General features: G+C 37.6%; 26 protein-coding genes, 3 non-coding genes and 2 pseudogenes across 39 annotated transcripts; 16 read left to right on the top strand and 15 right to left on the bottom strand.

The window, feature by feature from the left end:
• Positions 1-1821: 1821 nt before the first annotated feature.
• LOC149017488 (hyperosmolality-gated Ca2+ permeable channel 4.1 pseudogene) lies at positions 1822-4742 on the top strand (annotated as a pseudogene).
• Positions 4743-12282: 7540 nt separating this feature from the next.
• On the top strand, positions 12283-16677 carry LOC149017489 (protein DETOXIFICATION 33-like). The gene is made up of 9 exons (XM_089154179.1): positions 12283-12937; positions 14300-14841; positions 14933-15019; positions 15130-15186; positions 15284-15522; positions 15648-15766; positions 15969-16055; positions 16166-16282; positions 16384-16677. The coding sequence occupies exons 1-9, from the start codon at positions 12668-12670 to the stop codon at positions 16420-16422; spliced, it is 1557 nt and encodes a 518-aa protein (XP_089010305.1). The 5' UTR covers positions 12283-12667; the 3' UTR covers positions 16423-16677.
• A 24161-nt stretch (positions 16678-40838) lies between these two features.
• LOC149017490 (uncharacterized) lies at positions 40839-42798 on the top strand. The gene is made up of 4 exons (XM_089152989.1): positions 40839-41119; positions 41841-41943; positions 42395-42556; positions 42664-42798. The coding sequence occupies exons 1-4, from the start codon at positions 40839-40841 to the stop codon at positions 42796-42798; spliced, it is 681 nt and encodes a 226-aa protein (XP_089009115.1).
• Positions 42799-44539: 1741 nt separating this feature from the next.
• LOC149017491 (uncharacterized) lies at positions 44540-47534 on the top strand. Its single transcript, XM_089151822.1, has 4 exons — positions 44540-44913; positions 45804-45906; positions 46394-46555; positions 46665-47534. The coding sequence occupies exons 1-4, from the start codon at positions 44633-44635 to the stop codon at positions 46830-46832; spliced, it is 714 nt and encodes a 237-aa protein (XP_089007948.1). The 5' UTR covers positions 44540-44632; the 3' UTR covers positions 46833-47534.
• A 2554-nt stretch (positions 47535-50088) lies between these two features.
• Positions 50089-52472, top strand: LOC149017492 (uncharacterized). Its single transcript, XM_089151823.1, has 4 exons — positions 50089-50453; positions 51285-51387; positions 51886-52047; positions 52156-52472. Exons 1-4 carry the CDS (start codon positions 50173-50175, stop codon positions 52288-52290), a joined length of 681 nt encoding a protein of 226 aa, XP_089007949.1. The 5' UTR covers positions 50089-50172; the 3' UTR covers positions 52291-52472.
• A 1778-nt stretch (positions 52473-54250) lies between these two features.
• On the top strand, positions 54251-57528 carry LOC149017493 (aspartyl protease family protein 1-like). Its single transcript, XM_089152992.1, has 10 exons — positions 54251-54645; positions 54723-54861; positions 54954-55192; positions 55294-55527; positions 55627-55762; positions 56083-56151; positions 56184-56330; positions 56413-56482; positions 57034-57105; positions 57192-57528. Exons 1-10 carry the CDS (start codon positions 54311-54313, stop codon positions 57470-57472), a joined length of 1722 nt encoding a protein of 573 aa, XP_089009118.1. The 5' UTR covers positions 54251-54310; the 3' UTR covers positions 57473-57528.
• A 1354-nt stretch (positions 57529-58882) lies between these two features.
• On the top strand, positions 58883-68740 carry LOC149017494 (aspartyl protease family protein 1-like). Its single transcript, XM_089151824.1, has 10 exons — positions 58883-59664; positions 59766-59901; positions 62939-63174; positions 63987-64211; positions 64307-64442; positions 64527-64600; positions 64681-64780; positions 64854-64911; positions 67632-67703; positions 67789-68740. Exons 1-10 carry the CDS (start codon positions 59351-59353, stop codon positions 68022-68024), a joined length of 1587 nt encoding a protein of 528 aa, XP_089007950.1. The 5' UTR covers positions 58883-59350; the 3' UTR covers positions 68025-68740.
• A 4586-nt stretch (positions 68741-73326) lies between these two features.
• On the top strand, positions 73327-78888 carry LOC149017495 (aspartyl protease family protein 1-like). Its single transcript, XM_089151825.1, has 10 exons — positions 73327-73908; positions 74053-74188; positions 74913-75148; positions 75330-75554; positions 75673-75808; positions 75887-75960; positions 76039-76138; positions 76225-76285; positions 78070-78141; positions 78240-78888. Exons 1-10 carry the CDS (start codon positions 73589-73591, stop codon positions 78500-78502), a joined length of 1623 nt encoding a protein of 540 aa, XP_089007951.1. The 5' UTR covers positions 73327-73588; the 3' UTR covers positions 78503-78888.
• Positions 78889-80257: 1369 nt separating this feature from the next.
• On the top strand, positions 80258-101803 carry LOC149017496 (uncharacterized). The gene is made up of 14 exons (XM_089151826.1): positions 80258-80439; positions 80625-81298; positions 87554-87632; positions 87744-87800; positions 89582-89637; positions 92458-92692; positions 94723-94809; positions 94887-94961; positions 95208-95291; positions 98620-98684; positions 99740-99989; positions 100081-100169; positions 101043-101157; positions 101241-101803. Exons 2-14 carry the CDS (start codon positions 80694-80696, stop codon positions 101280-101282), a joined length of 1839 nt encoding a protein of 612 aa, XP_089007952.1. The 5' UTR covers positions 80258-80439; positions 80625-80693; the 3' UTR covers positions 101283-101803.
• A 1692-nt stretch (positions 101804-103495) lies between these two features.
• LOC149017497 (putative 26S proteasome non-ATPase regulatory subunit 3) lies at positions 103496-111270 on the top strand. Of its 6 annotated transcripts, none has more exons than XR_016172815.1 (10): positions 103496-103731; positions 103850-103929; positions 104022-104212; positions 107149-107286; positions 107386-107522; positions 107700-107754; positions 108044-108154; positions 108686-108925; positions 109251-109839; positions 109925-111270. XR_016172815.1 is itself a non-coding variant. In XM_089151829.1 (10 exons), the coding sequence occupies exons 2-9, from the start codon at positions 103851-103853 to the stop codon at positions 109764-109766; spliced, it is 1467 nt and encodes a 488-aa protein (XP_089007955.1). In that variant the 5' UTR covers positions 103496-103731; position 103850; the 3' UTR covers positions 109767-109793; positions 109936-111270. The 6 variants fall into 6 exon arrangements, 3 of the variants coding, with proteins under 3 accessions (XP_089007955.1, XP_089007954.1, XP_089007953.1); XR_016172817.1 differs by having other exon boundaries at positions 109933-111270; XR_016172816.1 differs by having other exon boundaries at positions 109936-111270.
• A 293-nt stretch (positions 111271-111563) lies between these two features.
• Positions 111564-112434, bottom strand: LOC149017498 (transmembrane protein, putative (DUF1279)). Its single transcript, XM_089151830.1, has one exon. It carries the CDS (start codon positions 112244-112246, stop codon positions 111800-111802), a length of 447 nt encoding a protein of 148 aa, XP_089007956.1. The 5' UTR covers positions 112247-112434; the 3' UTR covers positions 111564-111799.
• A 178-nt stretch (positions 112435-112612) lies between these two features.
• On the top strand, positions 112613-119040 carry LOC149017499 (Single hybrid motif superfamily protein). The gene is made up of 6 exons (XM_089151832.1): positions 112613-112921; positions 113019-113067; positions 113153-113276; positions 117202-117272; positions 117382-117454; positions 118298-119040. Exons 1-6 carry the CDS (start codon positions 112726-112728, stop codon positions 118409-118411), a joined length of 627 nt encoding a protein of 208 aa, XP_089007958.1. The 5' UTR covers positions 112613-112725; the 3' UTR covers positions 118412-119040.
• On the bottom strand, positions 119027-122132 carry LOC149017500 (Putative methyltransferase family protein). The gene is made up of 8 exons (XM_089151831.1): positions 121859-122132; positions 121659-121763; positions 121467-121553; positions 121077-121127; positions 120267-120360; positions 120102-120186; positions 119841-119994; positions 119027-119411 (listed from the first exon to the last, which is right to left on the bottom strand). The coding sequence occupies exons 1-8, from the start codon at positions 121973-121975 to the stop codon at positions 119388-119390; spliced, it is 717 nt and encodes a 238-aa protein (XP_089007957.1). The 5' UTR covers positions 121976-122132; the 3' UTR covers positions 119027-119387.
• A 5774-nt stretch (positions 122133-127906) lies between these two features.
• LOC149017501 (cell wall integrity/stress response component) lies at positions 127907-133711 on the top strand. Of its 2 annotated transcripts, XM_089151833.1 has the most exons (7): positions 127907-128235; positions 129946-129960; positions 130042-130160; positions 132143-132200; positions 132343-132420; positions 132935-133130; positions 133239-133711. In XM_089151833.1, the coding sequence occupies exons 1-6, from the start codon at positions 128022-128024 to the stop codon at positions 133126-133128; spliced, it is 678 nt and encodes a 225-aa protein (XP_089007959.1). In that variant the 5' UTR covers positions 127907-128021; the 3' UTR covers positions 133129-133130; positions 133239-133711. The 2 variants fall into 2 exon arrangements, with proteins under 2 accessions (XP_089007959.1, XP_089007960.1); XM_089151834.1 differs by lacking the exon at positions 129946-129960 and having other exon boundaries at positions 127910-128235; positions 133239-133708.
• A 3063-nt stretch (positions 133712-136774) lies between these two features.
• Positions 136775-139209, bottom strand: LOC149017502 (UPF0496 protein At1g20180-like). Its single transcript, XM_089152999.1, has 2 exons — positions 139173-139209; positions 136775-137886 (listed from the first exon to the last, which is right to left on the bottom strand). Exons 1-2 carry the CDS (start codon positions 139207-139209, stop codon positions 136775-136777), a joined length of 1149 nt encoding a protein of 382 aa, XP_089009125.1.
• On the bottom strand, positions 138837-138924 carry TRNAY-GUA (transfer RNA tyrosine (anticodon GUA)). Its single transcript is given in 2 exon segments — positions 138837-138872; positions 138888-138924. It is a non-coding gene; the product is annotated as a tRNA-Tyr (tRNA).
• On the bottom strand, positions 139068-142195 carry LOC149017504 (transcription factor ABORTED MICROSPORES-like). Its single transcript, XM_089151835.1, has 10 exons — positions 141799-142195; positions 141673-141721; positions 141492-141582; positions 141214-141393; positions 141060-141144; positions 140908-140976; positions 140129-140800; positions 139783-140049; positions 139501-139677; positions 139068-139383 (listed from the first exon to the last, which is right to left on the bottom strand). Exons 2-10 carry the CDS (start codon positions 141704-141706, stop codon positions 139288-139290), a joined length of 1671 nt encoding a protein of 556 aa, XP_089007961.1. The 5' UTR covers positions 141707-141721; positions 141799-142195; the 3' UTR covers positions 139068-139287.
• A 4586-nt stretch (positions 142196-146781) lies between these two features.
• LOC149017505 (aquaporin PIP2-7) lies at positions 146782-148319 on the bottom strand. The gene is made up of 4 exons (XM_089151836.1): positions 147929-148319; positions 147534-147829; positions 147293-147433; positions 146782-147204 (listed from the first exon to the last, which is right to left on the bottom strand). Exons 1-4 carry the CDS (start codon positions 148206-148208, stop codon positions 147085-147087), a joined length of 837 nt encoding a protein of 278 aa, XP_089007962.1. The 5' UTR covers positions 148209-148319; the 3' UTR covers positions 146782-147084.
• Positions 148320-151737: 3418 nt separating this feature from the next.
• Positions 151738-151810, bottom strand: TRNAK-UUU (transfer RNA lysine (anticodon UUU)). The gene has a single exon. It is a non-coding gene; the product is annotated as a tRNA-Lys (tRNA).
• Positions 151811-159222: 7412 nt separating this feature from the next.
• LARP1C (winged-helix DNA-binding transcription factor family protein) lies at positions 159223-187651 on the top strand. Its single transcript, XM_089151838.1, has 6 exons — positions 159223-160001; positions 160139-160715; positions 160790-160943; positions 161069-161159; positions 185350-185421; positions 185719-187651. Exons 1-6 carry the CDS (start codon positions 159546-159548, stop codon positions 186019-186021), a joined length of 1653 nt encoding a protein of 550 aa, XP_089007964.1. The 5' UTR covers positions 159223-159545; the 3' UTR covers positions 186022-187651.
• A 5172-nt stretch (positions 187652-192823) lies between these two features.
• LOC149017508 (bZIP transcription factor 27-like) lies at positions 192824-194562 on the top strand. Its single transcript, XM_089154180.1, has 3 exons — positions 192824-193552; positions 193666-193761; positions 194010-194562. Exons 1-3 carry the CDS (start codon positions 192845-192847, stop codon positions 194085-194087), a joined length of 882 nt encoding a protein of 293 aa, XP_089010306.1. The 5' UTR covers positions 192824-192844; the 3' UTR covers positions 194088-194562.
• An 8878-nt stretch (positions 194563-203440) lies between these two features.
• Positions 203441-203512, top strand: TRNAE-UUC (transfer RNA glutamic acid (anticodon UUC)). Its single transcript has one exon. It is a non-coding gene; the product is annotated as a tRNA-Glu (tRNA).
• A 946-nt stretch (positions 203513-204458) lies between these two features.
• Positions 204459-210003, bottom strand: LOC149017510 (Trm112p-like protein). Its single transcript, XM_089151839.1, has 5 exons — positions 209664-210003; positions 207805-208036; positions 207669-207723; positions 207142-207265; positions 204459-205110 (listed from the first exon to the last, which is right to left on the bottom strand). Exons 2-5 carry the CDS (start codon positions 207903-207905, stop codon positions 205088-205090), a joined length of 303 nt encoding a protein of 100 aa, XP_089007965.1. The 5' UTR covers positions 207906-208036; positions 209664-210003; the 3' UTR covers positions 204459-205087.
• Positions 210004-212426: 2423 nt separating this feature from the next.
• On the bottom strand, positions 212427-216106 carry SKP1 (S phase kinase-associated protein 1). Its single transcript, XM_089151841.1, has 2 exons — positions 215703-216106; positions 212427-212968 (listed from the first exon to the last, which is right to left on the bottom strand). Exons 1-2 carry the CDS (start codon positions 215991-215993, stop codon positions 212795-212797), a joined length of 465 nt encoding a protein of 154 aa, XP_089007967.1. The 5' UTR covers positions 215994-216106; the 3' UTR covers positions 212427-212794.
• Positions 216107-218353: 2247 nt separating this feature from the next.
• Positions 218354-221699, bottom strand: HPR (hydroxypyruvate reductase). Its single transcript, XM_089151840.1, has 13 exons — positions 221426-221699; positions 221234-221317; positions 220979-221119; positions 220559-220680; positions 220340-220421; positions 220026-220098; positions 219865-219956; positions 219591-219665; positions 219395-219502; positions 219236-219313; positions 218959-219003; positions 218691-218805; positions 218354-218612 (listed from the first exon to the last, which is right to left on the bottom strand). The coding sequence occupies exons 1-13, from the start codon at positions 221546-221548 to the stop codon at positions 218590-218592; spliced, it is 1161 nt and encodes a 386-aa protein (XP_089007966.1). The 5' UTR covers positions 221549-221699; the 3' UTR covers positions 218354-218589.
• Positions 221700-223043: 1344 nt separating this feature from the next.
• On the bottom strand, positions 223044-230860 carry LOC149017513 (cell number regulator 13-like). 2 transcript variants are annotated; one of them, XM_089151842.1, is made up of 8 exons: positions 230576-230860; positions 229442-230439; positions 228007-228422; positions 226649-226758; positions 226108-226179; positions 224550-224656; positions 223791-223884; positions 223044-223674 (listed from the first exon to the last, which is right to left on the bottom strand). In XM_089151842.1, the coding sequence occupies exons 2-8, from the start codon at positions 229847-229849 to the stop codon at positions 223622-223624; spliced, it is 1260 nt and encodes a 419-aa protein (XP_089007968.1). In that variant the 5' UTR covers positions 229850-230439; positions 230576-230860; the 3' UTR covers positions 223044-223621. The 2 variants fall into 2 exon arrangements, with proteins under 2 accessions (XP_089007968.1, XP_089007969.1); XM_089151843.1 differs by having other exon boundaries at positions 229442-230860.
• A 3492-nt stretch (positions 230861-234352) lies between these two features.
• LOC149017514 (GDSL esterase/lipase) lies at positions 234353-245400 on the bottom strand. 3 transcript variants are annotated; one of them, XM_089151844.1, is made up of 3 exons: positions 244956-245400; positions 236141-236608; positions 234353-235625 (listed from the first exon to the last, which is right to left on the bottom strand). In XM_089151844.1, the coding sequence occupies exons 1-3, from the start codon at positions 245064-245066 to the stop codon at positions 234927-234929; spliced, it is 1278 nt and encodes a 425-aa protein (XP_089007970.1). In that variant the 5' UTR covers positions 245067-245400; the 3' UTR covers positions 234353-234926. The 3 variants fall into 3 exon arrangements, with proteins under 3 accessions (XP_089007970.1, XP_089007971.1, XP_089007972.1); XM_089151845.1 differs by having other exon boundaries at positions 236141-236664; positions 244956-245043; XM_089151846.1 differs by lacking the exon at positions 244956-245400 and adding an exon at positions 236732-239927.
• An 85-nt stretch (positions 245401-245485) lies between these two features.
• On the top strand, positions 245486-250821 carry LOC149017515 (high-affinity nickel-transport family protein). Its single transcript, XM_089151847.1, has 2 exons — positions 245486-245878; positions 249738-250821. The coding sequence occupies exons 1-2, from the start codon at positions 245567-245569 to the stop codon at positions 250575-250577; spliced, it is 1152 nt and encodes a 383-aa protein (XP_089007973.1). The 5' UTR covers positions 245486-245566; the 3' UTR covers positions 250578-250821.
• Positions 250822-250866: 45 nt separating this feature from the next.
• Positions 250867-258762, bottom strand: LOC149017516 (uncharacterized; annotated as a pseudogene). The gene is made up of 10 exons (XR_016172819.1): positions 258331-258762; positions 256519-256649; positions 255514-255744; positions 255169-255424; positions 254621-254795; positions 252511-252776; positions 252215-252345; positions 251864-252094; positions 251437-251677; positions 250867-251354 (listed from the first exon to the last, which is right to left on the bottom strand). The product of XR_016172819.1 is annotated as an uncharacterized LOC149017516 (transcript).
• A 4502-nt stretch (positions 258763-263264) lies between these two features.
• LOC149017517 (protein FREE1-like) lies at positions 263265-272547 on the bottom strand. Its single transcript, XM_089151849.1, has 10 exons — positions 271522-272547; positions 269668-269754; positions 269453-269581; positions 267510-267641; positions 266691-266756; positions 266475-266585; positions 264782-264874; positions 264431-264464; positions 264002-264072; positions 263265-263884 (listed from the first exon to the last, which is right to left on the bottom strand). Exons 1-10 carry the CDS (start codon positions 272449-272451, stop codon positions 263807-263809), a joined length of 1731 nt encoding a protein of 576 aa, XP_089007975.1. The 5' UTR covers positions 272452-272547; the 3' UTR covers positions 263265-263806.
• A 2254-nt stretch (positions 272548-274801) lies between these two features.
• On the bottom strand, positions 274802-276659 carry LOC149017518 (putative BOI-related E3 ubiquitin-protein ligase 3). The gene is made up of 2 exons (XM_089154181.1): positions 276082-276659; positions 274802-275976 (listed from the first exon to the last, which is right to left on the bottom strand). Exons 1-2 carry the CDS (start codon positions 276403-276405, stop codon positions 275437-275439), a joined length of 864 nt encoding a protein of 287 aa, XP_089010307.1. The 5' UTR covers positions 276406-276659; the 3' UTR covers positions 274802-275436.
• Positions 276660-282865: the final 6206 nt, after the last annotated feature.

Raw genomic sequence — 282865 nt, forward strand, 5'->3', positions numbered from 1 at the left:
TTGGCTATATATTTACTAGTTCGAATTTAAACGTAATTGATGACATATTCTTAACCAGAAAAAATAAACAGTTAAAAGTCGTTAGGTTTGAATGTTGACCATTGATGACAGATTTTTCTTGTCCTTTCAACTAATGATCTTATAATATTAGTGACACGTGTTGATATGGACAATTGCCAAGTGTTGATCATATTATTTGTAAGATCAATTAATTTATCCAACCGCCTTCTTCGCTTGACACTTGGACCATTCAAAAGTGACCATTCCAACCACCCCAACCCCCTAAAAGAAACCATAAAAAAATTAAAACTTTTTGTTCTTTTTGATAGAAAATAAGTTTATTGAATTAGAGAGCTGATGTAATCTTGGACATTAGACTTTTAAGGTCAATTAACTGGAAATTCAAATAAAAAATGCCACTAGAGTCAAAGGAATCTAACAGTGAGTTGGATTCTTTTAAGAGAATATATAAACATCAGAAAGATTCTCAGAATACAAATTGATCCAGTAGAATAATTTCTGCTGCAGAAATCAATCTATGTTCTCTTATTTTTTTTGGGGTCAAAATCCATGTTCTAGCTATTAATTACTACCTTTAAATGGAAAAGAATAAATAAATAAATCACCAAGGCCATGAGGGTTGTTTAAGCTGAATCAACCAAAAAAAAAAGTAACACTATTCTTCCAGTGACACGTGTTGATATAAATAATTGCCAAGTGTTGGTCACGTTGTTTGTAAGACCAACTAATTTATCGGATCACCTTCGATTGGACACTTGGACCATTCACAAAAGACTCCCCCAACTACCTTCTTCCCCACCTTCCGAAAAAACAGAAAAGAAAAACTCTTGTATAACTACAAAAATCAATCATTTTCTTTTTTGTACGAAAAAGTTTTTGAATTAAAGAGTTGATTCAATCTTGGACGCTATACTTGTACCTTGATATAGGTCATTTAATCAATAATTTAACTAAAAAGGCCACCAGAGCCAAAGGAATTTGGATTCTCTTTGACATAAAAAAAAAGGACATACAAGACTCTTAGAATACAAATAGATTTGTAAAATAATTTTCGTTGTTTTGAAAATCAATCTGTGTTCTATTAATTACTACCTTAACGATGGAGATGGGGAGGGGAAAGAATAAAGAAATTTGTTTTAAGTCAATCTTGATCAATTTGATAAAACTACTTTAGTCGTCATGGGATTAATTGAGACAGATACAACTTCTCAAAATTTTGCTATGATTTTGATGGGGGATGAACTAAAAGTGATTATTCGCAGTAATCTTCCAATAGACATGGAACACCAAACATGTAATATTATATATGATTGAACCATCGGATCTGTGCGTTTTTAATCATGTACCAAGGGTGTCCAAAAGTGTAGCAAACTCCCCCAGTGTAATCCGTGTATGACTGTTTGGCCTCATTCTGCTCCCTAGTTGGGTATTTTCCCCCTCAGGTGTTTCACACGGTAATATTAATAAATTATTATGATTTTACCCAAAAGAAAGTTCAAAACACCATGGCTTGAGGGGAGGCTATGGTAGAATTTCTATGGCCCACATAGACAATTTGGAGGCCCATATTCTGTTACCGTGGGCCAACTGTGGGCCAAAAGTACACAACTTTCTTAAATGGGCCGAACCATCCACTCCAAGAGATACCACCGCACCTTCAATAAACTGGTTCAGGAAATCAATTATTGACCAGTGTGGGCCGGGTATTGGGCCCGGGCTGACGTTTAAAACTGACATACCTAATAGGTTGGTTCCCGCGAGGTGAGGTTGGCATGTTACTACCCGGCGCACTTTAGTCTTCTCAGCGCACTTTACTTCGCTGCTTGGAACTTGCATCGTTCCAAACCGAATGTCCAAATTTCTATCGGTTTGAGCAAAGGGACAGAGAGCAAGCGCCACGCAGTAACCTCTGCTTCCACAGTAAGCTTTGAAGATTCAAATTCATTTTGGGTTTCTCGTCTTTTGTATTCTTGGTTTTCTATCTAATCTCGATGAAGGGAGATTCTTCTCTTTCTCTTGCTATTTGCCCAAATCGACGGAGAAGAATTTTGTTCTTCTCAGTCTTCCACAAATAGTAAAGCGTGAATTTCTGCATCCGCCATGGATTACGTTTCCTCTTCCTCTCCTTCGCCTTCTTCAGACGGAGACGGAGATGTTGACTTCGACACGGCGTGGTACGGTAACATACAATACCTTTTGAATATATCGGCCTTGGGCGCTCTCTGCTGTGTCTTCATCTTCATCTTCGTCAAGCTCCGCAGCGATCACCGTCGGATTCCTGGGCCTTCTGGGCTTGTTGCGAAGCTTCTTGCTGTATGGCACGCCACTTGCCGCGAGATTTCTTCCCACTGTGGTGCCGATGCTGCTCAGTTCCTTCTCATCGAGGGTGGAAGCTGCGTACTTCTGCTGTCGATCGCTGTCTTCGCCGTTTTTCTCGTGCTCCCTCTCAATCTCTATGCTGGAACTGCCGCCATGAGTGATCAATTCTCCAAAACCACCATTACCCACATCGAGAAAGGTTCGTCGCTATTGTGGGTTCATTTTGTTTTTGTGGTTATTATAGTTGCTTTGGCTCATCTTGGCATCTCCTCAATCGAGGAACGACTGAAAGCTACCAGGTTCAGGGATGGAGCTGGTAATTCTAGTGATCCTAACACATATTCGGTCTCGATTTTCACCATTATGGTGCAGGGGATCCCTAAAAATCTAGCAGCCGATAAAACCCCTCTGGAGGAATATTTTAAGGACAAGTATCCTGGGAAGGTTTATAAGGTTATCTTGCCGATGGATTTGTGTGCTTTGGATGATTTAATTACTGACTTAGAGAAGGTTCGCAGTGATATTTCTCGATTGGTAGCTCGAATTGATTCTCAACTTGTATCCAGTGAGGATCATGATGGTGAAAATGGGGGCGAAACTAATGAGAGATTTTGGGGCTGGCTTCAGATTCTGTGGAGAAAAGTGAAGGATTTTTGGGTTCGGATTGTCTCACGGTTGGGTTCCACGGATGAAGAAAAATTGAAGAAACTTCAGGATTTGAGGGCCTTTTTAGAGACTAAACTTGTAGCTTTCAAAGAAGGCCGAGCACAAGGTGCTGGGATTGCGTTTGTTATATTCAAGGATATCTACTCAGCTAATATGGCTGTACAGGATTTCCGAACTGTGAAGAGGAGGAGGCCAATAGGGAAATTTTTCTCTGTCATGGAGCTGCAGCTAGAGAGGAACCGATGGAAGGTTGAACGAGCTCCTCCGGCAACTGACATATATTGGAATCACTTGGGCTCTTCAAGATTCTCATTGAGACTGCGAAGAGCATTTGTGAACACTTCCCTTCTTTTGATGCTTTTGTTCTTTAGTTCTCCACTCGCTGTGATCAGTGCTCTTCAGAATGCAGCAAGGATAATCAATGCAGAGGCAATGGGCCGTGCTGAATCATGGTGGGTCTGGTTCCAAAGTTCAAGCTGGGTTGCAACAATAATATACCAATTTCTGCCCAATGTTCTTATATTTGTGAGCATGTATATGGTGATCCCATCAGTACTGTCCTATCTTACAAAGTTTGAGAGGCATCTCACTGTATCTGGGGAGCAAAGGGCTACTCTCTTGAAGATGTTTTGCTTCTTCTTGGTGAATCTTATTCTCCTTAGAGCTCTGGTTGAATCTTCCTTGGAGAGTGCGATCCTGCAGATGGGTCAGTGTTACTTGGATAGAGAATTTTGCAAAAGAATCGAGGAGTACATGAGTCCATCTTTCTTGTCAAGGTCATGCCTCTCTTCACTTGCATTTCTCATCACAAGCACTTTATTGGGGATATCTTTTGATCTACTTGCTCCAATCCCTTGGATTAAGAAAATGTTGCGGAAATTTCAGAAGAATGATATGCTTCAGCTGGTGCCAGAGGATGCTGATAATTACATTTTAGGTAGCGAGGAAATAGATAGCCTAAGAAGGCCTCTGATGACTGAAAGAGATTTCGGGCCGAACATGAGTGATAATGCCGTTTCACATGTTTCTCCACTAAATGGAATTGTAGAGGGACAAGATCTCTCCGTTTATCCTATCAACAGAAGCTCACCTGTTCCAAAACAAACATTTGATTTTGCTCAGTATTATGCATTCAATCTCACTATATTTGCCCTTACTATGATATATTCTTTGTTTGCACCTCTTGTGGTCCCTGTTGGTGCAGTGTATTTTGGATACAGATATGTTGTGGACAAGTACAACTTTCTATTTATATACAGAGTTCGTGGGTTCCCTGCAGGCAATGATGGGAAACTAATGGATACAGTGCTGTCTATAATGCGAATCTGTGTAGACTTGTTCATTCTCTCAATGCTATTGTTCTTCTCAGTTCAAGGGGATTCTAGTAAGCTGCAGGCTATATTCACTCTGGGGTTGTTACTGGTGTATAATCTCTTACCCTTCAAGAGTAATGGCTTTCAAACATCAGTATTGGAAGGCCTCCAGACTGTGGATGGTATTGTGGACGGACCTACTGATTATGAGATCTTCTCACAGCCCAAGTTTGACTGGGATACAGATCATGTATGATGTATAATGAGATCTTAAACACCAAGCAATTGTAAGTTTGTAACCATTATTTAGCATTGCTACACGGTTCCTTTGTTTCTTGGAAATCTGCTGTATCATAACTGTGTCTTTGTTTATATTTTGTAATGGGCTTCATTATAATGTAATCGGCACAACAAATTGAAACCTCCTGCTACTTTTCATTATAGATTTTGAACTTCAATTGTTTTTTTCCCCCTTTTTTTGGGTAGAAGAACAGATGATTTTTATATTTAGGGGATGGGGATTTTGAACTTCAATTGTTGTCCCCCCCCTGCGGCGGGGTTCAAGTGTGATTCAGTTGCTTGTGTCAAAAAATATTCAACAATGTATTGACAATCAATAAAACCGAAGCTTAACATCTGACAGAGTTGGAATCTATCCGTCCACAAAATATATAGCCTTGTTTAATTTGTCTTGCAACTGTTCTTTTGTTTTCTTTTTTTTTGGTAGAAAGATGATTTGTTTGAGAGTAGAACAAGCAGAGTTCCAAGGCATCCTGAATACATAAGTCAAGAGCCACTGATTGGAAATTGGCCATTCAGTCTTGCTTGTCAAAGACATGGCGATTTTTGCTGGAGAATCTGTCACTGCATTCATGTCCCTAGAAATAGAAAACATGAACTGGTCCTCCGTCGACAGCAAACTTCTGATATCCTGAATAATCCTGTATACCTCTGGTTTCACCAGTTCAGCATTGTCTGTTTCAAACAAACAGTTGAGGTATTCCCCTTCCAGGGCTGCCAAGATTGCTGTTCTCAATGCCATTGCTTCAGCAGAAAGAGCAGTAACCGGTTCCGAAGAAGCAAACACCGGCTGTTTAGGCTTTTCTTCATAACTATCCTGATTCCTCCTGCACCTGAATCACCACTGAGTGCTGCATCACAATGTACCTTGATGCCATTGTCTGATGGAGAATTCCATCTTCTGAAAAACCCTTCAAACAAAAAAATAATAATAACAGAGAGACATTGCAAACCATTTAACCCATATTCGTGTAGGTGATATCTGTCCACAGTCTTTTTAGATCACCATCCTCTTGTAACTGGTGTTCTTCATTTGACCTTGACTTCTGACATTGAATTGTAAATGACTTATACATTTTAATAACTGTATTAAATACATAATCCATGCTGAACAGAAAGAAGAAAAATTCATGCCACATGACGTGTAGGTAACTTTCTAAAGTTCTACTTATAAAGAATGGGTGATGAAATACCTTTTAAGAGATCCTTCTGAGCTTTTATAAATGGAAAAGACTGTGTCGAAAAAGTATATATTCACATACATTTAGGAGAGAAAAAAGAAATGCAATTTCCACCATGAGCCCTTTTTTGGATCTGTACCAACCACATAAAATTAATCTGGATTCTTTTCTTGACCTTTCACGTTTCAACCATGGCTTTTTGCCAGATGAAGTACTGTTCTGCTATGGAATTAAATAAATGAAAAAAACATGTTTCATGGCAGATGAAATTATTTTTGAGATTTTTTTTTTATAAAAAAAAAAGATTGTTGCCAAATTACATGACCTCTGCACAACCATGTGACCATAAAAAGATAGTGTAATGCCACAATCTACTACTGAATGGATTTTTTTTTTAAAATTCATTTCAAAGGGATAAGGGGTGAGGTGATTATTTCATGTGATCTGCTATTTTGGATCTCTTATTTATTTTATGAAATAGTAGACGTAACTTGATATAATGAAAAGGGGAGAAAAACATGTATTGTTATAAAACCACAAAAAATAAAGCATTCACGAACGCACAAGAAACTAATCCGCCAATTTAGACTCAAAATGTACTAGAAGGAAAATGAGAGTTTTATTCTTCTAGAAAGCTAAATACTAGTTTCTAAAAAATGTTTTGACCAGGCATATACTCCATATATGATACTTAAAAATAATTAAAGCATTACTATATTAAAGTCAATGAAGTATAAACGATAATATAAATGTTGTGAAGGATTAAGATCTTGAGTCAGGCATGAAATGCAACTTAAAGTGAAAATGACTTGCATATTGCAGGTAGTTCACGTACTTGTACATCTTTTTGACTTTATCTTCACTAAGAATTCTGTAGCTTTGATGTTAGGAAGGTTAACCTATCAATGATGTGGTTGAAAATTGATTCAAGTTACATGAAAGTAGCTTCTTGTCTATCTCTTCTCTTTTCTTTTCTTTTCTTTTCAAATAAAGTCACCTTGCTTTACTCTTAGACTTGTTAAAACATTGTATGTTATTGATAGTAGTTTATACCATTTGCTAATTAGATCCACTCTTATAACTAGAGTTCCCAAATAAAGAAGAAAAAAAACACAAAAAGTAAACTCTAAAAAGAAAAACTATTGTTATTGTCATTATATAATACAAACAAGTAAAGGATTTCTTAGTTCATATTCAGTTCACGAAAGGAATAACTTAATATATTTTTTTGAGTTTTTTTTATGGTACCCGCTAAAGTTAGACCTACTGTTTACTTAAGTGGAAAGATTTTCAAACAACCTATAATTCACTTTTTTGAAAATTCCAAATTACCTCATTTACAAAAAAACTCCTTCACTTCCTGGTTTTGACTTCTACTGCAAGTGGCGAAAAGATGAAAAAGACAACCACCGTCACATCTTAAACATTTTTGAATTCATGTGGTGATCAGATGAAATATAACTTACTGATCGACCGCTGCTCTTTAAAGCATTGATGAATGCTTCATTTGAAAGCACATCAAATTTCTTTTTCTCTTCCCCCTATAATTAAGATATGAGCATAGAGGAAAACAATATAATAAAAAACTAGAAAATTGAAAAGCCTTAAAACAAAGGGGGAAAATCACATACATACACACAAGTAATGTTTAGTAAAATAAAAAAAAATATTTTCCTTCATTGCATGGTCAAAATAGTCATTTAAATTTCAAAATTAATAGAAAATTAATTGTGAGTAACTTAGAATTAAAAAAAAACTGTATTGTGAAGACGGGGGGGGGGGGGGGGGGGGGGGAAAGAGGGGGGGGGGGGGGAAATGGGGGGAAAAAAAAAAAAAGAGTTTGAAAATTTTCCCACCATAGTGAACACCATGAAAAAAACTCTTTCAATTTTTTTTATATTTTGGAGGTCTAAGTAAATGCAAAAATGATGACCATATTATTGGTATAATGTTCTTTTTCACACCCTGTCTCCTCATTGACATGCAAATTGTACATATGACTCGTGCAGTATCTCTTTTTATGGTATCATTGATTTGAAGTCAGACTTCTCATTCCGCATTCTATTAACTATTGACTTTATGTTATCGTAAGTCTCACAAGGAAGGCATGTTACTTCCTCAAAATACCATCATGAAAAAGGCATGGAATTAATATTAGCACTTGAGACACTAACTAGATTATATTAAATCCCATAAGAACTTCTATAATTGGCTTAGCTTGTGACGTTAATTTGGATTATCATTATCACTCTTGTATGATATTCTAACCATTTTTCATGTGGCTAAAATGTTTTTTTTTTCTTCTCTAAACTTGATTAAAACATGAAGGAAAAGGTTAATTTCATCAATTTTGTAACGTCTAAATGTGATTTACGCTTGAAAATTTTTCTACGGATAATGTCTTTGCTGAATCGAAATACAGTTCAATTGAAAGGATTATGCCGTTTCGATATATACAATTACGTGCAAGAAAAATTCTCCTTACCAACCCAATCACAAGTCATTTTTAAACTATAATTGATTATCCTCGTGTACAACGTATTCAAAAGCTTAACGATTCTATGTGTCGTGTTCTAACAGGACATACAAATCTCAATAAATTCGCTTGTTAAGTATTTTATTTCTAGAATATATCAAGTTAATTTCATGCTTAATATGCATCTAGTAACACCTACATCTTCTGATTATTTTTTAAAAATCATTTGAGGAAAACTGATTAGTTAGATTTAGACTGACTCATATTAAAAAAAAAAAAAAAAAAAAAAAAAGAAGGAGGTAGGCTTATGGGTTGGTACCTTGGAGATAGAAGTAAAGCCTCAAGATGCAAAAATGACATCAAAGATGCATCATCATCTTCTTACACTTTTCTCTTTGTCTTCTTTATTGTTATTTCTTCAATGAAAATTAATTAAAAATGAATAAGCAATTCAATATATTCATATACTTCCACGCACACACTTTTAAGATAAAATTATTATTCTAACATAGTCCAATCAAAAGTTTCCACAACACAATTACACTTGCCACTTGATTATTTTTGTAAAGGATTTTCTTCTTCACATCCTCACATATTAATAAATTTGTAATATATACTAAAAAGTCCTGGTTATGTTTAGGCATGATAGTTATTTATTTTTAAAAAATTTTCAAACACATGTAAATTAAGTTTTAGTTCAAACAAAATAAAAAATATACAACTTTTACTGATGGACATAGTTGGCAGAGACTAACGACAAATAATATGAGATTTGGAATTCGAACTACTTAGGATTAGTGTTGAAACCCTGCCTTATATTTAAATTATACATAAAGTTATCATTCTAAGGATGTAGTTGATGTTTGTATAAACTAACCTGGACAAACTTTGAATCCAAACAAAAAAGTTGACAAACTACATTATAAAAGTCTAGAAATCTAGTTGAATATAAATAAAAAATAAATAAATAAAAAAAATATATATAATATATATATATATATATATATATATATATATATATATATATATATATATATATATATATATATATATATATATGTATATATATATTTATATATATTTCATTTATTATGAACAAAAAGTGTCAAATTATATACTTTAAAAAGAAAAAAAATAAAATTTTGTTTTTTTTTTTCTTTTAGAACAAAAATTGCACATAATAGCTCTAGGATTTTAGTTTTTTTAGATTTGGCAAACTCTCTTCTTGATTATGCAATTTAAGAAGAAAATTTTAGTAAATTATTCTAAAATAGAGAAGATATATTAAATACAAATAAGAAAATTAGGACAAAATGAGTTCAACTTTTCTATTAATTTATTCATTACATATATAATGGAATTAGCATATTCTTTGATATGAAAATATCAGAGTCTACAAAGAAATACATTATATGATTCACATACACAATAAGATGATCTTGATATGGAATGATGGATTACTAAGATCTTCGGTTAATATGAGAATGCGGATCGTCAAGATTGCACACTGAGATGGCTGAGATATTCATTTGGAAGTTACATTTTTTTGTATGATTTCTTTTAAAGTAATGAATATCCATAAATAAATATGTTTAGATATAAATAGAAAAGAGTAATTCTTTTCTAATATGAATTGTTGTTGCTAGAATTTGATTATCCAATGTATATGTGAGAAAGTTGCAAATTAAAAACTAAGCCTTAGGTTGGCTTAGAGTTTGGGTTTTGTCTCTAAGGAAGTTGTTGCTCTCCTCGTCTTTTGCAAGCATGAACAAGAGAGTATTGTTTGCTTTATTAAAGAAATAAAAACTCTTTCAGGTGTTAATGGAAATGTGAGGTTTGTTCACATTGGGAGAGAAGCAAAAAAAGCCATTGACTGGATGTTTGCGAAACAACTTTGTTCTTTGGACACAGACATTCTTTCTGGATCCTCCAGCTAGGGTAGAAGGAATTCTCATGGTGGATAAAGAGTCTTGTTTAAGTAAGTTTTCTATTTTTTTTTTTTCTTTTTTCTTTGAATTGTTTAGCCCCTTATTTGTAACAAAAAAAAAACTAACTCACAGTTGGGGCAATTGATAGGGTTAATAACTTTGAGATTGTTTTCTTTTTTGGAAAAATGAAGCTTTGTATTAAGAATGGAAACAATATTACATACAATAATAAAGCATCCCATCCACATCATTTTTGATTAACCGGAATGTTAGGAGGGAAGAAAAGAACTTCATTCACATAGAGACAAAAACTCGACAAAAAGTTCGCACCAGTATTTAACTCCCGAATGTGGTGATGAAAAACACAATACTCAAAAAAGAAGCTTTGTATTAAGAAAGGAAACAAGATTACACACAAAGAGTATCCCATCCACATCATTTCTGGTTAACCAGAATGTTAGGAGGGAAGAAAAGAACTTCATTCACATAGAGACAAAACCTCGACAAAAAGTTGGCACCAATATTTAACTCCCGAATGCGGTGATGAAAAACACAATACTCAAAAAGAAAACTTTGTATTAAGAAAGGAAACAAGATTACATACAATAATAGAGCATCCCATCCACGTCATTTCTGATTAACCAGAATGTTAGGAGGGAGAAAAGAACTTCATTTACATAGAGACAAAAACTCGCCAAAAAGTTAGCGCCAGTGTTTAACTCTCGAATGTGGTGATGAAAAACACAATAATCAAATTGTTGCGAGAGAGCGTGAATGTTCGTGACTAACTCTTGAACGAACAAGGAAATACTACACTTACCCCATAACATCCACAATAGCCTGAGAGTCCTAACCTGGACATAGGTATATGCGTGAGATTGTGTTTTTCTGCTAATTAAGCAATGTGAGTTGGGAATTGAGTGAAAAGTAATAACTACTACAACTAGACATCACGTCATTTTGTACAATGGATGGTTTTTTGGGATAAATAAATAAACAACGAAATAACTAAGTTTTGATTTGAAGTCTTAGTTTAATGCAATCAAATGAAGAAGAACAAGAAAACTACAAAACATCATTTCATATTTAAATAATTCCTCAATGAACATGAGGAATTAATGGCTAACTATATAGTGTTCAATGCATCCAAGTCCTTGGGTCTTAAACTCCTAATTAAAAACTAATCACTTAATCTCCCATTAAAAAAAAATTACCAGCGTATACATGTACAAACAAAAACCACCAAATGAAGTGAGAAGTTTGATCTATTAAAAAAAAAGGGGCAAATTATAAATAGACTTTTTAAATTTTGAATCAATTACATCCACTATTCCTAAAAAATTAATTACAAATGGCCCCTATTGTTAAGTATTGTGATTAAATGATGATGTCATTGATTAACAAATATATTAAATACCTAATTTATCTTTATTTTTTCTTGTGTCTTTTAAAAGATAAATTACATATAAACCCTATAGATTTTAAATTAATCACATCTACTATTTATGAAAGAACAAAAAATCAATTACAAATGCTCTTCTACTATTAAGTGTTGGAGTTAAATAATAATATATTAAACTAATCTATATTCTGAAAATTTTATATTACTTTCTTTAGGTTATTGTACTTTTTTTTTCAAGAGCAGTAGATGTTATTCATTCAAAATATAGGAGATCTATATGCAATTTGTCTTTTAAAGAACATTAGAAGAAGAAAAAAATGATAAAATAAATGTTGAATATATTTGTTAACCGATGACATTATCATTTAACCCCACTACTTAATAGAGAAATAGTAAATATAATTGATTCGAAATCCAATGGCTCTATATATAATTTATCATGAAAATATTAACTAGTATGGGCTTTGGGTAGGCCAGGAGGATAACATTTAGAATTTTCAAGTTTTAATTATTCAAAATATAATATCATTATGAGTTATGACGTAATATATTTGGCATGATACTGGTGATGATTTGAAGAGATTGGTAGGTAGGCAATTGTGTAAACTTAGGATAATAGAAATGGAATTTTTTTTTTTTAAAATAGAAAGGAAATATTTGTTTTTGGGAGTAGAAATAGAAATGGAATATTTAATTTGATGAAACTCTTAATGTGAATTTGAATAATAAGAATCTGCAATTTCCCATCTGGTGACAGTGTTATTTACTTAAACAGAGAAAGAAAACCATTAAAACAGTCATGGATGGCACGAAACAGGAAGGAAGGAGAGAAAAACTGAGAGACAGAGAGAGAGAGGAGAGAAAGGGAGAATTACCTAAAGGCTGACGTTTGAGTTTCAAATCAGAGAGGGATAAGGATGGCCAAGACTATAAATCTAGTGAAGGCTGGCATTGTTGATTTCACCACCAAATAACAACAGAAGAGAATTTGTTCCTTCTGGGTTTCTTTCTTTCGTTCTTTCTTTATTTCTTTCAAGCAAGAGATCAAGAAGAGAAGAAAAATGGCAGGAGATGGTTTGCAGGAGCCGTTTTTGCAGAGTTATAAGGAAGCAGATATAGAGGAGATAAGGAGTTGCAGTCAATTCTTGAAGGAGTCATTGAAGGAGAACAAGAAGCTTTGGTACCTGGCAGCTCCTGCCATCTTCACCACCGTCGCCCAGTATTCTCTCGGCGCCGCCACACAAGTGTTCGCCGGCCAACTTACCACGCTAGAGCTCGATGCCGTCTCCACAGAGAACATGGTCATCGCCGGCCTTGCCTTTGGCATCATGGTATCTACTTTCTATTAATTTTCTCTCCATCTCTCTCTTTTCCTCTTAATTATTTCCATGTCACGAAATCAAGAACATGCTACTCATGCAAATCCATGGATGGTTAGAGATCATCGATGGAATCGTGGAAGGATGTTTATAAAAATACAAAAACTCTAAACGAAAAAACTAGAGAAGTAGCAGAAAACTTCCAGCTACACAAATTGCAGTCAAGTTTTTCTCTATTTTCCCATTGATTCATTCTTTCTGGAAGAATGAAAAAAAAATTTGAAGGTGGGCTACAGAGCTGTGAAAATTAAATTCTTTCTAGAATAATTTTTTTGTAAAAAAAATGGTTAGAAAAGTTGAATTCGGGTTGTATGTGAATGATATATATATATTTTTTGGATAAAAATATATAAAAAACGTTTTTCTTAGAGAGTTATCAAACTCCCCGTAAATCTCATTTTCAATCAATATTATGTAATATCTTATTGACAAGATGTGAAGTATGAGCTGTTAATCTAATTGGTAGAATAGAATGAATCTCAGCTCTGATTCGAATGGGATCTTCCTTCCCCTGTTTCTTCTATAAAGGTGGCTCGACATTTGGAATCTTGATGAATGAAATTTATTCTATTCTATTAAAAAAACATGTATATTTCACTACATGACTTATATATAAAAATAAATAGAATAGATTCAATGGTAGACATAATTAGGGAAAGATTTGTTTCCTTTTTTTAATACGAAAATATGTGTTTATAAATAATTTATTAGTCAACAATATGAGTATCTATGAAATTCAATTCCAAATTGTACTGGATGACTCACCATTTGCATTCTATCTTTATTATTATATAGGGGGCCCACAATTTACAGTTTCTCCACCCCTTATTTAAAGGCTATGATTTGTCTCGATCTACTAAAAGAAAAAGCACACACGTACCTATCACTATTGACTATGATTCCGGATCTACAACTTGAGTGCTCTCCGACGGCTTTATCACCATAAATTATAGAGGGCCTAGGGGTTGGGTGACGGATTTTTTTTTTAATGTTTTATTATTTTTTATTTGTGGGGCATTTGTGGGGCCCACAGAATTTGTGGTGGTAATGAGTGATGATCCGGATTCATTGACTATGGAGTTATTGTTTGGTTTTCGCAGATTTTGAAACCCTCTAACACACATTTAGGAAAGTTAACTTTTGAATATTAATAAGGTGGACTAAAGCTGAACTGTACTCCCCACGTATGTTACAGACCTAAAACACAATTTTGTTTTGAATTTTCTTTCAATGTATCTTCAATGTTACACCTTTGCTTGACTTTTCATGCTTGGTTTTCTATACTAATCTGATTCTCTATCTCAAACGTTGCAGTTGGGAATGGGAAGTGCACTTGAAACACTATGTGGGCAAGCATTTGGAGCAAAGCAAATACATATGATGGGGGTATACATGCAACGTTCATGGGTCATTCTCCTCTTGATGGCTTTCGTCCTCTTGCCCATCTACATCTTTGCCACTCCAATCTTAAGATTCTTTGGCCAGGACGAAGAGATTGCCGAGCTTGCCGGAACTTTCTCGCTCTATATGATCCCTCAGTTGTTCGCGTATGCCATTAACTTCCCAATGCAGAAGTTTTTGCAGGCACAAAGCAAGGTCATGGCCATGGCATGGGTGTCTGGACTTGCACTCATCTTCCATATCTTCCTCTGCTGGCTCTTAATTATTCAATTCCAGCTTGGGCTGGTTGGTGCAGCAATTGCACTTAATGTGTCTTGGTGGTTGGTGGACTTGGGCCAATTTCTCTACATTGTCATGGGCAACTGCCCAGGTGCTTGGACTGGATTCAGTTGGGCAGCCTTCCGTGACTTGGGTGCTTTTGCTCGTCTCTCTATTGCTTCTGCCATCATGTTGTGGTAAGAAACATAGCAATCTAGTGTAATGCAACTGACCTTATTTCTCTCTGGTTTACAACCCATTGATTCATTTCATCTCTGATCAAAACAGTCTTGAATTCTGGTACTACATGCTGCTTGTGGTGTTAGCTGGCAACTTGAAGGATGCACAGACTGCTGTGGCTGCCATTTCCATCTGGTAATTAACAGTTCTTGAAATGCTTTGCTTGCTCTTATCTTCGTTCTTTGTGTGTGGCCACCTTAAACAGCTTTCATAATACTCTCTTTTTATTTGTCCATGAAATGCAGTACCAATCTCCAGGGATGGGAGCTCATGATCTTCCTTGGCTTTAATGCAGCAATCAGGTAATAAAAGTTTTCCTTTAATTACCAGACACAGTTGAGGGGAAATACCAAGTGGGGGTTCATAAGTTTGTACTTACAATTTTTTTTATTGCTACAGTGTGAGGATCTCAAATGAACTCGGAGCAGGAAGGCCTAGGGCTGCAAAATTCGCAATAATTGTTGTGGTTCTAACTTCAGCATTGATGGGTCTAGTTTTCCTCAGCAGTGTCTTGTTCCTGAGGAATGTTTATGCCCTACCCTTCACAAATAGTCCTGAAGTTGTCAAAGTTGTGTCTCACCTTGCAGTCCTCTTCTCCTTTACTCTGCTGCTCAACAGTATTCAACCAGTTCTAACAGGTATGCAAGCTAAAGCAACAATATTTGCTTTTGAAACTGTAGAGAAAAGATTTGATAAAAGATTTTACCTTTTTTTGATAACAAGGTTAATGAATTCTGAAAATATTTGGAATGTCTGGTTGCAGGTGTGGCTGTTGGAGCAGGATGGCAGTCGTTGATTGCTTATGTAAACATTGGGTGTTATTATGTTGTGGGACTTCCTCTCGGGTTCTTGCTTGGAGCTCAATTAGACTTCGGAGTAGAGGTAAGGGAGCTCAAAAACACTTACCCACACAATCAATTTTCTATTCCATCCATGTAATTATCAAAACAAGGTCGATAATAATCATGTGGATTCACAGAATACAGAGCTCAACCAAACCCAACATTGTGCCTTTCATGTACAATGTAGGATAGATCATCATTTGTTGAAGGTCCTTACAGTGTGATCATCTTCTAAATTACAGGGAATATGGGCTGGGATGATCTCTGGTGTTGTTTTGCAAACCATTATCCTGATGTGCATCACTTTTGGAACAAACTGGACTAAAGAGGTCTCTCTCTCTCTGTCTCTCTTGCTGTGTCTCCTTCTCTCTCTGTGTCTCTCTCTGTCTGAAGCACAAACAGAGTTTGGGTTTAATGTCTTTCTGCCTCTCTGTTACAGGCTCAGGATGCAGAATCCAGGATAAAGGAATGGGGTGGATCAGTAGAACGGTCAGTTGAAAGTAGATCAGAACAATCAGTTGAAAGTAGATCAGAACAACCAGTTGAAAGTGTAAAGGTTTGTAATCAAATTCATCCTTAACGTTACTTGTTTCATCCATGGTGACAAATTCCCCAACATGTTGAAGCTAAATTAGATTCTTTTGCTTCTTGTGGCAGGATTTCAATTCTTCCAATGATGGAACAGTTTTGGTGTGATCAGTTATTTTTAATGGGAAGTACCATTATTCTTTTTCTTTCTTGTTGAAGCTTTGGGGATCATACGGTAGCTTAAATTAATGCATCCAGCTGCTCTACCTACAACAATTGTTTTAGCTAAGCACAAGGTTTTCTGGCATTTCGAGATTGCTGTGGTTTTCGCTACAGAAATTTGATTGATTCCTCAAATGGAGATGATGATTATGGATGTCAATGTAATATTGTTATGTTTTTTTTTTTGTATATGTATGCAACCAGAATATATATAATAGTGAGAGAAAACACAAGCAGCACTGAAAACATCTAGAACGAATTGTTGACAAGATCTTGTACACTTTTACTAAGGTGTTGTTCAAAGTAATAGAAATTGATTTATCTATTTTGAGGTCTTCATGTGGTCTCTTGTTCATTCTTCTTTTCCCCTCTTTTCTCTCTTGAAAAAATTGAAGAAAGCTTCACAAAATTGGGATCTTTAGTGTAACATCCTTTAAATGCAACCAACCTACTAGAAATCTACACGCAAGTACATCAGTCCAGCAAACTTTGAGTGTCCAGATAATCAAAGAGTAAATTTCCAAAGTGAACAGCAACAGTAGTGACTTGAAATGTGCAACACCAAAACTAGTTTCTAATGCATAAGCAACCCGCTAGATCTTATGCTGACATTTCGTAGGACCAATAGGTCCATTGACAATTTCTTTAAGTGCAACCCAACATAATTAAATTTTGCCGAAGATCAAGACTTCTATCAGTGAATTACATAGATTTAGAAACATGGCAAAACACACATAGATCAAACAGAATACTTTCATAAAAGTCTTGCCAGGCAGACAAAACTGAGGCATAAAGCATAGAAGCCGTTCTAATAAATCAAATATATCCAACCAAATCAATTACCAAAAAGAAAAAAATTGTTTATGAATAATGGAGTTCTGGGAACTTCGTACTTGAGATTCAAACTTCACCAATTGAACTCTTATACCAATTCAAAGACTAACAACAAAGAAATGATATGCTGAGTCTTGGTTTCATTTGAATTTTTTGTATATAGGTGATGATTCTGAATTTTATTTTAGAAGCATAAAAAATAGATTCTATGCTAAAATTCCTAAATTGCCGAAACCTACCCACTCTAAAGAACAAAAACAATAATGCTTGTCTGTCTCATTTTTCCCTTCAAATTTAAGCGATGGAGGTTTGAGGACTAATGCACAGACAATAGCTTTCCCTTTCCCTTCGACTTCCTCTGAAGTTGAATCAAACCACGAAAAATTCAACAACAGTCGGACAAAAATAAGGGTCACAGTTTTCCCAAAAGAAAGTGATTTATCAGTCGATCAGACTGTGAACACCTCTCCGCTGAAGATTTTTGTGAACAGAAAGGGGGAAAAAATTAAATTATTCTGTTTCATCTACTGTCAACAGGTATAAGTAGCAGGAGAGTTTCCAGCTACACAAATTGCAGCCACATTTTTCTCTATATTCATTAACATTGGGTTGCAGTCATGCAAATTGGATTCTTTCGGGAACAATCAATAGAAAAACAGTGGGCTACAGCTGTGAAAACTAAATTCTTTCTTGAAAATAAAAATTAAAAAAGAAATGGATGAATTTTATTTTTTTATTAAAAAAGCATGTATATTTTTATTACTTCACTATATATATATACATATAAAATAAAAATTAATAGAATAAATTGAATAGTAAAGTAAGAATTGTCAAGATAAGTGGGGAAAGATTTGTATTTTTTCTTTTATTCAAGATAGACTAAGTTTTAAGGAATTTTTTTTTGGCAAAAACGGATGTGATGCATGGGTAGCTACTGATCCTCTATTATACAGGCGTGACCCCATCATTTACAACTTCCACATAGGGTGGGATTTGTCTAATCTACTAAAGAAAAAAGCACACACATTTCAATATTCTTTTGTCACATTAGAAGAACAGTTGCCTATGAATTTCTATCTTTTTTTACTAGTGCTTTATGTGAGTGGTTTATGAATTTAAATGATTTGATACTTTCTAGTGTAAGGATCGTAATAAAAGAGACTGAGATCCATAAGTGGTTAAATAAAAAACTACAAGAAAATTGAGATACTTTTAATGGTGGTTGTCCGATGAACAAAAGGCCTTTCCATCTTTTTTCTAGTGCTTCAGGTGAGTGGTTTAAGAACTTTCAGATATACAAATTTACTACTTTCTAGTGTAAGAATCATAATAGAAGGATAAAATTTTTTAATTGTCAGAGCACTTGCTTTTTGCTAAACATCTTCTTTTTACTAAACATCTTGTTTCAATATCATTGAAGAAGCTGTATTACATTCTATTAGTCCGAAATTGACAAGCATTGTGCTGAACCACCCATTTGGGTACTTGTTTTGCTATGTTCTTTAATCACATTAACATCATCAAGATGATATCCTATGAATAGGTCCATTAACAATTTATTAATTGCAATCAACATAATTAAATTTTCCCGAGATCAGGACTTTTATCAGTGAATTACATAGATCTAGAAACATGGTGAGACAATCAAAATATCATTGATTGATTACATAATTCTCTACCTTTAATTTGCACCTTCATTTTGCAGTAATTAGGGTTGTTATGGATTTTTGTTCGTGGAATAGTGATACGTTTCATTTGAAAAATTCAAAGGTCAGATTTTATAGCTTAATTTTTTAAGTTAAAAAATCTTTCAAAATTATAGTATAGTTACACCCTTCTAGAAAATATTTTTCTTTTCTTAAGAAACTCTTAGAAAATATTAAATTTACAAAACAAGTCCAATATTCTCTCGTAACCCTAGGCGCTATTTTGCCCTTTATCTCCGGTAACTCATCAGCCACTTCATCTTCTTTGGTGCTTAAAGTTTTGCAATTTTAGGTATTAGTGATGAAAAAAAAAAAAAAAAGAAGAAGAATGAGAAGTTGAATAAAGACTCAACAAAATATAGTAATTGATTGTGGGTTAGAATATGAGAGATAATAAAACACAAGAAAGAGAGAGCAGATGAAGGAGTTTCCAAAGACTATTGAGATGTAAAGAGATGGAATGTTGTGGGTCTCCTCCTGAAATTTCAAAGGGTTAGATATAAAAAAAGAAAGGAGGAGGCCAAGACCGAATGTAGACGATGGAAATGGTCTAGTTCTATACAGATTGTAGAACGTTCGTCTACAGTGACGAATGAGAGATTTTATCTAGGTTTACGGTGGATTTTCTCTCAAATTTAAAAATATGGTTTATTTGGTGAATTAGATAAAGGTAAAAGGAAAACTGAAATTCCAACAAATTACGTGTAAGATTACACCCTCATTTTTTGAACTGCTAAATTTAAAGATATGGTTTATTTTCCTTTGATTTGCTGTAAACCACTTTGGACATGTATACTCTGCTCTGTATATCTTTGCACCGATAGATGTATCAGCATTTTGAACATTTGCATTCAAAGAAATTGAATCTCTTCAGAAACTTACCTTCCGATACAGGTTCATTAGATTACGGTCATCGAAGGGTAGATAACCAGCAAGTAATTCAAATAAGATAACTCCACATGACCAGGTGTTAGCAGTTGCTCCATGGTACTTCTTGTTTGCAATTACTTGCCAAGAACAAAGTCAACGCCAATCTTAGAGTTGGGAAAAAAGAATTAGGTACTGATACGGAAGGTTTATATCCAACCGAGTATAACCCGGACTCATCATCAAGTCCAGTCAGGAGATCTCATTGGCACATTTTTCTTATATCATCGGGTTATGCTCGAGCGGGGCTTCACATCCAGTCGGGACATAACCGATTTAGTCAATCAAGACGCGCATCATGCTTAACAAATAAGGCAGTCATTCCCTATTAAGAAAGTCAACTCCGTCGACGATTGTGCTGGAACCAATAACAGGAAGACGTGATCTCAGGAGAAATAACGCCCTTGTCGGGTTAACTTACCAAAATACATAAAAGGTAACACTCACACTATAAGTACACAGACATACCCCTCCGGTAAGCATCCAATACACTCTGAGTATAATCTTGTGTAGTTTTTACACGAGACCTCACTCTGTTCATTATCTGACTTTACCATCGGAGGCGGCTGCCCGGCACACAAGCCGACACGCATCTAACCTTGTTTGCAGGATTCATCGTCCTGAATACGAGAGGAGGCTCAGTTGGATCCAAAAGTATAATTGATCCGAATCAGGTACAATCCCTGCTTACCTCTGGAGCTACAAAACATGGAGAGCCACAAGCCGTTGATAGGAAAATTCTTGAAGCTTATTGAATGAAGAATTGATAGGAACGCCTGCTTACAATCTTCATTTTTGTAGTAGTAGTGCCGTAGTGGTCTCAGTCGTTCGACGGAGAAGACGATTCAGAAAGTTAGGTTTTTTTTTCTTTCCGTCGAATGAATAGAAATGCTGATTTAGTTTTAGGTTTTTAATATATTATTAAAATTTTATATTTTGAAAAATTAAAGAAACAATGGACCTGTTTACAAAAACCAAACCGGTCAATTATATTGATTTACCCAACCGTTTGAAAAACCACCAATTAAGTGTTAGCGGCTGAGATTTCAACCACTGACATGTGGGCCCATCCAGCGGCCGCTGGGATATTAGCAGCAGGAGATTAGAACTGCTGGATTTTTTAATTGCCATGTGTCACCACTATACGCCTGCACGGAGGACGATCAGTCGCGAACAGAAATCCGCCTGTTATTGCCGGAGTTTTTCCAAATCTACTTAATAATAAATTGCCGATACTACCCACTCCAAACAGCAAAAACAAGAATGAGCTTGTCTACTTCCTCTGAGCTTTAATCAGACCCAGAAAAATTCTGCAACCGTCAGACAGAGCTTGAACCAGACCGAATTCGACATTGTCGAGAATCTTTGCTGCAGCCTATGTCAACGAGTGTTATGAATGTAACTTGCTAGTCTCCCAACTCTATAAGGAGACTAGCAGAGAGGGGGAGTTAGAATTTGACTTATTGTAAAACTCTTACTCTTTTCTATTTAAAGATAATGAAACCTCACCCGTATCCGTGGATGTGGCTTCCATGATGCCGAACCCGTTTTCTTGGTTCTTGTGTGATTGTTTTGATAAATTCACTGGTATCGGCGGTTCGTGTTGTTGTCGGTTGTGTGGAGATCTAGAATCTGAATATGTGGCGGAGAACAATGGTTTTTGATTGATTGGTCAAAGGTCGATTTTAAATACTAGATCGTGCGTTTCTTTTATTTAGTTTCTTTTCTTTTCTTTGTGCTTTGTTAGATCGGATAAAAAAAACGGTTGTGATCGTTGATCCGGTTTTTATCGTTAAAGGGAAAACGATTCTGTTGAAATCGTTGAAAAAAAAAAAAAAAGAGGAGGCCGGAAGAAGAGCGCCCATTAGTTTTTTGATCTTTCTTTTTGGATTTTTTTTAAAAGAGGTTGTGTGAGTGGAAGGACGTGTGAAGAAGTGAAAAAAAAAGAAGAAAAGAAAGAAAGATATTTTGTTTATTCTGGTCCGTCAAGTTATTTCCACGGATTTTGTGTGAAGTGTTTTGTCGGGTTAGTGGTTTTAAGGTTTTGGGCGTTCGGACTCGGTGGGTATCGGTCGGAGATTTTGCTCTATTGGTATATGATATTATGGGTTCGTATGGAGATCTTCCCATAGCAAGTTACATTCATAACAACGAGGTTCGTGGCGTTTTCGTCATTCGACATTCGAGTAGAGTGTGATGATATCTTGTCGTCCTGTATAAGCTTGTATGCCTCTCGGATCTAAAGTCGAACGTACAGCTATGATATATCCCGGGTTGCCGTTACCGAAGAAGCAGACAGATAGAGATCAGAAAGACAACCACAGGCTTGCAGAATTATTAATTAGAAACCAAGAAAGGAAAGAAGTGATCAAACTGTAAAGACCTCTCCGCTGAAGATTTTGTGAACAGACAGAAGAAGAAAAAAATTAAATTATTCTATTTCATCAACTGTCAACAGGGATAAGTAGGGATAAGTAGCACGAGAGTTTCCAGCTACACAAATTGCACAAAGGTTTTTTTCTCTATCTTCATTCACATTGGGTTGCAGTCATGCAAATTGGATTCTTCCTCGAAGAATGAATCCACAAACAGTGTGCTACAGCTGTGAAAATTTAATTATTTCTGAACAAAAAATTGAAAAAGAAATGGTTTTTTTTTGGGTACTTTTAGGGAATTAATATTGGCACACCTAAGTAGATTATAATCAAAACCCATCAAAACCTCTATAACTGGCTTGTAACGTTTGGATTATAATTATCTTGTATGATATTCTCATTGTCACTTTTGTATGATATTCTAACCATTTTAAATGTAGCTATTAAACTTGATTAAAACCCGAAGGATGAGGTTACTCTCATCAATTTTGTAATGTCTAAGTGTGATTTACAATTCAAAATTTTCCCACAAATAACATCTTTGCTGAATCGAAATACAGTTCAATTGAAAGGGTTATGCTGTTTTGATATATACAATTACATGCAAGAAAAATTCTCCTTACCAACCCAATCACAAGTTATTTTCAAATTATAATTGATTATCCTCATGCACAACGTATTCAAAAGCTTAACGATTCTATGTGTCGTGTTCTAACTTCTATCTGGATATACAAATCTCAATAAATCTGCGTGTTAAATATTTTATTTAGCTCATATCTAGAATATATCAAATTGATTTCATGCTTGATATGCATCTAGTAACACCTACATCTTCTGATTATTTTTTAAAGGTCATTTCAGGAAACTTTTAGTTAGATATTGACTGACTCATATTAAAAAAAAAGAAAAGAAGATAGGCTTATGGTTGGTACCTTGGAGTTGGAAATAGAAGTAAAGCTTCAAGATGCAAAAAAGCAAGTGACATTAAAGGTGCATCATCATCTTCTTATACTTTTCTCTTTGTCTTCCTTATTTAAGATATGAGAATTAATTGGAAATAAACAAGCAAATATATTCATATATTTCCACGCACACACTTTAAAGATAAAATTGTTATTCTAACATGGTCCAACCAAAAGTCTCCACAACATTATTACACTTGCCACATGATTATTTATGTAAAGGATTTTCTTTTTTTCCTGCTCACATATTAGTAAAGAATTTCTAGTTATGTTTAGGCATGATAATTACTGTTTTATTTTCGAACACATGTCAATTAAGTTTTAGGTCAAATAAAAGTTAAAAAGTATAAACTTCTAGAGATGGACATAGTTGGCAAAGACTAACATCAAATAATATGAGATTTAGAATTCAAATTACTTAGAGTTAACATTGAAGTCCTTCCTTATATTTAAATTATATATAAAGTTATCCTTCTAAGGATGAAATTGATGTGTGCATAAACTAGCCTGGACAAACTTCCATTCCAAAAAATTAAGTTGACAAACTACATTATAAAAGTCTAGAAATCTAATTGAAAAAAGAAATATAGAGAATGTATTATGAATAATGAGTGTTTGAAATTACTCCAGGAAAGAATAATACCAAAATATAAGGATTTTTTTTCTTCTTCTTTTTGAACAAAACTTGCACATAATAGCTCGAGGATTTTAATTTTTTTTTGGATTTGGCGAACTCTTTTGATTATGCAATTTTAAAAGAAATTTTCAGTTAAAAAACATCGCTAAAACATAGCTTAGGGGGCTTGGGGATAGTGTTGAGAGATTATCAATGAGCTCCATTAGCTGCAGTCTCAATTCCCTACTCTTTCTCTACACCAATTGAAGGCGAGGCCATAGGCATTCGTGAAGGTTTGCTACTTGTAGCAGCTGAAGGGATTGATCATTTGCAGGTAGAAAGTGATTGCTTAGACCTGATTAACACTATTAATTCACAAGTTTCTACTCCAGTGGGTCTTTTGAACATTGTGGAAGACATCATTCATTTGGTTTCCTATTTTATTTCATGTAATTTTTCTTTTGTTTGTAGGGGATGCGATACTGTTGCTCATTCCCTAGCTGGAAAGGCTATTACCTTGGCAATGAGGATTATCTAGCCAAATTCCTCTTCTTGGTCGTTAGATTTGTGTAACTCTGACACCTTGTATGATGAAGCTCTTTGAAATAAATTTCAGTTTACCAAAAAAAAATAAAATTCAGTAAATGAGTATTTTTAGATATAAATAGAAAAGGATAATTCTTTTCTTATATGAATTATTCTTGATAGAATTTGATTATCCAAATGTATATGTGAGAAACTTGCAAACTAAAAATTACGTTAGGTGCCAACGTAGAGCTGTTCTAGAGGTTGAAACCAACACTTCTTAGTGAAGAGGTCGTGGGTTCGACTCTCGCTAAGGTATATTAATATCTCCATCCCCCGACTTAATAAAGCCCCTCCCTTTGTATAAATAAAAAAAAATATAAGATTGTGTTAGGTTGGCTTGGAGTTTGGATTTGACCCTTATAAGCATGCACTTGCATATTGTTCGCATCGTTGAGGAAATAAAAATCCTTTCAGTCTTTAACGGAAGGGTGTTGTTCATATTGGGAGAGGAGCGAAAAAAGTAGTTGACCGAATGTCCACGGAAAAACTTTATTCCTTGGACACATGGGCATTCTTTCCGGATTCTCCAGCTAGAGGAGAAGGAATTCTCATGGTGGATAATCTTGTTAAAAATTTTTTTTTCCTTTGAATTGTTTAGCCCCTAATTAAGCAATGTGAGTTGGGAATTGAGTAAAAAAACCCTTTAAATTTTAAATCGATTACATCTACTATTTATGAGAGTAAAAAAATTCCATTACAAATACTCCTCTACTGTTAAGTGTTGAAGTTAAATAATAATATATTACACTAACCTATGCTCTAGGAATTTTATACTACTTCTTTTAGGTTAGTGTACTATATTATCATTTTAACTTCAACACTTAAAAATAAATAAACATTTGTAATTGATTTTTTTTAAGGGTAGTAGATGTTATTGATTCGAAATCCAGGGGATCTATATGTAATTTGTCTTTTAAAGAAAACCTGAAAAAAAAATAGAATAACATAAATATTTAATATATTTATTAATTGATATCATCATTATTTAACTGATGTTATCTCTTTCTGTCTGAAGCACAAATAAAGTTTGGGTTTAATGTCTTTCTACCTCTCTGTTACAGGCTCGGGCTGCAGAATCCAGGATAAAGGAATGGGGTGGATCAGCAAAACGCTCAATTGAAAGAATATCAAACAGTGAGCTACTTTCACAACAGTCTTTCAAGTAGACAAAACTGAAGCATAAAAGCGACTCCAATGAGTCAAGCATATCTAACAAATTCAATTATGGAAAGAAAAAAAAAAACTCTTTATGAATAATGGAGTTCTGAGAACTTTCTTCTTGGGATTCAAACTTCACTAATTGAACTCTTTTACCAATCCAAAGACTAAGAACAAATAATGATTTGCAGAGTCATGTGAATTTTTTACATTAGAAATAATTTTGTGTATTTCATTGAATTTTTTACATTAAAATTTTTTTGAGTGTGCCAAAAAATATCACCCATGATTTTCATAAATTACTATATCTGAAACTGATACCCTTGAAATTAAGTCTTTGGCTCAATTTTCAGTAATTGATGAGTTGTTATTATTGATCTTGTAAATAATAAATTCTCGAGACTACCCACTCCAAACAACACAAATGCACATGACAATAACTTTGTGCGTTCGACTTCCTCTAGCTTGAATCAGACCCAAAAATTTTGAAACCTCAGAGCACGAGGAAAGGGTCACAGTTTTTCGAACAGAAACTGTGAGAAGAAGAGATTTACCAGAAACACTGAAGATTTTTGTGAACAGAAAGAAAAAAAATTAAATTATTCAATTTCATCGACTATCAACAGGGATAAGTAACAGGAGAATTTCCATTTACACAAATTGCCGACAGGTTTTTCTCTATCTTCATCATCAACATTGGGTTGCAGTCATGCAAATTGGATTCTTTCTGGAAGAATGAATAGAAGTCCGGGGGCTACAGCTATGAAAATTAATGTCTTTCTTGAAAAACAGAATGAAAAATAGATACGGATGGCTAAAGAGTAATGCAAAATCCGTCGTTAACCTTAGTCAAGGGACATAATTTTTTGACCCTAACCCGCCCTCAATGTCAAAATCTTGAAACAAAGCTCTGCTCGGGCTCAGGGGTGGCTTAGGGTGGGTCAGGACCATAAGCCAAACTTACACCCCTAAAATGAACCTCAACTCTTATTCGAATGGGATCTCCTTCCCCTTGTTCTTGTAGAAGTGGCTCACCATTTGTAATTTTTATCCTATATTTAATAGATGAAATTTATTTTATTTTATTAAAAAATGAATATTTTATTACTTGACAATATATATATATATATTTAGACTAAACACATCATTCTATTTTATTCAACACGATTAAGTTTTTTTTTCTTCTTTTTTTCTGCGCAAAAAGGAGTGCGATGCATGAGTATCTACTTAAAAGAATTAAGAAAATTGTGGTTTGTTTGGTTGTTCTAAGTGAAAAAGTTAAAGATAAGTTTTTTTTTTTTTTTTTTTCTTTTTTTTTTTTTTTTTTTTTTTTTTTTTTTTTTTGGTTACAAAACGGGGTCAAAAGACCCAAAAAACTTGAGTTAAGGAAATTTGAGGTGGCATGCTAATTTTCTCATTCTATTTTTTTTCAAAACTCTACAAAATATGTAAAATTTTATGAGAAAAGTGCAAAAAATTAAAATGTAAAACCTGCATTTAACACTTTTCCATATAATTCCTTTATTTTATTTTAGGGTAATTTTCATCTGGACCCCCTAAGGTTTGGTCCAGGTCACTTTTAGTCCAAAAAAAATTGCTCTTTGCATATGGCTCCCCTAAGGTTTTTATAAATGACTAATTAAGGACAAATCATAATTTTGATGACCAAAATACCCTTATGGTGCAATGGTCAAGATTGTACCATGTATACCATTTCGATCTAATGGTTTATGTTAAAAAGACAAATTTTAATTACAATTTTAATCTTTTTATTTTATATTCAAGGGTCTTAAAATTTTAAATTTACAAATTTCTACCCTTTTGAAACTCAATGAAATCCCATTCCCTTTCCCTTTCTACAAGAAAAGAAAACCACACTTTGAAGAATACTAAGATCCACAAAATACCTACACTATTTCAGATTAACCTGCAATTCAACGCATTCAAGAGTTTCCATTTAAAAAAGAATCACACGAAGGAAAAACAAGAAAAGAGAATGCAAAACAAGAAACGAAGACGAAAAGTCACAAGAAAAAGAAAGCATCCATTACAAAGGACCCAGCAAAAAAAAAAAGCTCGAAAGAAGATTAGATTTTGAAAAGTAAGTGATAGATTTTGTCAAAATCAAAGGAAATTTTCTTATTTTACCAAAAAGAATCGTTCATTATCTTCCATTTAGCTATATAGCTATATCTCTTTCTCTGCTCTACTTCTTCCTCTGGTTCTCTCTTTTCTGCTTCTCTTTCAAAACTTGGGTGTTCAATGTTCTCTATTTATCTCTTGCTCTTTCTCTTCCTTTTCTCACGAACAAATTGGACTTTTTTTTTTCTTCCCCTTCTCATTTATTTTAGTAGCACCCATACAATAACCGAAGCTTGATGATTTACGAGAGAGCAGGCATCGAGATAATGGCGCAGAAGAGTAAGAAGCCAGACGACGAAGAGGAATACAACAAATGCGAGAGGTATGGATTTGCGGCAGCCATTGTTATAGTTGCAGAGATCTCCATTTCTGTCCAAGCAATACAATCTCAGAAAACATAAAGCAAGCATCCAGGTGACAGGTTCCAGGTATCTGACTTCATCGCCGGAAACTCCATCCAACAGGCCTTGTCGTTTGAACACCAGAAGGTTAAGGGCTCATTGAGGTCCATGTGACCTTCCTCACGGCTCATGGGAATGGACCGTGAAATTTCATTGAGTTTCAATCAAGGGTATAAATTTGTAAATTTGAAACCTTTTAAACCCTTGAATATAAAATAAAAAGATTAAAATTGCAATTTTACTTTGTCTGTGTACATGGAACAATTTGCACCCATAAGGGTATTTTGGTCATCAAATTATGATTTGTCCTTAGTTAATCATTTTTAGAAACCACAGGGGAGCCATATGGAAAGGGGAACTTTTTTCGGACTAAAAGTGACATGGACCAAACCTTAGGGGGTCCAGATGAAAATTACCCTTTATTTTATTTTTCTTCACCCCCGCTACATATGGGACCCATCTATTTTTTTCCACTTCATTTTTGCAAACAAACACAGCCTAAAAAATCCAAGCCCTCTCTAGTTCTACCACAATTATGCATCTTTATTTTTTTGAGATTTTGGGATGAGATGAGATATGAGCTAATGTCTCAGATTCTACTATAATTTTATGTTTCATTGTTTCCTAGGGAAATATAACTTCGATTCATTAAGAAAAAGAGCAAATTGCACCAATACCTCAAAATTGAGGCCTTAAAGCAAATATCCTTACAATAAATAGTATCTGGACTATTTTCAGTGATAAATTGTTTAAATATATCGAATGAAAATTCAATTTTAGGGTCTTTGTGTTTTTTAAACATAAAATGGGGGTGTTAGTTCTTTAAGGCCTCCATTTGGGGGTGCCCGTGCAATTTGCTCTAAGAAAAATGTATAACCAACTCGCCAAGATTTCAATCCAACTAGGGTTTTTGCGGTTCTAAAGCTACTTCCAAACTGGCTCTTTATTCTTAATGCATAAGCAAACCACTGGATTATGCTGACGTTCGTAGGACCAACAGGCCCATTAACAATTTCTTCAAATTCCACCCAACATAAATCAATTTTTTTTTATTTTGTAAACAACATAATTCAATTTTGCAAAACATCAGGACTTTCCATCAGTGAATTATATAGATCTGGAAACATAGCAAAGCACGCCTAGCTAGATGAAAACAGAAAGGTAGTTCTTTCATAACAGTGCTGCAAGGAAGGCAAAACTGAACCATATAGCCTAAAGCTGCTCTAATGGATCAAACATCGGCAACAAAATCCATTACCCAAAAAAAACTCTCGATTCACAGTCTGGAGAACTAATCAGTAATCATCAACTAATGTGTTAAAGAGAGAAAGAGGGAAGAGTTTCCAAGACATTGATACCTCAAGACTCCTGAGACTAAGCCATTTCATCGAGAATCCTTGTAATCATGCCACAATGTCAAGGAGGTTCATGATGGTTGTTTTGTCATTCAAGATTATGACAAAACCCTTGTCATCCTGTAGGGGTGTCAACAGTGCGGTTTCGGGCTGAAAAACACCTAGCCCAAACACGGCTCATTAGCAAAATAACGGTTTTGGGCTGGTTTCGGTTTGGTGTGGTTTGGATTCGGGTTAAATAACGTTTAGACTAACGATTTAGATTCGAGTTGATTAACAGTTTATGGTGTGTAAGAAAAAGAACAAGAAGAAACAATTAAGCATCCTACAATAAAAGCGAAAATTATATGGAAAGCAAAGTTGCTATTGGTAAATTTCCATTAAAAAAAAAGTTCACCCATTCTATAGAAATCAAGAACCTAGCTATTAAATAGTAAAACGACTATTTGATCTTTGAATTCATGCTTAATTTTTTTAATTTTCTATACTAACTACCTAATGGTAATATAATGATTCAAATACTATTTAATGTAATTACAAAATGGGTTATAACGGGTTGCAGTTTGGTTTCAGGTTGGTGCGGGCTCCACACACCCTCGGTCAATTACGACCCATTAACGTTCGGTGCGGTTCGGTTTTAACGGTTCGGGCTACAAATTGACATTCCTATCATCACGTATAAGCTTGTATCCCTTTTGGACCTATAGTCAAGCCCACAACATGATCTAGGATTGTTATTTCCAAACAAGAAGATATAGAGATAGAAGCACAGGATCAGACATGGGAGAGCATAATATAAATCAGAAACGAAGAAGGATTACAAATTTCCTAACATTAACTGTGAGAACATGTGATTTACGAACAATTGGACCTTTCATTTACAATACATTGTACAGTGTATCGGGTATAGTTTAGTGGTAAAAGTATGATTCTTTTAAGGGTAATTTTCATCTGGACCCCCGAGGTTTGGTCCAAGTCACTTTTAGTCCAGTTTACGTATTCTTTTGCATATGGCTCCCTTGTGGTTTCAAAAATGATTAAATAAGGACAAACTTTACATAAACCGTTAGTTTAATAATTTTTGTGACAAAAATACCCTTGTTTTTTTTTTTTTTTCAATTTATTTGTTCTAGTTTTTTTCTTTTATTTAATCTATCAAAACAAAAAATAATTAAAAAAAAAACAAATAAATCGAAAATCAACCCAAAAAATGAGATAAGATGAGAAAAACTCAGGTAACAAGAAATGCTCGAAGAGCCAAGGATTTTCTCTTCAGATTCAAGGACGATGCCCAGTGCCAGATCCAAAACTCTGGTCCACAAAAGCTTCATCACAACACAGTCATACCAAACAAGTAACTTCAAAAAATAAACATAATGAGAACTTAGAACAATAAGGAAGGGAAGCCAAAAAAAACCAGACAGAGCTAATCTTAAAAAAATCTCAAACGATGAGAGAAAGAAAAATCCAAAAAAGGGGGAAAACATTCATCCCAACCGAAAGAAAATTTCTTTAAAATCAAAAGCTCTGTTAAGGATCATAGAGAATCGTTGAGCAGAAGAATGGTGAAGATGGAAGAGAAGAGAGATCAATCAACAACAATTTGTTTCCATGAATCAACAACCTTTACCCCGTTTTCCTCTTCCTAAACTTGCCAGAATCGGTCTGTCTTCCTCTTCCTAAACTTGATATCCCAGGTTTTGCATGACTTTGAATCCGTCCGTCTTCCTCTTCTTAAACCTAATCCTTCAATGTCGCAAAGGTCGTCTTCCTCTTCTTAAACCTAATCCTTCAATGTCGCAAAACCTTTGCTAAAAATTTAGTCTCAATCAACAGCGATTTGTTTCCATTGTGAATCAACAGCCTTTACCCCATTTTCCTCTTCCTAAACTTGCCAGTCCGTCTTCCTCTTCATCCCAGATTTTGCAGGACATTGAATCGGTCTGTCTTCTTCTTCTTAAACCTAATCCTTCAATGTCGCAAAACCTTTGTTAAAAATCTAGTCTTGAAATCTCAATAATGATTTAAGTCTCAAACATTTCTCAGAATAGGTTCTCTTTCATGGTGATCTACCGCCATTGCTCCCAAATCGAAATGGAACAACAAATTTAGGAGGAGATTCAAACAAAACAAATAAATTGAAAAAAAAAAAAAAACTAAATAAAGGAGAAACCATTTCTCAGAACAGGTTCTCCTTCATGGTGATCTGCCGCCATCTACCTGATCTGGGCATCGTCCTTGAATCTGAAGAGAAAATCCTTGGCTATTCGAGCATTTCTTGTTACCTAAATTTTTCTCATCTTATCTCATTTTTTGGGTTGATTTTCGATGTATTTGTTTTTGAAATAAAAGAAAAAAACTAAAACAAATAAATTGAAAAAAAAAGAGAGGGTATTTTCGTCATAAAAATTATTAAACTAACGGTTTATGTTAAGTTTGTCCTTATTTAATCATTTTTGAAACCATAGGGGAGCCATATGCAAAAGAAAACATAAACCGGACTAAAAGTGACTTGGACCAAACCTCAGGGGGTCCAAATGAAAAGAAAACATAAACCGGACTAAAACCGGACTTAAATAGTTAAAGTTCGAATTGATTCCCATAAAAAACTTTATTCCTTAAAAGGATTTCATCCTTCCCCTTTCATAATATATTTAAGAAAGAATATAAATTCTCCTGATTTTATCCAAAAGTAAAGTATACATTGAAAAAGTAAACTATGAATAATTTTGTTTGAATTCGATGAAGACATCTAATTGAATGACTAAAACATTCATGGATGAAGATAGAAAAGTATATTTTTAATCTAACATTCGTAAGTGCCAAAATATCATATTAATTTTCTGGAAGTGCTAAAATGTCATCAAATTATATTTCATAGTAATTCTCCACCTTCCACCTTCAATTTTTAATAATCTGGGTATTATCGAAACTCTCTTTCCAATCTATTAAGTTAATAAATTGCCGAAACTACCCACTCCAAAGAGCAAAAACAATATGCATTTTTCTTGTGTGTTTCATTTCTCTCTTCAGATTTTAGGAATGGAACTTCGAGGACAAAAGCACAAGAGAATGGCTTTCCCCTTCCCTTCGACTTCCCTTGAGCTTAACTTTTTGATTATTTTCGGTCTGGTCAAGAGTGCGAAACTATAGTTTCGCTCAGCGTTTATACATATTTAGCTCACGGATTACCTTCATGTCTCTTGATTGCAATTTTAGCTGAGGATTTTTGTAAATGGAAAGACAAATTTTAAATGATTCTATTTCATCGACTATCAACAGGAATAGATAAGTAGCATGGCTTCCAACTACACAAACTGCAGACAGTTTTTTCTCTATCTTCATTCACATTGGGTTGCAGTCATGCAAATTGGATTCCTTCTTGAAGAATTAATAGAAAAACAGTGGGCTACAGCTGTGAAAATTAAATTCTTTCTTGATAATAAATTAAATGGGAAAAAATCTTCTACTGTGCACATCTCTCTGCTGTGCACAGCAGTGTGGCACCACAGTTTGACATGTGTCAAATTCTTATTTAATGGTACAGATTAAAAAGCTGAGTTTTAATGAAAAATACCCAAGGTTTATGACCCATTTTAGCCAACCCACCCGTTTCTAAAAGAAAGGAAAACCGTTTGCCATTTCAACTCCATCTTCTTTCCTCTTACTGCGTTCTTTCATGGTCTCTTCCTCATCTTATGCTTTCTTCTTCATTATTGTTTCTCTTTATTTGAAAACCTTTTTTCTTCATCTCTTCATTATGTGTTTCCCGGCATTTTCAACTCGCCCTAACTTGTTAAACTTTAAAAATATAAAATATGAATTTCTCGCCTTAATTCTCATATTGCAGGAAAAGCAAGGACTCTAATAAAGCCAAACCAGAAGTCAAGAAGAATTTCGAATGCCATAGCACTGCCTACGATTATAAGACAGACCACCAACCACAAGATTTCAGAAAGGTAGGGATTTGAAAATCCTCATTCTAGATAGAGAAAACTTAACCAATAGAAAACATTGAGTTAAAACAAGAGATAAAAACAGAGTCAGGATTCCAAGATGAAGATAAATCAAATAAAACTTCAATCTAACAATCCAAGATTCAAAGAGAAACTAATAAACGAAACTGCAGTGCGGCAAAAAAACTCCTGTCACACCCCCATTAAATACAACCAAGACATGACCCAACAAATCCATAAAAACGAAAGACTAGAATAGAACAAGAAACATCCATGGAGGTCAAGATCTAGTGATCTTATTGTTTTTCAAACCTCTTTGTGCACACAAAACCAGTAACAAACACAGCAGAGGCAAAATGCAGATCATATTAATCTAAGCATTCCACTAGCGGTTCAGTCTAGGGGAAACAAGAAATTCTACCATTAGCTTGTAGAGAGATGGAGGAAAGGGAGCGAGAGCGAATGATGGAAAGAGCTTCACAGTGGGTTTTTTTCACCTCTTAGAACCGGGTCAAATAAACGGGTGGGGTTGGCTAAAACGGCTCATAAACATGAGTATTTTTCACTTAAAACTCAGCCTTTTAATCTGTGCCATTAATTAAGAATTTGACACATGTCAAACTGTGGTGCTGCACTGCTGTGCACAGCAGAGAGATGTGCACAGTAGATGATTTTTTTCCAAATTAAACACCTATGCTGAAGACCTAAAACACAAATTTGTTTTGTATTTTCTTTCAATATATCTTCAATCCTATACCCTTGCTGGACTTCTCACATTTGCTTTTCTATGCTATTCTAATTCTCTCTCCCTCTTTCTCAAATGTTACAATTGGTTTTCTATACTACCTCAAATGTTGTTGGACTAGTTGCTGCTTTTTTTCCCCTTCAATCAGCAAAATCGAGAATTTTTGAATGATGATCCCCTTAAGATTTTCAGAATTAGAATGTTTTCCTTTCCTTCATGAAAGAAAGGCTCGCCAGAAAAAAGAGTTGCTATGAGCATTTGCATTTACTGAACAATATAGCATAAGTCAATAATTGGCAATTAATCCCTTTGTGTTAATATCGTCTATTGGTTCAAAATTGAAAAGCAATATGTTAAACCAAACCATCCATTTGGCTACTTGTTTTATCATGTTCTTTAGTTACATTAGAAGGACAATTGACTATGAAGGAAGGCCTTTCTATCTTTTTTTCTAGTGCTTCATGTGAGCCGTTTATGAATTTAAATGATTTGTTACTTTCTAGAGTAAGAATCGTAATAAAAGAGACCAAGACCTATAAATGGCTAAATAAAAAACTACATGAAAATTGAGATACTTTAACGATGGTTGTCCTATGAATAGAAGAAGGCCATTCCGTCTTTTTTCTAGTGCTTCATGTGGGTGGTTTAAAAATTTGATATATACAATTCACTACTTCCTACCGTAAGAATCATAATAGAAGGATGGTTATTCAGAAGAAAAAAACAAAAGAGTATACAAACACTTGCTTTTACTAAACAATATTTCAGAAATAAAAATGGGCAATAAATCCCTTTATGAACATTTTGTTTTAACATCTTCGAAGGAGCTGTATCACATTTATGAGTCCAAAATTGACAAGCATTGTGCTGCACCATCCATTTGGCTACTTGTTTTGTTGTGTTCTTTAATCATATTAACATCATCAAGATGATCATGGAAGGCATTTTTATGTTTTCTCTAGTGTTTCATGTGGGTGGTTTAGAAAATTTGAAATGTAAGATTCATTATTTTTTATTGTGAGAATCATAATAAAATAAACTAGGACTTATAGGAACTAACAAGAGAGTCAATGAGACACATTTACTAAGTGGGATCTAAACTCTTTAATTTATTTTGGATTATTCTATCATATACTCTTTATACAAAATTTATATGTAGATTATTTTTACAATAGAATACAACCATGTATCAAAATCCTCCCCAAATTGAAATAAAAAATTACAAAAAAAATTGAGATAATTTAAGATTAAATAAGAAAAATGAAAAAAATGCAAACCACATAAATATTGCTAGACCAAATGACCAATGGAACTCCTGGTCTCTTGGGTTTTCCATTCAATTATTGACACTATTAAAGGGAAAATTTGACAGAAAGGGGGTCCAAGAAACTAATATAAATGGGATCCTATAGAAGAGGGGATGGAGGAGACAAGAAACTAAGATAAAAAAAACTAAATACAAGTATTTATTTAAAGGAGAAAAAAACAATTAATAAGCTACAGAAACCGAAATCAAAAGCACAAGAGATGAAAAAAAAAATGAAAAATTGGGAAATAGACAAGTTTAATTAGTTAATATGAAAAACATATCAAGCTGAATTACGGTAGTATTTCACTTTTTAATTATTAAAATTCATAATGAGTTACTATATGTTGCCAATCAAAGCTAAGATAAATCAAACATCTCTATGTTTTTTATTGTCAATTATATCCTTTATTTACAGTAAAAAGTCTAGAAAATTCCTCCTATTTAAGAAATAATCAAAAAATAATTGTTTGAATATAATGAAGAATTATCAGTAGAAATTTACCTTTGCCATTATTCATTCTAATCTACACGTCATATTATTCAGATGATTATAATAATCACCAAATCCAGAGGTTTTACTAGTTTTCTGTGCCAAAATATCACCCATGACTTTTTTTATTTTTTTAGTAATCTAACACTTTCATTTAATTAAAGTCCTACTAGAAACTGGCCTGGTTTTCTTGGCTAGAGAATAAACAACATCATTGGACTCTCTAGAAACAAAAAGAAAATTACAACTTTGAAACTTGTCACAGGTTCTATACATTCCTTGACTAAAAAATATCACCCATGACTTTTGGTTGGAATTCCTAGTAGAACTACTGATATTTCATAGTAATTCTCTCAAAATTAATCTTGGGCTTCAATTTTCAGTAATTGATTTGTTATTACAGTAGTGTTTCTAATCTACCAATGAAATAAATTGCCGACACTACCCACTCCAAAGAGAAAAAACAAGAATGCGTTTTTCTGTTTCAGCCATGGAGATTTGAGGACAAATGCACAAGACAATGGCTTTCCCTTTCCCTTCGATTTCCTCCAAGCTTGAATCAGACCCAGAAAAATTCTCAGACCCAGAGTCGACATGATTGAGAGGGAGAATTTCTCGGACATTAACTCAGAGCTGGAGAATCTTTGCCTCTCGGATCTTGAGTCGAACGTACAGAATGATCCCGGGTTTCTGTTTCCAAACCAGCAGATAGAGAGAAAGACAAGCACAGGATCAGACACGGGCTTGCAGAAATATAAATCAGAAACCAAGAAAGGCTCACAGTTTTCCCAACAGAAAGGAAACTGGGAGAAGAAGTGATTTTTCAGTGTTTCTCCAACGATCAGACTGTGAAGGACTCTCTATCTTAATTAGCATTGGGTTGCAGTCATGCAAATTGGATTCTTTCCGGAAGAATGAATAGAAAAACAGTGGGTTACAGCTGGGAAAACTAAATTCTTTCTTGAAAATAAAATTGAACAAGAAATGGTTAGAAATTTTTTATTTTTATTTTTGGTACGATCGAGTTGTTTATATAAATGATATATCTCATTACGGTTGATAGTTATAAAAACCGTTTTCTCAGAGAGTTATCAAAATGAACCTCTCATTTTGAAGTCATTATTATATAATTTCTTTTTGGCAAAAACAATGTGGAGAATGAGCTGATGAACCTCAGCTAGCTCTTATTCGAATCGGATTTCCTTCCCTCTGTTCATGTAAATGTGATCATCAATATTAAGGGACTCACAGGATTAGAGTGATAGAATTAATTTATTTTTAATATTTTATTATTTTTTAATTACGAGCTCTACATAATTTATAATTTTAATGCTGCTGTCAGGGAGTACAGCACAGAGTGCTCTCCCCATCAAGGGAGATGATTCACACTCGTGATGAATCCGCCATTTGTAACCTTTATCCCATACATATATAAATAAAGTAAAAATTAATAGAACAGATTGAATAATAAAGTAAGAATTATCAAGAATTATCCACATAAGTGGGGAAAGATAAGTATCCTCTTTTTAATAAGAAAAACTTTTGTATTCAACAAGATTTGTGTGTGTGTGTGTGGTGGTGGTGGTGGAGGGAAGGTGGATGTGTGAATAGAAGGCATTTCTATCTTCTTCTTTTCTAGTGCTCCATGTAAGCGGTTTATGAATTTAATGATTTATTACTTTTTAGTGTAAAAATCGTAGGCTGAGACCCTTAAGTGGCTAAATAAAAAACAACAAAATAACTAGGGTTGGTCCAAGTGGTAAGCAACTTGGTCCGCTTAAGCAAGGTTCCGGTATCGAAAACCTTGTAGATGTAAAAAATCTTCATTGAGAGACTCACCCACTACAGCTAGGTGTGCGATCCGGGTCGAACACCGGATTAGTCAGGACAAAGCCTTGAAAATCGGGGTTGGCAACAAAAATAAAAAAACAACAACAAGAAGAAAATTGAGAAACTTTAAAGATAGTTGTCCTATGAATGGAAGACCTTTCCATTTTTTTTTCTATTGCTTCATGTAAGTGCAAAAAAGAATTGCAACAAATTCTTGCTTTTACTAAACAATATTTAAGAGGTAAAAAATGGGCGTTAAATCGTACATGAACATTTTGTTTCAATATCATCAAATGAGCAGTGTCACATTCTATCAATCCAAGCTAATAAATTGATTTGTTAGAACAGAATTCTTTTCAATCTACCAAGGTAATAAATTGCCGACACTACCATTCGAAAGAGCAAAAACAAGAATGCATTTGTTTCGTTTCAATTATGGAGATTCGATGACAAATGCACAAGACGATGTCTTTTCCTTTCCCTTCTACTTCCTCTAAGCTTGAATCAGACCCAGATAAATTCTGAAACCGTTGGGCAAAACTCGAACCAGACAGAACTCTACATGGTTGACAGAGATAATTTTTAGTATCGGATTCACATCATCTGTAATTCCTTTCAAGGAATGCAAGGAATTGCAAGGAAAGAAATTATAAGGAATTGCAGGGAAAGGAATTACAGACGATGTGAATCCTTTTAGTATCTACTTAGAAGAATTGAGGAAACTCAATTCATATTTGTATATGGATGATCCTGTATTATATAGGCGTCACCCATCAAGTAGTGATCCGTGGTGGGCTGTGGGCCTTGGGCCGTGTACCTGGTGGCCCATAGATGAGAGTGACCCATGATCCTCTATTGGTGTTTTTTTTTTTTTTTCTTTTCCCCTTCAATCAACAAAATTGGGAATTTTTGACTACTGATTCAGACAAGATTTTTACAAATTTTTTTATTTTCTTCATGAAAAAAAAAAAAAAAAGAGTTCGACTAGAAAAAGAATTGGTATGTGCATTGGCATTTACAGCCAATATTGCAGAAGTCAAGAATTGACAATTAATCCGTTTGTGTCAATATCATCTATCGGTCCAAAATTTATAAGTATTATGTTAAAGCATCCATTTGGCTACTTGTTTTTTCATGTTCTTTAGTCACATTATAAGGATAGTTGCCTATGAATGGAAGGCCTTTCTATCCTCTCTTTTTTTCTTCTAATGCTTCATATGAGCGGTTTATGAATTTAATGATTTGTTATTTTCTAGTGTAAGAATCATTATAAAAGAGACCGAGACCCATAAGTGGCTAATAAAAAACAACAAGAAAATTGAGAATCTTTAAAGATGGTTGTCCTATGAATGGAAGACTTTTCCATCTTTTTTTTCTAGTGCTTCATGTGGGTGGTTTAAGAATTTTGAGATATACAATTCACTACTTCTAGTGTAAGATTCATATTAGAAAAAATGTCCATTCAGAAAAAAGAGTTGCTACAAGCACTTGCTTTTACTATACAATATTTCAGAAATAAAGAATGGGCATTAAATGCCTTTGTGAACATTTTGTTTTAATATCGTCGAAGGAGCCGTATCACATTCTACGAGTCCAAAATTGACAAAATTGACAAGCATTGTGCTGAACCATCCATTTGGCTACTTGTTTTGCTATATTTTTTTATTTACATTAACATCATCAAGATGATATTCTATGAATGGAAGGCATTTTTATGTTTTCTCTAGCATTTCATGTGGGTGGTTTAGGAATTTTGAAATATATGATTCATTAGTTTTTATTGTGAGAATCATAATAAAATAAACTAGGACTCATAAGGAACTACCAAAAGAGTCAATGAGACATTTGTGGATCTAAACTCTTTTATTTTGGATTGTTCTATCATAATCCTCTTTATACAAAATTTAAATGTAGATTAGTTTTACAATGGAGCACAATCATGTGTCAAAATCCTCCTCAAATTGAAATAAAAAATACAAAACATTGAGATTATTTAATGAATAAATAAAAAAGATGAAAAAGATGCATCAACATAAATATAGCTAGACCATATGACCGATGGAACCCATGGTCTCTTGGATTTTCCATTAGATTCTTGACGTTTAAATTTAGCAAAAAGGAGGTTCAAAGCTTAAATCTTTGTATGTGTATGGTAACATTTTCATTTTAAGAGATTAGTTCTTACATATAATCGTTTTTACATATTTTGCTGAGAGACAATTTTTTGTTTAAAAATTAAGTGTTTGATAAACTCATTATGATAATATTTTCTGAACAAGTTGGTGTTTGATAAATTCGTTCCAAGAATGAAAAAAAAAAACATTTATGATTAATAAACTTGTTTTGAGAAAAAAAAAATTTATTAATACCAAAATTATGAGTCAATCGTGCCCAAGAGACATTTGTGGCTATAAAAATCAAATATCAGTGAAATAAATAAATAAACACATAATTTTGGGGGGGGGGGGGGGGGGGGGGGGGGGGGGGGGGGGGGGGGCGGGGGGGGGGGGGGGGGGGGGGGGGGGGGGGGGGGGGGAGGGGGAAAGAGGGGGAGGGGGGTTAAAAAAAAAAAAAAAAAAAAAAAAAAGAAAGAAGGGGAATAAAAAAAAAAAAAAAAAAAAAAAAAAAAGGGGGGATTTTAAAAAAAAAAAAAAAAAAAAAAAAAAAAAAAAAAAACCCCCGGTTTTAACACCAAATTTTCTAACATTTTTTTGGACGGGGGGGGGGGGGGCGCGGGGGGGGGGGGCCGGGCCGCGCGCGGGGGGGGGGGCCCCGCCCCCCCCCCCCCCGGCCGGGGGGGGGGGGGCGGGGCGGGGGGGCCTACCGGGGGGGGTGGGGCCGGTTTAACGGTTGGGTTGAAAATTACATCAAATTAATCCTTCGCAGAAGTCCTTCTTTAAAATGGTATCGTTTACTCGAAGTCTTCAACTGTTTGCTAAGCTTCAAAGCACCTCCCAGCAGACGGGAAATGGAAATTCATAAACCAAAGCAGGGGTTTCTGATAATAGTCTCAGCTTTGCTTCTTCTATTCAATCTACCTGCATGGATAATCCACGCGCAGGTCTCCATCCCTGCCAGGTTTGATGGGTTCGTCTACAAGAATCGCCTACCAAATGCTGATACGATAGTGATCGAAACATTTTTCGACCCTGTTTGCCCATTTAGTAGGGACTCTTGGCCTCCTCTGAAACAGATTCTCGACCACTATGGTTCTCGAATTTCACATATCCTTCACCCTTTCGCATTACCGTGAGTAGATTAGTTTATGATTCTGATAACATTTTGGTTCTGTTTCATTCTGATTTGCATTAGTGCCAAAATTGTTGTTTTCAGATTCCTCTTGTTCTTCGACTTGTGAATTGTAAACAACTTATGAGGCCTAAAACTTATCTTCCCTTCTTCTCAGAGATCAAGGGTGAGATGGGGTTTGGCTTTTTGTACATACATATTTTTCTCATACAGAGGATTCCATGAATCTCTGTTCAATCCTAACCCATATTATATTTCATATCTTGTTAGGATTAGAGCAATCAATCACACCAAATTGGACAAAACAAGAAGAAAAGGAGACACGAATTTTACCCTATTTCACCTACGTTCAACATTAGGTTTTCCACCATATTCTTCTCAAAACAATACATAAAAGATGTTAAAAACTCTAAACTACAGCTATTCATGGGTCCAAACCCAAACTGCAAGAAACTCCGAAGCCCAAAGTGACATAGGAGCTCTATAAGCTCTGGGGGCACGGCAATAGAATGTGAAGCATAGGCCATACTCAACATATCCATTAACATCATTTGCTTAAGAACTTGGTCTTTCTCCAACTATGTTTTGTTAATTCCTTTAGTTCAGTTTTGTAAAATTCTGTTATCTTTATCTATGTCAAGGTATGCTATTTTTAAGCATTCTAATGTACAGTGATTTGGAAGCCAAAGAGCCTGATAGATTTATTTTATGGAAAATGCAGTTATCATGATAATGCTTTCCTTACTAGTCGTGCTCTTCACATTGTAAACAAGCTGAATGCCTCTGCTACATATGACTTGTTGGAGCAGTTCTTCGAGAATCAGGTTTGGTGCTTTACATGTTTTGAAATTTACCCATTTATCAATGGGGGAAAACTGGATTTTAGAATAAATACTGTTGTATCCTATCTTAGCCTCAACATTAATTATGCCAATACAGGTAAGCTAAGCGTATGAAAGTAATTGTGTTATAGGTTCTGTACCATCCACAAGATTATTAAAATCAGGTTTGGGGATTAAATAGGCCAATTCAACTGATGCAATTCCAATTTTTGAACATTGAAAGTCACTTAAAAAGCCTATACTTGCAAAATATGATCAGCCATGACTGATCCAATCAAATCTGACTTTTGAAACACTCAAAATTGCTTACACAACCTAAATCTGCCTCAAATATGAAAAAAAAACATTGCTAAGTGCTCTGGAAACTGAACCTTGTGAATTCATTTATTGATTTCAATCCAGACTAACTTTGGTCGCTGTGGATGTTAATCAGGAGATGTTTTACAACCAGCAAACTGAATACATGTCTAGAGCTTCTGTTGTGGATCAGATTGTAAGGTTTGTAGCTAAAACTGTTGGGAAGGATTCATCATTTGCTGTTGCATCTGGCTTCAATGACAGCAGTACTGATCGCACAACTAGGATTTCCTTCAGGGTAAGAGCTTTATTATTAATAATCAAATGAAACTCCTCTGTTTTTTTCATGTCTTGGGCTTATTCCCTGGTTTAATTTTCTTTCATAATTCAAACTTTTACATGTAGTACGGATGTATAAGAGGGGTGGCAGGGACACCTATGTTCTTTGTGAATGGATTTCCAATGCCCAATTTTGATCAAAATCTGGATTACAAGGGGTGGAGAAGCATCATTGATCCGATGATCAATGCGCAGCACTGAGCCGCTAACCGGGGAATGGAACTCCACATTTCTTCTTATGAAAATGATATTGTGCATGCTATGCATATTTTCTTGATTGGAGTTTATCTCCAATAACAAGCAGGAAGATGCTTTACATTACTTGTAACTGTGAACTACAAGTATGTTTGATTTAATAAAAAGCATGATACTTCATATATGGAACCATGCCTATGACTAACAAGAAATAAACTCCTGGTTTATCCTGCACAACAGTAGAGTATCTTACCTAATTGCAGATTTGTATAATGGTCAATATTTTGTACTTGTTTCAGACGAAAGCTCTTAGGGTTGCTACAAAGAACTTTCCATATGCCTTATTGTCTTAAGGGTTTAAAAAATAATTAGGCTTTCGAAATCTGAAATGTACATGGCCCATGTTGGCTCACCTTCCCGTCAGAGAAAAAATGTGTTTTCTTCACGTTTTTCTATCACACAATAATAATAGAATTCACGCAGGACCTATAGTGCGAACGTACATACAACTTTCTTTTCTTCTTCGACCTTAATTTATTTGTTCTGCTTGTCTCTTATTTCTCACATCTAATTGCATCGAAATCACCTCCCGTGTACTCCCCAACACTTTTTTGCCACAATTTTGTGTAGAATCTACATTTAAATAATAATAAAAACTAAAAAAATATTTGAAGTGTGACTGCAGTGAGTCCCCATGGGCCCAAAGGAGTTGTTATTAAGCATCTACTAAATATTGAGTTGTTATTAAGTATGAGCATCTACTAATTATTAATATTGTAGAAGTCAAGAATTGATAATTAATCAATAATGTAGAAGTCAAGAATTTGCAATTGGTCCCATGTAAAGAAAAAAGAAAAGGCCCTAAGCTTTTTATGTCTATATCATGAAATGTGTGTATCACGTTCCATCAGTCCAAAATTGATAAGTAGTATGCTAAACCGTCTAGCCACTTGTTTTGTTATGTTCTTTAATTACAATAAAAGGACACTTATCCTATAAGTGGAAGACAATTCCATTTTCTCCCTGATGTTTCTTATGGTTGGTTTGGAGAATTTTATAATGTATGATTCATTATTTTCTAGTGTCATAATAAAATAGATAAGGTACCAACAGGAGAGTAAAGATACATAGTCTTTTGCTATGTGTTCTAATATATATATATATATATATATATATATATAAAGATAATTCTATAAAAACACTTTTTTATATATTTTAAATGTAAATTATTTTTACACTGCTATATATAAAAATTCTCTCCTCAAATTGAAATAAAAAATTACAAGAAAATTGAGATATTTTAAGGATTAAATAAAAAAAGATGAAAAAGAGGTTCACATCCTCTACAATTCTGTAATTCATATTTAAGATTAGGAACTGAATCTAATAAATTTTTAAAATTAAGTCTTAAGAAAAAAGGAGAGAGAAAATTAAAGAATTTATTAGATTGAATTTTTAATTAGATTTTAATTATAATCATTTACTAATTAACTACCACATGTTGCAGTTCTAAATAAAAAATATAGAAAATTGCATAAAGTAGTGGGAATCGTAGTGGGAAAAAGATGCACCAACATAAATGATAAATATTCGCTAGAGCAATTGACCGGTGGAACCCCTGGAATTTTGGGTTTCCGGCCTTATACCTGAAGCGGTTGAAGGGCAATTTTGGCAGAAAAGAAGCTAAAAATACAACTTGTGTTGGTGGCCGAGAGCGACCCATTGGCATGTTTGCGTCTGGTTGCGTGTTCTTTAAAATGTTATAGTTTTAAGTCTTCAACTGTCTGTTTAGAGTAACGCTTCAAAGCAATTCTTAGTAGCAGCAGAAGAACAATTGGAAATGGCGATTCATAAACCAAAACAGGGGCTTCTAATATTACTTTCAGCTTTACTTCTTGTGTGCAACTTACCTGCATGGATAATCCAAGCGCAGTTATCGATCCCTGCAAGGTTTGATGGCTTCGTCTACAAGAATCGGCTACCTCATGCGGATACGATAATGATCGAAACATTCTTCGACCCTGTCTGCCCAGATAGTAGGGACTCTTGGCCCCCTCTGAAGCGGGTTCTGGACCACTATGGTTCTCGAATTTCACATGTCGTCCACCCCTTCGCGCTACCGTGAGTTTCCGTTTTAATGTCTTTCTTATAGAAGAGTAATTGAATAGCTTTGTTTTATCTCATCGATTCAGTTTCTGATATGATATTAATTGCCTATCTGATATGATATTAATTGCCTAAAACTTACTTTCCCTTCTTCTCAGAGATCAGGGGCGACATGGGGTTTGGCTTATTTATAGATTTTTCTAAAATTCACAATATATTTCCCCACTCTCTCTGTCTCTATAGGCTTTTGCTTTCTTGTTGGGCCTGAAGAGAGACCTGTGCATCAAAGACCAGAGGACCAAGCAGCAGAGCAGATCAGAGAGGACTCTGAGAAGGATTCTGTGTTGCTTTAGTCAAAAACTCTGGACTGGGCAATAGTAGTATGAGCTGGGGAATGAGGAAACAGTTTAGATGATCAAATGCTAATGATCGGTTAATGGTTTCCAAATTTCCACCCGTATACCCAGTACAGTAACTTCATGTATATAGGATGGGCAGTGGAGGCAGGGGAGAGTCCTTCCTTCTATGGTGCCCCAGCACCTCTGGCTTGGCCATGTATTGACTACCCCATAGGCTGGGTGGTCTTCTGAGTACCATTTATCTTGTTAGCTACAGAACAAATTGCTGAGGCTTTATTTAGCTAGCTTTTGTTACTTCATCCAGCTGCATATGGTTGATAATGTACACACTTATTTTTCTCATATAGAGTGTAACTCTTAATGTAGGTATCACTGTTGTGATCCATGGGATTCCATGTGAATGTCCATTCAATCCAAACCCATTGTATTTTATATCCACTGACAACATCTGCTATTTCTAATATCTTTATCTATGACCACATATGTTGTTATTTTAGACATTCTAAAGCCGAAGGCCCTGATATATTTGTTTTATGGAAAATGCAGTTATCATGATAATGCTTTCGTTGCTAGTCGTGCTCTTCACATTGTAAATAAGCTGAATGCCTCTGCTACATACGACTTGTTGGAGCAGTTCTTCAAGCATCAGGTTTGGTGCTCTACGAGTTTGAAATTACCCTTTTTTCAGTAGGGACAAAGTGATCTGTTTTTTCCCTGCCCGGCAATGCCAATACTAGAAAGCTAAGAGTATGAAAGTAATCGTGTTATAGGTTTTGTGTAACATCCATATTTAAAAGATTGCCAAAGTTATGAGGATCAGAATTTAGGGTCGAATAGGCTTATTCAACTGATCCAATTCGAATTTTTGAACATTGGGAGTTACTCAATAAGCCTAAAATTGCTAAATATGATCAGCCATGACTGATCCAGTCAAATCTGACTTTTGAAACATTCAAAATTGCTGAAGACAGCCTAAATCTGCGTAAAATATGAAAAAACATTGAAAGTGCTCTGGAACTGAACCTTGTGAAACCATGATGACCTGCCAAAAATTCATTTATTGATTTTGGTGACATTTCTGTGATTAAATTCCGACTTGTGCTTAACTAACTCTGGTTGCTGTGGATGTTAATCAGGAGACGTTTTACAACCAGCAAACCAAACATATGTCTAGAGCTTCTGTTGTGGATCTGATTGCAAGGTTCGTAACTAAAACTGTTGGGACTGACTCATCATCTGTGGTTGCATCTGGCTTCAATGACAGCAGTACTGATCTTGCAACTAGAGTTTCCTTCAAGGTAGGAGCTTTATTGTCAATTATCTAAAGACACTATCCTTCTTTTTCATATGTTGGTCTTATTCTTTGTTTTAATTTTCTTCTTCATAATTCAAAATTTTTGCATGTAGTACGGATGTTCAAGAGGGGTGGCAGGGACACCTTCATTCTTTGTGAATGGGTTTCCACTACCCAATTCTGGCTCAAGTGTGGACTACAATGCGTGGAGAAGCATCATCGATCCGCTGATCAATGCGAAGCACCAACAGGGGAATAGAACTCCACATTTCTTCTTATGAAGATGACATGATGCATGCTATGCATCTCTTCTTGATTGGATTTTATCTCCAATGACATACCAGGAAAATGCTTTACATCTAAATGCACTTGTAATTATGAAACAGAAGTATGTTTGGTTTAATAAAAAGCATAATACTTCATATATGCAACCATAAGCCTAAGACTACCAAGAATTAAAGACTTGGTTTATGCTGCACACCATTAGAGTGTATGACCTATAGGTAGATGTGTATAATGCTCAATCTTTCTATACTTGTTTCAAACGGAAGCTCTTAGGGCGACTGTGGAGAACTTTCCATATGCCTCAAGGGTCTAGAAAAGAATTTGGCCTCTGAAATATTTATGCTGAAATGCAAATGGCATGATCCTTTTCAGGTTAAGGGTCTTCAAAGAGTTCCAAGAACCAATTCAAAGAGGGACACCTATGTTCTTTGTGAATGGATTTCCAGTGCCCAAGTCTAGACTACAAGGGGTGGAGAATTGGGCACCCAATTCTGGCCCAAGTCTAGACTACAATCGTCAGATCAATGCACAGCGCTAAGCCACTAATCGGGGAATTGAACTCTACATTTCTTCTTAAAGCTATGTAGATTTTCTTGATTGGATTTTATCTCCAATAACATGCTAGGAAGATGCTTTACATCTAAATGCACTTGTAATTGTGAACTACACGTATGTTTGGTTTAATAAAAGGCGTTATACTTTCTATCAAAAAATTAAAAAACGTTATACTTCATATATGGAACCATAAGCCTATTAATAACAAGAAATAAACTCTTGGTTTATCCTGCACACCAAAAGACTGTATTAGATTTGTATAGTGGTCAATTTGTCTATACTTGTTTCAAACGGAAGCTCTTAGGGGAATGTGGATCATCTCCAATGACCGGAGCACAGGGCTTTACAACCACAAATTTTGTAGGCCCCACAAGTAAAAAAAATAAAATATATAAAAAAATAAATCCCATCACCTAATCATTTGGCCCCCTGTAATTTGTGGTCAACCGCCATCAAGGATGCACAAAGTGCTCTCGACTCTTAAAGTGAATGTGTGAATGTGAACACGCTAAGTGTCTAAAAAAGAATTAAGCCGCTGAAGTCTCAAATGTAGAGGATTTTTATTTGCAACAGTAGTTGTTCATTGCTGCCTATAGTTAGGATTTGACCACATAATCAAATTAAATCAAAACGACAATAAAAAAAGTGTGGGATATATATGTAAATATAAAAAATAATTTTACATCTAAAGATTTAAAAGTTATTAAATTTATAAAATAAAGTCCTTGAATCTATCCACCCAATTCCTAAATTCCCAAACCTTCTGTGCTTTTCCACTCCACTTCCTGGTCGTTCCACCACGATCGCCACCTGCAAACCTTCACACGGAGGGTAAGCGTCAGTTTTACGGTTAGTAGATCGATTCCCGAGCCAGAGGAGAAGCTACAGTTTATGGTTTAGAGAATTTCCAAAACATTTGAGATTGGGGATGGTTCAAGAAAAAATTGTTGAAGATCTCCTTCAACAGCAGCTTGAATGGTAAAAGATGTACTTGGGAGGAAGAAAAAGAAGAAAAGATGAAAGACGAGAATAATCAGGTTTGGGATGTCAATGCTTTACGTGTTGTTTCTCAACAGCATAAAAACTCAGAAAAAATAGCCAAGATTTTTACTCAAACCATCCCAAAATTTGTGCTCAATCCTTTATTCATAGTCTTCTCCGCATGAATCTTGACGGAACGCTTCATCATGCTGTAGTTACCCATACTAAGAGTATTCGAATACGAAACGAATAAGTTTCCTCCATCCACAGAGTATAATTTGTAAATTTAAAAACTTAAAAATAAGTTTAATAAAATAAGAGTCTTATATTTACATATAACTCCTTCACTTTTGAATCTTAATCGCCTATGTTGACGCAGGAGAGTGGTGCAAACGTACATACAATTTTCTTTTATTCTTCGACCTTAATTTATTTATCTAATGCATCAAGATCACCTCTCCGTCGGAGTACATACGGCTCCCTGACACTTTTTTGCCACAAATTTTGTATGGAATCTACATTTGAATAATAATAAAATTAAGATGTGATCAACGTGGGTCTTACATGTACTAGTAGTTGTTGTTTTTTTTTGGTAAACCCTACCATTACTTGTTGCGGTTTAATGTAATAGACAAAAGTGAGAATTTTTGAGTGATGATTCAAATAAGGTTTCGAATATAAAGTTTCCCTTTTCTTTGTTAAAGAAAGGTACATTGAGAAAGGAGTTGCTATTAAGTATAAGCATCTATTAAATATTAATATGGTAGAAGTCAAGATTTGGCAATTAGTCCCTATGCAAAAAAAAAAAAAAAAAAGTTCCAAATCTATTATTATATATATCACGGAAGGTGTTGTATTATATTCCATCAGGATGAAATTGACAGGTACCATCCTAAACTGGAGTCTGGATCATCTCCCCTGACGGGAAGCATTCCGGCGGCATTAGAACCACATATTATGTAGGGTTGGTCCATAAATAAAATATTAAGAAAAAAAAAACCTCATCGGAAGGACAGTTGTCCAATGAATGGTGGAAGACAATTCTATTCTTTTCTATGTTTTATGTGGTTGGTTTGGAAAATTTTATAATGTATGGTTCCTATACTTTCTAATTTCTAGTGTGAGAATCGCAATAAAATAGATAAGGGACTACCAGGTGAGTTAAAATGAGATATTTGTTAGTATAAGTAGGGATGTATAGTCTTTTGTTTCGTGTTCTAACGCATGTATATATATAGTCTTTTATTTTGGACAATTCTATAAAAACCCTTTTATACGAATTTAAATGTAAATTATTTTACACTGGTATACCACCGTGTATAAAAATCCTTCTCAAAATCAAATAAAAAATTACTAGAAAACTGAGATAATTTAAGGATTAAATAAAAAAAATGAAAAAATTCACCAACATAAATATCGCTAGAGTAATTGACGGGTGGAACCCTGGACTTTTGGGTTTCCGATCCTATACCTGAAGCGGTTGAAGGGCAAATTTGGTAGAAGAGAGACTCAAAAATACAACTTGTGTTTGGTGCCTTGGTGGCCGAGAGCGAGAACGACCCATTTGGCGGGCATTGTGCATTAAATGCACTGTGAATGGTGGAGATCGAATTTCGATCTAATTTTGATCTCGACCGTCGCCTTGTAAGTGGTTCAAAACAAGCCGTTGGCATGTTTCATTCTGATTTTTCTTGTTTTGTGTTCTTTAAAATGTTATCGTTTATTCTTAGTCTTCAACTGTCTGCTTAGAGTAACGCTTCAAAGCAACTCTCAGTAGTAGCAGCAGAAGAACAACTGGAAATGGCGATTCGTAAACCAAAGCAGGGGCTTCTAATATTACTTTCAGCTTTACTTCTTGTGTGCAACTTACCTGCATGGATAATCCAGGCGCAGGTCTCGATACCTGCCAGGTTTGATGGCTTCGTCTACAAGAATCGCCTACCTCATGCGGATACGATAATGATGGAAACTTTTTTGGACCCTGTCTGCCCACATAGTAGGGAATCTTGGCCCTCTCTGAAACGGGTTCTTGACCACTATGGTTCTCGAATTTCACATACCGTTCACCCCTTCCCGCTACCGTGAGTTTCCGTTTTAATGTCCTTTTTTTAAGAGAGCAATTGATTAGTTTTGTTTTATCTCATGTATTCAGTTTCTGATATGATGTTAATTGCCTAAACTTACTTTCCCTTCTTCTCAGAGATCAGGGGTGACATGGGGTTTGGCTTATTTATAGATTTTTCTAAAATTCACAATATACTTCCCCACTCTCTGTGTCTCTCTGTCTCTATAGGCTTTTGCTTCTTGTTGGGCCTGAAGAGAGACCTGTGCATCAAAGACCAGAGGACCAAGCAGCAGAGAAGATCAGAGGGGACTCTGAGAAGGATTCTGTGTTGCTTAAGTCAAAAACTCTGGACTGGGCAATAGTAGATAATCAAATGCTAATGATCGGTGAATGGTTTCCAAATTTACACCTGTATACCCAGTACAGTAACTTCATGTATATAGGATGGGCAGTGGAGGCAGGGAAGAGTCCTTCCTTCTATGGTGCCCCCAGCAACTCTGGCTTGGCCATGTATTGACTACCCATAGGCTGGGTGGTCTTCTGAGTACCATTTCTATTGTTAGCTACAAAACAAAATGCTGAGCTCTATTTAGTTAGGTTTTCGTACTTCATCCTGCTGCATATGGTTGATAATTTCTCATATAGAGTGACTTAATGTAGGTATCATTGTTGTTATCCGTTGGGATTCCTTGTGAATGTCCATTCATCCAAACCCATATTATGTTTTATGACATCTGCTAGTTCTAATATCTTTATCTATGTCCACATATGTTGTTATTTTAGACATTCTACTGTACATGATTTGGAAGCCAAAGGCCCTGATAGATTTGTTTTATGGAAAATGCAGTTATCATGATAATGCTTTCGTTGCTAATCGTGCTCTTCACGTTGTAAATAAGCTGAATTCCTCTGCTACATACGACTTGTTGGAGCAGTTCTTCAAACATCAGGTTTGGTGCTTTACAAGTTTGAAATTATCCTTTTTTCAGTAGGGACAAAGTGATCTGTTTTTTCCCCGCCTGGCAATGCCAATACTAGTAAGCTAAGTGTATGAAAGTAATGGTGTTATAGGTTTTGTAACATCCATATTGAAAAGATTGCCCTCATAACTTAGGATCGAATAGGCTTATTCAACTGATCCAATTCCAATTTTTGAACATTCGGAGTCACTTAAAAAGCCTAAAATTGCTAAATATGACCAGCCATGACTGATCCAGTCAAGTCTGACTTTTGAAACACTCAAAATTGCTGAAGACAGCCTAAAATCTGCCTAAACTATGAAAATACATTGGAAGTGCTCTGAAACTCAACCTTGTGAAACCATGATGACCTGCCAAAAGTTCATTTACTGATTTTGGTGACATTTCTGTGATTAAATTCCAACTTTTTCTTGATTGATGCTTTCAGTTCTATCCAGACTAACTCTGGTTGCTGTGGATGTTAATCAGGAGATGTTTTACAACCAGCAAACCAAACATATGTCTAGAGCTTCTATTGTGGATCTGATTGCAAGGTTCGTAACTAAAACTGTTGGGACTGACTCATCATCTGTGGTTGCATCTGGCTTCAATGACAACAGTACTGATCTTGCAACTAAAGTTTCCTTCGAGGTAAGAACTTTATTGTCAATTATCTAAAGACACCCCCTTCTTTTTCATATCTTGGGTTTATTCTTTGTTTTAATTTTCTTCTTCATAATTCAAAATTTTTGCATGTAGTACGGATGTTCAAGAGGGGTGGCAAGGACACCTACATTCTTTGTGAATGGGTTTCCACTACCCAATTCTGGCTTAAGTGTGGCCTACGATGCGTGGAGAAGCATCATTGATCCATTGATCAATGCGCAGCACTAACCGGGGAATGGAACTCCACATTTCTTCTTATGAAGATGATATTGTGCACGCTATGCATATTTTCTTGATTGGATTTATCTCCAATAACATATTAGGAAAATGCTTTACATTTAAATGCACTTGTAATTGTGAAACAGAAGTATGTTTGGTTTAATAAAAAGCATAATACTTAATCTATGCAACCATAAGCCTAAGACTACCAAGAATTAAAGAGTTGGTTTATGTTGCACACCATTAGAGGGTATGACCTATATGTAGATGTGTATAAAGCTCAAGTTTTCTATACTTGTTTCAAAAGGAAGCTCTTAGGGCGACTGTGAAGTTATTTCCATATGCCTCAAGTGTCTAGAAAAGAATTTGGCCTCTGCAATATTTATGCTGAAATGCAAATGGCATGATCCTTTTCAGGTTAAGGGTCTTCAAAGAGTTCCAAGAACCAATTTAGACAGGGTGCTGATTTAGTATTTATGATCCTGTTTACATTTATAAGATCAGAGAGAAATTGAAACGAAGGGTATAGGCAGGGAGTAGCCTTATATATGTAAGCCAATGAAGGGTATGAGAGAGTAATTTGGTGGATATGGTGGGTGTTGTCCTGATTTTTGAGACAATGATGGAATCACTTGTTATTGAAGGTATTATTTGTTATGCATTCTCAGCATCCATAACTGCGAACGCAAACATTTTCTGGATGTGTGTTTCTTCGGTATCCATATGGCATTTCATCAAGCATTTCATGGGCTACAATGGTTTGATTAGTCTTCAATTTCGGGAATTGGACGGGCGGAGGCACCACTGGGTATCGGAGGAAGATGTGGAAGACAGATTCAAATGATGTTACCAAGCTTCACTCAAAATGACCTAACACCCTAAGGATATCAACGCAAAATCTAAGGGAATTCGGAGGAAGCGTTTTGCTTACTTGTTTCAAGCAGCCACGAATTGAATTAATCTTCTTAAGCAGTAGTTTCTCCCTTCTTCTTCTTCTTTTCTTCTACTCCAATTGTCTGTTTTGTTCGTTACCTCCGTTACAGTGAGCAGCCATGGACAACAAACATTCGTCTTCGATGCTCACCGCTCACCACAGGTTCTCTGATGCCATAAGACATTTTTTTGTTTCACTCGATCACTTACCGGATAAGGAATTTCAGCTACTATAAACTGCTAGCCCACACCGAGAGCGAATCATTCATGGCCGTCGACTCGCCGGCGGCGGCGGCAATGCCACCGATAATCATATTCTCACATTTGCCGATGGAAATATGATCTATCTCATGCACAACTGGGGAAAGTATTGTGCAGTACCTTGTAGAATTTTTTTTTTTTGGTTCTGTAAGTTGACTAATCCACTCAAATCTGCAGTTTTTCTTTAGTTTATCCATATTGAACTCATACAGTTACAGGTTATATACATAAACAATTACGATCCTAGTGCATCATTGACGACCAACGATGTTCCCTGTAATACCAGCATATGTGAAACGACAAGAATCTATGTTGTATTTTGATTTGGAATGCGAACATCATTTGAAAATGTTTTTGGTTCAATGTATCTTGCATTTCATCAAGCATTTCATGGGCTAATATCAGATGATAAAAATTGACAACAAAACTCAGATGAAGCTTGCAGTGAGATATCGAGCTTCACTCTTAACGATATGATCTTATCAAGCTTCAGTCTAATATCATTGGATTGTGGGATATCGCAAGAGAACATGAAGAGAGTATATTGACAGCTCGGCCATTTTGAATCATTTCCTCTTAATAAACTAATGGAATATGCACCAGCACTAACGCCGGCTGTGAACACTGTAAGAGTTGAAAGACGGCTCAACAGGTCCATGTACGTGCACACAACCTTCTTCTCTGCATTCTCTATTATCATATTCGATTGACTTCAAACACAGTTGAAGAATTCCATACAATGTTACTGCATTTTTTCTCATTTGACCCTCAAAGTAATGCAATCTTGTATTTATAATTGAATTTTTAAGATTAATCCCATTCGGCAGCATAATTTATGCACCGCATGGCTTCCAATTCTTCTGGCAACAGTAATTTCACCCATCTTCTTGTTCATCTGTTTATTTTGTTTTTCATCTCTGTTTCAGAGGTCAGCTATGGCAAACAGACCTTCGGCTTTGATATTCACCACAGGTTTTCTGATTCCATCAGAAAAGTTTTTCCACACGATCACTTACCGGAGAAAGGAAGTTTCAGCTACTATAAACTCTTGGCTCATCGAGACACAATATTTCATGGCTATCAACTTGCCGGCAGCAGCAGTAACTCCAAAAGTCAGATTCTCACATTTGCTGATGGAAATACAACCTATCTCATGACCAACGGGGGATAGTATGTTCTTCCTTGTACCTAATGCAAAGCTAATTGGCTTTTCCACTTGCAGATTTTATAATTTTTTCTTGTTTCAGTTTGCATTACACCACTGTTTCGCTGGGAACGCCGAGTGTCTCATTTTTTGTAGCACTTGACACCGGAAGTGATGTATTTTGGGTGCCCTGCAATTGCCTCAACTGCACCACCTTCTGGAAGAATGATTATACTGGAGTTGTAAGTCAAATGAATCAATACCTTCTTGTTATCAATTCAAATCTGCACTTTTTTTCCTTGTAGATTCTCCCTGTTAACCCTTATTGTAACAGGGTATGAATCTAAAATCTTACATTCCTAGTGAATCATCCACGAGCAAAAATGTTGCCTGCAACAGCAATATGTGTAAACAACAAGACCTATGCATTGGTAATTCAGATCAAAGCCAATGTCCCTATCAACTTACCTATGCTGATCAAAGTTCCACTTCTGGGTATTTGGTTGAGGATTTCCTTCACATGGAAACAGATAACAGTCAGCAAAAAGTTGTTGGTGCGCAAATCACATTTGGGTATTTATTACTATTTGATAACATTGACATTTTTCCAGGGAATTTTCTTGCTCATATCACTTTTTGCATAATGGGATTCCTCTTGCTTTTGATTTGAGCAGCTGCAGTGAGTCACAGACTGGTAACTTTTTTTCTGGTGGTCCTTTTGATGGTTTGTTTGGTCTTGGATTGGATAAATTATCTGTCCCCAGCATTTTATCAAACACAGGCCTCACTGCAAATTCTTTCTCAATGTGCTTTGGATCCGATGGGATTGGAAGAATCAACTTTGGTGACACAGGTAGCTCTGACCAAGCTGAAACTTCATTCTTCCCCAATTTCTACACTCAACTAAGGCGAGTGGACATTTCTTTGTTTGTTTATGGCATAATATCGAATTCCTGATCTAAAATACAAAGTTAATATGTTTTCTCCTTTTAATTTCTGTGTCTCAGCCCAAAATATACTGTCAATGCAACTCAAATAACTGTGGGGACAGATCTCATGCATATTGGTTTTGCTGCAATTTTTGACACTGGTACATCATTCACATATTTGAATGATCCAGCCTATACTCGACTTACTAAAAGTGTAAGTATATCGGCTATCAAAAATTTTGGATTAATATAAAAGCTTGTAAAAAGGAGTTTTATTCAAGTTCCAACAAATGGTATCAGAGTTAATGTTACAATTGTTAAGGATAGGCGCCCCACCAATCTAATCCTTTGTATACTCGTGTATTGTATTGTTGTACACTTGTCTATACCTATATATGTACTGATTCATATCTACATTTCATTAACAAGAAATTACATTTCTACAACAGTATAGTGTGCAACCCTTGTTGAGATTCATTATGATTTCTAACAATCCTAATTTCTAATGTGAAAATATATTGTTCTCTATTGCAGTTTAATGCACAGGTGCTGGACACACCTCTTCCTCCCAATGCCAATTATGGTTTTGAATATTGTTATATAGCAAGGTTATTTATCTGAAATTTTGGTTTGTTGACATTGTCGTTGTTTTGATCATTAACACACTAATTAAGATTTCTTTCAATGTATATAGTGGGACTTATTCGAGCTCAACAATACCCAAATTAAGTCTAACCATGCTAGGTGGAAGTCAATTTCCTATTTCTAATCCCATATTCGGGGTAATTAGATATTGTATGTAAAAATTCTCTTATCTTGCTTTCTTCTTCGAGAGTATTCATAATTTTTGAGTTCATGTTACAGGATCTGAAAACATATTATTGCTTGGCTGTCTTTAAGAACACTGGATCTAGTGCCTTTAATATAATTGGACGTGAGTATTTTTTTCTTGATCTTTATTTTTGAATATATAAATCATTCTTTATGTAACATATTAAATAAACCAAGAAGAGTATGTAAGTATTATAGTATCATTTTCAAGTTTGATTATGAGGATGACCACAGGTATCACTGTACATTATAGATGACAAGTCTTTGGTATCTTCAAGTTTTGATATTATACTTTGGTTAGAAAAAGAGAAACATATACATAATTCAGATACAAGCACATAAATTGAGTATTCCTATCCAACGGTTCAAGCTTTGCTATATACCCCCAATGTGCTGGAAATTTCCATCTTTTAGAAAGAAAAAAAATTAAGAGTTTTCAGCTTCCTTTAACCTGTGAGTTTAATGTCTGATGTCTACATTAATGGGTTTTGTGTACATTCTTTCGTTTAATCACTCCTCATATATGTTGCTTTAGCGTAAATGGGAATTCTTCACCCAATTGTTCTAAAATGTTTTGATGGAATCCATTATTAATCTTAAGTTCAATTATTTTGGTAAATTAGCTTATAAAATGATTTGATTTTCTTTACACAGAGAACTTCATGTCTAATTACGTTATTGTATTTGATCGCGAAAGATCAATTTTGGGATGGAAAGCTTCTGACTGTGAGTACCAGTATGTGATTGATTATTTTGTGTTTTTTAACTTGTGAAAGAGATTGTTTTGATATTGTTTGCTTCTCCTAATCCAGGTTATGGTTACGAAGCCTCAAGTACCACAAAGACCCAACCTATCTCCTCTCCAACATCTACTCCTACAGAAAAACCCAGTGGCTCTGCAACGACCAGTGGAAATGATCTCACAACACCTCCTCCTCCACCTCCAGACTCCACTGTCAGCTCTACAACGACCAGTGGAAATGATCCCTTATTTTCAAGGGCACCAATAGCTTCAGTTAAATTGTTCTTATGTTTGAATTCCTACCATTGCTGTCTCATAATTCTTTTTCTTGTATTTTTCAACATCAAATGATGTATGGGAGATTTTCTTGCATTGAGTGTTGGATGGTGTGATTATGTGTTTATCAATAATGAAATAGTGAAAGCTTGATTTCTTTCTTGGTTTTTAAGCAAGAGAAAACGTCTTCAAGAAGATTAAAAGGAGGGTTTTGTAGAAAAATAAATGGTGAAGATAAAGAGGTTTTATAAAAGAATACGAATTTACCGGTTTAATCAAATTTATACACATTAGAAGCATATTTGTTTTAAAAGCCTCTGCACAAACAACTGAAAATGATTCACATAGAAAAATAAAAATCCGTTTGACAACTATTTTTGGTTTTTTTAACCCTTTTTAGATAGAAATAGATTATGTAAATTTGTACCAAGTACTATCATAACTATTCATTTGAGTAAAATAAAAAACAAAAACTATGCCCAAGACTACCTCACAGATAAAGGACCAAATAATTTTACCAAAAAAGTAAAAAGGAGAACCAATTAGAGTTAGGGCATGCAACTGATTGTTTGGAAGTCTTCAAAGCTCTAAACAGTCAGTTTTCGCAATTCTCTAGATTGGCATGCAACTGCGATTGTAGCAGAAGTGTTGGTTTTGGACTTTTGGTGTCATCATTCTCTTTGGTCTACTACTTTTTTGTCGAGACGATCGAACAACAACCTCCTTGCTGATTTCTTAGTGTCGGACTCTCTGAAGCTCAAGTTGTCCAACTCTAGTAGTTAACACCTCGTCTCTTTATCTTGCATTCATATATAGCTTGTAACAGGAGAGTCTTTCCAGATCAAAGATGTCATTGTAGTTAAGCCTTAATGGAGATTCAATTGAATCGGTAATTAAACTTATAATTTGCAATTATGATCTATTTCAGCCAAAATTTGGTGATAAAGAACACAAAGACAATAAATGTTTCTCATTCAATCATGAAAACTTACTCCACCTACGCTTAATATCTCGAGCTAACCATGATTTTACTCAAAAGCCAAAATGTTTGAATCATTCAATTTTTTAGGTCTGAATTCTCAATCACATGCTCAAGTTTAGGGGACAATGTCATTATCCCCACAAATTACCTACTAACTTTTGAGCTAAGTTTTCTTGAGCAGTTGAACATTATTGATAATACCAACTATCCTCCTCATCTTTCCCACTGCACGGTTACCCATATCCAGAAAAGTTAAAAGTAAAAATTTCAAAAATAAAAACGTGAGAATTTTGTTCTTCTCATGGTAAAGAGATTGAGAAATTTTTGTTTAATTTCGGGGTTTATAAATTAAAACAAACGGATCACATGATAAATGCAAATAAACCCGATAGATACGGAAGACGGGTTGATCCGATTTGGATATGGATATGGATCGAAATCTATTTTTTTCTAAACCCGAAAAGTCGGTGGCATAAAGATAAAAATGCATAAACGAAACTTGTGGTGGTGTAGGCTCTGCTCGTTCGTTCTCTTGTGAATTTCTCTTCACTTGGAGTAGGAGGAGCTCAAGATTCCAAGACTGACAGTGTACAACCGCCGACCGTTAAGTCTTCAAACTTGAAAGTTGAAAAAACGCATCTAAAATCTGGAAGTTCCCTCGCAAGGCTTTCAACCGTCAACATGGGAATTAGGCGGGAGGGACCCACCATTTTCCGTCACAGTAAACTCACGCCCTTCAACGCCGGTTTTTTCAACTTCCGACAGCTTTTTACCTAATTCGGCTCTCTTCGATCTTTGTTCGAATTCGACGATCTCTCTCTCTATCTTTGACAGCTTTGTCAATCAACTGTCACTTTCTCTGCTAAAACCTCGAGAGAAGAGGGTTTCTTTCTTTCTTTCTTCCAAATGCATTTATTTGCTTCAAGGTTTCGTAGTAATACTCAAGGATTCCTCACCGGAATCGTCTAACCATGACTACTTCTTTCTTTGAGTTAGTTGTCGTTTCATTCTCGGTTTTGGCCTTCACATGTGAGTTCCAGGGTTGCGATGGACGTACTTTCAGCTTCAAGATGCATCACAGATTCTCCGAAACGGTGATGAAATGGACGGGGAGAGCAGAGAAAGGAGTCCTAGTCGACCATTGGCCGGAAAAGGGAACTGTGGATTACTATTCCGCTTTGGCTGATCGGGATCGAATCATGCGAGGTATTAGACTCACGGATGTCGATCAGCATTTCACATTCTCCGATGGCAACTCTACTCTTCGGATCAGCTCCTTGGGATTGTGAGCGTCTTTTTCCTACTTTCTTTCTGTTTTCTTGTCTCTGTCACGCATTCATACTCAGGCATTTATCTAATGTTTGGTTGTTTTTGTTGGAGGTTCAGCTTGCATTACACTACCATTTCACTGGGGACGCCGGCTAAGAAGTTTCTGGTAGCACTAGATACTGGGAGTGACCTGTTCTGGGTCCCTTGTGAATGCAGGAAATGTGCAACTTCGTCAGGCTCAAATTACGGATCTGTATGTTATTTTAATCCAACTATGTATTGAAACTCGAATGCATGTCTTGCTATGCTTTTCCATGGATTTGTTGTTTCAGGATTAGTATCAGTGGGTATTGGAAATCACTGTAAATTGGATAAGCATAGGAGATTTTATTGTTCAGTTTACATGGATGAGACCTACAGCCATGCTAGAAGTCAACCAGTTGAGCCTCATAACCAAATTGCAGTCTTCCTAGTACTGATGATCTTTAATGCAATAATTTTTCTCTACTTGTGATTTTCTTATTTATTTGGAGGCAAGTCTGAAACAGATTGCTGGGACGTATGTCAAAACTCTTGATGTCCTCACCAGATAATCTGCCATTTCTATTATATTTTTCCATCTAAAAACTGCAGCTCAGAAATTCATCAGGTAGGAGACTGGTTGATATAATGATCTGGAAATAAATCCCCCCACTAGGAACTGATCATAAAGACACTTATGCTTACTGAATGTTAATTTTTGGATACTCAAATCTTCAATTCCTTGACTGCTGCTCTTGCATTAAGCTTTCCTTTGGGAAACCCTAAGTGGTAATGAATAAAGTTTTAGTTGTGTGCTTCAGTATGTGGAGTTTTGATAGTCTTTTGTAGAAGATGGAATTCTCTCTACTTGCCCAGTATGGATCACAAAATTGCCAGTGCTGGTGTGTGAATAAGAAAATTGGGATATTTTTACGATTTAACCTATTGGATGGAGAGAATAATTCTTTCTACTGATTAATCCCATGAAGTTTAAAACAAGTATTCTCTTTCTACTGATTAATCCCATGAAGTTAAAAACAAGTTTCATATTCTAACCTAATGGTAGATTAGGGTTTGTTGTATGTATTTGCAGCTATATTTTTGCAGTAACAACTCTAAGAGAGAAGAACAATACTCTGTCTGCAAAGAGAATCCTTCTTTTTGGTTACCTCATTAAGTTTGTCCATATTTCAAATTGGAAATATTTTCATCAATTTTACCATTGTTCTCTTGTTGTAAAAGCAATCTAAGAGATGACGTAAAAAAGTAGGAGAGTAGAATTGAAAAGAGAAGCTATTTTTAAATGTTATGATTGTCCACCTTAAACAGTCATGCTATTTTTTGCCTAACCATCATTATGTGACAGAGGGAGTAAAGAGTAACTTACATGACCTGACTTCATCCTAGGTAGCAGGCAATACACAAGTAGTTTTTAGAAGTATCATACCTTCTCAGTTTTGAAAAGATTCTCAAAATGACAGCAGTCACCAGAATTTCGGTATTAAACTTGGAGCTTGGACTACAAGGTTATATGTGGATGGGATGCCTAAAATTTCTCACACTTCTCTAAGGCCTCATAGAAATTACTCCTCAATACTTCCATAACCTGGCACAAAATCACCAACAAAGAAAAAGTACACTCCAATTTGCATTTAAAAGAGAAAGAGAGATTCATCCATTTAGAATTATAGAAATCCTTTGCCTTGCAAAGATATACTTTGATAATCAACTAAGATAAATTTCTTTTAGGCCCAAACAATTTGCTACACGGAAGTTCCTTTGGAGCCAAAATTTTGGGGATGTAGTTCAGCTTATGTAACTCTATAACTTGTTTGTCCTCCTTTGGAACTAGAATTTTGTGGACAAAGACAGCATGGGAATGTTGGAGAAGTATTTGTTAAATGGTCATTTTCTATTTCCATTTGAGATGTACAACTGCGCAATGGAATGATTGTTTCCCTCAACCCCCTCTCTCATTTTTTCTTTGAGTGATTCTAGAAGTTAAAAGTTTGTCGCTGAAGGCATTTTAATTTTCAAAATATTCCTTATTCTTGTTGAGAGAATAGACCTAGAAGTCTACATTTTCAAGTAAAGGCAATGGTTATGTTACTGTCTCCAGGACCAGCAATGTTTTTAGAATGTAATTGAGGTGTATAATTTTTTTTTTCCTTTTTCCTGGAAAGTAAAATTATTATTTGAAAGGGCAGGGAACCAAGTCATTTAGTATGTAGTCTTTGTTGGTATTCTTGATTGTATAATTTATACTTGGTATCTTAAGATTCAATGAATTAGCTGAAGGGAACATCTTCTGCTAACTTCATGAGCATTTTCATTGCTCATTCTAAATCCTGATCAAAACATATTATTCTAACTTGAAAAAACTGTTTGTGCTCCTGATAGATTTTCATTCCCACATCATGTTGATGATGCTTTGAGGGAACATGTTCTTCACCAAAAAACAACTGCACAGTTCATAGCTGTTGATTTGGTTGTTTAAATAAATTCCTGTCACTCTGTGAACTTGAACTAGCTTTCCAACTTTAAAAATTGTAAGTTCGGGAATAATTACTACATGGTTAAATTTTTGCTCGCCATGTCTGTGTTGTGACTAGTATTGTGCCCTCAACATCTCACACTATGTATAATTTAACTGTTTAATGCACACTTCCATCTGGCTTCCTTTGGTGGTTCTGTATGATCTATTGAGTCCTCCTGATATTGGAACTGGAGTAGGACCATCCTTGTATTGTTACATCTATCTGTCATCCCACCCTTAAAATTGAGACAACTGCACAACAATACTAGCCACCTGACAGAAATTTTAAACAAACGAATATTTTCCTTTACAGTTTTTGTTTTAACTTGAAACTCTTACACCCTGCCTCATAATGATGATGTGACTCAGCTTTTTATTATGTGCCTTCTAAACTAGAAACACAGCCAATATAAACATGAACTGGGACACCTACCTCTGTATTCATGTAGCATTGTTCAATATTCACATATTATCTGGTTAGTTCTCCCAGAATTGATTGGGTAAAAAAGTCATGCTTTCTCTCTCCTCTACAACTTCAAGCATGAACCCTCTTAGCCTGTCTGCTAGGATAATGAGAAAAAATTGTATTTCATTTTTCATTGGTAATGCTGCATTGAATTATTATTAATTTTTTGGTAGAATTCACTTTCTAAATAGTTCCCCCACCTTTCCCCCCAAGTCCCTCCTTTTTTTATTTAGTCATAGATCTGAAGAAAATCTTTTCATGTGGCAGGATATTGAGGTTAATCCCTATAATCCTGATGAATCATCAACACGAAAAAAAGTAGCATGCAACAACATTTTATGCGCTCAAAGAAGTAGATGCCTTGGAACGTCCAGTGATTGCCCATATGTTATTTCATATGTTTCAGTCGATACCTCAACTTCAGGCATTCTAATGGAGGATATTCTGCACTTGAAAACAGAGGATAGTTCTCCACAAGTTGTTGATGCTGCAATAATTTTTGGGTGTGTATTTAGCATTTAGCCTGTAGGGATGGATACTGCTTCACTCTTCTGTATTTTCTGGATAAGCTTAATATAGAAAATGTGATTCTATGGTCTGAGTGAATCATTTCAACTGATTCTGCTTAATAGTGTTCATAGTTGAGTTTTTTTTGGTCCTAAAGAACATTTTTTTTTCGGTCTATGCATATCATCAGAGCTCTGCTATTCCTTTTGGGTGTGTTGTTTGGTGGCTAAATGAGGAAAACCGTAAAAATGGGTGGAATAAATGTACATTTGCCTACAAAATATCCAAATGTAAGTCTGTTTTGTTAAGTGGGGATGGGAGAATGAAGAGACAAGCTTCCATAAACTAAGGAGGTTGTCTACTGAGTACTGAGTTTGCAATGGAATTTCCCTACCCCATGCCTTAAGAAGTCCCACTGAAAATGGGAAAACCTTGTGGGAAGGAGAGGAAAGCATAATTTATGATAGTGGAGCCTACAACCTTCACTTTTCCCATTAATTTCTTTACTTCCCTTTCCTTTTATGCCCCCTCACCACATGTAACATGGGTCCCACTCATTGAACTATGTAATCCCTTTTTTCCATCAAACAAACACACTCTGATGGTCTCAGCCCAAAAAAGAAAAGAAACTCTTTTGGGTAAACTCAAATTAGAAACATGATCATGGACTGGTGGAGTATGTCAACGGAGTAAGAACCAAAAGATATTTGTTCTTCTGTATTGGATCCCCTTGTATACAGTGGGAACTTGGTTTGTACATCCCAATGCTAATACTTGTTAATCTTCTAATAGTGATTGCTTGTTGCAGGTGTGGGCAGGTCCAGACTGGTTCCTTTCTTGATGTTGCGGCACCCAATGGTTTGTTTGGGCTTGGAATGGAGAAGGTTTCTGTTCCTAGCATTTTGTCCAAAGAAGGCCTTATAGACGATTCTTTCTCTATGTGTTTTGGACGTGATGGAGTTGGAAGGATTAGCTTTGGAGACAAGGGCAGCCCTGACCAAGAAGAAACTGATTTCAATCTTGACCAATATCAGTGAGTGATCATTCTTTTCACTTTGGTTGCTTGTGCAACCCTTTTCTTGGTTATAGATTTTGATAAGAAAGCATAACAGCTGTATATTGTGCCAGACCAATGTATAATATCAGTGTAACTCAAATGCGTGTGGGGACAAGTCTGATAGATACTGATTTTAGTGCACTTTTCGATTCTGGTACTTCCTTTACCTACCTTGTCGATCCTGCATATACACGGCTCTCTGAGAATGTAAGTACTAAAAAGGGTGAAAGTGATTTATGTAGTGATTTGATGGTTTAAATTGTTGATGGTGACCTTCTTTGCTTGTTGCAGTTTGATTCACAGTCAAAAGACAGACGTCGTCCACCAGATCCAAGAATCCCTTTTGAATATTGTTATGACATGAGGTCACTTTGGCTCAAATCTGCTTGTATTATCATAGGAAACATTCAAACTCAAGGTTAATTTTTCTCATTTTTGTATGCAGTCCTGGTGCAAATAGTAGTTTGATACCTAGCATGAGCCTAACCATGAAAGGCGGGGGTCGGTTTCCTGTGTATGATCCTATAATTATCATCTCTACTCGGGTAAGATTTTGATTATGTGAGAATAGTCTTACATCCTGCAACTTGATTTGATTTTGTCTTTAATATTTTGCAGGCTGAACTTGTCTATTGTTTGGCTGTTGTCAAGAGTGATGACATGAACATAATTGGGCGTAAGTATTTTTGTCTGAGTAATACATGAATATGTTTTCTTTTATGGGATAAGCTACATAATTATGTTTCTTGGCTGTTTAATATTGGTTGCTTGCTTATGTGAAAAGGAGAGATGAGAAAAAAGAGCGTAATTAACTGTGCAGCCAGAGATGAACAAAGCCATGATTAGTCTGCAGATGTGTCTACTCGAATGATCCGATAAAATGTGACAAGTAGCTCCTAAAATTTGCCACTGGATGAACTGTAACCATCTCATAACAACAGTCATGATAGTCCTCCACACATATTTGTGGAACTTAGGGAACCAGAAGTTAGCAAATGGTCCTTGTAGAAAAAGTCTGCAGGCCTAAGTATGACATAGGAATACCATTGAAGTCCAGTGAATTATCTCCGCTTTGCAAAGCCACTGGCCAGCAGGGACAAAACAATTTATTTCTTAGATAAGTCTCAACTAAATGAAGTGTTTACAAAGGATCTAGAGTCATCCCTGGTAGAGAAACTAACTCTCCAAATATCAAATCAAATGGAGCATATTGGTATGGTTTGTACTTTGCCAAAGTTTACCACAATTCCAACTAAGAGAGCCCTAGATTTTAACTCGAAATGGAACTCAATTTTCTGCACAAACTTTGAAAGTTCGCTTCCTGATTGATTTCTTATCAGAGAAAGAAGTATGAGTTAGAAGATCCTTGCCAAATGCATACATTAACCGAAGAACAATCTAGAAAAGTATCTTTGAGAATCAAAGCGAGTAAAACAGACACTTGAGTTTGATCTGAAGAGTCCCAAAGATCTCTGATCCTCCCTTGGCCACTGCTCTCTTGTGGGAAGAAGTTAGATAGGGAACCATCATTGGGGATTATCCTGCATCAGAAAATGTGGCCTATGGAACAGACAGATGCACACATACAATAACAACCATTCTGATTTGTGGTAATCAATGATGGTTGAACAGAAGATGGTTCAATACCTAGTGCATTACTTTTTCAGTTTGGACCTCCAAAGCATAGCATTTTAGTTCAACCTAGTGATATGGCGTCAGACAGTAAGGGTATGTCTGTAAGAATCTTTAGAAACACAAGGGATTAATGGATAGATGAAGTTCCAGGGACTCCAGGATGTAGTTTTCCCCATCTTTAATTATATCCACATATTCACTTGACATCCTTCTTTTCTCTACAGACTTTGCATTCGCTTTTCTAGGTTAAGGATTGGGTTAGGCCGTCGTTTTTTAATGTGAGAGTCTACTTTTGAGTATTTTGCACAAGCAAAACTAGTCATCCTTGTATCCAAAAGTTCTTTTCAGATATAGGGAAATGATTCAGTTCTGAGGCCAAAGTTTGTAGTTCTGGTAACAAGAAATTGTAAAGCTGGTGGGATTGGTTTTGATCCAATTATGCACCTTGCGGTTTAAAGCCAGGTGGTTGGTGGCACTTGATTTTGTGAGGCCTAGTCAAGTCCTTGTGGTGTGAAGCTTTCCTATCAAGTTCCAGTTGAAGCTTTCCTTCAAGTTCATTCTCTATATTTGATCCTTGTCCAGGAATTTAGGCTTCCTGGAAGTTTCTGTAAGTTTGATCCATTCCATCAATATCCAATCTTCTCCTAATCCTTCCAAAGCACCCAATACCTGATTTTCCCATTGATATCTGGAAACCATCCATTGCCGAGAAAAAAGAAAAACTAACAAAATATTCAACTAAACACACCCCAACCATTTCCTAACGTCTCCCTTATTTCACCATTATTCACAAATTCATCCAACGTTCCCACCATCTCAACCTAGAAGTCCATCCATCTCTGCTAGACATGCTTGAGACCCAAAATTCCACAGCACAAAATAACTATCCAAAGCATTCCAAACTTGGATTGAATATGCGTCCCCTACACCAGGAGAACTTGACCCAAGCACTAGCCTCATCCTCCCTCTCAACCCTCAAATCTCCATGGAATACCGTATGAAACCCTGACCTTGATTTGCAGTTTCCTTACCTTGAGCAAGTTTTGGCCATCAAAACTTTACCAAATCCTCTATGATAGCTTCTGCTACACCCACATCCTATAACATCTCAAACACTAACCCTAACCATAATTTTGACAGAAAACTCAAAGTCTGAATCTTCAATCTACAAATTCAAGAGCAGATCTTGACTTATTAGCTCCTAGCATAGTTGTCAAGCTGTCATCTAGGCAACACCTAGGCGTCCTATTGTCGCCTAGGTGACACCTTGTTGCCTTGCTTGGTGTCACCTTGGTTTTCATTGTCCTCTATCACCTTGCCTTGCCTTGTCACTTTGACAACTACGGCTCCTAGTTGATCTCCTAAAAATCTGAGAATGCATTAGTGAGGAGCATAGATCATCTGCCTTCAGAAGCATGTTATGGTATCTTCCATGTGCCTACCATTACGTTCTAGTGGCCAAAACAACGTTATTTCCATTGAGGTATACTTGTGTTTATGCATCTCTTACAAGCTTTCATATAAATTATGGTCCTTGTGCATAAATTACATTATACCATAAGATAAGAACAAAACCCAGTTGATGCCCTTGTGACAATTTATTTATTGATTTGTGGGGGGAGGAGATGAGGTCATAAATGTTTACTTACTTTCATTCAAAAGTGGCTTTCTATTTTTCAACCAAAAGAAATTAATCTGATGATTTAATGGTGAAACAATTGGGTGGGATGGTGGTTGACATTCTTTTATTGACCCATGCAGAGAACTTCATGACTGGCTACAGGATAGTATTTGATCGAGAGAGATTTGTCTTGGGCTGGAAGAAGTTCGACTGTCAGTGTCATTCTACTTTTGCATACATTTTTTTCTCAATGCCTACTGACAGAATTTAATTATAACGATGTTTTGTTTGCTTCAGGTTATGACATCGAGTATTCCAATACTTTTCCAGTAAAGCCACCAAATTCAACTAACGTCCCTCCAGCAGTTGCAGTGATTCCTGGTGATTACTCTCCGGAAGCAACAAAGGGGAGAAGGAACATTTCCCAGATTACAGTGGAGCCACCACCTTCCCCAAGCTGCACATCGCATCCAGACTACAAACTTTTCAGTGTTCTTTACATTTTATCCTTATTTTTATGTATGATTTCTTAATCATTCTTTGAAGTTCTAGGAGCCTTCTACAGTACATACTAGTAAACCCTTGTCTGAGGTATTAACAAAGATCAGGCCCAGGTTAGCCCAAAAGTAAGAAACTTCCACTGCAATATTTCCCTGACCTCCCTCTATTTTTCTTCTTCCATTGCTCTTCTTGTATTCTCTTTATTGATTGTCACAATTACCACGTCTGTAAATATATTCAAACGAAACCAGCAATGTGTGGCCACACTGAGAAGAAAGAAGGTAATTGAATTTGTAAGTGAAATTCCAACTTTCATGATCTTGTTACTGCTGCTCTTTTCCTTTCTGCCACAGGCTAGGTGCTTTGGTTTTTGCTCATCAAGTCGGCCCCCAGGGTGTGGGAGGTCTGGATGATCTTTACTTGTAAATTGTAATCTCTTAGACACGGCAAAAATTTGTTGCCTGTGAGGAGATAAATCGGCTGTGGTGGTTCCAGTCTAGTCATTTGGGAGGTCCTGTGTGAGAGAGTAAGGAAATCCCAGATATTGTTTTCTTTAAGCAGATTGGATTCTCTATCCGTCAAGTAGAAGTCTCTACTCTCTTTATACATCTCTAGGGTGATGTTTACAAGGGGTTACTGGGATCTTTATTTTGATTTTAGAGGTGGATTTCATTCTTAAATGTATAGTAGAAAAATATTAAAAAATGTTAGAATTAAAGCGATCAATCACACACAATCGAATAGAAATCAAGGAAAAAAGAGACACGGATTTATTCCGGTTCACCTCAATGTGAGGCTTTGTTTATATTCTTTTCAAAAATAATTACATACAATGTTTTTTTTTTTTTTTTTTGTAAAATACATACAATGTTCTGTTATAAGAGTGCTTAAAAACTTTAAACCACATTATTCATGGACCCTAAAGAATTATGGATCTTCTACAGGCTATGGGGGCGTTGCTTTTAGGACCTTACTTAGGTCATGCGCACTAAATGTGCATGACCATCAAGCCAAGCATTTCGGGAGGTCAGATCGGAATTTTGGATCGGACGGTCGAAATTTTGGCTTGATGTGCGCATGACCCAAGCAAAATTATTGCTTTCACACCCTACGGCGACCTCCTTAGACTTGAGTGGATTCTATGTCCGTTGGGCAACACAAGGTGAAGCATGAGCCAAACGCCATGGGTTGTCGGTTGAAATTTTGATCTTGACCATTGAAATGACGGTCCGAAATCGCTACTTGACGTTAATGCACATGAGCAAAGCAATTTGGTGAGAATGGAGGAACAAGGCTCGTGCGTTTTGCTGGAGATAATCCCTGCTGAGACGGTACTTTCATAGTTTCATGTATAGTGACGGAGAGAATCAACCGTACTACACAAGCAATTTGGTACAAAAAACCAAAGAGAAAGTAAAAACCAGTCTAAAGAAGAAGAATCAATTGTCACAATTCCTAAGATGATGGCAGCGTTGACTAAATTACTTTTTTCTGCTAGTGGGCGATTTTAACTGATTACTTATCGTCGCCCTTGACAAGGACAACTAACTAACAGATGCCTCGTGGCAAAGGACTTGTTCCTAGGTTTAACTCTTTACATCTCTTGGCCATAAAAAAAAGTCTTTACAGCTCATGATTTTTCCTTAATGGTGGTCTTGTTATTTCTTTTTTCACTGGCAAATCTCCAACTACGTTTTCCGGCATTAGAGGGTGAAGTGAACGGGAAGAAAGCTTCCATGATTTGAATAGCCAAGAATTCAGGCGCCTAAGGAGGAGAGGAATCAGCCCATCCTGTTTGGTAGCTTTAAAAGAAAAGAAAAGCATGAAATTGAGAAGGTCACCCATGGAGCAGGTAATCAATCTGGTTGAAGTCATTGGCTCAACTTCAATGATGACTCTATATCCCTTTCGATCGCCAGTTTTGAAGTAACTTAACACAACACGCAACATTTTCATGCAAACGGTTCGATGTCAACATCATCAACATCATCCATAGGTTGAAAAAAAGCAGCAGCAGCAGCATTGCTGATCTAATTTGCTAAGTGATTTTTGCTTTTGACATATGATTCTATTCAACCAAGTAGAAGAGATAGTTCATACACTTCTATCATGGTCTATCTCATCTACTTCTTTTTTTCCTTGTTTTATATAATTTGATCTAGATTTTATAAATATATCATATAAATATATGAGCAAATTGTACTGGCACCACAACCCCAATTCATTAAACACATAAGTCCATTCTAATAGTAAAATAATTAACCCGTTGTTTTTTTTATTCCAAAAATACCCTTACAATATTTGAAGGAAAAAAATAAAAAATCCAATGACAATGTCTTCATCAAATAACCTTTGTAGACGGAAGAATGTCTTTTTTTTTTTTTTTTTTCTTTTTTTTTTTGTGTAAATGAGAAAAAGATTTATTGGAAAGGTGTAATAGTATTTACGATAATATAACTAATCATTTTAACAAAATATGACCTATGTGTTTTTTAAACAAAAATACGGTGGATGTCAATGCTTTAAAACCTCCATTTTGAGGTGCCAGTGCAATTTGTTCTAAATATATAACAATGTTTTGCCTCTAGTCCTAAAAAAATTTAAATTATTAATTTCATACTATGAGGCAATTATCTTTTGTTAATTGAGATAACCCTAATTTCACATCAAAATGGCAATGATCCACTTCCTTTGTTGAGGGAGGAAAACACCAACCTGTCCCTTAATGGTGATTATTGAAAGTGGGTACTTTGAAACTTCAGAAAAAAAATCTAAATGGGAATTAGTTTTAATTAATAAATAATTTTTTTAGCATCATCTTTTGAGTTGTCGCTTATATTAATATCAACTCTTGAGTTATTCAATTTATCAAAATGACCCCTTATTTTACTAATTCTGTTAGTCGTTAGTTTTTTCTTATCAGTTTTCAATATTATCTTATATCTTAAGTTTAAAAACACTTTTTATGACGCATATCTCCCAAATTTTGTGAGAATTTATAGTGGAAGAGTAAAAATCACAAACAGAAGAAGAAGACGAAAAATTGAATCGAGCATGGGATTTAGGTTCAAAGTTATTATTGTCCTTTAAAAGTATGCAACTTACATCATGTGGTTTTGCTGTTGACATATGATTCATATTATTCAGCCAAATAAAAGAAATACAGTTCATATAATTCTATCATGATCTGTGTTTTCAACTTCTCCACATTTCTCCATTATATATATAGTTGATCTAGGTGGTAAGATAAATATATATTTAAATATATAGCCAGACTTTGTCTATGGTCCCAAGAAAATTTAAATTATTGATTTCATGCTATAAGGCATTGATCTTCGGTAAATTCAGCTAACCCTAATTTCACATCTAAATGGCAACGATCCACCTCCTTTGTTGAGGAAGGAAACCACGGTAACGACCAACTGCTGTCCCTTATAGTGATTATTAAAATGGGGTAGTTTGAAAGCTCCAAAAAATCTAAATGAGAATTAGTTTTAATTAATAAGAAATTCCCAGTGTCATCTTTTGAGTTATTATTAATATATAAGAAAAACCCCTTTATTAATAACATCATTAAACGTCAGTTTTTATTTATCTATTTATAATATTATATTTTATTTTAAGTTTAAATATATTTTTTAAGGTACATTATCTCTCAAACTTTATGAAAATTTATAATTAGGAAAGAAAGAAATCGAAGATAATAAAAAAAATAAGAAAAAAAGAATCAAGTGTGAATTTTTCATTCTAAGTTCATTATTGTCTTCTAAAAATATTCAACTTACATCAGCATTTAACGTTGTTTTCTAACGAATAAGGTTGATTTAATATATTTTGACTTTCTGCTTCATCGAGGTGCTTGAAGGAGAAGCTCTAGCGCTAAGAGAAGGATTACTTCAGTGTGTGGCTGAGGGGTTCGAGATGATTGAAGCTTAGATCGATTGTTTGCAACTTTACAATGTTCTTGAAGACAAGATTCAAACCCCTATTTGTGTGGACAATTTGAAATAGGATATTAAGTACTTAGCTAGAAAATTTGTAGGTTGCAAATTTATTTTCTCTCCAAGGGAGACTAACAAGCGTAGTCAACGACTCTCTCAACGGAAGGCTTACAAACGTCGATCTGCTCTACACCGGGAGGTTTGACTGGCCTATTTCCACTACCTGAATTTCCAGACTTTGTAGTTTGGATATATCTCCTTTTGTTTCAGTTGAATGAAATGTAGTTTAAAAAAAAAAAAAAAAAAAACAACTCAGATATTAATTTAAAAGGTAACTTGGGGAAGGGGGTAGTTGGTGCTGCAAATTTTCCAAATTAATAACGGACCAACTACTATAGCACGTTCTGTTATCGGACGGCACGAAGCGGCGCTTGTTAAAGTTTTTTTTTTTTTTTTGGGTAACAGCATGTTGAGGACTTAAGTGTAGCTTGATTTGAAGGTTGACTTTGGCGAAAAAGAAAATTTTGAGAATTGCAGTAATTAGGTAAAAGTGTGTAGTGTTTCCGATCGTCTTCATTTATTTGAGCTCTACTCAGGTGTTGTGGTCGAAATTTGTGGTGTTGCAGTTAAATTTTACTCAAAAAATCATTTACATGAAACGAGTGGTCAAGACTTCGTCTCTACTAAAAGTTTCAATTTGAACCGTATACTGCACAATACTACCACAATACTGAAGTAATTTCCCACTTACATGAGTGTAGGACTTGCATTGCTCTTACTTAAGATGGATAGATCATGTGAATATAGATTTTATACTTTAGAAATGCAAAGTTGCTCTAGTGGTCAAACCAACACTTCTTAGTATTGATGATTGATGCGTCAAAAAACTTATTAGCACTCAAATTCTTCAATGCTTGCTTACAAAATAAGGTTAGACGTAGGCCGACTTCAAGGTCAAAATGCCACATCCGAATGTTAAGTTAGCAATGGATCACCACATATCTTTGGCTTAGTTTATATAAGGTTTACCGTTTACCGCTATTGTCTGATTTGTTCATAATCCTTCATAGTGGCCATTCAATCATAGGATTTTTTCCCCCTATTTCGGAGTCGGAGTTACAGTTTCTTCATATAAAGAACATGTTTCTTTTCATGACTGTTGAGTTCCTTCTTACTTATGCTACTTGATGGTTCCATCTTCTGACCATTAAAGGTTGTGCTTTCGACTTTGGTCCAGACATGCGTAATGTCCCATCCACTATAATATAAAAAAGCGCATTTCTACCGGAAAAACGAATGTGGATTTTGTAACCGACACGGGGGGAGAGAGGGAGGGGTGATGGCGACCGGGACTCCAAGTCGCGACTTTAGAACACTGAGTTCCGTCTTCTGCACTTTGAAGAGGAAAGACTCGAATTAAGTAGTGAAACTGACATACGTCAAAGACTCGGCACAAGTCTTATCTGAGTCTCCCAGTGATACTGAGAACTTTCTCCGAGTCTTCGTTCTCTTCTTTATCGTTTCTGAATTCTCTTTCTCAAATCTCAACCCTAATAAATAAAAGTATACATGAATAAGTAAATTCTTCGAGTATCTGAAAATCAGATTCTTCTTCTAAGAGCCAAGAGGAGTTATTACCTCTATCATTAAAATCCATGGCCTCTACTTGTTCTTGTAGCTGTAAGTTTCAAGTTCTTCTTCTGTTATTGTTTATTTTGATCCTCGACTTCAGTTTGGAGAGCTGTTATGGTCAAAGGACCTTCAGCTTCGATGTTCACCACAGGTTTTCCGATCAAGTTAGACAAGTTTTTCCAGTTGACAACTTGCCGGAGAAGGGAAGTTTTGGTTACTATAGTGCCTTGGCCCATCGAGACCAGTTTCTTCATGGCCGTAGACTTGCCAAATCCAGCAGCAACGATCCGATTCTTACTTTTGTCAAAGGAAATATAACTCATTTGATCACCTCTTTGGGATTGTATGCCCCTGCTTCCTAATTCTTTATCCTCTTCTGGATCCTTTAACTTTATCGTTTCATACAATTTGAAGCTTAGTTTTCTAAGTTTCATGCTTTCGCAGTAGGAATGAGTAATTGCTGTCTCTTTTCTTCTTCTTTTTTCAGTTTGCATTACGCCCGTGTTTCCTTGGGGACACCGAGTGTCACATTTTTTGTGGCACTCGATACTGGAAGTGACCTATTTTGGGTACCCTGCGATTGTGTCAGCTGCGCCCGTTCGTTGCAAACTACTACCGGAGATGTAAGTTGAGTTAGTCGTTGTTATCGATTCAAATCCGTTTTCCCCTTGCAAAGATTGTCCTTGTTTCAATTTGTATTTTCATATGTTTGGTTTAAGAGATATCTTTGAAGTATGTAATTCATGGAGAAAGCGATTATTAATCCATATTTAGCTCCAATTGTACAGACATAATCAAATTCACCTTCATAATATGATAGATTGTCGTAGACTTTTATATTTTAGAACCAAACCTGGTGATTTTTCATAGATCTTGCTATTTACACAAACTACTATGGAGAGTGAGGGTGTTATTTGTGGAAGAATGAAAACATGAATAGTGGTCTAAATTTGAGTTGCCAAAACGATACTTTGTGTAGTCTTGTAAGGTTCTTTTCTGAAATCAGGGAACCAGTTAGCTATGCAATTATTCATTTGGGGGAGTCTGTATCATAAGATACAGGAATAGGGATTTAATTGTTGTTAACAACCATGGAATGATCTACTATATCTGACCCCAGTTCAAAACAGTTAGCAAGATAAGCAATGCGCGATTAACTTCGCATCCCCCTTCAACTAGATACTACATTTGTTCCAAGTTGCCTTTAAACTTGTATCTTTTAAAACTTATGTTCCACAGAATCTTGATATGATTACATTTCTGAGGCTTTCTGGCTTAAAATATACAACTTCTTATGTACAAGTGCTCTTTTCTAATTTCTTCCTAAAAAAGCTCATGTTGTGACAGGTGGATCTGAACATTTACCATCCTAATGCATCATTGACAAGCAAAACTGTTCCCTGTAACAGCAGTTTGTGTGACCAAAATCGTGAATGCCTTTCTCTTAACCAAAGCGCTTGTCCCTATCAAGTACTGTATCTTTCTGCTGCTACTTCAACTTCTGGATATCTTGTGGAGGATGTTTTGCACTTGACTACAGATTATAGTCAGCCAGAAGCTGTTGAAGCACACGTCACATTTGGGTAACATAATTATGATATTGACACTTTCCCTACACTTTGCTATTTTTCATCTATTTGGATATAGTAATTGTCCTCTTTTTCATCTTTTCCTTCTGTAATCTGTTCCGTTAAGCGTGTAGATGATATGTTTGAATGTTGGAGACACCTTGTTTGATCAGATAATGATAACTTCTTTGAGCAGCTGTGGTCTAGTTGAGACTGGTTCTTTTTTGGATGGTGCTGCCCCCAATGGTTTGTTTGGACTTGGTATGGATAAGGTGTCCGTCCCTAGCATTTTATCAAGTACAGCCCTTACTGCGAATTCTTTTTCTATGTGCTTTGGATCTGATGGGATTGGAAGAATAAACTTTGGTGACAAAGGTAGCCCTGACCAAGCGGAAACTACATTTATTATTAATCAATCACAGTGAGTGGCCATTTCTTAGTTTGCTTTTGGCATGTTGTCTGGCTGATTTAAGATGTTAATTTTGACCAATAAGAAATGATTATGATGCTGATGTTTTCTCATCAAATTTACACTCCAGCCCGACATATAATATCAGTGTGACTCAAATAACTGTGGGGACAAAGCTCACAAATGTTAATTTTACTGCAATATTTGACACGGGTACCTCATTCACATACTTGAATGATCCAGCTTATACACAGCTTTCTAAAAATGTAAGTATTTAAGGCAGTGAAATTCATTATTATTCTAATACAAGTGATGTTAAATGTGAAACTTTTGCTCTGTTGCAGTTTAATTCACAGATACAAGACAAACGCCGTCCATCCAGTGCTCACAGTCCTTTTGAGTATTGTTATGACTTAAGGTTGTTTATCTGGAAGGTTAACTGATGTTTACAGTTGTTTTCATCTTGGACACCCTAATCAATATTTGATATATGCAGTTCGACTTCTTCAAACATAACAATACCCACATTGAATCTAACAATGGGAGGTGGAGCCCAATTTTCTGTTTATGATCCAATAGTTGTCTTTATTGAAGGGGTAATGAGACATTGTTTCTATTACACTATGTCTTTGCTTTGCTTCTATTTTTTGGGATAGTCTTAATTGTTGAATTGATGTTTCAGGATTCAATTTCATTTTATTGCTTGGCTGTTGTCAAGAGCAATGGTGTGAATATCATTGGACGTAAGTTTTCTTCCTTCTTGTTCCTTCTTTTAGAAGAGGGTTGGGGGATTTTATTACAAAACAATGTCTACATTTTTTATTGTGATCTTTTCTTTATCCATAAATTCAGTTATACTTTTGCAGTTTTTGTCTCTATTCTCTCTTTTGTGTGTGTAGGAACATCGTATTGCATTCAAACCATCAAAATTGATTTTTATTTCTATTTGTAGAAGGCAACTTTCATTGACATAAACAATGGTGTTGTTAAAGCATGTTCTTGACACTGGCTCTGCGCTCGAGTCAACCATTAATTAGGCAAGACATTGTTACCTGCACAGTTTGAGGTCAATGATGCATTATGTCGACTAGGGGTTATCGCTTAGCTAACTAACTGCATGACAATAGTGGCCTGTTGTGTTGAACATACATGTCTAATAGCCTACTCAGGTTCTTCCCAACAGGCACCTGAATATCTGCCACTTATATGGCAATCACTGTTTGATAATTAGAGAGGGATAAGGGATATTGATTGTTTATCTGTTCACTTTCATAATCTAATCATATTTTCCTGTGCACGTTTATTGTTACTCAAGGAATGACTCTGCACTTCATAGTAGTCAAGACTAACCTAGGTAGTTGAGGGGTGCCTAAGTGCTTAGGTAATAAGGCATTGCCTAATGACCAAGACACTTAAGTGTCATATTTTGTTTCCCCTCTTTTTTAACATTGTTTAATAGCCTACATTGTATATTATATATCATCAAAAATCAACGGTAAGCCACAGTAACTGATCAAAATCAACATTAAGCCATACCTCTATCAAGCATCAATATTAAATGACATGAAGTCATCAAAATCAATGTAGAAATAGAAGACAGCAGAATGATGGTGGAAGCTATTGAAAGTTTGAAACAACCAGAACATGACGACTAGAGAACCCTCTCCCTCTTCTTATTTGGAGACAACTAAGTTGGTTAGGTAACTGATCCTATATGGGTTGAATAGCTTTCATAATTTTAATTTAGTTATTGCTAATAGAACTTGGTCACTGTCGTATATATTTCAAACTGTAGTGATTTTATAAAATATTAAAAAAAATACAGATCTATGTTCTGAAACCTAGTCAAATCCACCAACAGTAAAGATGTGAATGAAAAATTTCACTTGCTTTTCTATTATTAGGTAATAAAGGCATATGTTTTTGTACCATATCTGTTATGTGAAGACTAGCTAAAGACCAATCCTGCTGTATTGGGAAAAATTGAGACCTCCAGTTTTTTTTTATTGGAATTGTACTCTCAAACATGAGTACTTGATAAAACCAGTGTTTTCAGGTTACTTTTAGTAACAGTCCACTCTGAGAGCATTTTGTGTAATTATTTGATATAGGTGAAGCCTGGGCTACACTGAGTTGACTACTTGTCTGAGGCAAAAATACTCTGGACATTATATTTTGAGTTTAACTGCAGTGGTATGAGTTTTTTGATTGTCCACTGTTAGTGATGAGTCTAGAACTGTCCTTTTCCGAGTGCTGCATGTGTTCCATTGTAAACAGCCGGATCTCATTGTAGCCTGGCAAGGTATTTGGACAGTGTAAATTGCCTTCTACAGTCACGATCAACTTGCTTTTATAAGCTTAGACTTTGATTGCCTGGCAATGCTAAGTTAATTGTGTTTGACATCAATGTAATGTATGATTTCTACTTTCTGGATTTATCCATGGTTCTCTAATTTACCATGTAAATCCTGTATACCTGCATCTTCTGTGTTAATTGTTGCTTACAGAATTATTTGGTCTTGTGTAGAGAACTTCATGACTGGTTACCTTATTGTATTTGACCGTGAAAAGTCAATACTGGGTTGGACGGAATCTGACTGTGAGTACCATGAAGTTATTACAATATTTTTTTCCTCTATATAATTAATCACTAAGAGATTTAAGATGGGGTTGATCCCTTGTTTGTATTTACCTCAGGTTATGCTATCAACGCTACCCCTACTATGAATACACAAACCAATACTACCACAACTCCTCCAAAAAGCTCCCGCAGCTCCACAGCCTTGCCTCCTGCCACTGCCATGGAGCCAGGTAGCATTTCCCCAGGATCTGCAAAGCATACTGGGAATGATTCTTCGTCTTCAGGGGCACCATCAGCTTCATTTCACTGGTCTCAGAGATTGAACCTCTGCAATTGGGGTTCCTTGATAATGTTTCTTGTACTTTTCACCATTATATGATTATTCGTTCTTCAGCCAACTAAAAGTTTGTTAGGAGCTAGGTATGTATATATTTATAGGTCCTTCAGTGAGCCCAGTTTTACCCACGAATGGGGCTTATTTATGTGGTCTTCTTTTTGATAATTTTCATTGGATTATTCTCGTATGATCAGTTGTATATATGACCAATAAACATGTATACTCCCTGTAGCTTATTGCTCGAGTTGAGGGGGTCGGTGCTGCAATATTGTATTACTGAATTTGAAGGTTTTGTTTATTCTACCATTGAAGGTTAAAGTATCCACCAATTCAAGGAGATCAAGGAAGCAGCAAAAACCACTGGTAACTGTTTCTGCAGCAGCAGAATAACCCCCTTTCTCCCCCCAAAGAAGGAAGGGAAAAAAAAGGGGGAGAAAAATATTAGTTGATTGCTTATTGAGAAATGTGGAGCTTCAGACTCAAAAATACATTCAATCGCCTCCGTTCTCCGTCGTCCGCAGCATCAAGTGTGACATTTTTATTTTTGTTGATCCAAAACCCAGACCTGGTGATAAGATTGCAGGAATGGAAGCAAATAGGGATACGGAATGGAATGTAATTTGTCCTAAAAATAAATAACTCTAAATTTGACATCAAATAAACCTATTTTGAAAATGAGAGAAGAACTATGACACAAAGAAGTATTAAAAAAAATATTTACAAAGAACCATGCATGTGAAGTTCTCAACATTAGAGTCTCTGGTCCATTTCATTGCTACTTCATAAGATTTTTGTTTGGGCCCCCGCGAACACCCCCCCCCTACGGGCCGGACCTCTTCTAAATTAAAAACAAACATCTCCCCATAAAACCAATAATGTCTCCCACTCTTTTTTTGTTGGTCCACCCCACTTATTATTTGTCAACTGGGTCCCACCTCCCGGGCCGGAACTGGTTACCCCCCTCTCGTACGATCCCGGGGGGGGCTGGATCAGTACCGGGATTTGTTCTCCCTCGGGTTTTTTGTTTTGGTGGCGCCTTCGGCTTGCTTTCTTTCCCCTCCCTGTTCGTTCTGTGTCGGGGGGTTGGTTCTTTCCGTTTTTTTTCTTTCCCTCCTTCCCCTTCTCCCTTTTTCCTGTTCCTTGTTTTTTCCTTCTCTTGGCTTCCTCTTGCGCTTTCCGTCGTTTTGCTCCTCTGGTGTGGGGCTCCCGGGGGTTGTGTTTTTTTTTCTTTGGTTTTCTTCTTCCCCCTCTTCGGTTCTTTTCTTTTTTCTCTTTTTCTTTTTTGTGTTTTTTTGGCTTTTGTTTTTTTTCTCCTTTTGGTCTCTCTGCGGGTTGTGGTGTGGGTTTTTGGGTTTTTTGGTGCCCTCTCGCTCCTTCGGGGGCTTGTTTGTGCGTTGGTTGTTGTTTTTGTCGGCTTGTTTCGGGTGTTTTCCTTTTTGTTTTTGTTTTTCTTTCTTTTTTCCGATACAACAACGCTATTTTATATTATACATATCATGAGCAATGTTGAACCCATGACATATTCACTAAGAAATGTTCGTCATTAGATTCATTACTATTCGAATAATTCTGTGTGACATAATGGCATCACCTCAAAATAATGGATGATGTGCAGTGCAAGTACACTGCCGGCAAGAACTTTTTTTCTCGTTTCCAAATATGCCCCTCTGTTCCATCAAATGACATCAAAGTACGATTCTACCACAAAATTGTACGCATTTTTTTTATTAAAAAAGTTTCACGCATCTTGACATCCATATACCGTATATAAACCGTCTCTTACCGTCTAGTGTCTCTCTTGGTTGGTCGTTGGAGTCTCTACGGTTCAAACTCGTTGAGTCATATACGTCCAGTTGCCCTAGAAGAGACTGAAGAGGGATAGAACTCGAGAAACCGTAACGCCAAAACCGTTGTTGCTCACTATCGGTCATAGCAGTCGAGTGTTGAGCCTCCTTTCTTGGCTGCTATTATTCGTAGAGGTAAAACCTTAGCACACCATATCCAGTATCTAGGGTTTTCTTGTCAACTCACCTGCTATCTCCATGTCTCTATAATGTCTAGGGTTTTAACGAAGAACTCGAAAACGCCTAATTACTGAGTTCATTTCTGTTATTCATTGATTTTATTGATTATAAACTGACTTTGTTTTGGTTGGATATTGCAGAGTTCTGACTGTGATTGGATTCTAGGCAAGGTCGTTTACGGCCTTGTTGTGTTGTTCGAAGAGTATTCAATGGATTTCGACGAGTATGATTACTTAGAGAAAACAGTTGAGAATCCAGAATTTCCAAAAGAGGAGAAGATTGCAAATGGTGGCGATGGCACTGTTAAATCAGGAGAGAAGGACCGTAGCAGGAGTTCCAAGCATAGAAGTGATGATTATGACGATGAATTGGATAATCGCTCCAAGCGAGCTCGATCGGGAGATGATTCTCGTGATCATGATCGTCGTAGAGAGAGGGGCTCATCTCGTCACCGGGATGGCGAGAGGAGCGAGAGGGACCGGCACCACAGGGAGCACAGAGATAGGGACCGGGAGAGAGATAAGGACAGGGATAAGGACAGAGACAGGGAAAGGGAGGAAAGGAACGGGAAGGACAGGGATCGAGACAGAGATAGAGAGCGGGAGCGAGAACGGGAAAAGATCAAAGAGCGTGAACGAGAAAGTGAACGGGACAGGGAGAAAGAACGCGAGCGTTCACGCCGCAGCAGGAGCCGCTCTGAGAGGCACCGCAGTGAGCGTGATAGGGACGCTGAACGTGAGATAGTAGAGAGAGAGAAGAGCCGAGAGGGGGAGGTCAGGGAAAGGGAGTTACGAGACAAGGAGCGTGATGGCAGGTATCTCTCCGTCCTCTCTTCTCTGTTTCTTCAATATCCGTTCTGTGTGACGTAATGAAGTTATTATTTTGTTTATTTTAACTGCTGAATGGACCATGCCAATGGGAGTTCTTCCCGTCATAGTTAATTCTAGGTAGTATTCAAGAGGCTGTCACAGGATGGACTTGCCATGCTGTCAGCGTCATTAATGTCTTACAGACTTGGTTCTGCAGATTAGAACTTAAGGGAAGATCTTGTAGCACTTGTACACCTGTTTCCAACTTAGATTTTTATTTTATAACCAGTAAATACCAATAGGACTTGCTTCATGTATTTTAACTAAGAAGTATCAGGCCTTTAATAATGGTTAGGAGTGTTCCCTTTCTGTATGATATCCGGATCTTTAGATGCTAGTTGGTTCTCAATGGCAGTGATACAATTTAGTTCAATTTGTTTATGTATTTGTTTATAATTTATGCTTTGCGCACTTACACAAAGCTCAAATCTCATGTGCGCCTAGCATATGTTTTGCTAGGGTTTGAGTCTATTTTCCCATTTTCTTGAACATTATCATTGCCCTAGTTCAACTTTTATGTATCTATATATAGTTTATTTTGTCACTTTAATTTCTTTGTCCTTAAAACTTTAGTAGTAGTGCTAAAATCACATACTACACATTGCATTATCTCCAAGAAGATATCCTTGGCGTTCTCTATATTTTCCACATATAGCTGGCCATTTCTATCATCCCAAAGGGGAAAAAATGGACCAACTAAAGAAGCATTGAAGGGGGCGAGGGGAAAGGACCAACTAAAGAACCATTGAGATATTTCTAAAGAGGCTACTGGGTAAAACTAGGTAATTTGATAGCTTGCATGATCTAGGAGCTTTCCTCAAGCTTCAATATGTATTTATTTTGTTATTCATGGGACTTATTTTTGAGGGTCAAACTAGGGTGTTATTTGTGCCATTTGAAAGGTTATTCAGTTTATTTTCATATGAGACAAAGGCGTTGTAATTACAAAATATTTTTGGATGTTAATTTATCAAGTTGGTGGTGTTTTTCTTTGGTTTCTCTTTTATGATGTATATAAGTCACAATACACATTCTTTTTTCTTCTAAATTTGTTAGCACTTTCTAGAGTTGCTAAGTTTGTTGCCATTTCCACCCAAATTGCCAATGGAGCCTCCACCTTCTGGCTTGACCCTTGGCATTCTTTAGGTATCCTCTATAACATCTCCTGGATCCACGTCAAGTTTATGCCCGAATCCCTAAACTTTCCCTTTTGGCGGACTTTCATCTTTGACAACTCTTGGACCCCTCCCCCGCTCTCTTTCCCTCCGTCTTGAGTCTTACTCTGGTCTGGTCCAATTCCCCCCCCCCCCCTATTTCCCACTTCTGAACCATATGGCTTCTGCCCACCTCTGGCTCCTTCTCCACCTCCTTTGCATGGAACCTTATGCGCCACCCCCACCCCTTGATTGCATGGCACCCCCTGATTTGGTCCAAAGGCCACATCCTCTACCATGCCTTCACATCTTGGAGAGCCTTTAACCTTTGCCTCCCCACCTTAATGTCACCAATGTATCCTGTGTTGGAACTGTCCCGAAGATGTAGTTCACCTCTTCTACTTCTGCCGCTTCTGTTGCTCCTTGTGGGCGAAAGCCATTGTCATCATTTGGCCATGATCTAAATGCTCATTTGGTTTCTCTAGAGATTGGGTTTGGTTTTTGAGACATCACCCTGGCACGACTATTTGCAGTGTGATAGGTAAATTGGTGTTAGATGAATTGATTTCTCACTTGTGGTGGGAGCGGAATCTCAAAAGATGGATTTCCAAATCATGATCTCTTGAATCATGATTCAATTTGGAAAGTCATTTGCGTCGACGTCTCTGCTAGATTACAATCTCTCCCCATCCCCCAGTTTTGGATACCCCAAAGAACATTATTATTGTTATCTCTTGAGGTCTAGGCACTTCTTTTTTTGCTGGCTAGTATGGGGTAATTCCCCCCAATTCTCTTCTCTCTCTTCTCCTTGTTCATTCTTTTTCTGGTTTGGGGCTTTGGTTAATAATTATTCTCATTCATCCCCCCCCCCCCCAAAAAAAAAAAAAAAAAAAAGGTTACCGGACTTCCAATTAGTGTTTGGGACTATTAGGTTAAGAAGTTTTCTGCAGTCATTTTAAGCAATATAATTAGTAAGGTTGCTGACAAAGGAATATATTCCAGATGGAATTTATTTTCGCAGTGTGAAGGTCAGTTGTTATCATAGTTGCGAAGGCATTGTGCTGGTGAGCCTAGGTGAGAAGGTGCCCCATAGAGGTTCAAGACAGACAGGCATGCTTCACCAAGTTGGTCCTGATGTTCTTGTTGATGTACCTTTGTAGAAATAATGGCCAAAACAGGAACTTTGAGCAGAACCAACTTTAATCTTGTTGCTTATGGGAAGGGTGTTTCATTCTTAAATGAGACGGGGGTTCAGTATGTTATAGTGTGGGGTCAGTATGTTATTGTATGAAATTCCAAGATTTATTATTTTTTCATAAAAGACATTCCAAGATTCTAGTGTGGTTGGGATTGTTAGGGTTTTGAGATGGGGTATCTCAACTGGGGCTTTAGCAAGATTCGGAGGGGGTGTATGCGATGGGTTAATAGTTCATTGTTATAAAGTCTGGAACTATTCCAATAGTTCTTACTGATCATAAGAATAGTCATATGTGCATTTCATCACATTCTCCTTTTTAGCTTATACATTACTAATACCTGAACTAGCCCATCCCAGTTAGTTTGGCCAAGTGTGAGTGTTGTGTTGTTTTGGATGCATGGTGTATTTTTTAGTGGGCTGTGTATAATTCTGGTTTGTGCTAATTTTGACCTGTTAGACACCAATGACTCTTTGTTTAACTACTAGCGCTACGTGCATTCTTGGTTCTACCTGGATGGAAAATGTATGCTAGAAGTTTCTGGTTGATGTACTGGTGCTGTCTCTGAATGGATATTGCAATGGTGTATTTGCAGACTTACCGGTGCGTAATTTTGCGTGTCCCCGACTCTTCTTCTTTGTTTGCTACCAAAAAGCACCTTTTTTTGTTGCACATTGTCCTGTTGTTGTTGGATATGTGCATTTATTTTTTGTCTAGTCTGAGAGTATCAAGCTTTCAAAGGATTCATGAAGTGTTATTAACTTCTTGGCTAATGTTATTCTGAAAACTGATCGTTCCAACAAAATGTTGCTCCTCAATTCCTTTTTCTAGGATATTTTCATGGTTTCAACTTCTGGCTAACGATTCCTTATTTTCTTTCTGGCACTGCTGGTGCTTAAGTAATCATCTAGCTGCTTGTGCTACTTGTCAGTGTTGGGATTTCCGACTATTGAACATTAGATTTTGAAACTCGCAGATATGCTAGGGATCTTCAGATGGTCGATCTGGCAAGTGAGCCAGGCTCAGAAATTCAGGTCCTGGGTCTTGGAAGTTTCTTCTTTGTAGACCTTTTGGGATCTCTTGAGAAGCTTGCATTTGCAAGATTGGGGTAGTTACCGGTTGGAGTTTTTGATGAGGATTGGTGATGTCACTGTTATGATTTTTATTATCCTAAACCTAAGAACAAAATGGCTTAATTGTATTTATTCTGTTGCAGAAATGCTGGTGAGGGAGTAATCGGCTCTGCTTAACAGAAGCACTTCATCCTCCGATGCTTGGGAGGAAAAATTGGTGTTCAGTTGGATGCCAGATCTGCCATAAGATTTTACAGGATATCATACTTTCCGATTATTTTACCCTTTTTTCCTTCAACGATTTTCATCATAAGGATTAGTCTTTTGGGGTTACCTTCCAGCTAATGTCCTTTCCCAGTGGTTAAGTTTCACTTCTTATAGGTTCTTTTAATTGAGTCCCAAGTTTTAGTCGCAACTAGCACTGAGTTTGTTGAACTTTTACCTTTTCTGGGACCTTTTGGTTCTTAATACCGTAAGTTTCTGGCACCTATGTTGCCGTTTCATTTTTTCAATGGTTTCTTAGCTTTTTATGATTTCCTTTTTCTTCTGTTGAGAAACTTTTGCTCTCCACTCATACAGAAATCTCGCATTCATTCCCTACGGTCTCTCCTCAAAGATGCTGAAAGTTGCAACTGCTTACGTCCGAAATCTTGCTCTGTCCTTATGATCTCTCCTTAAAAAGCTGAAATATGCAACAGTCTGTGCGATCTTTCCTTAGAATTTACTGAAAGGTGCAACTAAGGCACAGTAACTAATATTTTTCTCGCCATATTGTCCTATTATGAACTGTTCCAGTTCCTTTTGCAAGCTTCTTGTTTCTTTTCCACCCTTGTGTATTTCCTAGGACAACTGAGTGGGTGTGTATATTTGCATACAAATATTCTTTTCCTTTGTTTCTGACCAAGGCAGGCATAGAGACAGTGTAACAGATGGTGAATCATGAATGAATCTAGTACATTTATGCATATGCACAATGGGACATTTATGTTGCATCAGTTTGGTCTTCATGCTGATGCTGAACAGGTCTTATGGGAAACAGAAAATTTACCACAAAAATTCGTTACATGTAACAGTACCACTGAATTTTATTTTTATTATATCTATATGCAAATTTTCTGTGTTTATGCTGATGGGTAGAGCTTTCTTTTTTCATTTATCTTATACATGATATGTTTGTGCATCTCTGTCATTACATGTTCAAGGTAAATATTGACTTGATTCTTTTTTTCTGGTCTGCTATACAACTACTTCGTTCCAGGAGATTTCACTATTTGACTGTTAGCCATGTGGCTCTCTTTGATTAAGTTGCAATTTTACAGGGTGATATCAAGGATTAGGGTGTTCTGTATGATTCTTATACCCTCTTTTTTTTAATGGGAAATAAGACATCTTAGGGGTTGAAATTCCAAAAATGATTTCTGTTGCATTTTGACACACAACACACTGTCGCAAATCCCCTCCACCTTGCTCTCCTGGCCCATGCCCTTGCTTTGCAAAATTCACTGTCAGAATTGGAATTCCACCTTCTTTAAGCAGTAGTGGCAATTTTTGGATAAAATATGGCATTTGTCCTTTTTAAGATGATCACAGTAAAATTTTCCCTTACATTTACCCCTGATCAGCCTCCATTGACCCAGCTATACAATCATGGTTCAATGACTTGCAGAGCGTGAGTTTCAACTTCACCACTTTAGCCACAGAGAATCAACTGTAGAACCAGTTCAGCTCTGAGATCTCCTTGACTGTACTGGTCTAGGCATCTTGTGACGTGTTACAGAAGCTAGAGAGCGTCAATATCAGGTTAATATACCTAGCAGAGCTGAAGGGCACCCCAATTTGGTCCTTTGCAGCAATGGTCATGGTAAAGGAGAAATATTGGACATATTTGATCATCTTTTTTTCATTCTTTATGTGACATTGGAACCCAGCAATCAGCCTTGCTTGTTGATGGAGCTCTGTCCTGTTATTGATCTCACAGTTCTCCAGTTGTAGATATGCTCAATCGGGGGCAACGGTGGTTGGTTTTCCTAAAATTCTTCTCTGCCAAACTATTTCAGTCTCTTGATCAAATGGCCTATTTGTTGATTAATTTTAAGAAAACAACTTGGACGCTAAAATGATTTTGAACCAGAGAGAGCCTAAGACTTGGCAACTGCCCATTCACCTTGAGCTTGCTGCTTAATCTTGTAGTTCTTTCACTGCCCCTGGGGGGAAAAATATACTTAGAAGTTTGTACTAGAGATAACAAATGTCTTAAAAAGTTTTGACAGTTGAGATTTTTCTAGTTGACAGAACCTGTTATCTGTTTTGTATGCTCAACCCTTCTTTCTTTCTTCTTCTTCTTCTTTTTTTTTTTTGTCATATGGATGGAGTAATATGTGTTCCACTTATCTGTTGCTTGAAGTTAGATTATAACCTACAAGAATCCGTGCATAAATTATACATTTATCGTGATTCTATCCCATTGTGACTTTATTTCTTCTTTTTCTATGTGTGGTGTCATGTCAATTAGTTCATCTTCCTGCAGGAAGTTATTACTTGGCCTGGTCTTTGAAACCATGTCAAAGAAAGAATTTTCTGTGATGTTAGTACTTTTGATGTTCTAAACATTTCCGACATTCTTGTCACATTAAATGCACGTTTGTTTGCAGGAACAATCCAACGTGTCAGACTGGTATTGTCTGCTTGATTGCTGTGATGAGTATGGTTTGCTTGATAATATTGGGCCAGACACACATCGGGTCAGGTTGATATTTTATATTTTTATTTCTTTGCAGACGATATAAAGAGAAAAAGGAGGAAGCAGAGCCTGAGGCAGATCCAGAACGCGATCAAAGGACTGTATTTGCTTATCAGGTACTGATTCTTTTCTCCCTTTTTGTGCTTTCATAATTGGTCTTTGCATGCTAGCCTATTATTGTGATATTGACTTTTGATAACTGATGTTTCAACCACCAATTGTGGCAGATATGTTTGAAGGCAGATGAAAAAGATGTTTACGAATTCTTCTCTAGGGCTGGCAAGGTTAGCTTATGATTGGGTTTTGTATTTGCTACATAATTTAACCCTAATGTAATTGCGCTTGATTTTCTTAAATGGAATGCTGTAATTTGTAACTATGGAACAAATCAAGGTGATAATGGGCCAGCCATGAATGGAGCATCAGTGCAACTTCTATTGGCCCATTTTCCAACCATGGTATTGGTTAGTGACTTCTAGACCTACTTTGCATCTGTTGTGGAATGCTGGAGCATTGGAGGTGATGTTTTTGTGTTGGTTGAGTATAGCATGGAGCAAGGACATCTAAACAGTTGGGGGAAGGGTTGGGAGGGTTTGCAATATTACCATAAATTGAAAATTTTGAAATAGTTTCCTTCTGACCACTACTACTTGATATAACAACAGCAATTCCTTTGTAATTTTGTTTAATGAAAAGTAGTTCAAATATTAATACAATGTGAGGAAAAATCATCAATCGAAGAATCTTGGAGGATGTCTTCTCCATTGAAATAAATGGACTATTACTTGATTAATGAGGAATGGAACAATGAATAAACGAGTTTGGATCTTCTATCACATGAACAAAAATTTTCAATTGACGTGGTTAGATTTATGACATGTCCAATCTAAAAACAAAATCCTCTTTTGTGGGTAACTAACCTGTGATAGAACCTAACACCATTAACAATAGCTTTCTTTTTTACTTGAAATTAATTTTTTCATGGTTAACTATCTCACTAATGTAGGAGTACGAAATCCTTCTCTCTCTGCCTCCTCTTGCATTTTCTCTCTTTCCCTCTCCACCCCACTGACACTCAAGTCTGTCTCCCCCCCCCCTCCTGTTCCTCCCATCAGTGTTCTCATCGCTCTCTCTCTATCCCTCTCCTCTCTTGAGCGTTCTCTCGTGAATCTGCTTGAGCGTTCTCTCGTGAATCTGGTTCTATTTAATTTCCCCCCTCTTGAGGGTTGTAATGTGGTCTCTATTCCTTTCCCCATTGATATATCACTTGTGATTTCCATTGCTTCCATTATTGATCTCTTAATTGGTATTAAGCGGGAACAAATAAAGTGGAGATGGAGAGGGGGAAGAAAGAGCGAGAGGAAGGAGAAGGATTTCAGATTCCTATGTTAGTGGGATGTAGTTCCATTTCCTTGTGACAGCATGAAAAAAATTTAAAATAAGAAAATTAATTCATAATAAAAGAGAAAATGGTTATTAACAGTGTTGGATTTTATTTTAGATTAATTACTCTCAAAAGATGATTTTGTTTTTAGATTGGACACATCGTATGTCTAACCATGTGGATTTGGAAAATTTTCTATGTGGTGGATCCAAAATCTGTATTAACCTAGAGAGTATGAAGTCTTGAAACCCAACCATGAATAGACAGGTAGATCTTATCCTTATCTTCCATGATGGCTTTCAGATTCTTCTAGATTGATCCTTGAAAATGACAAACCAGATGTTGTATCTGATATTTCCATCATATGCTAATTTTATTATGATGTCCAAGAGATTAGAGTGCATCATTAAGATATTGTGCTTCTTACCGTATTCATCCTTTGCATTCAATGGAGTGTAAATGCAATGATTCTTGCTGTGGTACTATTTTGTTTGTATTTGGTGAGTTAATGATGCACTTAAAACGTGACAGGCAATCATATAGGCTGCCTCTAATGGTGCAATAATATAAACTATTAAAGTTTCTTGTCAGGGGATCATCTTTTGTAAGTTGAACTTTTTGAAAATGTTAGCATACTTTTTCTGCTGTTGTCTTGTTGACAACCTTGTATAAAATCTTCAGGTGCGAGATGTACGACTTATAATGGATCGCAATTCAAGACGCTCAAAGGGAGTGGGGTAATTTTCTTCTTCCTTTCTGAACTTTAAGTGTCTGAGTCTGTGAAGATCACATTCAAGACTTTCCAAGCAAAGTATGAAATTTTCTGGATTATTTATTTAAGAAACTTAATAAGGTTGTAATTTTATTTGTGTGTGCAATTGTAATTCAAGGTGCTCCTAGGATTGGGGTCATTTGCTTCATCCTCCGAAGTTTTTCGATGTTTGATTCTCAAGAATGTTTTGACTCTGTGAGTGCTTGTGTTATGACGGAGGATGTGTAGAAGGCCTGATGTATGATATCAGATTGGTGCATATTTGACATTGTCCTTTTTATTTTAGTGCAAATATAAAATAGGTAAAGCTCAAAATAATCCTTCCAAAGGGGCCTTGGCATTGTCTGGAGGATGGCATGTGTGGAAATTTTACTATTCCTAAGCTCTATCCAATGGAGAATGGTGATCTTTAATATCATGGTTTCATTTAGGAATTCTGATTTTAGTGACAGTAGGATACTTTCATGTAGCTTCAAAAATTAGAGTGGTGTCTTGCAGGATAGGGTGTAGCACACTAATTTGAGAGACCTGGTCTTTGTTTGAGGAATGGCGAGCCTAGAGCTTCGACTATCTTTAAACTCTGAACGGAGATGTCATTGTTTGATCATTATTTTCAAGTGGATCCCTAGATTTCACTATTGGCTGGTGAATTGTCTTGCAGTTTCAGTTTTATGTGAAAATTCTGTTTTGAGTCAGAAACCTAGATTGTCCGTTGGTAAGGATCACACTTACCAAGAGATTTAATGGGATTGTTGATAATAGATGATTTTTCTCAACTAACAAACACTACACTCAGCTTCCCAACTGTTTCTCTAGTGTTAGACCAACCTGCAACAGACCTTTCTTCTGCAAATTAATACCTTAATCATTCCCAATTCTCCCACTAGAATCCCTTCTCTTTTGCATAGACTCTAGCCCCATATCCTCCCATTCCTTCAATCTGAATTTGAGCTTTTATCTGAACTGTAGAAGATCATTGATCAATGATGTGGTATCAGCGCATGCCATGATTCCAGGGAATGGTAGAAGATCTCGCTCTCGAGAGAGATCTCACCACCTTGAAAAAGAGAGATCTCGACCATCTCGGTGAGATCTCGGTCGAGATATACAACTTTTTGGCGTCAACTTGGTGGCCAATTTCGGTGGGTTTAGGGTCCCAATTGGGTTGAAACTTGGTATTTAGCTTATTTAAGGCCTTTTGAACACGTTGATGGCCTTGGATTTGTTAGAAACAACCCTGTGTATGATTTCTAAGTCTACCCATAGTATGAAATCGAAATGTAATAAGATTAGGGAATGCAATGTTATACAACATGTAATATAGAACCTTTAAGACATATAAATGAAAAGCAAGTATATCAAAAGCATCAACTAACTTAAATGTTATTAAAATTCCATCCATATGAATATCACCATCTCAATTTTCAAGAATAAAATAACTATACAACCATTAGAAGTTCTATATAAGTCATTAAATCATAATTCATAGGACAAGTAGAGAATGATTGATCTTCCTTGTTGTAGATGTGCTAAGAGTAGTTGCAAGTGAAAATTCAGCCAAAATCCACGAAAAAAGGTAAAAATTGAGAGTTTGAGTGAGATCCATGGCGAGATATGGTGAGATATGGCAAGATATAGCGAGATATGATGAGATCTCGAGCGAGATATCCCAACTCGCTGTTCTTGCCCTCCATCTCGTCTCGTCAAGCTGAAAAAACGAGATATCTCGCAAGATCTCCCACCATAGTAATGAGCAGAGGAACTTGTGTCTATCATAGGTGATCTACAGAATCAGATGGCAGCAATAGATTCAAAGCTAGGGTCTCTTATTCAGCATATGGAAAAGGAGAGAGCCAATCAGGAATTTGAACTGCCATGATCATACCTGCTTCGAGGGAAGGCAGAGGATTCTCAGTCACCGGAAGTGACACATGAGGGGGCGGTAGCATCAGTCCAGCACACGGCAGAGCAGATGTTTGAATGACAGGGATGAGCTGGGACAAGTCAGGGGAGCTGAGGCCTGACTAGTTTCAAATTTTGGAAAGTGGTGCCATAGTTTCTGTTCACATGTCTAGAAGTTGACTTAACTTTCAGCTTCCACATTCTATTATCATTCATTTCAAATTTATGCGAGTTTTATGATCTGTTTTTTATTAGAATCATAGCTTTTAATTTCTGAAACTTGTTTCTGTCTTGGTGTTAAGCTTGAGTTGTCCGCTAAACCCCAGTCCTAATATTAACCTTCTCCACTTGTAACCCTAACCAAGTCACCTTTTGTTTCTGGTTTGGTTCCTAGCCTCACATAATGCAACTATAAAGGGCCTATCTTATTGCTTGACTAAAAAATGTTCTGTACTCATCTATTTCCTCGATGCTCTTGAAGTTTTGAGAGGGCTGTTTGTTGAATCCCTAATGCTGGCAGTGGCTATCAGTGCAGAACAGTCTCCTTCTGGTGGCACTATTTCTTGGTTACCATCTCCCTCCCTCTAGCAGCTGGGTTGCAAAGTTGCAGTCTTCAGTTAACGGTCTGAAATTTTCATTTCTTACCTTTCTCATGATGGAAAAGATAGTTATTGTTAGGAAATATTTTCATAAGCACAAATCTTTGGTGTCACATTTTCCCTTTTTGTCCTTCCATTGTCAGGCTATCAGGAGTTATTGGTAGCATATTTATCAGGCTTAAAATATATTCTCTATTTTATTTTTTTAACTTTGTATAAGCTTATTGATCATTTGTTTCATTTATTCTTTCACCTAAGAGAACCTTATATTTTGGGTTCGGCAGGTATATAGAATTTTATGATGCAATGTCAGTTCCAATGGCAATAGCACTTTCTGGCCAGCCATTGCTTGGTCAACCCGTGATGGTTAAACCTTCTGAGGCTGAGAAAAATCTGGTTCAGTCAAGTGCAGCTGCAGCTGCTGGAGCAGGTGGAGCTATTGGACCTTATTCAGGGGGTGCTAGAAGGTTGTATGTGGGCAATCTGCATTTCAACATCACAGAAGATCAACTCCGTCAGGTGAGTTCGTAGCAGCTCAAATTTATGGCAATTAATGGTTGTAAGTGAGAGAACTCTGGTTGTGCTAGCTGTCGTATTATAATTTATAATAATAGGATCTATGTCACTGACCTCTTCTAGGTGGTTTGCTCTTGACTTGCTGGAATATGCCTCTTGTTACCCCCTTTAGTTTGTCATTTAGCTGAATCCCCCTGCCCTTTTAAAATTGGATTAAGTTGGGATAAGGCAGACTCTGTTGTTTAGTATAGTTTTTATTACCATTATTATAATGAACATGGTTACTACTCCTTTCTCCCCTTTTTGTTGTTTTTGTTGTTTCAATAGTGGGTCTCCATGTGTTTTTGGTCAAATTTCCAAATTATGTTGTTATTGCCTCTAAATAGCTGGACTTAGTGCAAAGGGTAAGGTTGCTTCATTGTTGTTATTGCCTAGTGTGCAAAGGTACGGTTGCTTCATTCTGACCTACCGGTCTGGGATTTGAGTTTATAGGCAGTCTGTCTGCAAAACAGGGAAAAGACTGCTTATATCATAACCCTCTGCAGAGCATGCAGTGGTGGAAACTGGCATGCCCCTTTCCCCTTTGTATTGATTTTTCCCTGATTATGGTTTAGATGCAATTTTATTTACGCTAACATGAGCGCACTCTGCCTATTCGATCTGCTAGACCCTATGAAGACAGATATAGTATGGTTTTGTCATGATTTTGATTGGGATTGTTTTGGTCTCTCTTTATTAAACATGTTTGAGTTTTCTTCAATGTAACAAACACAAACTTCATTTAGGCTTGAGGGTTAATTGTTTATCTCACCACTCCTTTATTTCATCTTCCCTCTCCACCTCCCAGTGTTAGAGTCCAAATTTTAATAAGTGGAGACACATTAAATTGCCTTCTGTTGCTGTCCCACTTATTTTCTGTGTTATATCTATCTTCAGCTTATCTTGTAGCGGATTTAATTTATGTTTCACTCTTCGCAATCCTTTTAAGTAATCCGAATGAAAAAAGGTAGGAAGGGAAAAATACTTGTGATTTTGGGAATTGGGTGATGTTGTATCCTAATGATTCCCTTGTCATTATTTCCAACCTTCTCTGAATTCCTTGGCCTCAATGAAAGAGCAATTTGCTATGAATTTTGGATTCGTTGTAATCAGCTGAGTCATTTTTCAGTAAGTACTGGTACAATGTGGTCTGCAGTGTCTAATTCTGCTATATATTAGTTTTTTACATGCATTTGCGGTTATTTAGTGAAACTTTAATCCTTCTGTTCTGCATTACTTTAGCTTTCAGTGAACTGTTTAAGTATATGCAGATTGCTGAAATCTCTGTGATTTGTACTGATGACTCATTTAAGTCCATTAGTGCTGCAATTTTTGGTCTGTTGAATTTCCACAATTTATATCTGATCTCTTCTTTGCTGAAGAGATCTCCATCACTCTTGAATTTAAGTTACTGCATTCTCTGCTTAGTTCTTTGCTCAGTATAGTAGACATTTTTATGGTAAAGTTCAGTAAAGGATAGAACTCCCTATGTTTTTTTTACCCACAAATCTTGAACTTGTAACCCTATATATATATATATATATCTAGGACTGTCACATTTTGCTTGAACTGTTGAGGCATGAAGGCTGGATTAGCCTGCATCGGGTAATTGCCTTGATAGTGACCTGTTAGGCTCTGTTTTAATTTTCCCCCTCGTTTTTCCTTCTTTTCGGGTTAGGGAAAAACCCTTTATTGTTGGTCAAAATCAGAGGAAATCAGGGGCACATGAAGCCTTTTGCAAGTCCAAAGCCCCTTAAAACTGGGGATTAAATAAACACCTCGTTTAATTTGGCTCTGGTGTTTTGGAAAAGTGGCTGCCAAATTTGTGGCTCTGAGGTCCACTGCAGCCAGGAGACGTTTTTCTTTCTCATTATAATGATTATTGTCTAGTACTTGCCTTTGCAATGAGAACCTTTTCTTATTCTAAATTCATTTGTTTTCTTTAAGTGTACCTGGTATACTGGATTAATTGGTTTCTTAACTTTATATATTAGGTTTTTGAGCCATTTGGGCCTGTGGAGCTGGTTCAGTTGCCCCTTGACCCTGAGACTGGACACTGCAAAGGTTATGGCTTTGTCCAGGTTAGTATATCATTTTTTAAGAACATAGTTGTTCTGGTTTTAAACTGGGCTTAAGTGTTAAAGGTTCATTGGTGCAGTTTGCACGTCTTGAAGATGCAAGGGCTGCACAAAGCTTAAATGGACAACTTGATATTGCTGGTCGGATAATCAAGGTGAGCTGCTGTAACATTTCTTTTATAATTGGTGAAGGGAACTCTCAAGAAAAGTTCAACGTCAATAATTTTAACAAATCCTGTTGCTGAGAGGGGGTCTTGTGAATTATTTTGCATCCGAGCTTCATTGAAAATTTCTAGTTTTAAGTTTAAGCATGGGTAGATTGCAAATCAAGAGACAAAATTCGTGCCTGGTTCCAAGATGAAAACCTCTTATTATCAGACAATATTTTTTTTGTCTTTTAGGTATCTGCTGTTACTGATCAGGCTGGAATGCAAGACATTGGGGCTAATGCTGGTGATTTTGATGACGATGATGGTGGAGGCTTGGTTAGTTATCCCTCTTCTATATTGGTCACATATCCATACCAAACTCAATTGTATTTTTTGCTTTTGATTCTATGTATTTAGTTCACAAATATTGCTAAGTTTTGTTTTAAACCGCAGCTGCGTATATGCTGCCTGGGGCTTGGTTTTGGCCTTCCTTTCTCTCTCTTTTTTTTTTTTTTTGGGGGGGGGGGTGTGTGTGTGTGTTGTGTGATGCGGTATCCAAGCTCTCCCAGTCGAAGAACATGACCAAGACCAAGTGGAGGGACCAAGGGAGCCACCTAGAGGTTTTGTCAGGCCCCTAGGATTGGTGCTCAATTGCTTTATTTCCGGTTCCAATTTTAATTGCTTTCTTTGAGTGTACTTGAGTGGTGCCATGTGTAGGGGTGCATTTGGTATGTAATTTTCCTTATTAGAAGTTTGTGTTTAAATAGGAGTTTTAATTCAGTCATTTTAAAGTTTAATTATAAGACCTAATGGTTGTTGAATTCTGGTAGTACTGGTGCTGGGAATCCAAGTCCCGAGTATGAAACCCAGCCCACCCCTAGCATGTACAAATAAACCCCTTCACTGAACGGAGAGAGGCAGTTCTGATTATTGGGTAATAAAGCTTCCTATTCAAGCACTGAATGTGTGTGTTAATATTGAATAGTGTAAGGATTCAAGTATTAGCAGGTCTGATTTAGTGAATTAACTTTGAAGAATCAACCCTAGGAAGGTTCTAGGTGAACTCTGACTCAATCTTTGACGGTGGCTATGGGATTACCATCGTTAACAGTAGTATTCCAGCTTCATCCAGGCTCCATCAAGGTCCAAACCAGGTACCATTCAAAGCCCTCAATCCCCTTCTGCTGCATTTTTTTCCATTTTCTTGAATTTGTGGACTTCTCTAGAGACCCAAAATTCAGGGTCATATCTGTGCCAATCTAATTGTTAAATCTGTTCCAAACTTTTGGAACCTCGTGCCCCAACCCTTGTGACCTTTCTTCCCAATTTCAGCCCGTCGGACAACCCAAACCCTAGATCTGCCCGACCTTGTTATTGTCACCCCGTATCCCCTCCAAAATCAAGAAGCCTAATTTTTTTCTGAAATCACCCATAAAAAATTGTTGAAACTTGAAAAGATTATTCTAAAGATCAAAATATAAATTCCTTTCATGTATTATCCCATTTAAGTTCTCATCCCATCTCAAATCTACCTCATATCTAGGAATTTGTCAACCTCCCATGGGATGGGTTATAGTATCCTTCGTACGCTGAATCTCCTTTTAGCTTTATCCGTCTATATTCCATCCAACATGCCAAACTCCAAGCTGGGAATTAGAGCACAATTGTTTTGAACCAGTTGAAAACAATCATCCATAAACACCAACCAAAACCCTAGTTTTGGGCCTGGAATTCCAGTCTAGCCCTTGAGATCCTTGAAGCTGCAGGCTGTCCAATGAAGACTGCATCAAAAAAATAAATAAATAAAATTTAAAATATATATATATATATATATATATATATATATATATATATATATATATATATATATATATATATATATATATATATATTGGGGGGGGGCGGTGTTGCTGAAGATTATGGAGAATTTCTTTTCAATCTGCGGGAAACATGGCTATGTTTGGTTGAATTAGTAAATACCATGGTCCATTTGTCTTTGGTTGGTGGAATACCTATTTGTGCACTTTGATTTTTACCTCTTGGTGGATGTTTGGCTGGCTTCCATTAATGGTTCCATGACAATTATGCATCCTGTTATAGATCTATGATGGTGCACATGAAGGTTATAGTTTTTGACTGTAGGAATGAAGACATTGAGGGGATCCATTTACTGATTTTGCTATGGTCTTCGATGTATCCATTATAAACACTTTCTTGTAAAAAGGTGTATTTTGTAAGTATCATTTGGTATCAGCCTAACAGATTTCTTCTTCACTAGAAGTTCCCAATAGATAGTTTTGCTAGGGCTGTTGGGTTACATCTGGGGGGCGAACCTAACCACTCAACGTGTGTTGGTAGGAATGGATCTGTGTCTTCATTATGCAAAATTTGTAAGAACAGAGAGCCTTAGCTGGACCATCGTGATCCTCATTGGGAACCCAGTCCGAGGGCTTGGCCTAACGGCTTTTGGTCTGGGAAGTGCCGGAATTATAATACTAATATTTGTTTGTTTTAGTATTATAGTTGCTTGGTTAGATTACGTAGTAACATCTTGTTTCCTTTTTCTTTTCTCAGCATTATCCTAGGATGATAGTTCCTTGTTTCAGCTAATTTCTATTTTAGAGAGGCTTTCTGGTTTTGTGCAAGGCCTATTGCCTATTCATTGTAACCATAAAGGACTCAGTTGTGCAATTTGAATATTGAAGAATTGAGCAGTGGTGCTCCAGTGTAGGTGACTGATTGTCTTCCCCTTCTCCTCCTAGCTCTGTGTGAAGGCCCACCATAGCAGACCTTTCTCAGGTATGCACCTCTACTTGACCTAAGATAAGGTAGTGGTACCTAAAATGAGGTGCCTTGGAACTCATATTCTACTTAAGGGAAATATTGAATGTGAAGCCAGATGGGCATAGGACTTGCATATTTAACATCCCATTCGGAGTGTGAAACCAAAAGAGAAACCATCTCTATTCATGATATTGATTCTTCATTTGGTTTACCAATTGTGAGCCATAACGTTGTAGGGCTTATATGAGTTTTTGGTTTTGGGGCTGATTGAAGACTCTGGGCTTACCTAACGTGCAGTCTTGCTTGAATAGTTTACATCATCGGTTTTGCTTTTATCTACCATATATATATGCATATATACAAATGCGCTTAATGTTTTCTTAAACAGGTCCCCTCAATTTATTTCTTCAAACCACCCTGCCCCAAAAGGAACAAACACCAGCAAAAAAAAGAAAAATAAATCACACAACAACGAATAATAGAACTTCTGCCATTAAATGTATGTACCCTAATCCAGGTTTTCTGTCTAACAAGGCAGATAATGGTTAAGTTAATTGTTTGGGTTTAAGTTGCAGTTTGTCACTTTTTGAGTTGCATACATAGGAAATAGAGTTTGAGTTAGTTTGAACAAATTGAAATAGAAACTGCTGGTGAGTTTTGCTTTTCTTCTGTGCAACGGTTTTCAGATGTCTTTCCTCTTCTACTACTGACCATCCTTTCTCTGCATCGAAATTCCAATGTGCATCTTCTTATTGTCAGATTGGGTTCTTATATATTTATTTGTATAATTATAATTCTATATGAATTTATAATTGCTTGCACTGGTTTGTCTTCTTCAACTGCTTGGCATTGCTTAATAAATCTGGTTTCTGACTTGCAGTCTCTGAATGCTCGTTCTAGAGCTATTCTCATGCAGAAATTGGACCGGAGTGGCACTGCTTCAAGGTTTGCTGCTGATGCTTTGTGTTTATTTTTTCCAGCAATGTTGTCAATAACAAATCGTATCCTGAAACTATAAGGAGGTTTTACAAATTAAATTGTGAATCATAAAGTTCAAATCAATCTTCGAAAGAAGAGTGAAGAAAAATATAATGACATACATGATATCCATCTACTTTTCATATTACATTGCAATGTTGAGTCTGTTCAACAAAAGAAAATGTAATGCTGAGTCAAGAATTGTCACATCTGAGTTATGGCACAAATCACTACAAGCCGCTTGTCAATTTATGTGCGTGTTTAAGACAAGTAGCGATTAAGAAGGAAATACTAGGAGCGTTCAAGTAGTTCATAATGTCATATTACCATACTTGAATACGTAAAATGGTGTCATAGAGCATCAACCAAGAAGGATTCATGAAAAAGTTAGTAGGGAAAGAAGGTTCCTTTTTATCCTGAAGCACAATTGGGTTGTAAACACATTTTTGAACCTTCTATGTTGCAGAAATACATTTTGACAACCAGAAGTTAAAAATCATCAAGTACTGGTAGAGATGAAAATAGTTACTTTAATGCAAGCTTAAGAGATGAAGAAACTCCATAACCTTCAGAATTCTCTTATAGAGTTAAAATAATGAAGTGAATAAATTGGCTGAGGCATCCTTCTTTTTCTCCTGAAGCACAATTGGGTTGTAAACATGTTTTTGAACCTTCTGTGTTCCAGAAACACATTTGGACAACGAGTACTTAAAAATCATCGTACCGGTAGAAATGAAAATAATTACTTCAATGTGAGCTCTAAAGATGAAGAAACTCCCATAACCTTCAGAATTCTCATATAGAGTTAAAATAATGAAGTGAATAAATTGGCTGAGGCAAAATGAACCGTCTCTCAGAAAAATAAGTAAATAAAGTAAAATTGAAATATTTTAAAATCCATTTCTGGTTAGGCCTTTTCTGAATATCTCCCAGCCATTTTGAGTCATGAAACCCTATTTGACAATATTGCTTCCAATTGTGTGGTATCACTGAATTTCAGCTCTTGATTTTTTAATCTGCAGTATTGCTGGTTCACTTGGCACATCTGTTGTCAATGGCCCTGGTCTTTCTTTACCAGCAACATCGGTTCTTGGCACTGCCCCTGTGGTCAACCCCCTCGTTTCCCCACTTGGACAGTCGGCTATTCCTGCACTTGCTGGATTGCAGGGGGCAGGTCTTTCAGTTCCAGCTGTAACAGTGCATTCTGTTGATACTATTGGTGTGCCCAGTGAATGTCTGTTACTGAAGAATATGTTTGATCCAAATTTGGAGGTCTGTTGGGCATGCCCTCTTTGCTTTTAACTCTCTTCATTTTTGTCAGAATACAGGCCTTTGCTTATGTTTGCTGAAATATGCTTTGCAGACTGAACCGGATTTTGATTTGGATATAAAGGACGATGTTCAAGAGGAATGTGCAAAGTTTGGGCCGGTGAAGCATATCTTTGTGGACAAGTATGTAATTGTGTGGGTTAGACATATTATACCATCTAGCTTGTGCTTACCATGAAGTAAAATTCCATCACTCTGAATATTTTCATGTGCTTTGTTTGTTTCTAGATCTGTTTATTTATTGCTGTTATGTATTGGATGCTAATGTTGGGTTCACTTGGTAAATATCAGTCCTTTGTTGCTTTTTTGGGAGGGATTTGACTATTAGATGATCACAAATTTCTAGTCTGAAAGGAAAACCCAGCAGCCAATAGGCCCTCCTAAGTATAGTTAGTACACACTACACAGCACAAACCCAGTAACTCTGTGGAAGGCCACCTCAGATTTCCACTAGTACAAGGTAACTGCTATACCAGTAGATTAAGGACATAAACATAGTTTTCCGCCCATAGGTGGGGCTCTACCATCTTGCATGCTGGATCCTTCCATTTTTGTGTTTTAGTAGAAAGAAAAATATAAAACTAGTGGTGGGAGTTGGTGGTGTTCTCAGTTCCGCATGTTGGATCTCATCCATCTAGTAGCCAGTTCCTTGTCAACCTCCCTTGCTGAGGTTCATGCTCCAACCCCGCAATTAGAAGTGTGGTTTTTATGGCTGTTCCTGATTCTGGGTTTTGCCATTGAACCATCATTCTGTCAAAGATTCAATTTAGGTTTTTTTTTTTTTTTTTTGGGGGGGGGGGGGTTTGGGAGGCTGCTTCTCTGTTTAGTAGCGGATAGTGTTTAGTGTTATTGTTACTATTATCATCATTATTTGTATTTGCTTGGATGGCAGCAGATTTTCAGGAAACTATAGCTTCGGTTTGTCTCATTCTATTGATTCTGTGGATGAAAATTGCAAAAAATATGCTTTGTCTAACTCTTGGCTACCGGGAACAGGAACACTGCTGGATTTGTATACCTGCGTTTTGAAAATGTACAAGCCTCAGCAAATGCACAACGTGCACTTCATGGGAGGTGGTTTGCTGGGAAGATGATCACGGCAACATTCATGGTGAGTCTCCCTTCCAAATTGAATTTGATCTTATCAGCCTTCTTCTAATGTGGGTCTCTGATCTCTCTGAAATCTATATGCAGCCAATTGCGACTTATGAGGCAAAGTTTCCTGACAGCAGATAGCTTTATTTAGTCATGCACCGAGCGGCAGTTTATTGACATTCCTTCCTCATATTTGTTGCCGTCAATGTAGGGTAGTGTCGACCTATCCATTTGTAACAAAAGAGGGTAAATGTTGGAAGTCAATTTAGGGCTTTATTTATCCCATTTGGAAGATGTGTTGGGTGTTGATAGGTGCGCCTGTTAAATCAGTTGAGAGATAGATGGTGGGACAGTGATCACATGCACACTGAAATTATTAATGAGGTAATCTTGACAGATCTAATTATTGAAATGTGTGTGGTTTTCTAGCAATTTATTAAACAGAGTAGAGCCTCAACACTGTTGGGCCACCCTTGCATTTGTGTCATTATTTTCGTGCTGTGGGTTACAGAATCTAAATTGTCGCTCCTTTTGAGGAATTGGCCTGTCTTTTACTATGGAGCTCCTGAAATGGAACTAGCCAGATCTAGAATTACTGTTCGGTCGTTGACGAAGGGGTGTATCGAATATTTAGGGCGTGATGGTGGGGGAATGGATGTTCTACTTGATAAAATGGCCCACTTGTAAATTCATGTTACAAAGTAAAATAGGTTCTTCACCGTGTTTATGCATATGAATTGTCTGGAAGAGGTTAAATTGCAGCGCTTCATGCTCAGTTATCTGTGTTAGAAAAAAGTTAATCTCATGGCAATCTGAGTCTCGCGGGTCCATTACCGTTTGAAAACACAAGGACCCAAAATTTTGACTTCTTACGGGGGCTTCTCCCACATGCTGGCCTTACGATCGATGATTCATTTCATCGACGCCATCCAACGCCCACGTTTGTTTTGTACTTTTTTGGCATTTTATTTTATCCTAATTCTCATTATAGCGTTTTTAATCCGTGGAATTTTGTGTTATTGATCCTTAAACCTTAAGGCGCCTTTTGTTTGGGGTGGGAAAAATTTTAAAAATGTGGTTTGTTTGGTTGCTTACAATGGAAAAATTATAAATAAATTTTTTTTAAATTAAAGAAACTTGTCTAATGAGATAAGAGTTAATTTTTTCATCCTATGTTTTTTTTAAATTTCACAAAATATGTGAACTTCATGAAAAAGTGTGGAAAATTAAAAGGTGGGATTCACAATTAATATTTTTTTCACATAATTATTCTATTTCGTTTACTTCTCCATCACCCATTATACATGCTCCAACATGTTTTTTTTCCATCGCTATTTCCCCACCCCACATTTGCAAAACAAACGCAGCCTAAGGATTTCAAAATTTAAGATTCTTAAACCCAAGGCCGTGTTTCTTTGTTGGAAAAAGATGCGGTGGTAAAAAAACTTGAAAAAACAAAATTTTTCACTAAATCTCAAATTTTTAAGGAAGCTTGTCTAGTGAGATATCATACAAATTTTCCCACCACATGCTTTTTTAAAACATTACAAAATATGTTGGATTTTGTAGAAAAATGTAAAAAACAAAAATATGAAACTCATATTTAACACTTTTTCATAAAATTCATTTTTTTCTTTTTGCTCTCCCTCACTCCCATTAACATGGGCCCATATGTTATTTTTTCCGATCCATTTTTTCCCACCACCTTTGCAAAACAAACGCCACCAAAGGGTTTCAAAAGTTAAAGGCTTTACAATGATTGTCTTATAAACTTGGCAATATTGTTGAAGCCATAATCTCTTTTTTTTTTGATACATTAAGCCATAATCTCTTTATTAAGAGGTTTCGGTTATTACCATTTAACAACCTTGTGTAAGATTATGCTAATTTCTCTGTTTTCATTAAAATAATTTAAAATTGAGTTCAATCCATTGATTTGGATGGGAGTGTCATTCTAACAGCTTCGGTGTCGATCCAAATGACTTTAACATAAGGTCATCGGTATCCAATTTTTTTTTTTTATGGGGGGTGTTTTAAAATAAAAAAAGGGGGGAAAAAAAAAAAAAAGGGGGGGGGGGGGGGGGTGGTTGGTTTTTCCCTTTTTTGTTCAGGGTTTTGGTTTTGGTTTGGTTTTTTTTTTTTTTTCGATAGATCCAAACAATTTAAAATAATGAAAATTTCTCATAATTGCATGTTTGGTAAGTAATAAAAAGATATGAATATTAACGATTCTTAGATATTTGGCCCTTATTCAGTTATTCTTATTCATTTCTCATTTACTAGTTTTAATTTCTTGAATGTGTTTACCTATGGAAGGGAAGTGACGGTAGAACGACTTCTTTATTAGAAGCGGGGGCAAAATGCGTTCAGTTATGAGTTATGACCTGATCAATACTAATTGATCATTCTCTCTTCTTCTACCCAAAAAAAAAAAAAGATCGTTCGACTCGTGATTTATTTCGTTGCTGCATTGTCAGCTTGCTGAGAAAGAAAATAAGATTCTAAGAGTCCACTGCAGAAGTTGTGAGGTGGGGACTTGGGAGCCCTAGTTTATCAACTGCGGATCACGAAGATTCGTTACGGCGTTTAGGTTAGATCATCCTCTTTATAGACCAGCTGAATTGGTTGTGATTATCTTTCTCTGAAGTTACTAAACTTGTATGATGTAATTTACTGTAATTTCTGTCACATTAGTTTAATTTTTGCAGGATGACGCAAGATGTGGAGATGAAGGAGCCTGAAGCTCCTTCAAATTCTGCTTCACCTACTGCTCCGTCGACTTTGCAGCGTAAGAGAATATATATATAAGCCCTAGTATCCTTCTCTTTAGCGAGATTTTGTTTGGTATTCTCCAATGATTTATTTGGCGAGGATTTTCAGTTTTGAAGGAGATAGGGTCTCTTATTGAGACAGGCTCTTATGCCAGAGAGGTCAGGCGGATTTTTCGGGCCGTTCGCCTCACAATCGCATTGAGGCGGAAGCTTAAGACTCCTGTGCTATTTGCTTTCCTCAATTTTGCTCTTACGCCGGGTTCTGAAGCTCACACTCGGTTATGTTCTTATCTTTCCAAGGTAATCCAACGGCCCTATCGTATTTGGTTCTGGTGAAATGATTATCGATGCCCATTTTCGTTGGGGATGGATTTCTTACTTGTCTTATGTTGGTTCCGTATAACTAAATCTCTTATTTTGTGGGAATTTATCAATTGAGATTAAAACCGTTTCATTAACCTTTGAACATCTGCAGTAAATTTATTAAAAAATATTTGAAAATATTTGTGGTACGGTGAAAAGTAATCCGTTTTGTACACTTTGGTGCCACAAGAAACACTTCTGCACGTAACCAACGTTCTAATTGAAGTGTATTTTGTGTTCAATTTCTAATTTGCGTGGTTTTGACATCAGGGTAAAGTAGACTAGCTGATTAGTCCAAACGTTTTTTCCAAGGAAAATGCGTGCCTCAAAACTGATGGCTTAAATAGGTATAGATTTTTTTTTTTCGTCTAACGTATCATGGACTTCATCAGAAGTTTCTTTGATATAGTGGAGAGAGACTTCACTTTACATATTTTTCTCAGAGTGAGAGAGGTTGTTTTAAGCCACTTAATCTTTGTGTATTATTCATTGCAACCAGTGTGAGCCTACCATTAAAAATAGTGGATAACATCCCATTTCTTGTTTGGTGTAGCATTTTTAGTTTGGACACAACTCTTGAGTAATTTTGAGCTTCACTGTGGCTGCTAAGCTAGTAGGTTTACTTGATGTCTTCATAGTTCTGCTATGGTAGTTGTTAATTAGTTTGGTTCTTTGATTATGGTAAAAGCTGAGGTTGAGGGTTCAATCTTCTGTTCTGAAATCATTTTGGTTCAATCTTGTGTTCCTCTAGAAGCCAATGCCAAATATTTGCTGAACTGTTAAGTTTGGGTACATCAAAGTAGGGTTAGCGTTTCGTAGGGCCTAGGGTTTGATGGTACGATTAGGTTATGTTGATATAAGAGAGTTCATTAGTGAAAGTTATGTAAGTTATAATTGTTAGGTTGTTGGGTTTGAAAAGAAGGAACCTGGGGTTTCTAATTGTCACTAACGGCTGGCACTATGTTGTTAAGTAAAGAATTCAGGTTGACCGAATGGGAGGGAACAAATATGAGATATAAATGTGCAGTTTGATGAGGTATGGTCAAAATTCGGATTACTTGGGTTCTCGGTGGTTTCGGTAAGTTTTGAAAGTAAAACCTCAGAACCTCGGTTCCTTTTTTTTTTTGAGTGAGGGGGCTCAATTCTCGCATGGAACAAGCAAAGTTGTCACTCGACAATCACAGTTTAGAAGAGTTTCTCCACATGAACATCATGAGAGGAGATTTCTAGTTGAAGTTAAACATCATCTCATTAGGAGGAGATTCCAACTTGACAAGATTTGGTCAAAATTTTGATGAGTCCTGTCTAGACACGCACACACACCCAAAAAAAAATTCTGGTTTTTGATCAAATTGTGCACAACCACAGTTAGAACCAGTGGATTATTAAGAATTTAAGGGTTTCACTTCAGTTATATGTGTTCTAATTTTAATACTAAAGATTGTGTGGAATTGGCCATATCAGTAAACACAACCAACCTTGGGTTCCAAGCCAAACACCTATTTTGGAGTAATTGTTAGTCTTTTAAGTTCCATGACATGATTTTACTCATATGGACACCACAACCAAGGGTCATAGATTTTACATAATGCACCAACTCTGCCAAGGGCTTGTCCTTTACCACAACCACTTGATTTTTTCTGCTGATCCAGACCAGCCAAGATATTGTTACCTCAAACATTACTATGTTTACAACAATGAACAACAGCATAGCCAGGCCACATTGCTCCTCTAGACTGTGGACATCATGGTGCGTGCATTGGGAATTGATAATAGATTATACATATTGGATGACTTTAAATGACACTTGCTGCAGCTTGCAGTGGGTTGTGGAAATTTTGGATGCTGGACTTGATTTGAACATTAGAAATAAGCATCAATTCAAGTAAAATTTCTCAATTTATATGCAAACAATGGTGGGTGTTTTTTCCCTTGTTTGAAATATACATGTTTAAAACCTTTTTTTTTTTTTTTTTGACTGTCCGTTTGCATTTTTGTTGCTGTTTAAAGGGTGTTTTTTCCCCTGTTTGAAATATACATGTTGAGAACCTGTGCTTTTTCTTTTTCTTTTTTAACTGTCCATTTGCATTTTTGTTGCTGTTTAAAGCCTGCGCTGTACAATTCCTTTTTCTGCTTCTCTTCTCTGCTAACTATATATTTTATCCTTTTTCTTCTGGGGCATGGAAAAGAAAAAGAGGGAGAAGAAAAGGAGAGGGGGGGGGGGGGGTTCGGTTTGGGGGAAGAAAAGTTGGGTCCTATAGGCTGCACCAGGTAGAAAATTTCCAGCCTGACCTTGAGCCAGAGCAGTCTTGGGTAGGAGATTGGAAATAAAAAAATTTGCTCGGTCCTCTGACTCCTACCTCAGTTTTCTACCTCTTTCTTCTGCTGTGATGGTCTCATAAGTATTTTGACATTCCTTCGGGCATTTTATCATTTACAGGTCTGCACTTTTTGTCTAGCATTACTGTTTTTGGGTTCTGAATCAGAGTATGCTGCTAGTCTTCCAGCATTGGATCTAATTCGCTATACTTTTTTGCTGATTGATCTGTGGTGGTACATAGCTTTAAGAAAGTTTTACAGCATCAGGTTCGAGTATTGTATCGGTCAGGTGTCTTAAGAGACATATGGTCTCGTATCGAATATTGTATCGTAGTGGCCAATACATTTAGGTACAGCCCAATATGAGCCCTTAAAATAAAAAATTGTATCATGGGATACTTTAAACCTTACGTTTAAGATTTCCTGATCAATTTCATTTGTGCCTTGCCCTTCATGTTAATCTTATCCTACTGCAGACCATGGTTAAGGAACAAGTTCTGTTAGTCTAAACCAATTTGTGTTGTTTATCTTACATGTGATTTTAATTTTGTTAGGAGGACGAGCATGATATGGAAGTTGATACTACAACATCTGCAGCTCACACTATTGTGAAACAATCACTGCCTGAGATTGAAATTTACTGCTATTTGCTTGTGCTGATATTTCTGATTGATCAGAAAAAATACAATGAGGTGAGATGAACTTTAGATTGATTGGTTCTTCATCTATCTTTTTGCATTGAAATTGGTCTGCAGTTCAATGATGTTCTGTGGCATTGGCTCATATTTCAGGCTAAAGCTTGTTCCTCTGCAAGTATTGCTCGTGTAAGGAACCTAAATCGGAGAACTGTTGATGTCTTAGCATCCAGGCTGTACTTCTATTACTCGTACGTCTATGAACTTAGCGGTGACCTTGCTGAAATTCGGGGGTGAGTCTTCAAAACTGCTCTATGCTCTCCCTTCGCATACCTCTCCTACCACTGCATGTTAGACTATCATATATGCTTATGCACAGTTTTAGAAAGTAAGGGGATGCATGTTCTAAAGTTTTTAAATTTTACGTTGAATATGCTTCTCTTCTGATTTGTATATTCTCTCATGATTAGCAACCTCCTTGCCTTGCACCGGATTGCCACATTACGCCATGATGAGCTTGGTCAGGTAAATTTCCACTATGGTTGTAGTCATTTTTGTATGTGTATTTTGTAGGTATTTACCATTATATGGCCTATATACTTACCTCGTAGATCTTCAGTTAGATCTTTTTTTTAAGAAGAATTACAACTAAAAAACTATATATATACACACACACACACATACATTTTAAGAGAATATTCGTACATCTTTTTGTCACCTGATAAATTGATTAGATAAATGACTTTTCAGTCAAGTACGATTTATTTTATATCATCAGAATTATGTGTGTTCATATGTGTTCTATTTACTGCAGGAAACCCTGCTCAACCTGCTCCTTCATAACTATCTGCATTACAATTTGTATGATCAAGCTGAAAAATTGAGATCTAAGGCACCACGGTTTGAAGCACACTCTAATCAGCAGGTAAGCATATATTTTATTTATTTCCCAAATCCCTGTTCTACGAATTTCATTCTGAAGTTTGCAAGGGCATGGTATAAGGTGTAAATGCAGTAGATTCTAGGAGTGGTTATTGTATGTACTCTCCACTGTACTTTGTAGGAGAAAGAATACCTATTTAATTAGTAGCACATTACTGATCTTATTTTTCCAGCCTATTGAGATTTCATGAATTTGAAACTTGTACTCAGAAATCATATCCCCGATGCAGGTCTTATAGATAGAATATTTGTCTATTTGTAGTGAAATTTGACTCTTTTTGCCTGGTGGGACTATTGCAGTGAAATTTGACTCTTTTTGCCTGGTGGGACCTCCGGGGTATAATTCTATTTGTTTGTAGTTGCATCAAATTGCTCGTTTCACTACTAGAGTTCTTATAATTTTTTTAAAAGAGTATAGGCCAGAGGTTGACTACTGGAGTTATATGATGATAACCTAATTGCCTATGGTACTCTGTGTCTTCTCTTATTTAGTACCTCTATTTTCTGAATGCAGTTTTGTCGGTATCTCTTCTACCTTGGAAAGATTAGGACCATCCAGTTGGAGTACACTGATGCAAAGGAGAGTCTCTTACAAGCTGCTAGAAAAGCTCCAGTTGCAGCCCGTGGCTTCCGAGTTCTATGCAACAAGTGGGCTATCATAGTTCGATTGTTGCTGGGGGAGATTCCGGAGAGGACTGTATTTGTGCAGAAAGGCATGAAGAAGTCTTTGAGGCCATACTTCGAACTTACAAATGTAAGTCCTGTTTACTGAACTTGAAGATTGCTATTTGGTCGCAAGTAAGCGCATGCTCTAGTGCTTTCTCCTCTCTATTTCAGCAGAACCCTTGAAGCTCAGGGTTTATATAGTCAAGCCATGTAAATTTCATATTGAAGCAAAACCAGCATGTGAGATGTCACTTGGAAGTGAGCTAGGTTCTCTTTGGGGAGTTTTGTTGGTTTCTCTTTGGTTGGGGGGGGGGGGGTTGTGGTATGTTTATGATTTTGTCTACTGATTTACTCAATTGCATCTATTCTTCAAGGGTAGTTTAAAAAATGTTTGGTGGATTGCACTTTGTCAGGCTGTTCGAATTGGAGATTTGGAGCTTTTTAGGTCAGTTGCTGAGAAGTTTGCAGGAACATTTGGTTCAGACCGGACACACAATCTGATAGTGAGGCTGAGGCATAATGTCATCAGAACTGGGCTTCGCAACATCAGTATCTCTTACTCCCGCATTTCTCTGGCAGATGTGGCCAAAAAATTGAGGTTGGACTCGTCAAACCCTGTTGCTGATGCCGAGAGTATCATGGCTAAGGCAATCCGAGATGGTGCAATTGATGCCACAGTGGATCGTAAGAATGGGTGGATGGTTTCCAAGGAGACGGGGGACGTATACTCAACAAATGAGCCTCAAATTGCATTCAACTCAAGGATCGCGTTCTGTCTCAATATGCACAATGAGGCGGTCCGGGCTTTGCGGTTCCCACCCAATTCTTACAAGAAGGAGAAGGAGAGTGCTGAGAAAAGGCGGGAAAGGCAGCAACAAGAGCAAGAGCTTGCCAAGCATATAGCTGAGGAGGATGACGATGAATTTTGATTGTCCTTTCAGGTTTTCTGATTGCAGGTGCATTTCTCGTACTTGTTTAACCATGCTAAGGAGTCATGGTGAGGTATTAAGAATTTCCTCAAAGTTCTTGGGTTATGTTAAATTATTCTTTTTTCCAATAGTATTGATTTTGTTAGTTTCGATTTGAGTTTGGTAGCAGACGTTACTTTCTCCAGTGAGGTACACTGGCTCATGGAGTCGGAAGATTCCACACCTCCACTAGCAATCAAGAAATCAAAATAAGAACAAGATGAAACAAAGAGAAGAGTGGCAGAATCGAGGACCTGATGCATATTTCTTGTGAATCATCAACTTCATCATCTCCTCTGCATTTTTTCTTGGCTTCTCTCATTCTGACGCGCATTCAGTAGTTGGATCCCTCACCCATTCTTAACTGGAGATCATGCTTCTGAGTTTCACCGAAAAAAAAGGTAAATAGGCCATGCTTCTGAGAACTTCCAAGTTCCAACTTCTGTTTTCTCTCTCGAGCGTGCTAGGCGCCACTCGGAGCTTACTTCATTCCTTTTGTTCTTCTGTCTCACCTTCAAAATTGAACTCGTCGGCTTACTTTCTGCCAATTCCAAAGGGGAGAAAGGGAGAAGGGTTTGTTGTGTTCGTTGTAACGAAAGAATCAAATGGTCATCTTAGTGAGAGGAATTGTGTTCGAGCGCTTTGAGTAGATGATGAAGGTCTCTGCCTTCTCTCGTTCCTGTGCTTCTCAATCATTTGCTCGCACAATTGTACACTTATGTGTGTCACCCTTATTAGAGTTCTTGTACACTTATGAGCGTCACCCTTATTAGAGTTCCTTCTCCGAAGAAATACCCTTGTAGCAAATTTTCTTTTATTTTCCATGGCGGATTCAGTATCCATTACTCAAAAACAGATCGATTGATTCTTTTAAAGGTTTTGATTTTGCAACGAACTTTGTTATGGTCCGAGTCTGTTGAAGAAACTAGAAGTCGATATCAAAGAAGCCAAACAGGAATTTTTCTTAATCACTTTTTAGATACTAATTCTTTTTTGTATCAGTTGCAGAGAAAAATCTATATTTAGACCTGTACAGAGAAGCCTATTCATTTTCCACCGTTACAAATTTAATGATTACGTAGCACCCTCAAAGCAGCAAATCAATAAAAACCCAATCCTTTACTCAAAACGGTGTTAACTGTAGAAGGTCGAAAACACAATTTCCCAACAAAATCAAAAAGCTCAGCACCATATGGTGAGGAGATTGAGTTTGTAGAGAGGAACTCAGTCCAACTTGACCAAATATTTTCCTACATACTTCAGAGCTGCAGGCAACTAAGTTTGATTATTTGACGTTTAAGAGTAAATGGCAAACTATTCAATATAGAGCTAAAACTTAGTATTCATCTTGTCATCATGCAGTCAAGATTGTAAAGGAGTTGCAGATGTCAAATGAAAACGTTTTCCAATAATTTTTTTCTTTTTCTTTTGGGCACTCTGGCCTCTTCCTTAGCGGAACAGCTTAACAGGCATCTTTTGTCAGTGCTTCTGAATTGAGATCTCAATGTCAAGGTTTTGAAAGGAATTAGTAACTGTCCTGGCCTTTCCAAAATTAGCAACAATCTTCTCGGCTGGGAAAAAGGTAAAACCTTGATCATTAGCAAAGGGGAAGGAGGAAAAAGTATTTAAGAACTGAACTATTCAAAGCTGTTCGACTGGGAAATTCCCTCTCCACATTCCTTTTTTTCTTTTAACCATGGGCACGAACCCATTTTCTCCTAGAATTTAAGAGTAAGAAAGAAACAAAAAGGTAAAAACTGAGAGAAGAAGAGGATCTATTCAGCTATTGTCATCTGGGTATCGTCTGAAATTACAAATAAATATGAACCCACGAACACACATGAAAAAGTTTAAAAAAGAAACAAACTTTACCCAATTTGGTTTGATTGAGAAGAAACAAAATTCTCCCTACGCGGAGCGGAGTCCTCCAACTCGTATCTTTCTGGAATCAAATCTCAGGAGTCCATACATAGAGACAATTAACCTTTCACCTTCTAAAGTCCATGGCTCTTGATAATTTTTCTCCTCGCCAGGAATCTTGCGATCGGTGGAGTCAGAGCAACAGTGATCGGAACCCTAATAGGAAACAAAGCTTTGTTACATAGAACAGCCAAGGCAATTGCTCCACCACTGGAAGTCGCCAACTCGGTCGTCCGAGACCTCTTCTTCGATTGTTGTTCAGATGGGATGAAAAGCTCCTGTGTCTCTTCGAAGGCGAATCCGTCTGGACTCTCGGATTGAGGCATTGATGTTTCGATCCTCTCGGCATCTTTGCTCACGCCAGATATGCCGACTTTGCTGAGAAGAGATTCAACGTCAACGTTGTTTTTAATGGCGATGTAGAGTCCCGTTATGGATGCACCAGAGACAGATAAGTGAACGCCCAAAGCAACCTTACCGTACTTCTTCATGAGCTCGCGGAATCGACCTGTTAGAGACATTTTCACCGGCGATAGTCAATGAATTCGAGAGCTTTGGATTAGGGTTTCAGATTGGAACGAACAAAAACCAGAGCAAGCGAGAGAAAGAGGCAGGAGAGCACAGGGCTTTTCTAGGGGTTTTTCACACATGGTAACGGTGAGAAACCCTTAAAAAGAAGCACTCAGATTGGAATCAATGGTGGGGCCAATGCTACACTTTATTCATCTAGCCGTCAAGGCTCCGATTTGTGATTGACGTGCAGTCGTCTGTTTACTTGGAAGAGACTCAAGAGAGGACCCGGGTTGTTAACTTCTTATACAAGATCGGGTTGTGGACCCGGGTGTTGAACCAACCGATCCAAGATCCCATATCCATAAACCCGTAAAACCCGCGAAACCCTATTATTGTTTTTTTGATTAAAATTTCGACGGGAGAACGAAAACTGTATCAGTTAGAACTGTCTCTGTTTCTGGGCACTTCCACTTTTGGCTAGTTTTCCATGGACGACTCTGCCAACAACAACAATGACACTTGCTCTCCCTCTCCCTCTTCCTCTTCTTGTGTCAATTCGTCACAGCAAGAAATATCAAAAGAAGAACAAGAACTTCGGGAGCTTGTGGTTCCTAATCTTCGAGACCTCCCAACTACCCCTCCTTCTGCGGTCGATTCCAACTTCGTTTGCTACATCGCTCCAGGTTTCGCACAAACAAACCAGCAAGCTTTTGTTTTTAAATCTGATAGACTATCTCGTTCTCGCCCAGATATTTTTTTAATTGCTCGGTCACTTTTCAGATTTTATGAAACCAGGACATGATCAGTACATTTATCGCCATGCTAACGGGTATAATTTCGTCGGTTTGGTTCTTCTTCTCCTCTTTTCTGACTTTGTTACTTCTTCTGATTCTTTTTAAGTTTCTGATTTACAGTTTATGCGTAATCGGATTGGCTCCTACCCACGTGGCTTTAAAGGAGAAAGGTGTTATCGCAGTCGATTTCAATGTTGGCAAGTCCAACCGGAGTGAGATCAAGGTCTCCGGAAAGCGTAAAAAGGTAGTGTTTTTTTTTTCTTCTTTTTTCTTCCTTTTTCTTCCCCTCGATGAAATGAATTCTTCAATCTGGGAATTGACGGTTTTACAGTAGTAGTGTTGATACGGTAGTTTTCTGTTGGTAAAATAGCTGAAGTCCCTGGTAAGGAAAAGGGGGAAAAAAACAATTGGTGTTTGTTTTTCGGGCCTGGTGCGCTAAACTTTGGAATGAAGTCTACGCGTAATGGTTCGAAGCTTTTGTTTTGAAGTTCCATGGATCATGGTTATCAGTCCGAAACTTTTCTTTCTTTTCGGAAACTACTGTTGCTGGAGTTAGATTTCCCTAGTAGCACAATGAGTTTATGTGGGAACAGAAACTTAAAAGTAAATTTTCAAAACTCAAGTGTCTAATTTTCATTCTTCCTGGCATTTGTTATTGGTATATTTTGGCATTCAGGTTGGATTTCTAGAGTTATCTTTTATTTTTATTTTCTCTTTCATAAATTTTGTACAGCTTTTGCCTAACTGAGAAGAGAAATAAATTTTGCATGGCTTGATGTGTTTTCTTTGAGAGTCACTACATAGTTTTAAACTTCGTGATTCTAGAATTTGATTATTACAAATTAATGTTATTGATGGAGATGTAAGTAATAGAAATATATGTTACTTGATAGTTTGAGCTTTTTTTAGCAGCTGTAAGTTTCATTTGTTGAAGCAAATGTTGTAAATATTGAAGTGTTGGAGAGAGTTATATCGGAGAAACAGCGAAAAAAAACTTTTGAACTTGACAAGACTCCGAAAATTCAACTATCAACCTCTGCTAACTAGTAGAGGTCTCCTAGAATCACATTATGGAAACTAATCAGTGATTTTGTTTGATAATTCAAATGATCACCTGTTATCTGCTAATGTGCAAGTAGAAAGCACAGGTCCATTAGTGTTACGTCTTTTTACGAAAAGCTCAAGTTAACTTTGTCTTACCAAGTTATTTCAAATTAGATAAATGGATCCTGTTTGACATTCCCCTCTATTATGGTCATATCTTCTATTGATCATAAGTCATTTCATGTTTCTTTGAGACTGAATACATTAACCTGTTTCTATCTTTTTCCCCAAAGTATATGGGAGTCCTAGTTACTGATAGGTGGTTCCTATGGCCATTCATGCTCACATACAGTTCATTTGAATGAGACTTGTTTCGGTATCCTGCTAATGTTAGTAGAATATCTGGCAGTAGGGTAGTAGACATTGTTTGCCTTGATCCTGCTGGGTTGATGGATCTTAACAAGCCTAATCATAGTGGAACCTCTACTTGTTTACAAATGTTCTTATGAGGATGTAGGCCTCAGCATGGGGACTGAGCTTTATTAGATGAGGCATGAAGAGCATCCCTACTGTCCAGGTGAACCATCTTTGGTATCATCATTGTTTTCCCTGTCCTATTCACTTAGGGTTTTTGCTGATGTAGATTCTCAGGTTAGTGGTTTATGACTATAAACTTGTTTCCTCTAGTGCATTCCATAGATGACCTAAGGCTGTATAGTGTAAATGATCCCTGCCTACAAGGTGATTTTCTCTGTTCCTAAAGGAATTTCTCTACCTGGTTCAGTCTCTGACAAACATCATGGAGTCCTTTACTTGCCTTTTGAATTCCATAAATAAAGCCCTGATTTTAATCTCTCCAGGGTCATGGTTCTTGACTCTATCATCCATTAATCTTTATCTATCTCATGTCCTTGTCTCCACTCTAGCATTGGTATTATTGCATGTGGCCAAATCATCTCAGTGGTCGATCTGTGTTGCTGTATGTTTTCATTTCATCAATGGACCCGATTGTGTTTTACAGTTTGTTAGCAATATAGATTTGAATAAAAGGAAACATTTGCCTGACAAAATGATTGGAGCTTCTTCTTGCGGTAGTTGGTTGGAACTTGATTTGTTTCTCAGATGAAGAATAAGGGCTGTTGAAGGCATGATTTTAGTCATTCCACTTACCTGAAAAGTATTGCATGGCCTGATGAGGATTACTTTTTAATTTAATGATACATAACTGAAAAGAAGTGATGAATTACAAATATTGAAGACTACATTAAATAATTTAACATCCTCCTTGAAATGTTTTTATATAGAAAACTCGAACGTCCTTTTGATAGTAAAGTGCCACATGCAAATGCACGAGGTATTTATCAATCACCATGTATTGGCCATGGAAGTTGAATGACCTATGCATAAGTGAACCTGTTAACAAGAACTAAGGTTGGAATTTGGAATAAGTTTATCTTTTAAATGCATGATTTTTACTAAACATTTTTAATGCAATTTCTTCTTCCTTAATTAACATCTTCTTGGTTTTCGGGAGAAACTCTTCATATTCCTTTGGCTATTAATGGTTTTTTTGAAAAATGAGAAGGGGAGAAATTGAGAATTAAATTGATTCAAATAATTTCAAGATTTTTAATTGACCATTATAGACATTATTTATTACTAATACAAAGGGCTATTTGATTGAATACAGAGGGGTATTAGAGGGAAACGAAATGTAGCCGTATCCCTTGAGTTCATACTTTTATAATAGTAGTATGATATGATAGTATGATTGTATGATTTTATTTTCTTGAGCTTGCCTCAAGGTGTCATCTTTTTACGCATTATGGGATGCTGATGTCACTATTTCGCTTTTATTAGATAGATGAGAAACAGGAGACAGTATTTTATCGTTGTCATGAATCCTTTGAATGTTACAAGATTTACACATATATGTCTGTGCCTATTGGTGAATAAGCCAACCATTGAGGTGTTAATATAGAACTGAATTTGAAAGTTTAAAACAGTGCCAATAACGAGATCTTTTAATCCAACAGTATTAGGGAGATGACAGATAGGACATACTATATGGTTAGAATAGGCTAATTCAAATTTAGTAATAGGACACCACAAGACTTGCTTTTGGAATCATTCAGATGTCTGCATCAGAAACTTGAAAAAGGACAAATCCTAGTTAGGCAAGGATAAGGGCACAATAATTTGGGGGCATTTTAGAAGATGTAAAACATTTCCAGATCGAGATGTCAGAATCCTGTCAACTTTTAAATGACTCTCTGTTGGATGAATCCAAAGATTATATGATTCTTACAGTTAGATTTTATACACAAAATTCATGCAATAGAATGCCTTGCCTATGGTTCTACAAAGTATAGGAATACTAAGAGCTTGAACTTGTGAAGTGGCAAAGAAAGTTAAGTTGAAGTAACTGGCAAATCTAGTACTTGATCACTGGTTTGAGAATATGAGCAATTGAACGATTTCCTGTGCCTCATACCTCAAGGTGTCTGAATTTGGATCAGACACCAATCTACCCTGGTCAACACAAGGAGTTTCTTCATCAAACACAGGAATCTTCAATGGGGAATAAGAGCAGCATAAACTTTTCCTTAATTGAGTGTACTATTTTTGGCCCCCTTACAGACATTTATTAAGAACTCAAAAGTAGGTCCCACACTTTTGCTTAATAAAATAATCTTAACTAACTATGAAACTGAAAAAAAAGGAAAGAAATCAGGGGCACATAAATAACTAATCTTGTATGCTTTTAGGCCCGTTAAAATCACCCATTGCAAAGGTAATCCAGTGGACTTTGCACCCAGCGCATGTGTATCCCAACCCAAGGCTTATCTCTGCCAAGATGGATCCTTCAGTTAGATGAGTTCACTGTATCAGATGTTAGCATATTTTCTCAATACATCAGCTCATGCTCTGACCTTCTTGCTTTTGGTTTTTTTATTTTTTTTGGGGGTGGGGTTTGTGGGGGATGGGGGATTGCATTGTCCATCTCTCTTCGTGGAGGAGGTAAAGGCTGGTCTTTATTTGGGTTCAGTATATTCTAAAATTTATTTTATTTTGTTCTCATGAGATTTTAATTCATTTGTTAATATATGTATGTTCTTATGCAGAATGCACAACACTTTGAAGCTAACACAGCTTTGTGTAAGGTGTGCACAAGTGATGCTTTTTATATTGTAAGGTTAGATACTATTTCTCCTTCAGTTTCTTTTTGAAGTCTTCACCTTTTAATCGCTAATCCCCCTTTTTCTTTTTTTCCAAAATCTAAATTTATTAGTGGCATTTGGCAGATGTTGTGTAAAGGGCTCTCTGTTGGAAGTGAATGAGAGGCTAATTGACCGGCCAGGATTGCTAAACTCATTGGTGAGAATTATCTTTATTCCCATATAGGCTAATATAATGACCGTTTATCATGATATCTTGATCTATTTCAATATGATTAGATTCAATGAAGTGCATGCCATAACCTCATGTATGAAGTATTGAAGAGTTTCATGTTTTCTTTGACATGCATTTCCTTGAATTCAATTGTCATAGCTGTAGAAGATTTTATTATCATTGTTTTCCATCTTCTTCATGGATTATTTTGTGTTCCTTATTCCCGGTTAGCAGAGGATTGAATTGTAATGCAGTAAATATTCCCCAAGTCCATTAACAGTGCATTTATTTAATGGTAGAAGATACAGACCAAGTGAACGATAAATGTAAATGGTACCAAAAGTTCACTCTTCCAATTTGAGAAGTAATAGTCTTTTACTTGGGCATGTTAACAAGGACATACCTTTCAAAGACACAAGGTTCCCTTACTGAAGATAGCTTCATTCATTCCTAAGCAGCTGGTCAAGCAATTTAAGTAGACCAACGCTAGTTGGATTCATGGTGAGTGCAGTAAGCATGCAAGTGGTGTTTGGATTGCTACTCTGTTCCAAGCTGAATTCTTCTGGTTCAGGATTTCATCCCTTGGCTTATGAACCATAGGGGCAACATCGTCATGAGTCTTGTTTTTGAGGTCCTTCTCGAGGGTATCCTTCCTGCTTTCCTGTTTGCCCCAGCAATGAGCCATATTCATACTGTATGTGGTCTTCCTTTGGTTTAATGTCAAATGAAGCATTTGTGTTACATACCCCATTTTGCATGAATGTGTATATGAGTGTACATGCACCTCTGTTGCTTACTGTAGACTCCCTTTCTAACTTTGCATCACAGGCTGATAGGGAAGGATATATAGCAATTATCATGCCAAGACCAGACGATTGGCTTAAGAGCAAGAATTCACTGCTGAGCCTGGAAGAGTACAAGAAATTGAGAAATATTTGCTGATGCTACCAGTGGTATTTCTTTAATTGATTGTTGATGTAATCCCCTGCAACTCTTGGAGTATCCCATCTATGGACCTAATATGGGGGACGTCGTCAAGGAAAGGGGCAGCTCAATCTAATAATCTGAGTGGAACTATTTTTTTCCATCATCAGGTGGGCATGATACTCTTAACTGGGAAACTCAGGATCCTCATGAATCTACATTTTCATGCGGACATGCATGATACCAGATACCCTAACCGTAAGACTCAGAGAAGCTTCATGAATCGGAAACATCTGGTTCATTGCAGCTCCCAAGCGTTTACTCTGTAATTTTGTCTCAACCGCCTCCCTCTCTATCTTCTTGCCTCTTTTTGTTTCTTTTTCCCCCTTTTCTATGTTTTATTGCATTGTCTTTACGGCTTCACCCTTTTCACCCCTGGCTCGTTTTGAATTTATTGATATTGATAAACTAATAATTGTTTCACTTCTAGGGAAAAGCTGTTTACTAGTCATTCAGTTTAAAGTTTTCCAATGGTTTGTCTAGTTATACAAATCTTCCCGTCTCATAACAAGTGGGTGCAATGACCAACCCTAGCAAAGGAGCACTTGAATTAATGGATTTGGTTTACTTGAGTATTTTGAAAAATAATGAGCACCTGGGAAAGAGTTTTAACTCATGTTGATCAAACCTGTAAATTTAACAGGACAAAATGGAAGCAGCGCATACAGGGAAGCCATTGCACCATTCATCACGTACAGTGGTCTAAGTTGGAACCATTGGCATTCAAGAGTTAACTTTTTGGGATTTAGCTCTTCTATGTTTCTCTCTCTTCACCATATTCCATCATACATACAAGTTTACTAATCTTTTCCAATCCAGCATTTGATGCGACTATTAGATTCTAACTGCAGAAGCAGGGTGTAAGGTTGCATGCCTTTGATCCTCCCAGATCCTGCCATAGTATAAGCCTCGTGCACTGAAATGATCTGTTTTCTTAGTCTCCACTGGCAGGAACATGCTGAAATGAACATTTTGCAAATATATCAAACACAGTTTCCAGAAATGAACTAATATGAGGGTTTCTTTGGGGGGTTGAAGGGGCAGGGGAAGGGGAGTAATTGCACTATGCTATTCCAGAAAACAGATAAGGCTGTGCATGAAGTTGGGGAAGGAGAGGCAAGCATTCCTAGATTGTCAACTCTCAAGTGGACTTGCACAAGAAGATTGGTGCCCTACTAAAAACGCTGATGGCATGGATGGATTTCATGCAGTTTGAGTCTGTCTCATCACCTGATGACGGGTATCCAGAAACTAGCCAAAAAGATTACAGGTTATCTTGATGATTCTTTGTATTACTTTCATAAGAATGAGTAAAGGTGGATAACAATCAATCAACCAACTGCTTGCTGATGCTTAGACCGCTTACAGTATCAAGTTTGTTGATTACCTGAGGCTGTTGAAGATCCAATATGATCTCTGCCAGTTGAATGTTGCCACTTGTACAAGATGTCTTGGAGGAGGGCATGAATGAGAAGGCATCTATGAGCTTTATACACTTCAACCCCCATTTCACCATCAAATATTCAATCAGATGATGACCACTGTGCAGTGTAACAATTTACTGTTGATTACTGATAATTGAACTCACAATGTTTTTTTTTTTTTTTAATAAATAATATTATGTTAATGAAAATGCAGTTTACACAACCTCCTGTTATGGTATGTTGTTGTAAAGACTGATCCTGGAGAACTTCGGAGAAGAAACGTCACCGTTGCGAAGAGATCATCAAAGTCTTACCAATAGATATGGCTGCAGTTAACAATGGATTGTGGAGAATAACGTAAACAACTAGCTGAGCCAAAAAAAACATACCATTACTATCATACAAGACATCAGCTCCAAGAATAATGTCTGGATTCAAACTGAATATGGGTGTGTCCCACTCTCCCCAGGTGAGCCCCAATATCTACACAAGAGAACATAGCCATCTGAGAAGGAACTCGCAGGACTGAAAAACGGTAACTTAATGAAACATTTGTTCGAACCAAAACCACAACAATGGAGTGTCACTGACATCAAAGAACATTGATAGGTCTACAGAACCAGTGGAAACCAAAATGGATAAGGTCAGCAGTCACCCCTCATAATAACACTCAATAAGGACAACATCCTTTTTCAAAATTCATGTGAGAGGAGAAAAGTAAAAAAAAAAAGAAAGACAAATCCAGATGAGACTGCAACTGTTTGACCAAATCCATTTTCAGTGGAAGACACCAATCCATTTAACCCCACCCTCTCACCAGTAACCCCTCAAAACACCCAGGGGAAAAAAATGAAGTAAGCATGTTGTTATTTCTAAAATTTATCCCAGATTCACAGCTAATCAACAGAGAGGAGGAAACAGTATGCTGGATCTTCTTATACCACTGTTGTTTTTATCTTCTTTGGCATGCACATTCTGTTCCTCTCTAGTACCAATGAGGTCCAAGTGGATATTAGAGTCTCAAACAAATGATCTAGTCAAACATAAAAACCTGTGAGCTAGTTTCGCCTGTTAACCTCTTGAAAGGTTGTAATGAGGTAGCTTGTAAATAGACAGGGTATATCAATGACATACACAATATTCGACAAATATCAGACCACAGCACTATAACTATTTCAGGAATGGCAGCGTTTATTTACTTTGCAGCTGAGTTTATTGAGGTCACACATCTTTCTCATGTTGTCCAGTACCTGCAATTTCAAAACCATGAAATTTTAAGAGGCCATATAATCAACAAGCCTAAAAAATGAAAAAGAAAATAGGATATTAACAACTGTTAAGGTTTAGTTCATGGAGCAATCTTTGAAGATCTAATTATTATTATGAACGAAATATAAATCTCTCATCTGAAAAATGAATTTCTAGCCAAGGTGCTTCAGAGTGTTTCAGCAAGTAATAACAACTGCGCGCAGTAGCTAAGGTGGGTGAAAAGTCGATAATTGTTAACAGAGGAGGGAAATTCAAAATTTTTGAGCTTATGCACTCATAACCAGATATGAGACATTCCTTTTCGTTAACTGATTTGATACCTCCAATCTGTTTGAATTGTCTGTTAGTGTGACATTTGAACCCACTTTTGCAGCCACTAATCCAGGCAAGGAAGTTCCAGCCCCCAGCTGCATAAGGTAATGGTTCCAAATGAAGAACAGTCAGGAACATATGAGTCAGAAACTAAAAAGGTCTAGCCATGGAAATGTAATCATGCAAGCATCCAAATTTACCTCAACCACGGAAGTCCCTGAGAAGCGCAACCTCTGCTGCCACACATACTCGGCCAGCACAGTGCTGCAAGGCCATACAAAGAGTCCGTAGTCTCCTTTTATGCTCTGATGATGATTGTAAGCACATTACAAAGTTGCTTTTATACAAGAGATCACTGCAGTATATATCGTGAGCAGAGAGATGAATAAGAATGAAGTACCTCTATGATGTCTATAGAAAAACCTTCGTCGGTCTGACCAGGCGCTGCAAACGAATGGCGTGAGATCGTTGTCATTTCGCGGACGTTAACCCCGTCGTCATCGTCGTCGTGTTTCATCGCGATCACTGGCACGGGAGAATGAAAACTCCGACAAGATTTCGAAAGTATGAATGTCCAGAAACGAAGTCCACCAGGTGCTCGTGGAAACGTCTACTCCAAATGTTATGTGCCTGAGCCCAATTTGGTCTAATGGCGCTCAATTAAGCGATCTTAATCTGGGATTGGTTACAATGTGACTCAGCTTTTCCCATCAGCTGAAAGTATTAAAGTAGGCCTGTAAACGGACCGGATTCGCAGCATAACACCAGTTCCTAATCCGATCCATTAGCAAATGGTTCCGAGCGAACTTTATCGGATATCCGATAATAATCTGATCCGATAAAATATCCAATTATTGATTGATAATTGTCACTTTTTTACATTTTTTTTTATAGATTTCTAATTTTCGATTACCGAATACCGTTATCATAATCCGATTACCGGTATCCGAATCCGATTATCATCTATTTTTAAAGAAAAAATGTTAAATACTTTACTTTATCCGGATAAATTTTTATCGAGATATTATCCGATCCGATAAGTAATTATCCGAATCCAGTTGCTTAGAGGACGGATCGGATATTTTTCGGTAAGAAAATTATCGGATACGGATACCCTTAAACGAATACGAATGCAAATTCGGAGGCGGATTTGGGCTATCCATTTATAGGTCTATATTAAAGCCAGTGGAAGGATGGAGCTTGAGTGCTTAGCAATTTATATGCAACACTGAGATCTCTACAGTTCCAATGTAACAAATGGTTGTGTTGATACGGAATCTCGCTCGCCCTTCCCTGTCAAGAACCTGCAAGATACGAGCTCGACCTTGGAGGGTCGAGGTGCGTCTCCGACGAACAAGTCAGTACCAATAATCTGTCTCAACTACTCAATAGAGAATTTAAGTAATTGATCACAAGAAGTATGATTACCTGCCCTCTAGTGTTTACCAGAGGTCTTTATATATTGTATGGTGATAGAGTTATATTCGGAATAACCCTGCTTTGAGTTATTGTAGGAGAGTAACTCTTTAGAAGAGTCCTTTTACCTAACTAACTCTCTTCTCCAGTTGTTGGGTGGTAGGAGCCTACCTTCACGAGGTCATCTCATACTATTCGGATGGATTTATTAGTGTGGTCGGTCCTACCATGAACCTCTGGTCGGACCTTGTTAGGTTGCGAACCGTCGGATGTGCAACCGCCGGTTCGGACGGGATATAGAATGACCATTTTAGTCATTAACATAAGCCCCCTAGTCCATTGTGGTCGAGAACTTTGTGTTCGGCTCAAGGGATTATTTTTCATTTAGGGGGTGTATGGTCGGTTCGACCAACACATTTTTCCTCGAAATCTGTAACGTCCCCTTTATGAGTAGCCGTCATTCTTTGCGTGGAAACCGAAGCACGTTCTTCGAACTATGTGTGTGTTTAACACGTGTCAATACTGTCACTTCTCATTAATTGTTTTCATGATGATGAAGAGACTCTTCATTTCCATCATACGTATGTTGTTTATTCTACACCATTGGATGTGGATATGTTGGAGTCTGAGTTTTGACCGTTGATGGCATATTGATACCAGTCCTTAGATTAGAATCTATGGCTGTGTATTTATATGGCTTTCTTCTTCTTCTCTTTGTTTCTGACTGCTATCTTCGTTTTTTTTCATTTCCTTCTTGCTTTTCGTTTTTCTCTGCAACTGCTGCGAAACTTAAAGCTGGGCTTTGGTTTTCTGAAGTTTTCTCCTTTGCTTGGTTTGAGTGCTTCAAACTCACCGCCCCTTTACAAACGAGTAAGCTCTTTAATTGCTTTTTCCTTTCTGCATTTGGTTGGATGAAAGCATGTCTGTTGCAGTTTCTTATAGTTTTTGTGGTTTTTTTTCTGTTGTTTTTTCTCTGTTCTCTGTCTGTCTTTTTCTCCTTTTTTCTTCATACTCCCTTTATTTTAAAGAATCATGGTAATACTGAAGAGGAGTTCTGCTATGTTGAAACATAGGAGAGACTTAGAAGAAGGACCCTCTTGTTCTGAAACTCCCGATCACCCCATAGATCCCGACCTTAGCCATGATGCTAGGTCCGAAGATGTACCCGAGGTCTCTGTTGGTCGAGAGACTTGTGACAGGGATGGTGAGGAGGTAGTGGAGTCCCGTCCCGCTATGTCGGTCAAAGTGCTCGAGCTCGTTTCAAAGCCGGCGACAAGGTGGAAAATAGTTTGACCCTTGAGGAGTATAAGCTCGAGCGGATCAAGGAGTTGACTCCGATCACATTGACTATGACCCCTATTCGTCTGGTCCCGACTTCATACCTTCCCAAATGACGGAGGACGTCTAGAGTACCTTAGAGTTAAGTATGAAATTCCTTCAGATCATAGAATACGCGTGCCGACCATACATGAGCGTGCCAACTCTCCTTCCCCGGGGGAATTTGCTCTTTACGAGGATGCTCTGAAGAGTGGTTTTCGTCTTCCCGTACACCCCTTGTTTGTAGGCATAATGGTACATTTTAAAATGTGTTCGGGAATGTTTGTGCCGACCAGTTGGCGCAATTTTATTTGCTTTTGGGGTTTTTGCCAAAGGGTAGGAGTTCGACCATCCCTGGCTTTGTTCCTTCATTTCTTTATGGCGAAGAGGCAGGAGCAGGACGGTTGGTTTTACCTGTCTAAACGTACCTTCTCCCAATGTGGTTGGGAGGGTAACTTTGTCGGGACGGGGACTCTGCCTTCCAATATCAAGGGTTGGCGTCCCAAATATTTCTTTGTTCGGCCACCGTCCAAACCTTCATTTCCCATTTTCTGGGTTCGTGGACCGACTACAGGTTCCAATGACATCCCTACATTATCTGGAGCCGAGCAACGTGCTAGGGAGAAGATTCTTCGGCTTCCTTCCGAAGATAAGAACATGTATGCCGTTCACGGCCATTGTCCGGAATATCCCAATATACTACGTTATTGGGGGTTCCTTCCTGGTGAGTATCTTTGGTTGTTGGTATAGTTGGTAGATGTTCATTTTGTAGCCATCTTGTATTGATCGGGGTTAACTTGTTATTTGTTCCCAGTGATGCTTAGTCGGGAAGCCTGTTCCCGGGCAGCTGATGAGGATATGGAAGATGCTGAAGCCCGTATCCCTACCAAGTCTGATCGTGTTCGGTCGGATAAAAAGAAACAAGTGCAATCAAGCCCAAAGAGATCGGCTGATGTGCCCGTTGGGCCTCCGGGCCGAACAAGAAAAAGGCTGCTGCGGGATCCGAAGTAGATGATGGTGCCTCCCCTTCTGTTCCTCGTGAGGATACCCCGAGCACTCAAGCTGCCGACATTCCTTCCAGTGGTCCTTTGAAAGCTGGATCTTACGTTTTGAATAATACAACTGATGGCACTGAAGTTGCTAAGGCATGGTTGCCGGAAGTACTTCTTCCCACCGACCAACAGTTTCTTCAAAAAATTGGGCCCACCCGGACTCAAGATATAATGACTAGGTACGTGGCTTCTGTATAAGATTGTTTTTCTTTTTCCCGTGCAGTCCTCTTTCCTTATTTCTTTTTGCCCTTTCTTCTTGGTAGGTTTGTTTGTGCCCTATCTCAAGCTTGGGGAGGCAATTTGGAGGCTGCTCGGAGGGATCAGTCCACCATTCACCATCTTGATGATAAAGTCAAGGATTTGAATGGTCGGTTGGAGAGTGCAATTGGTGAAAACGTTGCCTTGAGGGACGAGAAAGCCATTACTGATGCTCGGGCTTTATCTGCCGAAGAGCGTATTTCAGTTCTCGAGCATGAGGTTGCAAGTCTGAAGATTTCTCTGGAAAACAAAGATCTGCCTTTACTCGGCTCGGCGGGAGAAGGATCGGTTTATAAAAGATTTGACCGATCAACTCGCGCGAGCTTGCCCGACCTCTTTTGAGAATCTTTCCGAGGAATTCGTCGGGATGTGATTCGAGAGGTGGGTACGTACTAAAGGTTGCATTGGCTTTGTCTCCAAAGTTGCGCCCCGGGCTTAAGTATGGTCGGAAGGACGCTTTTCAAGAGTCGTTGAAAATTATCCGGAAATCGACCTTGGATTGTTACAAAAATATGTCGATCCAAGTATCTTTGACGAGCTTAAGCTTCCTCGACCATCTTGGGCAGTTGGTAAGGATGCTTTCCCTATGCCGAAGAGGGTGGGCGTGCGGATTTTCTAGACTCCGGCGGGAACCGGCCCCCGAGGAGGGAGATGAAGCCGGTCCCTCAACGACCACTGATCCAGTTGACCTCTTGCCGACCACCAATCCAACCGATGATGAAATTGCCGAATAGCCTTCCTTTTTTCTTTGGGCAATTTATTGTTTGTTGTTTAGGAACAATTTTTGAACGAGGATGAACTTGTAATAGATAGGTTGTTTTGCCAATGTAAACTTCAATTTATTTATGGAAATATCCTCTTTTTGCACAAGTATACGTGTTCGGTAATATATCCTTGTTTGGCATATTTTCCCCCTTTTGCACAAGTATTCGTGTTCGGTAAGATAACCTTATTTGGAATATTTCCCCCTTCATACCAAGTTTACTTGGTCGGTTTAATACCCTTGTTCGGTAGACAAAGGTTTACTTTTGTATCATCTCAAGCCATCTTGTTCGGTATAGTAAGGTTTTGTTCGGTCAAGAACTAAGTAGCTGTTCGTCAACAACTGCTCGTTCATAACCCCTTCCTCCCGGGCATGTTAACTTGGTATGATTCTGGAGTTTTTATGCCTAAGAAATTTTAGGTCTTTTCTGCCTGATAGTTTCAGGTCTTTTCTGCCTGATAGTTTCAGGTCTTTTCTGCCTGAGAATTTCAGGTCTTTTCTACCTGATAATTTCAGGTCTTTTCTGCCTGAGAATTTCAGGTATTTTATGCCTGAGAATTTCAGGTCTTTTCTGCCTGAGAATTTCGGTCTTTTCGCCTAAGAATTTGGTCTTTTCTGCTCGATAGTTTCGGTCTTTTCGAGAATTTCGGTCTTTCTGAGAATTTCGGTCTTTCTGCTGAGAATTTCAGGTCTTTCCGAGAATTTCGGTCTTTCTGAGAATTTCGGTCTTTCCGCGATAGTTTCGGGTCTTTTCGCGATAGTTTCGGGTCTTTTCTGAGAATTTCAGGTCTTTTCTGCCTGAGAATTTCAGGTCTTTTAACCACGTGGTCGTGGGTTCGATTCCCCGCGGCGCCAATTGTTGATCGGAATCTCGCTCGCCCTTCCCCCGTCAGAACCCGCAAGATACGAGCTCGCCTTGGAGGGTCGAGGTCGCTCCGACGAACAAGTCGGTCCATAATCGATCTCAACTACTCAATAGAGATTTAAGTAATTGATCACAAGAAGTATGATTACCGCCCTCTAGTGTTTACCGGAGGTCTTTATATATTGTATGGTGATAGAGTTATATTCGGAATAACCTGCTTTGAGTTATTGTGGAGAGTAACTCTTTAGAAGGTCCTTTTACCTAACTAACTCTCTTCTCCAGTTGTTGGGTGGTAGGGCCTCCTTCACGGGTCATCTCATACTATTCGGATGGATTTATTAGTGTGGTCGGTCCTACCATGACCTCCGTCGGCCCTGTTAGGTTGCGAACCGTCGGATCGTGCCCGCCGGTTCAGACCGAGGATATAGAATGACCATTTTAGTCATTAACAGGTTGAGAGTGAAATCTTGACCACCAGAGTTTTATGTATTTTTTACTTTTTCAATTATACTTACCTAAAACAAAAAAGAAATGCAAAATGACTGGTCGAGCGAGTGAAAACTGCCAAAAAAAAAAAAAAAAAAAAAAAACTGCTTGCCTACATGAGCTTAACGAAACTGAATATAATGTATAAGAATTATGCATTATAGATTGGAGTCATTGGACCACTCATGTGCCACGTGCAATGTGGCGCATGAGTAAGCTTCGGCTTCGGTTTTCTCCAGCCGCTGGGTCTGATAGGGACGTATTCCTTAGCGCTTGTACACTCTAGGAAATTATCCTGCCCGTCTCTTCTGGAACCTCCTCTGTCACAATTCACAACTCACAAGTCATATTTATCTATCACCTTCTCTTTCCAACCCGCACTTGTGCATTTCTGCTTCAGCTAGTCATGGCGGTTGCTCACATTTTGGTGGCTGTCCCTGTAGATAGTTCAAATCTTTTGAGTTCTTCTTCAATTTCTTCATCAACTACACAGGCTACTACTATTGCTACATCTTCCCTTGTCTCCCATGTTCTTTCTCCGCCTTCTCTTAGAGCCCGAGCCAAAGCGCTAGAGAGTAAGATTTCCGTCTTTTCGAGTTCCCGTAGACTCGGACGAAGAGGTGCTCTCCTGCTCCTTTACTGTAAATATATTGGTTTCCGTCTTTTCTTTTCTCCGGTTGATCGAATGTCTGCTTTTTCCTTGTCATCTTCCTTGTAAGAGGTAACCGAGATCAATTTCGTCTGTGGTGAATCTAGGGATTTGGCTTTTCTGTATCTTCCATACTTTGTGATTAGTGTAAGTTTCAGCTGATATGGTCTCTGAAGGTTTTAGTTAGGTTTTGTGAATAATGTCAGTTGAATCATCAGCTGCGCATCGAAATAGTTTTCGAGTCGGTAATTAGTTATTTTGTTAGTGCATTGGTTTGTATTGGTAGCAGCCAATTCCTATTTGCAACTAAACTGATTCTAGTTTTTGTAACAGTTCATTCAATTGAACGGGTAGATTTGATATGATTAAAGTTAAGGAATGAGTACAGAATTTTCTAATCTCACACAGCTCATCCAGTAGCTGAATCAACCATTCCTTTTACAGAGAATTGTCTTGATCCTACATTGTTGTGGTACTTCGGCCCCTAAATTTTAGATAAAAAATGGTTTCTTTTTTGTTCATAAACATATTTGACATAAAAACCTGAAATTTAAAGATGTAAGGAAGGGATTATGAAAAAGATGTACCTTGCGTTTATGTTTGTATTTCTATTTATTTTTTTGCTTCCAAGGGTTATGGACTCGGAAGGCTTAGGTTAACCAATTTTTTCATGATCCTTTGTTCTCTGTTGACTTAGTTTTCGGAATCCTCTTTCTGATTGTGATAAACATATTATAAATATCTTGCAAGTATATAAGACACCGCTGCCATACACAGCCTTCTATAATTTATGAATTACAATTATTTGTATTCACATAAAGCAAGAGACTACTTTCCCCTTGCTCCAAAACACACAAAAAAAAAGGATAAAGATACAAAAGGAAAGGAGACTGTGGTTTGATTGGCCATCTAGGATTATCTCGGTTGGGAATGTGAGATATTAGATACATGGTCTTTTGTATGCTATGTCTTTATGAAATTGGCTTATGTCAGGGCCTTCTAATTGTACTTCAGTGTCATGTAGTCTATGTTTCAAATTCCTCAAGAAGTTAATTTCTTCCCTGTGTAGTTGCACAACATTATGACTGATATGAACTTCCTTGATATAAGAATATGAGGGCCAACAAATAAGCATGTGGTTAAGGTTGGTTTATGACAACTAGTTCTAGTCGATTGAAAAAGAGGAACTCTTGGTGGGAAGAATTTTCATTCTTATTTATCTTAAAGCTCTCTAACATTGTCCTTAATTTCTTATATCCTGATTCTCTGCAGTAACTTTTTTCTTAGTTGATATTACTAGAGAGTATTAATGTTGCAAGTGTGTCAACTCTATTTCTGATTCTGTTCTTGTTGTGTCACCATGCCATGCCCTACTAATCTATCCATGGCTTTTCACAGCACATAACTAAACCAGCTTTATCATGTTTTCCCCATTTTTGTCATTAACTGGTGTTACCTTTTGTTCCTTTGAATGGCTTTTTTTCTCTTTGCTTCCTTACTGCAATAAGAATTTCAGCTATTTGATGTTGCAAACTTTGGCATTTTTTCCATTAGCTCTCTTTACTGCTATAAAAATTTCAGCTGTTTGATATTACACTATTTCATTCTATTTGTTTGTTTTTTCTTCAAATTGAGGTTTTCAATTTCTGTTAATAACCTTCTATGTACCATGATTTGGTAGGTCTCTATACTCCTGGTAATTTCTCCTTTTCAATGAACACAAACAACACACGTATGCATGTCTTATGCTAAAGCATTCTGCTTGAATTGCTTCCAGCCAGGGCAAAGCTGGAAGAATCTGAAGCCAATTTAGCAGCTGATGCTTTTACAAACTTCAAACATGTGCTTCTCCCAATTACTGACCGGAACCCTTATCTGTCCGAGGGAACAAGACAGGTATTTCTTTCTTTCTTGGGGAGCATGTACTTTATTTTAATTTATTTTTTGGTTATGCTGAGCTGAATGCCACATTATTTGTCTTGGTTGTGCACAAAATCATTTTTTATCTGAGATAGCTAGCATTGTGGTTTAAGACTTCCTATTTCTTTACGTTTATGTAGGAAAATTCAGAATGTCAATAAATTTCTTAGGAGTTGCAAGCATCAATTTAAAATTCAGGATAAGATTAACCAGGTTGGCTGAATCAATTCACCTTGTACCTCTGATTCCTGGTCTATTTGCTTCAGACTCTTATAACAGGTCGACTATATCAACTCATTATGAGTCATTGAGTCTAGTTACACTATGCCCCTAGCCCCCTACTCCTCCCAGGTTCTAAAGCCTTGGTTTTAATTCATTTACACCAAGTTTCTGACATGTTGACTTGAAGCTTGAACAGTGTATGCATCCATATAATTAATTTCATTTATGCATAGCTTAGGCTCTTGTATCTAGCATGACCTTGAACAGAACTGATTGGAAGGCAAGAATCCATGTAGCCGACTCCATATACTCTTTTTATCGAATAACTTCACCCTGGATGGGTCAGAATCATAAACTAAAGATAAATAATTAATTGGTTTGTGCTTGATTGAAGTGTTGCTAGTTTCCATTTGTCCTGCTGGTGGATATGAAACAGTTTCTGACATGGCCTGATTTCAGAAAGTGTTAACTGTTTTTGTTACATGGCTTTCATGTGATACCAATTTAAACCTTTGGCATTTATAACATTAGGGTTTATAATCATCTAAGTTCTTGGATCCTTGAAGCATTTATTTACAGTCGGAGAGCTGACAACATGTAATGGGGTTGCAAACATAAATGTATCATTCAGTGGACCTCACCAAGAAAGTATTTATTGTTAATTTAATGGTGATAATTTATTGATATGTCATGTTTTATATGGCCAAAAAAAGTATGCCACATGGACCAGGAAATTAGTTATCAAGTTCAAGCTTGCCTTTTCTTTTTTACCTGCAGTTTGGATCTAAATATAGCCCACTTGTGCCCGTTTATATTCCCCTAGTTATTCATGTATTAGAATAGGACTTGTGTTCCATAAACTTCAAAAATCTTTTCAAGAAAGTAGATGCAAAGACTGAAATTACAGTTTACAAGTAAGTATGAAGTGTCTTCCTCATGTTGAAAAAACTCTATAACAATTTTAAGCCATACCACACAAAATGATGGACAGTGCCGATGTTTGATTATTAGGATACACAAATATTTGTTTTCAGCAGCTCTTGACAACAAGGCATCAAGTTTATCTCTACATACTCATTAGCAAAACTGTTTCGGAAAAAGATGTGATTGTGGGTTTTTGGAGCAATGGAATGGCTGGTTTACAAGATCCCATCCCCTCCCAATGCGGACTCCTTGTGTGAGGAGCTGAACTATTCCTTCAAACTGAGCATTTGAAATAAGTGACATGTTACACCCAAATAACTTGTGTGCTTTAGATCTTGACAGATAATACGGCTTTACTTGTGTTCTGAAAATTGTTGACCAAGAGATGCTGCATGGTTTCTTAAACTCATGGTGTTGGACACAGAAAAACCTCAGAAAGGTATCTGTGGAAGTTAGACCATGCTTATGCTTGGATGCAGATGAAACAATATTTCTCCTTGTGCAGGTATATTCAGCAAATAAATAATACACATGTTTTTGGTCCAGTCTTATATAACAAATTTCCAAGACAGCAGATCCTGTGAGTGCTCAACCAATTAATCCTCATCCCAGGGAGGTTGTAAGTATATATAATATGTGAAGCTTGTTGCTGTTGTTGTGATATGTTGGTGTCCAGTGATCATTTTACAGTTTATATTGCTTTAGGTACGGACTACCATTTGTAATACTCAGACCTAACTTTGATGACCTCATTGTTTCAAATTATGTATTAGTTGCCACCACCTGATCTAATTTGAATCTTCTCCTGGCAGGCTGCAGCAACTATTGCTGCTCTGGCAAAAAAGTATGGTGCAGATATTACAGTTGCTGGTATGCTCGCCTCTCTGTTGTCATTTTTTACATTATAGTCTTGGGAATGTTCAAATGTAAGCTAGGGTGACATCTGGAATTTTGCATACACCATTTGAGTGCAGGGTTTACAAAATATATGAACTTACTTCGTCTGTTGCAGTGATTGATGAGAAGCCGAAAGAGTCTTTGACTGAACATGATACCCAGCTATCTAGTATCCGGTGGCATCTTTCTGAAGGTTTTTTCTTACTTTGGACTTCTGACTGATTGTTATGAAAATGTTAGAAACTAGGTATGGGATCAGGATTAGTTGGCCCTGCATTACAGTACACTTACTGGTAATTGTCCTGTTCTGCCATGACGCGGTGGAATCATTGTGATCCAAGGACCACAGAAAATATGCTAGCTTGCCGAGTGGAAGAACGGGCTTGGTGCTTGACTAAATTTAGGAAGCAAATTATTGAGAAATGAGAACTTCTTGCATGGTTTGCCTGGAAGTGGTCTGCCTGACCTTTCTATGTTCAAATACCTTCTCAAGTTAACATTTATCATATGAATCCTTGCTCATGTAAGGTGGTTGTCCACTCAGCACAATTATCTTGCTTCTATGTGCTACTGGTACAATCTCAACTTGCATGTGATGTTTTCTGAAGATTTTAAACTTTGAAATATTGTTTGTCCAGATAAAAGAAAAACTTTGAAGTATTAACTGATCAATGTTCTGCTAGTTAAAATCAGTTTCTTTGAATTAGGTGGTTTCCAGGAGTTCCGGCTGATAGAACGACTTGGGGAAGGGAACAAACCGACAGCCATTATTGGTGAAGTTGCTGACGACTTGAGTTTGGATTTGGTGGTGATGAGCATGGAAGCTATCCATGCAAAGCACATCGATGCAAACCTATTGGCTGAGTTCATCCCTTGTCCTGTCATACTTTTGCCCCTTTAAGTGTAAATATCATTTCACCTCTTCCCATCATTTAAGAAACTAGTCTGCCGTTCTTGTGATTCAGACAATTTAATGGTTTTGATCCTTTAATTCCATTGTTTGGGCAGCAGCTGGTTTTCCATCACCGTGATTCTCTACTTGTTAGCTGCCTAGCTGGGAAGTATCATGTTAGGTGATTTTGATGGTGCTGGTTCGGATTGGTTGTGTCATCCCTCCATCGCTGCTGCTGCTGCTGCTGCTGCTGCTGCTGCTGCTGCTGGGTATTTCGGGAGGTATGGTTGGTGTAAATGAGGATAAATCATATCAGCTGCATTTTATAGTTAAATTATTACATTTTGGATTATGGAACTGCTTTGTGTGCATTTTCTTTTAGTAAATCTTTGAACTGTATTTTATTCCTGAATCAAGGATTTGAGGAATAGTCTCTGACAACCTCAAAATAAAGGGGGAAATGGGGGAGATTTGAAGCATAATATAAAAGACTTGGGCAAGTATCAACTGATAGGGTCGTTGTTGACGTCCACCGAAGCTCTGAAGTGAATAATCTCAATGACCATGACGCGTCCTTAATTAATGGATTTCACACATTTATAAGCTCTATTGCTCAGACAATTTTATTGAGTTCGTGATCTCATATGATGTCGGAACTGGTTTTAATGATTTCCTCTGGGAAATTCCCAATCTCAAATTTTATTTTGGAATTTCTTCCAAAAAGCCTTTGCAACGAATTGATTAGTTCGAGTGAAGCTTTATTCTCAAATCATTAAAAATCACGAATTGTTTCATGGAGGAAGTTCAATTACAAAAAAAAATCTGATCTGGTGTATCGGTGGTGCATCGTGATCTTTAATGTTCGGGCAATATTATCCTTCATAATGGAATGTGTTTGATCAACCCATTACTTCACCGATGTTTACTTCTTTGAATTACGTCTGTTAACAAAATTGATCCAAACAAATCTAGTAATGAATTCTGTGACCAGGGCAATTTCAATGGAAAGTGTTTTGCTGAGAACAAACAAGAGTAGCGATGTCAATTCTAACAAAACACTTTAAAACTTCTCTCATTTTCATACGATTGTGATAATCTTCTTAACTACATCTGGTATCCAATTTACGCAAAAGAACTTGCGTTGGAAGTTGGAACCACAAGGGAACAACCTAAAATTTGTGTGAAGAGTGTTTTGTCGACCCAGATTCATCAATAAGATTTTTAAATTACCCTAGAACACATAATTATTGCATTAATCTATGTTTAGCTCGGTTGCTGTTTTGGGTCTTTACAACAATGTTAGGACTTAATAAAGTTTTGCAAACGGACGTTTGCTCCTTCCATCTCTACAAAAGTTATAAGAATATCCATGTCCCTCTATAGTAGATGGAAATTGCTTAGGTGCTGCGTAATTAATATACAATACCTATCAACCGTCCATTTTTGAAAGTATGTTTTTACACTTTTGAGAAACGAACGGTCAAGATTTATTGATTGCATAACACGAAAGTCGGTTCCATAGTAAATTGTTTGACCATATTCTCACGTTTCTAACTTACGAGATGACGTTCATTCCTTCCATCTCTACAAAAATTATTAGAATATCCATGTCCATCTATGATAGATTGTTTGACCATATTCTAACTTTTTTAACTTATGACAAACCATTGTCATATCATCCATATGACTTCACTTGTGGCAATCCTTGCTCAAAGAGATAAAAATATATAAATGTTGCAAACAATGACCGTGCAACTCAGATTAAGACTTCGTGGAATTTGGATCCTCTCCATGCAGCCAGCTTATACACACACATACATTCATATGAGTGTAGGACTGAGATTGTCTTGACCTGACACAGGCAAGCTTGTGAGTGTGGGTGTATAACTGTAGGGGTAAGTTAGGTGGAGAGGATCTGGATTGTACTTTCATGACCAACAAAAGTGTGTCTAGATATTTTCTACCCAACTGTTCATCCTCCCATCTCTCTTCTCCCCCCCCCCTTGGCATCTAGGCAAGCTTGTGTTAGGCCCTTTTGCAAGGGTGAGAGCATGAAGGAATAGCTCGCCTAAGTGGAGAGGATCTAGATCACCCAAAAGCATCTATAAAAGCTATTAAGATATCGATATATTAATTATTTTCTAAGTCAAAATGGTCTCTCCTTTGCAGCTAAATTTCATAGATCCAAATCAACTCCACCGAAGCAAGTTGTCCCCCTATGCCCCCACCCTTACAAATGACCTGACGCAAGCATGCTTGTGGAACACAAACATGTCGGGTCATACTTCAGTGTTGCACAATTAATGCGCAGCTTAGGATCGAGATCAAATTTTCGGTCGAGATTGGTGCAAGTGTTGCACATTAATTACACAACACCAAAGCAAAACGCAAGCAGGCCTAGATTTGAAAAGGAGATATGAGAGTACAACAGTTGGGTCAAAAGGGTGTCTGCAAATTTCACTCTGTGGTCGATGTAGTAGAACTTCTACTAATCAACCAAAGTTTGGCTTATTTATTTGAATTAAAGGATAATTATTATTGCCCCTTGTATTATAGTTTAATTACTATTTGATCTCTTATATTTTTTAAATTACTAATTTAACCTTAGACTTTACCTGTAATTATTATTGCCCCTTACTCTGTTAATTAAGTGATGATGTGGCAATTTTTTTATTTAATATTTTCAAAATAACCCTAAGATTTTATTTTACTTATTTGCACTTTGTATTAAATTACATTTATTACCTTAGTAATTAAGAAAAAATTATCCCTAATTTGGTAGTTTTTTTTTTTTTTTTATAATTATTATTTTAATATTTACTTTTCAATTTGTGTTATTTTCTAGATTTTGTTATTTACTTTCCTATTTGATATTATCAATTTTGAAAGTTCCCACTTTCATTAGATTTTTATTTAGTATGCAAATTTAGCATTATTAATTTTAAGGAGTTCCTTTTCTTATTGAGAAAGAAAATAATTTAGGTAATCTATTTTTTAAATTCAAAATAATAAAAATACAACTGTAAAATTGATACTTGATATTGTTTTTTTTAATGAAGATAATATTGTGTTTTGACTTCTTAATTTTAAAATAACAAAATAGACATTAAAGTATTAAACATTCAATTGTAATGATTTTTTTAATACTCTTATAATTGAAGTGGACAATAGCAATTTTACAAAAAAACGAAGTCCTTTTAATAATTAAAATATAGTACAAAACAATAGTAATTATCTCTTGAATTAATTATTTTTCTATTCCCTAATGGGTTTACGTAGATAAAGCCATGGCTTATACACTAAGCCACACGATTTCAATGTTCAATTGATATCATTCTTATCCCCTTCTTCTTTTTTTTTTTTTTTTTTTTTTTTTTAATTCTACCCAATCAAACTCACCTAAATAAATAAAGAAGAATTTAAAACTATACAGTCATTTCAATACTCAACTTAAGATTTTCCAAAAATTAAAACCTCCCTAAACATCAAATTTTGTTTTCGGATAGAATCCACCTTATTATGTTGTGCAAAATAAATTAAATGCCTACCAAGACAAAATAATGAATTTCACCAAAAGAATATTAAATGAAAGAATTGTTGTTCCAATTCCCTTTGTGGAATGATAGCTTCAGCTTCATGGAAAGCAGAGACAGAGTCAACCATATCCTTGTGGGTGCATCATTATTTCCTGTAAAACAAGTCTTCTGGATCTGTTAATGGTAAGGACGCACAAGTACACATGCTCCTCCAATTCTCCGAGCTGTTCCAAGAAACCAGATTCATTCATCTTAAACTCTCTCACCACCTCCATTAACATCTGCCTATTTTGATTCCTCACACACATCTTGGCCATATGCTTTCCATGAGCAATCTCATTGTGCAACCTTATCACCAACCGATTCACTGTATCGAAATCTCTGTTCAAGATGTAAACCCCTTTCGTTGCTGCATCAATTTGTGCTTCAACTTTGCATAGCACACTCGTATTGAACCCCATTTTAATGGATTTCATCTTTTTCTTCCAGATCCCCAATGAAACAGAGATTACTGCCGGAGATGCCACAATGCCGACGAGGGTGTGTGCCGCCACGATCAGAGTCCCCACTGCCACAGCAGAGCAAGTTATGACCAGGCCGATTCCTGCAGTCTTCTTGCACAGTCGGATCAATTTCTTTCTCTTCTCAATCTTGTTCTGTGTTCCTGTTAACTGTTGGAGCATCAGCTCATATCTGTCGTGGATTGATTCGAACTCCAACAGGATCAAATTGGAGATAGGATTTGAAAGCGTCGCAAAAGAAGATAGCTGACGGAACATGACTTTGCATTGATCATCGCTGTAGTCACGGTTACTGATTCTCTGAATCTGGGAGTAATCAACACGGGTTTGATTTATGTTTCGAAGAAGGAATCCACAAATTTTGCATGCTTCCAAGCTGCATTCGAAATAATCAATGAGAAGCCGACGGAGTTGGTCATTGGAGTCGATGCAACCATTGATAATGTCTATTAGGTATTCTTGCGGTGGTTCTAGAACGTGATCACAGAGATTCATGGAAGAAGGTGGAGACAATGAAAACAAGGAAGAAAGAGTCTTTTCTTGTTCGTCTTCTTTTTTGGTTGTGGTGGTGGTGGTGGATGTTTTTCTTGGCTGACCTTCTTGTACTTTGTTCCATAATTCTTGGTAGGACTTCGTTTTTAAGGCTTCCATGTATTCTTCGTCAACATTTAGCTTGTTGAGCACGTTTTCGCTTGAAGAAGAAGATCCACCTGAGAAAAACAAAACCGACAATTAAAAAAATAAAAATAAAATTCAGAACTTCCACTTCCTAGACTTATCAAAATCCTAAATCAGAAAAACTTGAATCTTTGTGATCTTCTCAAGATGAAAAGAACAGATGAAGAAACAAATTAAGCAAAACACGAGTCAAGCAGGATTTAATTCTTACCTGTTGGAGACGATCTGAAGCAGCACCACATAATCCTTCTGATAATCCTATTCTGAGCAGGTGAGATATGTATACGAACGTTGAGATTGGAAGAAACTAAGATAACTGGAGAGAGCAGAGAACTAGTTCGGATTTCTGCTTCTGAGTCTTTCTAATCTGAGAGGAATTGAATTGTTAGCGAGAGAACCAAATTACAAACATTCTTGCATGGGAGAATTTATAAGCGGCGAATTGTGGTGGGTCCCGCCTAGATAAGAAAGATGCTAGGCTCTTCTTCTACGGTGGTGGTGCCACGTCAATTTTTGTTCCGTGGATTTCGCACCGAAACTCGTAGTTTACTTGCGGGTTGCGGTACTGTTTGGTCTTATCTATTCCCATTCCCAGAACCTTCAAGTAACAATTCAATCAATTCAATTCAATATGGACGAAATTACGAAACCCGGATTCTCCTTCTTCTGGCCTAATGTGTAAAGCCCATATCCGATCCGATTCTCATTACTAAGATGATGTTCTGACGTGACTCGTGAGATAGAGAGAGAGAGAGAATCAAGAAAGAAAATGTCTTGTCTGGAAATGAATAATGAAGCAATTTTAACACGTTTATTAAATGGGCATCCATCTTACTGTAGTGTAAAACTGGTTTTGGTAGCATGCGTGCACGGTACTCCGGTAAAACGGTCTGAGAAATACCCAAAGATTGGTCCAATTAAATTATTAAAAAAAAGATCTTCTACGCTTTTCAAATTGGGAATTAAAATATAAAACATAAAATCCGACCTGCCGGATTCGAACCAGCGACCTAAGGATTATACTGCTTTACAACTACAGTCCTCCGCTCTACCAACTGAGCTAAGGTCGGTTGTTGGTTCATCTGCAACAAGATATTATTAAATTTATTAATTATTTTGTTTGAGATTTCATTTAATTTGACCCAGTCACATCTCATCTCCACACACCATGTATGTCGTATGAAGCGTCTTTAACGGTTTTACAAAAATTAAAAGGAAAAGAAAACAGTAATAATCGGTCATTTGATCATTAATGTCTTTTTTTTGGGTAAGATCTGATCATTAGCGTCTCTACCATAAAACTTTAGAAAGTCTAGACAGGAAACAAGATGATGCTGTGCAAGTGCCACCGCCATCTCTACGCCTTAGGATTGTGAAAATATGGTGCTGCTGGGGTGATTCTTCACATTGATCACCATCGTTCTCTAATACTGCTATGTTCTCTCCGGCCAATCTTCAATTGAGTCACGTGTGATCTCCAGAAGCGATTCTCTAACATGTTCTGCCTGAACCATGTCATCATCCCTCTTCTGTTCTTTCTTTCCAGTTAAAAAGAAGGAAGAAACAAAAGAAAAAGGAAATCAAAATCATCTCTTATGCATGATTTAATCATGTAAACCTACTGAGAAAAAGGAAACAGATCTTGCCTCCACTTTAAAGGTGTTCAAGACCAATGTTCTGAAGGTGATCACATTCACATTTATTACTTCTAGTCCCATACCATTCATGGCCTCCATCAACTTCACAAACCCACCTGGCTTTTGCTCGCAGAAGACCCTAAGGAAGAACTCTTTAGCACCTATATGGGTCACCTCTACACGAGGCTATATAACCCATGTTTTACAAATAATAATTTCCTGTTAGTTTGTGTTGCTAAACCTAAGAAAACTGATTCTCAAAATGACATTGATGGGCTCATATGCACTTACCTCCATCTTTGGTGCTTTATCATCTGCAGTCACAGATTGATTATTCATCTTCAAACTAGAAGAACATCGATTTCCATGATCATTAGTCAACCCCAATGTGGGCTTGTTCATAGACTCGTCAAGTTCATGTTTTGGCCCATTTTGATGCAGTGGCTCTAAGTTATCTTCTTCCATTGGTACCTCAAGCTCGTCTTGAAGATCCTTCACTTTCTTCTGCAACTCCTTCACAAACTCAATTGCGTCTCCCAAAATCGATGCTCTGTCCATCTAATTAAGCATAAAATAGTAACTTCAATTGTAATTTGTACTAGTAATGAATGAATTTAATTCAACAGGTTATAATTACCTTGCTGATTTTTGGCACCAGAGCACGCAGTGAATAAAGTCTATCATTAAGCTTCTTTCGCCTCTTCCTCTCGGCGTCCAGATTTTTAGATTGATGACGTCTACCCTTTTGCTCATCACCTTCTTCGATCTGATCGCTACAATCTGAGACCGAATTGGTATGACCAGTCTCAGGTTCGATCGTATCCTTATCATGTGCAGCTTCTTTACTCACAGAAAAATCTTGAATTGGTGGATGCGAATCAGTGACACCGGTCACCAAGGACTGTTGCAGAGGAACGTTAATATCTTGAAACCCATTTTCCATGGAACCTTGGAAGAAGATATCTTCCCTTTCTCTGTTATCCGAAGGTGGATATTGTCGTCCCGATCCTCCACCACCAAAGAAGCTCATCTGAGAATTACAGAGTCGAACCGGTTCAGCTGGGACTTCCCATGATAAATTCAGATTATCAGTCATGCCTGTCGGGGAAACAAGTGGAGGAAAATGATCAATGAGGTCCCTGGGAGCGAACCCATTAGTATAGATTAATCTCGATGATTGCCGATCGATGAAGCCATTATCGTCGGCCATGACAGGGTTACGGAGCTCTTCTTCAGGCATCGACGTCTGATCCCATGAGAAGTTGCACTGAGCCATTACGAAATCTACGAATTCTTGATCCTCTAGTACCTGCGGTGGTGGTTAAAGCAAATTTATCTATTCTGTCTCTTTGACAAACAGAAAATGTACTAGAAAAAAAATCTCTCTATCACTGGGGTCCCTCTGTTATTCTGTACCTGTTCTGCAACGAACAGCTCTATTAATCCACCGGTTACCGGAATCAAAACCTTTGTCCAAATGGTCCCCTGCAATTGAATTAAACAAGGAAGTTAGAATGCCGTGTAATGCTAGAGAACGAAAGCGGAAACTGAAAAGAGGAAACGCTCACATCAGAAGCATTTGAACTGGAACTGAAACTGTTTGATACGTTAATCCATCTGGGTTTGTTTGATAGCAAAGTGTCTGCATAAACTCTGTTTTACAAACTCAGAATGTTAGTTTCTGGGTTTTTCAATCGATTTAGAAAGAGACAGAAAACGTACCCAGGGTCTAAAGGCAAAGAAGAAGGCAACTGAACGAGAAAATCACAAGCTCTGGTCCTTGGATGCTGAAACATGATATCTCTGCAAGAATGGACAGGAGAGACATGAAAGAGAAGCTCCTCTCCTCCATTTTGGATGCTCTTAGTTCCACCGCAACAGCAACCCATCAAGTCGATAAACCTATGCCATACCATCAGAAATCAGAAAAACCAGTTCATGAGAGAGATGAACTTGAACACAATTAAATTACAATTTAATGTGTAAAGCAATAAATTAACCTTTGGTCTTCTGCCAATTTCCAGAAGACACCATAGTCCCAGCCTTTCAAACCCACAAGATGTCTTAGGTTTTGGATAAAGCTCATGTCTCCTGCCAAGATCACCAACACTTCAGAAAATCATTATACCATGGCCTGAAATTTTCTGAAAACACAATTTTTTTTTCAATCATTCTACTTACGGGTACTTGTGTGGTGGGTATCTCCACCACCCATTAATTTACTTCCGTCCTGAAAAAGAAGGAAAACATTAGAATACTCAGAAGTCCTTTATTAGCAAAGACAGAGGCAGACAGAGAAGTTCAAACCTGCAAAAAGATAATACTCTTTCCCAGGTAGTGTCTCTGTATCTATGTCAGATTGACTGAGTTTCAACGTAGAAAGGAAAAGAAAGAAAAGAGAAAGAGAGAACAGCTAAGATCAAACTTCAATAGCTTCAGCAATAATGAAAAGAAAACCCACAAAGAATAATAAACCCAGGGAGCTCAAAACTGTTGATAATGATGCCGTTTTGACCTGAGAAATTGCTAACTTGGGTGTTGGAGGTGGTAGGTGAGCTGCAGATCATGCATGACCAAATGTTTAAGGCAGAAGAAGGATTGTTCATTACCTATTATGGCGATATCATCGCAGGGACTTATTGCGTGAGCAAATGGTGTACAATACCAATAACAACTTCGGACGTTTTAAACCTTTCAAGAGTTGGTTCCGCAAAGCATTTTCTCATGTCTCAACTACTTTGAAAGAAAAAGTGAGGTCACACATGAAATTTGATCACAACAAGTAGGGGAACACAGTTGAATCACGTAAGACCTAGCTTGGTTGCACAAGAGATGACATGACGGAGGGAAGCGAAGTGAAATGAAATGATTTTTTTTTTCCCAACTTTTAATGCTGTTAGTAGTAAAATTCATTTTTCGATTCGGACAAATTTTGTTTTTAACTTTTCGAAGTTGATAGATTTAACTGTAAAATTGATTTAAAATTAATATAATTTTTTTTTTTTAATTTAGAAATCAATCTATATTATTGTAAATGTTATGATTGTGAAACTCCAAGCACAAGACTCCTCCCTATCACTAGCTTATTGCACTAAAACATCACATTTCTTATTAGTTCACCCACCAATTTATGGCCATAATGATGATTCAACTACAAAAGCAAACATTCATGTTCATTTGCTAATCTTGCATGAATGCATGAATGGTTTCATCCTCAAACGTCTGAGACTAGATTTCTCTCGTTTCTAATTTATTTCCGTTTTTAAAAGGTAAAATTAAAATAAAACGTAAATAGTAATCCACTTGGGAAAAACAATATCCTAACAACTAATGCCTAAATTATTTCTCAACCAACCTGGTTTGGATTCACCTGTTTATAGATGGTCTCACTAATTTAGTTTAATTTAAGATAAAACAAGAATTGCCTAATGCAGGGTTGGTTGAATGGAAAAGACTCATATTTCTTTGTGGAGAGATTTTGGGTTTTTGTGACCAGGCCCACTAAGGAGATGGGTGACATGACAGCCCATTTCAGAACTATTGTTTGGGCTCTCAGTGGAAAGTCCAACTCAACTAATAAGAGTTGGTATTGTACTAAACAGTGAGATTCACATGGAAAAACCGTAAAAGATGTGGAGGTTGCCGATGGAGAAGTAGTAGGATGGTTAGGAACCTGACTTCTCAGTGGAGAGGAGTGGAGAGGTCATGGGTTCAACTCTTACCGGTGGCATATGTAATATCTTTATCCCTATATATAAAAAGCGCCTTTGTAAAAAAAAATATGGAGGTTGAATGACATCACCAGGATTGACCAAGGCCTATAAACAAAGGGGCCTTACATGAGCTGACAGCTGACCCTTCATGTCAATCATATCTCACAAAAAAGAAAGATCTATCAAAGATGACTCGGATGCTAATCTGATTTATCTTTTTCTTGACCAAGTTGGTACCGGTCATCGTGAGTGGGGCCCAAAGGTCCTTTGGAGATGGGATTAGAGAAGCGAGAGAGTGTAGAGGGAGCAGAGGATCGAAACAAACCTCTCAGGACTTTAAGCCTCTAACAAAAGACTATCTCAAAATACGTTAGAAGCACATCCACGTAACGTGATTTATCAACCACCACTGCACCAAAGAGAGGCAACTCGGCAAAGCACATGGCTGGAACAGCAAATAACTGACCAAGATGATGATGACCTAACGCTAAGCAAACCCCAGCAAGAAATACAACATTCCCCAACTGGGGCATGCTTTCCTCCTAACGGCCACATAGCCTAACTCAGCTATATTGGTTCAATTATTGGCTTTCCTCATGCTTAGCTTAGAGGTTTCATTTTATGGGAGATTTTAATGGGTTTCTTCAAGTTCATACCAGCTTTCTTAAGCTCATCTACCAGGCTTTCAAGAAATAAAAATAGCATAAACTAAGAGGGAGGAAAGAACAGACAAAAAAACCTAGAATTATTACTAAGATCCCTTCAATTAACTTTTAATTCTCTCAATAATGTTTTAAAAAAGAAAGAAGAAGTTGACGGGTAAGTACAATAAGGGAAGATATGAGGATATAATGTATCATGTATGTATACACAACATTTTTCTATAATTTCCCCATTGTTTTCGAGCTTTCTGTGTGGATTTTTTTTCAATTAGGTGTTTGAAAGAACTCCATGAATATTCTAACATTGAGAGTTAAAAAAAGTTTATGTAACTCATTCATTAATATTGACTTTATAATTAATAATAGAGTTTTTTATTCGTGAGTCATCTTAGTAGAGTATAAACTAATGTTGGATCCTTAATGCAATAAATTATCTTGAGTCTCATAGTAACTAACACTGTCTAAGAAAGATGAAAATACTCAAGTTCTTTAATATATATGATATTACTAAAATATCATCGTATACACTATTGTTATTAAACGCATAGGTGAGCGAAAAGATTCTTCTTTCACCCACCTTCTTCCTTCACCAACACGGTTGTTTCTATTAACCTATTGTTATATTGCAACAATGGAGGGAATTTTCGGATAAAATTTGAAACAACTGCTAAGCATGGCTCGCGGTTTCAAACTACTTCTTTGGTCATTTATCTTTCTTCTTGCTTTTGGGTGCAAATTTTTGTCATGACAATATATGATTAGTTCGAGGTTGAACTGAAACAAAGTTAAGTTCACCTCATGATGGTCGCGAAACGAACCTCCTCCTTTAGATTTCGCCCCTTTTTTTTGAATATTTTACCAATAATTTTGGTAAATTTGATACTTTCCTAATCTAATGTCAATATGTGCTAAACTTGAATTTTTCTTTTTCCTTTATTCTCTTCCTGTCTTTTTTTCCTTTCTCTCTTCTTTCTTTTCCTCTTCTTTTTTTCTTTTTTTTTTTCTTTTTTCTTTCCTCTTCCCTTCCTTTGGCTTTCTTTTTTTTTTTTCTTTTTTTCCTTTTCTCCCCTCCCTTTTTTCCTTCTCCCTTCTTCCTTTTTTCTTCTTTCTTCTTCTTTTTTTTCTTTTTTCTTTTTTCTTCCCTCCCCTTTGGCTTTCTTTTCTTCCTTTTTTTCTCTTTCTTGTTTTTCTTTTTTTCTTTTTTTTTCTTTTTTTCTTCCTTCTTTTCTTCTTTGTCTTTCTTTTTTTTTTTCTCCTCCCTTCTTTTCCCCCTTTTTTTTTGGTTCCTGGAGGTGGGGGGGGGGGGGGGGGGGAAATTTTTTTTTTTTTTGGGGGGGGGGGGGGGGGGGGGCTGTTTTGGGGGGGGGGAAAGGGGGGGGGGAAGATATTTTAATAATATCATATGTACAAAGCAACTTGAAGGTTTTCTGATCATTTCAGTTTTGAAATTTAAAAAAATTTAAACCCATACAAGATTTATCGTACTAAAAGGACCCAACATTAATTTATTTATTTTTTTTTTTGTAAGAAATTTCCATTAAACAAAAGAAAGAAAAAGAAAAAGGAAAAAGAACCCGCGAAACAGCCTAGGCAACCAAAGAGCATAACTCCTGAAGCCAAGGAATGGAAATAAGTCAAACCATTGTACACCAGATCGACAGGGCCCTCATTGCTAGAGCATCCGCAACTGCGTTTATCGCTCTTGGAACAAAGTGAAAGGAGCATGAGAGGAAAAAAGAGCATAATTCCCTAATATCCTCCACCAGATGAGCTAAGCATAGGGGAGGGGCTGGTAGTACTATTTATGTATTGGACCAATACTTTACAATCTGACTCTACCAGAAGATGGTTATAATCTTCTGAAAGTGCAAACAGCAATCCAGCTCTAATAGCAAGAGCTTCCCCTTCCACCACTGAATTACATAGCACCGGTTCAGAGACTGCCTTTATAATTTATCCTTTATGATTTCGCAGAACAAAGCCTGTCGATCCCGTGTACGACATTAATTTGAACTCTACTGAAACTCAAATGTGAACTTAGTAAACTTAAAACTTAAAAGTACATTGGAATTCAATAAAAACTAGGGCATTTTCTTGCAAGAAAAGCTATTGTTCTTCCAGTAAAAAAGAGAGCCAGCTAATACATAAAGGAATTAACAACACTGAGGCTTTTCTTTTAGTAATTAAAAGCTGTGTTATAGGTTTTCCAGTAAAACAGAGGTAGCTGCTACAGAGAAAGGAATGAATGAACACACACTTCTGCCCTTTCCCTTAGCTCCGAATTCCCAAACACTGAGCTATACCAGATTCCAGAACCCTTCATGGTCTCACTAAATAAACAATTATGCCCTTTTCTCTCCCTCTCCCACCAAACGATTTCTCACCCATGTGATAGGGGTGAGAAACTCCATGATACCCTTGCTTATCTTTATGACACGTGGCAATCACAGACTGGTGTACCCCTCATCAATATTTATTATATTCCTCCCACCTCTCGTCTTTTTCTTTCCTTTTTTTCCACTCAGAAATAAACACAGAGAGGGTGGGTGGGTGAGCATATGGGGTCGCTCCAACGTTCCCATGGCAGCTTTCCAGAAAGGATACCACAAAGAAAGATAAAGAAAACCAAAGAAAAAGACCAATCCACAGGCATCTATTACTGGATTCCCTCTCTCTCTCTCTCTTCTCGAATCTCTCGAGAAGGAGAAGTGATCCCTTCAAATTCTAATCTCTAAGGATAAACATTAACAAATGGAATCAAAACAATATGGTTTCCACTTTGGAGAATATTTCATGGACAAGGATTAATCATCACGGCAAAAATTATAAACCAACCAACGAGAAATAATGATAGTGGGGGTACTCATGGCCTCTACCATTTCAGGGAAAAAGTAAAGGGAAATATGCAAAGGAAGTTACAGAAAATGAAAACGATGTTCCACCACTCATCATCATAAACAATAATAATAATACATCTTTCTCACACAGATCGATAGTATCCTTTTCTCCCCCAACACCACACCTCCTCCAACAAGCTCAGATAAATATAAATTACAGAAAGAGAAGGACCCAAAAAAAAAATAATGAAGAACTCATCCTCTCGTACACACACTCACACAGACCAAGTAACACCAAGAGAAAATAAAAAAATAAACCAGTGACTGGAGGTGGGTAAGTAGGTAAGGTGGATGTTAATTATGGAAGATGGGTTTCTTCTTTTAGTTGCTGGGGTTGCTTCTGAACGATCCCAAAGCTTTAATGGCTGCCGCTCTCAATATGTACTGGTGGTATGCTGCTGCAGCCAGTGCTCCCACGAATGGTCCGACCCAGAAGATCCACTGCAAACCATTTCATCCTCAAGTTAATTTATACTTACTGATCAAACCCAAACGTTCAATTCAAAAAGAGGGGGGAAAAAACACTTACGTGTTCATCCCATATACTGTCTTTGTTGTAGATGACAGCAGCACCAAAGCTCCTAGCTGGGTTTATGCCTGTTCCTGTGATTGGAATGGTAGCCAAGTGCACCATGAAGACTGCGAACCCAATAGGCAATGGAGCCAACACCTACCCAAACCCAGAAAACAAGTTAAACAAGAACTAATCAGAGAAAAATTAACAGAGCACAACAAAAAAGCCCTGAACCGAAAAAGAGAAAGCTGCTTACAGGGACGTGTGAGTCGCGTGCGTTTCTCTTGGGATCGGTGGCTGAGAAGACGGTGTAGACAAGCACGAATGTTCCGATGATCTCAGCTCCCAGAGCAGTACCCTTTGTGTACCCGTGTGCGACCGAGTTGGCACCACCACCCCACAAGTTGTAATCGTGCTTCATGAACGCTTTAACGAGCCCAACTCCGCAAATAGCACCCAAGCACTGAGCCACCATGTAAGCCAGAGCTCTGAGCAGCGAAACCTTTCGTGCCAAGAACAGCCCAAAAGTTACAGCTGGGTTGATGTGACCACCTGCATTTCATAGAAGCAAGATCATAAATCGTCAGAACACCATAAAGACAAACTCAAGGAGAAAAAGAAAAAGAAGAACGGTTGAGTAAGAAATCGAACCAGAGATTCCAGCAGTGCAGTAGACAAGGATGAAGATCATTCCACCAAAAGACCAAGCGATACCCAGAAGGCCAACACCGTCGCAGTTCCCTGACTTCTTGTGACCGATGACTGTAGCTACACTGATGTAGAGAAAGAGAAGGGTAGCGATGAACTCAGCTATTACAGCCCTGTAAAAGGACCAGAGCGTGACCTCCCCCATATCGATGAGAGGAGCTGGAGGAGGTTCTGAGTAGTCTTTTCCATGGGAGACTCCTTCCTCACTGACTTCCTTCGACATCTTTCAAGCTCGCTCTCTGAAACAAACACTTCACGAACCCTGCCTTCTTAGCTTTCCTGAAACAACACTGGGCTTCACAGCTGAGAGACTGGAAGAATACAGAAACAAGAGGAAGGGTATGGGGGAATTTATGGGCTCCAGATCCTTCACACCACTCTTCGTGGGACCCCCTTCAGACCCTAACAGTTAACATCCACGTTGGTCCATATAATCAGTGGGACCCACAACGCCCCCCACTGCAATTCTTTGTAATTTTTTATTATTTCCATAATCAAAACCATTAAATATAAACTACATAACGGAGTGTTGTTGCCACCGTTTCAACTGGGCCACCCTTACTACGTGGACCAATGAAATTGTCAGATACCCAACATATCGATAAGGATAACTCCGCGATAAAGACGATAAAGAAATGAAATAGTGATTAGAGATTTAAAAAAACAGGATTAATTAGAAAAATACAAAGTAGTCCAGAGTGAGAAAGAGTGGGTGGGCCCATCCAGCGCGACCCATGTGAGGGGCTTCATCATCTGCTTTCGAAGCCCTAAAGATGGTTAAGCAAAGCTTACCTGGCATCCAACAAAACCACGCTTGACGGTTCCCAATTCCAACGGTTAAATAAACGTTGCTTTTTTCCATCTCTGTTGTACTTTTCATAAACGGCGGTTAAATGCTTTAATTACTAAATTGTCCTTGCATTTTAACGGCTACTCGTAATCCAGTAATAGTACCGACTACCGAGCAGTGGGGCTGGGCCCCTCGTACCGTGACCTGTTCCAGCGCGAAAGAAACAGAGACTGTCAGAGACGAAAACCCCAAGATACCCTTCTCTGGGGACTTGGAGATTGGAGAACCTGGAAGTCTGGATCCTTCTTTTGGTATCTTAAACTTCGTACTTAATCGCTTCTGAATTCCGTTAATTAGGTTTCGTTGTCTAAAGATGACTCATTAAGTATATTACACGATTCCATTTTCGATAAGTTTTGGATTTTCTAGCAATAATTCTGTTGGTATTGCTGCTGAGTCGTCCTTTTCTTTCTCTTGCTCAGAAGTTACTCTTTCCGTCCTTCCTTTTGGAGTTTCCCAAAACGATCAGGTACAGCATTCCGGTTGACCCAAAAGCTACCATCATTTCACCAGATGAATTGGGCAACCCGGTTTAGGATAAAAACACATTATGAAATGAGAAAAGACACAAGAATTGGATTTTAGACCTAAAATCTATTCCATAAATGCAAAATAAAATAGATTGTGTATATTAAGAGAATCCTAGCCTAACCTTGCAATGGTGGTAACCTAATGCTTTAGGTATGACCATATTATACTCTATCTAACATACCTGTAAATTGTCATTTTTATCTTTATCTGTTAAGTGACTTTCTCATACTCCAATAATAAGTTAAAAGGGTTTTCTTCAATCACTATTAATATAGAGATTCATGAATAAGTGCACGTGTTTTATTAAAAAGAAAAACTCTTGGAGGAAATATTAAACCCAACAGTGAGTATAAAGATGAAAGATGAAGAAAGCTGTCTGAGTTAAATGAGGATATACAGAAAAAGTATCTTGAACTGATTGATTATAAGTTGTACATGCAATGAAGCAAGTCATCAGTTATCAATTGTGAAAAATGGGATGAAAGTTAAATACCAACTACTAAAGTATAAGTTGCCTGATAACAAATCAACATGTACAATTCTCATTAGTTCTTGTTACATGGAAGTAGGCAGTGCATGGAATCCCTCATCTCCTTATATGTCTGATGTCATTCAACATCTTCGAGTTCATCTTGTATTCTTTTTAATGAATAATCATTTTTTTTTATAAATAAATAAAAAATATAGGTAGTGTTGTTACCAAAAATTACATAAATAAATGATGTGTCCAAAATCTACTCAACTCTTAGATTACTGATGAATGACATGCAAAACAACATCAGATGTAACTCAACCGTGTGAGTTGGGAGGCCACCTCCGAAGGCTAAGGGCCTGTTTGGTTATGCGAATCCAGAGATTTCAAATCTCTGGATTCACAAATGGAGATTTTCCTTTGGTTGTGTGAACTCAGATTCTGAATCTAAATATTCCATTTTACACTAAAACGTGAATCGGATTTATGGGGAGGGAAATCCGAGATTTCTCCATACTATCAAGCGTTAAAGTTTGAACCATAATTCAATAATTTTTTTAGGATAAATCTAGAATTTCATTCAAAATTCAAACTAACCAACGTTATTTCGAACCATAACTCTGGTTTGAGTCGGTTTGAATCTCTAATTTGAATCTAAGCTCAAGTACGGTTAAGGAACTGATCACAAAACTCTAGCAAGTTGCAGAGCTAAATTTGAATTAAAATATTAGGAATACGATTCACTTACCTTCTTTGTACGTAGGGTAAGGTTTATATAGTTTTTATCTTTTAATCCCGACCGTTAGATTCGTTCGAGCCTTCTCTTGGTTGCCGTCAGATCTTTACGGTTATATTCATTTTGTGGAGTAGTGAATAATATCCCTGAATCACACGATCTTTTTCTCTGAGAGCATGGTAATTACCATGTTTTGCACGATTGTCCACTCCCATGAGTGGTAATAACCACTTCTTGGTGGATTATTTATCCCGAGTTTCACGGGTTTGTGCTTGTCTTCTAGACGTGCAAGGTTCTTTATTTATCATGCTATTGTATAATATGGCTCGCTCGAACCCTGATATGTTCGGGTCGCTCTCGATCGAAATCGAGGACTGGACCGTTGATAAACCCATTTCGATCATGATTTTCCCTTATCAATAGGACGGCCAAAATCTAACTATGTAAAGGTAGGACATAACTCATCAACCCATACATAACTTTTTTTTTTTTATTTTTTATTATACCAATTAAAAAAATTGTTTCTTGTTTCTTTTATTTTTTGACTTTTTATTTACTCTTTATTGCATAGGGTTGGCATGCTAATGATACCCCTAATGATGTGTTTAATGGGTTAATTATCAGGTGGCATTCCAAATAATTTTATTTATTAGTAAAACCCACCAACATCTGGAAAAGCCCCCAAACTTCTAAGCAATGGTATGGCAATGTGGATGATGTTACTGGAGGCTTTTTTTTTTCTTTTTCTTTCTTTCCCTTTTCGTCAAGTACCATTTTAGGCTTTTAGTAACTATCAATCAATTCCACCATCGTTATTCACCACGACTTAGAGGAAAAGATAAGAAATCTTGCTTCACCTACTCTTCAAATTAGATTGGCATTGAAAGTACTTAGTGCATCTTAATCACAAGCTGTCACTACTTGATAGCGTCTTTATTACCCCTAATTTTATCAAAACTCATTATATGCCTATATAGGCTTTCAGATTCTTCACAATTCCCAATATTCTTTCAGGACATAAAAAGATTTTCTTTTCTTACCAAAAAGTACTAGTACATTAATTGGAAAATCATATAGTTAAGAGAAAAAATAATTTCTAGAATTAATGTATGATCCTAAGTCTTAACGCCGTTAATGAAATTTGCAAAATTTTATTTATAAAACGCCGTCTGTGGGAATCGAACCCACGACCACGTGGTTAAAAGCCACGCGCTCTACCAGCTGAGCTAAGACGGCAAGGTTATGCTTGAGATTAATATGTTTATATAGGTATTAAGTAAAGAATAGTATAAAGACTCATACCCCGTTGCCACTAACCGTTAAAAGCTTTTTTTTTTTTTTTTTTGTTTAGTAACCTTGTACATATTGAATTATGGAATGAACAACAAATTTGATATGTCAAAATAAAAAATTGTGAAAATTGATGACAAATTGTTTAGGATTGAGATTGATAAAAATTAATAATAATAATAATAGGATTTAAAAATTATATATATATATATATTATCAGTATACATTGAAATTGCATTGAAAATTTAAGTGACTTATACAAAAACTAACCGAATGAGCTATGGATTTAGATTTTAGGGGTTTTTTATTATTTTAAACAAAATCAGGATTTAAAATAGATACCCATCACGTCTAAAAAAAAAAAAAATAGTAAGAATAATAATTAATAAAAAAAAAAAAACGCCCTATAAAATTGTTACTCATTTGTGAAATGAACTAGTACTTTTGATGACAACCCCTTTTCGTCTTGGTAATCTCATTATATATTTTTTCTCTTGTGGCTTATAAGTTATAATATAAAAATCATCAAAGGGTTTATGATTTTTATTTTTTTATTTTTTTAATCTGAGGTTTATCTAGGATGGTTACACACCTCAACTACATCATCTGGGAAGTTTTAACAATTAATATTAGTGGGTCTTTGACTCAAGGGAATTCGAATTCCAACTCTTTTCATGAAAGCATTGGTATTTTGTCAATTGAGCCACCCCTAAGATTGAATTTATGAATTTTCATTATAAATCAATACTTTACTCGATGGTTAGATGCAACCTATTTTGCTTGTTCTTTACTTTACCCCTCTCTTTATTCTTCATTTATACATATGACAACATACAAGATGTCTACATTTATTATTTTTCTTTTGATAAAACAATCTTAAAATTCATACGGATACATCTCTTTTCAAGACTTTCATGCGAAACACGTCTAGCCATAGAATCGAATTCTCAACCTAAATTTCGGATCCAACGGTCCGAAATCCCGCATGAAGGTCCTACACATTTAATGTGTCCGAAGCAATTTCGCTCTTTCCATCTCGGACTCATAAACATAGGAGTTTTTATGTATGGGAGAATGACCCGATGTGGTGACAATGGTTATATATTTTTTATTATAAATAAATCCCTTATGCCTACTTATTTTCCTTTTGCTGTTTTTGCAAATTAGGGTGACTAATCAAATAAAGAAGAAGAAAAATAAGAAACTTATCCAAATAAGGGTATTTGGGATATATACAAGAGTTGAAGAGGATACCGGTTGCAATATTCGGGTATGAATTATGATTTTTTATTCTTTGTCTGAGATTCATCTAGACCAGACTTGCATGCACCTCGATTACTTCCTCATAGGGAACTTCCTTGACCTCCCCATTGAAAAGTATGAATCTTACCTCTCTACTAACCCTACACTGAGAGGTATGAATTATGTCATTTTGACCTCTCATGTATAGCCACTAGCCAACGGAAGTTTAGTGGGACCCACAAGGCTTAAGTAGTGTTCCAATCTATGGATAATATGATTATGATTAATCCAGACTTTGACTTCGCACTGAACCGTATTGGAAATGGCATGAATTATTGGGATCCCAATTTCGTCCAAAGACAAGTCAGGTAGGCTACCCGTGTCTGTTAGTACAGTCTGAGGGTTTGTGCGTGGGCCAATGGTATCCTCACAACTAGGAATCGGGATCATCTCCCCGTCGGGGTCACTGATCCCAACTCACCGGGAATCAGGATCATCTCCACAACTGGATCACCAGGACGTCCACGTGAAGCACATGTGGTTCCAGTTGGCATGACGGCGACGGTGGATAGAAATTAGAAACATCCGAAAAATGGAGAATATAATTAACCAGACCGGAATCCGGCACCGGCCACACCGAGAATCCATCAACTGGCCCCTACCTGTCTCTTGTCCTTATCTTTTCTTTTGTATCAGATTATGATAAAGGGGAGTGGGAATTCCTCGTTTCAAGAGAAGAAAGCTACGATGAAAACGAAATTCCCACGTACCAAACGTCGACACGTATACCGATGCCCCAAGGGTAGGAAAAGGATATGCTCCCGGTTCTAGAACCTCTACAAGAAAATAAAGGTTCCATCATCGAGATGCTTCTTCTAAGTTCTAGCCGTTGAGAAAAAATGCTAATTGCTCCTTCTTTTGGCTGCGTGACTGCAACGGTCATATTCCTCATGAGGTGAAATTGCTGAGGAAGAAGCATGGCCCAGACTTAATAAATTTTTCTGTTTTTTCGAAAACACTAAAATATTTTTTCTTTGAGATTAGATAAGTGCCAATAATCGAGATACAATTTTCTAACACAAATATTAAATTTCGAACTCTTCAAATTTCAGAACAATTTTGTTTTTTTTGTAAATTAGATAAAATAAAACTTAATATTTTTTGTTTATTATTAATTTTTTTCGTGTATATAGAGGATTTTACATCTAAAAAAATAAAACCAACGGAGATTGGTCCAAATGGTAAGCAGCTTGGTCCGCTTAAGCAAGGTTCCCGTATTGAATCCTTGTGAATATAAAAAATCCCCTAGTGAATACTCCACCACAACCAGGAGTTGGCAAACTAAAAAAAATAAAAATAATAGAAGATTGAGAGTTATAACTCACTTTCAATTTCAAAGATAATATGATTGTTAGTGCAGATGGTTCTAAAAGATTATTAAAAAAATTAATTAAAATCAAATCTTTAACTACAGTCTTCTATTTGGTATAAAATTAATGTGCCATGTTCAATAGTAGATGGTTTTTTGTTTTTTTTGTCTTGATTCTACGCACCTAATTTATTATGTTTTCTAATGTTTCGTGTAATCAACTGATTTCCTTCAATAATTATTTGACAGAAACATTTGGCTTAACTTCCCGAATATACATCGACCTTTATGCGGATATTCGGCTTAGTGGGATAATGATTCGGATAGTAACATGCGATGAAAAATCCGTCTTAATAAGATAATTCGACTTTCAAACCATACTAACGGCGTTTGTCACCGTTACACCCATACGTATCGATTGAATTGGTTTTATTTCTCATAAAAAAGTTCTTTTTTTTTTTTGGAATAAAAAGTTCATTTTTTATATCCTAAAAAATATCGTTTTCTGACCAGTTCTGGAAAAGCGCCTTTCTTTCATTTTAGTCTTTAGATGAGAACGATCCCTGTTATGGACCAGGTCAATGAGGGTGGTTGTCTCATGTCTGCTCTGATCCGGTCTGGTTTTTAAAACAATTGATACTATTGTTTTATCCTTCATTCAATTGATGAATTCGTATTGTTTACGTACCTCAAATGATAAGAATGAGGAATTTTGCTTAATTAAAAACCATTTCTGAATTGACGTAAACTGCATCGATTTCTGAAAATTATCTCACTTTGTTTATTTATATTTTTTAGTGTTTTTTTCTTCAATCAAAGTTAATTTTGTTTTGTCGTGTCTTAAGATTTTGTTTGTTTGTGTTGTTAGAGAATGACCCAGTTGGCATCTCAGCCAATGCCCAGATTTTTTTTTTTTTTTTTGGGGTAGCCGAAGGATTTTATCGGGTCCATTTTTTCTAATTTTGACCGGACTATCTATCTGATGCATTCAAAAATTGTTTAACCTTCGAATCCTTTAATGCTAGTCTATAGAATATGGTTAGACACATGGCGACATAGGCCTACCACACAGTCAGGTAACCACCTTTGAAGACTAAATTAAAAAGTACTGATTGTAGAATTTGATTGAATATGTTAATAAGAAAAAACGATTTAGATACCTTCACTGTGTGTTTTTTCTTAGTTTATATAGAGTTTACCTATGATTCTTGATCGTTGGATCAGTGCTTACCTTTCCTTTGTGGCCATCGCCCAATCATAGGTATTTTACCTATTTTTTCGAAGGTAATGGTCATTACCTTATGTGACACTATCATCTATCCCATATTGGTGATAATTACCTTATGGGACACGATCGTTATCCCGAATTTGAAGGGATCAGATAAAATTCAAAAATTATAAAAAATATATATTTAAATCTAATTTTAATTTTATATATGATTATGGATACATACCTTCAACCATATGGAAATGATGGTCCTCATAAAATTATGGTAGAACGAATCAAACTACTTTATTCCTAGAAAACCACGAGAGAAAATGGTCCCAGTCCTAGTGACGTTGGTTTTAAAAACGCCAGCTTGGTGGATACTTAGGCTGTGTTTGTTTGCAAAGGTGGGGTGGAAAAAAAATGGATGAGAAAAAAAAAAATGTGGGTCCCATGTGTAGTGGGGTGAGGGAGAAGTAAAGGAAATGAAAGGGTTTTGTGGAAAAGTGATAAGGATGGGTCCTACTTTTTACTTTTCCCAACTTTCCCACAAAGTCCCACCAAATATGTAGGGTTTTAAAATGGCATGGGGTGATAAAGTTGGGCTGCCACATCACAGAATTCAAGGAAACTTGTCTCCTATTTTCCCACCCAAGCAACCAAACAATGCACCATTTTGGGATTTAAATGATAATGTAAGAAATCTATATTTTTTTCAAGAATTTTCCCACCTTTTTTTTCCCACCCCACCTTTATTCCAACAAACAAACGCAGCCCTAGTGAAGCAAAGTAATTTGCTAAAGTGGGCCCAGAGAAGCCTTTTCCAGTGATGTGGTCTTTGGTGTACGCCCCTAAACTACAACATTCTGAATTGGGCTCATTAACCCAAGCCCAGACCTGGGACCATTTGGTCTTCAGGCCTCATAGGCCCAAATTGTCACAATTTTCCCTGCCTAAAAAAAATCCAAAATACATTTCTCGTTATTCTAGAACTATAAAATTACCAACATTTGGGGTGCTGGCCCATTGATAGGAACTTGGTGGGTGGGCCTAAAAGGCCCTTATATCCATTTCCAATGGATTGGGCCAGTGGGTTTCATTTTACAGGAATGGCGAATGGGCTGTGAAGTAATCCATTTGTTCCACCATAAAATGTTAAGCTCTATATGCATCAAATGTAGAACTTTTATAATGCCACATACATGTTAACCATGTAATACTTTGATAACTACATAACCATATAATACATTTGACATACAAATAGATTAGTCAGGATTCCCTATACAAAGAAATGCATGTCAATCTTGCATCATCATCAAATTTTTGTTTATTTTCTGTCTACCTACAATTTAGCTGTAGTCCAATCTTTTACCGTTCATTATGTTTTCATCTATTTTCTCACCCCTTAAAAGTAAGACAGAAGGTTTCACCTTTTTTAATTATTATTATTTTCATTATAAATAAATATATTGATTGAAACAAGCTGTGCTACAAAATAGTCTCTTGGACTACCACAAAAGACCTAAGAGTTTTTTTTTTTGAGTTATTAATACGAGGGAAGAAAAAAAAAACAAACTATGATAGTGATTTGATCTCCGTATAATTAATTACCCATAAGATATTTTGTATTTAATAATAAATATGAAGATGGTCTTTGTTCTCCAAGACTAATGAAAGTTTTATGTCAATTCAATTAACACGAGAGGTAGAACATATCCATTTGATAGTTATAATTTTGAAGTGATTTTCTCCCATTTTTACTTGTTAATTAATGTAAATTTTAATATTTAGATTTAGCATGCTCTTAAGTTAATTAAGCAATATAGTTTTGTTTTAAATAAATTTACTTTCATTTTGTTTTATTTAAGGTGAACACCACACATATACATAGTAACACCATGGAAAGCATCAATCAATAATTTGGTATTTTTGTTTTTAGTTCTTTTGAGCCCAAAAAGGGAAATTATCACCTATGTAGTTTCATCAAGCATTCAAAATAACATTGTTTTTCCTTATAAAGAGTTGCTACAAGTCATCTATAACAAACTATTCTTTACGATATATGACGGTTAAATTATCCGAATTGTAGAATTAGACAATTTATATAAAAAATCATGTGACCTTAATTCTACTTATTTCATCATCTAGGAGTAACAAATCTCATAATGTGCAACAAGGATAACATTTTTTATCAGCTGGTAAAAGGTCAATACCTTATGGTATAAGTTTAAGAGTTAGATTTTATTGGAGCAAAGTGTAAGACCCCATCTTATGCTTTAGTTATATATATATGTATTAACAAGGTGCATGTATAGTGATATGGATGAACTTCGTAATCAACATTTTTGGTGTACTTTATTTATTAGGGTATTAATCACTTGTAAAATTGATACCCAATGGGATTGAAAAATAAATTATTTATTTATTTATTTATTTTATAGAGAAGATAAACTGCTATAAATACGTTACATTTTAATATACTTTTTTAGCATCATCCCTAATAAGTTTGAACAATGTAGAAAGAATGCGAGCAACTACCAAATGAACCTCTTGTGGCAACTGAATAAATTCAACAAAGAAGTCGACATTAGTATCAGTTGTTGATGTTTAGGGTTTAAACAAATATTGATTTAAGCGTTGCTTCCAGATAGTATTTCTAAAACAACACTAAATTTGACACTAAATTTGATATTTAATTGAACTGTTTTACAAAAGAACAAAAGCTCATTATATCGTTGGATTGTAATTAATTTGATGACATATACCATTAGGTATACCTCAATCATATTTGAGTGTGACTCAAATAGCTCAACATTAACCCATGTAAAATGATATACAAAAATCCGTTAAGGTTAACTCTTTATATATAACCCATTATTTTAGCATCCTTTAGCATTAAATGAAAAAAACAAAATAAAAAGGAAAGACGTAACGGTTAACCTTAGTCGAAAGAGTTCTCTTGTTTTTGTTTTCAGAAAAGAACCCCTCTTCAGTTTTGCGAGAACTCCAAATGACTAGTATGGCAATCAGGCGAGATTTGCAATTCTATTTATGTGAATCGTCAAATAATTCTTTATCCAATTAAAGAAAAAAAAGAAGAAAATCGTCAAATGGATTTCTACCCAATTACCCAAAAAAATAATAAATTTGTCAAATGGTTCCCGTATTTTTCCCAAAATACCCTCATTTAGATAGTTTAAAGACAGATAAGACACCATTCTTCTTTTCCAAGACATAGAAAGTCAAAACTCTAGACTACGCGTGGCAACACCAGGTTCAGCTCTTCAGAGGAAATTACAGTGGATGGTGAAACAGTAAATGAACAAAGTGGGAAAGGCCGGAGCGCCAAGGAGGGCATTTCAGAGAATTGATAGTTGACGGTCAGCGTAAATAGTAGGACTGAGGAGGAGTGGGCCAGTGGAGTCACCGTCGAGGGTAAAAACGTAAATTGAGTAAAAAAATGAGACGGCTCGGAAAATAATGGAAACAAGGGGTACTTGAGATACTTGAGAGAGAGAGAGAGAGAGAGAGAGAATTTCAATATCAAAAACCTTCAGACCCCAGGAGTCTTTCTCAGAACTGGGAAAGGGAAGTAAAGGACGGGAGGAGAGCGCAGGCTGTGAGAGAGATCCCTCGTCTCGACCGCTGCTTGTGCTGTGACGCTCGCGATCGGATCCTTGGAGATCCGTGCCATTAATTTTTGGATCAACATGCATTGTTGAGAAAAAATCTAAACCCCTCTTGACGCCCTTCAATCATCTCCCAAAGTTTTGTTGTGTTCTTCTTCGCTCATCAATCAATTCAATCGGCTGCAGTTTGGGTGAATAAAAAGGATAATTAGTCAGTCATTTACTAGGTTTTCGATGGCTGCAACTGCAGATTCTGCTGCTTCGAGTAATCACTCACCTCGTTCATCTGGCGTATCTGGGGATGGCCAAAATAGTTCTCAGCAAATCCGTCGAAGGAATCTATCATCGCCGTGGTCACATGTTGTTCGGGGTGAATCGGAAGCTGTCCCTGCTGCTCCTTCTTCTCCTCTATCTCCCTTGGCAACTTCCGTACAGGAGCAAACTCCTCTTACTTCCCCAGCGAAGTCTTTTTCTGAGAATTCAGTATTGGAGGTTCAGTCCGATAACAACAACAATGCTGTTAGGACCAAGAAACCTGTTTGGAATAAACCTTCCAATGGCGTAGTTGAGATTAGTCCCGTCATGGGAGGTGTCGCTTGGCCTGCTCTCTCTGAGGCTGCGAGGGCTTCCCCAAAATCATCATCCGATTCTTCGAAAGCTCTTTCTGATGGATCCACTACTGTCTCTCAGGTCTGATTTCCTGAATTTATGATAGATTTAGCATTCATATTTTCTGAATTTCTGATAGATTTAGTATTCCTATTTTCATTCTTCCATTGTTATTTATGTCTGCATGCATGTCTTTGCGTGTTGTCTGTTTGCTTTAGGCCCCTGTGGTCGCATCTTCTCCGCGAAAACAATCTACTAACAATGCAAATCCGAATCCGGCTCCAAACCATGCATTTCCCGCCCGTCAGAAATCAATGAAACGTGGCGGTGGTGGGGGTGGGCCGGGTAATGGCGGTTCTACTCAGCCGCCACCACCACCACCGCCACCACAACCTGTAGAAATGCCTCCGAACAATTCCGGTAGACCTACAATAGTGATTCCAGATTCATCTCCAAGAGAACACCCTCATAAGAACAGTACTAATTGGGAAACTGGAACCAGAGGGTTGGGGTCACAGCCCGATCACCCTCAGCAGCAGCGTTCATTCAGGAGGGGCAGTGGGGGATCCCATCCACGTGGAGATGGTCCTTACCATAACAACAACTTTGGAGGCAGGCGAGACCAAGATCGAGGGAATTATGAGTGGAATCCTCACCGAAGTTTTAACGGTAGAGATGTTCACATGCATCAGCAGGGAGTTGGTCCGAGGGCTCCCTTCATAAGATCGCCTGGTTCTGTTCCATATATTAGTCCACCACACGTTCGACCATTTGGGAATCCAATGCCTTTCTCAGGTAAATTGAAATTGTAAAGAAGTTAAATGCTCTTCTGTTACGTGGTTCCTTGCTAATATATAGGTCTCATTCAGATATGATACCTTCCGTATATTATGTTCCTGCACCGCATCCGGATTCCTTCAGGGGTGTGCCATTTATTGCTCCTGTACCGCATGCAGTATTTTTCCCTCCACCGGATCCCAAGTTGCTTAGTGATCTAGTGAAACAGATAGATTACTACTTCAGGTATTTGTGATTCTTGGTCTGCATTAGGCAGTAGTGCTGTTACTAGCACAGTTGTCTTCCTCCATTTGTTTTCTGTAGCTTTTTGGGTACTGAGTATTCAATGTTCCAATTTTCTATTGTTGCAGTTCTGAGAACTTATGCAAAGATATTTTCTTGCGGCAAAAGATGGATGAACAGGGTTGGGTCCCTGTTTCTTTAATAGCTAGCTTCAATCGAGTGAGTTGTTCTGGGGAAAAATGGACTCCTTTCTTTTCTTGGTTTAGCTATCATGGTCAGACATGCTTGTTCATCTTAACACATGAGATTATCTCCATAGATACACAAGTAACTCAAAGAAAGCTTAATAAGTTGAATGGATTGTGTGCGTTGTGTTTTTATATAGTATCTATACTTTTTTGAGACATGTCAAAATTCTAAGTCATTCAATTTGAATGTGGCCTTATTGTGCATATGGTGAATCTCTGAAAGTTTGAATTATTTGTTTAAGTTATAGAAATATGGCAGTCATAATATTTTACTGGTTTACGTTAGACTAAGATTACCCTATGTTTACTCCACCAGTTTAGAGGCAGTAATGTTATACTTGTCTTTGTTTTGCCAGCATGCTTGCAAAATGATACATTTGTGGCCCTTTGAGAAGAATCTTTGTTCATGGTGCTAGAAGTATTTAGCCTCTGACTTTTGAGAATGTATTCTCTTGGTATCACCGTGCTACTAATCTTTTGTATTTGTCTACTCTCAAATATTCTGACTGGTCTAGTGATTGGTCATGAAGATCCAGTGTTCAGAATGTTCTATTGCAGTCAATTTAAAAAATTGATTGTTGACGCTTGTCACAGTTTGCAATTTTGGACATCTGATCTGTCAGAATAGAGTGTAATTAAAATTGGGGAGGCTAAATTTTCTTTCTCAAAAAATGTTTACGACTTTAGAAGTTTCTATTCTCTCATGTATATGGTGCAAAAAATATTTTAGTCTGGATAGCATTTTTGCTAAAATAGGGATTTATTCACAATGTAATGTAGTTAGCTTTAGTTTAGTCATTAAAGAGTTCTATTTTCATAAATTGTGTAATTTTTCTGTATCTCGTAACTCGGGAGTTTATTTTCTTCATAAGAAAATCATAATTTATTACTTGAGCACTTGTACCAAATGGAAAATAAATGTACTGCAAAATTTTTCGAAGACACTTTTCTAACTTTTGTCAGTGTTATTTTTCCATATTTTCATGTATATGTATTTTCATCCTTTAAAGGTGAATTATTATTTGTATGTTACTTACCCCCCCTTTTCCTGAAACATGATTATTCATCCAAATTTACCTAACATTATCTTCGCCATATTTTTCTTTGTTGTGTTTCCTTGTTTATGATCTTTATTCACCAAAGTTTGACTAATTGAGGTCCTGGCAATGCACCTTATTGAATTTGAATACATTCAGATTAAATTAAATTTTCTTTTAACCCTATTTCCACATTCAATTTTCATTTCCCCACCCCCATTTCACCATTTTTAAATGAGGCTGAAGATTGTAGTTTCACTTCAGTGAATGAAACTCCATCATCTTCACTCTGTGCACTGAGTTGTAGCTTTCTGCAGTTAGTAGATGAGTACTCGTTAAATTTCCACCACCAGCAATTTAGCTTGTATTTTCCTTTAATTTTTTAGGTAGTGAATATTTTCACGGAAAGTTTGTCTTCGTGACTGTGTTGTGAACCCTTTATAATCTAGGCAGCTTTGTCACTTGAATTAGGTCCTTTGGTGGCCTCTGGTATCAATATAAACTTTTTTGATTCTCTCTGTTAGTCTGTTATATCACCTTGTTTCCTTTCAAGAATTAAAATTTTGGTTTCATGGTTTATCCATATCAAGGGAGAGTGTGAAGAAGTCATCATTGTTAGAATTAGTCAATTAGAGCAGGGTGAGGAAATAAAGAGTGTACAGTGGCAGGTGTTTTTATTTGATCGGTTGAATTTAGGTACAAAAGCATTTCTTGGGGGGCTGTGAACAGCACTTATGCATGGTGACAATAAGTTGAAATTTATTAGAAAAGAGATGTGAAAGGAGAGAAGTGAGACAAAGGAGAGCAAATTTGAAGTTGGTGTGGGGAAGGAAAATAAAGGCAACACCCTCGGTTCTCAAAACAGACTATTTCCCATTCACTGACAAAATATTTAGAATAAAAGAAAGCAGGAAAAAGAACTAATTATCTGAGTTGCCAATTCTTTATTGAAAAAAGTGGTCTTTAATTCCTGCTTTGGAAGGTATTTTGTATTCACTCAACCACAAAATATTAACCCAATAAATAAGCTAACCCCTTGTTAAAATAAAGGGGTATATTTATCACCACCATCTTGACCCTAATTAACAACATTGAAAAGAAACTTCTTAAGATAGTCCATGATATAGATGAGATCTTGAAACTGCAAGCTGTTCAAACTGGTCCCCACTAGATAAGATTCTTGAAAGTTGAAACTAAGGCAACCTACCAGCCACAAAAAACTTCCCAAATATCTCCATTAAATCTGTTATATGGAAAAGTCAGATGTGAACCAAGTTTTGACGTGTAAAAGCTGGTGTGAGCCATATGAACTGAGCAAACCAAACCAATACTTCATTGTTCTGTTGCGGAGTAAAAAATTTAATGAGTTCAATTTCTGAGGGGTTGATCATTTTTTTTTCACTTCAAAAGAATTTTCCCTTAGAGGCTTTTGATGATGCAGTTGCTTCAGCCTGATTGGAGAGACATGATCCACTTTGGATGTCTCTGCGATGAACCAGTCATTGTGGACCAGTATTTTGGTCTGGTGGGTAATAAGCTGATTTGCTTAATATGGATTGTAGATTACTTGGGGATTACTTTGGTAGTTTACTTTTCTTAGATATGTCTTAGTTTGTTAGTTTCTTCTTTGCTTTGGTTGAATTAATATGTGCTTCCTTTTGTTTAGATCACCATTGTAGTGCAGTAATGGAGATCTGGATGAATTGAATAGAAATCTGGAATTCATTCCCCTTGTGTGTGTATGTGTGTTTTTTTAGGAGGGTGGTGTGGTGTTGGGGCTTCTCGTTGTAAAAAATCTGCTTTTCTGTTTTCAGGTTCTTATTTTAATCTGTCTCCATTGCATTCTTTGTTCCTATTCAATCCTTCTCCATTCTTCTTTTCTTCTCTATTTCTGTGCATCCTGTTTCCATCTTGCTTGATATTACCCTTTTCTAGCGATACTTACAGAGTTTCAGTCACTCTGACTTGGACCTCATTTGCATGTTTCCCTCATATTTTGGGTAGTCATTCGTTACTTCTATACTATGTTAAGGTTTAAACACCACCCAATGTGAGAACCATGCACTAGAATAAACTATGGATTTTAAGGTTTAAACACCATCCAATGTGAGAACCATACACTAGAATATCAGTTTTCAGTTCTGATATCTGCTTTTCTGCTGAGCTGAGTGCGGACTAAGTACTCTTCACTGTGCAATCCATTATTTTTATTGTTTGCATTCACCAAAGCTGTGAACTGGATTTCTCCATACGAAGTTTCAAGGTAGTTGATATTGGGATGGAGGACTTCATCCGATAAAAGCCGTGATGCAATGTCACTTGACCAGTTGGACAAGCATGATAGGAAGTGAGGACCCAAAACCCAGACAGAGCCTGCACACAAGTGTTGAAAATGTTTACTTTAGGTATCTAGTAGTTTATTTGTTTGAGTTGCATTTTAGCATTGTAAGATTGGTTTCCATTTCATAGTCTACTTAGGAGTCTTACGTCTCGTTGAAAGAATACTTTCTTGTAACCCAACATTGGACCTGATCTCCTTCGTTGTCAATCCTTTTCACCCCTTTTATTTTGTTTTCCATTCTTTCCTTCTATTGATTCACAGGCAGCAACCTGAAATATATATAATAAATAAAAAAAATCTATAACTTGTGATCAAAGTTTCCCTTGGCAATAACTTTTCTTTCTTCTCAGACCCCCTAGCTCTTAATAATCCCCTTTACTGGTCTTCCCAAACACTTGCATTGTTAGTCTTTTAAGTTGTCTCTGTGAAAGCAGATTGAATAAAAAATAAAAGGACTCACTCCTTTCTGTTGATTTGAGCTACCCATTCCACCTCTGCAATTCCCTTTATCAAAACTCCAACCTGCCATCGACCCCTTCTATGGTTAGCATTAGTAGAAAGAGCAAGAGAAAGAAAGAACTCATACTTGATTTCAGAAGCTGGGGTTTGAACTCCATCTCCAGCATGCTACCTGGTTATGAAGATTTCACTGCTCGTTTGTTCGAGCTCCTTGGTTGCAGCTTGTAGCCCTTCTCCTGCCATCTCCTTTTTGGTTAGGTAGAATCAGACTCATGGCCAATTATCCAGATCAGATGAAGTATAATACCCACCCACCAGAGTAGTTGGTTTCATCAAATCTACAATTCCTTCCCTGGTGTTTTGCTGTTGGTCAAAGGTTGAAGACAGTCTTCTTCTTCCCCTCTTGCTAATCAGTATGTTCTCACATCAATTTTATATCCTAACCCCTCCCCCTCCCCCACAGCCACAATTTCGTTTTTAGTTCTATTTCTTATTTTTATTTCCTCCATGTTCCTAAATTGCCCTTTTATTTCTTCTTTGTTTTGTCCTTAGGATAGGATATTTAGAATTTATTTTATTTGAGTATGTAATCTATTATTTTGGGTAGCTATTAGCAAATTTCCTATTTGAGATTTATTAAATTTCTGTTTTAGTTGTTCTTAAGTTTTTGGAAGTAATTAGGATGCTTTATTTCTTTGGGTTTGTTAATAGAGGTCTAGCCAGTGAAGCAGATTTGAGATAGTGAATTGAGCTACGGTTAGAGTCTGGCTGTTTGTGCTTCTTCAGGCTCCCCCCCCTTTCTTTTTCATATGCATTCTCCTCCTCCTTGCGATTCTGAATTTCTTCCAGGCTCCCTTCTCCCAACTTGTAGTCCTCAAAATGACTCAGAAAGCGAGTCTTACACTAAAAATAGAAAGGCTGAACCCAATTTTTAAATTTTAACCCATTAGGCAACTTAGAGTGACTAGGTAACTGAATCAGATTCAAAATAGTAATGGATAAATATGGCTTCATGAAGTAGAGGAGCTCGATCCTAGTAGTAGTATAATTGAGGCCATACTTAGTTTTTCTGGTCCTTTTTTGTTATTTTGTTGAACCATCATGGTGCTTCAATTTAAGTCTTAAGTCATGTCACTTTTCATTAGTATGTAACTGGCATGTAGCTAGGGTTACATCCTCTGATCCATTGCTTAGGCAGAATGGTGTTATGCTTGTCTTTAATATTTCTAGGTCTTTTGAGTTAGTAGTCCTGTTTGGTTTTTTGAGTTTGTGACAGCTACTTCTATTTCTCTGTGGTGAGGCCAAGCCTAACTGCTACAGTATTTCTTTTATAAGGCTATTATTTACCCTGATGTGGAAAAGGGTGGTTGATTTTATTAAAAAATTTGATTGCTTTTGGGCTTTTTCAGAAACTGATTACCTGTTCCTCTTTCGGTGAGATCGAACTTCAGGAGTTGGACTCCATTGGTGCAAAGCTAGGGGCCTTACTCCATATCCAAATGTGGGACAGTCTACCTATTGATCAGTCAAGCCTGTGGAGACTTCTGAAGTTATGTATCCAGGCAGGAAGGCCAGCCTCATTTCGTCTTCTCCCATTGTACTTTGTTTTGTTCTGAAACAGCTTTACTGTATTTGATGGAACCCTACCCTTCTGAACCAACTGGAATTTCAGAAGTTCCTGTCATTAGAGTACCCTGATTTTTGAAGCATCAGTTCATCACCAAAATCCTCACCTTCAATCCCTGTTTTAGGCGGCTAAACAGTCCCTGCAACCCTCACCATTGAACTCTGATTCCTTTAAGAAACTGTATAGACCTGCAACTAAGAGTTCATCTTACTCGCTCAATCAGAGTTAGCCCATTAATCCCTCCCCTGCATCCCCCCCCCCCCAAAAAAAAAAGAAAAAAAAAAAAAAAAAAAAAAGAAAAAAAAGAAAAAAAAGAAAAAAAAAAAAAAAAAGAAAAAAAAAAAGGATTCTTTCCTTCCCTGAATTACCCCCTGAATTTAGGAGCCCTCAGAACGGGCTGAAATTTACTTCAGTCACTCCTATGGCTTGTGTATTATAGTCTGAAAGCCACTTCTCCATCTGAGTTCAGGAAAACCCTAGACAGCCCCTTGTTGGAGAACCAAAATTCCCTTTTGTGGTCTGGTTTTGTTAAGATCCTGCAATATTGGCCCCTGGTGGAACCCTCGAACCAAAGGCTACATCAAACTCCTAGACAAAAATTGCCTTGGGACACCTTGAAAATTTCTCCTTTGCATGTTAACAAAGCAGTCATCTTTTGGTCCCTTGAGATGTTTTCTTGCCACCGGCTAGTGTTCTTTATCACATATCTCATATATAAAGAGTCAAAACTGTAGTTGCAGTTGCTCTTCATTGAAGCTGAATAAGTAAAGCTCTCAATCTTGGAGTATCCAATTTCTTGCTGTCTAAAAGAATTCATGGCTTGTCCGTACATTACTTAGAGCTTGAGGATTAGTTGCTCAATCCTTATTCTTCTTTGAATGAAACTCTATCATTTTAGTGTTGTTCATGTATATATGAAGGCTCCCTTTCTGCCTCGACAATACTCTAGGTGTCCCATATACTTTTTGTGTTGCACGTCAATGGCAGGAACATACCCAGAATTGTCATCCATTGAATGAGCAAGGCAGGCCATCCAAGAAGTGTTTTGGCCTAAATATTTGCCATTGCATGTGCCATAATTTCGGAGAGACCCTGCTGCTTTTATTGGGGCCCACACACAACTAGCTTGGAGCCCACACCCAGCTAGCTTGGAGATCAAGATTGGAGATGCTTGAGAGGAAGCTTTTTTTTTTTCCTTCTGATTTTAGAGTGGGTGTCGTGTCAAATAGGGGTGGAAGACCATGGAAGAATATTTTCCAGATTTGGTGTGGCCCGAGTATAGCTTATATGGAGGAAATGGAATAGGAGATGAATGGAGATTCTTAGATTTGTGCTGAACCAAATGCCAGTTTGCATTAGAAAACGATGATGTCAAGAAACCAATAAATTGTGTTAGGGATTAGAGATTCTTTGGATTGGACCCGTTTGGTTGACCGACCTTTTCGCGCTTTGTCCCCCCCTTTTTATAAATTTCTCCGCTTGTCTCTTTTGTTCTGTTTCCCTGCCGGGGTTTTGGGGTTTTTTGTGGGGCGCGGTTTCTATAATGTAGGATAGGATCTATCCTACATTATAGAACCCAACACATCATAAGCAGCTGCGCGCCACCAGAGAATCCTCCTGTAATCCTTGAGGTTGGGGGGCCTAATACTTAAGTGCTTTTTTTTTCAATCTTATAATTAGAAAGCTTATGCAATGGGTTGTTTGAATTTTTAGGACTCCTTAATTTTTTGCTTAGAATAGGAGTGATTTTGCAGCATTCTTGGAGCCCACTACACTGAGAGGATTGGGTGATTCAGTTTTGTCAAGACCTTGATCAACTTGATTGAGATCTGGAATTTTGTAAGTAGGGCTGAACCTAGTTCTTGGAGATCTTGACCAAGTTATGGTACTTTATTTATTTATTTATTTTTAATCTTATGTAGCATCTAGTTCCATCCTCCAGGATACTGATATATTTATGAGATTTGGATGAGATCTCGGCGAGTTATTGTACTATGCCTGCATCAGTGTTGACAAGACTTCTACCCTGATTCTTGTTAAGTGGTATATTAGAAGATTTGTTAATACTTGTTTGATGAGATCTCTTCCTTCATTGATATGTGATTAGTGGATATTAACTCTTGACTGGTGTTCTGACTTGGGCATTATCCCCTTGGAGTATGAGGTAAATTTTCTGCTGTTGCAGGCTGGTTATTGACTTTTCATTTATCAGGATTTGATGCTATAGTGCACTGCGGTAGCAGTTGTGTCAAAGTGCCCTAACAAAATGGTATTGTGGAGTGCAAACATGGAAACCTCCTTCCAGTTGCTAGAGCCATTTGTTTTCAAGCAAATTACCTTAACAATTCTGGGGTGACTGTGCTTATTGCTTGCTATTTGAGTAGTCGTTTGCCCACCCTTGTACTCCATGGAAAAACTCCACATGAAATTATTGAAGAAAATTCCTACTTTTTCTCACTTATGGTTTTTTGGATTGGATGCCTTTGTTTTGCCTGCAAAACCAACATCCAACACAAATTTGATCAACGGGCCATTCTTGGTATATTTATTGGTTATCCTCATGGCCAAGAAGGATACCAGATTTTTGATCTCATGGCCATGAAAATATTTTCTCCTGTCATCTACACTCAAACCCCTCCACCCGTACTTCATATGTTTTTTTTCTCTCTCCTCCCCAAACTATGATGAAACATTTGAATATCCTGCCTTGCTTCTTGACACCTCAACGCCTACTCCACCATCTGAACCTCCTACTCCTCCTAGAGCTTCTTCCCCCCCACCTATAACACGGCCTTCTTGTATCACCAAACACCTAGTTATCTCAAAGATTTTTTTTTTGTCTCTTACCCAAGCAAATGCGTCTACACATGTTGGTCAAGGTAAGACTTATCCTCTTATGAATTTTTTAAGTTGCTAGCGCTTTTCTCCTCATTTGGCTTTTGTTACTACTCTTACTGTCACAGTCGAACCCAAATCCTTCATTGAGGCAATGAAAATCAAGAATGGAGATATGCCATGCAAGCTGAAATTTTGGCACACCACCAATAAAACTTGGTCCCTTTACCAGCCGGAAAAAGAGCTACTGGCTCCAAATGGTTTTACAAAATATAATGATGGGCAGATGGTTCCATGGAACGGTACAAAGTCTGACTTGTAGCTAAGCACTACACTCAAATTGAGGGGGTTGATTATCATGACACATTTGCCCCAGTTGCTAAACTTGTTACTGTCTGAGTTCTTACGGTCGTTGTAGCTTGTGGTTGGCCTTTGCATCAATTAGACGTCAATAATACCTTCTTACATAGGGACCTCTTAGAAGATGTTTACATTACTCCTCCTCTTGGATTTCATCATAAGGGGGAGAACCTTGTCTGCAAATTGTATAAATCTCTTTATGGCCTCAAACAAGCTGATAAAAACAAGTTTTGAAAATTATCCACTTCCTTACTCAGCTTTGGTTTCACCCAGTCATAAACTGATTACTCCTTATTTGTTCTTCATCAGAATGATGCTTCCCTATACATTATTGTTTATATGGATGATATTTTCATCACTGGCTCCAATGGTGCTTTACTTCAAGAGGTCAAGACTTAGGTATGCACCAAAATTAGGAAACAACGAGGAATACGGGATACCACATTTCAAAACAGACAAGGGCATCCAATTAATAAGATGACAAGCAGTTAGGACAACATTAGCCCAAAAAGATTTTGGGACTTGCATCTCAGACAGTAGAGAGCAGGCGACTTCCATCAGATGGCGATTCTTCTGCTCTGCCACACCATTTTGTTGTGGGGTTTCACCATGAGAGGATTGATGAAGGGTGCAATGTGATGTCATAAATGTAGTAAAAGGAGAGGAAAATATTTTTTTGCATTGTCACTCCGGAGAATTTTAATAACCACCCCAAATTGTGTTCGAATTTTAGTAAAAAACCATAGAAAATATTAAACAATTCGGAATGACTTTTCATTAAATATATCCAAGTAAATCTTGAATAATCATCCACAAAAGTAATAAAATGCTGAAATCCCAAAGTAGAAGTAATAGGACATGGTCCCCACACATCAGAATGAACAAGAGAAAAATGTATGTCTAGCCTATTAATAAACTCGAGGTGGATAGCTTACACGATGAAGTTTCCCAAACTGACAAGACTCACAAGGTAAAGAAGGAATGGAACAAAAACTTTTATCCAAAATTTTCAAACTATTTAATAAAGGATGACCCAAACAATAGTGAATTTGGTGAAGGGTGGACATGCTCGAACATGCAACAGGGGTAATGTCATCGAACAAGTATAACCCTCTTGACTCACGGCCTCTACCAAGCGTCCTCTTCATCGTAAGTTCTTGAAGAACACAATAACCAGGGAAAAAAAAGTAACAAAACAGTTGTAAGTGGTGGTTAATTTATGAATAAGTAACAAGTTAAAGGGAAACTCAGGTAAATATAAGACAGAAGATAGAGATAAGGTGGGGCTTTAGCAAGGGTCACAATGGAAGAGGAAGAGAGAAAGGACGAAAGGTTACTTGAGAATCCAGTCAGGTGATTAGACGTTCCTGAGTCAATGATCTAGGGACGTGAGGTAGAAATCAAGTTGTAGCATTACCTATTTGAACAAAGGTGGCTAAGGGTGGCTAAGATTGAAGTGCCTAAAACTAGGTGAACCGAATATATTCCTCATCAGACATTTTTAGTCTTCCCATCAGATTGTGGAGTGGCAGTAGTAGATGACTCGGATGATGCAACGTTAGCAACCTGAGGGGGCTTGCCATGAAGCTTCTAATGAAATCTCTATATATGTCTTGGACGACCACAATGATGACAAGTCCTGACATTCCCAGTAGAATCAGTTGATCTTTAAGTATTGGGGGTTTTGCTTGATCCTCCTCCCCCACGCCCACAAGTAGCTTCAGTTCTTGACCGTCCACCAGAGCCACGGTTTGGAGTACAAGATGCTAATGCAGAATTATTGGTGGGGCTGGACTCATGTGAGTTTTCTTTAGAAACATGAAGCACTCGGGAAAATGCTTTAGACAGTGACGGTACCTTATCTCCCCCCAAGATATGTGCTCTAACTGTGTCAAATACTTAAATTCCTTCCCGAGTTCTCCCAAAAACCCCACAACTGCAAGTTCTCCCCGCTGGTTTTGCATTTCAACTACATCCGATGAAATGAGTAGGACAACATATAATTCTTCATACATTTTCTTTGAGTCTGCAAAATGTTGGGTTAAAGGTCTGCCCTTCCTATCAACCCTATAGAATTCTTGTGAAACCTCATAGATGCGGGAAAGGTTGTTCTGTCCAATATATAAAATGTTCAAGTAATCCCATAACTCCTTCACTGTGTCAATATTGTGTAACTAAGTCAACAATATTTCTTTCCATAGAGTTCAGTGTCTGTCCTAAAATTTGAGCATCTATGGTCTTCCATGTATCATTCCCAGTTGACACAGTGAGATGGTCTTGCTGCCCACGATCAGTCAACATAACTTTGAACTATTTTTTTTCCATTGATGGAAATTAACATTCCCTTCAAGTTTTTGTTCGGAAATACGATAGGATGCAGTTGTTATTTCAGTCATAGTCCTTTTAGGCTCAGACTTAGTTTCAGATATAGACATACTGACTTAATCTGACTTTAGTATCGCCTACGAGAAACAAGTTGGCAGCAGCAATAAATAAGAAGTAGCAACAAAAGAACTTCAGAAATAATTTCTAAAAAAGACTTCAAATCTGAAATATAATGGCAGCAACAGAAAGATAAGTCTCTCACTATAAGATTATTCTCTATCAAAACTTATCCTCACACAGCAGTTCTCAACTATAAAGAACTTCTCAGTAGCAGAATACTCTCAGTCGAAGAACAACAACCCATAAAAATTGCAGAACCAGTAGTCAATCCACAACAGATCAATCACAGTTGCAAACCCTGAAAAATCAAACTAGAGTATCTCAGAACCAATATTCAATCTTTTCACAGAACAAATTTGCAGAAAGATTGCAGCAGCAAAACAACACAACTTCTGGTTTAAACAGAAAGCTCGAAATTGCAGAGCAATCACTGAAAAGATCTCCCAATAAACAAAAATATTTCAGAAACCAACTACTAACCTCAAATCCACAAGTTGTGGCTTAGAGTGTCAAACAATATTAGAACTTTAGAAACTTCTTACTCCATAAAGATATCCAGAAAACCAAGACACTGGTGTAAGGTGCTGTCCCCCTTCAAATGAATACTATTAAGTCTTCACAAACTAAGCTGTGATGTTTCTTCTTCGTGTTGCAAGGGTTTTCTGAACCAATACACTTTGGAATTTGGAAGTTAAATGCAAACAGGCTCTGGTACCATGTGAATCAAACAGAAAAAAGGAGTAGAAGTTGAGAATGAGAAGGGAGAGAAGAATGAGAGAAAAAGCTTTGAGAGTCTCCACTCTCGATGTGAGAACCCTTGAGAGTTATCAGTCTTTATTATAGGAAAATCCCAGCTACAAAAAAGGAAACAAATACCCACGATTGAGTCTAATATGGACTCCAATCTATTGTTAGGATCTTTCCTACCCTAATTTCCTTTATTTCCCCCATTACTCAAACCTCATTACTTTTTCTAGTATGTTATTAACTCTCTAACAGAATGAATGAAAATAGTCACTAATCAAAGCCCCAGAGGGTATAAAGAATGTACAAGAGAGAAAAGAAAAGAGACAGGGAAAGAAAGGGGTTGGGGGGGGGGTGATTACAACCTACTAGAAGGCAACAAGGAGGAACTTTGACCCCAGGAGACAACGACGGGTCTGTTCCTTGGGGTGTCCAAAACTGGGGGTTGGGGAAGGACTGAAGTCTAGCTGAGACATCAAAGTGATGGTGGTCCAAATCAAATCGAGGGATCTAGATATGGATGTCCATCTTCTGAAGTGTTGTTGCCACAAGAGAAGAGAGATCAAAGCCATTGAACACCAATTCGCCTACAGTATCACGAACAGAAGAGCCAGCAAAGTGTCTCAAAAACCAAACCCTATCCCTGGAGAAGCCATCGAAGTGTTTGAAGTGGGGCCAAATAGTGATAATGGCTTTCACCACAAGGAACGAGAGAAGGGGCAGGAAAAAAAGAGGTGGTCTACATCTTCGGGGCTGTGCCAACACATGATGCAGTTTAGTATTTCTAGAGGGCTAGTTTATGAATTCTACATATGGATGTACTGGTCTATGGCCTAAACACATTTCATGAGTAACAAAATTAAATATGCCAGTTCTATGATTCTCCTGAAATTTCATTTCCAGGCTCGTGTCTGCTCATGCATATCTTCATTCCAGAGACCATCACGCGAAGGACCAGCATCTCCTTCGAGTGACTAAAAATGCTATTTCTTACTGGTGGGCCAACAAATGTTTTCTGATTAATGAATGTTAATAATGATGGCTATGGATTCAGATGTTGCTTGAGTGATAACCTCAAGCTTGATGAATCCCACAGATTAGTAAGCCAGATTCTTTACTATTACCTTAACCCTACATTTTTTTTTTAATCTTTTTAACTTTTATTTATTTATTATTCTTTACTATTACCTTAAACTCTTCTAGGCAACACTCTGTGTTTCTGCTAATTTCTATCCTCCTGCTTCTTAGCAGAATCTTTCATGCCACCTCAGTTTTTTTCAAATTTTACTGTGGGATTTCAAGTTATGTTCTTTGAATTCTGGTTTTTCGTTCCCTGTTTACATTGCAAAATTCTATGATATTTGTTGGCTGCCCTTTTTTCCTTTTACTATTAGGACCATGGGTTCAACTAAGCTGATTTTGCAACACATTTGGCCTCCATATATTCCAATTCCAACTTGGGAATCATCCTAAATCCTAGAAATCCATTACGGAACTGCCAGAATCAGGATCAGTATAGGCTTATTCAAAACCGATCCAACCATATCGGTGATCTGATTCAGATTTCTCAAACCATGATTGGAACTACTCACATGAACCATATTTCTGATGTCTCAGTTGTTTTGGCATCGGAAAAGGTTCCATATGAGGAGCACTCTGCCTGAGTTTCTGGTCATTCTGGTCTGCCTATCTCGGGTTACCAAATTTATCCACTAGTTCTCTCTATCTGATTTTACAGTTCTGATTTAAGCTTTATTCAGGTTGTGAATAGGGCTGACTAAGAAGCTGATTGATTATGGGAAGAGATCTGAATAGGTAATATGGTACATTATAGGCTAGAGGTTTGGAATGAACAGAGTCTGGAACAAGTTAGGGCTTGATTCCAGGGTTTAAATGTAGCCTGCAGATGTAATACTTCCTGCCAATCTCGAGACACGAGGCACAATGGTGCAGATCCAGCACCAAATTCAGTCTTTCTCCTAGCAATAGGCCTAGAGTTGGTTATATAGGTGTTGGGCCTGTATTCCATGGGTTATCAATGTAATTGGCCAACTTAATGGACATAAAATATCTGTACATGAGTTGTGCACGAAGATCTCCAGTACTTAATTTGATTTCACGCTTTCAATCATTTGTGCCCCCGTGTTTGATTGAATCACGTTTCAACTGGTTCAATTTAAGTTTAGGTGGTTAAATTTTAAGTTTAGGGTATTCAGGACTTCTTGTTCTTATTTAACTAGTAAATAGAAACACTCCCTGCCCTTGCCCCCCCCCTCTCTATATCCTAAGTTACTGTAGACTGTAGTCCTAATGCTGTTTTTATTTCTTAGTCAAGCCATGTTAGTCCTATTTTCTCTTAAGGGTGATGAGCCCTCTATAGTTGAGTAGAAAGATTGCCCATACTTAATTTGATTTTGACAAATTTTATGTTTTTAATTGAATAATTTTTCAACTGATTCAATCTAAGTTTTGGGTATTTAGGACTTTTTGGTAAATAGATTTTTTCCCCTTTCCCTGAGTTTTATACTCTGATCCTAATTCTGTTTTTATTTCTAAATCAAGCTATGTTACTCCTAGGACTCTTTTTCAAGGCGAGGAGCCCTATACACAAACACATACACTTCACTTGATGGGAAGCATGGAGTAAACAAATGTGAATTCTCTTAGCATGCTGCTGTTTCTCTTCTATAAGTGATTGATCTGGTCTCAATTACAGGTTGGAGGTTCTTGGTGTTTAGTGTTCAAGCCCTTGATCCTGTATTGTTTCATGTTCAAGGTGGGATAGGGACTAGTGTTTAAAGTCTAGAACTTTGGATAGCCTGCTGCGACTCTAGATTCAGTCTTGCTACCCATCAACAAAGCATCCATTGAAGAAGAAGAACGCAGTTGCAGACCAAGATCAGCCCAGCCCCTTCTTTACCCTTTCTTTTGTTTTATTGAATCCAAGAAACCGCTCATTTGAGCTAGAGGCAGACCTAAGATAACCTCAAGAGAATTGGTGAGAAAGGATATGCATAGCTTAGGCCTTGTATCTAGCATGACCTCAAAGAGAACTGATTGGAGGGCAAGAATCCATGTAGCCGACCATTTAGTTGGGACAAGGCTTATTTTTGTTGTAATTTGGTTTGATGTTAAGTACCGTTAGAAGTTAAAATCTGTTTTAAACTTATTATTTTAGTCAGTCTAGATTGTGATAAGGAGTGATTTAAGGTTAGAAGTAGAAGTCCTATTTGAATTCTAATTGGAGTCATTTTTAAAGTCTATAAATAGACATTCAATGCTTGTCACAGAAGATTTGATGAATAAAATTACTTAAGAGTTTTGTTGCAAGGAGAGATCGAGGTGTCAAGCATCAAGGGTTTCTGATTGAAGGAATTATCCTTCAGCAGACTGCTGGTCTGCCTTCACTCCATCCATCCATCTCCATCACAGCCCCTCCATATTTGGTATACCAGCTTATACAGCTGATTTTACTTTCTAATCCATTCAGGCTTCCTTTTTCTTACCCCAAACCCTAATTTCCATATCAACAGACCCACCATCAGAATTTCCCCTCCTAGATCCATATTCCCTCCAATCCTATCACCAGTCGATCCCAACCCTATCCCTCTTTTCCCCCTCCAAACCCTAAAAACCTTGATCTCTAAAACCCACCAAACCCTAACCCTAACCTGAAATCTGAAATTAAGAACAAATCAAATCAGATTTCTAAACCTTAGACCTAAACCCCTAAGGCATACCTGGAACTTCCATCTGAGAAGCATTACAATTCCTAATAGCCTTGGCCGAAGGTTGTGTGAACCCTTGTTACCCTGTTGAACAACAACAATAGGCTTTGTCCCAACAAATGGGGTCGGTTACATGGATGCTTGCCTTCCAATCAGTTCTGTCTAAGGTCATGCTAGATACAAGGCCTAAGCTATGCATATCCTTTCTCACCACTTCTCTTGCAGTTATATTAGGTTTGCCTCTAGCTCATCTAGTTCTTTAAATTTGGATTATATCACTTCTCCGTATAGGGTGCATTTATAGGCTTCCTTCGAACATGGCTGTGGCGCCGTAAATGACTTTCTTTTAGCTTATCACTTATGGGAGCAACTCCCCGACCAACTCTAATATGATTATTCCTTATCCTATCCTTTCCAGTTTTGCCACTCATCCATCTTAGCATCTTCATTTCTGCTACCTTGAGTTTATCTATATGATTATTTGTAATAGCCCAACACTTTGCAGCGTACTTCATATCTAGTCGAACGATGATCCTATAGAATTTTCTTTTAAGCTTTAATGGAATACGTCGATCACACAAGACCCAGACGCACCTCTACACTTCACCCACTCGATTTTGATTCTTTAGAAAACATCATCCTCTATATCACCTCTTTTATTTATAATTGAACTAAGGTACCTAAAACAATTACTTTGAGGAATCTCTTATTACTCTGAGGAATCTCTTTATTGTCGAGTTTCACCAAATTGTTTGCCCGATCATGACTAAAGTTACAAACTAGGTATTATGTCTTCATTCTACTTAGTTTAAAGTCTCTTGATTCCAAAGTTGTTCTCCATGATTCTAACTTGGTATTAATCTCCACTTGAGTCTCATCTATCAACATAATATCATCAGCAAAAAGCAGACACCAAGGAACCTCAACTTGAATGTTTTTGGTTAATTCATCCATCATAATTGCAAATGGATATGGGCTTAAAGCTGATCCTTGATGGAGCCCAACTGTAATTGGGAATTCATTACACTGTCCCCCCCGCTATTCTTACACTTGTCATTGAACCATCATACATATCCTTTGTTATGTCCACGTATTTACTTGCAACCTTATTTTCTTTAGTACTTGCCAAATTAACGCTTTGGGAATTCTATCATAAGCTTTTTCTAGTTCAATAAATATCATATTAAGGTCTTTCCTACACTCTCTATACCTTTCCATAAGTCTTTTAATTAGGTAAATAGCCTTTGTCATAGGCTTCTCGGTGTAAACCCAAATTGGTTCTCCGTAATTGAGGTTAAGTGTCTCAAGTGTGTTTCAATTATTCTCTTCCATAATTTCGTAGTATGGCACATCAGTTTATTGCTTCTATAGTTATTACAGCTTTGAATATCTCATTTATTTTTGTAATTGGAACCACGATGCTTCTCCATTTATTTGGCATTTTCTTTGTGCTCATAATCTTATTAAACAACTTAGTCAACCAAGCTAGCCCATGGGTTCTTAAGCTTTTCCATACTACTATTGGGATTTCATCAAGACCTTGTATCTTGCCAAGTTTCATCCTCCTCAATGTTTCTTTTACTTTGGACATCGAAATTCTCCGTATGTATGTTCGAAAATGGGTGCCTTGGTGGATGGTGTAATCATCTAAATCATAGATACTTGAAGTGTGCTCATTTAGTAGACTAGAGAAATAGATTTCCCATCTCTTCTTAATGTCTTACACGTACTAATACTTTATCATCTCCACTTTTAATACATCTAACATGGTCAATATCTCTACTCTTCCTATCCCTTATTTTAGCTCTCTTATAAATAGATTTTCCCCTTTCCTTAGTGCCCAACTTATTATACAAGTCTTCATACTTCCCCCTTGCTTTTGTTGCAATTTTCTTAGCTTAATTTCTAACCAACCTATACCTTTGAAGATCTTCAACATCCTTAGTTGCCATGTTTGAAAACTAACTTTCTTATTCCTAATAGCACGTGAACCTCATTATCCCACCAGCAAATCTCTCTATAAGAATGGAGTTTTCCTTTTGATTCAACTAGGACATCTTTAACCAGCTTCTTAATACATGTAACCATCTCATTCCAAATCGCATTAGTATCCACCTCAAAATCCCACTTTCCTTGTTTGACTATTTCATTAGTGAAGAATTTCAAGCACTCTTCTTTAAAGTTCCACCATCTTATCCTAAGATAGTTAACCTTGCACATTTTATGAGTTTTTGGGGTTAGGCACATATCCAAGACCACAAGTCTATGTTTTGCAGTTTAGGTTTCCCCAAGTAGCACATTGTAATCCTTATACAACAATCTATCAATCTTTCTAGTTAGGAAGAAATCTATTTGGCTTCTATGATGTTCGCTTTTGAAGGTAATTAAATGCTCCTCCTCTTTTTTAAGCCAATATTTACAATAGATAGATAAAAAGCAACAACAAATCCAAAGTTGAGGTCCCTTCCTCATTCCTTTCTCCAAAACCAAAACTTATAATTCTAAATTTAACGAACATGAACATCATTTCAAATTCATAATTTAACAGTTCAAGCATACTATCAACATTTCAATTTAAACACTTTAATCAAGTTGTTAAGTTGTCATTCAATCCTATGCATTTTTGTTCTATTCACAAAGTAATGTATCATGTACTTTCCACGATTGCATCAGTGAAAATAAGGTAAGAGTTTATACTAACATGTGAATGCTACATGTCTACTAAGTGGAGTCACCCACTTAGGTTGGTCAATATCACGTACCTGTTCCATATTCATCTCTCGATCTTGCCTCAGTTAAAAGTTTGTCCTCTCTCCTGTATTCCGAATCATCCTAGACTATTTTAATGCATGCGGAAACTAAGGTTTACCCTTTAGTTTCTCTCTCTTCTCTCTTTTCCTTCTTTCTTACTTTCGTGCACAAGCACTGTATCCAGTTTCTACTCTCTCCTCTTTAATTTCTCTCCTCTCTCTCTCTCTCTCCCCGCTCTTTAATTGTTTCTCTCTCTCCTCTCTTCTCTCTCCTCAACTTTCTTTTCTATACTTGAAGTCTTTCCCTCTGCACGTTCTGCAATCTCTTCCCTCAAGTTAATTCTCTCTATTCTCTCTATTCTCTCTCTTTTCTTTCGCTTTCCACGCATATGTTGTCTCTTCCTCTCCACTTCTATTTTACTTCTCTTTCCGTTTCTCTTTCTTATCCCTTAACCATATATTTATATATATAATTAAATAAAAATCATGACATGTATGTGCAATCGAATTACCACGTTATCACCTCAGTTAAAAATGCCGCCTCCTCCTTTTTCTCTTTCTTTACCTTATCAAAGTTAGTTATATAAAATAATAATATGGAGTGAAGACTCCACTTAGGTTTCACTTCCTCTTTTTTATAAATTTCATATGTACCGTGTATTAAAGAGATTATTTTTGTCTTCCATGTGAGGAGGTGGGAGAGAAGGGGGAGGTGTCATCTCCTCCTCTCTCTCCTCTTTCTCTCTCCTCTTAATAGCGGGCTTCTTTATGGGCTTATGGGCCCTCTTTATTTCCCTACGCAGAGCCCACTCTGAGATGCGAATATTACCTCCGGGATCAGAAAATTATGTTGATCATTTTCTCACTCTTAGCTCAATCTAATTCAACTGTTGTGGGACCCGTAAACGATGTCGGATCTTAACCAAAATACTGAAATCCTTTTCTAGTTAAGCTATCATTTAATTACACTCGAACCACTCGGTTAAACCATTAAACAAACCATCTTGACATATAATCCAACCACCATGATTCTTGAATAATCTTAAGTATTGAAACACTGTATGGAAGGAAGTGTAGGTCTCCAATATGTTGGAATGAAATTGGTGAGAAACAAGTACTGGGGCTAGACCTAGTACAACAGACTTGTGAGAAAATAAAAGTAATACAAGAGAGGATGAAGGCTGCTTAAAGTAGACAGAAAAGTTATGCAGATGTGAGGAGGAAGCCCTTAGAATTTGAGGTGGGCGATAAAGTTTTCCTAAAGATAGCACCAATGAAGGGTGTGGTGAGATTTGGCAAAAAGTGAAAGCTAAGTCCAAGATATGTAGGACCATTTGAGATTTTGGAAAGAATTGGAGCAGTAGCATATAGACTTGCCCTACCTCCACTGGGTTCAAGCATATATGATGTGTTTCATGTATCTATGCTGAAGAAGTATGTAGCAGACCTTGCTTATGTGCTACGATATGAATTGTTGGAGTTGAAGGAAGATCTTTCCTATGAAGAGAAGCCAATTGAGATACTACAACGAAGAGAGAAGAAGTTGAGAAATAGGGCAGTACCCCTAGTGAAAGTTTTGTGGAACAATCACTCGGGTCAGGAAGCCTCATGGGAGCTTGAATTCGATATAAAGACTCGATATCTCCAACTTTTCAATTGATCAGGTTCGCAAATTTCGAGAACGAAATTTATTTCAAGGAGGGGAGGTTGTGATGCCTCGCATCTTTTTATATATTATTGTTTTTTCATTGTGTGGGAGTGTCTCAATCCTTAAGATTATTAAAGAATATGGTGGTTGGATTATATGTTAAGATGGTTTGTTTAATGGTTTAACCGAATGGTTCGAGTGTAATTAAAAGATAGCTTAACTGGAACTGGATTTCAGTATTTTGGTCAAGATCCGACATTGCTTGTGGGTCCCACAACAGTAGAATTAGATTGAGTTGAGAGCGAGGAAATGATCACCATAATTTTTTGTATCCGGAGGTATTAATATTCGTATCTCATAATGAGCTCTGCGTAGGGAAATAGAGTGGGCGCATAAGCCCATAAAGAAGCCCTATTAAGTTTTATATATATATATATAGAGGAGAGAGAGGAGGAGATGACACCTCCCCCTCTCTCTCCCACCTCCTCATATGGAAGGCAATGGAGAGTCTTTAATACATGGTACATATGAAATTTATAAAAGAGAGGAAGTGACACCTAAGTGGAGTCTTCACTCCATACTATTATTTTATATAACTAACTTTAATAAGGTAAAGAAGGAGGAGGAGGTGGCATTTTTAATTGAAGTGATAACGTGATAATTCAATTGCATATACATGTCATGATTTTTATATAATTATAGATAGAATATGGTTAAGGGATAGGAAAGAGAAATGGAAAGAGAAGTAGAATAGAAGAAGTGGAGAGGCAGAGACAACATATGCGTGGAAAGAGAAAGAATAGAGAGAAATTAACTTGAGGGAAGAGGTTGCAGAACGTGTAAAGGGAAAGACTTGGTACAGAGAAAAGAAAGTTAAGGAGGAGAGAGAAGAGAAAGAAAGAGGGGAAAGAGAGAAGAGAGAGAGAGAGAGAGAGGAGAGCAATTAAAGAGGAAAGAGTAGAAACTGGAAATAGTGCTTGTGCGTGGAAGCAAGAAGAAAGACGAGAGAAGAGAGAAAGGAGGAGAGAGAAACTAAAGGGGAAACCTTAGTTTCCGCACGAATTGAAATAGTCGAGGATTATTCGGAATATAGGAGAGAGGACAGGCTTTTAATTGAGGCAAGATCAAGAGACGAACATGGAACAGGAACATGTAAGTGATATTGACCAACCCATGTATGTTATAAGTGGGTGATTCGACTTAGTAGACATGTAGCATTCACATGTTAATATAAACCCTATCTTATTATTCACTAATGCAATCGATGGAAAGTGCATGATATATTGCTTTGTGAATAGAGCAAAAAAGCATGGGACTGAATGACAACTTAAGAACTTGATTGAAGTGTTTGAATTGAAATGCTGATAGTATGCTTGAATTGTTAAATTATGAATTTGAAATGATGTTCATGTTCGTTAAATTTAGAATTATCATGCTTTTTTATTCAAATGATGGGATTGTATGAATTGTGTTAAGTCTTAATCAGATAAGGCTAAGTGATGATTGAAATGCAAGAGGTACATTGAAATGGACAGGGTATAGTAATGCAATACTGAAATTGAATATAAAAATATTTTAAAATGTTATGACTTCTATAAGTCTTGGTACTTAGCATACCCAAATGGGAGAGATGAAGCGGCTTCTATAAGTTCTGGTACTACACTCTCATAACTCTTTTCCAATATGTGCATTTAGATTACCTCCTATGATAATCTTTTCTCCTTGACGAATTCCTTGCATTAATCCATCCGTATTTTTCCAAGATTCTAACTTCATACTTTCATCCTATCCTCCTACTTGAGGTGCATATGCACAAATTATATTTACAATCTCTTTCTCTATTACAAGCTTGATAACAATAATCCTTTCACTTACTTTTTTAACATCCACCACATCATTCTTATAATCTATTTTTGCTATTATACCTATTTCATTTTTATTAGTTTTATCCCTAATATACCAAAGTTTAAAGTCATCTAACTCTGTAGTTGTTTTACCCATCCATCTAGCAAGCTATATTAATCTTTCATTTTTTCATAATATCTACCAATTCTAAGCTCTTACTTGCTATAAAAATCCTATGTTCCAATATGCCAATCTAATCTTACGTTTTTGGACTAGCTTCTTTACCTGCACTAGTCCACGGTGTGGGAACTCTTGCCTACTTATCATCGAATCTGGGCATTGATACTAAGTGTCACTTACAGGGGATGCCCTAGCTAACCCTTGGCCATAGTGTAGCACATTGCTTCTTTTGTTGGGGGACGCCCTAGCATATTATATAAGGTTGAATCCATGAAATTTGGCTAGATTTTTTTTGGGTGCCGGCTGCCAACCTGATGCATCAACCCTCCTCCTTCACCGGGCTTGGCATTGGCAGCAAACACTGGCGGAGTTTAATATCAAACCAATTCATCAACCCCCTCCCCCCCAAAAAAATAAAATAAATAATAATAATAATAATTTTTTTTTTAAAAATGGGACTCTTTACTTATCTTATCTTAACTTAGATTGATGACTCAAATAATAATTTAAAAACAGATTTGAACTCCTAATTTATAATTATGCCTGGCTTGAGTAGGACTGCCAAAATTACCATACTATCCCTCATGTTGAACTATGTGTCTTATGCTGCTGGGCAGCGAGCCTCGGACCTTCGTTGGGCCATGGAACTCTTCTTGGGTGTTTTTTTGTCCTGCATTAATCCCCCCCCCCCCAAAAAAAAAAAAAAAAAAGAAAAAAGGAAAACAAAGGGGAAAAGAAGAAGAAGAAGAGGAAATAAGAAACAGAAAATGAATTCAAAACACAAAAAACCTACAAATCTTAATGTGGACCGGACCGACCTCCAATATAACTCCATCAAGATTTCAACACCCATCGATCCATCATATCATTCTCTAAATTTAGGGATCATCTACTACCTTCTTCAACTCCAAGTTTCACCTCCATCCACTGAATGTCTATTTAAAAAACTCAACTGAATTCTAACAAAAGAACCCCTTTCTTTCTAATATTTAGTGATCCATAGTTGCAATCCTTACAGTACATGGCATTAGCTTCAACCCTTTTAAATTCTAACCAAGTTATATGAAATCTTCCCATTTTCCATCTCGTACATCCTAACTGAAATTTACATGAAGCCCGATTTTTGCAGTCATTTGAGTTGTTCTAATGAGTTTTCTTGGCATTGGTCCTCACCACTAGTGAGGCTGCATTACTGAAACTGCAGGGCTGGTTCAGATAGGCTGGGAAGGTTCAGTGATGGTGGTTTATTATTTTGTTTTATTTCTTTTGGGGTTGGAGGGTGGTGGGGTGGTAGAAGCAGCAGATCTATAGGTCCAAAAGGGCAGGAACTTGGACTGGGTGGTCCTCTAACAATGGGGAAAAGTCAGCCAAAAAAGAGTTTGGTTTGATTTCCAGGATTAGAAACTAACTACAGACCTGGTCTAGGACTTGTAGCATAGGAGTCCTAATGGTCAAGTCCTAGCAGGCTTAGAGCAGTGTAGGGATGAAGAACCAAGTTGATAGCAGCCTCCTGGGATGTAGCTCTCAATTGGTGATGACCAACTAGAAAATCAATGCTTCTTCAGTTCTTTTGTCTTGTAGTTATATACCATTCTTTCATGATTTGATGTGGCTTAAAATTGATTTTTGATGACTTGATGTACTTGATTTTGAACTTAGTTTGATAAGTCGATGTTGCTTATTTCTTGCCAAAAAGAAAAGATGTTGCTTAATGTTGATTTTTGATGGTATAAGGCATTATTTTGTACGATACTAAACAATGTTAAAAAGAAAAATAATGAATGGCATTTGGTGCCCTGGTTGCCTTGTCAATGATTGGCAGGCGCCTTGTTGCCTAAGTGATGTGAGCACCCCCTCCACCTTTCCTCCTGCTTCTTTGTTAATTTTCTGTCCCTTTCTTCCTCCAGTGCCTAAGGCTTTAGCAATAGCTCCTGTAACCTTCGCATGGGTTATTATTCTTTTATTCTATTGCTATTTTAATAGAATGACACCCAAATCAAATCAATCTTGAATTCAGTTCACTGTAGGACAATGAGAATGTGGTCTTTCCACTCTACTAAATTGCACCATTTCTACTTGTTTTGAAGCCTTTCGTTTCTTTTGGTATATGGTTGTTCTATTGATGGTGAGATTAAATTACTCATGTGTCCATGCTTTTGCAGGTTCAGGAGTTGACAAAGAATATTGCATTTGTATTTGAGGCAATACGTAGTTCATCCGTTTTGGAAATACAGGTATCTCTGTTTGCATAAACTTGCTATTTTGTACAAGTATGATTTCTATTTCTATTCGAGAAGTGTGGCATATAATTTTATTACCAGCTTTTTAAATGTGTTTTTGGTCTTGGTACCATGGATTTATGCCTGGTTGATTTGTTCATTGTTGCTGTTAGCATCCTACATGTAGTGCATCTCCCTATGGCCATGTGGATGAAGTTCCCGACGTTTCTTTTTAATAGCTCTGCCATTTTCTTTCTTTACTTACCTCTCTTGATATTTAGAAATTTCACATTTCCATAATATCTGTTGTAGGGTGACAAAATAAGGAAGCGGAATGATTGGATGAATTGGACACTCCCACCAACTAGTCAGTTCATCACCACCTCAGGTCCAACATCCCCAGGGATATCTAGTTATGACATGTTAGCAACTCGAATCCAGAGTGTGGGACTCAATGAGGGGAAGAATAGTAACCACTCTGGGGCAAGAAGTCCTGCAGGAGCTCAGAGAGAATTAGTCCTAAGTCGATCGTCATCTGGAGAGTTGAATAGCCAGTCGACGATTTCCGGCGGTGAACGCACAGGACAAGTGACAGCCCAAGTAGGTTCTGACTGATCTTCAGTGGTAAGTAATGGCAATGGGGAGTCATGCTAGGGCAAGGTTTTTCTTTCTTTGAAAAGACCTAATCAGGAAGAAGTTGGCGATTGCCATGGGGATGGCTGAGGAAGGCTTTTCCTTGGTCTTCTTGCAGATACATTATTGTCGAGGAATGATAGTTACAGGGTTGGGGTGGGGGAGAAAAAAAAGAAAAAGAGAGAAAGCTAAAGAAAAAGGAAAGAAAATATAAAAATAAAAAGTGAAGAAGGCGAAGGGAGATTAGAAGAAAAAGCGTAGGTTGAGTGACGAGCCAATACTGAGGTTATTGGGCTGTATAGTTTATTTTGTTAATGGACCTGTGGTTTTCTGTTTTCTGCGTAAATTTTATCATGGCTTCATTGGCTTGGTTGGGGTTTGGAGGGGAGCAAATTTTGAGGGTTATTCCCTGACCATCCCTCAGCATTTTTGTTGAAATTTTTGAGTTACATTACCTCCATGGGGGAGGACCGAAAATGGAGATCACTGGAAGAAAAAGGGGTGAATATAGCTTGATGATGTTGCTGCATCCCTAAGCCTCCTCTTCTCTTGTTATATTTGGTCATATACGAAAGATTTTAGTATCTATCCTATATATACTTTTTCTTCAAGACCCTTGAAGATTTTACTGCATAAAAATGCCCTTGATGTTCGAAGGTTGGCGAAAAACCTTATGGTTGATTAGGGCTTTAGATGGAAGTTTGAAACGGTATGGTAGTGTTTTTTTCCCCCTTTCTTCCCAGTGAAAACATTATTGTAGTTTGAATGTTAAATAACTTGTGGGATTTGTTTCACTGATTCTTGAATATTTGTTAAACGTTTATTTATGATGATCTAGGTACTGACATTTGATTAGAAGTAAGAATTTGTTTAGCTATGTTGCTGGTTGTGGACGTTGGTATCATTTAGTTCAAGTGGCAATGTGCTTGTTTTCTGTGTATATGTGACCTGTCAGGTGGCATCATCTCCTCTATTCCTGTAGTTACTGGATCTGCAATATTTTTAGGTTTAGGTGGATAAAGTGGTTTTCAATGAGGCGAGCAAACGAAAAAATCATAAACAGGGTATTGTGGGTTTCTGGGTCACACCAGTCTTTCATTAGAGAGTGGATTTGAGGAGTTAGGTTGTGCTTTCAGGAACTGAGTTTTTTGTGGCATGAAGAATTGCCGGCATAACAACGTTTAATCATATTCTCGTCTAGTTCCAGTTTGACTGGTGGATGTGAAATATGTATTAAATGTCTTGGCGTGCTAGTGTTAATTCGTTTTTTGGGTGCTTCCGAGTACGCCATTGGTTTCTAGGCGTTTTCTCCTGGTTTGGATAGTTACCAGGCACTAGGACTACTGTCCGGTTATTTCCACTAATGCAGTCAATGCGATGACGAGTCTACTGGCACAAGGAATACTCCAAAAGAGGGAACGAACTTAGTGGTTTGTGTCTTGACTCGTCCAACATAGCAGTTGTTTTGGTTTCTACTAAGTGATATTAGAGAAAAGGGGTGTTATCTAGATCAACCTGGAAAGTAGAAACCGATGAATGAAGAACAAAGAATATATGGAAAACAGAAGTTTGGAGGGGAAAAAAGGGAACCTGTGCCTGAAAACCACCCAGTACAAGAAATGATCATTCCATCTACGTGAATGTGAAAAGTCACTCTCTTTTAGTTCCATTCAAGGGGCATTGGTGCTCGGTAGGTAATCCTCTCCCAACAAATGCCTAGAAGCTGGCTTAGAGAGACATTGGTCAAAAAGGCCAAAGATCTATGGTGCAAGATGTGCCAAATACAGCCTACGGTAGTAACACTACAGGGTTCGCTTAATAGTATCCAGAAGGAGAGAAAAAAAAGTTATGGTGGACACAGACGATAATAGCTCTTTCTTTTAAACCAGCAAGGACAACCTAATTATCCAATGCTTGACCATCAAAGAGAGAGAGAGAGAGAGAGGTGCAGTATGCCAGTGGAGTCACTTCTCCCTTGCCCTCTGGCGTGTGATAGAGACTAGAGTGGCAATGAGAGGTCTTGTCAATCCTTAAGAGTGTCAATCCTTATGAGAAGAGATGCTTTTCCTGTTCTCTTATTCTCTTACCGCTTCATTCTTTAGTGTGGAGAGGACATAAAGTAGACTCCAGCATTGCATGTATTTCTTCTTCTCATTGCCTTTTATGGGAGAAAGCGAGAACCGGGGAGAGTTTGGGCCACTGACTCCCTTTAGGGCCTCTGACGTGGTCGGATTTTTGTTCGCGCCATGACATGTGTCCCAAGAAATAATCAAGGGGTGAGAACACGTGTCATATTAGTATACCTGCACGGACAGACATTGACACCTTGGGTCCCTTAGATATTTGGATTTTTGTTCGCGTCTGCTTATAATATGACATGTGTCCCACGAAATACTCAAGTGGTTAGTGCTGTTGATTATTTCGTCGTAAACGTGTCATATTATTATGCCTTTGTGGATAATATACACGCAGGCGCGGACAAAAATCTGAGATGTTCATCTTCTCTCTTTGGCTGACAATAAATAATATCTTGGTCATCTAATCCAATCTGATTGAGATCTTAACAAGGGTACGGTTCAAGGTTTGATTGGAAATTTTTTGCTTTGGCATAACTTCCAAAGGAATGGATTTAGCCTACTATATTCTCTCCTATCTTGGAGGCATCTACCTAAGGAGTGTCCAACGGAAACGTGTTCGGTCAATTGAACTGGTATGTTCATTTCATTGGAGAGGAGTTAATCTGGAAGGAGAAGGATGGGCAAACTGGAGGATGGCTTCAATAAATTCATGGGAGCAGCAACTGTAGGGCTGCAACAGGGCCTTCCTCTTGTTAACTCAAAATCCAGAATTAGATGCCCATATGGCATTCGCCCCGACTCAACCCCACTAAGCCAAGCCAAAATCGAACCCCTGTTTCGAAGTTTCACGTCTTCATGAAAGATATCCTAGGTTGGGTTGGCCTACATGAAATGCTCCGACTTTGGTTTACTTTTGACTTACCCTCCTAGCAGAATTTTAAGTGGAGACCCTGTCGAGGCTTAAGATAGACTAAGTAGATGTGGGTCATGAAAGACCAAACTTTTTTCCGTCCTCCCCATCCCCCCCCTTTCGGTAGAAATCAAGGACCAAGCTTGCTCCGTATGAGTGGTGCATTAGTAGCGAGAATGAATGGAGGGTGAGCATAAATCCACCAACTACTGAGAAGGAAAGCGACAATTCTTTCAAGCTCAAAATCAAAAGGGACTTCTGGGCTAAGACATGGTTAGTAATCCTAGGAACATAACAAGGAATACAATTTTCAAAACTTTCCAACCATATGTTACAATATATATTGTGTATGTCTTACGAACATGTGAGATGTAACCATATGTTCCAAGTTAAGAAGTTCTAGCGGAAGTAAATGTGCTTGGTTGCCTCTTGGTATGCTTTAAAATTTAATTTCCATTTGCTCATGGTGGCTAAATTTCACCCATTTTAGATATGGTATTCTAGTGACTCTTGTCTGGAAGAAGAGAAGAGAGGAAGGGAGGGCGGGGGGGGTAGGCCACAAAGGGCCATCTTGTATTTGTGTCGTTAAAAATAAGAGCAAATATAGTTAACTGGATTTAATCTTAATAAGAGAAGACTACATGAAAGAGGAATTACACTCTGGTGTCATGAACAACCTTTGCCTTCTCAATTAAGTAACTAAAATACTATTTCAGAGGATATTGCATGCCCTCTTATAAGCATAGGGCAATGACGGGGCTCACAATGCCATCCAATAGTTTGTGACTCTGTCTGTTCTTGTTTTAATAAGAAAATTTCATTGAGAAAGACAAGAAGGACTAACAACATCTTGATTACAAAGATCAAGAAACCATGTAGTAAAATTTAGTAAGATCATCATGCTTGCTGCAGATGACATTCCAATTACTAATTATTTGGGGGTTCAGAAAAGAATCGAATTATTCTACTTCTTTTGTCCCAAGCTAAGAAAGTTGGAACCCTCCTTTAACTTGGATAGCATCAGCATTTTACTTTTCTAAACTTGGAAAAATCTTTCAATAGCCTATAAAATGAGTGGAAAAAGCCAATACGCAATACCCATATGCGTATATGCCTCTTATTTTGCTGTGTATTCATGCATGGACTGTATCACTGAGGATTTCTGAGTGTCAATTATGATCGGCTCTCTATAACAATTTTCTTGGAGGAAAGGAGAGTTCAATCATCCCACCCACCCATATGGAGAGTAGGCTTTATGCCTTCATAGAAATCCTTTTGACCTGCTAAGGTGAATTATTTAAATCAAACGAGCATGTTTTAAGGGTTTTCTTTCCTTCTTTCTTTTCATTCCCTGTCAACAATGTGTGTGTGAGCATGATTCCGTACTTAACTCAATGCTCTGTTGTTGCCTTTAGGGCTAGTCCAAAATAAAAGACAAGGAATAGAGAGGCTTAAGGGTCAGTCTGTGAGTCTGTAACGTGTCCAGTGTAGGGGGGAAGGGATGGAAATGACTTGACTGGAATAAGAAAGGTGAAGACGCTGTGACTGTGTGGGAGGAATCTCTGGAACTGGACACATACACACGCATAAGGAGTTCGTGAATGCTTTATGGTGGCGGCAGACTGCTATTCACTTTCTTTCTCATCTCTGAAAAGTACTTTAGAAAAATCGTACTATCAAATCTATTCATAAATCTCTCTGGTAATTAACATCTACAAACTTCGATGACTCTCTTTACCCCAAAGGGTAGTGTACACTGTACACTGCCCAGTGCCCACTGGCGACAATGTATGATAGTAAAAATTGCAGTTGAGTTTCTCTTGTGGCCCAGAAATAGCCACTGAAACTCTTTTCCAGTTACGTACCTAATAGTCTTTCTACACATGGCCCCGCCGAGTTCATTTCTTCCCAGAGAATCATACTTCTTCCTGCAACACCTGGTCAGTTTCTTGCCACCTCGATCAGTCTCTCCCTCTCTCTCTCTCTCTCTCTCTCACAAGTCACAACCCCACACAGCAGCAGGAGCTACTGTGAAGGGAGAAAAAGATGATAGTATCTGTATCTGTTCCAGATACAGAGGAGTATAGGGTTCTGAATTTCAAGGATTCTTGAATCTGTGAATCACACTGCCACCGCATGCTGGCGTCACAATCGTCTAATTTATGGTGGAGCCAGTGCCATCTCAATTCTCAAACAGAGATTCATATTGCTGCAGTAGAAAATGAATTCTGAGACAGCAATCACAATTAACTCAGGGAGAGTAGAGTCTCTCTACTCATACATCATCAGCTCTGGCATATTTATGTTTTCCTATTCTAAAAGATATCTGGAAAATTAAGTGGAACTCTCTAGGTTCTATTAAAGGAGTAGCCCTTTCTTTTCGAAAACACATGTCATGCCTCGATGCATGACTGTCAGCTTTTTCATTTTTGTTTGAATGAATAATAACACAAGCCCTGAAGGGAGAAGAAAAGACAAGAAGGAACAGGAAAGAACTGGAGCAGAGAGTGCTCTCCTCACGGCTTTCTAACCATAACTACATGGGTCTATAAGTGAAAAATAATAAAAACAAAAGAAAATTTTTAAAGTGGAACTCATCACAACTCACAAGTACCTTGTAGCCTGTAGATTGTGGTTGGGAGACTTTCCCAGAGATAGCAAAACAAATGACTATACGAATCATATGAATACATCTGCAGTTGCAAATCTCTCTTATATTCCACTCTCATCATTAGTGAGTTTAAGCTTAATAAATACTAAATTGCAAACATGGGTAGATAGAATTTTTTGAATCTGAGCATATCTTCTTAATGAATAAAATAATGTTACAATGGGTTATGTATGTATTAACAGTCATACAAGTGGGAACATCAACTTAAATTACAGCTAACTGCAACTAGCCAGGTGCCAGGCGGTCTGTGCAGAACACCTGAGCAACCGTACAGGAAAAGAAGACAAATCTACCACATATATGCCTTCTACTGCTAGACTTGGATGAGATATGTCATTCCAACGGCTCCAAGTTTAGGGCCAGGTTAGGCTTCTGCTGATTTAAGAAGACTTAGAAAGCCAAACTGTGTTTCTTCCTAGTAATCTCTATTAAGGCAGTGTGAAATCAGTTTTGTTTTTCTCGTTAATCTTCTTAATTTCAAGAGAATCAATTATCTTAAGTTACGAACACAGCTATAAAGATTATCAAAAACCGTGAAGGAATGGAATAGTCCAGTACTGTCAGAAGATGTTCACAACACATTTTTCTCTTGATAAAGGCAACTGCTGGATCTCAGAGCCAGAGAGCCCCATTTGGGGGAAATGCTTACTACATTCCTGAACATATCCAATTCCTGTAGATTGCAGGAGAAGAGAAGAATGGAAAAAGATAAGATTGATATTTGATAGTGTTCACTTGATAAACGTTCGCCGGGGAATTTGGAAGTTTTGGTTCCCCATCCACTTCTGTCTTCAAGATATGTTTACTTTTCCAGAGACAGAGAGAGAGAGAGAGAGCAGGGTCGTGATCACATCTGGGCCGTAGACAAGAAAATTGTGTTCGACAGCTGAGAATACTCGTGTTGAGGAATTTATTTCAATTGATGTGTACTTCGAATATCTTTCTTTATACCTTAATTGAATATTAGTATATATTTTACAGGCTCGTCCTTTTTTTTTTTTTTTAGTCCAAAATCCACATCAACTCAGTCTCACCCCATCAACTTGCTAGTAGAGACTATAAGGTACATCTTCACTGTCACTGCAACTTCTTTAGTCTCTCTCTCTCTCTCTCTCTCTGCTTGCCCTTTCCCCTGCTGCAGTTTCAATGTGGTCGTCTGATGGCGAACAACCCTTCATCACCCACAACGAGAACAACCTCAACCATCGCAGAGTATCTTCTTCATCATCCAACTCCTCTTCTCTGTCCTCACCTTCCGCTTCTCTCTTAACCCCAAGAAGGAAAACCATGGAAGAAGTCTGGAAGGACATTAACCTGGCTTCCCTCAACGATCCACCCTCTTCCAGAGAAGACCTGCTTCTGTCCCCAAATAGCAACAGAACTACCACCAGCACCACTGTACCTGGCGCCACCGCAAACAGCTTCGTAGGAGGCAGGATCTTTCAAGACTTCCTTGGTCGACCTTTCAGAAAAGACCCACCTTCAAGCTTTGTCTCTGCAGAACCCATCCGAACCCATGAAGCTACTTCCTTAATTTCTCCATCATTACGTCCCCCCACCACCGCTTTGAGTTTAAGGTCCGCGCCTGAGTTTCATTTACTTGATAGCATCGACCCTCTTAAGCCTCCCCTGCAATTACATGTCCCTGTCAATGCACCTTCACCTTTCCTAATGTCTTCCCTTAACTCTTCCTCCTCTCCCTTGGAGGCTTTTGCTTCTCCTCCATCTTTCTTTCCCTCATGCCAGAAAAGGGCTTCGGATTCTGATGATGGTTCCGGCGATCGACGCCATAAGCGTATGATCAAGAACAGAGAATCTGCAGCACGTTCCAGGGCCAGAAAGCAGGAATTTCTCGCTCTCTGTTTGTTCTTTTGAGTTTGTATTTCAAAATTTTCTTTCTGTCTTTCTTTCTTTCATTATGTTCAAGTTTGTTTATTTTATTGATATTTCCGTTAATTTATTTGCAGGCGTATACGAACGAGTTGGAGATAGAAATTGATTACTTGAGGGAAGAAAACGCGAGGCTGAGACAGGAAAGGGAACAGCAACGACAAAATCAACAGGTAATAAATTACGTAGGTGGAAAAAGATAAGAAATGGAAATTGACAATTGACAAACAAACAAAAACAGAAATAAAAACAGAAAAGACCCTCTAACCAATACCAACCCTTGTTGTAGATTCCATAATTGAGCTTGAAAGTGGTAGGTTTTGCCCTTTATGATCTTTTATGTTGCTTCCCATATTAGAACGGAGAGAGATGACTGGTTTTTTTATGTGCTTTTGTCTGTTCTGTGATTGTATGCTTATAGGTGCAGCCACTCTCTGGAAGAACTGCTCAACTACCCAAAAAGCACACCATCTATAGAACGTCAACAGCTCCGTTTTGAGAAGTGTTTGTGCCAGCGACCCTTCTACTAGGCTTCTCCTTTTGTGTCTTTTTTTCACCTTTTGACCTTGTGCGGCAAGTTTGCCAATCACAGCATTTACTGTATAGACTGAAAGAGAAAGGAGAAGATGAGGTGTGTCTATGGCAAAGATGGAATGGTTGAAGGGAGTGAAACTATGAAGGTGAGGCTGCAGGGGAGAATGGTTTTGAAAATTCCGAGCAGACAGGAAATTTTCCTTGTTGCTTTGGTGGGTCACTTCTTTTTTGGGTTTTCTTTTTCTTGACTAACTTTTTAGTTGTTGGGTCTCCTTAATTTGTTCTTGTTTATACCACACCCTGCTTTTTATCACGCCTGCGCTTGGCATAGAGGGTTTGGGAAGCAGCATTGAAGGGAAGAAATGTTGCTTGCTTAATTCACCTGTAAAATGATTCACAGTATTTAAGATGGGACAGCTTGGCCGTCACCACCATTATCACGTTCTCGTCTCTCTCGTTCTTTCTTTCTTATTCTTGTAGTTCCTCCTTTACATTCCCCTCCATGCTTCCCTACTCTTGGGGTTAAAATCTTTTAATACACAGAAAGCTCTAAAATCAAGGTTCTCAAGACCTGAAAAGTTTCTGCTGCTGCTACACTTTCTCTTCAGCATTGTGGAAAGAAGATAGACTTGGTGCCCAACAACAATGCGGTATTTTCTATCTGAACCCACCATCCCGCATTTAAACAAACACCTAATCTTACTGTTCTGGCTTGACTTTCGATATTTTAAAATTGGATCCCTGAATTCCAAAGTTTGGTGTTATTGGTAGATTATGGTACCCAAAGTGTCAATACTCCAATCAGGTCCTCAACTTCCCGTGTTGAAATTATAAAGATTTTCTGGCCATTGATTGATGTTGGATGTTAGAAGTTATTTCTAAAAACCCTAGAAGTATCGGCATTTCAGTATTAATTTAAGAGGGTGTCATAGGTTTGTAAATGGACCAGATTCGGATCGGATAGGGTACCAATCCGCACCATAATGACGGATCGGAAAACCTATCGTTGCGGATCTTGACGGAGAAATCGGAATTTTCGAGATTCTTCAACGGACAGAATAAAGAATGTTTGACTACCTATTTTCATATTTACCTTTTATTGTGAGGGTTAGGTTTGAAAGATTTAACAACTTTGGAGCTATTTAGTAGAAATTTGAAAATGATCACTACATAATAAAATTTATAGAAAAGATAATAAATCTAATAAGTAACTTAATCGGATATTTTCGGCGGATATCGGTAGGGCCCATATCGGTCCTTATATCGGCGGGCGATCCCTCGTGGTGCATTCGGGGTTTGGTTTCCATTTCCCCCTGGTGTAATTAAAGCACGAACCTCAATAAAACTCTCGATAGGAATGCTGAAAGCCTGCAAATCGTGAATGAGATGGATGAGTTTGCGACTCCCTACTAATTTGCAGCGGGTGCCAGGAAATTCTTCTGTGCAACAAGATGGTGATAAATAGGGATGATTCAAGGACTTTATGTATCAAACTGCATTTCCATTGAAGGAATTCTACACGGTCGATGCCCATATCAGAATTTATCGTTGAATGAACAAAATTCTGTCACTTCTCAACTTTCCATCAATGCAGCTTCCTCGAAGCATCCTAGGTTTTTTGGGTTCACTCTTTTTTTCACTAAAGGCTGATTTCAATACTACCAGAAAAAACTACAGCAGTAACCGCACAAAAACGGAAAACAAGACTTGAAAACTAGGATAAAGAGAGAAGAGATGAAATCACATTCTATGTAAAGGAAGTCCAGATCTACAATATGGTCATTCTAACCATCTCACGTCTCTTGAGTTTGTGTTAGGATTAGAATGTTCAATCACACATAATCTAATCGAAAACAAAGGAGAAATGTGAGGTTATGTCCAACTTTAGGTTTTTCAGTATATTCTTCTCAAAAACAATTACAAACAATGTTCTGTTACAAGGGAATATGTATAGGCACTTAGAAATCTTAAGTCATAGCTATTTATGGGACCAAACCCAAGCTGTAAAGAAATTCGGAGGCTCGCAGAAACATGAACCCTCTACAGGCGCCAGGGCGGCCTCCTCGAACTGAGCATTAACTTGTATAGTTGAAGGGCTTCATCTAACTTTCCCTTCTAGCACAACTTGTACATCAACAAATTGTAGCACAAGAACACCGGACGTTGTCAATACTTGAGCATTTTGACTAAAAGAGAAAAATACTTCCCGTAATCTACCATGCACCATGAGCAAACAGAGCGAAGACATGGAAGAATCTGTAGAGGGGAAAGAACCCCTTACAATAAGTTGGATTTTGCTTGAGATAAGCCCCCAATGGCCCAGATACACTCCCACATCGACCGATGTGGGTATAACTATAAATGCCTCTTCCTTCTTCTTTATCATCCCAAATATCTTCTCTCTTGATATTTCTTTATTTATGTGGTTTTCTCTCTTGCCCTTTTTTTGTCTTTCTTTTCTCTTGTTGTTATTATTGTTTCTTCTTTTCTCTTTTTCGTTGTTCTTTCTGTTCTTCTCCCCTTCCTTTTTCGTTGCTCTTTTCGCTTCCGCTTCCTCGGTTCCTTGGGGGTTTGTTTGTTTGGTTTGGGTGTGGTATCTCTTTGTTGCTCTTGTTGCCCTTGGTGGATCCTTCCTCGTGTAGATATTGTTTTTCATCCTCGAGGTCTCTCCTCGTTTCCGTGGTTCTTTTCGGGTTCCTGGGTGTATTGGGTGATTGTGCTGTCTGTTTTGTCTAGTCTGGTTTTTGCGACCGCTTGTGTCCTTCCGTCTTTCCCTGGTTTTCCGGTGCATTTTGGTTCACCATATCCGGTGGGTACCTAGCAGTTTCCGTGATAGTGGGATTATTCTCCCCCCTCGTGTGGCTGGCGGCATTGACATCGGCAGTTTGCGGCCGAATTCTCATTATGGAAATGAGATGGCATTATTGATAAGTACCGCCTGAGCCATCGTTGTTCGCCGGGTTCTGCCGTGGCGTATCTTGCTCTTTCGTTTGCTTGCTTTCGATGTTTTTGGGGGCATAGGAGCGCGAGGTTTGGGATCACCTCATCAATTGTATGAGCCGGTCCTTCACCTCATCAAATTGTAGATAAGGTAGAAACATCTCGGGTGCGTTCTGGAGAGATTCTTTACGGCAATCGATGGCCCGGATAGTTGGACATAGTGATGCTTGGATCTTGGTTCGGAGCCATGGCACATGACCTCTCGCAGAGTTGGTTTCAAACTTATGAACCTATCTCTCGGGTCTCGTGTCTGGGAATGATCATGCCTTGGAGTTGTTGGAGTTGGCACCATCAAGTTGAGATGTACGATAGTTGGTCGCCTATTCAAATGTGCGGCATGTGGGGCTTAAGAGAATCTATTGTCTTTGGGACAATTAGATGAAATTGGGTGCAGACACGCATCCAATGGATGTGGGATCTCAAGGCGCTAGTTGTGATGAAGCTGGGGCCTGCATTTGTCGGGTATGGGAGCATGTCGGCGCTCGTTGCATCACCGGTCTCGAGAGATGACAAGTGTGGCATCGAATTGGCCCACTGTCGGCAAGGGTTGGGTTCTCGCGGCGTTACTCCGTCTCACAGGTTTCATTACCCTTTTGTGAGCACTGTGTTACAGCAGCGTAGTTGAAGTTCATGCATCCGATTCCGGGAGTAAAAGTATTCGAATTAGTTCACTCGATGTATGCAAGCACCGGTTACATCTCCGGGACGAGCAAGGTACTATGTATCTTTCATTGATGATTATTCCGAAGATGTTGGGTGTTTCCTATCAAGAAGAAGTCGATGTGTTTTCGCTTTCAAAACATTCAAAGCGCAAGTTGAACGAGAAACCGAGAAGAAAATCAAGTGCCTCGGACGGACAATGGCGGTGAATATACGGGGATGACTTCTTTGAGTTTTGTAATCAAGAAGGCATCAAGAGACAACTCACGGTGGCTTACACTCCTCAACGAATGGAGTAGCGGAGCGGATGAATAGAACTCTACTCGAAAGAACAAGAGCCATGTTAAGAGCCCAAGCATGGCTAAGTCCTTTGGGCGGCCGTAAACACCGCTCGCTATGTGATTAATCGATCACCAACAAGATCGATTGATCCGAAGACACCGATGAATATGTGGACTGGCAAGCCGCTTGATTATTCACGCCGCACACATTTGGGAGTCCTGTGTACGTGATGTATCATCCCCAAGAAATTTCGAAGTTGGATCCAAAATCCGGAAAATGCAGATTCTTGGGAAATGCTGATGGAGTCAAGGGGTATCGATCGTGGGATCCCACCGCCCACAAAGTCGTCATCAGAGATGTCATTTTTGCGAGAAGATAAGCTGCAAATGGAAGATGTGAGTAGCATTTCAATAGAAATTCCGGAGAGTACAACAGTTCGGGAGGAAGAGAAGTCCAATCCGAAAATTCTTCCGGGGTAGAAAATTCTTCCGGAGCGAGAATCGAAATGAGGAACAAGTACCGGTTGAGTCTACAACCGTAGAAGTTCGACGGTCACCTCGTGAAAGACATACACCAACTCGGCAATCGATTATATTATGGAGAGCAACATTGCATACTGTCTTCTAACAGAAGATGGTGAGCCATCAACATTCGGAGAAGCGATTGATAGCTCGAGCGTCACTTTGGATGGCGGCTATGCAGAAGAACTAGAAGCTCTTCATAAGAATAAGACGTGGGAGCTTGTACCTTTACCGCACGGAAGGAAGCCCATTGGTAACAAATGGGTTTACAAGATCAAACAACATGATGATCAAGTAGAGCGGTATCGTGCAAGAATGGTGATCAAAGGATATGCTCGAGAAGAAGGTGTTGATTTCACGAAATCTTTTCTCCGATGGTTCGACTTACTACCGTCCGGATAGTTCGGCACTTTGTGCTACGTTTGATCTACATCTTGAGCGGTTAGATGTAAAAACGCATTTCTTCATGGAGATCTTGAAGAAGAAATCTATATGCTCCAACCGGAGGTTTTGAAGAACCGGAAAGGGGAACTTGGTTTGCGGGTTGAACAAATCTCTATACGGCTTAAACAGCGCCAAGATGTTGGTATAAGAGATTTGATTCCTTCATATTGAGCCTTGGATACAACGGACTTGCTTGGACCCTTGTGCGTATTACAAGAGGTTTGGTGATGATGATTTCATCATTTTCTTGTTGTATGTCGATGATATGTTGGTGTCGGCCCCAACAAAGATCGATCGTAGAATTAAAGGCTCGGTTGGCTAGGGAATTTGAAATGAAGGATCCGGACCCGCAAACAAGATTCTAGGGATGCAAATTCACCGAGACAGATAACGGGAAGATTTGGCTATCTCGGAAGAGTTACTTAAGGAAAGTCTTGCGCCGCTTCAATATGCAAGCCGAGCCAATTTCTACTCCTCTTCCCGTTAATTTCAAGTTATCCTAAAGTATGTGTCCTAGCAATGAGCAGAGGGTGGAGATGTCTCGGTCCGTATGCATCGCGGTGGGAAGTCCGATGTTCGCTATGATATGTACAAGACCGGACATTGCACATGCGTGGGAGTGATTAGTCGGCATATGGCGAATCCAGGACAAGAGCATTGGATTATAGTGAAGAGGATCCTAAGATACATTAAAGGAACCTTGGATGCTGCTCTATGTTATGGAGGATCCGTTTCTGTCGAGGATATGTTGATTCGTTTTGTAGGGGATCTTGATAAAGGAAATCCACTCCGGCTTGTGTTTACAATTGCAGGAGCCGTGGCTGGGTATCTCTCCGTTGTCCTTCTCCGGGTATATGGTAGCTACACAGCTTGTAAAGAAGCAACCGGATAAGAAGATTCATGGAAGAACTTGGGCACAAACACGAGAGATTCTCTTGTATTGTGCGCAGTGCCTTGCACATTGCAAGGAATCCGCTTTTCATTCCGGACAAAACACATGAGTACAATATCATTTTGTTCATGAAGTGGTGGAAGACGAAGGGTGGATATGCGGAAATCCACCGAAAGAGAACCTAGCGGTGCATTGACAAAAGCAATCAATCCGATAAGTTCATTTGGTGCGGTCCTTGTATGGCTTGATAGAGACATAGCCGCATGGTGGTGGCAAGATAGAGACTAGTGTGGAGTTGATTGGTTCTCAATCTAATCTCCAAGTGGGAGATTGTTGTAATATTGTCCCACTCGCCGTGTGGGAATATGTGGAGAGGAAGAGGCTATAAAAGAATGCCTCTTCCTTCTTCTTTAATCATCCCAAATATCTTCTCTCTTAGATATTTCTTTATTTATAGTGGAGTTTTCTCTCTTGCCCATATATTATTGTGTCTTTCTTTTCTCTTAGTTGTTATTATTGTGTTCTTCTTTTCTCTTATTTGCGGATTGTTCTATTCGGTGGGTTCTTCATAACCCGACACTCGAGTCCTTGGTCCATATTTAAATCTATATCATTTAATTAATCTACATGCAAATTGTTAAAACTTAAGTGAATATAGAAATGTTGATTAATTAAATGGTCTAGATTTAGTGAATCTGGAGCTATTGGTGCGGCTTTTAAGCAAATCCATTTCAATACTATGTGGGTTTTGGCATTCAAGGTTTAGATTAATTTTTTCAACATATGTTGGAGTAAGGTAAACCCAATTTTCTTTCTAAATATTATTTTGTATTCTAGCTCTTGTGTGGACTTGAGTTAGGGTTATGAAGAAAACACCCTTAGCAATTGGCATTAGAGCCATCTCAAACAAAACTATAACATATTTAATTGATTATGTGATTATTATCTTTTCGCTATGATCAATTTTGTGGTTCTTTTCAATGAATTCTTTTTTTCTCTCTTTTCGAATGAAATGGTGTTACGTATGCTCTGATATCAATCAATTGTTAGAATAATCATAGGTTTTTCTCAAAACCCTAATCAAAATTCAATATAAAAATTTGGATACAATATATATTTAGAGAAAATGTTGCACGACCTTACACCAATGTATGTTGAAGATAATCAATCCCAAACTTGAATGCCAAAAACTTGCAGAATGATGAATCCTTTTTCAATTTAATCCTTTTTTCTTTCGTACCTCTATTTTATGGAGAGAGAGAAGAAGAGAACAGAAGATTGAGAGATTGGCAAAACATAATTAGGCTTCCTCTGATCTCCTTAAGCTACAAAAATATAATAACATCCAATTTACCATTGTAGAAGAGGGAACAATACCTCTGCTAGTGACTTTATCAATGAAAAAGTTGCGAACTAGTTGGTGTTCGATTGGCTTTGTTCCTATCATCAGGCCTCTATAGCTTTTCACCTACACCCAAAACTTCCACGCAGGTACTTTGGACCCTATCGTATTCTAGAGAAGGTGCACCACGTCACACACACATTGAAGCTTCCCCCTGGTCATCCCCAATTCGTTCAGTTTTTCATGGGTTCATCACATCCTCTACAATTCCCACCCCTTACAATTCCCTGTAATTCCTATGGTGGAATTGGGCAATTCCTTAGAGGCTTAGAGGGATGGGTTACTGGGGGGTTGTGGAACAAATTTGGTTCATTGTTCTAGACTTCTAATACTTTTTTTTTTATATAGAAATAAAGTCCCTGGAAAGTACAACTTTGAGCTAAACATTCCAGAAAGTTTCTTTACCCTCCATCTCATTGTTAGTAGTTCTTGTTCCGCTTTCCTCGGTGCGTTTTGTGTGGGTCTCTCTTGGGCGCTGCGGCCTGAAATATGTGTCCAGAAACAAGCTGATTGGGTGCTGCATTGCAACTGCTCCCTGGATTGAAAGAAAGGAGCTAATCTGGGCACAACATGGATCCAAGTTTTGTGGTTTACAATGATAATTAATAGCTACTCGTGTGGCTCTTTCCTTTTTAGGTATGTAAAAACTATAGAGGCTGATACAGATAAGGGTCATAGCACTAGACTACATTTATAATATCTTAAAAAACAGAAAAAATCATGGAAAAGAGAGAAAGGAAATAGTAACTTGTTCTTGTTAAGAGGGACAATAATGCTTTCAGGTTCTACAAACAAAGCAGCTATTTCTTAAAACATGGGGTCTTGCCTTTTCACAGCGTTGTGAGTATCCAGTTAATCTGTTAGAAAGGGAAAATTCCAGCATTAAAATAGTGGTATTACTTAATTTTAAAAGTACATTATGATAAGATGGCCCAGGAAGGGGATGGCTAGAATTTACAGAATAACATAACATTTCTTGTGAGTTTTAGCTATGTGGAGTTCAAGCCTGTTATGAAACAGTTTAAACTAACCGTACAGCTTGATATAAAATAAAGCTTTTGCTCTTATCCATAAATATATAAATAAGACTTTTGCCAACATCAATATCTTCTCGAGAATGCTTTTCCTAGATTCTCTAAAGCTTCTTTCAAATCACCATAGTTTTTTCTAAATTTCAACTTTATTTATTATCCTCCATGTCTCTGTCTTAATTCTTGTTTATTCTCCTTGACTATTTGGTAAAATATATACTACCCTCATAGAGATAATTTTATGAGTTTATTTATATGAAAAAGCAAGACCCACAAATAAAAAGAACCCAAGAACAAAACGAGAGGTAGCTAATCAACTTCTAAGAGAGAAATCACTGACTACATTGATCTTGGGTTTTGCTATATATGGAAAAAGAACATTATTCCATCAAATCTGGTTCAAGCACACGATACAATCACACTCTCTATTGTGATTCCTGGTTTGTTTTGCAAGTTTTTCTGAAGGTCCATGATGTCGGCAAATGATCTGCAATTTTAACCATTCAAATACACGTTTGCAATACCTCGACAACTATTATACTCTTATCAATGGATTTGCAAAGAAAAAGAGACATTTCTGTTTGATGATTTGATGGCCAAAGTATCCAACCATCAGCAAAGGTAAAGCTTTCCAACCATGTAAGTGGTTTAGAGTTATTAGAAGATCTTATCATGGGTAAAGGATGGTGACATGGTAAAAGCTTTAAGACATGTAAGAATCAAGAATTTTTATCTTTTGTGTGTTCTTTTTCTAAAGATGAGAGCATTAGTAGACTGGAGTAGCTAGGCTTGAAAGCCCAACCATTGTTAGGAGGCGGAAGCTGTCCCTAGAACAAATGGAAGGCGTGCGTGTGTGCACCCAGCCCAATAAGCTAGATAAGCCTGCCTAGGATTCTGCACAACAGCACAAGGGAAGGCTCACAGCCTCACACACTCGTTTGAACCATTTTGTTTCCGTTTGGGGCAACACCACTACTTCTTTCCTATAACGGATATTAAAACAAAGTTGCAGCATCACTTAAAGCTTAGAAGTCCATTATACTTAGTTTTTATATTAATTTATATTACTTTTAACAAACATATGAATCCATTGTCGTCCAGTGGTTAGGATATCTGGCTTTCACCCAGGAGACCCGGGTTCAATTCCCGGCAATGGAAAAAAAATAATTTTGTTTCTTTGCTTCAATGGTTTTAATTCAAAAACAAAATCTTTTTATGAGAAAATCAGAATCCAGCAACATGGAAGGACGAAAACCATATAACCATCTCCTCAGTTAGATGTTCCTTCTTCATCGAAGCCTTATCTCCATTGAGTGCAAACCTGCAAACTGGACACGTTCTGTGACCCAAACTCAACCATCGATCAACACATCCTTTGTGGAACATATGGGAACAAGGAAGCCTGCTTATTTCACTTACACTTTCGTGTTCTTCTCCAAATCTCAGAAGACAAATGCAGCAGCTTTCTCCTTCATCTATTATTCCTCCTGCTTTAGCTTTAGCTTCTGCTGCTTGCAGCCCTTGTGGTGCTGGTGAAGAGCTAGGCCCAACACTTGGGATGATTACCCCATCTGACAATTGCTTGGCTCGTCGATGCCTTGTAGTGACCAAATGAATTAGAAAAGCTAACCAGTTATTCATTACCATTAATGCTTCATTGGAAGAACTCTTAGATTTCCTTGTTCCCAATGCGCTTTCCCTCAACTATCCTTCAAAGTCTTAATAGAGTTCTCCAAACAACTGGGTTAGTGGGGGCCTCTATGCATAGTTAGAGTTTTGCTTGGTTTAGAAGGGTGGGTCGGTGGAATGAAACTTGGAAGACCCCACGATGTCGCGAGTCCAACCACGGCAGTTACACCTGCATCATTCGTCCTTTTTACTTGAAAGACTTGTGATAACTGTTTCAGGTCTCTTGCGCAATTTCCCAAACATGTCATGGACTTGTTAGGTAACCTTTCCAAGTTGTAACCTAAAGCTGCTTCTCGGCTAGTTTTATTACAAATTTAGCTCATCTATGCAGACTAGCCTTATGGGTGGTTTGAGATGGGAAATACAACTACCTTTGGACACCATGAATCAATTTAAATGGAATACAATACCTTGAAAATAGATTTCCCCATTGATTTCAGGTGGCTGGCATTTGGGAAATCTTGTACATCTATGTACAAGGACAGCATTTCAACTAAATTAAAAATCACCCACAAGATAACATCACTAGATATCAGGTGTAATCTGAAATATCTTTCACCAAAACAAAAAACATGAAATATCTTCTTGTTACTTTGAAAAGAAGGGACAGTTTATTATAACCCGTTTTCACTTCACCACAACCGTAAAGAGATTCTTAGTTACAGTTAGATCGGACTGTTAAGCGTAACATCAAAAGAAGCTTTTCTCGTTGGTTGGTGGCCTTCATATTTGACAAAAACCTGCCATGGCCGAGTCAATGGGTCAGAAAAGTGAGAAAACCCACAAGCCACAACCTACTCACTGGTAAAATTTCGGTATTCACATGAAAACTTGAGTTCAGATTTCTTAAAAATTACGAGAATGAAGCCTGGAATTAGCAGAATCTAGTCCCTATTGAAAAACCAAATCGTTTCTTCTCTATGGGCTGCCATCATGATTTACTCCTGAGAGTTCAGATTGACACACTTTTCTCCTCAGCGCTGAAGCAGGTTTTTTTGGAGGGGGATTCATAATAGAAAGGGAACAATGATACCGAAACACGAGCTACACCAGCAGGCGACTGTGGGCTACAGAATTAAAAACAGACAATAATAGATCAGGAAACAATTACAATCCAATCAAAAAATTGATGCAGAATTGACCTCGTTAGTAATGCTGGCAAATTTTCAACAAATATGGCCAAGATTTCTAAAAGTAGGCACCAGATTCAGTCATTCAGATTACCAATCTCAACTTGCTAGAGGGATGATGAAGAATACATAGAAACCCACACCAAAGGGGTAACTTTACTAACTTATCTCGGTAATCAAAATCGTATTTAAGTTTCTAAATGTTTATAACTGTAGGGGATACTTCAAAACGATACAACAGTCAAGGTACCAAGGCCATAAAAATTATAGTGGAAGTGTCCATATGCAGCATAAAACTGAATGGTTCCCTTCCCTGGATGACCTTGTTGTGTGTGTACTTATTTCTCACCATGCAAAAGTGGATCATATAAAGTCATATTTTGTCCTACAAAATTAAACTTAATCCAAAATTTTGACAAAACCACAGTAATGCATAAACTCTAACTTGGTAACAAAAGATGAATCCAAAATTTTGACAGAACCATACTAACGGATAAACTCTGACTTGGTAACAAGAGATGAATCCAAAATTTTGACAGCAGCACACTTACAACAGATAAAACTCTAATATGAAGAGCAATCATTACGTCTCCAAGGCTAAAACAAGGAACAAATATAACCAGAACAGAGTATGACATGAGTTGGGATCCTCTCTACCGTCGAGATTGAGGATTTTCCTCCCCTCACAATCCCTCCACATCACAGTTTCCAAGCTCACTAATATCTGAAGCCAGCTAATAGCATCTAATGACGCCGAGTCAGTCACCCAGAAGGACTCACAGGTCTCATCTCTGATCCCTGGAACCTAAGGAAATTGAACCAATGCCAGAAAAGTTTTACAATTGATGTGGTTTTCCATATACCAACCATATCAGAACTCAACGAGGGAAAAATATGCTGTCTTCAGATAAAACCAGGCAAAGGAAGAGAACTAATTTTCACTGAATAATAGAATGTGAGAACTGATAGCCTATACAGGATACTCCTGACTCAGAAGAGTTGGAACGATTTTCAGGATAAATCACTAGGTGCTAAATTCGGTCCCTCAAGACAGTCTGGTTCATCTTGCTTGCGCTAGAAAAATAATGTTAAATAGAAGATACATCTTGCATTTACCACTTTTGAAGTCCATCTAACTAAGGCAGCTTTCCACCCTTTGGCATGGTCAAAAAGCATGAAGCAACAACAGGAGAAAGTAAACTATCCACTCTGCAACTAAAGGAAATATATTACCTTTAGAGGACTAAGATGAACTATATAACCTGCACAGACAAAGAAGGGAATACATCCTACTTTCAAATGTAACATTATCGTAGCCTCATTTGTCAAAGACTTACAGACCAAAGTCATGTATGAATGGCTTCAATTACTTCACTGGCAGCCAAATCATGTGATAGAAAGGAAAGAGGAAAGAAGTAAAATAAAATTGCAGGGATAAGCACATAAATTCCACCTTCAAAATGTTTAAATAGACTGCAAAAGTTTATATACAAATATTAGCTTCTTAAAGAGAAACCTGATTTTAGGTTTTGAAGTAGAGAAAATAAGTTGTTCATGGAGTCCAACAAATCACTTGACATGTGACTGACCATTTTGCCCTCCAACAAATGCTGTCCATAAGTATTCCAATTTTTCTAAAATGATGTAGATATTAGCTTTAATCACTTAAATAAGAAAAAAATGAAACCACTGTAAGTTGAATTTTGAGAAGGTTATATGGTACCAAAGTTTCCTGACTTTCCTTGCATGTATAATAAAAATTACACAAAATTGTTCAAGAGCTCTGAAGGCTCCATGATTTATATTTCATTCACTGAAAAAAGAAAATCAAAATCTCACATAACGTAAATTAAGATGAAAGCAAAATGTTTCCTCCCACAAAAAGAGGTTAAATTATATTGTGAACTCTATCTGAAGCGAACTCTGTCTTTACAAAATTTACTATTTATATGACTCAATTAGGCTTACCCACTCGATTACCACCCTCATTATTTGAGACAGCAGAATCAGCAACACTGTCGGGTTCAGATAAGTCATCAGTCTCAAGCAACTTTCCATCCTTAGGTACCAGGCAAGGGATTCCATCAACAATCTATAAAAGAATAAAAAGTACAAACCCGTTGAATTTAACAAAGGGACAAAAATTGCATTAAAACTAATTTCAAAGACAGGAGTTAAAAAGAGCAGGCAAAGATCCACTCCAAGTTCAAAGTAACAGAGTTTAAGCACAGCAATTATAAGGGAACAACCGAGTATGTGTTAACCTGAACCTGGAAGATGAGTTCTGCAAACAATTGAGGTTAACAGGACTAAAATGTTGCTAATGAAGACAGAAAATAATAATATGGAATGCAATATTCATCATCCAGGGGGTGAAAATGAACCAAACAAGTTCTACTTATTTAAGCACCAAGTTCTGAATTTCAAGCAAGCACTGTGCTCTGATTTCATTAAGTTTAAAACATTTAAGAATGTGAAATGGAGGAAGAACTTACTGGATAAGAAACTCCAAGCACATCACTGATAAGGGAATTTGATTCCGCACACACCCTGAATGTGTAGAATTAAACAAAAAACATCAATTTTCTCTCCAGGGTTTTAATGTGGGAAAACATAAGGGGAAGTTATTACCTCAGAGGCTGCTTAGAGAGTGGACAGACAAGAATCTCTGACAAAGTCTTGTTGATGATGCTGCCAGCATCCCTAAGAAAGGTTCCAGTTGCTCTCACCATTTCTGCTTTTCAGTTTTGGTATTATTCAATTATTTATTGTCTCTCCTTCTTGTCACAAATTTCTCCAATCAGGATTCTATAAATGGAAGTACCAGGGAAGCGAAAGCTCTTTCCCGTGGAGATATGGATCCCTGCACAATGCCACTCAAATTTCAGAACCTGACTCGATCAAATTTCCCCAAATGCTGATATATAAATATATACACACATAATGTGGTGTTCAGTTTTAGTTTGATTCTATTTGAGTACATGACCTAATATTGATCATTCAATGTTGACTGACAAATAGCTGAACAAGAACAACAACAACAAGAAGCCTTGTCCCAACTAAATGGGGTCGACTACATGGATCCTTGCCTTCCAATTAGCTCTATTTGAGGCCATACTAGATACGTTGACTGGCAAATACCATTAGAAATTATTAAAAGTATGATTGGCATAAGGGTCTGTTACTTTTTCAAACCTCACCATTCACAGGGCATCTATTCCCCCATGTGGACAAATGACGTGTCCGCCTTGACCTTTGCAACAAATTTATAACAAAACTCCAGATCGGAATTTACCAAAATAACCATATAGCCCTAAAAGAAGAGTTTTTGGACTATGTGAGAGGGCAGACCAAGCAATAGTGAACCAGATCTCATCTTACTGTGGACATATCCAATCTTGTGAAGCCAAGAAAATCTTTGTGTGTACTTCATGATTGTTTGTTTGCAGATATGCTTCAGTTCTTATACCGGTGTGTAGGTGTATTGTATTACCATTATGGTGGAAGGCAAAGGTGTCATTTGCAAGATAAATTTGTTAGCATTGATTGTTGGATTATCAATAAAAGATAGGTCAATATTAACAATACTGTAACCCAAATTATGTATTCTTCTTAGAAATTTTGCTAATCCCTTCCTATTCCTACATACATTGATACTATTGCACGTTTTATAATTTTGTTCCAACGGTTTTTAGGCTATTCTTGTGTATTGCCATAGGGATAGTTAAAGACTTTAAATGCATTGTGAAGGCTTTGTTTTTTATCGAGACTTGAAATGAGAATATCTATACTTGCATCTTAGTAACAAACTGTTAGACTGGGGATATGGGGGTTCAGCCAAATATTTTGTTCCAACAGTTTTTAGGCTATTCCTGTGTATTGCCATAGAGAAAGCTAAAAACTTCAAATGCATTGTTAAGGCTTCATTTTTTATCGAGACTTGAAATGAGAATATCTATACTTACATCTGGGGTTTAGCCAAATGAGACTCCAGCTTCCGTGGTTGTTATGTGTGGCTTGTAGAACACAGAAGGGCTTAACTGGCTGGCGGTTAACACAACAACAACCAACAACTCAGCGTTAACCCAACTAGATCGGTCAATTAAATGGATCCTTGGACATTTGGGGGCATACTAATGTCCTTGAAAATTTTATATTAATTCAGAGATTCTAATTCTTAGCATTTTCAATCCTAGACCGATTCTAACAAATCAAATTCTGACTACAATTCTAAACATTCCAGGCCTCCGCACAAATTCACCATTAGTTCTAACAAACAGAATCAAGAATCATGTCTTGATGTGTCAAATTCTGTCATGGGAACTTTTGTCCACCTATTCTTCATTTAACCTGTTGTTTTCGGAGATATTTAGCACCAGCAAGGATATAAAGCCAATGCGGTTGTGAATCCAGTCTGCGAAGAGAGAATCTAAAAACTCGGAAGAAGAAGAAAAAAAAAAATCTAAGTAGCTGAGAGGACTTGGTCTTACTCGCAGTCGCCGGCCTTGGGAACCTTGAGCAGAGTTAAGAGCACAACTCCGCAAGAGAGAGAACATATACGAATGCACCGTGATCGGGATCGCAGAAACTGTCGCGGACGGAGCTATAAACCTCGAATTGCCGAAACCCTTTTTCCTGATTAGAACAGAAATTTATCAAGAGAAGGAGAAAGGGGGCAAAAACCCCTATTTACATATAACTGAATCAAGACAATGAGGTGGGGGAAAAGTGAAAACACTTCAACGCCAGCCATGAGAGAAAATTTTATCCTCACTTAACGCGCGTGTGTTTGAAAACTAAACGATGCCAAAAAGCATATAATTGCAGGAAAAAGTGTCGTTAGTTGATTTCATGAATACTTATATTGATTTCAAATCTACGAAACCAAAATTCATACCTTTTTAGTCCATTTTGGGAAGATTGCATTAAATTAACTTTTCGATTACCTCGATATTGTAATTTGTGTAGTTTTATTTAAAAATTCAAACAATTTATTTTTCTAAAGATACCTAAATGGCCAATAGGTGTTTTACTAACCAACATTGCCTTAAGAGAAGAGATTTGTGTTTTGAGAGACAACATTTGGTGGTGTCTCTTACTCTTCTAATTAAATGTGAGAAATATTTTGTTTATTATTGACGCAAAACTTATTTTTAAGAAGTATTAATTTCCTTTAAATTGTGCCATAGAAAATGGATTGATGAATGTAATTTTATGGATCCCTTAGTCCATTAGTTACGGGGTGCGCCGTCTATGATGGAGGAGTTGACTGATCTTGGGGTGAAAACGCATTCAGACCGTGTGCATTATTCGGGGCGTTTAAATACCTTAAAGAAAGTGCCGTGACTAATCTTGGGGGTGAAAACACATTCAGACCCGTGTGCACTATTCGAGGTGTTTAAATACCTTAAAGAAAGTGTCGTTATCAACATGTTTCAACTCCATCAATTTTCGTTTATCAAGACGGATGTATATAGCAAAGCTTTCAAGAAGGAGTTTGATCATGCCATTTGAATCAATATAAATGTTTTAATTATGCTTTATTTGTCTTATACGATTGCCCTTTGGTAATATATTTTCGACACTTAATCTTATGCATTGATTCGACATGAAAATTACCATATTTATGTGAGTCTCTGGTTTTTTGTTTTTTTATTTATCCTTTGAGGATTAATTGGAAAGATCAGTAGATTTACCCTCACTTATGAAACTGAAATAATTCTAGATATTACAAGAAGTTCATAACTTTACATGATTCTTGATTCTGATTCTGCCGATGAGACAATAAGCCTTGGTGCTTGTGACTGATTTTAATAATAACCAAAAAAAAAACGCATCAATCCACACATAAACAACATTGGTTGTTTAAACTTTAAAGTATCATGAGGAATTAGGGCATAGACATCTTACCGTTTGCCATTCTAAATAAGTCAAGGGCTAATTTACCACACCATAATTTTGCACCCTAGCCTCCCAAAAAAAAACCCCTTTGCACCCTAGCAATTTTGGGTGAACCCTTCAACTTCAGTATAGGAGTGATACTGGGAGCCAAGCTTCATTTTTTTTCCCCGGTAAGAAAGGGCAAGACCCAAACTGATCAATCAATGCATGCAAATCCAAGATTAACACCCTTAGAAATTGAAAACAACAGGTTGAGGTTGAAGATCTCAACCCTACTTCGTCCTCCAATTAAATGCATTCAAAAGCCATATTAAATCCCTAGCTTCAAAGTTTTATGGGTGTTCTTTTCCTTTTTCTCTAAGAGATTAATAATTCCGCTAACTCCCTAGCTAAGACGACACTTTCCAAACTGAGTGGAGTTGACTGGCTTTTTTCCACATCTTAGTTATCCAAACTTTGCATCTCAGAGGTTGATTCTCTTGAATGAATGTTGGTTCATCTCCAAAAAAATTAAAAAATCCATTCAAAGAAGAACCAAGAAATTAAAGATATGGAAGGCTGCACTTGAATCCAGATAAGACTCTCTTTATCTTTTTGTGGTTTGAAGTCTATAAAATGCCTTAGGTCGTCCGGATTTGGTTAAAGAGGAAAAACAACGAATAAACTCTAGATCTAGAGCTGAAAATAGTGCAGCAGATGTTTTAACTAGGGGGCCGATGTTTGGGTCTGTCTAAAGTTTAATAGATACAACCAGCTCGACAATTTGATCTGTTGTACTCTGTTCCTGCTGTACTCTATTCCAGCTGGGAGATTTTCCCAGACTTTTTTCTTTTTCTTTCTCTGTGTTTGGCAAAAGAAATAAAAAAAACTCTACAATCTACATACAGTGGACCAAGCAGTTTCAAATATGGAACTGAAGGGATCCAACGAATTCCAATACGAATGGAATGGAATCGGTAAACGGGATTGTGACATCAATTCCAAACTGATCTGGATTAACATGCTCCACGAAAGAATATGCTTTTCATTTTCTAAATGACAGATGACAGGTAATGCTTGCACAAAACGTCATCCATCGCATCATCATCTTTCCAAATAATAAATCAACCAATTTTCAGCTGAACCCCCATCAAGAATCATCCCTAGGATGACCTGAATAACCCCTCCAGAAACTTCTGGTCAACCGTAGAGCACTGGCCCAAGTGCGATCTCAGCGAACTGCACCATCAACGACCCAGAAAAGTATCAAGGCAGCCACCTCACAAGATGCAGCAGAAATCTGACGCTATAATGGTGGAAATAACATCTAACAACAGTTAAACGGGAACCAGATGGTTTAAAAGAAAAGAAAAAACACCACAACACATTTATATTGACAGCATACCCCAGAGGGGAAAAATAAAAATAAAAAATATTGACAGAACTTCATGGCCAAAAGAACAGTAATCACATAAAGAGTATAAGAGTATGCTGAAGATGGTGGTGCAATACGGGTTATGCTTGGTTGATGGAGAAATAGGATGAAAACCAATGACCACCACCAACAGTATATATACATTTTAGGAAATAGAAATAAGTTCCATTGCATTGAAATCAAAATAGTACTAAGTGATGTCTTTCCTAAAGTAACTACTAGATTTACGTGAATGACATTAACATCAATCACCCAAGACAATAATAAAACCCCTTCCATTCACACGCTGAAATCTCATACACAAATTTATTCAAAGGCCCACTGGTTCTCCCTCCTGACCTCTTCCTCCTCCTCTGGGGTAAAATCATTCTTGATGTTGAACGTCTTACGAATCTCCTCTGGAGTTTTCCCCTTGATCATATCCGCAACAGTCTGACATGTCAGGTCCAGGAGGCTCTTGATATTTAAGTAGTTGGCCGCCTGTACCAATTATCCCAACATAAAAATGAGAATTAAGTTATCAAAGGTATAATAAGCAACATCCTCTACATAATGTAATAGTAATTGGACAAACACCATTGTTAGCCCAACATCGACTATGCTTCAAGGGCTCCTATAAGCAAGGTTTCAGTGCAGAATTGGGAATGGGTAACAGAGTGATATGGTGATTGTGCATCAGCATGTACCAGTGGTGCCAGACAGATATAACCTAAATGGGGGTCTGTATGATGGTATCCTAAATATAACTGATATATATCAGCTGATACAGACAATATGATACCTATCAACACCAGAATAATGTGCACAACTCCCATACAAGCTCTAAAACTCAAATTTCTGCCAGGAAAACCAAAAAAAAAAAAAAAAAAAACATGGTGAAAGACATAACCCTTCACCATCATTGTGCTCACTTCACTGCAAAGAGCTCAAAACTGATCTTCCCACCATTCTAGGAGTCCCGTCAAGACATGGACATAAGAGCTCTTAAGTGAAGTTCTCTCCTCATCTTGTGCACCAGAAAGTTCAATCCAAGAAACAATATAATGTATTATTTACAAATTCAAGAAATATGCTAACAATTTAAACTGGAATTGTAAACTAATTCATATGCATCGTGTTCACAACATTAGTTTGTTGACAAAATTCTAGGCAAATAACACCAAAAACAGTTGCATCAGCTCCTATGACCTTCAAATAGTCTGATAACCACGATGACAGAAATAGCAAAAGAGAAAGGGGGGGGGGGGAATTTAACCATACTACACATCACTTTGGGTTTTTTTTAAAAGGGGGGGGGGGTTGAAGAATCCTAGAAAAAAACAGTTATAGATGAAATATAAATACCATGGGTGTTAAGAGTGGCAGCACTCAGCATATTATTTATTTTTATCAAAATCCCAAATACAAATTATACAGAACTCAAGTTATGGTTGCAGGTTTGGACCTTGGCACAATGGTTTGACTGTGCCATTGGAACCTGTTGGTTTCAGGTTCAAAACTCAGAAGAGGCTCCCTGCAAAACAAGGGTCAAGGCTGCAAACGTTTTCCCCTCCCAGACCCTACATAATGCAGAGCCGAGAACGCTTGCTGCAGTGGCAGTTACATAACTAGATATTAATAATATTACGAAACCCAGCCTTTTGTGGTCTGGGTTTCTGAAGTGGATCATGCAAGTCCCTCCAGGCCAAGGTTACTGCATCACTAAATTTCTGGAAGCCTAGGACACTGCGATGCTTCTTTTTTTTTTTGGGTATGCATATGATCAAATTAGAAATTCCAAAAATGCTAACCTGGTCTCACCTGGATCTAGACCCTATACTACACCTTACAATCCCATCAAGGGTAGTTGCATCACATAACACAATGCAGCTCACAGAAAAAATGGAGGCAAAAATGGCAGCTTCCTGCCCTCATGTAAAAGAATGATGTTTTAAAGTTTTTCTTGAAGGGAACAAATTTAAGCAACAATCTTCTGGAAATCAATCTTGGCGACAACAGTATTTTCTCAAGAATAAAAGCACTCCGAGGCAATCAGCTGGACACTTAACTGATCAGTAAAACACACTGAGACAACCCTGAAAGTGACTCCAGAACCTCGACCCATGTATGGAATCTAACCAAGCTAAGACTTCATAATGAAAGGAAAAAAAAACATATAACACATCCGGATATGGGATCCTAGTCCAGCAATGCAAGCAGCACCCACCTCGATGCAATGACAAGACCAAGTACATTTACCTAATTAGGACACACAAACATAATAAAAATAGGAAAAGACGTTGAAACAAACACTACTTAAAAAATAACTCATGAGCAGACTCTGACTAGGATTCCCAATGGAAAACTATGAAATCTGAAATTACTGAAACCACAAGTTATACTTCTCTTAGTATTGATGCAAGTGCACAAAATCATAAACTTATAGACAGACAAAGGCTTCACTCAATTACAAGTATAACTTCAAGAAACTATGCATTAGAGCTATTTTTACAATGTCAGAAGCTGATTCAAAGAAATAACAGTAGACAACAATGCAAGCATCTTGAGTTTCATGTTAGTTGAAGCCGTTTTCTTATTGTCCTCTTCTTCTTCTTTTTTTCTTTCTTTTCTTTTGCCGGGGGGGAGGCGGGTGTGGTTGTGTTAGGGGCGGTCAGGATACTGCATGATTAAAATAGTAATCCTTAAAAGGGTACGTTTCAACATTAAAGATAGAAGATAAGATTGGTAACCACAACTGAGCGACGCTTCCTCTTGAAACGATACGAGGAAGGTTACGACCGCAATATTCCAAACTCCGAAATCATGGAGTGATTATGTCAACAGCTGTTGATAAAATAGGATTAGAATCATACACTAATCCCTGATATGGAAAACCTAGTTCTATTCAGATAATAAGATATGCATTACAATCAAGTACCAGGGTAGAATATAAACAGAAAACAATTGCCGAAAAGATTCAGAAACTCAAACAGACAATCCGGATATTATACCCATACGCAGATAAATTAACAAAAAAGAAAGAAAAGAAAAAAGGGAATAACAAAAAAAACCTAAGCCGCCGGAAACAAACCACTGAAACCGGAAAAAAAAAAAAGAACCTAGGCCACCAGAATCAAATTACTGAAACCCTATGATATTTTAAGAGACTACGTAAACAAACAGCGAAGCCCTAATAAATCAAAACACATAGAGAGTTGAGAGAAAAAACCCTGACCAGGATGAGATCGAACAGTGTGGCCTGGTCAACTTTGACAAACTCGGCATCCCAGGTCTTAAGATCCTCATCCGCTGTACGATCGTCGTTTTTGGGAGTCTCTACATGCTTCTTGCAGTATTCGATCACCTTCGACAAGATCTTGCTGGTAACATTAGGCAACGGGATCCCGTTGTCCGCACAATCGTCTTCGATCATATGTTTAATAGTCTGAGACTCAACGGCAACAGCCTCATCAACATCGAAGGTCTCGCCATCAGAACTCTTGAGAGTCACCTTCTTCGTCGACATGATCGATAAACTGAGAACGAAATCAAATCCCAAAAGGAAACCCTAGAAAAAGGAAAGAGAAGCTCAACTCATGAACAGACAACAATCGCGTCTAAATTGTGCAGAAGACAAGCCCTAAGCCCCAATTTATATATCTATTCAGTTTTCCTAATATATTATTTTATTTTATTTTATTTTCCGATCTCTAATCGGTTCGGGAGTTAATTATTTTTATTATTTTTCTTCCCCTTTTCATATTTTAATTAAAAACTAGTGTTGTTTTTAGGGTAAAAAAAATTAAAAACCCAATAAGAATCCTTTTTAGGCAAGGTTTGCGATATATTTCTCCGAACAGTAAATAATATTTACATTTTTTTTTCTTCAGAAAATGAGACATTATATTAATAAAAATAAATAGAATGCAAACAATAATACAGGATTAGGTTATAAAGAATCTACAACAACCCTGTCACTCTTCTACAACATATTGAGAGAGCTGAGCAGGCAAAGAGAGAGGATCCAACAAAATTTCTTGGTCCGACCCGACGTTGTCAATCCGGCTAAAAAATTCACGCACCTATTAGTCTCCCTAACACCATGCATCAAAATATACTCCTGAAACAAAGATCTCAAGTGAAGAATATCCTCAACAATGTGTAATATCCCCCAATGTGGGCGGTAAGTACCCAGTAAAGTTCTAATTGCCACTTCGGAGTCTAAATGCACAAAATCCTTATTGCAACCGTATTGCTGCACAAATTGCAAGCCACACCGAATTGCAAGCATTTCAGCATGAAAAACACCCACATTAGCACAGCCACCAGAACAAGCAAAAATAACATCACCTCTACAATTTTGAGCCATAGCACCATACCCTCCAATATTTACAGCTCATTTTTGTTCCCACTCCAAATAGAACATGGTGTGAGATTATTTGAATTTCTATAAAAACGATTGATCATAGTTAGAAAATTCTACTTATGGCTTCAAGAGAGTTTTTGTTTAACGTCGTATCAACTCGCAGTGTATATCTTGCTTGATTTTCGGATCTACGTGGTTTTTTTTTTCCACTTTCAGTGGCTTAATCTTTCTTCTCTTTATAACGTTACTCATTTGTATACCACATATGGTGGCCATCTAGAAACAAAGATGCATAACTGTCTTGGGATTTATTGCTTCATTATGTTCGACCAATTGGCGTTCTTTCACCTGATATTTTTTACGTGAAATAAAACATCTCTTAATTGCATGCAATCCCTATGTTTAATCACAATATTATATGATATGATCATCGTACCCCAAAAATTTTCGTTTATTTAGATGAAAATGTGGTTTTTGCAGTCTTGTGTGGAGATGTAGAGTCCGGATCAGCTACTCGTCTCTGTGCTCTCCGACGACTTTACCACCATAAGTACAATGGGACTCAAGGGTTGGGTGATGAAGTTTTTTATTTTATTTTTTAATTTTATTATTTTTTACTTGTGGGTCCCACATAATTTGTGGTGGTATAGTCGTCAGGGAGCACAGAGAGTGCTCCCCTGACGAGATGACGATCCGGATTCGGAGATGTAGAGGTTTTCATGCAATTGACTGAAGACTAACTTGTCAGTGAGTACATATTTTGTCCAATGTATGCCTTTACAAAAGAAAGACATTCCCTGCCATAGAAGCTTTAGCTTACTTTATAGGTTGTACCATAAAATAAGAACAAGTTGTAATCTTTTTCGGGAGTCAGAATTTTATGAAATTAGGTTTCACTATCATCTTTTGGCATGCACTAATGTGGAAATCTGACTCAGAATTAAGGGATTTTAAAATAAAATTTCTTTTTTCGTAAAACCCACTTGAAATACAATAATCAGAATGGTGGGTGAAGAGATTTCATGAGACGGCAAACATACAATGAATTATTTGTTTCAGATAGCTTCTCTAGTAGTTATTCCAAATATAAAGCTTCTTCCATAACACATTGGTTGTACTTCATATACATATATTAAGAGTTCGTCCTTTTAAAGGAAAACTAAAAGAAAATTCTTTGGAATAATATGAGGTTGGTCAAATTTCAATCTTGCTTTGGAAAAACCCACAATTCTAGAGTGAGAAGAACAGTCAGAATTCCCAAGTAACAAGGTAAGAATCTACCTATCCCATTCACAAAAGCAAGACTAATGCAACTTGTACCTCCCATTAATCCCCCAAAACCTGTTCTTCCTCTTGTTTTCGCTTTCGTTATTATTCGCACATCTCACTGGTCATATGTTACCAGATACACACCAGCTTACTGATGGTACAGTATGTTTTTTACCTTCACATTCCAGATATGCAGAGTAAAGTTGAACCATTGTGTCACTAATTAAACTCGAAAATCAGACAGAGACACCAGTTACAATTCCTCATACTGTCATGGATCATAAAATGATGGCATATTGCAGTGATCTTAGGCTGAACAAGTAAAGAGGCTAGAATGTACTTTCATATAGCTTCCATAGAAAGGTTAACTTGAGGATAAATATACATTGCAAGACTCCACCCAAGATACAGAAGAATAACTGGAGTACATGCAACTGACATTGTAGAACAGTCACTATATGGTATCAAAAAGCTAAAATTGTCTTACTTAAAGCTTTGAAGCAATTAAACCTGCAAGAAGAAAACTGCAGATTAGTAAAACCTAAAAGATCACCAAGATTTCATGAATTCCAAAAGTTTAATTTGTACCTAATGCCTTTGCATTTACAATGCTTGGACAAGCAGCTGGTGGTGGGGAGTTCTCATTCAGGAATGGTTCTACTCGATTTGGATCCGACCAAACTGGGTATCCTTTAATCTTCCCCTGTAATAACACGAAGGATCATTTTTCAGTTCTACCCAAAAAAGAAAAAGGAGCATTTCTCAGAAAATTAAAAAATTAATCTAAAGCTATCAAGAGACAATAGGGATCAGATAGTCAAACTTGAGGGTGAAAATTGCTATGTTTATAAAATACCAGAACATTCAGAGCAGCTAGAGTCGCCATCCCTTCACGAGTCCACTACAAGAATCAGTAAATGAAATGATTATATTCATAATTGAGCATCCATTAAAGGACACACATATATATTACATACATATACAGTGATAGAAAGACAAATAGATATGCATTTTAGTGCTATGTTCAAGGTCAAGACTCTAGATGCATTGGATAATTATATGGTTCAGCAATACAAAACTAAGAGTATGCGTGGGTGGTCTAATCTGCCAAGGATCCTAAAGAGCTTTCTTACCTTAGAAGCAGACGCAATATGAGGTACTACGATGGCATTTTTCATGTCAGCAAGTCCAGGTTTCATGTAAGGCTCATCCTGTTGAAAAACCATGAATGGAAGGGGAGAATGTAAAACTTGGTAGTTTAACTAACTCATAGACATGGTGGATTCTGTTACCTCAAAGACATCAAGACCAACTCTAAACATGGGGTTCTCTTTCAAATGCTCAACCAGAGCCACTTCATCAACCACAGGGCCTCTACTACAGTTCACAAGGATTGCTTCCTGTAAAGAAGATTGAGTCAATAAATTTATAATGCTCACATTTCCTTGCTTGAATAATGTCAAAGAAATAATTTGCTAAAGAACTCACCTTTTTCATTATTGCGAGCCTCTCTTTGTTAATTAGATGGTATGTAGTTTTGTCCAATATAGGATGAAGACTTATCTGTAACGACCATCAAGAAAATCATTTTATTAAAACAGGGTTATCTGATCTTAGATTAATATAAGAGCTCTTTGAAGTACTGCTTGAGCAGTTCCACAGTCTTGGTTTGCAAATGTGCATTGATTGTTGATCTAATAGACATCTTGACTACTTCTTTACGCTTAAAATGTCACAGTGAAGTATAAGACATAGAACTTACCACATCAGCCTCACGGAGCACCTCTTCCATTGAACCTGCTCTTTTCCAAGTGACAGGTTGTTCACCATTGGATTTCAGAAATTCTCCATAAGCTGCAAAATAGAAGTAAGTAAGTTCCATCAAATATATCTTACAAGACAAGTAAAGCTTCACCTTCATACCTGTAACAAACTTTTCCAGACGAGTTGATTGGTATAGATCATAGTAAATGAGGTTCATTTTGAACCCTTCAACCTGTTAAAGAAAAACCTAATGCTTAAGGCCATCATCTTTAGCAACCAATGTCAAGCATATAAAATGTCTAAAATCAAATCAATTTAATGTGAAGAAAGAGAAAGGCAAAAATTTGGGAGGATAAGATTTCAATATTTTTGCATTACTCCAAACAGCTGTAACATCGAGCACTGCTACCAATATAATTTAGCACTATTTTATATTCTGATCTTCTAGTGATAGTGATTCAATTACAGATTACCATCATTCTAGCATAAGCAGATCCAATACGACCAGCTCCTATGACCCCCACAGTCTGCCCCTTGAGTAGATTTCCCACAAACCTATCATTAAAAGTTCAAGTGACTCAAAAGTCTAAGATTACTACCAATATTCTGTGTTTAGTTGTTAGTGCAGACGAATTTGAAGAATAAGAAATGACATAGAGTTGCAGTTGGGGCCTCAGAGGTAGTGATCATACAGGTGAGGAAGCCATCCATCATATAAACCAGCTCTCATGAACTCATCAGCTTCAACTATTCTTCTAGCTGCTGAAACAGAAAGTGAAGCTGCTAACTCCGCAGTCGTCTCTGTAAGTACCCCCTAACAAAAAAACATAGGAGGGGCTCAAATTTCAGATTTTAATTTCGATGTCAAAAGTGCTAATCTGATCAAATTAAAGATGATCACCAGTCCAAGCATGAAAGGAACTTAGTAAGGAAGTAATAAGGTGATAGGGTCATAATAATGTTAACCTCAAATCAGCCATTGGATACTAAAGCCTAACAACAGAAAGCTGGTGATCATGTGGCGCAACCAAATCACAGTGCTTATATGTTTTGCCTTTGTGTATTATAAAATTATAGAAATCTAAAATAAGAACAGCATGAAGAAGACCTACAGGTGTATTTCCAACTGCAACTCCATACTTATTAGCTGCATTAACATCCACGTTGTTGTATCCAACAGCCATGTTGCTGAAAGCTCTGCCTCCTGCTCTGCTTAGTGCAGAGAACAACGCCTCTCCCCAGTCTTCTGTGAGCTGAAGCACACAAAGGAAATAAATAAATGATAGCAAAACCCAAAACCCAAACCCAAACCCAGATGAAAGTAATCACAAACTCGGAATAATCATAACAGTAGTAGTGAATTTAACCTGCCCAATGACTCCGTCGCACTTGTCCCCGATGAGAGCAATAATGTCCTCAACAGACAAGATGGTTTTTTTCTGGGTGCATATCTGAAGGTAAAGAGAAGTATAATTGAGATTAGATGTTGAATTTTAAAGCTAAAACTATAAACAACGAGAACATGATAATTAGTTGATGAATTGACAGAAGAAGATTACTTCAACGCGGCAATCTTGATCTGTTAAGAGACGAATCCATCGAGTACCAGGCATGGATTTGGTACTAATGACTCGGTACTTCCCAGTTGGGTTCCAAACCTCGATTGAAACGGGCTTCGCCATTGGAGCTTGCGCGCGAATTTCACAGTTGGGACTTGAAAGTAGCAGAGCCGAGTGAGAGAAGAAACAGAGAACTCAGCTCTCCTTAAAATCTCTCCCTGTTTCATGCACTCTCCAAAGGGCATGATTTGCTACAATTGCCGGGTATCATTTAAAATAACATCTCAATTATCTGATTCACAGTTTTGGTTGACCTTGTTAAGGTACGGCGATTTAGAGGAAATGATGCGCCAAAACAGTTGACGGCAATCTAATAAGTTAGATCGCGAGACACGAGATACCTTTTCTAGGTATGACATATGGGCGTTAAAAGATAATTTAAATTTAAAAAAAAAACAAAAAAGAAAAAGAAAAAGGGAAACGAAATGGTGTATGCTCCCAGCATTGTGGATAAACAAGAAGAGTGCAGCAGTGCTATTTGGGCCTCTCGTTTGCTTATTTTAATTAAAAGATAAAACCGCGGATAGATAATGAAAGGACTCCTTGCCTCATATTTTTTTCCTCCCCATCCTTCTTCACTTGTTTTTGGTAGTGTGTGTGGGGTAGAACCGGTCCTTTTCAAGAAAGGCATGAGTTAAGGGCTCAAGCCAAATAGCCCTCGCGCATCGTTACCTTCTCAGTTAGAATGTCAGTCATTACTGATTGAACAACCCTTCAATAATCTCATCTGATTAGTTTTCATATGGACCAGCATAGCCTATACCTCCCCGACCAAGGGATGGACCACCATAGCCTATACCTTCCCGAACCGAGGGATTGAAGTCTTCATAGTTAATTGAAAATCAATGCTTGGTTAACATTAAGACTTAAGATTAGGAGTGAGCCTTGATACAATAATTCGTGAATCATATAAATTGAGGTCAAAGCATATAAATAGTCGCTCACAAAAATTATTAGAGTAAAAGTAAGACCATGCAGGAAAAGTGACACCTTTCTCCCCCAAAATTTGCTTCTGTAGAAGTCTTTGGCACCAGATTTGCCTCTGCTTTTTAATAACTTATAGATTTTGGTGTGCTTCATGGTTTTTGAACACATCGTACCAATTAAGAAAGGACATAATTTCTCTGACGCCCTCAGATGACTAGATGAAAGAAGCTCATGTTATCATTGTTTTGATCAACAGTCTTAATATAGGATTATTCCCAACACAAGGTTTCAAAGCGAGAAGCCCAAAATGATAAATTATGGAAGGAGGGAGGAAACACCTAATTTGAACCCCCAAGACCATACAGACCCCATGCCTTTCATCCTGTTAATTACTCTTAGGTTGTCCAAACAAGGTTTTAATTGTTAATATGCAATTTCTTTGGGTGCTCCACGTTGAACATAATGTAAGAATGGCGATTCCCAGGGGCCTAGCAAGGGTATATTTTTACTACAATTCACTTGTGAACCACAATTTCTTTTCTGATCTATGAGCTCCTGATCTATGGTCCACCCAGCAGCACCACCAAAACATCTTATATAACTAAAGAAGTTGAGCCTCCGCTACAGAAAACTGATAACCACAACCATATAAAACAAGAGAAGGGTTCAAAAAATCATATCAGACATGGGAGCACACCAGCAGGAGGATCGACAAGTCCCAACTATTATTGTTATTTCGTGTAAGTAAACTGTTGATGATTCTTTCACTTGTTGAGGATCGACAAGTCCCAAACATGGATACATTTCATAGATTCACGACTGTATCCGCATGAATAGCAATTAATCAAAAGCATCACTTCCATATAAGAACTTTAAATATGGTACATCACATAGATTCACAACTAGTATTCTTATGAAGCAACTTTACATGGCCAAATTTATGCATAAAGGGTTCCAAAAGTGCAAGGTGGATGGCAAGTACTCAAACAGCCATCTCCGATATAAGAACTTGACTATGATACATGACATAGAGACTCGCAATTGTACCAATATGAAGCAACTTTACATGGCCAAATTAACGCATAAATGAAATCCACAAACACAAGGCAAGCCAAATAATCAGCCATTACCTCTAGATATGTGCTGAAACGAATTTGTATATTCTAAATTTCTAACTGAATGATTCCTTTCTATCCCCCAAATGCGAATTCAGGATTCCATGTGCTGAGAGGTAGGTGGGCTAGTCTTTGTTTTCTCGGGCCCTGCAAGTTGGGTCATATCAGCACCATGATGCATAATTGAGGCCTACTTCACCTTATTCTCCACCCCCTTCACAAATAGTCAAAGCTAGAGAAACAGAACTGCAAGAAGCACATACCATAGACACCACGGATCTCCACTTCTCGCCATTCTTGGACCAAGGCACAGCAGCAGCACATTAAATGTGAGAGGAAGTCGTCACAAATCCCTCCCTGCCAAGCCAAGATAACAAGATGGTGAAACCAGACATGGATTTTTGCTAATTGAAACTTGAAAGTAGCAATTGCATGATGAGCAAGTATCAGATTTACACTATTTGAATACAAAAAAGTTGCCATAAAATTGACACAATAGCCACCAAACATCACTTATAGAGATCATCCAGTGATACTGTAGAACTTTTAGTCTATGAAAATCTCACAAAGGTACAGCCCAGAAAAAGGAAAAATATACCATCAGGAAGTGGTCAATATCTGAGAAAAATGGAGTTTATTTGCTAAAATTTTATGGTCCCAAATCCCAATAAGAAAGAGTCTCCTGAGTCTTTCAATATAGTTCTTTGCTTTTGTGGTTTCTTCTGTAAGCATATAGAGTTAAAGGTGGACTGAAAGCCTTTGATCTCATGGTTGAGCTATGCCCTACGTGAATGAACCGAACCAGCATAGAAAGCCAGTAGAGATCAATAATCCAGAGCTGAGAACAATACAGGTGGCAGACTAGCCACGAGGTCACCATATTTGATGTTCTCAACCCACTAAAACCATCATAAAAAATCACTCGATTGAACCATCACAATACCTAGGCACCAGCTGCTTTGTTTTGGTTGGTTCAACAGGTTGGTTTAACAATCTTGAGAGACACAGAGAGAGAGAGTTACCTTGATGTTGAGTGCCTTACGAAGCTTTCTTCGGATGCAGCAAGTATAGCAACAGCATGCCAGTATCAATGAATATGCCATGAGTTCATTACAGGCTTCTCCTGAGGCTGATTAACATAAAAAACCAGGCACTCCTCAGTATTAAATCCCAACAGAAATCTAAATTTTCCCACCAAAATTTACTGCTAACATAGATAGCATTCACTGCACATCATGTGGCTATCAATGTTGAGGCTGGGATCAATAAAAGATAATGGCGTCATTTATAGATAGGAAGAGCATCCATAACCAGCAATTCTAAAAACATAACACAACTCACTATTCCAATAGCCAACATTACCATCAAACTTTAATCAACTCACCAAGGTAGATAGGTTATTCTCCCTGCCCACCCCCTAGGATAAGCCATCTTCTTTTGAACATTCAGTCCAAACCAATACATATAGAGCAAGTTGCATCAACACCCCAAAATGGAGGCCTTAAAGCACTGACTCCCTACTTTATATTTGAAAAACACAGACACCTCAAAATTGAATTTTCATTAGACACAATTAGTCCAATTTGTCACTGAAAATCGTTAAATCACTGTTTATTTTCTTTCAATTTAAAAAATATCCCTATCAAAAATATGAAGGGAAAAAGTGATTTAACAGTTTTCAGTGACAAATTGGACTAATGTGTCCAATGAAAATCCAATTTTGGGGTATCTTGTGTTTTTCAAACATAAAGTGGGGGTGTTAATGCTTTAAAACCTCCATTTTGGGGAGCCAATTTAATTTGCTCATACATACAAGTATTAACCAGGATTGAACATCCAAGAATATCGATCCTTAAACCCCTTTCAGGAAATGGCAATGCTACCAAGAGCCAGACCTGCCCAACAGTTAAACATTATGATGGGGACTCTTGGCTATCATTGATCAACCAACTGGGTATGGGAAAATACATACATGATACTCTTAACAACTATATAAAATTTTAAGGTAAGCAATCAAACTATAGTTCAAAATCCAGCAGTATTTGTAAAAAAAGTAAAGCATCCAGCAAAAATTATGAATTTTACAACTTTAGGATTTTCAAACATGACAGCACATTAGAACTCTATATCTATAGGGTGAAAGGGATGGACTCTAATGCAAACCAGGTATCCCAACAACATCAGGAGAACAAATTGTACAAATTTGGGCAACTGATGCAATGCCAATGCCCAAACCTATGTTGTTTCATTTTTTATATGGGCATTTGGGATAGATCTAAGTGAAGGTGCCAAAATAAGCTTTGATATATCATCCATTTACATACATCTAGAGTGAAACAGAAAATATTCCAAAACAACAGGAGATAAGCACAAGAAACTTGGCTAAGCATGGGATATATGATTGTACATCAGCATTTTGAATTGCCCATTTATTAATCATAACAAAGATCTATAACAAATGGGCATCAGATGCAAGACCTCCCTCATGCATTGAATCAATCACATTTTACGTTATTGCACAAGGACATTCAATGGTGGGAAAAAGAGACAAATGACCAGAAACCTATCTAATGTACTCACACATGTGCGTGTTTGTGGCCACTGTAGCAATCTTAGAAAATGTACCACAAGGATAGAAGCATGTCTTTAGACCTGCAAAATAATCCCAAAAATAAGTTTTATCATGCAAAAATGACTGCATATGCTAAACTAGACACTGGATATATCTCCTCCACCATGAGAAGAAAAGAATTTCTGAGAACCAGGGATTACCGAATCAAACAAAGCAAAACAGATGACACCCACCAATCATGCAACAACACATGGCCTAGGAAAGACCCAATGGGCTGGTCCATGGCCACTGAACTGAAACTTCAATATAATGAGGCCAACCCTGACGCTTGCCCTGATAACACTCCTAGTCAAATCATCCCTTCTACCCTTCTACTCACCCACTAAGTCAACAACCTGACACAGCCACCATGTATGTTTGGGAAGGGGTGATGGTGGGGGAACATACACATGTATTTTGCTGGTAGCAAAGAAAAAAGGATATTTTTGCATTTCATTTATAACAAACACAAAAATAGGCAATCGAGGCACAGGGTTAAAGAGAATGTACACAGATATGGTTCTGAACAACAGCCTAGTAAATCTGAGTGCCATTCTTCATGCCAGCGGGATCCTCTATTGGGCAGCAGATCATTTCCTGATTTAACTGAAGAAGTGTTTCTGCACAAGATTATTATTGTCTCTGTAACCATCCACATAAAAACATAGATCTTACTATAGTAATGAAATAATTCTACTCAAATAGGAACCAAAATTTAAAATTGGAAAAGGGGAAAAAAGGGAGAAAGAAGAAAATGACGCAAATCAAATTACTAGGATGATAAGCATATATAGGACTTTGCCAATCATATGAGCAACAACTATGAAAACTTCAAAGTAATGCCGGGAAGATGCAACAAGAGAACCATAAAAGCACAATAAATTTATCATGACCCTAGTAACCAAAGATGCAAGGACAGCCTGAGGAATCAGACCCTTCTGGTCACCTAGTCACTTAGGTGCTGCACTAATACAGATGCAAGCACCTAGGAACCAAGCCAACCTGAATTAGCCTAAACTTGATGTACAAGATTGTTTAACGTACGGCAGTGCTAGCCTCACCATCACCTTTGCACATGACTGTCAAATATTTTTCTTTAATATATTCTGAATTACTTGGTAGTTACATACAAAACAATATGCAATACTGGGGAGAGAAATAAAAGAGAAAGGGACAACTATGTCACGGATTATATAGGAAAGCAAAATAAACTAAAAGAATTATGAGTATTGCAGGTAGGCTTGTTTTAACTTGGTTGGACATTTTAAGGTCTTTCCCTCAATTTACATGCTAAAATAATTTGAAAGGGTTGATGATGCACACATACGAAAAGATGGAGCTGCATCCACTCAGAGCAAGGGCACATATCAGCAATTAAAAGATCCAGGACATGTACAGACCATTACCCTGGTATGTTTCTAGGTTAGACAGGAAGGATAATAATCACCTAGGGGTTGAACTAAAACCGCATAGGCAATCCATTTCCTCACTCCAAGACATCCAGAAATGCATGTGCCCGGAATGCTCTAAGGGCAAGTTCAGAAACATACAGTAAGCATCTTATCGATAATTAGTAGGCTTATAGGAATGTCAGATCTTTCACAGCCCCGACACCAGAAGCTAACATTCATTTGGCACTGGGACTGGGTTCTTAAATGAAGAAAACTTAGAAGTATAATCGGGTCAGACACCCAGTCTCTTATTTATTTATTGTGATCCAGCGAATTTGACAGTTGAATCAGAAAGTGTTTAGCTTCTTGTTAATCTAGACATTGGCAGAAAATGACTGAATGTACTAAGAACTCAATTCTAATCTAGGGTTTTCAACTTTCACAATCACGCTTCCGACAAACTAGATTAAAACAAACCTTGAGATTGTTTGAGTGTCATTTCCATTGTAATAGCTTCCATCAAATGAATATCCTTTCTCATCATTTCCACTCAAATAATTTGGCTCCACTTCCTTGGAACTTGTGAGGGATGAACAATTTCCTGGCAGAGAATTTGCAACATTTTCTGTGACTGAAAGCAAATGTTGAATTACTTCATATTGTCCAACATCCATGTCAGATTGTGATCGTTCCAATTCCAGATGGAGCTTATCCTTCTCTTTCTGGAGGGCTTTCTCAAAAGGCAAGTTTGGATACGAGCAAGAGAGAGTCTTCTTCAGCACCACGGTTTCATCCTTTGAGGGATCTCGTCCTAGAATAGTTTCATGAACCCTTCTGTCTTCTTCATCCAGGGTGTATTCACGCTGATCCCTTTCAATATCTTCCAATCTTTCCTGCCAATTAAATCAACACAAATACTCTGGATGTAACCAAAACTGAAAATAAAGTGGATGGTTATCCAAGTTCAGCTTGCAACATTTATGAGAAGAGTAGATTTTCCCTAGTCAGGCAGCTATCTGAGAAATAAAGTGATAAGTACTTGAGACACACAATACACACGTACACACACAAACGCAGCTGATTCTTCCTTCATGATGCAGTAAGCAAACACATGTTAAGAAATGGAAGGAGTTAAATCTTTGTATTAACAATTCATCATCAGTGTATTCACTCGAGATCTTTGTTATCCAATAGTTGAATGATAACATTGATTCTAAATAGATTTAACACTGATCATAAGTTCACATGGATACAGAGTCAAAAGAAATTAAGGGGAGATGCATTCAAGCCTGAAAAATCATTCCTTCACTTCAACATAACATTCAATCTTCACCAGAGTTCATTTTCTCCCCCCCTCTCTTTTTTTTTTTGGTCAGGGGGGTTGTAAGGTCAGGAGATTGGGTGTGGTCAAGGGGGGTGTCTAACAGCAAGAGCTTGCTAGTGCAAAGGTGACTCCAAAAGGACCCAAACCTATGGCCAACCAAAACAGAAAAGAAAAATGAAAAAATGACATCAGATCCATCTGGTAATTGGTATTGTTTCAAATACCAAATTGGTTGGGTAAAGTCTGGATATTTGGGTTTAGTCGGTAAAGCAGATCCATGAACAACACTCCGTTGTGTCAAATATAGCCACACAAATTTCCCTGCTTCCTACTTGTCAGCTTGCTAACGCAAAGGTGACTCCATTCGTAATTGATAGGCCAAAATTCAAGGAGTATATCTTTCAAGCACCAAGACGATTTTAATTTACAATGGCTAGATTTAACAATGAGAAATTAGAATAATTAAATAAAAGCAGTATCAAGAAGGAAAGCATGAAGTGTCACTGGAAAGACAAAAACAGAACCCCGTATCTAAGGCAGATCAAACGAACGCAGAAATGAGATATTCACAAGCAAATCAAAAAGTACCTTGAACCTGGCATTATCCACAAGAGTGATGAGGGGAACGATCCGCAAATACCGATCGATCTCAGTCTGAGCCTTCCTGAATTGGTAAACAATATTCCATCCCATAGCCAGCAGATAGAGATAGCTCCTGTCCTGGCAGCTATTCACCAAAATGTAAGATCTTCGCAGGGCATCCTCAAGCTGCTCCAGTGGCTCTCGGGTTTCAGGATACTTCTTTAGCTCTGAGATTTTCAGCTGCTCAAGTAAATTACCGATCAGCTTCAAATGCAGCGCAAATTGCCTGCAGTTCTTTTTGTGCATTCTGGCTGCGCTTGCAGCCTTCACAATCAAGCCGATTAATTGCACAGCATTGAGTCCCGTCAGCTGCGCTAAATTAGCTAAGTTCCCTAAATTCTCCCAAGTGGACATCGTGCTGACTCAATGGTAAACTAAATCCTGAGCATCCTACTATCCTAGCAAGAAGCAAGTCTATAATTATTCCACCAAGTATAAACTCTCTTCAGACCGAATTCTGATCTATATCCATCTGTAGTGTTCCTGAAAAAGATACATCGCCTAATATCTCAACCACTAAATATTTCCGCGGCAAATTTCAAACAGGAAACGGAATTCAGTAATAAGTTCAATCTCCATCACAATAGAAGAAGCTGGGGCTCGCCAAGGGCCGCCGACACAGCCACGGAAACCACTGGCGACAAAAAAATGCAGTGATCAAATCATCCTCTGACAACAAAACCTCCAAGTACGAGTACCGGAGTCAAATCACTCTCAGAAATCTCAGCTGAGGTTTCATTTCTCTGCTAGGCCTTCGACAAGACCAGTGCGAAGCTTCCAGCTTTCTTTCCTACCTCCCAAGGAAATTCAGCGACGAAGCCGGAAGGTGTCAACATTTGTCGATTACGCTTCTTTCTGTGCTTTCACCGGTAAAAATGAGAAGTCTCTGTCTCATCACGTAGTAATCCACATTCTTATAGATCAACTGATCTCTTTATCAAAATCTGTGAAATGTGAGAGAATTGAAGAGAAAAATGTATAAAAGCAAGGGTTGGAAGTAGTTGAAAAACCTCGAAAGAATTGAAAGACGGTGAAACTCAAGAAAGATCCGTGAAAGATTTTCCATTATCCGAAACTAACCTTTTCTGTTCTGAACTTCTAGTATGATCTGTTTCGTCCTCTCTCAGCCAAGCGTCAGGCCAGAAGCGTCTTTTTCCGGGAGCTTTTGTTTTATGTTCTAAACGTAAATCGAAAGTAAAGAGAGCTTTGATTTCTGTGAAATTCAGTCTCAGGCATGGCTTTGCGCTAACATTTTCTTAATTCATAAATAAGTGGGACTCAGAGAGAGAGAGAGAGTGTGTTCTGTGCAGCTTTTGGACGTTTGCTGCAAGCTTTGACACTACTTCTTTGTCAGTAACTGTGGTATCCGTGGTTATCCTCTGTATTTGCAGTCTTTGCAGGGACAATCCAGCCAGTATAGTGCTGGAGACTGTAAATGTACTTAACTAACCCTGTGTTTTTACATTATTTACGAAAACGACCCCGTTTAACGGGTAACGTCCCACAATCCGTAGTTCCGAACTTCCGAGATTCCCGTCCCAAATTCCCAGAGACGTTCGGTGTCATTATTTTTTTTGAGTTAAAATATTAAGAATTTTTCTACCGCATATTAATATTTTCATTCCCAAACTTAATAAACCCCTTTTGTACAAAAAAAATATATATTTATTAAAAATTTATTACATGCACAAATTATAGGATGATTACACGAGCGACCGGAACTGGACTCAATCGGTGAGTCCGTGGGAACTTGCTACAGTCTTGTGCATTTACCATCATCTCGAAAAATATTTTGAATCTAATGGTCCAAAATTCTGCTTGAGGGTTATGCACGTGACTAAAGCAATTTTAGAGCCCGTGAAGGCATGCTGCCTAGTTTTACATGTATATATATTTCATACCTTATTTTACCAAAAAAGAAGAATAATTGGATTTTCTGTACTCAGAGGCTTGTAGCTTGGCAGATGACATGAGGGCTTGAGGTAGGGGACGTAGGGCCCATGTTAAATACTGTTGAAGCTTTGGAAGTATCACCATGGATTGATACCCAATTCATTGTTGTAGATGGATGACATGTGTTATAGTATCACATCAAAGAGTTGAAGTCTATTTATGGACTTTGCTTACTGTCAAGCGAAACAATCATGAACACAATCTTAACGGTCAGATGGAGATCAAAATTTCACTTCATAATCATGAAATTTAATGCACAAGACTCAAGCAATTTTGATCTATTTATAAGTCATAGTAATTTTTTTAATAAATTTAAACACAACTTTTTTATATGACTTGTAAATAAATCTTAACCCTTTTCACGCAGTGTTAAGATCCATATCATCCATCTCACAATGAAACATTTTCTTTTTTTTTTCCAGATAAAATTCCGCTTACCAAAATATATAAATAAATAATCCGTACCAACATGGCAACATGGACCAGTGTGGGACGTGCGGGCCCATGCCCAAGCAAAGCGAGAACCAAGGACAGAGGCAAAATAAAGAATATGAAATTGCTTTATACACACCTAAATACCTAATAGCCCATGACACGTATAGGGTATGCTGTTCCCAAGGTTAAATGCAAATCCAACTCTGGTGCAGATCTGTTTCTGCCGTCATCGAAGATTCTAATCGTAGGTTCCTCTTCTGTCCTCTCTTTTGTCTTGCTGTTAAGTCTCTCTGTTGATCTGTGACAGGTTCTGATCTGAGGCCTTGATTTGATCCTGCCAATTCTGATCCTAGGAATCGGAGCTGAGATCCCAAAAGATATACCAACCTGTCAGCTGTCAGTTTGTCACATTGCAATCCTTTATGGGTCGCCTGTCTGGCTTTTTACCCCCAACTACTGCAGCAGCAACTGGCCCAGGCCCACTAACACTTTCTTTTCATTTTTTTATTTTTAATTAATTAATTGGAAACCATCACGGCATCACTTGGGAGTTATAGCATTGATGAATGGATAATTAAGAGCAAAACTGAGTTGGTTTAAGAGAGACATCAACACAAGTTCGTCAGTCAAATCGTAACAGACTAACAGGTGTTATGTAAGGACAAAAGGGACATTATGGTGACAGCCAAACGATGCAGTAGGAGAAGAGATTCTTTATCATTTAACCTTTTCTTGTCTGGGATAGTGATAATAATGGTGAACAGAGCACAAAAGCTTGGATTTGTGGTCCATAAAGAGAATGCAAATGATTCAACCCTTCACCTTTCTTGTCTTTCGTCCAACAATAATCATCTTCTTTCCCAGAGTTCCATCATCTTTCTAACTCTGTCCGCGAGCTTTGGCTAAGTTCCGTTTTCTGTACCCGCTGATCGTGGTCCTAATATTGTGCAATTGTAGGTTTTACAGTTTTTTCCATTTTGTCCACTTAAAAATTGGGCCAAAAGTCTTGTTTGCTAAGTGGTCAATATTTCAAATTTGCCCAATAAATTTAAAATATTACAAAAAAAAAAACCCAATCGGTATTTTATCCTCGACTGATAAGTTTTCCAAATTTAAAATTTACAAAACAAACTCTCCTGGCTTAAAATCAGATGGTGACGGCTAGGTACCACCACCCCTACCTCCCCCTCACCGTCCCTTAACCCTCCCAAATGCCTTATTCACCATTTCTACTCCTTAGCCGTCATAAAACTAATAAGGATTTCATGTTTCCAATTCCAATTCATCAGGTTTTTAGATCTTAAACTCACACAAGTCACGGTGTAAGCTTCTTCATTTTGTTCTCATCTCTCTTTCTCTCCGCTCTTCATATTTACTTCTCACAGATTCAGATTAGGGATGTGGTTCCAGTGACTTTTTCCTTCTCACTGATTTAGATTTTTTTTGTTGGGGTCTCTCATGGCGTCCGCTAGGAATCCAAATCAACCGGCGGCTTTCACATACAGAGAAAGCAAAAAATGCATGCTGCAACCTTGTTTGTTTGATTTCTCTTCTTACAGCCTTCCCTACAATGAAATCCTTTTTGATTTCTGCAGAGAACATCAGCAGTTTTCCCCTCCCTCGATGGTTAAGCAAGAAAATGGAACTGTGGAGACTCAATGCACTTAAGAGAGGACCAATTGAAAACATATTTTAAGCCAAATAACATGAAATTATTCAAGGAGTTCTTTGTAAATCTGAAAAAATTTAATGAAATTTTATAAAATAAAAAATTTATATTTTTCTTCATCCCCTTCCCCTCGTGGGTAAAATGATAATTTTAAAGTCATAGTTAACATAAAACTAACTTTGGGATTTTTGTAATATTTCAAATTTATGAGATTGAAAAAACTGAAATATTGACTGCTTAAGTGAGCAAACAAGAGTTTACGCCCAACTTTAAGTGAAAAAAAACAATTAAAAAACTTAACTTTTATCCTCCATGAGTGAGCTTGAAGTTGTGACTGAGAAGATCGATCACCACAAGATAATCACATTCCACCAACATAAATTACGACGTTTAGATCGTTACCTGATGGTAAGGGCATGGAAAGCCACTAAAACGCAGTCCACTGGGTTCACTTTGAAGGTAAGAAACCATTTGTCTTAAACTGGACGAGTGCCTGAAATAAGCAAGGCATGTGACAATGGATGTTCACCAATAGGGGAAATAGGACATTGATACTTGGCTGGTACACTGAAACAAGCCTCTTTCTCTGAATGTCATGGTCTTAACCTAAAAGTTAATGGGGGGCAGAAAAGATAAGGGAATTGGTTGATGATGTGAATTTTTAATTAAAACAGAGGAGACCAGTAGTTAACTTACAACGGCTCCGCTTGGATGGAAAAAGCATGGGAGCTTTAGTGCGGCTGAACGTGACCTGTTAGAAAGATGAAATCTTTTTTTAACAAGACAAAAGGGAATGCATAACTACTACCATCACCACCAGCACGCTCTCTCAGTCTCTCTCTCTCCAAAAATGGCATGTAGAAGTAGAACACTTCAATGATGGAGGGTGCTTTTGGTAGTGCCGGCCACGGTTCAATTAACTTAAACCTGTAATGGAATCGGAATCTGTGAATCTTAATACCTTTTCATGACGTGCAAGTATCTCTTCACCACAATATTTCAACCAATTTCAACACTGTTTCTCTTTTCTACCAACAAGTGTAACAGTATTCTCCTCTCATGACATCAAAATTGTTATGCAGAAATCTTAGGAAATACAAAACCATCAACCTGATGTTAAAAGGATGAAGAAAATGAATGGAAGATTCAGTTTACCAAGGAATGCCCAGCTCATCCATGATAAAACAGGAATTTCTTGCACTTTCAGTAGTTACTAGTTTACCAAGGGATGCCCAGCTCATACATGATAAAACAGGAATTTCTTGCACTTTCAGTAGTTACTAGTTTACCAAGGGATGCCCAGCTCATACATGATAAAACAGGAATTTCTTGCACTTTCAGTAGTTACTAGGAGCCCTGGTGTTTCAATTCATATCATAGGGACCAACTTGACCGAAACATAAGGGCAGGAACACTCTTTGTTCCATCAACAACATATAGGAAACCAGGCTGAAAGCTGAATCTCTTTCCTGAGTTGAATTTTAAGAAAGCTTCCACCTGGAAACGATCCCAAGCTGATGGGCCTCCGATCGACCCTCCCAAGCTCAAACCCCATCCTAGCTCATCTTCTGGGACATCAGACAGCCCAACAGCCCAATGTAGATTCTTAGGGCTTGAATTCTCCATTTCAACCCAACCTTTAACTTGACTACTCTCATCAAGATCCAACTCAAGCATCAAACAAATGGATCCAGTTGCTGCTAGACTATCCTCAGTGTTGCCAGGACCAGATGGAAGAGATGCTTCGCCAGGAACACTTAGACGCCTGTGTAATCTTAAATTACCCGCTGGCAGAGTAAGGAAACCTGAACCAATCTGCTGACTTTGTGATTTGGGCATTTTGTGAATGCCCATAAGGGTAAGCCTAGTTCCTTTTGAAATCTGATAGATTACTTGCCCAAAAGTGCTGAAGCAATGCCTAATTCTGGTAGAATCTGGATGCATTCTCAATCCAGAAACAAACTCAGCCAAACAAGCAGCAACCTTTGATTTTCGAACCACCAGTGCAGCGGCAGCATCATGATATCGATTCAAAAGGGGTGGTCCCCAACAGAAATCAGTAAGGCTCTGCCCCTGTTTAGAGGATGAAGAATTCCAGGATGAGACAAGAGAAAACACTGAAGCCCACCAAAATGGAGTTCAATAAGGAAACATAAGGCAGCAGTGGATATTATTACATTCAAGATGATAAGATATTAACACTAGCACTATCCCTACAGCAAGAGATGGAGCTCATATTCGTAAGTATGGTCCAACTTATCTGCCTGACAAGCACGTTCTAGCCCCAATTATGGCATGGACAAATGATTCAAACCATCTAACCAGTAGCATCTGCCAGATTCTAAAAGAAAACAAGAGAAATGATAAGGGAAGATGACAATCCATTCAGCAGACAGGACCTTTTAATTAGGTTTGTTTTCAGCCAGAAATTTACAATTGTGATAATTGGCTAGGTCCTCGTGTTTCTGCTTCTAGAGTGAACTCAACTAGTAAGACTATTATACTACTCTGTCATTCTCTTCTAACAAAGAATGCTGTAAACAGTACCTTAGTCTTCAAAATACAATCATGATTAAGAAGGTCATTACCTGCCGTAAAAAACTCGAAGCAATTCCAACATCCCGGCATCGAGCCCCCACTGGAACTAAGACAGCAGAACACCGGTCACTAAGATGTGCTGTATACATCACTTTTGTCATAGAAAGTGTTCTTCCTAATATACCACCATCATTGGCCTGTCCCCTTTGACTAGCCATAAACTCTGTCACAAGAGAATCTTTCTGTCGAATAGTGGATTCGAAAATGAATCTTGAATCAGTTCCAGTTCTTACTCCTGCTCTATTAATAGAGTCGCAAGTCTCCGGTTCAATATTATCCAGAAACAGCAACGCACCGACAACATCTACCTCTCCTTTCACATGGGTACTGGATTCTTGAAACAGATTTCCCCTGGACGACTTGGAGAAGAAAAGCATTCTTTCAACCTTGTCCAGTCTGTCCCTCAGTTTCATCATATCAGAAAATGCTTCCCGTTGCAACCGTTTCAAAATCTCCATCTGTAAATAATATAATGGGAAGAGTTGTAAAGCTCCATCATACGGCTTGTTGCTACCTATGAAAAACTCAAACATGTCAAAATAAATTTATAAATCTAGAGCAATAGAATAATTATTGCTCACCAAGAAATTTCAAAGTAACACCTTCATTGCTGACCAGATTAAGGTAGAAGATTGCTTACAATAATTTACCAGAATCTGCATTCAGAAATACATCACTGTTTATATCATTCTTTTCCTGTTTCCTAAATTCATTTTCTCTTTCCAGTTAACCCAATTAGAGTCATCCATATGCCCGAGAATTCAACTCCAGCAGAAAATAGATGCAACCACCAATGATATGGCTCAATAATTGAAAGCTGATGCAGAATCTTCTTCGGTTGATTTAAGGTTGACGTATACAGTTAGTGGTGTCAGGATACGATGGCGCGAAGTCACTGGTTGGGGTGCTCCTGAGGTTATAAATAAGATAGTCTGCATATAAAGGTTTTTTTTTTTTTTTGGTAAACCCTGCATATAAAGGTTATGCCTAGGGATTCAGAGGTATGACTTGGTACTTTCTCTTTTGAGTACGTTTTGGGTACAAGGTAAAAATGCAATTATAGTCTACGATAATTACAATAAACTAGCATTTAGCCATAAGGACCAAGGAGAAAGATTGGGTGCTATAGTCTGGTTTTCACAGGGGAATTCGATAGTAGAAAGTACATTTTTTTCTCAAAGACAACTAGTATATTTATTTTGCATAGTCTCACCAAGCATGGGGTAGTTGGTCTTCTGATTGGAAAAAAAATTTATCAGCATCCAAAAAAGTAACATCAAAATTGCTACAAACCAATCATTATGTACATAGGAGGACATCGAAATGTAGTGATCAATAAGTTGGTTAAATGGTATGAACCATAGGGTTGAAACGGAGGAATTAAAGAATGTGCAATATAGATCAATATTCAAGGTAACCTTGACCCACAGATAACAAGATAAGAGTACGCGATTGCGATTGTCTGCAAACCATGAGCAATGTAAACCAACAGATGAGCTAGTGCAGCATGATAAGTTGCAAGTTGGAAGATAAAAATCCAAAAGGCAACAGGAAGGCAAAATTATATTAGGTTTTCTTTAGTAAAAGGCGAAAGAATAGTTTGCTCTGTGCTTACCACACGGCTGCATGGCAAAATTATATTAGGTGAAAGACTTAAAAGTGATAAAAAAAAATAATAATAAAAAAAATTACATGAGTGCTTATCGGTGAACTACAGAAATGATGATGGGCTTGTTTGAGTAAAATTAGAAAATACAGGAAAAAGAATAGGACACCAAGATCAATGCTGGAGGAAACCTGGGAATCAGTGCCAAGAGCTAGAGAAAGAATCAGGCACCTTCAGTAAAGAAGCAGGTCTAGCACAAGGCTTGACGGCGAGGGAAGAAAACCTATAGCAACTTCATTCATAGAGGATTGTAGAAAATTAGCCAACACCACCTAATACAAAAGGGGGCATAGCCGCATATGGCATACGCAATACATGAGGCTTTTGCCTCTGGGGAGGGTCACCATTTACAGAGCCTTACCCCTGCTTTTACAAAGAGAACGTTTCCAAACTTGAACCCATGACCACTTGGCCTCAATGGAGTAACATTTACCTTTGTACCGAGGCTTGCCCACCCTTACGACAACACTAAATAGAGGCTACAAAGTCTCAATATGTCTTTTTAAGCTCAGGTCTTCTTCATGGGCACCAGAACCCAAGTTCTTGCTGTTTGGAGGGTGATAAGGAACTTAGATCAACATGGATATTTAGGTAATGCACATTGGCCACACGTCAAATTCCAGACTAAGATTCAATGATACAACATCGATGTATGACCATGCACCCTCTCCCCATGCTTTGACCTTTTAATAATGTTTAATTTTTATCACTGTGCACCCTCCCATGGGTGGAAACATAGCATGTGAGAATAGTTCAAGGTTTTGTAAAATTTCACGAAGTATTCCATTTTCAATAGACAGCAAAAGTAAAAACAAAATCTTATGCAATGTACAAAAGATGCTGTTTTCCTAGTTGAAATTTGCTGTTTTAGCATCATTGTGACTTAAAAAGTGTATTCCTATAACACATAATGTACAGTTCCAAAGTTCACTTTGCTAGTTTTGACTCTTAAGGATTTGTGTAAATCTGGTTTCAACTCTTGAGGTTACACCAGAAGCACTCCTTTCAGCATTCGATGACATGACAAACATTTGAGATACAATTTGTTAAAATGAACACCAAGAAGTCACAAACAGAAACAAAAACAATTGAAGCAACGCAGAGATTTAACGTCTCACAAACAAGGTTTAAAGTATCGGTATCGAGTATCGTATCGGTCAGGTGATTTTAAGAGACGTATCGTCCTGTATCGAGTATTGTATCGTTCTGGTTAATGTATTTTAGTGTAATCTAATAGAGAGACGTATCAAGCTGTATCATATCGGTTGGGTCAAATATGGATACATATTGGCTAATATCGTATGGTATTATGCGATACTTTAAACCTTGCTCACAAACCAATGCAATGTGCTACATCCACAGGCTAACAAGAACTTTTATTATGTAAAAATATGATTACAATGAAGATCTCTCAACCAACTGCGAAGACGGTGTTACAAAAAGTGTCACCCAACACCCTAAGCCGAAAACTCCCAAACCTCCCAATGACTCCATAAGAGAATATAAGGTACATATATATAGAGTTTCAATCTTAATAAATGGGTCGACCCATCCAAAATATGTAGCCTAGGCCTCTACTTCCGTCACAAATCTCACAAAACGGGTCATTTGGGTTGCCCACCAAAATATGAAGATGCACGTCCATCTTCAAAATCGGGTACAGGTATTCTGGTCACACATAACACAATTAGAGGATAAATTTCTTTGGCACCAACAACAACACTTTGTTAGTCTTTTTTATCTTTCCTAGAACCTAGGCTCAAAGAGGATGACTAATGACTTGCTTGTATTCCTACACTTTTACCGTTTTGAATCTTTGTAATGAACCATGTGTAAGTTGATTACAATTTACAATAAAATGATTTAACTTTTTCTATTCATTTCTACAGCATAGTTTACTTTTTCTCAATCAAATCAAGTGTGTTCTAACTTCTAATACAAAACTTTTTGTGGGTTGATTTTTCTTTTGATAGGTAAGATAGGATTGTACTAGAAAATGTACTGAGCAAAAGTAGAACTGAATTAACAATCTAGGGACTGAAGCCTTACATTTTTGGTGTCTAAATTGTTTTATGTTTTAAGACCAAGGGTTTCAATATATTTAGAGAGCACAAAAAGAGTTCTTAAAAGTGCCCTTCTTTCTCCCTTTCCTCCTCCCCTGGCTCTCCTCTTCTCTCTTCCTTTCTCTCTCCTCCCCCTTTTTCTTCTTCCTTCTTTTCAATCCCTCTTCTGGCTCTTCCCTCTTGTCTCTCCTTTTTTCTCTTGCTCTCTATCTTTCTTCCTTCCCTCTTCTCTTCTTTCTTCCTTCCTGCTCCTCCCTCTCTTCCTCTTCCTCTCTTTCCTTGTCTTTCCTTTCTTCTCTTGTTCGCTTTCTCTCCCCTCAAGTTTCACCTTGTCCTCGTAAATCTGCAGTGGGACCTTTTCACTAAATTCCCAAGTATTTTCCAGCGCAGTCCTTTCCATTGAATCAACCTCCGCCCCTGTCTTTGCGCTTCGTGTGGCTCCTCCCTTTCCCCCTGGCCCCTTTCTCCCGCTCCTTCCTCTCCCTGGTCCTTCTCTCCTCCTCCCCCTCTTCTCGCCCTTCTGGCTTTCTCTTGGCCTTTGCTTTCCTTTTCTTCTTCTCCCCCCTTGTTCCTTCCCTCGCTTTGTCCGCGTTCCTCCTTCTTCCCCCCGTTTTTTTGGTCCTCCCCCGTTCGCTTTCGGCCTCCCTCTCCCTTTGTCGCCTCCTCCCCCGGGGTCTCTCCTCCCCCGGTCTTTTGTGGCTGTCTCTTTGCCTTTCGCCCCGTCCTTTCCTCCTTCGTTGCCCAAACATCGTAGGTTTTCAGGCTGCGTTTCCCCTCTTTGACCATCCGTTTGGGATGGTAGGCCCCTGCTTGGGTTGGTACCCGCTATTTAAAAGCTCCATCCATTACTAGACCATCTCTCGACGTGGTTCGCCCTCGCTCCTCCTTGCTCGAGTAGCCACATCCTTGGCGGAATGGGTGTGAAGCTGTCCTCTTATCCGTCCTCCCCGTATCTCCCTCTTGTCCCGGTAACCCACCATAATCCATGCTATGTCTTCCCATCGTCGGTTGGTAGTGGTTGGGAGTCCGGTTTCTGGCTTGATATTTCTCCCCAGCATCCCTAGCCCTTCGCCCCTTCTTCCTCCCGTCCCTGCTTCCCGTGTCCTCCCCCATGCCCACCTGGGGTGTGATCTCGTTTTGGGTTTGTACCCATCTGACTCCGTTCTTTGTGTCCCTTTTCTTCTGTCCTCCCTTCGGCTTGCTCTTCCGTCTCCGCTTCCCGTTCTTCCCTCCTTTCCCCCGTTCTTTTCTCTGCCGCTTATCATCCCCCTTCCGCTCCCTTTGTTTCCTCCCGCTCTATCTCTCTCCCGTTTCGCCCCTTTTGTTGTCCCCATCCTGTTCCAATATTTCAGACTTTTCGATCCGTTCGTCTTTGAAATGTCTCCCCATCGTATCCCATTTTTGATGGCGTCTTTGCCTTGTTCTTTCCATGACATACTTGGTTTGTGCGCGGGGACCACTTGGCTCCCTGATGGCCCTCTTGCATCCCGCCCCCCCCCCGGCTCGCCTCTCCCTCTTTCTATCGCTCCCTCGGCGTTGTCTCTTCTCTTCCCTCTTGCCTCTTCCCCCCGTCTCTTTCTTTATGTTTGTGGTGGAGCCTTTTCCTTTTCGCTCTCGTTCCCTTATCCTCCTCCGCTTTGTTCTTCCCTCCCCTCCTTTCTTCCGTGGTCCCCTCTCCTCTTTGTTGATATGTCCTTCTCCCGTGCCCCCCTCTTTTTTCGTTGCTCGGTGGTGTCTGTGGAGTATAGGTGGTTCCAAATGGGCCACTGTTCCTCCTGTCTTGCTATCACCAAAATATCGTCAAGAACACCAAATAATTTTCCGTGTTCTCATCCTCTCTTGTGTTGTGTGGCTGCTTCGAGAGCCCACCTCCCGCTCGTTGCCCTTTGTTCGCCGTCTTTTCTTCTCCCTTCCGTCTTCTATTTGGTGTTCCCTTCATCGCTTGTCCTGCTCCCTCTCTCCCTCTCTTCGTGCTTGTCGCTGTATTTTTCCCTGTCCCCCCCTCCCCTCCTTCTTCCCCCCTGGTCTCCCTTCTCCTCCCGCCTTCTTTCCCTCTTTCCCTCGTTCTTTTGTGGGTCTTCTTTGTGGTTCTCCTCCCCCTTCCGTGTCTTCTTCCTTCCTCTTTTCTTTGCTCCTTTTTCCCTCGCTCCGCCTCCCTCCCTCCGGGTTTGCCTCCTCCCCCCTTCCCTCCCTCTTCTTTTTTCTTCCCGTTTCCCCTTGTTTCCGTCTCCCCCCCTCGCTCTGGTTCTCCCCTCTCCCTTCCCCTGTGTCCGCCTTCTCGCCCTTATTCATCTCCCATTGGGTATTTTCCGCCTCCCCCTGCTGTCTCTCCTCCCCCTTTGCTTCGTCCCTCCCCGCCCGTTTTGTTTTCTTTCCCCCCCTCCCCCTCTGCCTTTCTTGCTCCCTCGTCGTGTCTTCTGCCTTTTTTGTCCTTGTTTCGTGTGTGGTGTCTCCCCCCGGGTCGTTCCGCTCCCCCCCTCTCTCTTTCCCCTTCCCCCCTCGCTTCTCGTCTCCCTTGTTGCTTCGGGCTCTGGCCTTGGGTTGGGCCTCCCCACATTCCCTTTGTCCTTTTATCTTTGTTTCTTCCGGATCCCTGCTCCCCTCCCTCCCGTGTCCTTGTCCTTCCTTTTGTTTCCCCTTGCTTTGTTCTTCCCCCTCCTTTGTTCCTTTCTTTGGTGTTGGTGGGCGGTTTCCGTGGTTTTTTCTTTTCCGGGTTTCTTTTTTCCCCCTCCTTTTGTCCTCCCGCTTGGCGGTCCATTATTTGCCCATTGGTGCCCAATAATCCTTCGCCCTTACTTCTTCATTTAAACCAGCCCCCTTCAACCATTCTCCATCTCCGCTCCAGTCTTCTGCTAATTTCTCAAACCCTTCTCATTGCTGCACGTTCCCTTTGCTTGTGATTATCATGCTTCTTGAGTCTTCTCCTGGTTTCGATGTCTTGTTCTTTCGTTTCTCCGTGCTCGCTCGTCTCCGTCCTCCTCCCCTTCCGGGTCGTGTTTCTCTTCCCCTTTGTCTCGTCCTTTCCTCCTCCTCCCTCTCTTCCCGTTTGGCTCTCTGTCTTCTCTTTTCCTTCTCCCTTCTCCTCCATCGTTCTAGTCCCTCCCTTGGTTCTCTCTCTTTCCGGTCCCTTTTCTCTCCTCCTTGGCCTTCTCCTTCTCTGTTTTGTGCTGTCCCCTTCCTTTCTCTTTCCTCTTTCCTTCCTCCCCCGCCCTTCCTCTGCCTTCCCCTCTCTCTCCTTTGTTCCTGGGTTACTTACAAGGTGGAATAACTCAAGAAGCCAAACGAGACTTTGAATAAATAGCTGATGACAAACTCTAACCCTCTACCAACGTAGGTGATTCCTCCGGCTACCCAAGAGCAATGGCTCTCACATAAACTTCTCTCTTCCTTTCTACTCATCCTCCCCCTATTTATAGCATTCATCCTATCGAATTAATTAACAAATCAGCCTACTTCGGTAGGACTCTTCAAAAGAAACCTAACTAATGTAACTCTAACCTAGATGTATTATGACTCTTGACTCTCAAATCTAATTCTAATCCTCCGAGGACTCTTCATGCTTCTTTGCTGTCCCTCCGGCGGCCTCTTCCTCTTCCCTCGTTCCTGGGGGCTTCCTTGCGTAAGACCGATGGCCCAGAAGTAATCTTCTGGAGATTTCCAAGTCATCAAATAAAATCAAATTGATGGCTAGTTAGTTATCTCATCCACGCAGCAAAGGGAGGGCCTTATAGTGGCAATCTTAAGCTTGTGGGACCTGTTGAAAGATTTGAGAGCTTCACCTACCAGCATTTTCAATGCTCCTATGTTTCTTCTAGAACCTTAATATTGTTAACTCTGATGCAAGAAAACTACAAAAAGCATCTTTTAATTCAGTTGGATTATGCAGCACTTTTCTTTTTATATAGTTGTATCCATACCAGAGAAATCCTTTTCATAAAAAACTTCCTGTTCACAAATGGTCCATCTAACCATGTGCAGGTATTCAATAAGTTTGATGGCTATCTTATCCAATTTGCTTCTATATGGTGATGTAAGAAATCCACGCATAGGGAAAGGAAAGATAGACATGTCAAAAAGCAAGAAAATAAAGCCAAAGATGAAAAATAGACACCAGCAAAGTTTCTCTGTTTGAGTATAGCAATGTCAGAGAAACTGAATAGTAGTTCATTATCACTATGTGCTAATTGATGTTTTCTGCTGCTCCAGATGCCATTGGTAGTTCAAGACATGTCCTATTATATATGGCCTTCTTTTACTTCGAGTATACTTATCTACCTTTATACCTTACTTTTCTAATGGTACAATTTTGGATAAACTATAATCCTATTTATACTTTCATTATGGGCTATAAGGCCTCAGACTTGTCTAGTTAATAGTCACAAAGCTAGTGCTACTCAAAATGCCATCCACAAATCTGACATCGGCCAAAAGTCAATGCTGGATGTTTTCCTCTTGGTATGTCAGGTAAACAAATTCATGGCATCCAATTTTTCGTGATTCAAGGAATCTGGCATATAAATGGACAACCGTAGGAGGTTTCTAGGTACGAACAAACTACACATAAGATACGTAGTGATGATGGATTCCAAAGAGGCAGAGTTCCATACTTCCATGGGAATAGATCGCATGACTAGAAAAGAATCAACTCAGCCTTATAACTATAACAGCCATGTCATAACCATATTCCTCAGCTCAATAACACATGACGTAATCGGACAGTTGAAAATAAGCAATAAGAGAAATCACGTAGCCAATCAACAAGAAAACAAGAACTCAGAAAATCTGCAACCAAACAATTTCTACCTAACATTTCCATTGTTGCTAGAAAGGCACACATGATGTTCTTGGACTGAGTTGAAGACAAACAAGAAGCAGAAATCATGCAGCCGATCAACTTCTACTTAACATTGCCATTGTTGCAAATAATTAGAAAGGCACACATAATGTTCTTGGACAGAATTCAAGATAAACAAGAAGTAGAAACCATGTAGCCAATCAATTTCTACTTAACATTGCCATTGTCGCAATTAAAGAAACAAGAGAACCACCATAAATCAGTTTAGTACGATATAGTACCGGATTGTGACGAGCCGAATTATCCCTTCTGTGAATGACGACCTGGAAGAACTCTTGAGACGATTTCGCAAACCCTTTTATATTATCAACGACAAAAGCAACGGGCTCCATTTGGTTGACAAGAAAAGAGGGTCAATGAAACCCTAGAGCTAAAACCAGAAAACCTAACTGTGACTTGCAGAAGGATCCTGAAGCTTAGGAGTCGAGACGATTTGATGTTGACTTGAAGACTGGGCAGCGAGTGAAGATTCTATACGGTATATACGTGGCGAACTCGAGATTGGGTTAATTAGTCTGGTTGAACCGTTTGGGTGGAGAATAGGTCCTGATTCGACCTGCTTCGAAGTTCGAATCAGCTTTCTGTCCATTCTCGTTGCCCTTTCGGGGATTTTCCGTTCAAAATTGGAGCCAAAACTGTTAAACCAGATTCTAATTGGACCGACCAAGCTTATTAAACCTGGAATAGATGTATGGATCAGGTCCAGACGATTTTGATTCCGGGTTATCTCCTCTTCTTTTGATCTTTCCCTTCTTCCCAAATGATATAACAAACAAACTTAACCTCTTCTCTCGAGCCTCTTCAGGCCTTGTGGATTTACTGGAGAAAGACTATGGAGAGGCTTATCTATTCTTCTCCTCTACCTTCTTCTAAAACCCTTCTAAAATCTTTTCCTTCATTTCCTCGAGCTGCTCCAGTTGAGGTTGGAAAACTCAATTCTTCATCTTTTCCGCGAACTGAACTAAGGCGGTTGGGTTCAGTTTTCTTGAAACGAGAACACTCACCATCTTCATCTCCTCGTTTCTCTTCAAAATTTATTGTTAAATGTTCGAAAGAGGGTACAGATTTGCCTGTCCCTATCAAATTTACACCCGATATTCCTTTTCTCCACCAGGGCACCGGGGAAGATTCAAAGCAGCAGAAAGTATGTCTCATTTCCCCCCTCTCCCGCACCCCGTACCCTAAATACAACAACTGACAAACCAACGTTGTTGCGTTCTGTTTTAAGAACTTATTTTTTTCTGAAGAAATGTTTTCTTTTTTTTTGCTTAGGGTATTTTATCTTTCTTTTTCTTTTCTGTAGTTATTTTTATGTCAGAAAATAATGTCTAGATACCAGAGAGAATTCTGAGCTAATTGAGACCAAAATTAGAAAGATGTGAACTTTATCAGCTGTTGCTCATGGCATCTCTCCCTTTTAAAAAAATAGCTTATAACATGTCTCTTAGTCTGTACACTGTGTAGTCTTATATGCCTTTTCCCCCAATTTCAAGCATTCTGTTATTATAGTTCTGAATCTGTAATATAATTTCTATTATATTTTCTCAACCACCTATTTATGCCTTCCTGGTCATAGAATGAGACTGTTCAGAACTTAGTATGCAACACCATATGCAAGGTGCTAAGTGTGATGTCATACAGAACAAAATGCCCCTCCCCCCCCAACCCTCCTTTTTTTCTTCTTTCCCCCTCCCAAGGCCAAATGGTCAGCTAGCAAATTGGCGGACTGCCTTCCCTAAGAAAAGGAGAAGTTTCCTTGAGATTGTGGATGTAGCTTATGTACTTGAGATTGCACAACACCTTATATGTATGTGGTTGACTGTGAACCCATATTTAGGTGATTACTGAACATCATGATTATACATATAGAGTAAATTTCCTTCGTGTTTTCTTCTGTTCATAGTTTTTAGAAAAAATTACAACTCGACTGGGTTATGAGTTGTTATTTGATTAGTTGGAAATAATATTCCTGCTAAGTAGAAAGATCTTTGGAGATGAGGGAATATTATTAGTTTGCTTTTGTGAGATTTCTAAATTGTCTGAGAGTGCTTTGCCCATTCTTCTTCATTGTCCCAAAGGACACAATTGGGTGGTGACAAAAGTGGAGGCTGTCTTGAATTTAATATCATCAATAATCACATCCTAGAATTGTGGTAGTTTCAAGAAGAATAATTAAGCACCCAGTTTTTCACTTTTTGTTATTATACAAATTGCTTCCTAGTAAACTTTTGTACTTTCCTGAGAAGATTCCCTGTTTATCATTTCTTATTGTTTGCTCTAACTTTATTCTCTTTTTCCATGGAGAGGGTTGAGATTCTAATTTCTGGCCCACCAGAGTTGGTGTAGTTCTCTCGTCTCCCATCGCCTTTTTTATTATAACGACAAAAGGGAGAGGGGATGTATTTGCCATTAATTACAATGTCACACCTGTCCCCTATCCTACCACTTATCTCCCCTTTTCTGCCTGTGGCTGAAACATGTGCTTCTTTTCCATGCCAACTTAGTGGCAATGCAAACACTTTGTAAATTTATGTCAGCATTTAGTAATAGTTTTGGCTGGGCTTAGTTTTATTCTTTATAATTGTAATGGAATTAAAGCTCAAAAATGGGGGTAATAAGGGGTGGAATTTTTTTTTTTTTAATTTTAATCTGTGGATGTCATGGCTAGGATCACATCCTATTTTAGCTGTCCTAGAATTTAATGTCTAACAATGTTAGGCAACTAGAATACTTTTTGAAAAAGTTGATTAGCTGTCCAACAGTCCTAGAGTAGAATTTTCCTTCTGATTTTTTTATACACAGATGTATCCCTCCTGTGATTATGGGTAATGGATAAATTTTGTTTGATTTGTAATGGATATGTGATTAGCTGTTCAGGCCCTTAGTTGAGTAGCTCTCTCTCTCTCTCTCTCTCAATAGGGGGAGGGGGAGGGGGGGGGGGGAACACCCCACCTCACTCTTTCTTTTTTCTTCTATGCCTTTTTTTTTTTCTTCCGTTTATTGGGACTGCACTACTGAATTAATTCTTATTCACTTTTTGTTCCTTCCATCATAAGCTAATCTATGATTCCAAATTTTAAGATCTAGCATCCATAACTTCATATACTTTATATTTTTCTACCTTTGTTCAATGCCTGTTGGTGGGAAATCAAAGGTTATATTCTTCTTCTCTATGCTCTGTTTTCTTTGAGTCAGTAACATTATCACCTCTTCGTTGTGTGGTTGCTGGTGTTTATTTTAATCTAAGTATGGATGAATCAGCGTCTACAATCATTGTTATTTACATTCTGTTTGTACTGAGATTTAAAGGCAGCAAGATAGAAAGTTGGCAGCACCCCTGTTTATGGCCTATTTGGCTGATATGATATCTAGTGCAGAGAGGATTCTATCCAACATATTGCTTCCATATTCCGGGCCATTAAAGATTCTCACAGAAGCAACCTTCAACTAAGGTTTCAGCCCGATTAGCACATTGCAGTATTTATATTTTTTAAGGTTTATCTTTTCTGGTAGTTAGTGAATATTGGTCAAGTCTAAGTAAGATCTTGACTTACCTATAACTTTCTTTTCGCTTCACCAGAATCCGATACTGTAGATGATCAAACTTCTACTGCAGTGTAGACTTCAGTGTAGGGTACAACTTCTATCACTGAATCATCTAGGGAAAAATCAGAGGAGGTTGAAATTCTGTTTTAGGGTTTGCTTGAGGCGCTTTTTTTTTAAGAGGCATGTAATCTGAACCTAGGGTTCATCCCATCAACAGGACACATCGATCATCTTTTTTCTCCCTCACCAGTCTACGCTTTATTCCTAAGTTTTGGTTGGATATTTCTTAATTTGAACTTGGAATTTTAGATAAATAATTTGTTATTACCTTCCAATATTTATACTCTTTTAGATCTAAGATCAGATGTTGTAATCTTAACAGTCAGATTTCTTTGGTTAATCTAGGCATTGTCAACCCTTGAACAGAATCTTAGAAGTTGTTCCATCTACTTCTGATCCATTTTTACTGATCTGCATCAAGGTGCCAATCACAAATATTCTGTAACCTTGGTGGTCTGGGTGTTTATGCTGTTAAACTTGGATGTGTTACTTCTGTATAAATAGCTCTACCCTTGTTGGAAATTGAGTGCAAGTTCATCGTTGAACCTTAATGAGATATAAGCTACTGTGAGCTAGGGTGGATAGCTTTTGTGTTTCATTTAAGTATATTTTGGCAGGTTTTGTTTTCACTTACTACATGGGGATCTGTTGAACTCTCTTCTAATTTCTTAGATTTAAAGCCCCCCCTCCCCCAGGGAAAAAAATTAGTAGGTCTTACTACACTTTATTCGAATGGTCAAGATTCTTGGGGATGAGATGCTGTATTTTCCTGATCTTGTTCCTGCTACTGGTAGGAATTCAAATATTCACCAGAATTTGTACTAGAATATATTGCTTGACATATGTCCCTGGCATATAGAGTAATCTAGATACTTGTCGTCCTTGAAACAAATTTGTCATAAAAGTTGAAAAGTGAAATTGTAATTTTCCTGCCCCCTCCCCTTTTTATTTTTGGACAGGTGATACTAACTGCTTGGTTTTTGGGCTCTTTCTGTTAAACTATCCCTATGGAATAACAGAAATAGTCACTTTCAACAAATTGGTCATAATGTTTCTACTTCCTAGTCACCAATGAACTGTCTATGTGTGAGACTTCTTTGCCAGCTATTTTGTAATTGTATCCTAGTGATTACCAATTAGCTCTTTAATGGATGATTATGCTTCCCTAAAGCATGGGAAACAAGGTTTTAATGCCAAAGAAATTGCTGATATGTTATTTTCATATTCTGTCTCCTCTTCATTTGACAGAGTCCCATATATGTGCCATAAAGTTATTAATTAAAAGGGGTTAGTTGTAAATATTGATACTGGACCATGAAAGTTGATTCTGTTTTTTCTGTTTTCTCCTTGAAGATTGATAACTCTTACTCAATTTATTTGTTTTCCAAACATCTCAGAGAATCCCTGCTGGAGCAGTTATACTGTTGTCAGCTTTAGTAGTGTTCATCATCCATCCGGTTCTTGCTCCTCTGGCCTTTGCTACAGTACAAACTGCTAGTAAAACAGGTGGCTCTGCTGCTGCTGCAATAGGAGGAAGACTTGTTCAGACTGAACTGCTTAGTAGTGCTTGGACTGGTTTCTTTGCTGGTTGTCTCCACACTTTATCGGGTCCAGATCACCTAGCTGCTCTGGCACCACTTTCAATTGGGCGTACACGGTTGGAGAGTGCTGCTGTGGGAGCTCTATGGGGTTGTGGCCATGATGCAGGCCAGGTCATTTTCGGTTTGCTTTTTTTACTGCTGAAGGACCGTCTCCACATTGAGGTTCTCCGCACGTGGGGTACAAGAGTTGTTGGCATAACTCTACTGATCATTGGTGGTATGGGAATCAGGGAAGCATCAGAAGTCCCTACCCCATGTGTCGCTTTAGAAAATGGGGAATGTGATGTTGGTGTCCTTGAATCTCTTGAAATGCCGACGTCTGGGAAAAAGAAGATTGGGTTTGCCACATTTGCTACAGGGATTGTCCACGGGCTACAACCGGATGCACTGATGATGGTGTTGCCTGCACTGGCTCTGCCCTCGCGCATTGCTGGTGCTGCCTTTCTAGGCATGTTCTTGCTTGGAACTGTGTTGGCCATGGGTAGTTACACGGTGTTTATAGGTTCTTGTAGCCAGGCACTGAAAGAAAGGGTCCCTAGAATAACCGAAAAACTAACATGGGCGTCTTCTCTTGTAGCAATTGCTCTTGGATTGGCCATTATCATTAGCCAGTTCTTTGGTTTTAGCTTGTATTAATTCGGGTCTAAATTCTCCATTCTTTGTACGCATCCTTTAGCATAGGGGAAGAAGATGGTCTTCAGATGTATTGATAAGCTCACTGCTCAATCTTCCTATGTCACACTACACTCAACAAGAATCTCTCTCTAGTGTCTTCTTTTGCTTTTCAAGGTTTTTAGGTTTTATATACAGGGGAACCCTTTCTTTCAGTATTGCAAGCGTAAACTGCGGATGACCTTTCTAAGGTGATATTTCCGATTGATTTCGTGGTTTCTTTTATCTTATGCATTTGATTTGTGCTCAAATGATGATGAAAACTGGTGCCTGTTACCAAATTCTATCTAACTCTATTGTTCTGTAATTTATTTTCTGCTGTTATGGTAATTATCCTAAAAGATTTACTTTTTGTCATTTCATACATGTAGAGTACAAAGTAAGATCTTCTAGTAATGAAGAATAGAATAGCTACTGAGAAGCCATGCGATGGTGCTGACTGCTGAGAAAGAAATCTCAAAATCTCAGGATATGCCCACCGACGATGGTATAGGTTACATTGTGTAAGGAAATGCTCTGAGCTTGATGATTGCAGACAAAGTAGAATTTAGAGGAAGCTGTTGAGGGATCGTTGGATTATAATGGTGGATAATATGCGATATCCTCTCTCAGTAGGATGGAAGCTATCCCAGAAAAGGTACTTGGTGTCATCTGGACAAGTCACTGTTACTAAGTTGTTGCAAAGTATTGAAGCCTCAATTTTTCCAGTGCCACAGCATCCAACATTTACCACCTCAAAACCTGGAAAAAAAACAGCAAATTTATCTTTCAGCGTTCTTCTCAAATAATCAAATTGCAGTGGTGATGATGGGTTGAAGAATACCATAGGAACTTGGGTTTTGAATCATATCAAGCATGGGTTTGTAGATTTCCAATAAAACAATCTTCGACTCTGGGAATTTCATTTTGAGGGAGTAGACCTGGGAAGACAGCTTAGAGTTGAAGAGCGAGGCAGCCTGGTTGTGGTCCTCTGCACACACTCTTTTCTTTCTCTCCTCCTAAAGTTCTCTGCGATGGCACACATTTAGAACACCAATCCTTCTTGCCCCTAAATTATACAGTTCCTGCCATGGCTTGCTTTGTTAAACACAATATGTACTCCTTAGGCAACAGATTTTGTCAGCTTGAGTTGGGATGTTTAGGCATTTTCAATAAAAAAGAAATTTGAACTTGAAACACTGTGTCACATGGATAAACTGATACATGAATTACATCCATACCTATAAGATATAGTAGTCAGACTGACAAACCTGAATGAAATTTGAAGCTGAATCGAGCATGAGATCGGTATAGGAAGAGAAATCGTAGTTCTTCCTTAAAGGAGTAAGAAAATATGTATTGGTAATGTTGTTGGCCCCTACAAATATAACATGGATGCCCTCAGCTATGATGGTCTTTCTTCTCTCTTCTCCAGCGATCATCTTCAGCTTCTCTATGTATTCCTTGAACATCTTCAGTTGATCCGACAACGAGAACACTGACTGAACATTGTTTTCAAGTAAATACAAACAGTAATAAGAGGGTTGCATGATCTCGAGGCTTGGCTTTCTTTGTGTTCTAACAACAATGAAGAACAGATAAAAGAAGATGATGATGGATACCGCAAGCTCTGATGTGAGTGGATCAAATCCAGCAGCACCTGAAGCAAAGCTTACTCCTGTAAGGAGGTCTTCAGGTCCCAAGTTTGGATCGAGATATGCTGGCAAATACTCCTTAATACCCAAATCTCCAACTGCACCCAAAAGAAAATTTTGAAAATCATCAAATAATCACCAACTACCCATGGCAGATTGAATTGTTAATAGCAGTTAACAACTATTACAATCCTGAAATAATCACCATTGCATGCACTGCATGCAAGTGCCAGCCCTTCTCAGAGAGAGAGAGAGAGAGTAACCAAAGAAGTCAGTGGGGACCTTTCCATTGAAAAATCTTCCAGTGGGTTTATTTCCTCCCATGAAATCCTTGCCATAGGGAAGGAAGTTGCACTTCGCCACTGTCTGAATAAGACTATTGTTGCCTGAGTCTATAATCGAATCTCCAAACCCAAACACAGCAGGAATTGTTAAGTTGTTAGGCAGAGTGATAACAGCTTGGTTGGACAAGAAGAGAAAGCACGAGCCTATGATAAATACTAAGTGAACAGAAAATATTGAAAAAGAAATACAAGGGTGCATATCTGAGAGCAACTCCCTTTCAACAAGGGTGATCTTCTCTTTCACTTCTAACAATATTGCTGGAGATAAAAATAGATACATAATTTTATATATACTACTCTCAAGAAAGTTTATGCATTTATATGGACTTTGCATCACTGTCTTAGTACCAAAAAAATTTATGAAAGGCACGTGGTGAATCCGATCCAGTGGTTGGACATTAAATTGGTTGTTGATGTTGTTGGTATTTGTGTCTGAATCAATTTTTTTGATAGAAATGAACATTATTGAAGAAGGAGCTATTACAAACATTGCGGTGATATAAAAGCCAAAGATTGAACAGTTTTATCGAAAAAGGCAAACCTAAGCAAGAAATCTGCCCAAGAGTTTGGAATTCCTTGAAATCATAGGAAAAATCAGATACCCAATCTAATTTGGAAAAAAAATTTGATAAGATTAAGATGCTTTCTGTTTTTATTTGTTTTATTTTTGGTGAAGTATTTCATTTGTAACTTAATGTTATTGATTACATTTGATGATATAACCTTCTCTGCAGTCATGATGGAACAACATTTTGTGCCCTAACACAATAATTTTACATAAATATCCTATAATTATGAGAGACAGGGAGATAAAAATATTTACCCTTAAAGAGTCTTTTTTTTTTACCATTTAATTGCTAGTACCATTTACTACATTTAAAGATGTACTCCTCAACTGTCAACACCCATTAGGCTAGCTTGACAATTATCATCCATTTTTATCTTTTTGAGACATGTTTTACTTGACTCAAACAACTTTTTTTTGAGACATGTTTTACCAAGTCTGAGTCATTTTTTCATTTTTCATTTTTCATTTTTTTGGGTAGAAGCTCCATGGTATTCAAATGGGGCAAAGACGCCAGTGAAGGTGAATGCCTTTCTAGTTAGGGCAGTGGGCAGTCCCGTTAAGCTCCCTAGAGATAAAAATAAAGTTACATCGCTCAAATCTTTCAGTCAAAGCAAACACATCAAAAAGGATCTCAGCAACTGAAGACTCTCAGGGGTTCTAAACCTTCAAAAATGCACTTAAGAAGTCCTTTATTATCTGACCAGATTTGGATCTTCAAAAAAACCCTGATTCACACCTTTATCTGAGCAGCCCTTATTGAGTTACAGCCATTTTTAACCTACGATTAGTTTACATGACTTATGACAAGGACTGGATTTATTTGAATCAAAACCTGATTTTTCAACTATAGCCTGAGCTTCACCAAAAAAAAAAAAACTATAGCCTGAGCATGAGAATTCAATAACTATGATTATCATTCCATAGTTTGGTGGTTAAGAAATCGTTTTTTTTATTGATAAAAATGTAATCACACAAAATCTCGAAAGGTTAAGTGGCTTCTAAAGACTTCAAAGAATAGGAAACACAAAAAGTGTGTGATGAAATTAACACACCCAACTTACAAATCTAAGAAATCCATTTGGCAAATCTTAACCAAGACAGAAGAAGATGATAAGCATGAGCTTGTGAGTTGGGCACTTGGGCATTTCAACAAACACAAGCCGTGCAGTTATGCACACCATGGATGGATGAAGTCTTTGTCCTCCATCTTAAAGCAACGTATCTCCATTTGAACCATGGACCCGGTACGTCTACAGTCAAGTTAATTGAGCTGTTTATGGTAATGAACAATTAAGTGATTTGTAATTAAGAAATCCAGTGTTCAACACGTTATTTTCAATAAATTTCTTGGTACCCAACCGAAAAACAAAAAAATAAAACTACAATAATGCAATACAGACAGACAATCAAGGATTATGACGTGCTAATTAAGCTTGATGAGATTATATCAAGTCTTTAAGATATCGTTGGAGCATTATGGTAGTGAGAACACGGTAGCCTCTCTCAGTGGGATGGTAGCTATCCCAGAAAAGGTACTTGGTGTCATCTGGGCAAGTCACTGGTGTCACGTCGTTGCACAACACTGAAACCTCAATTCTTCCGGTGCCGCAGCATCCAACTAACACCTCCTCAAAGCCTGGAAGAAAAAACAAATCTTCTCAGGGTTCTACTCAACTATGATGTACAGAAAATTGAGTCACAATCCGCTCTCCAACATGCGAGAGGTTTGTTTTCTCCTCACGCTTTTCTATCATAAGAAAAAATATATGTGATAATGCAGATCCTCAGCGTCCAAGAAGGCATGTGTCCATCCAACTACACTACTGCATGAACGACAAGTGACCTGCCCATGGTTGCTTGGTACCACGAGCGGCATTAAGCGGGTTGTCGGATGGACACACACCCTCTAGGGGTGGGTCTCATTAAACTAATTTATTTTGTAGTGGAAAAGCGTGAGGGGAGCACAGACTAATCTAGACTGAAAAAATTAGGATTTCGTTGAAGAATACCATAGAAACTTGGGTTCTGGATGATATCAAGTAGAGGCTTATAGATTTCCACGAGGACAATCTTGGACTGTGGGAGCTTCTTGGCAAGGGAGTCAACCTGGGAAGACAGCTTAGAGTTGAAGAGCAAAGCAGCCTGGTTGTAATTTTCAGCACACTTTCTATCTTTCCCACCTGCAATGGTTCTCTGTGACGGCACACATCCTATGGGTGGGACATCAAGAACAGCAATCGTTCTTGCACCCAGATTATACAGTTCCTGCCAATTATTGTAGGACCAAGAGAAATGTGAATTCTATAAACATAGAGAGAGAGAGAGAACATTAAATGTTATTTTTGTTTACTGACCTGAATGAAATTTGAAGCTGAACGGAGCATGAGATCAGTATAGGAAGAGACATCATAGTTTTTCCTGAACGGAGTAGGAAAATATGTATTGGCAATGTCGTCACTCCCTACACATAGAATATATAAGCTCTTTGCAATAATGGTCCTTGCTCTCTCTTCTCCAGCTATCTTCTTCAGCTTCTCCTTGTATTCTTTGAACAGCTCCAGTTGATCCGACAATGACACAGCTGACTGAATTGATTACAAGTAAATTCCAATAGTTATCCATTTTAGAGATGAATTCAATATATGGACTTTGAAAGACTCACGAGTCAAAACCAGATGACTCACATGATGCTTCATAAACAAAAAATGAAGAAAACCGTCTAACTTTAAAAGACGTATCTTGTATCAAGTATTGTATCGGTTTGGCTAATGTATTTTAGTGTAATTTAATAGAAAAAAAATATCGAGATGTACCGTATCAATTGGGTAAAATATAGATACATATAGACTAGTACTGTGTGATACTTTAAATCTTGCTCATGCGTAAAAATCAAATGACTCACATGATCCTTCATGAACAAAAAATGAAGAACACCGCCTAACTTTTAAGATGATGAACAGATGACAGTGATGAGGTTGGCGATAGCACACGGTGTACAACATTTTATGGTCCAAACCATGGTCCACAAGTAGTAGCATTTAAGTCTCAAGCAAAGTACTTTTGATGTGTCAAAATTAAAGCCAATTGGTAACTTGCATGGCTGAAGTACATTTATGAGTTAGCCAGCCCTACCCCATGAAAGACAACTAAGGAGAAACAGACTTTGTTTCAACAGTAGTAATTGTTGAAAACTCTGAGTTCCCAGTTTAGAACACTTATTAAACCATTGCTTTCAGTTAATTAATATTAAATTCTAGTTAATTTGACTATCCCATAAGGTCCATTACACCGTTAGATTCGTTACTGCTAAACGTAAAGAGGGTTGACAATAAAAATAGAGAAAGATAAATAAACCATACCGCAACTCTGGATGTGAGAGGATCATATCCAGCAGCACCAGAGGCAAAGCTTACTCCTGTAAGGAGATCTGCAGGTCCCAAGGTTGGGTCGAGATATGCTGGCAAATACTCTTTAATTCCCAAATCTCCAGCTGCACAACCACAAATATATAAAAAGATTGAAGTTCACTTGTGTTTTTTTTTTTTTTAATTTTTTATCTGACATGTTAGTTTTGTGTTGTTAGTTATTAGGCGGTTTCATCAATGAACATTAGATTTTTTTCAAGCCCCAGAAGATACGAAAATGGGGTCCTATAAATGGTTAGCATTTATGAATAATCCCTAGATTTGAATGAGAACTGGCCAACCTGGTTTTGATTGATGAAAACTGAACCCTACCACCTTATTCTAAAATCAGCCTTCATTACTTTGGGTCTACATTTTGGACATTTTCAGATTGTAATTACCTTGGGACCCAAACAAGTACAATGCAGATACAACCATTTAGCCACACTTCACTTTTTGGTTAAGAAATATTTGTTCTCTAGCCTCAGTTCCGCCACTTGAATAAATGAATTGTCTACCCAAAAAAAAGGAAAAGAGACAAGCAAACGTGAACATAATAGACGGAAATAAAATATTTCCAGAAAGAAGCACCTTCAACTTGTCTTTGTAGGACTCTCACAACCAATTATGATGAATCTATCATGAATCCATAGCTCAATGGCTAGAACGAATGTTTGTTTTTTAATTTTATTGGACGGTCTAGTCTGGAGGAAAGAAAAAGTTTGAGGTTATGCAGCAACTAAACCCAAAGGCATCCAAAGGACCTATCTGATTATCTACTGAAAAACAGTTTCTGATGTTTCTTGTTTTGATAAACAAAAAAATTGGCCAAAAATTATTGATAAAACTGTTTTGCTCCAGGTTACTTTTTAAGCATAATTAAAATTTACGAAAATTTTGCTTTAAGAAACAATTTTGATTGTTTGCAATTGTTTCTCAAAGCAAAAGTCGGGCTCAGGCTAGGTCAAAGTGAAAGAGTCTTGAGAGGGGAGTATTCATGAAATTTGACATTTTAAATATAAGAACTCTATGTTCTCTATTATGCCTATTTAAAAGAAATAAGTGCAATAATTCATTATTAGTCAAGAATGAAAAATGGTTTGGTGAATTTTGTCGAAAATAAATTATGGAATGAAAAATAAGTTTGGTGTCAAAATAAAATTTTAGAAAATAATAGTAAGCAAGTGAGATAAAAGGGAAAAAACTATGGTTTTATAAAAGAATGTGTATGACTATTTTACACTCATTTTAACTATAAAATTTTAAGTAAACACACGCATAAATGTAAATAATGAAATTCTCACCATAATTCATAATAGACAAAAAGTTTATTATAGATTTTGGAGGTTTTTCTATTATTTAGAATAAAAATAGAACTGATAATAAATGCCAAATAATTGAAAATAATAAAAAATTCTCAAAATGAAATTGATTTAAAAAATAAAAATAAAAATAAAAAACCTAAAAGAGTGTTTCTACTTCTAATCATTGTAGTAGGAAAATCCAGAGAACCTAGATCATGCCGTTGTACAAACATCAACAACACTCTAAAAACCAATTATATAGAATCTATTTTGGGACCCACAACAAGTAAAAAGGGAAGAGAGAGAAAAACCAGTGTGGATGAAGAGAATTGAAAGGTTGACAGAGAGAAACCAGTGTGGTGTTCTTTCTGCTGTTGTCCCAAGGAACTAATGAAGGAATGAAGGAAGGGGTAGAGAGAAAGAGAAGAGAGAAAGAGAAGAGGTTTATTTGTATTCTACGTACCAAAGAAATCAGTGGGGATCTTTCCATTGCAAAACCTTCCATTGGGAAGATTTCCTCCCATGAAGTCCTTGCCATATGGATGGAAGTTGCACTTCACCAGCGTCTTTATATTATTATTGTTGCCTGGGTCTATGATGGAATCTCCAAACCCAAACACAGCAGGAATGCTTGCATTCTTAGGTAGAGTGGTAGCAGCTTGGTTGATTTGGAAGAGGAAGCATGAAGCAATGGTTAACACCAACTGAACAGCAAAGGTTGAAGAAGAAGAAGAAGAAGAAGAATAAGAAGCAGAAGCAGAAGCAGAACGTCTAAAAACTGGGGAGTACATTTTCTGATCGAAAGCTATAGTTTTCCTCTTTCTTTCAGGAAGGCTGATCTATGCTACTACAATATAGTGGAGTAGCTGATATATAGAAAGTAGAAACTCACAAGAAAGTTCAGTTTTGTCTCCTCTTATGTTTTGGTCATTTGTATGTGGCTTTTGGGTCCATAAATTTATGAAATGTAGGTGATGAATCGGATGTGGTGGTTGGACATTAAAATGGACTGGTAATGTTATAATAAGGTGATAACCCAAACCAGAAACGAACCCTTTTTAATTTAGATCCGTGACTTCATCTATGTAACTTAGAATTAATATTCAGGATAAGGTATCTTATTTTATAAATTCCTCGAGATATGTGATCATAGAACTCACAACCGAAGTAAATCAGTAAATCATCCATGACCCATTTCAGGTGCGTGCATAGAGTTCAATTCGTGATATTCGGCAAAACGTACAATAGTAGTAAATAAAATTCCATACAAAAAAATATGAAGAACTAAATGCAAAGAATTCCATGTAAGCAAGCTCAGAACTCAGAAGTGAACAAAGATCATTAATTTTTATTTGTTTTGTTGCTGGAGATAGTTTCATTTCATGGTCGTCACCTGATTTCACTTTGGGTACAGGTTAAATTGAGTTTTATATAGTCTTTAATGATGAAAATAACCAGGCCTTAGGGTTAGAGAGTTGTCCATTCAAGAAGTAACTTTTGAAAAATGGCTGGAAGTTGGCTCTCTGTCATCTTTATAACTCTCCAAAAGTAATCAAAGAAAGCTTTAGAAAGCACTAACTGGCAAAAAAGCTTTCTTTAAATTTTCCTGAAGAGAAAACATGCATATCCCATTGTTTGTAATAGTTCTTTGTTGTATGAATTTATGTTTTACAACCAGAATTAAACTTTCAGTTCCCATATGGAATATTAAGTGAGAGTTCTAAGGAGATATTGAATTCTTGGTTTCTTACTCTTGTTTATAATTCAGGAGTAATATTTTGTCAACACAGGGTTGCTCGATTGGTAAGACCAACGTCTTTTAGCAAAGAGATCATGAGTTTGATTCTTACTAATGGCATCTCTGCGTACTTATATAAAAAGCAACTTTGTACGGAGGTTCTTAACGATCTATGCAGGATTAATGTAGTAGTGAGGGACCATTTGCTATACCTACCCTTTAGGCTGAGGACTAGGTGAACTGTAAGTTGGTCCAGGGCTCTCTCAAGTCTCAAGTCTCTCGATCCGAGCCGTATCAGTATCGATTTATATTCATAGCGTATCGGTTGTGAATTGGCTTAAACCCTAGTAACCCAGTATGGATTTGGTTCAACTTGATCTGATTCTTACTAATAAAACAACTCAACTTGGGAGGAGAAAGAAAGAAAAACATAAAACATTTGCTTCTCTTTTCGTAAGGGACTTTCAAAGTTAAGGTCAATCTTTTTCTCTGTCATGTTAAATCAGTAGCTGATAGAGAATGTAAATGAAGCCAAAAAATCCCTAACACAGCTACCTGAAATTATAAATGTAAGAGTTCCAGGACAAAGAGATAGGGAGAGTTGACAGCTCAAATCACAAAATAAAAACTGGAAATCTGGTTATGATTTAATTAAGAAGCAAATCAAATGTCAACTAAGATGGTTTACCTACTAATTAATTTCCAACTGAGATATCATCAAGACCATTAAGAAACCTTGAGTGGGATTCAAGTTTTTCTATTCTTGTAAAGGTTGAACCGAACAAATTAAATTCATGATAAGCAAGTACCAGACATGGATCCCATCTGTCTACTTTATTTGTTTTCGCTTTTTTCCTTCATAAGAAACTTGACTAATCCATCTATCCATATAATACAGCAAATTATTAATATCGGATCATAAAACAGGGAAGAGTATTATTTATGGAAATAAACATAAACACGTTTGGGATGTCTGGAGCAACAAGGAACCAACGAATCCAACCACTACTTCCCAACTCCAACCACCCCCATCACCAATCAAACGAAAAAATATATATATAAAATAGGGAAAGCTGTTAGTTTGTAACTGAACGGTAAATTTCTACCGTCAAATCTGTTGACTAAATCTGAATCTTCCAATAAAATTCTTATTTTCCCTCTCATTATTTATGGGTTAGTTAAGATGACATTATATCACAAGTTAAATTTTAAAAAAAAAAATGCTTGATTCTTGGGGTTAAAATAACGATTAAATTTCTTCTTCCTCTGTTCCTTCTCTGTCTTTTCCTCTGTTCCCTTTATATTGGTTTCATTGAAAACTCTTTTATCTGCGTTCATCAAGTTTGGACCCTTTGATTGCAATAATTCTTTTGTTGTCGTCTTGAAGAAGTGCAAAAGAAATTTTCGTTCGAATGATACAAACAAGAGATTCCCACATATTTATGCTCAGTGAATCTTCCACAAAAACCAGCCTTTTTCCTCAAAGTCTCTCTAGAAAATCAGTTGTGGTGAATCTAATGGTGAATTATTCAAAATCATTCAGCTAAACTATTCATACGTCCGTTCAGCTACACTTTAGCCTAAAATATAATGAAAGTTTTCAATTAACCACATGTCAAGACATAAAGAATCACAAAATATCCAAGTCAGCATAGGGTATTAAATTAACAGCCACCTGGCAAATTTTGGGGAGATTTTTTTTTTTTTTTTTTTTTTTAAGTAGAGAGGTGGAGTGGGTTTTGGTTTTGAAGTCTTTGTCTAATATGACCGGGACAAGAAAATCTTTTGTATATTATAATTCATTGCTTCTGAAAATTGCTTCTAATTAATGTTGGTCATGTCGATCATCTACCCGGATCGTCGGTGCTACTTGAGGTTAACCACCAAATTAATTTTAAGTGGGGTTCGTCTCATGACTAATTTATGAGAAAATGACAATTTTTCCAAAATCCGATTTGATTAGAGTTTCCATTCAATTTCTTTTCAGGGCATATGATAGCAGTAGCACCAAGAAAGGTAAGTGGGGTCATTCAAAAGATTAACTTATTTAATGATCGACTTATGTCTCTTGTTTTTTCTCTTTTTTTTTAAGGAAAATGAATAAATTGATTAATATCTCATTTCAGAATATCCCAACCAACTAATTTGGCCCAACTAACATATCTAAAACTTACTGAAATTCCTCTAATTCGGAGGTGGCTTTTGTCGGATTTTCATTTTATTACAGAACATCCTTGAACACCAATTGGCTATTTGATTTCCTTCCCTTTTAATTCGGGTGAATCGAACATTGTCCATTTAATATAAATCTCTGACGAATGTCATTAATAATGTTTCAAACTTTTCTTGGATCTTCAAATAATGATGAAAAAGCATGACAACCTGTGGTGAGAGTCAAATTCCACTTCAGTGGGTCATGCCCCATATTGAGAATAACTTTCAATCCTTCTTTCAATACCAAAAGTTCAGTTTCTTTTTTTTCCCTTTTTTATATAACAAAAAAAAAAAACTTCTAACTTCTAAAACTTCATAAAATAAATAAACTAAATAAAAAAAAATCATGCTTTTTCAGTAACCTATTCTAATCATAGAAGCTTTTTCAACCTTACTCAGTAAATTTTCGTATTATCTTTCAGAAAAGAAAAAAATATATATAAGAAAAGACAATTTACAAATTTCTACTTTATCAATGAATTCAAAAAGAATTTAAGTAATGCATTTGTTAACAAGTCTATATCGTGTCATCTCTTTTCCCCAAGTAAAGTCGTATATAGATCTATGTTTTTGCTCTTTTTGGTTCCAAACACAAGCAAAGATAGTTTGACTATCAATAAGAAAGAGTATAAAATTTACAAATTTAAATTATATAAATTTATTGTCCAATTCTAATGTATTTTATAGGAAGACAAGAAAAATTATCTTTATTATTTTTTAGTTTTATCATTTAGAAAGAGTACAATACGTAATGACATTTCATTTAATATTATGAAAGATTTATCTTTTTGGGATAAGAAACTTGGTCGAGCAATTTCCTGTATTAATGCAATGTGAAGCTATCATTTTTTCATTTAATATTATGAAAGATTTATCTTTTTGGGATAAGAAACTTGGGGTCGATGTATTATCTGTGAAGCTATCATTTATAGGTTTCTTTTTTTGCGGTCGCGCTTGGTCCCGCTACTTAAAAAACATCCTTTTGATGTTCCATTTTCCCATCGGTGAACGCCTGCTCCTTAAAAACATCCTTTTGATAGATTACCATTTTTTCTTCCACGGTAGAACGCTGGTAAAACCTAAAAACATCCTTTTGATAAATTACCATTTTTTTTTCTTCCATCGGTAGAAACGTCAATGGTTTTTTTTAGCTTTTGACCTGCTCTTGCTTTTTGTAAAAAATAATAGTAATTTTTAATAATAAAATAATAATATTAGTACTAAAAATTTCATAATTATATTTGGCATCTCCTAATGTTAAGTCTTTGTCTTCAACCTTATTAGTGTTGTCAACGAGACTCTATAGAACATTACAAAAGCATACGAAAAAGAATCAGATCACTCTATGGGTTAGGTTTTCTAATAATTTATTACTTTTTACTTATGAGCCTTCTGTAATTTATGGTCAACAGCCGTCGGGAGAACACCCATTAGGGAAGACGATCCAGATTCTCCTAAGAATTTAATTAAAAAAAGAATAAAATCTCAAAATACCAAGAGTGAAGCATGCGAGCATTGACGAAAATTCTTACAAAACATTATTGCAAACGTTATTAACAATAATTGCTACCTTCAAAACGAACCCATCACATAAAAATATTCCTCTAAGTTGGTTATAAAGAACGAAAGCTCCAATCCACTAAAACAAAATTAAAAACTCAAAAGTCTTCATGCATGATCCATAAACCTCTGGTGGTGCCGACAAATTAACAATAGAAGAGCACCGAGTCCATTTAATGGCAGCGTTCTTTGGTTTACAACATGAAAGTTGCACAATAAATAAATCAAGGGTCTGAAATGAGCTCAACAGAGATATACATAACTGGCGATAATATATACATACCCCACAAAATTAGTGGCTTATTAATATGAGTAAGACATAACAGTCTGAGAAAAAAAATGGGAAGTTAAAACCATGAAGATTATTGATTGACAATTTTACAACCACTGCAACTGGGCATTCATAAACAGCAGTTTGTGAGGCAGCTCAGTGAGCACCAACAAGAAATGGGTGCTGGCAAACCCCACATTCGATGGTCTCAGAACCAGAGCTTGGAACTTGGACCTGCAAAGAAAATTGAAGTAGTTTAGAGATTTATTTGAGAAAAAAGAAACCACTTGAAACATCGGCAATTTGAACGCCTAAAATTTGATTAAATGTGCCAGGGTTAGACTTCAAAACCTGTAGATGCACTGTACAAGTAGGACAAGCAACTTCTCTCATCCGATTTCCAGACCCATCAGATTTTGAACCTGTAAAACCCATTCAAATGAGGCGTCATGTACTTCTTCCCCTCCCATCCACACACACAAAATCCTTCCACCCCCCAAAACACACCCATGATGATATAGCAAAAGATTAAACTGCCCTGTTTAAGAAAATATGTGTTTGTGATGGCCACAAGGAAAACATGAACGCACATTTTATGTATTCCACAGGTAAACTTTTGAAGAATAGTACACATGGGATGCAGTGGAGCATCCCATCACCCATAAAAAAAAATGGCAAGATTTGGTTATGGCATCTCAATCTTATCATCATTCTGAAGGAAAATAAATGAGACTCAATCTCAAAAAAATTTTAATGTCGTGTTCCAGCAATGATAATTACCTGATGATGCCTTGCGGTTTCGTTCCATTTCCTCCTGTTAAAACCACCAAAAACATAAAAATGTAGCATTCATTAGAATCAAATAACCATCCCTATCGAGATTAAAGATATCACTATGTGACCCAAAAAAACCAAAAAGTCCCCCACCCTATTGGTCCCCCCCCCCCTTTTTGGGTGGTGTTTGGGGGGGGAGGGGGTTGGTTGGTCAGTCAGTGTCTCTACATTACTAGAAGGAGAGGAAACCAAGGAGTGAGGTTCACGATCCTGTTTTAGCATGCGCCTACTGAACATTAATTTAGCTGTCAGGGCCCATGAACATTAATTTAACATGCATTGCAAATATGCAGTCACCTGCAGCTTCTTTGCAAGATCCTCATGACTCTCCAATACAGCAGGCTTGCCAGCTGATTCTTTTGCATTGCTCAGCCTTTCAGTAACTTCCACCTGAAAACAAAATTTAGATCTGAACTCTTTTAGTGTTGTGCAATCTAGACTCATATGCTCACACAAACACACTTGGAAAATTAAAAAGTATATACAAATGGAATGAAAGTCGAGAAACTCCGAAATAAGAAAGAAGTGAATGAATATGCTAAATTCTGCCTTGCCAATAGTAGGGTTTGCCTGAAAAAAGAAATCCAACAACACTGTAAACATACAAATTTCTCTATTAAAACTCAACTTCTTGCTCTTAGCAATAAAATACGAATTCTGCCTCCATTGTAATAAAAAGCCAATGAAGTGTCCAGGGCAACAAAGGGGTTCTACTTAACATTCTTCTTATAAATTCCTGCTCATCTTCCACCTTTTACCCTTCACTTAATAAACCCCAATGACAGTATGATTCATGTCAATGATCAATCAAAAGAAATTTACCCACTGAAACAGGAAACTTAAATTGGGGCACAACTCCACAGAAAAGGATATTACAACTGGTTGAAGTCTTGTCTACCTACATGATTAAGGATACTGTTGCAGCAGGAATATTCTTTCAACAATTAATCATGGAGTCCATATCTGATTCAATATCAGAACCATCTAATTTTTATCACAGAGTGTTGTTTCTAGTCTCTCTTTCTATTGATACATATGTTAAGTGAATAAATCATTGTATAATAATCCAAATTTTGTAACAGAAAGGAAAAGGTATGGTTTGTGATGATTTTGAAATCTTTTCTACCAGGACAACTAATATCCTAGTGCAGGAAGACAATTGATTCAGCAGTTTTGATTGGATTCTATTATGGACTTTTGATCATACTCTCCATTAGGGCCCTCTTATTTCTTCCTTCTCCAACCTTGGGCTATGGAAAAAGAAACTCAGAAGAGGGTATCAGCAGCAACTGATTTTATAACAGGAAAGGTCATCATGATGTTCATATCAATCTACTATGAGTCTCTACATCTAGAATTCCCTACTAAACGATAAATTTGTCCCATTGTACATATTTGGCCAAACTGTACTTACATATCATTCACAGAGAAAAAAAAATTTCTTCCTTCTATAAGAAAAAACCTCACTCCAGTAATCAATCAAATGAACATGCCTTCTCATAAATATAAGAAATGTGGCATATGAACATAGAATACAAGAAGATGCATCCTTTGAATATGTGGACTGCAGAGAACACCAAACAGTATGAATTTATAGGCCAAAAATAAATAAATAATAATAATAATAATAAACTAATGCATCCAGGTGACAATCAGGATTGTACATGAAAAAAAAAAACAAAAAGTAAAAAAAGAGTTATTGGAAAAGGAGTTAACATAAGGATTTTTTTCCACTTCATTATACTGTTCAAAACTTTAATGAGAAAAAGAGTTCTGTGCATGACTGGAGATAATGTATTTTTCTTATGAAAACAGAAGCAATTGATATTAAAACTTATATAATCATATTCTAATTTTTTTGAACTTCTTTTTATGAGTCTGTAGTTAAATGTCCTGTGAACTTACTATTAATTCCAATCCATTACAACTCAGAACAAAATAGGAGACAGAAAAATGAAATATATAGTCAACATAAGTAAATATTACACACCATGCAGCGATCACAAACTCTGACAGGCTGGGCATTTTCTTCTGCAGTGAGAGCAGTCCTACCACCGGTGCACCTAACACAGAAAATATCCCCACAGTTGCGGCAGTGATGCTGAAGATCAAGACCAAATCAAAGTTTTTAACATATGGAAAAGAATGTAAATTCATTTTATTCAAAACAAGTGTGCAATACATAACAGATATAACTAGTACATACCTTCCTCACAAAAGGTCCAAAATCTGTTCCACAAGATGTACATTTGGTAACTGCATCATCTGGCACCTGAAAAGGAGGGGGGGGATTGTGAGGGGAGAACCAAAAAAGAAAGAAAAATCAGCTGCTGATCACCATAAACTCTTCCATTTTCAACCCCACTTGCTATTAGCTCTAATGATCAGCTCTTTAGATCTTATATTCTTGGTGGCAATCCAACTAAGTGAACTAACTTCCTAGACAACTTCACTCCAAGAACCTAACCATCAAGGCATAGCTCCTTAAAAGATCTTTTCCTTCCTCCTAGTTTGTAGCTGCACTATGTGACATGCAACAGGTTACAAAATGTACAAACCCATCCATATTTATAAAGGTGCCCCCTAGATGTCCAGGTGGGTTTAGGGGCCTAGGCGATTGTCAGCTTCATGGTATGAGACGCTAAGTCCTAACAAATTGCAAGGAAGTGACAATGCATCACATTGAGACTACTTAGTAGTACTGCAGAGCTTCATAAAGTTTGTTTATTGAATTCTAATCTCCAGTGAATACAAGAACCAACAAGGAATAATCCGCAGAATTTCAGTGAGAAAGTTAATATATAAAAGGGGGTACTCAGCATGCGAGGTTCCCACACCACTGAGGGGTATGGGTAGGCTCATAAGGTATGCAGCATTACCCCTGCCTTTCCAGAGAGGCTGGTTCCAGACTCAACCAGTGACCTCTGATCGCAGTGGAACAACCTTACCATTGCACCACAGCCAGCTATCTGAGTGACAAAATCAATGTAGGAAGAAATTAAGGGTATGAAACTGGAAGGCTTACCCAGTGATCTTTCTCCTCGTTAGCAGGCTTTATCAAGTTCATCCAATCAACAAAACCTTTCTTCCTCTCAGTAGATTGCTCAGATGTCTTCATAGAATCAGAAGCTTTAAATCTACCATTCATCTCCTTCAGCTGATCAAAGTAAAACGTTTAGCATTAGGTACAAGATTGCATATGATCACTCACCAGGGGGAAGAATAATTCAAAGACCATATTATTTTTACCGCTTCAAGGTTATCAAAATCTAGCATAGCCAGATCCAAAAGAACCATAGTAGAATATAACGTTGCAGTTTTGCAAAATTCACTGAACAATCTAAGATAATAACTAAAATTGCAGTCATCAAAACCATGTTTCCAATTCTAGACAATTGAAACAAATGCAGACATTGAAATAGGAACAAAGAATATAATAAGCAAACTCAAGCTTTCAAGAGGCCAACAGCACTATGGAGTCAATGGAACACATGTGATATGATATCATCTGAGAACAACGTATACTGATCAAAATGAATAGCCTCAATGTTGGATTCATTATCACAACAAACACACCTTTTGACCTCGAGTATTTTCCAAAAGAAAGAAGTATAAAAAGGATTGGCCATTACTGGCCGCAAGATGTGTTTTTTTACGAAGTACAGAATAACCATATTACTAAGCCCCTAACTTAAACTGTGCCAAATAAGTACCAGCACATCTCTTAACTCCTGATGACTGATTCGCATCACAACACCACCTCCCAGAAGGCCACACACTACCCACCTGGGAATGCATTAAATATGAAAATCCCAAACACACAAATGCACACAAATGCACACAGGCACACAGAGTGGTATAACTAAATCTCCGAAATACCAGCTGTAGAGCTGAAACATTTGTCTTAACCTACCCATAAACAACTAGTTACTGCTCTGGTGAGATATTCCTTTTAAGCCCATATATCGACTTCCTAATGGAGACGCCTGCTCGGATCAACATCCCAGTGCCTCAACAGAAACTCCAAACCAACTGTATCATATGCTTCTACCAAATCTTTTTTGGGGGGTTTGGGGGAAGAGGAGGGGGGCAGGCAGACTTGATTCTTCACATCCTTCGCTAACTTGGTTACTCTGCAACAATATTTAACTATAACAACAGCATGGTCAATTTATTTTATCTTTTTGGGTAGAATAATTGATCTTATACATCATTGTACATTTCTCAATTTAAATAGAGGTCCATAAATCCAAATTAGTGGAGCAACCTAATGGCCAGAAATAAGGAGTTTATGTAATCAAAGCAATAAAAATTCTTTATATTCTTTATAAATGCATGCTCATGTGGAGGGCTATCTTAAATACTTAGTCATTGACTCAATGCCATGTATCTTAAATACTTGGTCTAACTTTATGGCAAAAATAACTTCTGAATATCTTGCATATTTTCTTTTCCGATGCTTGAGCTTACTATGTGATGCTATATCAATATTCAAAGGAAACTGAATTCAGGTAATTAATTGGCTCCCTGTTTCTTGGATTTCCAATTGCAGATATTTGAGGACAACTTCATGCTTTCTTATCTCCTGGTAGCACTAGGAGTAAAACACAACAACCCAGCCTTATTTGACTAAATGGGATCAGTAAGCTTCTAAAATCCATGCAAAAAGGATTAGCTAATCTCTTGGCAATGCTAGGAGAACAAACTCAAATAGTGAACTTCCACCTTGATAGAGGAAAAGATTAAAAGAAAAGAAAATTTCCAAACAGCTGATGAAGGTTGAGTTTGGAACAGGTTACAGTTTCAGTAACTAATTCATTTAAAAGCATCAGCCTTCCAACATATACTGTAAAAATAAAAATTAAAAAAATAATAAGAGAGAGAGAGAGAGAGAGAGAAACAAACAAATATAGCAGATGAATCCTTTGAGTATAAGAGAAAAAAGTCAGGACATGGAGATAAAGGAACCTGAACAGTTGCAGCTGTCACCGTGTCAAGAATTGTGTTGGTAGTATAGCTGTTTGACTGCAGCCTTATGCGTCTAGGTTCCATGTCAACAGAGCTTTTGGACCAAAAAGTAAAGATCGACGAGTTGCCCTAAATGAGAAAATAAGCGTCATAAAGCTGGTTCTGTTAAAAAAAGGTTAAAAACCAAAATTAAATAAATAAAAATAGAAACTTACTTCACATCTTGTCACAGTCTCAAGTGGGTATATTCTCAACGTCCGACTGGTATTGGGGTCAAGCATACGAATCCCGTCCAGACCAATCTGAAGAACAAGTCAATCACAGAATTTTAAAGATAAGGATCCAATATATCCAAAATGAAAGGGGATAAGGTATATGAGAAAAATCTCTCAGGAAAAGAAAACCTTATCAGAGAAATAACAAACAAATTATAACTTTCTGCTTTCTTTGAGAAAGCTCAGTTCCTACCATGCCTGTAGTAGCAATCTTTTCTATGCACCAATTTTAAATGCAAAAAGTAGTCACAAAGAGATCAGATGGGGTCCGCCCTACTGAATTGCCAGGTGGTGGAGCATAGCTTTTGACAAATCCAAGGCTATGGACTGTCATGTGGAGATTAGATGGGTCCCGCATAGTGAATTACCAGGTATTGGAGCAGAGCATTGAAAATCCAGGGCTGTGGAAGAGGCCACAGTAGTTGTTGGAGTACCTTAGGCATGAATGCATGGGATATATGCCAATACACAAGTGTGTATTTGATTGAACAAAGCTCTAAAGTTTGACACAGGGCTAATCCTGAGCATTAACCCTCTAACAATAGTCAGAATATCCACATAACTGTGGCATTCCATGTAGGAAAGGCTCCTACAACAGGCGGTGTAAAAGCATAACCCAAACAGCCTTCTTTCTTGAGTAAATATTTTAGGGTTCAGTAATATACATTTATGGGCCTTTGATTCCATGGGAACGACTTCATTGCAAAACAAGCTCTAAATGGAGTCATGCTCGACCAACAAGACCACCACCCCAACACCTCTTTCACTTGAAACTGTTGATTCGAAAGACTCCAAGTTACACTCAGATAAAGCTGTCATCTTTGCCCAGACTTATGGCTATTATTACGTTTGTTCAAACTTCATATTGCAGGGGGGGGGGGAAATTCAGCATTAACCATCCACAGTGAGACAAACGCTGATTTTTTTAATTGGACAGGAGACAGCAAAATTGCCTTCGACAGTAGAAAAATAACATGCATCCTTGATTAACATCTCTAGACGTTTACTTCATGATGATTCAAGTAGGATTTCTGCAGCCGCTGGCAGAACCACAACACAAGTACACAACAACAACCAGCCTTATGCCAAAATGGTGCAGGCTACATGGATTCTTGTATTCCAATCAGCTCTATTTGAGGCTGCCGGCAAAACCACAAGGTACAAAAAATAAATTTTCTGTTCGGAGTTTCATGGTTTCTAGTGAGCGATACTTGGTATAACAGTTAATTTTCACTAAGAAACTCTTGGTTGTGGGTTTAACACTTGGAAACCGCCTGTCTTGTGAAGAAGATGGTAAAGCTGCATACATTTGCCCAACCCTAACCTTGGAGTAGGGGGTGCATTGTGCACTAGAAAGCTGGTAAAGCTGCATACATTTGCCCAACCCTAACCTTGGAGTAGGGGGTGCATTGTGCACTAGAAAGCTCCTATATTGTATATAGTTCATGGGATCTCGGCTACGTTAGCTGAGCCGGGTTCACCATTTGACTATACATAAATCCAATTCCAGATTCTTTGAAGCATACCCGCTTCAGATCAGTGATTTTCACAGATTTGGTGGAGTGAAGCAGCTAAAGAAGAATCCCAGAGGAGACATAATATTTAATTAAACATCCAAAAGAGTACTATGCGTAACGCTAATTGCTAGTTGCTAAGAGCCTAAGACATAAAAAAGTTACAATATATGATTAACAAATTATGACACCCAGGAACGCAGCCAACTCAGGAAAACCAAGCAATAACTTCTAATGATCACTAGCAAGAGAAAGTACAGATGGGCTTTTGCCTACGTACCTGGCAAAGAACATCCAATGTCCCCTGACTCGACCCTTCAGGAAGAAGCTTAACCCGGTATTTCAGCACTCCGTTCTTGACGTCCTGCTGCGTCTCTGCCTTCGGAATAGCTCTCACAATCTTACCAGAACCAGAATTCGCCTGGTTCCTTTCAGACGCGGAGAAGCTCACAGACCTTCCATAATCATCAAAAGACGACAAAGTTGATGACTTGGATCCAGTGCCGCGAGCACCGTACGGCTCCACCCGCCCCCCATCGTAGGCGTAGACACCATCTCCATAGCCGGCATCATCACGCAGGCCACCTCGATCGCTATCCACCTGGGTTCCACCATAGAGGCCTTGACCACCATACGGTGCGGAATTATGATCAAAATAACCACCACCACCAACGCCATGATCGAATTTCACGCTGCCATCATAAGAATTATCGTACATGTGCGGGGGCATAGAAGGACCGAATTGGGTATAGTTGGGAGCTGATGTTGAAGGAATCGAAGAGGGTGGAGAAGGGCCATAATTCGGAGCAGCCTGATGCTGATCGTACGCTGGGTAATACGAAGGTTCCTGTGGCGGAGGTGGGTAAGGCGGCCGGGGTTCCGATGCCGCAGGGAAAGCAGGGTATGTAGAAGAAGGCTGAGGCGAGGGGCTGAAGGACTGGAAGTTGGGGTTTTGAGCATAAAAAGGAGCGGTGGAAGGGACGATCGGAACAGGATCAGGGTTCTGGGAATAGGAAGAAGAAGAAGAAGAAGAAAAACCAGGGAATTCAGATGCTGAGGAGTAGTTGGAGGAGAAAGGAGGTGCAGAGGCGTATGTAGTCGGCAATGGATTCGGCTGTGAATCGATTGGGGTAGGGCTAGGGTTTAGAAGATGTGGTGGTGGAAGGTGGTGTTGGTAATATGGAGAACTGTAATCACCCTGTTGCATCATCTCTGAATTTTCGTGTTCTTTCTCTCCTGTTTACACGCACGGTTGACAGACGAGATGAAAGAAAAGTAAAAGAGAAGCACTTGTTTTCTTCGTGAAAGAGGAAGAGGAAGAAGCAGAAGGAGTTGCGGATGGAATATTATATACCCAAAAATTCCGCCGGTTCGACCGACCATATGGTCCGCTCCGCAATCCGTTTCGGAAAAGAAAACGTATTTCAAATGGGCTTTTTGTAGAGCGTCAAATCATGGGCTTTGTTAACGAGAGCCCACTGAAGGCTATCACATCTCAACCTGTTCCCCTTCCCTTAAAGCAACAATTTGGCATGTTTGGTTATCTGAGAAGAAACAGGATTTCAAATCAATTAATTCTTTGGCTAATTTCAAATTTATTAAAGTTTGTAGCGTTTTAGCCCGATTATTCCTCGTGAATCTACAAATTTCATCCATTTTATACTTAGAGCAAAATCCGTGGATTTTACCATACTTAAGAATGACTTAACTCACTTTTTTAGGCAAAAATAAAATAAAATCCGTAAATTTCAGGAATCCAATGATGTTTTAAAACCAAACAGTTATAAATTTTTCATTCATGAATCCAGGGATTTGAAGTTCCTGAATTTAGATAACCAAACGAGTCCTAAACTCATCCCATCCGAATTTCATGAATGCCTTTAAATCTTCCAGCATGGTGGTGGCTACGTCTTTCCTAAAGACTGTAAGTTCAAGGAGATCTTGGATTCTAATCTTCGTCCCTTTACACAAAAAGTCTCTATTTTAAATATGAAAGTTCCTTTCCATTCCATTATGTTAAATTCTCCTTACAACTAAATGAAACATTAAGTCCCTTCTTTTTTTTCGGTTTTTGGGTCCAAAAATGACACCCCATATTAATTTGTTTCGTTTCATGCTTTCGGTTCCTCTCGTGGGTGATTCTTTTTCTTTTTTTTTTTTTTTGGGTTTGCCAACCCCGGTTTATAAACCGGCGTTCGACCTGCTTCGCACACTTGGCTGTGGTGGGTGAGTCTTCCAACGGGGATTTTTTGCATCTACAAGGATTTGATACCGGAACCTTGCTTAAGCGAATCAAGCTGCTTACCACTTGGACCAACCTCCGTTGGTTCGTAGGTGATTCATTAGCCTACCATGCATGCCCCCATTTTATGGGCCCTTTATTTTATTAACAGAGTCTACTTGAGAAAACTAATAGATAACGTAAGATGAAGCTTACTCAGCCCAGAGGCCCCAGGCCCAACTAATACATGTACCTAATTTCATAAGAGCCCAACACATACACTTTAGAACCAACATTAGCTCAATTATTGAAGAAAATTGAATTCCTAACTTCCCATTCCCAGATCACAACCCCGTTGAAAAAACTCATACTACTTCTCATAAGGGTGGGGTCCATGTGGGACACTAATAGGGTATCACATCTTAATTATTTTATCAATACTCAGACATGGACCCCACACTTAGAGGAGCAAAATGTTCTTCCCCCCCACATGGAGGAGAGCAGTATGTGCTTCCCCCCACGAACCTCGATCAAAAGAGGAAAGACAATGCCTTTCATACCCTTTAGGGATGTCAATTAGGCCATTCTTGAGGCCACTTATTTCAAATAGTAAGAGCTTTGGTTCTCCTAAGAAGAGGTATTTAAAAAAGAAATGCAAGCTTCCAGCGGAAAAAATTCCCTTTGTTTTACTGAAGAGCTCAAATCTTCAAAGGACGCGGGACTAACGCCTCAACGAAAGAGGTTAGATGTGGCAAATTTGCAGCCATATAATGTCTTCTTCAAGAAACAAAGACTTTCTTAACCATAGGTATAGATTAATAGTTTTTTATTCCTGCACCGCGATGGAGGAAATCCGCCTTTGCTCTTCCTCCTTTAAGAGATACTCATAAATCATAGCCTGACTGAGCCCTAGGTCCGTGAACCTTTGACCGGCAAACCTTTTGCGCGGCTTTACAAAAGTAAAGAACCAAAAGAATTTCTTGTCTGGGATGGAAGGAGGTTCTTTTGCATCTTGTGAAGTTTATTGGGAGATGATTAAGACTCATTCCCAAACACCACCCTTCCCTTAACCTCAAGTTTTAAGAGAAAACAAAATTCAAAAATTTGATTGGAATATATTTTTATAATTCATAGGAACTAGTCACTCTCATGCTAGGAAAGAAATTTTGAATCGGTTAAAATCCCTTTTAAATATGCCACGTGGCAAATAAATTTGATGAAGAATTTAAGCTGGACCATGAAAGACTAGTGATATCAATCTTTACCAATCGACGGTCGACCCGGATTTTTATCGTACCAAATTGAATGTCATAATGACTCAATCTCGTCCCCAGCTTTCAGTAACATCCCTGTCCGAATCCTTCATCACAGCCGTTCATTACGCTAACACCGTATATGGCGGGAAGATGTGGGTAAAGAACCAATCTTCCCGTCAAACTCCACCAAATAATTTAAAAAGAAGTTGTCGATTCGCTATTATAAGGAGAAAATCTCTCTCCCTCGTTTGGATTTTTCGTAACCCAAATCCCAAATGAATCAAAATATCTTTTTTTGATATTTCCAACTATAAGAAAATTTGAACTGGAAAATCTGAAATCTGAATCCCTCCTTATTCCTGTCTCGCTCCTAAATTAGTTTAGGCAGTTTAGCTTTGCTTATACTGCAAATCCTTTCAGAGCATTGGTGGGAATAAACAAATGAAAATTGGTAAAATAAGAACAGTCAAATAGAAAATGACAAAACAAATGAATCTGAATGAATAGTCCAACCTCCAAAAAAAAAACTTCACAATGAAAATGATGAATCTCTCTGAGTTTCTGCTCTGCAATTCTTTTCAGAGTTGATGGATGATGTTGTTGTTCTTTTCCGGTTAGTAAAGAAAAAGAAAAGGAAAACCCATTTCCCCAAGTAAAGGACAAGTTAGAACGAAAGCAAAGAAAAGAAAAGATTTCAATGTCCTTTTTGTTTGTTTTCCTATAGCATCAAAACCTCAATGCTTGCATTTTTTAAAGAATTGCAGACGGGGCAACAATCGAGGAAGGCCTCACAAGACTTGCACGAACACAGATGCCTACAAGGGAGGAAAAGAATGCACGATAGTCGAGATTTGCAGGCTTTGCAAGCCAAGTTTCCCATTGGTTCTTGTTCTTCATTGTATCTGGCTTCTTCTCTTTCATTCTCCTCTCTGTTATGCTCCGGAGAGACATCGCAACAGGACTCTGCATCCTCTGCTCCGGCTGATGGAAATGATCGAGCATTCTCTTTCACCTGTTCCAGTGTATTATTCAGAGACTCAACCATGGCTCCACTCTCTTTTGCTACTTTCTGCCAGATTTGGTTCTCCAGTTCTACTTTTCTCAAACACTCTTCCAGTTCCATTGTTCTTTTGGCCGCTCTTGCAATATCTTCATCCTTTCGTCTCAGTAGACTCTGAGCCTTCGTTTCCACTTTCTTCAGAAGAATCCCCATGTGTTGCTTTATTTGTTCGTGCAGAGCTAATCTGAGTCTTTCATTCTGTGATTTCCCACCCAACAAACAGAACAAAAACAGATCAATACCTAAGAGATTTCAGAATCCAGACCCGTTAAATTAATCGAAAGGTATATGCAGTTCCCTTACCTGTAGAAGAACAAAACGATCGATCTCCAATGACTGTCTATCAATCTGATCAGCTAAAGACTCAGAGAACCCAATTAAAGCAAGATTACCATTGGAAGAACAAGAAGTAATCACCGGACAATTTTCCAAACCCAAGTTATAATTCCTCTGGACATCCAGATTCTGTAACTGCTGCACTTGTTCCTGTTGTTGAGGATTGAAGTATGAATCACTGAAACCGCCACCAACACCACCATTACAAGGATCCATCCATTCCTGCAATCCACACAACGAAAAGCCCAGATTCTCCTGATAATACTGCTGAGCTTGAACAGCCATCATCATTAGAACAAAATCACCTAAACCTATTCTCTCTCTCTCTTTTCTTCCAAGAAGAAAGAAATCCAAACAACCCAAGATGGTAGAAGAGATATTGGTCACTGGGCAGAGGAGGGCATGAACATCAGTAGTTGCAGTGAGCAGTTGGATGGATCAGAAGGCACGCGTGATTTCCATATCTCCAACCAAACTTTTTCCTTCTTTTTTTCTGCTGGGTTTGATTGATATAAGGGAAGAAACCAAAAAACAAAAAGAAAAAAACTGAAGAGGGAAAAACAGGGTGGTGAAGATCCCTTTTATAAGTAACCTCCCTGGTCCCTACTTCTTCGCTTTTACGTGCCAGTAGAATCCAAATTCCAAACCCAGAATTTTTTTTAGAAAAAGAAAAATCAGATGCGAAATAATTAAAGAAAGGGTCCGATAAGGCTTAGGATTCTCTCAGTTTCTGGGTGAAGCATTGAAATAGGAGTAAGTAATGGAGGGGCCAAGGCCAAGCAACAAGGACTGCAACTTACACATGCAGATTTTGTGAACAAAAAACTATCGGTCAGAGATATAAAAGGAGCTGTCGAGATTCAGAGATGGAGTCATGAAGATGAGAGAGAGAGAGAGAGAGAGAGAGAGAGAGAAAAAACAAAATCGAGAAATTTTAATTAAGGTGGTGGTGGTGATGAGATTTGTGAAAGAGTCAGTTTGGTCATTGGAAACAGCTGAAGAATCGGATTTCTAATTTCTATTTTTTCTATTCTTTCTATTTGTTTACGACTTCTTTTTCATTCACCCTTTATATGGATTGGATTGGATGGGCATTCGAAGACAAAATCACCGGAAACAAAAACGGTACGGAAGTTACAGTACAATTGAATTTGGCCAATTTGGAAATCGGAATTCGGAATATTGAATTATTAAAAGAAGGAAGAAGAAGGAAAAAGCCAAGCATCTTCCAAACGTTATAAGAGTTCTATGCAATTTGTCGTTTACGGCTTTTTGGGCGCGGGTGTAAGGATTCTTTCCTACGATAACGTACAATAATTTATCTCATGTATCTATATGGAATCCGATCTGAGGTGGGCCCCATTTCATTTCATGTATATGAAGATTCGATCGAGACCTATCGAATAATAGATTCCTTTTTTCTCCCAAATATCACATTTTTTTTTATTCTTCTATATCTTTATTTTGATAGAAACTTATGGAAACAAGTGTTTTATTTGGAGTCACTTGCATATCGTATAAAAAAGGGATTGATTTTTTTTTTAATACATTAAAATACGTTACACAACTCCAAGGGGTTGTAGAGTTGATAAAACACTAACACTTTCACATAAGAGGTCCTTGAGGATGTAGTCGAGTTGCGTATAAACTTAACCCCAATGAGCCTAGGGTCCTTGCAAAAAGAAAAAACCACGAAATTTAAATAAAAAGATTCCGTTCCACCCTCATATGACTCTAATTAAAATGACAAATCAAACAACATACCTTGATTAAATGCTTGTATGTATGACTACATGAGTAGATATATATTGGGAGAAAGGTGCGTGCGATTGAAATAATCAATTCACCTAGCATATTAGTTTGTTGATTCAATTTTTTCCCTCATGATGTGATTCTTTTTCATCATCACATTTACAATTAGGTATAGTAGTTCTCTAATTACATCCAACCATCTAGTCAATGGTTATACATGTTTTTTACATGTGACAAAAAAGAAGAAAAAAATACATAATAACTTTGAGTATTAGCAGTGTGGTAATTTGAGAGTTTTCATGTTTGTTTATCGGTATGCTTGAGTATGGTAAGCAATTTATGAATAGTTGTACAGTGAAGGGGGATAGCAGGCACAGTACACACCAACAACATAGAGCAACAACTTGAAGTCCTCCACAAAGCGGATTCTTTAAGGTGAACACTGACATAACTAGGAATATAAGCAACAACATATCAGGCCTTGGGATTGCTATAAGAGATGAAAAAGGCCTCCCTCACTAGTGAAATCTATTCCTCTATAGTTTGTAGAAATCTTTGATGGTGAAGCCTTGGCTGTAAGAGAAGGCATCAAAACTGCTCTTGAGTTGGGACTAAATCATGTAGCTATAGAATTCGATAATTTGGAGCTCGTGTCAATTCTCAAAGCACCCTCCAAGTTGCGGCCCCTCTAACTTTTCAAGCGGTGATCTCAGATATTTGGCTCTTTGCAGCCAATTTCTCTTTGTTCCTATAGAGGCCAATGTAATGGCCGATAGTCTAACAAAGGTGGTCATCTTTATCCCGGAAGAGATATGTTGGCCTATTACCACTCTGTGGTTGGACGACTCTAATTGTGTCCCCACGCGTTTTTCCCTCTAGTTGAATGAATTACTTCATACCCACAAAAAACAGGTATTGTAAGGAATGAAAGTTTATTGTCAACCATTAAAGTGAGACTTAGTGATTTGTTTTATAAACATAAAACATTATCATGGTTGGATTTTGGTGTACACATTAACAACAAGGTGCATTGTTCCAATTGAGTGGAATTGGCTACGTCGACTATTTGTGTTTCAATCAGTTCTATTTAAGATAAGACTAGATACAAGGCTTAGGCGATACATCGTTACAAATAATTGGTAGATAGGAGCCAAGATATGTATAAAATATTGTATCCCTGTCTTTATTCCTAGGAATTTTAATGTGATTGCAGATTTCTTAGCCAGGAAGGCCCTTTCGGTTTCGGGCCCGAAAGATTGGCCGTCTTCCACTGTGTGGTTGGTGGAATTATGTTCCTCCCCACCCATTGCCCGTGTTGAATAAAATTATTGTTTACCAAAAAAAAAATAAAAAATGTATAGAATATGTGCAACACAAATTAATTTTGGGATTTCACTCCACCCAATGTGATGTATATGTGATATAATAATCCATTTAAATAACTCGATATGCACTAAGAGTCCTCTATGGTTTATATTGGGCCACATGGTTAATATAATAGACATAACTTTTTATTATATTCTTTTACGTAATCAATGACATCAGCTATATACTTCACATATTATTAACACTTACCCAAAAAAAAAAAATATTAACCTAAAAATTCGAAATTAAAATTGAAATTCATATCAACTTCTTATAGGACAAAAGCATGGGGGTATTTAACCAAAAAAAAGCATGGGGGGTAAAAAAAAGAAAACATATACATACCATATCTAAAGATGGAAATCATATATACCCCAAAGAAAAAAAGTAAATAAAACAAAATTTTCATTAAAGAATTATGGAATTTTTTGAATAAAATTTTTTAAGGCCAATATGGTTGATATGTAATTCAAGATCGATAAGTTCTAAGAGTGCCATGCTTGTATTGACTAACTCTAATTTTTTGAGTCGTCTATGAACTTAGGTCTTCTTTACCTGACCAGGCCATCTTTCTATTCTCCCACACTTTCGTATGACCTGCCAATGGTCACGGGACTTTATTTATACGGTTGACCACCACGGTTTAAGATTGTTTAATCTTTATTAATATTCATCCAGAGTCCAGGCAACCTTTATTTATTTAAATTAATAAAATAATTCCAAGTGATTAAAATTAGGGCAGGTTTTGTCTTGGAAGAACTCAGCCAAAAGCCATGGCGCATAGGGTGATAGGGTTCACAACTCCATGTGGATTGAAGAACTAAATACACACGAGAGATCAATCTGAGACAAAACTCATAAAGAAATCAATACAAAAGTGGCAAATTGATGGGTGAGTAGTGAGATTAATTAGTGTGGCGTTTTAAAAGGGCATAGAGCCGTGCAACTACTGCACTGCCTGGGTAGTAGATAAGCTCCCTCAGGAGTAGATGTGACGACTAGAGTAGACTCCACCACCCATGACGTCTCTGCAACACAACACTGTCGTCTTCTTTATTCATAAAGAGTGATCGATGTGTTCATATCTGGGTTTTGGATCTGCGTGTGGTGTGTGGAATCTGGAAAGTGGGACTGGGAAGATATCCAAATTTTCGCCATTTCGTTTCTGGGTACTCGGAATTTTCTGTCTAATCTATCTTTCTTGGTTGTGAGAGGAGGTAAATCGGGGACAGATCGAGTGTCTTCTGCTTTGTCTGTATGATCTAGTAACTCTACTAATCTCTTCCACCATTGCCAGAACCTACCCAGAATAGACTGATCTCACAGTCCAGTTGCCAACAAAAAAGCCTTCAGCGAAGTTAATAAGAGTTGTTGTTGTTTACTTATTTTGTTTCTATCACTAACAGAGTAGTAGCTATGTTGGGAAACGGAATCAAAGATCAAAAGATCTCAATCGAGAACTGTGTCCAAATAAATGACCTGAAACATTTCTTTCCTTAGCCATGTAGGCTAGCAGCACCATTTCACATTAGAAAACTTCACCCTTGATACACATGAAACCTGTGAAAATTTACTTCAGACTCTTAAATAACCCACCAGACATGAAACTGATGTCCGATTTGCTTTGAAAGGGGCGCATAAAGTAATTAAGAAGGAAGAGTCACTATAGCAAATGGTAGGAGAGGTAGGAAGGTGTGATTCAAGAGAAGAACCAATAAATAATGAGTGGGTTTTTCTGTGGAACTCTTGAGTCAAATCTTGTCCCAAAAAAAGAAACGTCTTGGATTGCTGCAAGGCACAGAATTTTTGGGCTCTTGCATAGATTTATATCAACAGTGCAGATTGCAGAAAACCCACCAACTTCTAACCATGCATCTATGCCTATCAATAGTGTTGAAATTTGCAAAAATGATGGGAACAGCTCTGATAAGTAGGTGGACCACTTGAATTTTGGGTACAAGAAAATAGAGTCAGAAAGCTAGTCATATCCATTATTATGATTCAGTAAAACTTCAACCATGAATGATGGAACAGCCCATGAAAAGGGTGGGACAATTCAAGCCAGAGCTTTGAATAAGGGGAAGAGTGTATGGGTCCTACAAGAGGAAAGATACCCTCCAATGTCCAATAGAGACGAAGACAATAAAGAAAAGAATGGGCTATAGTCATCCAGGTCCTAACTGTAACTGCAGGAAAACAAGGTACACTTTCTGTGTTTATTATTGATTCCTGCTCTCTATTATCCTTTTCTATTTGAGGGGTTAGAAATTTGGTCGATCTTAAATCCTGATGAGTGAATAGGATGAAGAATCAAAAAAAGCAAGAATTAACACATGCAAAGACTGTTTACCAAAAAAAAAAAACACATGCAAAGACTTACTTTTTGAGTGTCTGATCAGCTGAAAGGTCTGTTATCTTATTCAATCTCTTCATCACCTAAAACTGTCAAACAGTACTGAAAGCTGCAAGTCTCTGCAACCCAAATTTTGTAAAAGGAAAATGCACTACATTACAAAAAGAGGACGAGCTAGGAATGGTTGTGGCAGCATCATCATGAAGGGTTGCCATGAACAGTTCTCTGTCTCTTTCACCTTTGCTTTGGTGGGTGATAATTGTATTCTGCACTCATCTAGAGGCAGTCTTCTTTGAACAGGTTCAGTTCTTATTTGGTAAACCCACCAGAAAGGTTACAAGTCTTGGTTCCAAATCCATGCTGCCCCACACGGCTACACCTCTCCATCTTTCTTCCTTTGCTGCAGACGCTTCTCTCACTTGTGGATCAAAGCTGAAAACGTTCACACTTCACTATCACTCCCCCTGTTCTTGGATGTGCTTGGAAGGAAAGGTTTTTCTCCAATAACATTTTCTAAATTCCATTTAGAATTGCCAAATATTACTATATATTGTATATGTTATTCTAATAAGTTCAATAATATATGTTTTGTTTTGGACCTTGATATATTAAATTTACAGTTTTTTTCTTCTTTCCCTGAATGTGTGTGGGTGATGAAGGATGTTTAATCTCTTAGCTGCTTTTGAAATACTATTAAGTAAATATGATAAACAAAAGTTTCTTGGGGGGCAACCCATAATTTTGAAATATTAAAATAACATAGAATTAATTTAAATACGGTTTATGTATACGTTATTATGCATGTGAATATTTAAAATAGATATTAATTGACTTTCTTTACAAAAGTTGACATGTGATTAATTTAAATCATATTTCCCTTAACAACACTCAAACCATATACTACTCTAGTTGAAAATTTGTATCATTATAATTTAGATCAAATTGGTGGGATACATCATCCGGGGAACTACTACCGTAGGGGCATGGTCAACCCCAATTTTTGAAAATCTTTCCTCTCTAGTTTTCTTTTCGTGTATGAAATATCTGAACTCTTCTCTCTCCTGCTGATTTTTTTTTTATAAATTTCTCTTTTTGTTTTCAAATTTAAAATATTTTTCTCCTCTAGCCTTCTTTATGTGTGGAGATATCAGTCTCGATGCTAATTTCTAACTCCACCCCTAAGAGACGTTTTGAATTACAGCTTTACAAGTTCAGAAGCTATGAAAAAAGTCATAGACTTGTGGCCAAACCAATGCTTAGTAGGTGTTGAAATCCTCAATA

The sequence above is a fragment of the Hakea prostrata genome, chromosome 4 (assembly GCF_041222555.1).
Source record: "Hakea prostrata isolate BN-2017 chromosome 4, UWA_Hpros_2, whole genome shotgun sequence".
NCBI classification, from domain to species: domain Eukaryota; kingdom Viridiplantae; phylum Streptophyta; class Magnoliopsida; order Proteales; family Proteaceae; genus Hakea; species Hakea prostrata.

Excerpts from the sequence above, each read along its gene's own strand:
- LOC149017495 (XM_089151825.1), top strand. The coding sequence starts at position 73,589 with ATGGCCTCTACTTGTTCTTGTAGCTGTAAGTTTCAAGTTCTTCTTCTG. Across the intron at positions 75,809-75,886 it reads ATACACAGCTTTCTAAAAAT|TTTAATTCACAGATACAAGA; the intron begins GTAAGTATTTAA and ends GCTCTGTTGCAG. Across the intron at positions 76,286-78,069 it reads TGGTGTGAATATCATTGGAC|AGAACTTCATGACTGGTTAC; the intron begins GTAAGTTTTCTT and ends GGTCTTGTGTAG.
- LOC149017493 (XM_089152992.1), top strand. The coding sequence starts at position 54,311 with ATGCACCGCATGGCTTCCAATTCTTCTGGCAACAGTAATTTCACCCAT. Across the intron at positions 55,528-55,626 it reads AATTTCTACACTCAACTAAG|CCCAAAATATACTGTCAATG; the intron begins GCGAGTGGACAT and ends TCTGTGTCTCAG. Across the intron at positions 57,106-57,191 it reads GGGATGGAAAGCTTCTGACT|GTTATGGTTACGAAGCCTCA; the intron begins GTGAGTACCAGT and ends CTCCTAATCCAG.
- LOC149017494 (XM_089151824.1), top strand. The coding sequence starts at position 59,351 with ATGACTACTTCTTTCTTTGAGTTAGTTGTCGTTTCATTCTCGGTTTTG. Across the intron at positions 59,665-59,765 it reads CGGATCAGCTCCTTGGGATT|CTTGCATTACACTACCATTT; the intron begins GTGAGCGTCTTT and ends TTGGAGGTTCAG. Across the intron at positions 67,704-67,788 it reads GGGCTGGAAGAAGTTCGACT|GTTATGACATCGAGTATTCC; the intron begins GTCAGTGTCATT and ends TGTTTGCTTCAG.
- LOC149017518 (XM_089154181.1), bottom strand. The coding sequence starts at position 276,405 with ATGATGATGGCTGTTCAAGCTCAGCAGTATTATCAGGAGAATCTGGGC. Across the intron at positions 275,977-276,081 it reads ATCGTTTTGTTCTTCTACAG|AATGAAAGACTCAGATTAGC; the intron begins GTAAGGGAACTG and ends GGGAAATCACAG.
- LOC149017502 (XM_089152999.1), bottom strand. The coding sequence starts at position 139,209 with ATGGCGGTGGCACTTGCACAGCATCATCTTGTTTCCT. Across the intron at positions 137,887-139,172 it reads ACAGCATCATCTTGTTTCCT|GTGGATCTTCTTCTTCAAGC; the intron begins GTCTAGACTTTC and ends TGTTTTTCTCAG.
- LOC149017514 (XM_089151844.1), bottom strand. The coding sequence starts at position 245,066 with ATGGAGCCCGTTGCTTTTGTCGTTGATAATATAAAAGGGTTTGCGAAA. Across the intron at positions 236,609-244,955 it reads ATTCGGCTCGTCACAATCCG|ATGGAGATTTTGAAACGGTT; the intron begins GTACTATATCGT and ends TATTATTTACAG. Across the intron at positions 235,626-236,140 it reads CTTCGAGTTTTTTACGGCAG|GGGCAGAGCCTTACTGATTT; the intron begins GTAATGACCTTC and ends TCCTCTAAACAG.
- SKP1 (XM_089151841.1), bottom strand. The coding sequence starts at position 215,993 with ATGTCGACGAAGAAGGTGACTCTCAAGAGTTCTGATGGCGAGACCTTC. Across the intron at positions 212,969-215,702 it reads CACTGTTCGATCTCATCCTG|GCGGCCAACTACTTAAATAT; the intron begins GTCAGGGTTTTT and ends TAATTGGTACAG.
- LOC149017504 (XM_089151835.1), bottom strand. The coding sequence starts at position 141,706 with ATGGGTGGTGGAGATACCCACCACACAAGTACCC. Across the intron at positions 141,394-141,491 it reads AAATTGGCAGAAGACCAAAG|GTTTATCGACTTGATGGGTT; the intron begins GTTAATTTATTG and ends GGTATGGCATAG. Across the intron at positions 139,384-139,500 it reads TGAACACCTTTAAAGTGGAG|AAGAGGGATGATGACATGGT; the intron begins GCAAGATCTGTT and ends AAGAAAGAACAG.
- LOC149017513 (XM_089151842.1), bottom strand. The coding sequence starts at position 229,849 with ATGTCCACTTGGGAGAATTTAGGGAACTTAGCTAATTTAGCGCAGCTG. Across the intron at positions 226,759-228,006 it reads GACACTCAAACAATCTCAAG|AAACACTTCTTCAGTTAAAT; the intron begins GTTTGTTTTAAT and ends AATCTTGTGCAG. Across the intron at positions 224,657-226,107 it reads GGCCACAAACACGCACATGT|CCTCAGGAGAAGCCTGTAAT; the intron begins GTGAGTACATTA and ends TATGTTAATCAG.
- LOC149017498 (XM_089151830.1), bottom strand. The coding sequence starts at position 112,246 with ATGTCTCTAACAGGTCGATTCCGCGAGCTCATGAAGAAGTACGGTAAG.
- LOC149017492 (XM_089151823.1), top strand. The coding sequence starts at position 50,173 with ATGGCGATTCGTAAACCAAAGCAGGGGCTTCTAATATTACTTTCAGCT. Across the intron at positions 51,388-51,885 it reads AGCAGTTCTTCAAACATCAG|GAGATGTTTTACAACCAGCA; the intron begins GTTTGGTGCTTT and ends GATGTTAATCAG. Across the intron at positions 52,048-52,155 it reads CAACTAAAGTTTCCTTCGAG|TACGGATGTTCAAGAGGGGT; the intron begins GTAAGAACTTTA and ends TTTTGCATGTAG.
- LOC149017510 (XM_089151839.1), bottom strand. The coding sequence starts at position 207,905 with ATGGTGAGAGCAACTGGAACCTTTCTTAGGGATGCTGGCAGCATCATC. Across the intron at positions 207,724-207,804 it reads CTCTCTAAGCAGCCTCTGAG|GGTGTGTGCGGAATCAAATT; the intron begins GTAATAACTTCC and ends CTACACATTCAG. Across the intron at positions 205,111-207,141 it reads TGAGGGTGGTAATCGAGTGG|CCCACAGTCGCCTGCTGGTG; the intron begins GTAAGCCTAATT and ends TTAATTCTGTAG.
- LOC149017505 (XM_089151836.1), bottom strand. The coding sequence starts at position 148,208 with ATGTCGAAGGAAGTCAGTGAGGAAGGAGTCTCCCATGGAAAAGACTAC. Across the intron at positions 147,830-147,928 it reads CTGCACTGCTGGAATCTCTG|GTGGTCACATCAACCCAGCT; the intron begins GTTCGATTTCTT and ends TATGAAATGCAG. Across the intron at positions 147,205-147,292 it reads ACAGTATATGGGATGAACAC|TGGATCTTCTGGGTCGGACC; the intron begins GTAAGTGTTTTT and ends AATGGTTTGCAG.
- LOC149017500 (XM_089151831.1), bottom strand. The coding sequence starts at position 121,975 with ATGAAACACGACGACGATGACGACGGGGTTAACGTCCGCGAAATGACA. Across the intron at positions 121,764-121,858 it reads TTTCTATAGACATCATAGAG|AGCATAAAAGGAGACTACGG; the intron begins GTACTTCATTCT and ends AATCATCATCAG. Across the intron at positions 120,187-120,266 it reads TGTCTTGTATGATAGTAATG|ACTTTGATGATCTCTTCGCA; the intron begins GTATGTTTTTTT and ends TCTATTGGTAAG.
- LOC149017515 (XM_089151847.1), top strand. The coding sequence starts at position 245,567 with ATGGAGAGGCTTATCTATTCTTCTCCTCTACCTTCTTCTAAAACCCTT. Across the intron at positions 245,879-249,737 it reads AAGATTCAAAGCAGCAGAAA|AGAATCCCTGCTGGAGCAGT; the intron begins GTATGTCTCATT and ends CAAACATCTCAG.
- LOC149017499 (XM_089151832.1), top strand. The coding sequence starts at position 112,726 with ATGGACGACTCTGCCAACAACAACAATGACACTTGCTCTCCCTCTCCC. Across the intron at positions 113,068-113,152 it reads ATTTATCGCCATGCTAACGG|TTTATGCGTAATCGGATTGG; the intron begins GTATAATTTCGT and ends TCTGATTTACAG. Across the intron at positions 113,277-117,201 it reads TCTCCGGAAAGCGTAAAAAG|AATGCACAACACTTTGAAGC; the intron begins GTAGTGTTTTTT and ends GTTCTTATGCAG.
- LOC149017497 (XM_089151829.1), top strand. The coding sequence starts at position 103,851 with ATGACGCAAGATGTGGAGATGAAGGAGCCTGAAGCTCCTTCAAATTCT. Across the intron at positions 107,287-107,385 it reads ATCAGAAAAAATACAATGAG|GCTAAAGCTTGTTCCTCTGC; the intron begins GTGAGATGAACT and ends CTCATATTTCAG. Across the intron at positions 107,523-107,699 it reads GACCTTGCTGAAATTCGGGG|CAACCTCCTTGCCTTGCACC; the intron begins GTGAGTCTTCAA and ends TCTCATGATTAG.
- LOC149017501 (XM_089151833.1), top strand. The coding sequence starts at position 128,022 with ATGGCGGTTGCTCACATTTTGGTGGCTGTCCCTGTAGATAGTTCAAAT. Across the intron at positions 130,161-132,142 it reads TGTCCGAGGGAACAAGACAG|GCTGCAGCAACTATTGCTGC; the intron begins GTATTTCTTTCT and ends TTCTCCTGGCAG. Across the intron at positions 132,421-132,934 it reads CCGGTGGCATCTTTCTGAAG|GTGGTTTCCAGGAGTTCCGG; the intron begins GTTTTTTCTTAC and ends TCTTTGAATTAG.
- LOC149017496 (XM_089151826.1), top strand. The coding sequence starts at position 80,694 with ATGGATTTCGACGAGTATGATTACTTAGAGAAAACAGTTGAGAATCCA. Across the intron at positions 94,962-95,207 it reads TTGCTGGTCGGATAATCAAG|GTATCTGCTGTTACTGATCA; the intron begins GTGAGCTGCTGT and ends TTTGTCTTTTAG. Across the intron at positions 99,990-100,080 it reads TGTTTGATCCAAATTTGGAG|ACTGAACCGGATTTTGATTT; the intron begins GTCTGTTGGGCA and ends TATGCTTTGCAG.
- LOC149017490 (XM_089152989.1), top strand. The coding sequence starts at position 40,839 with ATGGAAATTCATAAACCAAAGCAGGGGTTTCTGATAATAGTCTCAGCT. Across the intron at positions 41,944-42,394 it reads AGCAGTTCTTCGAGAATCAG|GAGATGTTTTACAACCAGCA; the intron begins GTTTGGTGCTTT and ends GATGTTAATCAG. Across the intron at positions 42,557-42,663 it reads CAACTAGGATTTCCTTCAGG|TACGGATGTATAAGAGGGGT; the intron begins GTAAGAGCTTTA and ends TTTTACATGTAG.
- LOC149017489 (XM_089154179.1), top strand. The coding sequence starts at position 12,668 with ATGGCAGGAGATGGTTTGCAGGAGCCGTTTTTGCAGAGTTATAAGGAA. Across the intron at positions 14,842-14,932 it reads GCTTCTGCCATCATGTTGTG|TCTTGAATTCTGGTACTACA; the intron begins GTAAGAAACATA and ends TGATCAAAACAG. Across the intron at positions 15,020-15,129 it reads GTGGCTGCCATTTCCATCTG|TACCAATCTCCAGGGATGGG; the intron begins GTAATTAACAGT and ends CATGAAATGCAG.
- LOC149017508 (XM_089154180.1), top strand. The coding sequence starts at position 192,845 with ATGTGGTCGTCTGATGGCGAACAACCCTTCATCACCCACAACGAGAAC. Across the intron at positions 193,553-193,665 it reads CCAGAAAGCAGGAATTTCTC|GCGTATACGAACGAGTTGGA; the intron begins GCTCTCTGTTTG and ends ATTTATTTGCAG. Across the intron at positions 193,762-194,009 it reads AGCAACGACAAAATCAACAG|GTGCAGCCACTCTCTGGAAG; the intron begins GTAATAAATTAC and ends GTATGCTTATAG.
- HPR (XM_089151840.1), bottom strand. The coding sequence starts at position 221,548 with ATGGCGAAGCCCGTTTCAATCGAGGTTTGGAACCCAACTGGGAAGTAC. Across the intron at positions 219,957-220,025 it reads TCTGGAAAAGTTTGTTACAG|CTTATGGAGAATTTCTGAAA; the intron begins GTATGAAGGTGA and ends TCTATTTTGCAG. Across the intron at positions 219,503-219,590 it reads GGCTCGCAATAATGAAAAAG|GAAGCAATCCTTGTGAACTG; the intron begins GTGAGTTCTTTA and ends TCTTCTTTACAG.
- LARP1C (XM_089151838.1), top strand. The coding sequence starts at position 159,546 with ATGGCTGCAACTGCAGATTCTGCTGCTTCGAGTAATCACTCACCTCGT. Across the intron at positions 160,002-160,138 it reads GATCCACTACTGTCTCTCAG|GCCCCTGTGGTCGCATCTTC; the intron begins GTCTGATTTCCT and ends TGTTTGCTTTAG. Across the intron at positions 160,944-161,068 it reads CAGATAGATTACTACTTCAG|TTCTGAGAACTTATGCAAAG; the intron begins GTATTTGTGATT and ends CTATTGTTGCAG.
- LOC149017491 (XM_089151822.1), top strand. The coding sequence starts at position 44,633 with ATGGCGATTCATAAACCAAAACAGGGGCTTCTAATATTACTTTCAGCT. Across the intron at positions 45,907-46,393 it reads AGCAGTTCTTCAAGCATCAG|GAGACGTTTTACAACCAGCA; the intron begins GTTTGGTGCTCT and ends GATGTTAATCAG. Across the intron at positions 46,556-46,664 it reads CAACTAGAGTTTCCTTCAAG|TACGGATGTTCAAGAGGGGT; the intron begins GTAGGAGCTTTA and ends TTTTGCATGTAG.
- LOC149017517 (XM_089151849.1), bottom strand. The coding sequence starts at position 272,451 with ATGATGCAACAGGGTGATTACAGTTCTCCATATTACCAACACCACCTT. Across the intron at positions 269,582-269,667 it reads AGACTGTGACAAGATGTGAA|GGCAACTCGTCGATCTTTAC; the intron begins GTAAGTTTCTAT and ends TTTCTCATTTAG. Across the intron at positions 264,875-266,474 it reads GAGTTTGTGATCGCTGCATG|GTGGAAGTTACTGAAAGGCT; the intron begins GTGTGTAATATT and ends TTTTGTTTTCAG.